Source organism: Pongo pygmaeus, chromosome 9 (genome assembly GCF_028885625.2).
Source record: "Pongo pygmaeus isolate AG05252 chromosome 9, NHGRI_mPonPyg2-v2.0_pri, whole genome shotgun sequence".
Classification (NCBI taxonomy): Eukaryota; Metazoa; Chordata; class Mammalia; order Primates; family Hominidae; genus Pongo; species Pongo pygmaeus.
Genome location: NC_072382.2, coordinates 100,682,886 through 100,971,243, shown reverse-complemented (window position 1 = coordinate 100,971,243; position 288,358 = coordinate 100,682,886).

The following is a 288,358-nucleotide window of genomic DNA, read 5'->3' as shown; positions in this document are numbered from 1 at the left end:
GAAAATATTTCCATGTTTTCATTTGTCTGAGCATTTTGATAAGCAGATCCAGACAGTCTTTTATTCAACAAGCCACTAGTGACTTCAATCCTTGTTTTTCTTTCTTCTATCCAGTATCTTTGTCTGTTTTTTTTTTTCATTTTCAAAGCACTTTCACACTCAAATATTAATTCTTCTGTGAATTATTTTATCACTGTATTCAACTATTTTTGAATACTTACTAAATAAATAACACAGTGCTAGACATCATAAAGTAAGAAAAATTTGGAAAGTCTTAATATCAATATAGGCAAGGAGACATGTATAAGTCTGGCCAATCACAGTGCCATCCACATGGATCCGCATCCTACCAGGAATGTTACCCTTCCCACAACATCAACTTCCAACTATTCTCAGTTGTCATGTTTTGTATCACTTCATTCACAGACTTGGAACAGGCCACAGATTTCTCATGACTGGTTATAATATCATCTCTGCTTCCTTTTTCCTTTACCATAGAGGTTTAAAGTGCAGGATTTGGGAAAGAAACTAAAGCATGGATTTTACAAATTCAAGAAACTGGTTTTATATGTCTTTGTTCTAGCCTTTATTGCAGGAGTCACAGACATATACATGCATATTCACAAGCATACATAGACGAACAGAGTCATACCAAATAATCAAGATTAAAATAAAACAAGCTGACAGAAAAACACTAGAGCTCTGTCCCCATAATTTCCACAAAAACTCTGTCTCTTTGATTAACACAGGTATACTTAAACAATAGCCGTCAAAGCCAGGTGCAGTGTCTCACACCTGTAATCCCAGCACTTTGGGAGGCCAAGGTGGGTGGATCACCTCAGGTCAGGAGTTCAAGACCAGGCTGGCCAATGTGGTGAAACCCGGTCTCTACTAAAAATACAAAAATTAGCTGGGCATGGTGGCACATGCCTGTAATCCCAGCTACTTGGGAGTCTGAGGTGGGAGAATCGCTAGAACACGGGAGGTGGAGGTTGCAGTGAACCAAGATCATATAGCACTCCAGCCTGGGCAAGACAGCAAGACTCCATCTTAAAAAAAAAAAAAAATATATATATATATAGCCCTCATAGCTATAGGTAGCTAAATGAGTCCAGTACTTTCCATGGAACAAAGTTAGCAAGGCATGCACTCAAATAACTACAACAAAAGTGAAAATGCCATAAAAAGGTAGCAGAGCAATTCTGCTTAGGATGATCAGGGAAACATCCTGGAGGAGGTTATAACTCAGGATTTAGTGGAGAGATAACACAGGGTATTTTCCTGGAATTCACTTCTCATTCTTATCAATAGTATGGAGGCAGAGAACCCCAGATCTCAACCCAATAGTCCAGATGGGCTGGACACTGATGGAAACATGTGGAGTCACATCTCAAAATATATTAAAAATGACTTTGAAGATTTTAGCCTTTTCATAACAATGCATTAAAAAAAAAGAGTTCTGAGTCAAGCCGTAAGATTACCAAACTGTTTTAGAGTTACTAATATGGCCAAGACTCTTAATATCCACATGCTTAATTCACTCCTAATTTTACCATTTTAATTTTTGAGAAAACAATCTGAATGCATCAATTCCTATTTTGAGTCAACCTCTCCTAAGTTACTTTGGTGCAACCGAATCCAATCATCAATGAAAAAGGGAAGAAGGAGATGCTAGTTTGAGGCTGCCCCTTAAACAAGAGCTGAGAATTTTGCAGTTTCACATTGGAGGAAATATAGGCTATGCCAGAACATTATTCATGGGTTCAGTGCAAGGGGCTGAGACAGTTTTAGATGCTAGTATATTAACGTGGGGGTGTTTCTAACATATGTTAGAAAGTTCTAGGAAAGATCTAGATGAAAATTAGGGCAGAGGAGAATTTGAATGTTCAAGATTATTTTATTGTTTGTATAAAGTTAAGATTAAAAGCAATACAAAAGGGAATCCCATATGTAATTGTTTAAAAGAGGTTAAGATGAGGTAACTAGACTAAATATTATGCTAATCAGAAATTATTCTCAATATTTTGACACCCTTCAGAGAGAGTTAAGGCACAATTTGTTAATTGATTGCTAAAGAGAAAATGCAAGGCTCACACAACTTCAACCTTAAAATATCAAATACAAAGTATTTCCAGGTGGGGTGGCTCACACCTGTAATCCCAGCTACTTGGGAGGCAGGAGTGGCAGGACTCCTTGAGGCTAGGGGTTTCAGACCAACCTGGACAATATAGCAAGACCCTCATCTCTAAATAATGTTAATAATAAAAATTTTAAAAAGCAAAGTATTGTCTTACCAGCTCTGTTATGATATCATCTAGAGTGTAGGAGATTGCAATTGGTTCGCCGTAATTAGTGTGCTCTTCTTACTGAACACACAGCTAATTACATTTCCCAGCTTCCCTTGCAATTTAGTGTGATGATCATGGGATTACATTTTCACCAATGGAATATGACTTCCAAGCCTGGACATATCTATGCACTTCAAAACTTGCTCCTTCATAATCCTTCCCCTTTTGCTGACATGTTAAGATCATCAATTCACATTGCCAAATATTAAGCATCCAGAAAAAAAAAAAAGTTATGTAAGCATGGAAGAGAATGAAGAAGAAATGTTACACAAGGCTATGGACAAAGTCATCAGAGAACCAAAGCCCAACAATCTTGTGTAGGTTTTAACAATCTTGCCCAACTAGTGATTATCTATCTAAATAGGTAACCTACAAATAATTCTGAAAGTCTTTGCAGAAAGCACAGTGAATTAGACAACCTAAGTTGACTATTTGTGTTAGGTATAATGGTATACAAATATTCCCTTAATAATATTTTTAAATATAAAATTTTTTAAATTATAGGAGGTCAAATCAAATAAACAAGAAATTGTATTTTATGTTCAAACCAAACAGTTAAGATTTTAAATGTTAGTAATAATTCCAGTTGTCATTTTAGTTGTACAAGAAGTCATTAGCTTAATAAGAAAATTTCAACAGCAAAATATATCCCTTTTAACTCAGCAGTATCCCAATAAACTTAATTCACTAAAAATTAGCTGGTGTAATTTGTAAGAGTCCTGACTAAGATGAATCACTTCTAAATGTAATTATCCTCATTTATTGAAAGTTATAGAAAAAAATGTGAAGGAAAGTTTTTTGTTTTAACAGAAGAAACGTTCTAGAGTGAATTAAATCCTCAGTATATCCACAGAAATACTAACGCATTCATTATGGTATTCAATCATCTTAATGCTTTAACATTTACCATTTTTTCTGATTTATTTGAATGATCCATATTGTTTTCTACATTTTGTCTTTTATTACACCCACATCTGCATTGATCTAAATGTTTTATGTATATTTTAAATACTATTTCCTCTCCATTACCAAATACTGATGTATTTCATTGCATAAATTGATTTGTGAATCTTAATTGTTGGACAGGGGCAAGATGCGTGTATCTTATCTAAAAATACTTATAAATACATATCTAGATTTAGATACAAATGTGTGATATTTCTTTCTTTCTTTTTTTTTGAGACAGAGTCTTGCTGTGTCGCCCAGGTTGGGGTGCAGCGGCGCAATCTTGGCTCACTGCAACCTCTGCCTTCCGGGTTCAAGCGATTCTCCTGCCTCAGCCTCCCGAATAGCTGGGATTCCAGGCACACACCACCACGCCAGGCTAATTTTTGTATCTTTAGTAGAGATGGGGTTTCACCATGTTGGCCAGGCTGGTGTTGAACTCCTGACCTCAGGTGATCCACCCACCTCGGCCTCCCAAAGTGTTGGGTTTACAGGCATGAGCCACCACGCCTGGCCATGTATTTCTAAATGCTAAGTATTTAGCCCATTTGTGTACAAGTTTATTTTTAACGGTTTTTTTTTTAGATTCACAGTGCATATTTCCTCTCTAAAATCTTAAATATATATACACACACACACACACACACAGAGATCTACACATCTACATGAACTAGCTCATTAACATGCCTCCTGATTCCTTCTCAGCCCTCCTCCAACTGTCTGTGCTATAGCCGTACTGAACATTAAGTTCTTGATTACATAGAATTTGTTTTTGCCTTTGGCCTTTCAATATGAGCTTATTTCTCTCCCATGGGCATTTTTTATACAAATGTTTATATGTGTAATCCTCATTATTTAGGTCACTCTATCGAAAAGACAAATGGCACGTATTACTTTATATCCCATTTTCTTCTATTTTTATTTCATAGTGTTCATTTAAATCAGAAATTATTTAACTTACGTGTGATTTTATTGTTTATTTTGTTCACTACATATCACCAGTTCTATAGCGTCACAACATCATCGAAGACTTGCATACTGTATTTTGACTTTGTGTGTAAGTGCTGAGAGTTAACTTAGTCCTGAAGCAGGCCATTTAATGTGTAATGTTGATTTGCTGGAAAACAGTGCCAGAGGTATATATGTATTTTTATGAACTTACATATGTATAAAAAAACCTGGATTGATGCACAAACATTACTGAATAGTTAACTGTGACATGAGTGGGGAACCTCAATGAATGAAAAATTAGGGCTTTGGAGGAAAACACATCACTGTATACAGTGTCCTCTTTAGATAATTTTTATGTTTTTAAAACATGCTAACATATAATATATTTACAAATTAAATAAATGACATGAATTAGAAAAAGTTATATTGTGTGTGTGTATGAGAGAGAGAGAGAGATATGAAGAGAAAAGAGATAGGAGAAAACAAGAATATGAAGGAAAATAAAGAAGGCAGAAAGATATTCTTAGGTGACCTAAAATTGTGTAAGAGACCAGTTTCTGAAGTCTGACTGCCAGGTTTCAACTCTTGTCCAACAATTACTGGCTGTAAGACATGAAATATGTGACATATAGTCATCACTTGAGCATCTTTGCTGGCAAAATAGAGATAAGATGAATACTTCCTTATAGTAGACTTAGACCTATAGTGATCATCAATAAATGTTCTAATTTACTATTCAAAAATCTTTATTTTAAAAAAAAGATTCCCGAAATATGCATGTAAATAAATTATGATTTGGCACTTTCATCATGCTTTATTAAGTATTTATTGACTCAATCAGAATTTGTAAAGTTGAGGTACATCTTAAGGGAATCTGGAATAATTCATTATTTTATTATTAAGCTTCTAGCATGAATAAACCTTTACTCATGTGTTAAATGTTGCACTAAAATGATAGTTTACAAGCATTTAATGATATATTAACATTCTTACACTAACTGACAGAAACAGAATACCATATTGTACATGGAAAAGAGTCTCATCTAGAAAACATTTTTAATATATGGAAAATACATTAGCATTGTAATGGTGATTGCCCTATGGTGGTGAAAATTTGGGAAGTTTTATTTTCTGTAGAGTTTTTACCCTTTCAAATTAATTACTTTTTTGTTTGTTTGTTTGTTTGTTTGTTTTGAGATGTTGTTTCGCTTTTGTTGCCCAGGCTGGATTGCAAGGGCGCAATCTCAGCTCACTGCAACCTCTGCCGCTCAGGTTCAAGCGATTCTCCTGTCTCAGCCTCCTGAGTGGCTGGGATTACAGGCGCATGCCACCCGGCTAATTTTTGTATTTTTAGTAGACATGGGGTTTCATCATATTGGTCAGGCTGGTCTCAAACTCCTGACCTCAGATGATCCACCCGCCTCAGCCTCCCAAAGTGCTGGGATTACAGGCATGAGCCACAACACCCGGCCCAAATTAATCACTTTTAATATATTTTATGACTAGTTTAAAAACAAAAAAAAGATATACTGTTTTCTTTTGGGGATACCGTTTAAGGGTTTTCTGCTATTGACCTTAAAATTGATTATACTTTAATCAGACTTTCTTAGTCTCTACAATTAACTTTATCATAAAATATATATTTATTAAGAATAATAATGTATGAAGTCAAATTATAGATGATTACATAAAGAAAGGAGCATCTTAGAAACATAAAGCAGCAAACTCACTTTTAATGCTCATACCAGTAGCCATTCCTAGTTGTGTGACTTTAACATAACATCACATATTTTTATAATTGAAGATCATCTGAATACATCTGGCATGGTGTAAGCGACCACTCTTTGCCATGTAAAGTACTAGGTCTCTGGGCCTACATAACATTTTACAAATTTCATTTTCAATTCTTTACTTTGAGATTTGGTGAAACGTTTGGAGGTGGGAATCAGGGTTCATTTCTGAACATTTATACGTGAGATGCCTATTAGGCTGAGTAAGAAGCTGGACATAGACAGTTGGAGTTCACTGAAAAGACCAGTGCTAAAGATGCAAATTTGGAAGTGTTCAGCTTATCAACAGAATTAACATCATGAAGGTAGAGAAAACCTTTTAGGGAGAGGTTATTATAAATAAAGATGAAAGGGAACAAGGATGAAGCTTTCAGGTACTCAAATATCTCGATGTTGAGTGTATGAAGGAGATCTTACGATCAAGAAAGAATGACTAGTTAAATGGCAAAGAAAAGAGTGTGTACATCAAAGGAACTGCTATGAGAATTATTGTGAGGAGATAATAAAATGTTGAATTTTAGAGTATTTTGTAAACGTAACATATTATTATTGTCCTCATTAGATATGAGAGGGGCATATTGTCAGAAGTAATCTGGAGGTGATAGTAAGTTTTTTGGGTTTACATATCAGATGAGCTAAATCTAACAAGATGATGTCTGTCAGTCATAAACACGATCTTGAGATGAACACCAATTACTTTGAAAGAATAGATACAAGATGGGGAAACTGTACCTTAAACAGAACATCCTAAACAAATATAAAGTGAATAAGATTCAAACGTATGCTGTGAAAGATGTAAGGAAGCTATGTAGTGGTTAGAACAATAAAGCAGAGTTAAGAGATGATAACATGATGCACAATAGTCTCATTGTGGATCTGAGCATAAATGATTTAATCTCACTGATCCTCCATTTTTTCATATGTGAAATGGAGATAACTATGGTGGCATCCTACGAAATTCTATCTCATAGGATTCTCTATAGGAGTAATTAAAATAATATTTGTATCATGCTAATCACAGTGCCCAGGACAGCACTCAATATGTAGTAACTGACATCACTGCCACCACTACAGTCAATTGGAATTCAAATCAGGTGTCTCTCACTCCAAATGATCATGATCTGCTTTTACTCCTTTAGAACATTAAAATCTTTGGTAGCGTTGTAATATGAGATCATGCATTAGTAGTACTGCATGAACTTAGAGAACATTTCAACCTTGAAATGTCTACGAAAATTTGATAAAATTATGAGTCATTTCAAAGTTGAATACAACCTTTTTAAAACAATTATTATAAAACCTTGCACTGTAATTCTGAATATATCTGTTACAGACCCAGAACTACAATTTGTTACCATCTTCCCCATATACTTCCTCATATATAATTTCATGGTCTGTATGACCATGCCACAAATATGAGAAGAAATGACAATCTAATTGAAGCTTATCTACCTATACTATTCTCCAATAAATGATGGTAGGTCAATATGCAAGAAACAGTGTAGGTTTGGTTATAGACAGAACTAGTCCCAATAATAAGTACTGCATATTTTTAGTGGTACACTGTAAACAAGTTATTTGGCCTATCTGAGACTTAGTGTATCCGTCTTTGGCAGAGTAAGTAATGCTCACCAAATATTTCCTATTTTCCCCTACATTTCAAGCCCCATTTGCTGTTAAGCAGATGCATGTGACCAGATGTGGTTAGAGTATTATGAACTAAAGAGGTATGTCATTTCTGTCTACAGCAGAGAGGGAGTAGGTGTGAGTTTCAGTGTGAGCTCTCCCTGTCACTGCTAGTGTGTAGAACCCTTGTTGAGATAGCAAGGCCAAAAAATTCCAGAAGAGTTAATCCCTGAATCACCTCATGGGCAACAGCTGATATGTCACCTGGACAGCTGCAGAATATTCTTGCGCAAGAAATAAACTGTTTTTAAAAAGTATTGACTAAGATATGGACATTGTTTCTTAAGATGGCATAAGTATGATGTCTTGAAAAATGTACTTCTCATCTACAAAAAGTTGACAATTTGATAGGAGAAATGTCAAATTGCCTTTTATATAATGAAAAGAAGAATATCTTTGTCCTCCCAATATCATGTTGTGATATTACATTTCAGGAGCATTATTTCACACTTCAAAAGATGGCATTGATACTAAAAGACTGATACTAGAATTATAAGTCACACCATCCTCAAGTGTTTTGACTAAATGGTTGATGATTATACTCTTTGCCGAGAAATATATTAACAAAATTTGATCCTAAAATTTGATGTAAGATTAAATCTTAAATCATACATACCAAATACTCTTGATTACTACCTTTTCTGAGAAATTGAGAAGTATGATGTTCATTTTAATTCAGAAATTTCTCTTGAATTGTCAAAACAACATGCCTAACATAAATAGGAGTCTTCTAAATATATTCATATTTCCACAGCAATTTTTGGGCACCTGTTATACGGAAATATGCTTCTGAAAATGAATAATTTAAAAGAAACACATCTGTTAAAGACAAATCATTTTATCTCTTCAGCTACTATCAGTAGATTTCAAAGTTCCTATTGGTAATAATTATTAAAATGGCTCTGATTTGAGAAGCTGTGTGCTATGTTGGAATAAACTTGCCGTATGTTATTGCTTAACACAGACTTCAAAAGTTGTGAGAAAATTGGATTATGGTAAAGACTTCTGGGCATAGCAAAGAAAATTAAAAGCTATGCATCTTACTTGCTGTTGCATGGAACTAGAGGAAATTATTTAAATGATTTAGCTTTACCTACAATATATAATATAATGTTGTACATTGTTTCATAAAACAAAAACCTCCGAATCTCAAGTCAGTAGATTTTCTCTGCTAACTCAAGCATGGAATATTGCTAATTTTCATATATCGTTTTAGAAATGGCAAAATATTTCCAAAAGAATGTATATTATCTACTGTTTTTTCAGAAACATGCTGCATGACATTGAATTGCATCAAAATATATTTTTTCCACAATATTGAAGAGGAAATCAAGGCTGTGGTGCCAAATAATACATCACATACTCTTAATCTTGCTTCTTTCTTTAATGAGATAATTAAACAGTAAAACAAATTAGACTACCTGTTTTTTTGGCCTAAGATTATACATATTGGGGCCTGGAACTGTGATCTTCATTGTAGGTATGGCACTGAGCACAGTATCCCTGAATATATAAGAAACAGTAGTAATAATCACTATATCGTCTGACAAGTCTTTTTCTGATCTGCTTTTCCACTTTCTCAAAGAAAAATTTTCATTTCTTTTAGCCCTGTAAAACACAGTAAAGCACCACCTGCCTTAGGGTGACTAGGAAAGCAGCTGTATCCCTGTGTCATCAAACGTAGAGGGATTTATAATCACTGTTTAAATTTCGATTCCCTCTTTAAAAAACTTTCAAGAGATTTACATTTAATAAATAACATCTTTTAGCATCACCAACTCTCCTGTATTGATTGAATTGACTTCACACTATTTTCTGATCTTAAGAATTGTACACGTTAGAAAAGTGTCTTCTCAATGTCTTGAATATTATTGAATCACTCTGTTTAATAATGGTATTCATTGAAGGTCAAAGCTTGATGAATTCGGCAATACTTTAACTGAATACCTATCAGAGAAGATTAGAAATAAACACAAGGCTACCCTTCATGAATTAAAAGAAAATAATAAATATCTTTAATACTAGGCACCTTACTAGAAATGTGAACAAATTTTGATTTACAGTAACTGATATGTTTATCATAAAAATAAAACCTAAAATTTTAACTATAATACAGACACACACACACACATTTTCTGTTTTACCAGATAAACTACAAGGAAAATTATGATTACAGTTTTTTCTCTGTTCTCTCTGAAATCAGTCAGTCAGTAGCAAAATTATTCATATTTTCAACATCTTTTCTAAACCTTCCTTTCTTCTAAACAAGATTGGGTTCTCCCCAGAGGACCTTGCTTTCTCTGCTGTACTCTCAAGCCGTTATGTTTTCTCTACAGCACAATTCAGAGCACTGTGCTGCGAAGTGAGGTAAATGCCCTCTTTGTTCCTCATGCTGCTTTCAAAATTTCAGATTTCCATTCTCTGAAAAGTTCCAGCTTTGAAGGTTAGGTCATCAATCTACACAGTCCACTAAACCTTATTTTTTTTTTTTCCTGGTAATCATTTATACTCATGGAGTCACAACGCTCATTCTTTCAATTCTTTCAACATTTACCGTCTAGCTACTGCCTCCTTCCTCTCAGTGTGTACATTCTTGATGGTGTCAGTGTCAATGTGGTGAACATTCTAGTACCCTTGCATCTCAGTTCCATAACTGCCTTTACTCTAATAATTCAGCCACCCATCATACTTCCGCCAGCCACTCCATATATGTAGCATCATGGTATTACCCACAACCTCATCCCTTTCATTCCTGCAATTTTACAGACACATCTCTCCAATTTCATCTTCTATTTTCTGGCTCACTCATTCTAATACCTTCATTCCAGCAAAGACTTTTACTATATAGACCCTAGCAGCTTTTCGCTCTCCCTTGCCCTGAACTGCTCTCACTCTTTCCTCACCCAACAGAGATATTATGACTGTTTGTAGAAACACTTCCTGACATATTCTCAATATATTACCTCATTCGCCCCTAAAAAAAAAAAGAAAGAAAGAGAGACAGAGAAAGAAAAGAAAGAAAGAAAACAAAAGAAAAGAAAGAAAAAGAGCCCCAACTCTGGTTAAATCTTCTACGTAGTTACTTTTTTCTGTATCTGTGCAGTTGATGGTATCTGGAAACAAAATAGAAATTCCAAATCCTATATCCTCAATTTATATCTCTTAATTTTCTACTCTAAATTTGCCCCTGCCCTCTGTTTTTCTCATGTAAGTGAATGACACATGTAGTTTTCAGTTTGTGAGACCCAAAACATGGTGGTTATGAAAAGAAAATAAAATCTTAGGACCGCAATTGACTATCACAAAAGGAATATATATATATATATATCACATGAAAGCTGAGTCATGCAAAAAACTGCCTTCCCTTTTATTCCTAAGCAAATAGTTGCAGATTAAGAGACAGAATATCTCCAAAGGCAGCTACTCTCACCTAAAGTGCGGACTTACTGGAGAGGAAAACATATTTGACTATCCCCCTACCTGCTCCTTTCATCGTGAAACATGTGGATTGAGTAATGTGACCATACCCTCCCTCTTGACCCTCCAGCCCCTGTTTCTGCTTTAATACTCAAGTCCTCAAAATTATCTTTGGAAAAAGGCATGGATCACAGATCGTTCCTGTGGATTGGTGTTCCTTTTTTTTAGGCATGTCGTTAACGCTGGCAAAATAAACTTCAAAATGATTAAGACCTCCTGTCTCAGATACTTTTTGTTTTTACCAATTGGTGACCAATGGAAGGGACTCTGAGTGGAGATGACACTGACCCATGACAAAACTCCCATTGGTGCTTAGTACTAGCCTGGGCTATCTACAATGCCCAAACCAACATGACAATTTGCTGAGATCTGGGAGTATCCCCGCTCCAAAGAATTCCTGATCTCCCCAAATTTGATTGAGATCTAAGGTTTATTTTGATGCACAATTCCTTTTCTAGGATTTTACTCATTTCCATCAAAAAAGGTGAGTTTTCCTGCTTCCAGGATGATGGATGGCAAGCAGCTCCTTTCTGGAGTTTCAGCTGGCTTTCAACAGGGAAGGTGAGTGTGAGTTTTTCCCTCCTTCTATGATGGTAGAAAGCAGTCTTCAGTCTGGGCCCCGTTTCTATATTAAGTACATGAATTTGGGGTTTTGTCTTGGAAAGTTTTCCTTAATGACCAAAAGCAAAGACTGACAACCAGCTGGTCTTAATTTCTCCTTACCATCAGAGCTCTGAATAACCGTATTTCTATTGTTGTTGTTGCTGTTTCAGTCTTTCTCCCATCAGATTTGATCAACTCTACCTGACTTGGTCAAATCCGAATGAGAGTTCCGAATTATGCCTAACAAGGCCTTTTAAAATGGCTGAAATACTCTGCAGCTGCAAAAAGAAAGGAGAGGAAAAAAAAAAACAGCCAGGTAAAAGGATCCAAAAAATTTTTTTTGGCTACTTGATGGGTTTCATCTACATAACAAGGCCACCTTTTACTAACCAAGCTACCTCCAGTTTTTCTTCCAGAAACAGCAGTTACAGCCACCTCACACTGTAGTTCAGTAGGTAAGATTCTGCCCTTTTCACTAAGGCAGCCTGGGTTTGGTTTGATATTTATGTAGTAGGAGATTTGAAGGGATTTCTTTTATTTTTCTTTCTTCCTTTTCTTTTTCTCCCCGCCCCTCAACCTTTTGTTTTGGAGGCCTATGGTTATAATCAGCTTAAGTAAAAGCTGATATCCAAGCTCTTTCTCTCTATATAGATAGCTGCCCTCTCTCTTGCTCTCTCTCCATGTGTATATATATATATGTGTATGTGTGTGTGTATACATATATATATAAAAAAATATAAATAGTATACATTAGGAGGCCCATGGTTAAACAGCTTAATTAAAAGGTGATATTCAAGCTACATATATATAGAGAGAGAGAAAGAAAGCTATAAATATATAAATATATATAAATCTCATATATATAAAGGCCTTATATATATAAAGATCTTATGTATATAATGCCTTTATAAGTATGTATATGTATATACACACACACACATATATGTGATTTTTACACTTCTCTCTTCAGATCTTCCTTTTCGGAATTTTTTTTCAGTTTACTGAAACCTTTCGTTTTTTTAAACAAAAAAGAAAACACATGCTTAATTTCTCTGTTCCATTTCTTTCTTAAAAATCATTATTTAATTTACTTTTCTTCTACCCTATTCCTCCTTTCCCCTTTACCATCTTTGGTATCAAGTGAAAAAACATCTTGAGAAGGAGTCTAATAACTCGGACCCCTTAAAAATCACAGCATAAAGGTGCCACTCACCCCTCTTTTGAGGTCTTCCGCTTTGTCTGTGGAGTTTCAAGAGTCATTGGTGAATTCTTCTCAAGTCTAAAGCTCGGCTTCCTTGCATTTAGTTACTTGATATTTTTAGCTTTTGAGAGTATCAAATATTATTTTGCATTATGATAACTTTTTTTATCATGGTATGTGTAATAGCTAGATAATATGCTTTTAGAGATGGCTAAATGGCAGCTGCTTACAGTAAATAGTTGTTACTACGGGGGCGGGGGCACTCTCAGTGTGTTTAAAATAAGAAAGGGTACAGTTTAAACACTTAGAGAAATACCTTAGTAACAAAGTGTACTGTAAAAGTATTATATGGCCTATTCCCATGATCTCTCCTTTTTGGAGAACCAGGATTAAGTGTAGACTCTGCCCAGTGCTCAGAGGTCCAGTTAAAAGATAGAGCCTAAATTTAAAACTGTCCTTTATAAGTAAAATTGTACTCCTTAAAAAAATGCTATGGTACGGTAGATTTCTACAATTTAATGTTTGGCATGGCATCCATTTTTAACCTTCCTCTAACACACTCAGACTCCACTCTCTCTCTCTCCCTTTTGCTCTCCTTTGAGATGTAAATTTTGCTATCTGATTTTCACCTAAGAATTGTTCCTTTAGTATGCAAATTTAGGGCTCTCTAACTGACAATTGCCTAGGGTAATGAAGTAGATTATCAAGAAATGTGAAGTTTAAAGTAGGGGCAGAATAAAAGTCTTATGAGTCTATCAGATCTACTTCTGTCTATGTGTCTATACCTGTATGTATTTATGTGTCATCTATATAATGTCTCACTAGCAAAAATATATAAAAGAGCTCTAATTAATTGGCTTAAATAAAAAAGCACTTAAATACTATAACAGAAAAACAGAAACTTTAAGCCCAAATGCTTTTTCAAGTTCACATGACTTAAGTAAATCTTTAATAAATAAGGTGACTTTAGAATTATTGGTAAAATAAAATTAGAAATGTCCTAAGAATTATAAACATATATTATTATACATTAGATTTATTTTTCCAGAGGTTTTATAATTATATCTGCTAGATATTATAAGCTGTCAAAATTTGGCATGAAGATTTTAATGCTATAAATGCAGCTCAAAACAGAATTATCTTTGTATAATTTTTTTATAAATAAGGCATTTTGTATTACTGATTTAATGAAAATTGCTAAATCCTGGGTTATTGGCAAAAAATTGATTTATTTAACCTTAAGGTTCTTGCTTAGATAAACAACTAGACATTCACAAGCTAAAAAAAATTGTTAACAGGAAAATAACTTTAAATGATGACTAGCTGCCGTTTTTCTAAGTAATCTAAATAAACCATTAAAAATAGTAAATTAATTAGGGAAATGTAATGGAATAAATGTTTATACATAAACATATAATTTAGAATCTTGAAGTTATATTAAATTAGATAATAGATATTCATTAAATATCTGGGTTATTTTCAATTAAAGATATATATATATTAAAGAATCATCTTTTTTTTCCTTTTTTTGTGAGACAGGGTCTTACTCTATTGTCCAGGCTGGAGGGCAGTGGCACAATCTTGGCTTACCACACACAGCCTCCTCCTCCCAAGTTCAAGAGATCTCTCACCTTAACCTCTCAAATAGGTGGGACTATAGAGGGACATGCCACTAAGCCCAGCTAATTTTTGTATGTTTTTGTAGAGATGAGGTTTCACCATATTGCCCACGCTGGTCTTGAACTCCTGAGCTCAAGTGATCCACCCACCTTGGCCCCCCAAAGTGCTGGGATTAAAAACGTGAGCCACTGTGTTCAGCTGTAAAGCCTTTTTTTCTTAAAAAAGTTATTAAAAGAAAAATAATTTTTGTTTAATTCAAAGGTTATTTATAAAACAAGGTAAAAGGAAGTAGTAAATAAGGTAGATGTAAAGAAAGTTATAAAGAGGTAATTTTGGTAAGTTAAAAGGAAAATAATTTTGTATGAGAACAAATTTTGTACAGTAAATTATTGGCCTGAAATAAAATGACTGTTTATTTAAGAAAGAGGAATAATTAGGCTAAAAGAGGAAGTCTAAGCATGTCATAAATTTCTATGTCTTAATAAGGTTTGTAAAAAGAAAATTTATGGAAAAGTTTTATGTGATTAAGTTGGCTAAAATTAAAAGGAAATTATTAATAATAGTCTTTCTAGAGATTGGGTTTGATATTAAAAATACACTGATACAGAAAATAATTGTTTAGAAAACCAAAATTTCCTTAAAGTATTGATTTGTTCTTAATAGAATTATAAGAAATTTTAACTTTTTTTATTTTTATTTTTTTGAGACTGAGTCTTGCTCTGTCCCCCAGGCTGGAGTGCAATGACAGGATCTCAGCTCACTGCAACTTCTGCCTCCCGGGTTCACGTGATTCTCCTTCCTCAGCCTCCCAAGTACCTAGGACTACAGGTGTACGCCACCACGCCCAGCTAATTTTTTGTATTTTTAGTAGAGACAGGGTTTCACTGTGTTAGCCAACATGGTCTCAATCTCCTGACCTCGTGATCTGCCCGCCTTGGCCTCCCAAAGTGCTGGGATTACAGGCATGAGTCACTGCGCCAGGCCCAAGAAATTTTAACGTTTAATCCAAAAGTTTAACTTTTATTATGTCTTGCTGTTTTCAGCTTTCTCTCCCCTTTGAGAAGGCCTGAGATAATAACTCTTTCCTTCAAGTTTTTCATCAGTTTTTGTAATTTTTCCCCCCTCAGGTTCTAACTGTTGTTGTGGCCTAATGCTAAAAATATTTTATCTTAAAGATCTAAAGAACATGTTTTCTTCTCATAAAACATTCCGTACTCAGCTTTTCTTAATAAATCTAAATTGTTCTGTGAAACTGAAAACCTTCATTTACGATTCAGGACACACTCTTCCTATGTCTAATTAAATAATTCATGTACTCTTTTCAATAGTTTTGACTTGCAGGTTATGTAAATGGAGCCCTAACAGAGGAAAGCAAGCTCACTGCAGAAGGTTTTTGTTTTTGTTTTTCAGCCTTTCGGTAACTGGCCTAAGAAACAGATTTTATGTTTTATCGAAATAATTTCTATGCCATTGTTATTAAGTTTCTGATTTGCTTAGTAAAACTGAGATTTAAAAATATAAGATTATTATATCCATGTAATTTTCTGTATTGCTTTTAAAGTCCCTCTACTGTTAAGTTACAGGGCTTTGATACCTGAGTGTAAAAAGGACACCAACTCCTTCTAAATCATAAACACTTACAGTAGCCCGATCTTCAGACCTGGGAGTATACGACAATCAAAATAATCTGCATTCATGAGATACAAGGCCACAAATTAGAACTATTCAAATACTCCAGGCCCAGGGACTAACATGGAAGATGTGGACGCAGGAGATTCTAAGGGCTAATTTTCAGAGAAAATTAGTGCAGTATTTTTCTATAAATTAAACATTCATATCAAAGGCACTGACAGAAGACCAGCATTTGTGCCAGTGTGTCAGATTAATGAAGTTTTCTAAGAGTTTTAACCACTCTTTAATTAAAAAAATTGTAAAAGATTATAAAAAGGTTTATGAAAATTCTGTCTTATAGTCAAGATGATTAAAATTTAATAGATTTGTTTATAAGAATTGAGAAAAATATTTAGCTGGCCTCATGGTGCCTTTATTAGGTCTCATTGATTATGAAAGTGAGTCTCCTTTCTAAAAGAGTCAGAGTTTTTGCCCTTTTTTTGGAAATATTTGTATTATCACTTTGGATAAATGAATGACTTATTTTATAGTTATCTGTGATCCTACTTTGTGATATCAAGTGTTTTAAACCTCTGATATTTGGCAAACTGGCAAAAATCAAACTGTAAATTCAGTCTTTTTGACTTCATCAATTTTTTTGATATGAGGCCCCCTGAAGTCCAAAAGAGAAATAGTCAGCTTTTTTGGTATAATAAAATCATACAGGAAGCATTGTCAAATATGAAATGGTGTTTAATTCTTTTTAGATTATATTTTTATAAACGTGCTATTAATATGTGTTGCAAAATTGTATGAGGTTCCTGCGATTCTGTTATTTCTTAGTATATGTTATCAGTAGTAATTATAATTATGTGAGATTGTCGTATGACACAGAAATAACCAAATTTTCTTGTCAATTCCATCTCTAACCACGGTTGTGATGGCAGCAGTGACCTTTCTGGAGCAGCGCTGTGAAGACGCTGGCTGCAGCGGGGGAGGAGCAGCCAGGGCTATGTGCCCCATGGATCTGGCAGAGGTGGGGGGAACAGGTGGAAACCCTGCCCCCTACTGAGTTGGCAGGAGCCCTGCACTCCGGGGTGCAGTTGCAGCCACCCAGCCATGGCTCCAGACCTGGGCATCCCTGCATTCTCAGAGGCCCAGGAAGCAACCCCTGCCCTTGGAAGCTCCTAAGTGTCTGCTCCCACTCTCTGGCCTCTCTCTGCTCCTGGCACCTGCTCCAGTGCACAGCAAAGTTGTGGCAGGGCCTGTGCACAGTCGCAAACTGGGGAGTGTGCACACATTCGGGGTGGTGCTGATATGCCAGCCCCCTACCCCCGCCCCACCACCTTGTCCCTCTACAAACTTTGGGCACCACAAAGCACAGCAGAGAAGCAAGGGGTGGTGTGGGTGTCTTGGCCTGGGCCTGCAGGCACCTCTCAGCACGGACAAACTTGGCACCATGGATGGCATGTTGATGGCAGGAGGCAGACAGGTTCCTGGAGGGAAAGGGGAGGGTCCTCAGTGAAACCCTACCTTCAAAACAAAAACAGCCTGAAGCCTGAGGGCCAGGCTACCAGTTCTGGGTGAAGTCCCTGGCCTGGAGTGAGGACTTCATTGATGACTGTTTGGCCAAACAGATGGTTGTTTTTCCAGGTCTGCCTATGGCCACCCATGGACCAATCAGCACACAATTTTTCCCTTAGGTGCTCATAAAAACTCCAGACTCAGCCAGACTCACAGAGACATTGGGATTACCAGCTGTGGGAAGGAGCTACCTGCTACAGGTCTCCTCTGTGTGGAGAGCTGGACATTCATCAGGACAACCTGCCTGTAGAAAGGAGCTACCCACTATGGGTCTCCTCTCTGCTAAGAGTTGTACACTCATCAGGACAACCTGCCTGGGGAAAGGAGCTACCCACTTTGAGTTTCCTCTGAGCTGTTCTGTCTCGGTGATGCTTCTCTCTGCCTTGCTCACCCTCCAGTTGTCCACGTACCTCATTCTTCCTGGACGTAGAACAAGAACTCGGGACGTATTGAATGGCCCGACTGAAAGAGCTGTAACACAAACAAGGCTGAAACATGTCCCTGCTCACCACATTGTGGGTGATGAAAAGGAGAGAAGAGCTGCAGTCCTTCTGGCAGACCAGACATAGGAGCTCCCTGAGCCAGGGCTGTGACACCCTCTTTGGGGCTCTGCCATTCCTGGCATCTCCAAGCTTGTGGGCACCACCATGTTCCCCAGTGCTCACAGTGCATGCCACTTACATTACGTCTGGTGCAGCTGCAGCCTCACATGGAGCTTGTGACTGTGCCAGTGCCAGGAGCTGCCTGCCCTGCCTTAGCTGGCATGCCTGGCTGTGTTCAGTGGCCAGACCTGTGATCATTGACACACCCCTTGCCTCTCCACACCTGGCTTACCCTTCGCAGGCATGAGATTGAGGCCAGCAGCGTGAGCTGAGTGCAGCATGCTGGGTGCCACCAGCCACAGAGGTTTCCAGCTGGAAAAGCGACAACCCCCAGATCCCATGACACTTTGTCCCACATTTCCACTTATGCTACCCACCCATTAGTCACCTGTAGAGGTCTTGGTTATCAGACCCACTGTTTAGTGTGTAGTGCTTGTCTTCAGGTAATCCTTATTATACTTCATAATGGCACCAAAGTACAAGAGTATTGATGTTGCCATATTGTTATAATTGTTCTATTTTATTATTAGGTTATTGTTATACATCTTTTACTGTGCCTAATTTATAAATTAAGCTATATCATAGGTATGTATGTATAGGAAAAAACACGGTACTTACTGTGTCCACAGCGTTAGATATTTGCCAAAGTTTCAGGCACCTAATGGGGTTCTTGGAACTTATGACCCACAAATAAAAGGGAACTATTATACTCTAAGGTTTTAATATCATTCAAACCTAAAAGTCCTTTAAATGGTCTACAAGGCCTTATAATACTTGATCATACACCACCGCTTCCCCACCCCATACCCACCCTAGTCGAAATCACTCGTCTTATGCTGCCTCTCTCTCAGCTCCTTATCTAACCTTGTCACTCAAAGCCTGTGCCGTGGACAAATGGCATTGGCATCACCAGGGAGCCTGTTGTGAATTCAGACATTCAGATCTCACTTCATAGTCATCAAAACAGAATCTGCATTTTAAATGGATCACCAAGCAATTCCTATGCACATTAAAGTTTGAGAAGCACTAATGTAGGTATTACTAGAATGAGAAAAAATACAGATTAAAAATAAGAGGCTTAATTCTCACTGTTGAAAATAGGAAATAGATTTTCCTCCATTCCCATTTTGTTAGTAAGTTTACCTTAGAAACCTGAAAATGTAAGTACTTTTTCTGTCTCTTTGAAATGTATATGAATATTTTTAGAAACTAAGTAAACCTTCTGTCAGCTTTATGACCAAGGAATGTCTTTCTCAACGACCTAGGAGCCATCTCTTTGAAATGTAAACGTCATGGAAGATAAGGTTCCTATCTCCCAGTTTCTGCTCCAGGGTGGACGCCTCACTTCAGTGGGCACCTTGCTGCAAACTGCAAGACTAACTCCTGTCATAAAGACAGAAGTTGCTTTTTCCTCTGAGTAAAGACAATAGCTAACACAGATAGTCACTCCAATCACCAGGTAAAGTTAAAATGAAGTATATGTGACAAATAGTCCTGTCAAGTCCTCTTTAGGACTACATATTGTTCATCTTGAAAAGACATATGTAATGATATGTATCTGCTTGGCTCTATGTAAAGGTGGGATTTCTCTCTCTGCTGTATTTTGCTGTACCTGCAGTCTCTTAGTGTATTTCCTGTGATTACATCACATTCTATTTCCATGCTTATTCAATAACAAAAATGTTTTCTTCCTCTATTATCTTTGTAGAGAGGATTTCTGGGTTAGGAGAAGATTTTGTTTTTAATTACATTTCCCCAACATCTGCAAGTCTTAAATTGGAAGTTTAGAAGATGCACTTATTAGTCTGCAAAAATCTCAAACTTACCCCTTGTTCAAACTACTCTTAGCCACACTGGCTTTTTCTAAGTTCTTTGAACATTCCAAACATTTTACACTACTGTTTTGTCTTTCTGCAAACTCATCCCCAGGATGTCTCACTTCAGAAGACTGTCAACTTGTCAAATATTTATTCTTCCCTGTTTCATTAATAAAAAACCCTCTCTATTCCCTTTGCTTCTACATTCTCTTTGTTTGGCATATGTAACAAACCTGCACGTTGTGCACATGTACCCTAGAACTTAAAGTATAATTTATATATATATATATATAAATCTAAAGTAACGTGAATCACTTTTGTTTTTCAATAATCAGGATGTAAACCCTGTTAGGACATACATTTTCTTTATTTTGTTCCCACCTCTACCTGTACCAGTACCTAAACGATTCCCCTGATATAATGTGTATGCAAAGACTATTTGGAGACTAAATTAGAGAGTGAGTTGTCATTCATAGGAATGTGTAATGATACTAATCAAATGCTTAAAAATATTTAGCTTTTCACTTCAAAAAACAAAAATATCAAGCTAATTAACCCAGGTTGCATATTATGATGATTTTATGACTGCCACCATTTAAATTATTACTGAACAGTTAAATGTTAAAAACAAATTAAACCTCTTCTTTCTTGTTGTCTTTTCAAAGTTCTGTTCATGATTCTTCCCTTTGTCTCCTTTCCTACTCTAGATTTCCACCTCTCACTGACTTGATTGCTCTGATGACCTCAATCAAAAGGCAATTACCTAGTGAGGGTAGAAAGTAATTATTCCTATCAAGTAGAGATTGAACACACCTGAATAGACAGCTGCAGTTCTTTTCAGGATGACATTACCACAAAATTTGACTCTGAAAATTTGTGATGCATGTAAAATCTATGATAAGTTGTTTTTGATTTATTTGCAAGATTTGTAGGACAGCTATTTTTTTTCCTAGTAAAAGCCATATTTCCAAAGGCAAAGTTAATAGGCAGTGAATTAGATTCAGAGAAACCAAAACATTTACTCAAATTTCTAAATTAAACTTACAAAGCAAACAACACTTGGATCTAATTTAACTGGACTAAGAAAATCTTACAGAAATTACCCCTAAATGTATATTTATAAAGCTCACAATATTTTGAAACATGCAATGCGGTGTCATCCAGAAATGCAAAAAAGTCATAAAATGGCAAATTGTTTTCAAACATCAAGATTGCCATAAGCCAATGTCATGCTGCATAAAGCCCATTAAAAATCCAAAGGTGCTAGAATTTCTTGATATGAAATTAGTTTCAATTGGGGAGTTTTTAACAAAGCTACTTGCAACAAGGACGAAGAGCAAATGATTTTAATCCTGAATTCTGTTCTTATTCCTATAGCTTCCTTCTACAACAAGGATGTACAGAGCCCATTCTTCTTCCCAGTTCCCAGGGTAGCCTCTTTAGAGTGAAATTAGAGCACTGGTCATTGAATTATTGTCAAAACTCTTCACTAGTAGAAGTTATCTTCTATGTATTTGTTTGTTTCATCTCTCCTCCACAATACCACATAAACTCTGTAAAGGAATCTGAGGTATGTTGTCCATCCATGTATTCCCCTGAGCTTATAGCAGTGTCTAGCACACAGTAGGTACTCCATGAATATTTATCAGGAGAAAAAAAAAAAAACTCAATAAATAATACAGAGCTTGGATCGTCCCCTAAGTGTAAACAAAAGTTCTTCTTATTCAGCTTTGCATGCTCTTTCTGATGAAAGACACAATTATAATTTCCAGGCAATAAGGAAGAGAGGTAGGAAAGAATGAGAAGAAGATGCGTGAAAGAATGGCCCTGCTATCCATGCTTCCGAGAAGCTGCGATTCTGTAACCATGCAATTGGGAGCAGTGCTGCCTTCACATGGACAGCAAAGGGCAGGAATACTGAGAATTCCCAGGTTCTCTGTCCTCATGAAAGTAAAATTCAAGTAGGAAATAGGAAATATATCAAAATTTTATTTCAACCCAAGAGAGAAAATGTCTATCTTGCCCATATTTTCTTATGTAACCATAACACCTGACAGTTACCAGTGAAGCAGCCATTTCTTTTCACCTGCCGTTGATTGACTGCTTTCAATATATCAGGCATTCAACAAGGTACTTTTTCATCATAATCTTATTTAATTCTTTCCACAACTCAATTATGTAAGCATTATCACGGCCCTTTTCAGACTAGGATTCTGACGATTAGGAAGGCTCTACATGTTGTTCAAGTTCTGAAATGGCCAGAATTTGAGCTGTAGAAGCTTGCTCTTTTTATGACAACACTAGAGGTTTTTAAAAATTTTTTTGAGTGTGACATTATGTATGAAAATTCTTATTATGTGCTACCATTAACACTGAAATACCTTGTTTTTCACTTTAAGCTAAAATTTCTAAAATCCCAGGGCTTGCATGCACACTGCATGAAAATTAATATTTATCTAAATTATGACATGCAGCTGATACATCATTTTGGGGATAACCTTTTTCCCAGATTTTTTTTGACTTACGTTTTCTCAAAATACTTTTCTTTGAAGTAATTTCCTTTCTGTCAAAGGATACCAGATGACTAATTGTTCAAGTTTCACCAAAAAGAGCATTTGAACCAAACCACCAGACCAGTCGATGGAGTCATGGTTCTGCAGCTTCATATCCAGGGAATTTATAAGTAAATAGAGGGCTGCACTATCACCTCTAACAATTTTTTAACACTAGACATGTCTGTTTCCCTAGCACCTTGAATTTACCCTGACTATAGCACTTCTCCTGCTTTATGTAATTTTCTGTCTCCTTCCTTAAAGTGAATGCCTTGCAGACAGAGACTCCTTTTTTTCACTATCATACATTTGGTGAAGACCACCATGCTAGATGCATGGTGTTTGCTGAACATTTTTTGAATTAACGAAATTAATTAAAAGACCTCTGTTGAGTTGCAGGGAGAAGTCATTAATTGGGATATAACAATAACAATAATTTGTAAGAAAATACCACAATAGAAAGACTGTGAAACAAATATTGCCAATCCACTGCCAATTTGTATTTCATCAGAAACTTATATAACTTTCTCCAGCCGCACACCTCCCCCGACTCCAGCCCTACTGAACAACCCAATCTACTGTAAGTAAAAGATACTATTTAAAAACTGGGAATGATACATACCCTTCATTAGCTACAGTCCATATAACTCTGGCTTAGTATTGTCACTAATTTCATTGCTGTCAGGCTCTGTATTTAACACTTCCAGCCCTAATAGGCTAAAACAACCAATTAGCCCTTCTTGGCACAGCATGGTTTCAACATTCATTCAGAGTTTGTTAGAGGATTAAAGCAGAAGCAAGCACTTAACCCAGAAATAAATAATTACAATAATTTGTAAGACAAATTTTTTAAATATAAAACAAACCTCTCAACTTCTCAGAAATTCACTTAGTTTCATTATCCATTCAACAAACCGACAAGCATATCCCAAGCTCTAGAAAATGAGTAAAGTCATCACATACAGTGACTGGTCTATTTACATCTCCAGAGGGTGCAATTCACATTGACTGCAGTTTGAATAGCATTCCTGAGGCTGTGCAGTGCTGTTGCGCTCACGTAGGTGATGGTGGTGGCAAGATCTCTGCCCTCTGCATAGTTGATGACATTTTCTAAGAATTAGGATATGGGGAAGTGGTCATAAACTTTGTTGTTTGTTTACTTTGGCACTTGCTTAGTGGCAGGCACTGTATTATGTAGAAACTTGATATTCCTTATCATGCATAATCTTCTCATTTTATAGTTGAAGACACTGAGTATTAGAAGGCATAGCAAACTGCCATAGCTAGCTAAGTGGCAAAGCATATGTTATCCCATACAATTCATCTGTCTCCAAAGCTTGAACTTTTCCACAATTCACATAGGTAACTTTAGAATGATTAAAAGGCTTGTATGACATAAAGTAGGACATGGACTTTATTTGGAGGCATCATGAGGAGTTTAATTCAGGATCATGACATGATTCGATAGATACTGAAGAAAAATAACTAGCAAGAGTAAGTAGAACAGGTAATGAGTGTAATTTACTGAAAAGGCACCTGTCAATTATATTAGCGCGATGGGAAGAAAGAAACCCCAAACAAGTCTTTTTAATGACAGTTGAAATGGTTTCCAAAATGAAGTGCATCAGGTTAGTCTCAATAATCAGGAATCATCGTCTGTACCAAAAACTTCCAAAAAGAAATTTCAGCTAAAGATCATATAATCCAATTAAATGTTCTTTACATGAAACAGAATCAGAAGTGAGAAACAGACAGAAAAGCAGAGGTATCTGAATGTCTAAGCATTAGGAGGCTGTCCTAATCCCCAGAGCTATTTAACTACCAGAAAAAGGACTGCTGCATCCTTTCTGAGGACTTCTAGCCTGTGTCCTTTCCCATAATTTAAAATATGCAAGTGATATTTGCATATCCTTCTTGGCATGCATTGTTAAATGTGTATTTTAAGAGATAATAAAGGATAAGGAAATATTTAGAAAATCTTCCACAGTGCTTTTTCTGTTACTGTGTGAGAAACTAGAGGCATGCAAACGATTGTTTTCATTCATAGCTGATAAAAATTTGCAGTATCAATTATCCCTTTGGACATGTTATCTGAACTTGAGAGCTTTTAACACCCTCTTCTTTCCAGGTCTTTAATGGCTTGATGTCAACTTGAGTTTTACTGTCTTTTCTTGACTATGGATCTAGTTAAAGAAAACAAGAAATGTGCCAAAACAAGCAAAAATTATTCACATAATTTATTTTCCACATAGAGTAAGAATAACTCATACCTTTTTTTTAAAGTTGTTGTTTTCACGTTGGTTCTTTAAATTTTTTGTTTTTCCATTTAAAAACTAGAAGTAATTTATTTTTAGCAATGTAGTCATAAAATTATCTCAATATTCTTCTCTACTATTTTGATTGAAGTTACACAGAAATTGCAAGTGTAATCTTGGATTAACCTTATCAAGGCTGACTTTTCTAGCAGTATTGTAACCAGCAGAAATAAAAGAGAAGTGCATAAGATACTTTAAAAACCTTGAGCAGATTAAATTACTTCTGTGACCAAGGCTATATATTCATAAATCTAAAAAGAGTTGTCCAAGTCGGCATAACTTAAATTTACAAGAGTAACTTTTCAGAGATCACCGTTTAAACATGAAACTTTTCTAATGTTACCACAATTGAATACATCTCATTGCACTCAATTGAATGCTTCAACTCACCAAAATGGGGACAATAAAGTCTATTAAGTCTAACAATAGCTAGTAATGGTTTTAGTATCCAAAGAATGTGATTTATAATTTGTGTTTATTGAAGATTAAAAGTAATAAATAAAAATCCTACTTGTGACACCATGAATTTACAAAAGAATGGAAATAAAGAGTCTCTGCTTTCATTGGACAGTACTTATAATTGAATAAGCATTAGATTCTTCAACTCAGCCTTTTATTTTCCTAGATAATAGTACAATTTAACATAAAACGGTAGGAATAATTGAGCACTTCAACTCAACACAATGGCTATAATAAAGTCTATTAAGACACACTTACAAATAAAGTGAAATCAAACTCTTAATGAAATATCTTCTGTGCATTTCTAGCAATAACAACATTAACGCTAAGTTGATGGTACATTGTAAATAGTGTTTTGTTGTATACTAAGTGTAGATTAACATATTCACTTATGTCATTATTTTATACTTAGCAATTTCTTCCCTGAGATAACCACTGTCTAATTAAAAATGTGTTTTAATAATCAGTGTATTTTTGACAAATCAAGCTTTGCCTGTCAAACCAATGGGTGTGTTTAATCTATGTATTATCACACTAATATTGGACCAAGACTACCTAATATAAAAATAACTTACTGAAAAATAATAGAAACATATAAAATGTATTCACGCTGCTATTTGACAAGTTAGACCAAGTTGTTTTTTTTTTAACTTGATTGAATTGTAATTTAAAAAATAATTTTAAGAAAGAATTCATTGACACTTTCTCTGTCAAGGTAATTGATTTTAAAGTCAATTCGCATTTGTTGTTCAATTCTAGTTTGGATACACAGATAAATAGGTCAGTCTCTGCCTCTTGGAGTTTAAAGCCTCATAAGCAGATACTTTCAATAAAATGTACAAGTGCAAAGTAGAAGTAGTTGGGGAGTCCTGATATGAGTAAGCAACAACGAGGAAGAGCTCCCAAGTGGGAGAGAACAATTGTTCTAAGACACAGCTATTTACAAACAATTCACTGGCATAATCTCCCCTTCCCAAATACCTTGTTTTACACATAGCCCCTTCCAGCACAACCCTATAAAACTTCCCTCCAGCCTCTGCCTCCTTGCAGATAGCCCCTTCTCTGTTGTGATGCCCGTTGCTACCTTGCAATGTACTTTCTCTGTAATCTATCTTTCTTTACCTACAACTGTCTTGGTAAATTCCTTTACCACCGATGACACCGGTCCCAGATAGTTGCACCTGTGACAGTAGTATTACAGGCCGGGCATGATGGCTTATGCTTGTAATCTCAGTAGTTTGGGAGATTGAGGCAGGAGGATTGCTTGAAGCCAGGAGTTTGAGACCAGCTGGGTAATATACTGAGAACCCATCTCACCAACATGAAAATAAAAATAAGTTAGCCAGGCACGGTGATGCTTGCCTGTAGTCCTAGCTACTGGGGAGGCTATGGCAGGAGGATTACTTGAGCCCCGGAGTTTGAGGCTCCACTGAACTATCATTGAGCCACTGTACTCAGTCAGCCTGGGTGACAGAACAAAACCTTGTCTCAAAAAAAAAAGGCATTACAATGCTCCTTTTTAATGCAAAAGTTTAGATAATATATGTTTTAAAAAAATACCCTGCATACTTGTAATTTCCAGTATGCTGGTAATTAGGCTGTCCAAGAAACACCAATAAATAAGTAAATAAAACCCTGAATTATATAGCATTTGCTAATATTCATAGTCTAAATACTCCCACCAAGGCTAACTCCAAGCCGCCAGTGAGCTGCCACTGAACTTGAAGTTGGGAAGAAACGCACATAAAAATGGAAAATCAGGTACAAGCTGACTCCAGTGCACCATTGTGAGGCTACTTATATTGTTCGGTTTTGTGTAAATTAACTTAGGTTTTTGAAATAAATAAACACTGGAAAAATCAAGGGCAGAATTAATTGACTCTTTGAGTTTGGGTAAATCATTCAACTTCTGTGGACCTCAATTTCCTTCTTCATAATATTGATGCCCCCTCTACCATTCTAAAGTGTTGAAGAGCTATGCAAGTTACGATAATGGAAAGGAATGATTGCACAACTATCTGTTAACTAGTTCACATTTTGGTAGTGCTAGGTCTTATTGGGGCCCAGAAAATGATACCACAAAGCGAAGGCCTCAGAAGGAAAGTTTATCTTTGACACTATCCTGCTCTCCTCTCAGTTTCTCCAGAGGCTAGCCATAGAAACAACTAGAATCCCCCACCCACAAGGTGAGTCATAGAAACCAGAACTCCTTTTCCTCGAAGACAGCCATAAAACCTAAAAGTATGACTTTAACTTTCCCCCTCCTTTCTGCATAACAGCTGGCCATAAAGAAATTTTCTGATTTACCTGGTATAGGTCATAAGATCCACATTCCAGAGAGGCCCTGCCCCATATCCAGAAGGAAGGAGAGAATGCCGCACAGAGAGGCCAAGAAGAAGCTGAACAGACAAACCTTGCTGGGTTTTCTTCCTCACACTATTAGACTACTATTAGATCACACTTTTTTTTTATTTTGTCCAGTTACATTTCTACGCACTGTCCCTGCTTCATTGAACCTCAGCAGAAAATCAGATGGCTTCCCATGTACCCTTAGGTTATTCAATCTGAAGGCTCACGTGTTATGTAAAACTTTGATTAAATAAATCTGTTGTGCTTTTCTCCTGTTAACCTCCCTTTTGTTTACAGGAGTGCTCACCGTGACCCTTACGATGGATGATGGGTAAGAAAAGATATCACACATTTTCACCCCTATAATTCCAAAGAGTTTGTGTTTTAGCATGCCTTGTTGAGATAACCCATGAGAACAAATACTTCAAGAATTACAATATTGAGTTGCCTGTTTTACTGGAGTTTTCTTAAAAAATAAAATAGTTCAGATATTTATAACAGGAAGCCAAAAGCAATTAAAAAGGACAGAAAATTCTATCCTCAAACTGCTTTCCTTCCTTGTTAAAATACATTCAGTATCCTTACTCTGACCACCCGTTTGATTGTCTGCCATTCTCTCCTCTGTCACTCACGACAGACACAAAGACTTTCTTGCCATTCTTCCAGAATAGCAAGATTATTTCAGTCTCAGGATTTTGGGCACTCTTCTCTGTGCTTGAAATAATTTCCCCCAGATAGCCACACATCTTAGTCTCTCCCATAATTCAGGTCCTGCTCAGATGTCATTTTAACAGAGAGAACTTCTCAAAACATCCCTCCCCTACCCCTACCACTATCTGCCCAGATTATATAGGTCTATTTTTCTGCCTAGCCCTTATCAACCTCATGACATACTGTATATGTATTTGTTCATTGCTGAACTTCTTTGTAAAGTTAAGAATATACATATATATATATACACACACACACACACACACACACACACGTATATAATTCTCTGCTGTATCTCCAGGTCATAGTGCTAAAAAGAGTTTCTGGCCCTCAACAGGCACTTATTAAATATCCATGTGTGCACAATTATACACATACATCCCCTTTTCATGGGGCAGAGAAAGAGCATCACCAACACACTCAGCTCAAAACTTTCTAGAAATTAATTAAACATGTTAACACAGTGATATCAATATTGCAATATGGAAATGTATATTTTTGTTATTTTCTCAGCGTTTGTTCAGCTGGAACTAATGTGTTATAAGACATAGTTGGACAGAAATATAATATATAACAGGTTTCCTGATCCACAGTGGTTTAGGAGGAAGAGGCAGGAATTTTCTTCAAATATCAGCTAATTAACACCGACAACTTGGGATCACTGAAGCTCCTTTCTTTTGTATCTATTTGTTGAATAAATAGAATATCTAGTTATCTGTATTAAATTTGTTTTCTAGCTCAACAGCTTGGTTTTTGGCTGGCCATAAGTAGATTTGTGAAAGATGTGTTGACATTTAATTTATGCATAAGCAAAAATCAATTTATTCTAGACAGAAAGCAATGGTTTTGGCAGAATAGTTGAGATTATAAATAAAAATTTTTTTTTCCCTTGCAGATGGTGAAGTCTCTTACTGTGTTACTTTTCCCAACTTTATAAACACCTATAAGAGAGTCATGAATTGTATGTAGTTTCAAGTGTCATTACAACAAAGACTTCTGAGAAAACAAATTTTGAAACAAGATTACTGATTTGTTATTTCTGGTGAAATCTTTTTTGTTTTTGTTTTTGTTTTTTTGAGATGGAGTTTCTCTCTGTTGCCCACGCTGGACTGCAGTGGCGTGATCTTGGGTCACTGCAACCTCTGCCTCCTGGATTCAAGCAATTCTCATGCCTCAGCCTCCCAAGTAGCTGGAATTACAGGTGCCCACCACCACACCCGGCTAATTTTTGTATTTTTAGTAGAGACAGTGTTTCACCATGTAGGCCAGGCTGGTCTCAAACCCCTGACCTCAAGTAATCTGCCCATCTCGGCCTCCCAAAGTGCTGGGATTACAGGCATGAGCCCCTGTGTCCAGCCCTGCTGAATTCTTTAATAATAACTTGTCACACTGTTAGTTACCCATTGACATATCAAGATATTTCAGACTAAGTCTCTTGCTCTTGGGTTTATTGCCTGTTCTATGTTAATCTTCCTCTTCCTCGCTCTCTTTAACATTATACCTTCCCCATTAATACTTGACTCTAAGTACTTTTTTTCAGGGTGCTTTGATGTAGATTAATTTGCCTGCAAAGATATGGCAGAGGCAGATGCTGCTCTGACTTCTGAGTTCTCACTTTAAAGAACAGTGAAATAAAAGGTTAACAAGGTGCAAACAGATAAGCTGTGTCACTGGTCATAGAATCCATCTGCTGCTGCAGTTTATGATAAAGTCATAAAGTCAAATGTGCAATTTGTTGTTGACGTCTGCTTGGTGATTTACTCTGGTAATAAAACAATTAAATTAGCTATATTCACCCTGCTCTGATTGCTTGTTGATGATCTTCTAATTCAAATTTAAACTTACTAATTCATCTACAGAAAAGGGCAACAAAAATACAGCCTCATTTATGGGTTAAAACAATAATACAATATAAACTCTTCCATAAAGAGAGCAAGTGATAAAGAATGCACTATAATGTTGTGGTGAAAAGCTAGAATTGAGTTCACAATGAGTGTGGTATGGCGACCTCTGGAATTTTATATGATTTCTTCAAGGCTGTTTCCTTCTCTGTGAAACAGGATTAAAGCGGCATCTATTTCATAGAATGATTGAGAAGATTATGTGTAATAAATATCAACAATTATTAACAGAGTAGCTGGTGCATAGTACTAAATATAACATGTCCAATGATAATGATGATGATGATGATGGAGGTGGGGATAGCGATGAGATGGTGAAATTGATACAGTGATAAATATTATTCATTGTTTGAACAGCCTTCCCAGTTAGCTATTAGTGTGAAGGCTTGGAAACTACAGATTTTGATTAACTTGAAGTTGGGATCTTTATATATATTCCCTAGAATTGGCACATTTGTGGCTGGTATAAAGAACATATTCAAAAAATATTGAATGGATTTTGAGGTCAGAAACTATCTATTCACCTTTGTTTTCCCTGTCCCTCACCAATGTACAGTACAGTATCTTACTTAGAATTATACTACAATATTCTATAAACTCTGAAAACTTTGTCATTTGTCTTCTTAAGAAAGTCCAAATAATATATTTCTTCTATATAAAAATCATACAAGGAAATGTTGTATATCTACAATACATCTTAATACAATATAATTTGAGATAATTTTGAATAATATTATTTAAAAGCTTCATTTCCCCATTTATTTGTTTTTATTCTGGTATGCTTCTTAGTCTGTCAAAGTAATTCAAAGTAATATATCTTGTCTGGCCCATAGTTAAGGGTCTATATGTGGGAGATAAATGTCTTACGAAACATTCAAAATAGGATTCCATGTGTTATTTATTCCCTTAGTCTATGTGGAGTCTACAGGTTGTTTTACCAATCAACCATGTGTAAGATATGAAACTGGAGTTCCATGGGTTTATACAGTGACTTTAGTGCTAAGTTTTGAAATTTTTAAACAAATACTGCACGGCGTAAAATCCTTGTCTGATAATCCAGATCTTTGCTGGCAAGGGCAAATGCTATTCTATTTCCTTGGGCTCTAGGCTACAAATAGGAGTAATTTGAAGTAGAAACAGTCAAATAAAGAGTCTCCTGGGTGGAAGTTCTCCTTGGGCTTATCTCCAAGCCACATAAAACCCTAAGAACTGTGATAAAAAGAGCTTCTTTCTAATTTTTTAAAAAAAATTTTTATGGATGTATTTATTTATTTTTGAGACAAGGTCCCACTCTGTCATCCAGGCTGGAATACAATAGCATGATCTTGGCTTGCTGCAACCTCCATTTCCCAGGCTCAAGCCATCCTCCTTCCTCGACCTCCCAAGTAGCTGGGACTACAGGTGGGCACCACCGCGCCCATATAATTTTCATATTTTTTGTGGAGATGGGGTTTCACCATGTTGCCTGTGGCCTCCTAAAGTGCTGGGAATTACAGGTGTGAGCTACTGCTCTTGGCCCTCTTTTCTTTTTTATCTGATTTCTGGCTTCTTCAACTGAAAAACTGTAATTATATATTGTGGAAATCTCAACAGACAAGGGGAAAACTTAAGCTATGTAAAAATTAGAAAAAATGTGAAAATAAACATGTTACCAATATAGATTTATTGATTAACTTTATTTCATAAAATGTTTTCTGTGAATGTAATAGAACAGTTCATAAAGAATAATGAAAGTTTTATTTATTAAAGTTTAGATAATCTCTGTAAAATGTGCAGCTCAATATACGCAAATAAATTTGGGAAATCTACTTGCTTTCTATCACTGTATACTGTGGTTCGGAAACTTCTAAGATTAGGTTGTTAAAGGAGAGTGCACAAAACTGCTGATTCATTAATTTTCTAATAATAAACTGTGACGAGTAACTATAAATGATTATCAGGGAATAGAGTGAGCAACAGCTATAATGAACACAGAGGGGGTACATTTCTAAAATAGCATGTGCCATATGTATGCACAAAACCAGTTATGCAAGTAATGTACACATTATTCATGCCATGTTTTGCAAATCAGCAAATCTTTTAAAGTTCCTTCTAATGAAAAGTTTGCTGATTGTTGCCCAGGGAAAATCAAGGAGAATTTGAGTAGTACTTTCTGGATAAATTTACAGCTGTTTAGCTATTTCTCTCTCTCTTTCTTCTTCTCTGGTTTTGGGTCCCTTTAATCATCAAGAATAAATACTTGCAAAAAAAAATACATTTAGAAACATTTTGTTCCACAGTTTGGACTCACATCAGTCATCTAGTATGTTAGTTAGAACAGTCTTTCATGGCTCTGGCAATATGGATCTAGCTTGCCAGTCTTTTATGGAAACAAGGAAAGGTATACGCATTTTTCTCCTGTAAGTTAATTCTTGTCCCTGTTTTCACCTATTTCCTTAACTGTGTCAGTTCTTCTACAAATTGCAAAGGACCTTCTTATGATTTTATAAATTGAGATAAAGAAAACAAGGCTGCATAGCTTGTGTACTGAACTTAAATTTTAGCTCTTTTACTTTCTAGCCAGGAAACTAAAATACAAGCTAAACAGAGTGTACTTCTTTTTCCTATAATTCACCACTATTTGTACTCTTCTATCAAGACATTTATCATTCTTTTTGTTGATAATCAATCTATAAATATATTTTGCAAACTAAGCCTCCAACAAGGTTATAATATTAATTATCATGTCCCTGGCAAAACACCTTATAACTCCCAGAAACTTATTGCATGTTGGATAAATGAATAACCCGAGAGCAACTTGGGATGGTAAGTGTAAGTACCTAGCATAGAACTTGGAATATAGTAACAATAAATGATAGTTGACTTTGTGTCTTAATGACAACTTATTATTAAGCTTTCCTTTCCCAATATCACATCCTTTTCCTTCTACTAAGTAGTCACATAATTCTTACAAATTAACTCCAATTTTTCGTTCAATTATTAGGTCATTTTGCCATACTAGTAAAATGTAACCCACACTTGATGGCTGCAATGACTTCTAAGCAATTCAACGAGTTCACTCACTTCCATCATTCTAATAACTATTACTATACTATTTTTGTCTCCTTGTTTTACCCAGTCTTGCATATTTCACAAAGCCTTTGTTTCTTCATCACCACCACTTCTCAACAAAAATCACCAACGTATTAATTCATGATTTATTTTGATGTTTACAGATGATCTTCAACCTCTCAAAAAGTTTTGTATCAGAATAATAACATTTTTGTCAGTGCCTTTATTTATTTATTTTTTATTTTTGAGACGGAATCTCACTCTGTCGCCCAGGCTGGAGTGCAGTAGCACGGTCTTGGCTCACTGCAAGCTCTACCTCCCAGGTTCACGCTATTCTCCTTTCTCATCCTCCTGAGTAGCTGGGACTACAGGTGCCTGCCACCATGCCCGGTTAATTTTTCTTTTGTATTTTTAGTAGAGATGGGGTTTCACCGTGTCAGCCTGAATGGTCTCGATCTCCTGACCTCGTGATCCGCCCACCTTGGCCTCCCAAAGTGCTTGGATTACAGGCCTGAGCCATCGTGCCTGGCCGGCAGTGCCTTTTAAAGATAGTGACTAATAACTCTGTTTTGAATTAAAGTAATTAAAATTATTAGAAATATCAACTACATTATTTCAACAAGAATGACCACATAATTAGACTACTGACAACAAACTAATTCGCTATTATTAGAATCAGAAATTACAATAAACAGAATCACAAAACAGGCTGACTGTTGAAAATCAGAAATGATGTTTCACCAAGAGAGAAAGTTGACTTGGGATTTATTTCGCAGATTATTACAAGAATATATGGTTTAAAATGATCTTAACAACACATGGTCATGTCCAAAATAGTTAAAGATTACCTATTATTATTCAGTCAACCATTTTTACATAAAACTACACAGTATATTTTTCTTTGTTGCTTAAAGTAGGCAGGCTCTGACTCAAATTTAATTGGGTGGCCAAGTTCATTTAAGATACAGATTTTTATTTTTTTGGAGGTTAAATCTGAAAAAGTGTATAAACTTATTAATTTATGGGGCAAGATAATGTTTTCTAAATATTTACACTTATAATTCAAAAGGGATGTTTACACATATAAAGAAGCCTGCATTAATCTCAGCACCTAGGGAGGCCGAGGCAAGAGGATGCCTTGAGGCCAGGATTTTGAGATCAGCCCGGGCAACATACTGAGACTCCAATTTCTATGAACTAACTAATTTTCTTTCTTTCTTTCTTCTCTTTCTTTCTTTCTTACTTCCTTCCTTCTCTCTCTCTGTCTTTCTTCCTTTTTTTTTTTTTTGGTAGTCTGGTGTAGTGGCATGTGCTGGTAGTCCTAGCTACACAGAAGGCTGAGCTGTAAGTTCCAGGCTGCAGTGAGCTATGATCGCACCACTGCACTCCAGCCTGGGCAACAGAGTAATACACAGTCTCTTGTATCTAACAACAATAATAATGATAATTTTTAAAAAAGAAGCCTACCAAAATGCCAGTGAAATTAAAAGGAGGGCTGGAGCAAGATGGTGGTGGAATAGAAGGGTCCAACAAATATTGCTCCCCACCTGCCCTGCCAAGGACACTAATTTAATGACTGTCTACAGAAAAAAGCACCTTTGTAAGAACCAAAAATAAGGTAAGCACTCACAATACCTGGTTTTAACTTCATATCACTGAAAGAGGCACTGAACAGGTAGAAAAAACAGTCCTGAATCACTGATGTCACACTTCTCCAATCCCTGGGCAGTGGAAGCATGATGCAGAGTATTTTTGTGCCCTGTGGAGACGGAGAGTCAGCAATTATGAGGCACTGAACTCAGTGCTGCCCTTATTATAGAAGAAAGCAAAACTAGACCAAACTCCCCTGATGCCTGCCCATAAAGAGAGCACTCAAACGAGTCCTAGTGAGGGGGGAGTTATAAATTCTAACAGTCAGAACTTGAATTCCCACAAGCCTTGCCACTACAAGCTAAAGGCCCCTGGGGCCCCAGATAACCTTGAAAGGCAGTTTAGGCCACAAGAACTGTAACACCTAGGTGAGTCCTAGTGCCGAACTGGACCAAGAGCCAGTTGAGTTGGGGTATAGAGGGACATGACCTACTGAGACACCAGCTGGGATGGCTAAGGGAGTGCTTGCATCACCCCTCTCCTAACCCCAGGCTGCACAGCTCATGGCTCCGAAAGAGACCCCTTCCTTCCACTTCAGGAGAGGAGACAGAAGAGTGGGAAGGACTTTGCCTTGCATCTTGGATAACAGCTCAGCCACAGCAGGACAGGGCACTAGTCAGAGTTGTGACATCCCTTTTCCAGGCCCTAGATCCCAGATGACATTTGTAGACACACCCTGGGCCAGAAGGGAACCCGCTGATTTGAATGGAAGCACTAGGCCTGTCAGGATTCATCAGTTTCTAACTGAAGAGCCCTTGGGCCCTGAATAACCGGCAGCAATACCCAAATAACTATGTTCAGGGCTTTTCATGAGACTCTCAGATTTGCTGGTTTCAGGTAGGGATCAGCACATTCCCAGATGTGGCGGCTATGGGGCAAAACTCCTTCTGCTTGAGAAAATCAGAGGGAAAAGTAAAGCGGACTTTGTCTTTCATGTTAGATACTAGCTTGGCCACAGGGGGACAGAACACCAAACAAGCTCTTGGGGTCCCCGATTCCAGGACATGGCTATTGGATGGCATTTTTGGACCTACCCTGGGCCAGAGGTGAGCCCACTTCCCTGAAGGGTGAGTCCCAGGCTAGGCAGCATTAACCCCAAGCTGAATAAAAGGCCCTTGGGCCTTAAGGGAACATCTGCAGTATTCTGGCAGTACTCCCGATGGGCCTGACGTGGCAGTGGTCACAGTATGAAGCTCCTCTGCCTTTGAAAATGGGAGAGAAGAGTGGAAAAAAGCTGTGTCTTACCATTTGAATGCTAGATCAGCTGCAGTACAACAGAACACCAGGTAAACTTCTAAGGTTTTTGACTATAGTCCCTAGCTCACAGATAGCACCTCCGGACCTGCCCAAGGCCTGGGGGAACTCACCTTTTAAAGGGAAGGACATAAGACTGGCTGGCTTGGCCACCCGCTGATTGTAGAGCCCCAGGGCTTTGAATGAGCATAGGTAGTAGTTAGGGAGTAGTTGCAGCAGGCCTTGGGTGAGACCCAATACTGTGCTGGCTTAAGATCTGACCCAGTGCTGTCCTAGGAGCAGTGGCCACAGGGGTGCTTGTGTCACTCAACCGCCAGCTCCAGATGGCTCAGAACAGAGAGAAAGAGAGAGACTCTGTTTGGGACAAAGTATGGGAAAAGAACAAGAATATCTGTCTGGTAATCCAGAGAATTCTTCTGGCTCTTATCCAAGACCATCAAGGTGGTACCTCTATGAGTCTATAAGAACCACAGCATGATTGGGCTTGGGGTGCCCCTTCAAGCAGATACAGATTAGATCACAATTCCCAAGGCTTTTTGAATATCTGGTAAGCCTTCCCAGGAAGGATGGGTGCAAATAAGCCCAGATTGTGAATACTATAATATATATCTAACTCTCCAATGCCTAGAAACAGGCAAACCTCTAGAGGTATCAAGACAAGCCAGGAAAACATAACCTCACCAAATGAACTAAATAAAGGACTAGGGACCAATCCTAGAGAAACAGAGATATGTGAGCTTCCACACTGAGAATTCAAAATAGCTGTGTTGAGGAAACTCAAAGCCATTTGAGATAACACACCAAAGGAATTCAGAATTCTATCAGGTAAATTTAACAAAGAGATTGAAATAATTTTGAAAAATCAAGCAGAAATCCTGTAGTTGAAAAATGCAGTTGGCATACTGAAGAATGTATCAGAGTCCTTTAATAGCAGAAACGATCAAGCGGAAGAAAGAATTAGTGAGCTTGAAGACAGGTTGCTTGAAAATACACAAACAAGAGAGATAAGAATAAATAACTAAAACAATGAAGCACACCTATAGCATCTAGAAAATAACCTCAAAAAGGCAAACCTAAGAGTTATTATCTTCAAAGAGAAGGTAGAAAAAGAGGGATAGAATGTTATTCAAAGGGATAATAACTTCCTAAATCTAGAGATACCAATAGTCAAGTGCAAGGTTATAGAACATCAAGCAGATTTAACTCAAAGAAGGCTACCTCAAGAAATTTAATAATTAAAATCCCAAAGATCAAGAATAAAGAAATGATCCTAAAAGCAGCAAGAGAAAAGAAATAAATGACAGACCATGGAGTTCCAATACATCTGGTAGCAGGCTTTTCAGTGGAAACCTTACAGGCTAGGAGAGAGTGGCATCACATATTTAAAGTTCTAAAGGAAAAAAAAAAAGTTTTACCTTAGAATAGCATATTTGGTGAAATTATCCTTCAAATATGAGGGAGATGTAAAGACTTTCCTAGACAAACAAGAGCTGAGGGTCATCAACACCAGACCTGTCCTATAAGAAATGCTAAAGGGAGTACTTCAATAAGAAAGAAAAGAACATTAATGAGCAATAAGAAATCATCTGAAGGTACAAAACTCACTGGTAACAGTAAGTATCTCAAAAAACCACAGAACACTATGAGACTGTAACTGTGATGACCAATAAAAAATAAAAACTATGACAACTTTTCAAGACATAGACAGTACAATAAGATGCAAATAGTAACAAAAAGTTAAAAAGCACGAGGATGAAGTTAAGGCATACAATCTTTACTAGCCTTGTTTTAGCTTGTTCATTTATGCAAATAGTGTTAAGTTCTTATGAACTTAAATAATGAGTTATAAGATGGTATTTGAAAGCTTCATGGTAACCTGAAACCAAAAAATATATAATGGATACAGAAAAAAAATAAAAAGCAAGAAACTAAGTCATATCACCAAAGAAAATCACCTTCACTAAAAGAAATACAGAAAACAAAGAATGAAAAAAGAGAAGACCACAAAACAACCAGAAAACAAATAACCAAACTGTAGGAGTAGGTCCTTACTTACCTATCAAAAATAACATTGAATGTAAATAGACTAAATTTTTCTATGAAAAGATGAATAAAGAAAAAAAAACCCCATTGATCTGTTGCCTGTAAGAAATAAACTTCACTTACAAATACACACATAGTCTGAAAATAAAGGGATGAAAAAATATATTCCATGACAATAGAAATCAAAAAAGAGCAGAAACAGCTATACTAATGCAACACAAAATAGATTTCAAGACAAATAATATAAGAAGAGACTAAGGTCACTATATATTGATTAAGGGATCAATTCAGCAAGAGGATATAAAAATTTTAAATATATATGCAGCCAATACTGGAGCACCCAGGTATATAAAGCCAATATTTTTAGAGCTAAATACAGAGATGGACTTCAATACAATGATAGTTGGAGACTTAAACACCCCACTTTTAGTATTGGACAAATCTTCTAGACAGAAAATCAACAAAGAAACACCAGACTTAATCTAGACTATAGACAAAATGGACGTAATGGATATTTACAAAACTTTTCATCCAAGAGCTGCAGAATACACATTATTCTCCTCAGCACGTGGATCATCATCAAGGACAGCCTATATGTTAAGTCACAAAACAAGTCTTAAAATATTCCAAAAATCGAAATAATATTAAGGATTTTTCCAACCACTATGGAATAAAACTAGAAATCAATAACAAGAGGAATTTTGAAAACTATAGGAATATATGGAAATTAAACAATATGCTCCTGAATGACCCGTCGGTCCATAAAGAAATTAAGGAGAAAATTGAAAAATTTTTTGAAACAAATGATAATGGAAACCAAATATAACAAAACCTATGGGACACAGCAAAAGCAGCACTAAGAGGTAATTTAAAAGCTATAAGTGCTTACATCAAAAAGGAGAAAAACTTCAAATAACAATCTCCCAATGCATCTTAAAGTATTAGATAAGGAAGAGTAAACCAACCCGAAATTTGTAGAAGAAAAAAATGATAAAATGAGAACAGAAATAAATGAAAATAATACAAAAGACCAATGAAACAAAAAGTTGGCTTATCAAAAGTTAAACAAGCCAGGCGTGGTGGCTCACGCCTATAATCCCAGCACTTTGGGAGGCTGAGGTAGGCGGATCACGAGGTCAGGAGATCGAGACCATCCTGGCTAACACGGTGAAACCCCATCTCTACTACAAAAAATTAGCCGGGCTGGGTGATAGGTGCCTGTAGTCCCAGCTACTCGGGAGGCTGAGGCAGGAGAATGGCGTGAACCCGGGAGGTGGAGCTTGCAGTGAACTGGAATCGCGCCACTGCACTCCAGCCTGGGTGACAGAGCAAGACTCCGTCTCAAAAAAAAAAAAAAAGTTAAACAAAATAGACAAACTTTTAGCCAGACTAAAACAGAAAAAAAAGGAAAGATTAGAATAAATAAAATCGGTGATGAAACCGGAGACATGACAGTTGACACCACAGGAACTCAAAGGCTCATTAGTGACTACTATGAGCAACCACATGGCAATAAATTGAAAAATCTAGAAGAAATGGACAAATTCCTTGACACATACAACCTACCAAAATTGAGCTAGAGAGAAATCCAAAACCTGAACAGACCCACAAGAATTAACAAGATCAGAGCTGTAATAAATTCTCCTAGTAAAGAAAAGCTCAGAATCCAATGGCTTCACTGCTGAATTCTACCAAACATTTAAAGAACTAATACCAATCCTACTCAAACTATTCCAGAAACTAGAGGAGGATGGAATGCTTCAAAAGTATTCTACCATGTCAGTATTATCCTGATATCATAATCGGACAAAAACAAATTTAAAAACAATCACAAAACTATAGGTCAATATCCCTGATTAATATTGATGCAAAAACCCTTAACAAAATATTAGCAAACCAAATTCAACAATACATTAAAGATACTATTCGTATGATCAAGCGGAATTTACCCCTAGGATGCAAAGATAGTTCAACATATGCAAATTAATCAATGCAACACATCAAATCAACAGAATGTAGGACAAAAACCATATGATCATTTAATTGGTATTGTAAAAAGCATTTGATAAAATTCAATATCCCTTCATGTTAAAAAACTCTCAAAAAACTGGGGATAGAAGGAACACACCTCAACATAATAAAAGACACATAGGACACATTTACAGCAAGTATACTGAATGGGGAAATATTAAAAGCCTTTCTTCTAAGATCTGGAACATGACAACGATCCTCACTATCATTACTGTTATTCCCTACAGTACTGGACATCCTAGTTAGAGCAACCAGACAAAAGAAACATATAAAGTGCATCCAAATTTGAAAGAAAGAAATCAGATTATCCTTGTTTGCAGATAATACAATCTTACACTTGAAAAAACCTACAGACTCCACCAAAAATCTATTAGAACTCAGGAACAAATTCAGTAAAGTTGCGGGATAGAAAATCAATATACAAAAATCAATGGAATTTCTATATGCTAACATTAAACTGAAAAAAAGTAGTCCCATTTACAGTAGCCACAAATAAAGTTAAATACCTAGGCATTAAGTTAACCAAAGAAGGAAGAAACCTCCATAATGAAAACTATAAAACACTGGTGAAAGAAATTGAAGAGGACACCCCACAATGGAAATATAGCTCATGTTCACGGATTGGAAGAATCAGTATTGTTAAAATGTCCATACTACCCACAGCAATCTACAAATTCAATGCAGTACCTACCAAAACACCCATGACATTATTCACAGAAATATTTTGAAATTCTAAAATTTATATGGAACCACAAAAGTACAGAACAACCAAAGCTATCCTAAGCAAAAAGAACAAAACTGGATGAAGCACATTACCTGACTTCAAATTATACTACAGAGGTATAGTAACCAAAATAGTATGATATTGTACTGGCATAAAACAGATACATACACCAATGGAACAGAATAGAGAACCCATGAACAAATCCACATACCTACAGTGAATTCATTTCTGACAAAGGTACCAAGAACATACCTTAGGGAAAAGACAGTGTTTTCAATAAATGGTGCTAGGTGAACTGGATATCAATATGCAGAACAATGAAACTAGATCCCTATCTCTGACTGTATACAAAATTCAAATCAAAATGGATCAAAGACTTAAATTTAAGACCTCAAACTATTAAACTACTACAAGAAAACATTAGGGAAGCTCTCTAGTTCATCTGTCTGGGAAAAGATTTTTTGAGTAATACCCCCAAAACACAGACAACCAAAGCAAAAATAGACAAATGGGATCATATCAAGTTAAAAAAGCTCCTGCACGGGAAAGGAAACAATCAACAAAGTAAACAGACAACCCACAGGATGGAAGTAAATATTTTCAAACTACCCATCTGACAAAGGATTAATAACTAGAGTATATAAGGAGCTCAAACAACTCTGTAGGAAAAAAATCTAATAATCTAATTTTAAAATGGGCAAAACATTTGAATATACATTTCTCAAACAAATACATAAAAATGGCAAAGCGACACATGAAAAGGTGCTCTACATCATTGATCATTAGAGAAATGCAAATCAAACTACAATCAGATATCATCTCACCCCAGTTAAAATGGCTTATATCCAAAAGACAGGCAATACCAAATGCTGGTGAGGATGTGGAGAAAAGGCAACCCTTGTATACTATTGGTGAGAAAGTAAATAGTACAGCCACTGTGGAGAAGGGTTTGGAGGGTCCTCAAAAGACTAAAAATAGAGCTACCATATGACCCAGCAATTCCGCTATGGGGACTATACCCCCCATAACAGAAATCAGTTCATGGAAGAGATATCTGTACTCCCATGTTTGTTGCAGCTCTGTTCACAATAGCCATCAACAGATGATTGGATTAAGCCTAAGTGTCCATCAACAGATGATTGGATAAAGAAAATGTGGTACTCCTACACAATGAAGTACTATTTGGCCATAAAAAAAGAATGAAATTCTCACCATTTGACAAGCAACAACATAAACTCACCCTTCAGTCCATTCTATTGTTCATTCCGTTCATAATGAAGTGGAGTTCATTATGTTAAGCGAAATAGCAGGCACAGAAAGACAAACATTACATGTTCTCACTTATTTATGGGATTTAAAAATCAAAACAATTGAACCCTTGCAGATAGAGAGTAGAAGATTGGTAAGCAGAGGCTAAGAAGGGTAGTGGGAGGTAGAGGGGTAAAAGGAAAGTAGGGATGGTTAATGGGTACAAAAGTATAGTTAAAATGAATGTATAAGGCCTAGTATTTGATAGCACAAGGGTGTGACTATAGTAAATTGTACATTTTAAAGTACTAAAAGTACCATTGTACAATTACTAAAAGTAAAATTGTATTGTTTGTAACATGAAAGATAAATACTTGAGGGGATAGATACTCCATTTTCCATGATGTGATTATTAAACATTGCATGCCTGTATCAAATATCTCATGTACTACATAAATGTATCCACCTTCTATGTACCCACAAAAATTAAAAATAAAAAATTATAGAAAAAAGCCAAAGAAATTAACAATAAAAATAAACAAAACAAAGTTACAATAACAAATATCTGAGAGAATCAAAGTTTTTTATAATTGCACAACTAAAAAAACCAAAGTGTAATCTTCAAAAAATATTTAGATAAGCAATAATCTTTTGTGTATTTTGTGGTTATTGGACATCTAAAGTTATTTTAAGAGAAAAATAATTCCACCACTGTTCCACCAACACTTAATAAAAAAATAAGCCCTTTGCTTTATATACCATTACATATATAACTACAAAGAATTAGAATGTGTTATTACATAATTGGCTCTTATCTTTAGATAATGTGTGAGGTCGTCATAAAGAATATTTCTACATGTTTTGTAAAGCTTTAAAAATTAATTTTAATGATGTTTATTATATAGCTCAATGTTCCTTTTATATGAATTAAATATAAATTTCTTTATTACTCAATAATTTAGTAACTTTCTTCATCAACCAAAAATCCCTTTTATCAAATAACAAGGATCTCATAATTTAGAATTTTTCAAATTTGTTCTGAAATCTAATAAGTTTAGAACTACATGGACTACTGTTACATATCCTTAATGCTCTTGATAGTTTATTCAATTATATGTATACAGAATATCTATATGAATAAGTATACATACTATATCATTTTCTTTCATTAATATTTTAATTTTTTTTTATTCCACAAATGCTTATGTAGCCCTATAATTTGTCAGGAAAATGTATACAATTAAATATTAAATGCTGTCTCAGATGAATCATTCTATCAGAGTGATATGGTTTTTCTATAACCATAACAGAAGTAAGAGACCTCTACTATCTGGAGAAGTTGGGGAAGAATTTGGAGAGGACATGAAGAGTATATGAGACAGAAAGGATGTACAGGAGTTTGTTAAGTGGGGTGAAGGTGGCAGGTTGTAGCAGATACAGTGTGATTTTCAAAAGGAGAGCAAAAAAGACAAAGGAAATTCTTGCAGGAGGGAGAGAGGTAATATGAGTTGTCAGCACATAGCTGCCCACAGCTGTTTAGAGTAGCTTTATTCATAATCGCCAAAAACTGAAGGCAACCAAAGATGGTCTTTAAAGAAAAAAATTGATAAACAGACTGTGACATCCATACAATGGAATATTGATTGAATGGAAAAGAAATGAATTATCAAGTGTTGAACAGACATGGATGAATCTCTCAGATATATTACATGAAATAAAGCCATTCTGAAAAGCAACATACTATATAATTCCAATTATATGATATTCTTGAAAAAGTAAACAAAAAATAGGATGGTAAGCAAATCAGTGATTCACAGGGGTTTTGAGAACAGGCTGGAACATTGAAAGCACAGAGGATTTTTGGTGGTTGGTGAAACTATCCTGTATGATACGGTAATGATGAATACAAAATATTAAGCATTTGCTAAAATGCATAGAATTTAAAGCATGAAGAGTAAATCTTAATGTATGCAAATGAACTAATTCATTCAGGAGGTTGGAATGCAGAATAGGACAGACGAACAGAAATATATTACAAATGTATAGAACAAATCCAATAAAAGAGGTGAGAAAAAAGGTTTGACCCTAAGTCACTTTTGAAAGAAAGGAGTCTGTAAGGCTAAAGGCAAAACACAAAACAAAATAAAAAACCACTCTGTAATATAATTGATAAAGTTTGTCCAAAGTGGGTGTGGGTTAACAATTCTGAAATCACAATCCATGTGTAACTGGCGTTAAGGAATAAAGTCAATGGATGGCTGACAGTTGGAGCCAGGTATCTCATTGTTGGAATGGGAGGTTGTAGAATATCAATGTGATAATAGATTAGACTGGGAGACATCAGTATGAACTCATGTTTAGCTTAATATAGATATAGATGTTAAATATAGCAATATTTGTAGGTGTGTATATACACACAGTAGTATACACTCATATATTCCCTTGCTCTCTCAACTAAGAGACCGTAAAAGCAACAATATTTCTTAGAAATGAGCAAACTTCATGCCCAGATCTAGGTTTCTAATACCATTTTCTGATAAAAGTAGCCAGGGATCCTTGGAGAAATGGTTGATTTTAGGACTGAGGAAGGAAATATGTAAAATGAGCCTGAAACATCTCATAATACCAGAAAAAAAGGAAGTGGTCTACAAACAAACAAACAAGCAAAACAAACATGAGAGTATTTCAAAAGGGCATAGAATTTATCTGAAAGAGCTCTTAATGATGAAAGTGGATATATTTAAGCAACAAAATAAAGTAATAATGAATTATAATCAAAAGCTTAAAATGAGTATCCAACTAATACAAATAAATCATTAGATAGATAGGTAGATAGATAGATAATAAATGGAGAAAAAAATCTGTACAGAAGAATTCCAAATAATTTATGTGTCGATATGCTGTTGTTAAGGAGGTGGATAATTACTGCCCACTCCTTAAGTGCATAATGACTTTCTTCCTAGAAGTATACTATGGAATGGGAGAATAAAAGAGTAGTTACATAGAAAAATCCCCGCCAGTTGATGAAAATCAGCAAAAACTGTAATAAGTCTTGTTGATAATAAGTATCTTTGATATGATGAGAATTGTACTTTACCTCTATGTTCTTCCTCCCAAAAACCTATAACCTTACTCTTACCATGAAAAAATGTCAGACAAATATCAGCTCAGAGATATTCTGCAAAACACCTTACTGATTTTTCTCAAACTATCAAAGCATCTAGAAAAGATGGAGGAACCATCACAACCTAGAGGACTGGCCATTGGCATCAGAGTTCTGAGGTTAAATGTTGACTTTGTATCTTCCTATCTATTAGACTTTAGGCAATTTGTCAAACTTTTTGAGTTGCTCCGTTTTCTCATCTATAAAGTTGGAATGACAATACTTCTTAAGCCAAAGTGTTCATACTAAATGGGATAATGCATATTAAAGGCATATCAAATATGTTGAATGTTGTATGCACTAGATGCTTGTTTTTTTACTTCTCACTTAATATTCAACCAGGAAGTTAATCCATTTGAAAGTGTTAAAGGCTGACACCACATTCCTGATCATTAGCTCTTACTTTATCTTTTCTTTTTCCATATTAAAATAAAACATGAAAGATGTCTTATCTCCTAAGTGTTTGGCTGTTTTCTATAGTACCGCTAAATATATATTTAATTTATGACACAAGCAGCTTTCTTATAATAAAAATATTTTCAGAATTTTAGTTCTTTTGCTATTTACTCTTTGGTTTCATATATATCAGTCTCTTATGATAGTAGTGATAACTTTTTTTCTCATAACTTCAAGAGTTTTACACTTAAATTTAAAAGGCAAGTACTATATTTATTAACATACTGTATCAATTTTAAGGATATTGACTGGGGTTTATAAAAACAGGTCCTGTTTTACACAACCACCAAGTATAAATAACATAATCTTTTATTATACTTGTAAAAATGACAAATATTGAGATAACCTAGACCATAGATAATTAGAGTTTCTCTATATTTTATTTAGAAACAAAAGTTACTTTAAGAATTGTAAGCACTGTAGGTATTTTTATTTCCTCCTTAAGTTTTATTTTAGAAAAGTTTGACCTATCCTATTATGCTTGAACTTAATAATGAGCACAAAATAATTACTACTTTGAAAATTATCTCATTGACACAAACAATTGAAAAAAACATTCCATGATCATGGATAGGAAGAGTCAATATCATTAAAAAATGGCCATACTGCCCAAAGTAATTTATAGATTGAATGCCATTCCTATTAAACTAGCATTGACATTTCACAGAACTAAAGAAAGCCATTTTAAAATTCATATAGAACCAAAAAAGAGCCCAGATATACCAGGCAATCCTAAGCAAAAAGAACAAAGCTGGAGGCACCACATTACCCAACTTCAAACTATACTGCAGGTCTACTTTAACCAAAACAGCGTAGTACTGGTACAAAAACAGACACATAGACCAATGGAACAGAATAGATCGCCCAGAAATAAGGCCAAACATCTAAGACCATCTGTTCTTTGACAATGCTGACAAAAACAAGCAATGGGGAAAAGATTACCTATTCAATAAATAGTGCTGGGATAACTGACTAGTCATTTGCAGAAGGTTGAAGCTGGACCCCTTCCTTACATCATATACAAAAATCAACTCGAGATGGATTAAAGACTTAAATGTATATTTAAGTTATAAAAACCCTGGAAGACAACCTACATAGTACCACACTGGACATAGGAATGGGCAAAGATTTCATTATAAAGACACCAAAAGCAATGGCAACAAAAGTAAAAATTGACAAATAGGATCTAATGAAACTAAAGAGCTTCTGCACAGCAAAATAAACTATCAACAGAATAAACAGACAATCTACAGAATGGGAGAAAATTTTTGCAAACTATACATCTAACAAAAGTCTAGTGTCCAGCATCTATAAGAAACTTAAAGAAATTTACAAGAAAACCAACAAACAATGCCATTCAAAAGTGGGTAAAGGACATGAACAGGCACTTCTCAAAAGAAGACATACATATGGCCGACAATCATATAAAAAAAGCTTGACACCACTGATCATTAAAGAAATGCAAATCAAAACCACAATGAGATACCATCTCACACCAGTCGGAATGGCTATTGTTAAAATGTCAAAAATAACAGATGCTTGTGAGGTTGTGGAGCAAAAGGAATGCTTATACACTGTTGGTGGGAGTATAAATTAGTTTGACCATTATGGAAGACAGTGAGGTGATTCCTCAAAGACCTAAAGACAGAGATACCGTTCTACCCAGCAATCCCTTTATGGGGTATATACCCAAAGGAACATAAATCATTCTATTATAAAGTCACGCACATGTGCATATTCACTGCAGCACCATTCACAATAGCAAAGACAGTGAATCAACCTGAATGCCCATCAATGTTAGACTTGATAAAGACAATGTGGTACATATACACCATGGAATACTATGCAATAAAAAAGAACAAGATCGTGTCCTTTGTAGGGACATGGATGGAGCTAGAGGCCATTATTCTTGGAAAACTAACACTGGAACAGAAAACCGAATACCACATGTTATCACTTGTAACTGGGATCTAAATAATGAGAATACATGAACACATGGAGGGGAACCATACAAAATGAAACCCTACAGAGGATGAAGGGTGAGAAAAAGGAAAGGATCAGAAAGAATAACCAATGGGTGCTAGGCTTAATACCTGGGTGATGAAATAATCTGTACGAAAAACCCCATAACAAAAGTTTACCTATGTAACAAACCTGCACTTATATCCTCGAACTTAAAATAAAAGTTTTAAAAAGGGCAATAAAACATAATGAAAAAAAGAAAATTATATAATAGTTTCTCATAAACCATGAAAAAGCTAGCATATAAGTTGATTCTGAAATGAAAGAGAGATGAATTTATTCTATAATTTTAAGCTAGTGTTTATTTTACAGTTTGGAGGATGAAAATTTTAATGTGAGTTTGAGATAATTCTTTTGTTTGTTGTAATGTTACAAAGATACATTAAATCTTTATAATAAAATCATTTTATATTTCTCCCTCCAAAGTATTTTGTAGAGAAATTGTGGAAAACAAACATAACATAAAATATTTCTAACCAAATTTTCCCCTGCTGGCTGTTGACTTTAATTTTGTTCAGCCAAAAATATACACAAGTTGATATTCAATAATACTAAAATGACTACAATTTCCCTTTCTCCTGAGGAATACGTTTCATTATCCACTTACACCCATCATTTGTGAATAAAGAGGGTACTTCATATATTGGCAAAAATATAGAAGGCATGAAACTTCCCTAATGTAATTTCAGCTAATTAAAGACTCATTAAGAAAGAAATAGAAATGAGAATTTGCCTGAGAACTTGCTTAAGTAATTTTAATTTTTAATCGTTTTATTCTCTCACTAATTAAACAGTTTGATGTGTACCTATAGGCTATTTACCTACTTTTCTGCATTTTATCTTACAATTTAGTGTGTGCCCACTAATCAAGTCATGATGTTCTGAAGGTATTCAAATTTTTTTCCCACATTGTTTTGTTTCTAAGTACAAAGCTTGTATAATTTCAAATAAATTTACTATAGAACTCATATGCTTCTTTTCAGTTTTACAAAAATGGAATTCTGGACAACCATAATATTTAAGGAACAAATAAGATGGGGAATGAGAAGCCAGTAAAAGGGCTAACAAATGAATGGTAAGTGACAGAAAAAGACAATCAGTAGAGAAAAGCAACAGGACACGGTTAAAAAGCATGGCCTAAAGTCTTAGAAAACTGAGGTTTGAATCCCAACTCCACTATCTACAAGCTGTGTGACTTTGACTAATTTACTTAGCTCCCTTTGCCTTGATTTCTCCATCTGAAAAAGAGGTGACAACACTACCTACCTTATACAGTTGTGAGAATAAACAATATTAAACATAACACATTTATCCTAGGGCCTGGAACATGGTTGCCTTTGCAAACTACCTCTGGATCAAATGAGCACTCTTTAATTTACCACCAACCTACTGGTTCTGTCTCCAATCCACGCTTGTTTTATCTTTGAACATACTCCTTTTTCTCCAGCTTTTCCAGTATATTGCTGCAACACCCAATTTCTTACATCTTCCTGTAACCTGAGTTTGTGCCTTTTCTATTTCTTTAACTACTGAGTACACTTTCCTTCCAGTTGGAGATTTTATTTCTGGACAATTTCTGCCCTTCTTTTGACATTTAGCCTAATGTTACTTATTAGTGGGGCTTTTGTTGAATTAGCCAGAAGAATTTAATATTTCATCCCTGGGTTTCTATAGCAAAATGTTTTGACAACACTTCAATTAGATGTCATATTCTATTTGTACATGTGTGTTCTCCAATAGACAGTCTTATTCATCCTTATACCGTTATTTCCATATGCTATTCAAAGCCAATGTTCAATGAATGTTTGTCATTTTATAGTGAATTGAATATAACTATGCTATTTCTACTTTGAAATATTTAGGCATGTCCTGTTGTTTGGTCCATAACATTAGATATGGAATGATTAACTGGATTAAAAATATGCCTTTATTCTTTCTTTACTATTTACCCTTTAAAATAAAAAATGAGAACAATTTGTGGCAACCTTTGAATATAATTGTTCTTGTTTATTTATTTGCCTTTTACCATGAACCCAAAGACAAAGATAATTTTTAAGTGGTCTCTGGATTGATATATTATGAGAAAACACACTGTCATCATTTGAAATGTCACTAGTGGAGGTTTTATTCGATGTCTCGGGGACCTGATAATTATATCTAAAGTAATTCATTTAGGTGAGCATAATCACTGGCAATGCAGATGATCGTGAAAGTCAATATCATCAGATGGGCTGGATGAAAAGTTAGCCTTATCTGTCAATACTGGAGATACTCCAGCAGGAAAACCAGAATTGTTATCTTGTAATATTTTGTATTTTCAATTTCATCTAAATCATATGAAGGAGGGGTGGCATTTTTATCAATCTAAATAGGAAGACAGGAGAGGGTATCTTTCTCCCTCCTATTTTTGCTATTGTCCTCTTCCATTCAGCACAGTAACACCAACAAAAACTCTAGTACTTATATGTAAGTATAATAACTATTATAGTTGAGTTTTATTATTTATTTATTTTTATTTTTTTAATTATTTTATTATTTATTGAGTACAAATACTGCCATGGGATCTAAGAGCATTACATATTATTTCATATTTTTTAAATAGTCATGCAAATACCTTTTTAAATTTTATAAAACTGAGCCTTAGGGTAGTCCAAGTTCTGTACACCTCACAGACAATTAACTAAGAATATGAACCACATTATTTTGTTACAAAACAAATAATAAAAATTTCAGCATTGTGCATATTTTACTTTACATGATATTTTCTATGTGCTGTTTCATTTTACCCTCAGAATTCTGTTATACTTCTTGAGATTTTCTTTGAGGGACAGTATACAGGTGGGAAAGTCATGAAGGAATCAGCATATGATTAACATAAATATTCTGACTCTTGTGCCCTTATACCTAATATGACAAGGGTATCCCAGGGAAACAAAAATTTATTCAAAAATGTTTTTATGTGATCAGAAGAAAGCAATTTTGGACCAAATACCCTTATCCTGAATTCTTACTGACTCCTTTCCACAGTTCAGCTATGAATAATATCATCTCAATTCAACATAAAACTGAGGCTTAATGACCTACCTTCACCTTTCTGTATTATAAACTGTGGATAATAATTTTCCTTCCGGCCATTTCCACGTAGCTCCTCTGAGCATCAACTTCAATACTATAGGTAAAAGAATATTGTAAACCAAACAATGCTGTATATATCTTAGCAAAAGCTTGTGTGTACACATATGTGATGAGATCAGAATCTTAGCTACTATATGACAGCAGCAAGACATAAATTTAGTGCTTTTCATGCCCATCTATTAGTTTGCTGATTCTTTTGTTTACTGACGACCTAAAACTCTCTTCACACTATGCTAAGTGCTAGAAACTGGAATTAGAAAGATGACAAAGAAGAAGAAAGCTAATAAATGGATTTACAATATAGTTCAGAGTTATAATTAAAAGAATAATCTAGTATTTTCACATACTCATGCTATTTTTACGATTAACAGTTCAAGAACCAGATTTGAAAGTATGGCTTTTAAAAAACCAATATTAAACTTGTTTTTTATAGGTTTTAGATAAGAGACTTTACCTTTCACATTGTAGAAAAAATTAAATAAACTTGGAGTTTTAGAAATTGTTTTAAAGACTTAAACAACATCTAGAAGTAATAATACAAAAGGTGTTATTTACTTTGGTTGAATTAAGTTGTTAGAAGATTTCTTTTAAAAGTGAAGTTATTTAGTTAAAATCATTTTTGAGTTATTAGAATATTTCAATAATTACTGGTATAAAGAAACTATAATAAAAATATTAAAAAATATAAAAATTGTTTTATTTACTATTTTGAAACTAACAATTTCATAGTAATTTTAACATCAGCTTTATGATTACTTGATAATTAAATGCCTATGTCAGTATCATTAAAATAACAATTTACGATATGATGGGTACTTTATTACAATATAATTATATCAGGAAAGCTGACTTCAGAAATATCTTAGAAATCTGAAAATGTAGCCAGGAATGTTCGAAGTTTATTGGCTTATTTCAGTTTATTTAAGAACGAATAACACAGGAAAATTTTAGAGACATTGAATTTAGTACAATGTACAAACTATTCTTTAATTATTCATATTTCATTAGTTTGTAGGCAGATGGATAAAAATTCTGAGCTCAACATAATGTGGTGTGAATCTGAAGTCCAACTATTTTAAGTTTTGTGTCAAACTATAACATTTTAGTAAGATATTTTATATATGTCATCAACTCATTATAAGGTAAAGATATATTTGTTTTAAAGTCTTTCTTTTTTCTTATGAATAACAAGTATGTCTTCCTTTTAAAAAGAAAGGTTTTTCCCAGTGCTTTGGGAGGCTGAGACTGGAGGATAGTTTGAGCCATGAGTTCAAGACCAGTGTGGGCAGTATGGCAACCCCCATCTCTATGAAAAATAAAAACATATGAACTGGGCTTAGTGGTACATGCCTGTAGTCCTGGCTACTCAGGAGTTTGAGGCAGTAGGATTGCTTGGGCTCAGAAATTCAAGGTTACAGTGAGCTATGATTGTGCCACTGTACTCGAGCCTGGGCAACAAAGACCCTGACAAAAAAAAAAAAAGGCTTGTTTTATTTTTCATTTGAGAACAAGAATTTTATTTTGTTTAAGTATTAAATCATTCACCAATGTCATATACCTACTATATGTCAGGCATTGTGCTATGCATTAGGACTAATTAGATATTTAAAGCATGCTTTAGATTCTCATATTGAGGACTGGACAAAGAGTTGAGAATGATAAACTAGCTTAAATATTAAATTTTAACTTGATTCCAAAAGTAATCACACTTTCACATTCGATTAAAGGAAAGGCCAATTCTGGTTAATGTGATTTTTATTAATTAAGAAATCATTAAGAAATAACTAAATGAAACCCTTCACCATAACTTTCCAAATTAATTTAAATCTCTAATCAGATTTTATTCCTACCACTTGGGGGAAATTCCAGCTTCTTATTTGCTCTGCCTATATCTCAACATTTTATAATTCCATTAGTCATTTCTGCTAGTTTTTTTCCAAATGTTATTCCACCTGATTTAAAATACAGTTTTATATGCACATTTGGGAGTGCCTGTGTGCATGTTTGTGTGGGTAGGACAGAGTTATATGAAAGTAATGTCTGTACTATGCTGATTCTTATCTATAAAGGGAAAAAGTATTCATTTACGTTAATCAGCACTCCGCATTATCTGCAAAGTTAAAGTTATAAGACTCAAAAATCTAGAACAGGCTCCTTTTCAGCTATTATGTGAACCTGATTATATACAATACAGGTACAAGTAGAATTTTTCTTAAAGATTTAGTTATTTCCATTGCATATCCCATTAAAAAGGTGTTTAACCTGGGATAGAAAATAAGGACTGGAGGCCAGGCACAGTGGTTCATGTCTGCAATCCCAGCACTTTGAGGGGCTGAGACAGGCGGATCACATGAGGTCAGGAGTTTGTGACCAGCCTGGCCAACATGGTGAAACTTGTCTATACTAAAAGTACACAATTAGCTAGGCATGGTGGCACATGCCTATAATCCCAGCTACTTGGGAGGCTGGGGGAGGAGAATTGCTTGAACCTGGGAGACAGAGGTTGCAGTGAGCCAAGATTGCGCCATTGCACTCCAGCCTGGGCAACAAGAGCAAAACTCCGTCTCAAAAAATAAAATAAAATAAAATAAGGACTGGAAAATTAGGTGTCTTAAATTGAGTTAAAGATATTTCTTCTTTGTTTTAGTCTTAGGCAATCTGGTCTGTGTTCCACAGTACCCAGAACATTTCCATGGGTATTATGCACTGTTTGTGTGTGTCTATGTGTGTGTGTAAGTAGACTGGGAGATAAATCTGTTCCTATCATAGAAAGTGGTTGAAAACTGGCCAAGTTAGTATGGTTATAAATTATTCTAACTGCAGGTTTAGCCCTAAGGGCTATGAACAAGCTGTATCATATAGTAGCGGGTGTAAAAAGTTTTGTGTTCTTTCTTTCACTGACGTAGAAATTTAAGTACATGTTTACAATGTGGCAGTAGATTCCACACTGGTTTCATTATGATAGCAGTCTGATTTCAATGGGCTTGTCCTGATAAGCAAGGCAAATCTGTTCATATTTGTTGATTTATTGATTGCATATCATTCTAGAAACCAAAGATACGCGTATGAAAAACACTGGCACTATATCTGCTTTCAAGTAGTTTACAAGTGTGCAAAGTGCCATGAAAAGAAATACAAGAGCTGTGAAAACATCTTTTTTTTTTTTTTTTTTTGAGACCGGGTTTTGCTCTGTCACCCAGGCTGAAGTGCAATGGTGTGATCTCAGCTCACTTCAACCTCTGCTTCCTTGGTTCAAACAATTTTCCTGCCTCAGCCTCCCAAGTAGCTGGGATTACAGGTGTGTGCCACCATGCTCGGCTAATTTTGTATTTTTAGTAGAGATGAGGTTTCACCATGTTGGCCAGGCTGGTCTCAAACTCCTGACCTCAGGTGATCTGCCTGCCTCGGCCTCCCAAAGTGCTAGGATTACAGATTTGAGACCCCGCGTCCAGCCATGAAAGCATCTTTCAAAAAACCAAACCCAGACTGCAGAGGGAATAAAAGTTTCTCTACATAGTGCTATAATATTTAGACAAATATATGTAGGAGAATAAGGAGTTGGAAGAACAGAGAGAGAGTTCTCAATTCTGGCTGCACACTGGAATCAACTGGAGGCTTAAAAAAATTTTGATACATGGACCTCACCCCCAGATATTTCCATTTCATTTGTCTTGAATGCCAGTTGGCCACTGAGATGTAAAATCCTCTATAACTGATTCCAGTGTGCAGCCAAGGTTAAAAACAACTCACTATTATAAAAAGTGGCCACAGCATGGTAAAAGCCAAGGATTGAAAGGGCTTGACATGTCTATATACCTACAAATATCCCAGCATAAGGTCAAAGAGAGGAGAGGAGGAAGGGTGGAAGATGGAGTCAGAGGCTCCTTGTGGCAGGGGAAGCTCAGCAACTGGGTAGCAGGAGTCCAGAAAAAAGAGGAGACAGAACCTTCATTTGGTTAGGGAAAGGGTGTTTTCTACTGAGTAGATGGACATTTCATGATTACCAGGTGTCAGGTTGATAGCTGAACCAGTTCTAGCTGGATAGTATAAACTTTCTATAGGTGATTATATATTGTTACTTATAATAAATGGTTTGAAATCATTTAAAAGTTAAAATATAGCTAGTAGAAATGGTGTTTAATAATGAAAAAAGATTTGTGGAATTATCATCTATTTAACTCCAGTGATTTGGAACTAAATTTCCTATCATTTCAGTATGGTATCAAAATTTCCCTTTGCAAAACTAAAATGAAATATCTGTGGGTGTGTGACTACATATGTACTGAAAACAGAAAATGTGGCAACATGTTGGTCTTAACTGGGGAAAAATGAAATTTTGGGGGGATAGAATTTTTATGGGACAACTACAACATTGATTAGTTGTTACCATTTCTTATGAGTTTGGTGTTTCCTATGGCAAATAGATATATATAAAATCAATCTCTATTAATTAACCTCCCTGCTATTCAGAGTTTAGATGAGAAGAGAATATGTGGTTAGAAAGAAAATACATGGACTGGGAGATAATATATATCTAATAGGAAAAATTTTACTAGTAATTAACATTTTATAAAATGACCAACAACTATTAAATAAATGAAATTTTCACCAGAAACTAGAAAAACATGAATGCAAAGAAATAATTGGCCAAATCAAATCCAATAAATTTTAAATAAAAGTTTTTTTGTTTAAATGGCAAAAAGTATATAAACTTGAGGAGAAATGCCTTAGAATGGAGGTTATTTGTTGATTGCTTAGTCATCCTCTGTATCCCTATATCTGGCTCCTAAGTGCTGAGATTTTTGTTCAATTATTTTTCCTTTTTCCACACTACTGAAGTGTCAGAGGCATGTGAACCAGAGCAACTGCATCTTGAATAGGAGCTGGGTAAAATGAGGCTGAGACCTACTGCACTGTATTCCCAGATGGTTAAGGCATTCTAAGTCACAGGATGAGATAGGAGGTTGGCACAAGATACAGGTCATAAAGACTTTGCTGATAAAACAGATTGCAGTAAAGAAGCCGGCTAAAACCCACCAAAACCAAGATGGCCACGAGAGTGACTTCTGGCCATTCTCACCGCTACACTCCCACCGGTGCCATGACAGTTTACAAATGCTATGGCAATGTCAGGAAGTTACCCTAGATGGTCTAAAAAGAGGAGCCATGAATAATCCACCCCTTGTTTAGCATATGTTCAAGAAATAACCATAAAAATGGGCAACCCGCAGCCCTCGGGCTGCTCTGTCCATGGAGTAGCCATTCTTTATTCCTTCACTTTCTTGATAAATTTGTTTTTGCTTTGCACTGTGGACTCGCCCTGAATTCTTTCTTGTGTGAGATCCAAGAACCCTATCTTGGGTCTGGATCAGGACCCCTTTCCTGTAACAGATGTGCTTCAGGGGAACCTGACATTACCCAGGTTGGAGGTGGGCCCTGCTCTAGTGAAGTCCAATAGGAGCAATCCTAACCCCTTCTCCATGGAATTTGGAATTTGGTTCAGAAAAAGAGGCTTGAGTAGATCAGTGTATGCCACTGATCTTTGTCTTCAGAGATTTCTTTAGGGACAGCCACGTGACTTTCACCCAAGGAAAATATACTGAGGACTCCAGGTCATAATTTCTCTAAGTCTTTCCAAATAGCTATACAGGAAATGCATAGCTATGAATGGGGTTTCAAATTTATGTAGTCATTTTGACAACATGAGGAAGACTGTCTAAAGATCTTGGAGGATGTACAATTCCATATATACAATCCATATATGGAATTCCATATATACAGGATGCACTGTGGAAAGATGGGAAAATGGGATCTCTGATGACATCCTTGAGCTAAAACTCCTTCTTACTCTGGATCTTCCAATTATATGAGCCAATAAGTCCTCTTTATTGTCTAAGCTATTGTATACTGGTTTGTCTGCCATTTTCAACAAAAAGAGCCTCAAATGATACTTAACTAAAGACAAGAGTTCTGCATTATGACTTTTTCCTTACAATTTTTCTCTCTCTACTATGTCATACTTTATTGATTACATTCCTATGCAATCTAGCCATAACTCAATTTTTCACTGGACCATTTATTTTTCTCTCTTGTTAACATACTACTATAAAATTATTGGTTTATGAATAAAATGTAACACCTATAATTTCCCCTCAGTTCAAGTCCAAATCACTAGTTACAGAGTGCTCTGATCCAAGCTGGATTACACTACTTTTGAGACTGGCAGTGAGGGGTGCAGCGGGGGTGTTTCAGGGGTTGAGAAGACGTTGATGCTGATCAAAAGATGCACGGTTTCAGTTAGATAGAGAAATAAGTTTGGGAGATCTCTTGCACAACACAGTGACTAAAGTTAACAATATTTGTATTCTAGAAAAAAATGCTAAGAGAGTGAATGTAAAAGGTTTTCACTACAAAATGATAACTACTAGAAGAAAGACATTTTTCAAGACTGTTACTTTCCTTTTACATAGCTTACCATAAAATAATTTTCTGGTGCTTTACAAAAACAAACAAACAAACATTTATTATCTGCCCAATAGTAAACACTTTGAGAATTGAATGATTTTTATTTTTTAATCAATAAATTGCCATTTAACAGTATTTTTTTAAAAGGCAAACATATTAATAATAATTTATATAAAAGTGTTAGCGGGGTAGACTTTGAATTTTCTCACCACAAAAATTAAGTATGTGAGGTGATAGATATGGTAATTAGCTTGATTTAATCATTCCACAGAGTAGACGTATCAAAACATCACATTGTATTCCATATATACAATTATTATTTGTCAATTAATTTTTTTAAAAGCAAACATATAGTAAAGCGGAAGGACTATTCAAGAATAGAATAAAGTTTAATTGGGTTTCTTTGTTTAAGATAATTAGAATAGTTCAATAAAACCTGGTTGAACTGACAGATCCAACATACGGAACTGAGATAAAGAAGTTTCTCATGACACTTTCAGTTTATAGAACTTGGATGCACTCTTTCTCTTGTCAACAAACACCACGGACCAGTTTTATCATTGCTCAAAATTTGCTGGAATATGTCTTCACTTTTCTGGTGTCCTGCGTCCCTTGGTTGGGGGTGAAATTCACTTAAGTACATTTTTTTCCCATTTTGGCAATCAAATATCAATCAGATTTAGAAAAGTAAATTGGCAAATTCCAGAGTGTTTGCAAAACTATTATTATGTTACAGAAAGTACCTTTGTATTTTTACAACTTGAACCAGTTTGCCCAAATTGTTTAAAAGTGAAGGATGCCACCAAGGGATGCATTATTTACACGAGTTGTGAAGGCATTAGGAAAACAGGCTTGAAGTGCTGCATTTGCATTAAAGCACAGCTTTACGGCCGTACAAACAGTGTCTCTCTTGAAATGGAAATTGTTAATAAATCTAGCACTTTATAGCTTTGCCTTGTAAAAAGCTTTTTGAAAGGAAGAGGGATCATTTTCCCTTGATGGAACAGTGCTATCATCGTTCAGCTACAGCAAATGGAAGAATGACTAGGGAATCATCAACGCACTAGTAATGTTTCAGATTGATGTCTTTTATCACCCGTGGAACTTGGATAAAACCCTCCTGGTCTTTTTAATACTCTTTTTTGGAGGCTGAACTTCAAATTTCTTCTTTTATGTGAAAGAAATTTAAAGAGACTTTAAACTCTGAGTGCATCAACCATGGCAGTGCTGTACCCAGCAGTCCTGACATCTGTGCAGGCCTTCTGTGTCTCTGGTAGCTTCCCTGCCACTGTTGGAAATGTGTCATTATCATCAGATAATCCTCCATGTGGAAAAACCCAGGGTAAAGCAGCTTCTGCCCTGTTAAGACAAGCATTTCTTAATAGTATACTTTAAAAATTATAATAGCCATGGGAAATAACAAAAATATTTTAAATAAATTATAGGTACTCCTCAGAATACAAACGTAATTTCTATAGTTATGTGAGTTTAATGCCAAAAGAAAAAAAAAGCAGTTTCTCAACCTAAATATATGAAAACTAAATGAATATCAACCACGAGCAGGTATTGAGTCCCTTTAATAACTTGCTTGCCACTACGGCATCACTGTTCTTATACAGAATCACCCAGAATCTGGAAACAACCAACAGCTTAACTAGAGATTAGTGACAGTCTGTGTCTCAATATTTTCTGTGTAGTACATGTTATCATTAGCAAACCAATTTCTAAAATATTTTGTATTTCTTTCTTTTTTCTTCTGTTCAGCACATAACCATAGACATATGGGACCAGTCTGTCAGAGAAATAAAGCTAGTAACTCATCATTTCTTCCGGTCTTCTCTTCCTATTTCTTTGAGAGCTTTAAATATTCATGTACAAAAGAGACTACTGATAAAAATGATAGCCACTTCATTTTCATAACCATATATTTAGTGAAATAAAAGTTATTTAGAGGCCAGGCGCGGTGGCTCATGCCTGTAATCCCAGCACTTTGGGAGGCCGAGGCGGGCGGATCACAAGGTCAGGAGTTCGAGACCAGGCTGGCCAATATGGTGAAATCTTGTCTCTACTAAAAATACAAAAATTAGCTGGCCATGGTGGCGGATGCCTGTAGTTCCAGCTACTCGGGAGGCTGAGGCAGGAGAATTGTTTGAACCTGGGAGGCGGAGGTTGCAGTGAGCCGAGATCAGGCCACTACATTCCAGCCTGGGAGACAGAGTGAGACTCTGTCTCAAAAAAAAAAAATAAATAAATAAATAAAAATAAAGTTATTTAGCGACACTAGTGAGATGTGCTTTGCCTGGCTCCTCTGACTTGTGTGGGAATGAAACGTGTGTTACTGAGTTCTGTCAAAAACGGAAGAACCTCTCCTCCCATAAGAAAACATTAAAGGACAGTGAAGAAACCAAATAGGATATTTCCAGATCACCTGTCTCTGACTGTGTTATAAGTCTCAGGAGTTCAAGTCATGTCACTTGATTATTCATAATATCATACGAGAGAGCAAGTGGAAATGGAGAAAAAGAACAAATAAGTCACGTAAACGCACACACAGGTATTTGTTTTCTTTGTGACAAAATGCAAGAAAGAAAATAGGAACTATTGTGACTGTAAATCACATTTTAAATTGGAGGCTGTCAAATTGTGCAGTAGAGTGGCAGTTCTTAAACTTTATTTAACAACAAAGGGCTCTTTAATGATATTTTCACTTTTCTCTCTGCATCTGCATCTATCCGTGCTTCCCCGTGAGTTTGGGTCTAGTCAATTTCTGTCCAGCAGATTTCACTTCTAGGTCATAATTATTTTCTGTAGAAGCCAAAATTTGGGGGTGCTGCATGCCATTCAGTCCTCTCAATGGTTGTATCTATGCTTCCCCTGGGGTACAACTTCTTTCTCAGCCTTAGCAACACGTTCTTGAAGGATGCTATTATCTTTCCTGGCTTTAAGGTCATTAGGTCAAGCATAGGACACTTGAACCAAGTTTAGCTGATTATTGTACTCTCATAACAAGGATGTAAATACGATTTTTCCCTGAGGCATTTGTAAATTTGAAGGCAATTTTTAAACCCCTAATTCTAATTTCAAGAGCTTGCAGTTTTTTGTGTTGATTTGTTAGTTTGTTTGTTTTTAAAGGGAGACTACGATTTACAGTCCTGAGCAGTCAGGGCTTTTCTCAGCCCTCGAGGAGCATCAGACGAAGGTGGGTGGATCACTTTCAAGCTACAACAGCCACCATTACCCAGGTGAGCTGTTTAGTCCCTTCTTCTGCCCCTTTTCTTGAAAATAATTGCTATAATTAGTCATTACTTCTAATATGTTGGACCTGAAAAAAGCTTGAGAACCACTGCCCTAAAGCTAAAAATATGAGCTCTAAGAAAACCATTAAAATTGTAAGGTTCATTAATAATAGGAGTCTTAGAAAGTTTCTATTCAAGAAACTTGACCGTGCATTTCTGCTGGTAAAAGGGACACTATGCCACATACATTGAAATTAAATAGAAAAGACCATTCTAAATATACAAAAAATACTGTGAAAAAGGCAAAAGACAACTTCTGACTAATCTTGAAAATTATGAAATTCTTCTTCTCCATTGCTCTTAAGATGGAGTTCATTTTTCTTAACAAGGCTTATAAGGCCTTCTGCATATAGCCATTTCTTTGCCCTCTTCAAGTTCAATGCCAGTTGCATTAAAATACTATTACATCCTAAAATAAGCCATGCTATCTTTTAACTCCTGGACTTTACATATACTTAAAAAAATCTGAATAAATCATCTCCATTGACTTTCACCAACTTCTTTTATTCTTCAGATCCTAGTTTAATTGATATTTCCTGTGAGAAGACTTTTGAAACTATCTCTCTTCTCCCCATTCCCTCACCTAATGATCTTCTTGTCCCTGTTTGCTCCAGGGAATCTTATATTGTAGCACTTACTGCAGTAATTAGAAATTTTGTTTTTTTTTTTTCCCTAGGCTTAGCTCAGCTGAAGAAATTTTTTTATTTGCCAGTATACGTCACATTTTGGACAAGCAGTTGTAAACTTGGGCACCATATTTATATCATCTAGAGATCCTTTAAAACTACTCAAATGTCGGAGTTCTATCCCCAGAGATTTCTATTTTTTTGGCCTGGAATGGGACTCAGATTTTGGTACTTCTTAAACCCATTGGAGGTTTCCAATATTTAAACAGGTTTGAAATCCACTGCATCAGATAATGAACTAAAAACAATTAGGGTTCTCACTGATGTAACCCCAGTATCCATACATGGGCCTAGTCCTCCTCAGGCAGTATTCAAAAACAGTATTTGTGGGTTTCTTTTTTTTTTCTTTTTTCTTTTTTTTTTTTTTTTGAGATGGAGTTTCACTCTTGTTGCCCAGGCTGGAGTGCAATGGCGTGATCTTGGCTCACTGCAACCTCCACCTCACGGGTTCGAGTGATTCTCCAGCCTTGCCTCATGAGTAGCTGGGATTATAGGAGCACGCCACAATGCCCAGCTATTTTTTTATTTGTAATAGAGACAGGGTCTCACCACGTGGGCCAGCATGCTCTCCAACTTCTGACCTCAGGAGATCCACCTACCTCAGCCTCCCAAAGTGGTGGGATTACAGGCGTGAGTCACCATCCCCAGCTACAAACAGTATTTGAATGAACAAATCTGACAAATGTTCTTGTTTAAGTTAATAGTGGAAATAGTGTAATGATCATTGCTCATTTATAAAAAGGTTTTATAGACCACAAACACTATTGTTTCTATTTGCTCATTTCTTTGAGAATATTTTGGACAAATCAGGCAGTTAAATAAAACTGTAAATAAATAGAAAGATTTTTTGATACTAATTTCATGCTGAGATGTGTAAAGTGTGTAGTATTCCCTGAAAAAAAGTATAAACATGATTTGGTCCTTTGCACCAAACAAAGGACAAATATTTCTTCAAATGGTTACTTGGCCACAGGAATACTGACTTTATTATGTTTTTCAAGAGTAGCATTTATTTAACACACACACACCATACATACACACACACACACAGACACACCATTATGAGACCACCATTGTATATGGGGTTTGTTGTTGACCAAAACATTGTTATGGGACACATAACTATATTCACACACATGCAGATATACACATTATATGTGTATATATAAACCTCATATATGGCACATAAGTGTATACACACATATATGTGTATTTAAACCTCTACATGGCACATATGTATTCACATACACGCATATGCCTCAGCCTCCCAAAGTGCTGGAATTACAGGAATGAGTAACTGTTCCTGACCAAAATGTTCACTTTTAAGCAGCTTTGCAAGAGATTCTGTCACCCACCAAAGCTTTAGGATCTCTGCCCCATTGGAGAGGCCATAAGCTGAATTATAGAATGCATATATACACATATATGCATGTGTGTATATATATAACAATACACATATTTTTTTCTACCTTTCCACATGTTTTTGAGGCAAGATGATTTTCTTCAGTTTATTAAAACTTTAAAAATAGCTCATGCTGGAAGTTAGTAATACAGGTATAGCAGGTAGTGTTTTCTCTGGGTCAGAATATAACTTTCAATAATTAATATCTCCTTTCATGTCATAGCGATTATATTTTATTCATTTTCAAATGGCACTTGAGGTACAACTCTAATTTGATTTGTCATTTCAATTGAGAAAGGTATTGAACCAGAAATCAATCACCCACTGATCATTACTTAAATGTCTTCCCACTACCATGAATAACTTACACCCATTACAGATTCTTACTTTTAAATTTTAAATTAGAGATAATATAAAAAAACAACTTCATCATAGTTAGTTGTATAATTAATTAATTAATATAATTAATATTTTCATATTTAGTAGATGTCAGGTATTGTTTTTGGTACTGGTGATACAACAGTCAAAAAAATAAAATGAAAGAAAATTATCTATTCTTAGGAAAGTAACTTGCAAGTCAGAAAAGGTTAGCAGAGGCAAATAATAAAGAATAAATTAATTAACTTTTTATTAGAAACCATAAATACAGACTAGAAAATTAAATAGGCATAGAGATGAGTGCTGTTTTATGTATTTATTTTATTGAATATCATGTGCAGAAGACTAAAAAAAAACTTATGAATTCATGTCAAACTATCTCATTGATATGTCTTGCTCTTATCTTGTTTCATTAAGGTATTTATTCCATTTATTCACTCTCTCATTGCCATATTCTTATCTAAAAGCAACTATTATAATATGTTCAGTGTATATCATACTGTTTGTATATGTTCTTGTAAACTATTTTAATAGGAGGAATTAATTGCAGTGAACCTATAGATATTATTTCCTTTCAAACTTTTTTTTATCCTAGCCCAGTGATTTTCTACATACGCATATAGTCATCCATACTACAGAGTACATTCACCAATTTTACTTATCCTTTCTAGGGGTGCTGATTAGTATAAGAATATCAAGAAAGGGCTCTTGGATAGGGTGGTAAAGTATATATATAAAGTCTGTGCAAAATTATGATTTTTCTATCACTGTCTTTTGAATCATAGAGTCTCAATATTGAAATTAGATTCAAATGTCATCTAGTAAAACCCAATCTTCAATGCTTGCCTTTCCTATATAAGAGATTGGCCAAGACAGTGCATGTGAATACAGTACTTGAACATATACAGTGATACTGACTGGAAAATAGCCTAATGCAGAGTTAGACAGTGATGACTACTAGTTTTTTCTTATTATTAGAGAAATATAGCTGATGAAAAACAAAAGTGGGTACGATGACTAGCAAATGAATGTCTAAGTAAGAAGAAATGCTAACATGAAACAGCTTTACGAAAATAGAAATGAGTTAACAAGGAAGTTCTGCTGGAAACAGAGCCTAGAGTGGGACAAAAGATTTCAGAAGACCAGGAGTCCTGAGAATTGTTAAGAGTAGTTTTCCCACAAATTTTAAGGGTAAAGTAAGAAACAAAATTATGTAATTTCCAAAATCAAAGACATGTTATAGGTAATGTTTGTTCTTAGATTTGTAATATAATTAGGTTGATTATACACCCTAAAATTATCTTTAAACCATCTAGGAACTCACTGTCTTGCAATATGAACTGTGATGTGAACAAAACAAGGTTTCCTTTCTCATAGATATTTTCAAGAGACCAACTGAGGAGATGGGACTTGTTAAAATTAAAGTGTTAAAAGGTGTGCTGCATAAAGGGTGTAAAGGACTTGGGTGAAGAACTTAGTTTTCATTAGCTAGCCAGAGAAACGGCAAAATGCAAGGTCTTCTCTAAGACTAAGTGAGGAACTAATCTGCACGTCTCTGCTCTCATAGTGCCTTTCAGAAGAACCAAAGATGTACCTCCAGACACTTTTTTAAAGAGGAAAAAATATGCAGCACTACAGTTATTACTGACAAGTAGTCTCGTATTTGTAAATGGAGGCTGTGAGAGTAGCGATGAAGTTACGATATGTCAATATCAGCGATTGTTTTTAAAGGAAGTCTAAATGATGAAACTAATTAATAAGTCTATCATAGAAAGTGAGGCCTTCTGATTCATAGAATAAGTTACAATTAAGAAAGCCAATTAGGACTTATTAAGAATAAGGACTATAGGACAATACAAACAAAATTTAAAGAAACTAAAACTTTTGAGAAAGATAAATACAAAAAAAAAAAATAACAAAACAGCAGCATTCTCTACCAGACATAAACAATGTCATAGACTTTTAACAATAATAAGGCAAAACTTTCTGTGACATGATGACACTAAGCAAAAACAAGACCACTCTATAAAGACATAAGAAGATTAGAAAAATATAAAGATACTATATTACTATTAGAAAATCCCCACTCCCCCAAAATATGAGAGACCACTGCTTTTTTTTTCTTTTTTACCAAGGACAATTCTAGTTCTGTTTCATTCTTCATACCTCCTAGACCAAAAACATGTTAAAGTTTCCAATTACGAAGTATCAATATTCAAAAGGATAATTGACCCTCTTCCTGACAGAATGTAATCCAAAACAGACTCTCCCAACCTTCCTTAAGCCCTTCCTTATATCATTCAGCAAAAGCCTAAACTCCATGTTAAGTACATTTTAACTCTTTCTTAGTAAGACAGCGCACAGATCACGATGGTGTATTGTCTCTCTTCCTGCAAAAAATTAATAAATCAAATTCTGTTCACTAGTAGCTAAATCATGTAAAACAAGCTGTCATTGTGCATCATAAGAATAGAAAGGATTTTTAACTGTTGGAAGCTTCTGTTCTGTTGTAAATGTAGGAATTAATTACCATATTCCAGTTGCTATTTTTATAACATTCATCGAAGAAAGGCATCAATCTCAGCTCAGTACCTACATTACTTCCTCCTTTGTACTCACATTAGGGGTAAGCGACTGGGGTAAAGTCTATTTACTGTGCTGGAAATCACTTCCTGCCATTTGGCATAAGTAAAGGATTCTGACCACAACATGGGCAGATAATCCCTGATAAAGTGGGTCAAGGATGCCTTGACTAGACTTTGTCATTGTTAGACATCTGAGATAACATGCTTTCAAAAGTAAACTACAAGGACAATTTTATAATTGTTCTTTATAATTTTATAAAACTGAACTTTAATGTTCAGTTTTAAACAATGTTACCTCCCACTACCAAGAGAATACCACGTCACTGACAGGAGTGTCCCTTCAACATGGTCTTAGAAGAAGAAGATGCATGGAACAGATCTCACCTTCATCATGTTTTGGAGCAGAACCTCAGTGAATTGTGGTCCTCAGTTAACATAAGCAAGAAATACATGTCTATTGTTTTAAGCCCCTTATATTTTGAGATTGATGATTCTGTCAGCAGAAGGTCATTGATACATTTGGTCCCTGGAACAAAAGGTACACTGAGACGGGAACATGAGGTCAATATTCTTCATATGCAATATCCAAATTATAACTTTTATAATCATACAATAATATTTGTTCCTTTGCGAGTCATCCTACCTCCCTGAAACTCTTTTTCCTTGCATCATCCGTGAGTTTTTTGGTGCTTTTGATATATTCATTATATCTTTGGTAAATGGGTCACTGTTATTTTTTTCCAACTCAAATCCAGTCGCAATCCAGGTAATTTTATGATCCAAGTTGATAATCCATTTGTGGTAGATTAACTATGGTTATAATTTTTAAAATATTTTTTATTAAGTAATTCAGTTTTTGAATTTAAGCTGGCCTTTTGACTGTGATCAACAGAATATGGTGGAAGTGATTATGTGTGCTTTCTAGGATTGAGACCTCAAGAAGTCTTGCAGCTTCTGACTTCACCAACATGGAACATTGCCCTAAAACTGCAGTGTAAGGAAGCTAGTATAGACTACTGAAGGGAGAAAACAGGGTTTCTCAGACAAAAGTCAACCCCAAATTCCAGAATTCCAGATACATGGGAAATCACTCTTATATTTTTGTAATTTTGTAAATCACTGTTGTATTTTTAAGTCACTATATTTAGGGATATTTGTTGCAAAACAATAGATTAACAAAAATATCATCCAAGAACTTTGATTTATTGTTCTTTAATAAACTCCATCTCATTAAGCTTCATTCCTCAATACTACCTCCTGACTATACTCTCTAGCTTGTTATTATCTAGACTCTTCTATCCCTGATAATTTTACATCAAATATTTCACTCCTCCTACTGTAACTGTTAATTCTTCCATTTTCTATTATACTTTCATCACTTTATCTCTCCCTTTTTATTTTTTTTTTGAGACGAACTCCCACTCTGTCACCCAGGCTGGAGTGCTGTGGCGTGATCTACATTCATTGCAACCTCTGCCTCCTGGATTCAAGCAATTCTCGTGCCTCAGCCTCCCAAGTAGCTGGGATCACAGGCACGTACTACCGCACCCAGCTACTTTTTGTGTTTTTAGTAGAGACAGAGTTTCACCATGTTGGCCAGGCTGGTCTAGAATTCCTGACCTCAAGTGATCCACCTGCCTTGGCATCCCAAAGTGCTGGGATTACAGGTGTGAACCATCATGCCTGGCCTAGCTCTCCATTTTCTTCAGATATAGTTTCCTTTTGATTCCTCTTCTTTACTTTTCCAGCCTGAAAACCATAGTTGAGCACCAGAACCATTTTCCTGCTAGTGTCGTGGATGTTCCATGGCCATTTGCCCATCAAAACCTTCACCGTGTATCAACACATTCATTTGGCCTTCTTCATTCTTTCAGAGTTTTCTATTGCATTTGGTGGCACCAATATTTACCTGATGATCTAAGTCTGGAGGTCACAAATGATTTCTCTTTTACACTCATTTCCTTTTTACCTCACCAACTAGACATTAAGTTCTATATTATCTTACTTTTTTTTTTTTTTTGAGACCGAGTCTTACTCTGTCGCCCAGGCTGGAGTGCAGTGGTGTGAACTGGGCTCACTGCAAGCTCCGCCTCCTGGGTTCACGCCATTCTCCTGCCTCAGCCTCCCGAGTAGCTGGGACTACAGGCACCTGCCACCACACCTGGCTAATTTTTTTGTATTTTTATAGAGACAGGGTTTCACCATGTTAGCCAGGATGGTCTTGATCTCCTGACCTTGTGATCCGCCGGCCTTGGCCTCCCAAATCTTACATTTTTATATACATTGAAAAACTGAGACTAAGGGAAGTTAATTAAGTAGTGAATAGCTTAATAGAAAATAAATGTTTGAACCAAGGTTCAGATGTATCTGATGCCAAAGGCTTTGTGCTGTTCATTTAGTCAAAATGATTTACTTTATGTTTAAATTTAATATTATCTTGCAGGGAAAAGAAATGTGAAGTTAGAAATAGATGTGCTGAAAATAGCAGACATTTTTCAACTCTGAAATTGGACCTCTGACTATTGGTCATTAGAGAAAAAGAATTAGAGTCTATTAAATTCAATTGTGTCATTAACTAGTTAGCGAATTGCAAATGACCTTCTGATCTGATTTCTAAAGGGTTCTGAAAAACAGTGAAATGTTTTGATAACTTCCTCAATTATTACTTTTTCATGCTTCTGGATTATATGAATGATAGTTAAAATTGAATTTAGAAAGTAATACTAATGTTATTTGATTTGATATGTAATATTTTTCATGTTTCAGAGGAAGCATATGGTTAAATTCCTGAGGCTTGTAAAGATAAAACTATATTCGTGAATTTTAAAAAGTGTAATCATAATGATGTAAAAATTTATATTTTATTATGTTAACGAAATATGGACATATTAATGAAATGAGAAAATTATATATATTATTTTTGTTTTTATGCTTAGTTTCTGCAATTAAGAATGATGAAAAATATCAGTTAATTTTTTTTTTTTTTTGAGACGGAGTTTTTCTCTTGTTTCCCAGGCTGGAATGCAATGGCGCTATCTCGGCTCACTACAACCTGCACCTCCCAGGTTCAAGCAATTCTCCTGCCTCAGCCTCCCAAGTAGCTGGGCTCACAGGCATGCATCACCACGCCCAGCTAATTTTGTATTTTTAGTAGAGACAGGGTTTCCCCATATTGGTCAAGCTGGTCTTTAACTCCTGACCTCAGATGATTCATCCACCTCGGCCTCCCAAAGTGCTGGAATTACAGGTGTGAGCCACCACGCCCGGCCAGTTAATTTCAAATGAATAAAAATGGGGAAACATGAAAGATGCAGCATAGAATATGTGGTAATCAGCCTCCAAGATGTCCATTTGGGCCACCTACTCTTATTCTCTATTGACCCTTCATTCTTTTCTTCTTTTATCTTCTGTTTTCAATAGTCCATCCAGTTTTGTACTCTATTTGTTAGGCTTTTCAGGACAAGAACCTCAAATTATAACCTAAACTATATGAGACGGAGTTTCGTTCTTGTCACCCTGGCTGGAGTGCAATGGTGCGATCTCGGCTCACTGCAACCTCCGCCTCCAGGGTTCAAGCAGTTCTGCTGCCTCACCCTCCTGAGTAGCTGGGATTACAGCCATGTGCCACCATGCCCCACTAATTTTTCTATTTTTAGTAGAGACAGGGTTTCACCAAGTTGGCCAGTCTGGGCTCAAACTCCTGACTTCAGGTGATCCACCCGCCTGGGCCTCCCAAAGTGCTGGGATTCCAGGTGTGAGCCACCGGGCCCGGCCCTCATTGTCAATTTTTATTTCTACTGGTTTATCTCTCAGATGCCATAACACTGGCATGTTTAAGTAATTGGTAACAAAAAAAGGTAATTTTCCTTTAAGTAATTGGTAACAAAACAAAACAAAATAAAAACTTTATGCCGTAAGTAATTTTTTGCTTTATAACATTAGATAAACTGTTCAATTGAGGATTTTGTAGGTAAATCTAGGCATAGCGTGTGTACAATATGAATCAGACATTTTAAATCAGAGCATCACAAGATACATAATGAAGAAAAAAGTGCATCCTATTCTATAGCTTCATTAGGCACTGATTTCCAGCCAAGCTTTTTTTTTCACATTTTCAAATGAGTCTTAAATGGCAAGCCTGCTGGCCATCACTGGTGAGTTTTCATCCAGATGGGGAATTATCCCAGATTTTCCCCTCTCCAAGAGGTTCTCCATTGTGCCAGGTGTATGGCATATTCACTACCTTCCTTTAGATTGTTTTAACACTCTGTGTCTTGATGTTTAGCATCACTTTAGTTACACTTTGTTATTCAGTGACATGTGTGTTACACTCTAAAACAGTAGTTTCATTTTCTTTGCACTACAGCTTAAATGGTACCACTTTTTTTTTGTTTCTTTATGTGTATGCTCTTTGATCACAGTAATAATGATGTAAGGGTGATCAAAGTAGAAAAAACAGAACTGTTTTAAATGGGTAAAATACAGTAAAATGGAAACTCACATACATAAAGATCAAAACTGAATAATCTTTTTGATTAAATGTTCTCCAATAGGATGTATCATAAGTTTGTGAAACAGTGATGTGAACTGCTATGCTGTTAAATTAGGTTTTCATAATCATGGAAGGCTGTGCTTGTTTCAGCCATTTTCCATAACAATAATAGAAATGTATTTTTCTCTAGTCTACTTTATATGGATTCTCTTTCACTCCATGTATATTGTCAGTAATTCTGTAGGGTCTCATCCTCACTTACAGGGTTTTGTATTTCACAATCAACCATGTGTACATAAATTTGTATACTCAAAGACACAAACACACACCATGGAAAATGGGTAGAAGGCTTTTTAAACTTAGCTGTTTAAAGGGAAAATTACAGTATCGAAGGTTGTAGAAATTATGCTTCATGTCTTATGCATTTTTCTTTTGGTATGGGGTGTGTGTTTTATGTTAAATATATGTAAACTAAAACCATTTGGAAAGAAAGCTGAAAATAGCTTGTGATCTAAAATAAAAATTACTCAAGGTGAAACTAAAATTTGGAAAAAGTCTGACACTTACGGACTGATCTCTGTAAGCAGAGTAATCTTGGTTTTTTTCTCCTTGATATTGGATGTCAAAGTTAATCTGTAACTCCATCAAATGGGTTTAATTCTATTTTAGTTCTCCACTAAGAAATTAGCCCATCTAGTCCTTACTCCAAATTACTGAAGTCATGTAAGATCACTGAACAGTAACAACACTTTATTTATATAATAAACCCTCAGATCTAACTTACTATGAGTCATTATTCAAAATACATTTGTTGCAGTGAATCTTAGGAATGAATATATGCTATGTTTCATACACACAAGTACACATACACATATGTATAATTATTTCATATATGTAGTATATGTATATATTTTTAAGTTGTGTGTATACAATTATGCTATAATCTTTAAAATTTTTACATTAAAAATGGATATAATTTGAATATAGAATGATACCTACTTTAAAATATCTTTAATCTTTATTAGTTAACTTTTCTTACCTCTTTCAACAAAGATTTCTTCACTAGATAAGGATCTATATGTGGTATAAAAAACATGCATTTCCTTTCTCATAAAAACAAACAAATGAGCAAAAATAGAAACTTGATGAGTCAGACTGCCTCTCTTCAACAGAGGCTGCGGAGCCAATTACCCTGAGCAGAGCAAGCTATTCCCGATCTGGAGCAGCGCCCTGCCTCTCTGACAGCTGCTGGAAATCAAGTGCCACGAATGCCCTGGAGGCTTCTTCTCCCAAACACTGTAGGAGAATGAGTAGGGAAACAAAGACCCACAGGCACTACTCTTTTATTATCTTTTGCCATTATCTAAATTTCATAATATTCTAGTCTTCTCCAAAGTTCAGAAACTCATTTCAGCTTTACCACAAGAGTCTTTTACAAACTAGACCTGACCAAATATAACCACAAATTATTATGTGTAAATTGTGACACAGTGTAGCAACAATATCCTTCACCTTTACCCATGCCTGGCTCTAGAGTGTACCTATTCCATTTCTGTACTTTTATGCCAACTCTCTGATCCAAATAATAATTAGATGTGACAATTAGTAAATGTGATTACATTTAAACAAAGACAAAGAACTTCAAAGATACTGTAACGTTTTACGACATTTCTATTCTAGAATACAGCACGAACACTTGAATTGCTCAACAGCAGCAAATCTTTATCTTTTGAAGGTACGTGTTCAATACTTTGGAATTTGGAAAGTGTTCAATACTTCTTAAGAGTCAAGCATAGCAATTACAGTATGTGAATAATTTTGGTAATTTAGTCAATTGAAATGTGACTACAAAATTTTTCTTTGCAACCTAAAACCTGATCCTTGAATGTTTCTCCATCAATCCAAAAGATGATTTTCAAAAACGTTTAGTGCAATGGTGACATTTCAGAATATTAATCCAAAGATAACCTATTGTGTACAGGAAACTTGATACAAAGCCTTCTCAATTCCACAGAAATAGTTTATGACAGAGCTAAGCTTTCCTGACTCTCAGGCTTTCTTCATTTTGCTACATCTTTTGATTCCTCCAAATAATCTAAAATATAGTTGTTTATCTTGTTTCACATCTGAAATTCCTCTGTTTGGTTAATCAAACTCTTCAACACCTTTTCAACTGCTTTGTCAAGATTTTTTCTCCACCTGGTAGATTTAGGTCCCAGATGAATCCTCAGGAAAATCTACACTATGTAATGACATAACTTTGGCCTGTTATCTGTCCTCACAGAAGTTTTAACATTTTTCTTCATTGCATAGCTCACTAGTGTAATTATTTTTTAAAAAAATTAGCTAGTAAATATCTGCTTCTTTCTAGATTGTAAATTCCAAAAGAAATATTGATTATCTTGTTTACTAATATATTTCTACCACCTAGCATACTGCCTGGCAGATACCAGTATTCAATAAATATTTGCTGAATAAAATAATGAACTTCCACCTATTTTGGATAATGGAAAAATAATAGGGACTATGGGATTCTGGGATAATTTTTACCTCCTATCTACCATTACTTTGGTGTGCTTTAATACGCAAATTTCAAATGTTTCAACTGTATTTTGAGATAATTTATCCACATTTTTAAATACATTTTTATATTTATAATATATTAGGCAAATACATATTCATTGAGAGTACCTTACAATTATATCAAGTTTGGAAGAACATATTATCAGCAAATAAATTGTCATTCTATGGACAAACAATTAATATTCCCAATTACTGTTGGAAAACCAGTATAATTAGGATTCAGTGTAATGTCAGGGTTAAGAGTGACTACTCAGGTGTCTGACAGACATAGACTGTGACAAAGATGGCCTTAACATTACTTTCAGCTTAACTAAATGTTACACAGATTCCTTCTTGACTGTATATCTACTTTAGAGCATATATTTTAGAAAATTTGCAATTGCACTTTATCTGCTCCTTTGAAATACATATATATATATATATATATATATATATATATATACAATTCTCCTCCCAGCCTCTTGTCAGTTTTATGACCCAGTGAATGTCTTTGTAGAGGACTTGGTATCATCTCTTTGAAATATAATCAGCAAGCAGGATAGCATTCCTTTTTCTCAGACTCTGTAGCAGGGAAGGGTCTAACTTCCACGGGTGCCAAAATACAGATGGCCTAATCTTAGACAAAAACTTTTGCGAATTCTGGATTAATTTAACATGCTGAACACATTCCCTTCCCCACCCTCTTCCCTAACATTCTCCAGTATTTTTGCACTGACTCACCCTACTGCTTAGAAACTCTTACGTTTTGTTACAGCGATGTGAGTTCACTCTCTCTCCCCTATTGCAATAGCCTTGAATAATTCTTCCTTGCCTGTTTAATTATGTCTGGCACACTATTTGCTTTGGCAACACAAATCCCATGCAAGAAATTTAGTAACCATGGGAACTAGAACAAGTTGTTTTGCTCCTAAGCACTTATTTTCTGACTGATACAACAGGAAGTATGTATGCTGTAGTCTTATGATAATTATATGTGTAAAGTCCTCAACCTACAGTGTTCAATATGTTATAAACACTGATTATTAACTTATTTAATAAAGCTTATCAAATAATTGTCAGTATATGATCTTCTATTGAGTAATTGATTGTTTTAGGACTGAAGATAAAGCTTGTATTTTTGATTTTTTTTTTTTTTTTTAATTTAAGACAGAGTTGCACTATGTTGTCCAGGCTGGTCTCAAACTCCTGGGCTCAAGTGATCCTCCTGCCTCAGCCTTTCAAAGTGCTGGTATTACAGGTGAGCGCCACCACACCGGGACTCAAAATAATTTCAAAGTTAAAATAACTGTGTACATCTAAAACTAATGTGGATTTATCTTCTGTCTGAGAGTTCTGAGTAGCATACTCAAGAGTACTCTAGAATAACCTAATAAAAATTAAATTTTTACAATTATTCTAAATTAATTGATAAAGGGGAATATGGGAATAGTAAAATGGGGGGAAGAAAACAAATTTAATTAGTTTTGTGGGCATCTGATTTGGGCAACAATATTATTATGATTCCAGTTTTTTCAAGGATTGTAGTCTCATCAAAATCTCTTAGAGAATAGGATCTTGAAAGATAAGGTCCAAATGTCTATTGCAAGCTGCTGTCAGAGAATATCATTAGCTTTAATTTAACAGAGGTATTCAGAAAACTAAATTTCAGGAATTGGGATAGTCGTAATAAAGTGCTTAACAAAAAGCCAAGTCCATTATTTGTTATCTAAGTATTATGGCAATGAACTGTTTGAAACCTTCATATTTCTTCTAATTACCTCAAATGAGTCACAGCCTATGATATTCATAGCTAGGTACTGGTGTTCTTAATTCATTCAATTTCTTCTTTTAATTCCAATATTCATTAAATCTTCTCTCTCTCCCCACCCATCCTACCTCCCTCTTTCTCTTGTGACCAGGTACACTCTGAAATTTTCTCCTATAGCTAGCTGGATAATGTTACTTATTGCTTCTTTAGAAATTACTGATCTTACTACATTTTCCATGCCAATGTTACTCAGATAACAATGAGTATCAGATTCATACTTTCAAATAAGCACTGTCATTCTTTCCACCTGCTATCATATCTGACCTGTATGCTAAATTGCATCCCATAAAATGCTCTCCCTACACACAAAAATAAATAATGAAAGAAAGCACTGTGTTCTCTTAACATTATCAATTCCAACTTCAAGGCAGAATTTTCCTTTCACATTCACAGAATCTAATGCCAGGCAAAGCCATAATTACAGAGGTTTCTTTTAACGTTTCTTTAAAAAAAAAACTGTTTCAAACCATTTAATCTTCATGAATAGTTGTTTTTAAATTTTCCAATTTAGTACAGTCAATGGATTTCATTTTCCAGCATAATTATGAATTGTTTGAAAGTGGTCTGAACTGACAGCAGCCCCTATGTTGAGTGACAAGGCAGGTTCTGTAAAACAGCAACTACATTATATTGGTTATTTGTCTCCTCATTGTGCTAAAAATTTCAGGTGATTAAATCCTTAAAATGTATTTTAGAATTGGATGATTAAATCTTGTCAGATAATTTTAAACCTTTAGAGGCATAATACCATAAAAACATTTTAATATCTTTGATTCTATTCTATCAAAAACAAATTATTTTTCCAATATAAATATCCCCAGCTTATGATGAGCCCTATCTGTCGATATCACAATATGACAGCATTCAGACACTTGTTATCTGCAAAGGCACCAAATCTGCTATTTGTCACTAAGCAACATTCAGAAACAATTTCCCCTTTTCTATTATCATGCAAAATGCGTTCAGGACAAAAAATGCACACAGAGAAAATTACTCCTCTGGCGAGATATTTTGACACAAAAAATCTTTCCTCATCAAAGATGAAAAGCACCTTGTCACTCACTTCTAATTACTGCCTCATTTCTGTCAATGTAGAGAGATGCCAACTCCCTGTGGCGACGTCACAGAAGCGTTTACCAAGATGCAGAGTTGAATTTGGCTTGTGAGCAGTATTCACTGAACTCAGTTGTGTCTTTGGCGATACACACTGATTGGTGATTTTTAATTATAACTATTAATCTTCTTTAAAGTCAAAGAAAGGACATTTTGTCTTTTTGCATAAATATTTGCTATTTCATCTTTGATATCAGTGGAGACCTTCCTTCCCCAGTCTTTTCTGAAATGCCTATGGCATGAAAATGTAATGATTACCAACATTCATACTACAAGAATCAATTTCGAGAGTTGTAAACTTATTAAACATTAAAATAAAGCATTTCTTGTTCTGTAATTGTGATTAATATCCATAACCAAATGAGTTGGGCAGGAATGAAGGGGTGTGAAGGTTGAGAAGAGCAGATGCAAAATCATTAACCACATGTGGAAATCACTTCCTTACAAGAATTATAATTCCGGCCACTCACTTGCAAAAGATTTTCCAGGCAGGGCATTATGAAACAGAGAAACAAAATAATCATTAATGAACAAAACAGCAACAATATTAAGGCTTTCGGTAATTCCACTTTGTATTGAAGCCAGGTTCCAAAGGGTTTTACAAGGAAGATCTGTTAGTGATGAGGATGGATGGGATGCTGGAGCCTCAGGGCTTTCCTCTGACAACTTTAAGTTCATGACACTGTTGCTAAAACTTTCTATAATACTCTTTCCCCTAGGCTGATCCTGATAGAAAATAATTTCTAAGGAAAACCATCTATAACATACCACCAGAAAAGTAAAGGAGAAAACTTGCTTGCACTCCCTGATCATAATCTCATTGCTATTTTCATTGATCTGCCATTTTTATTTCAAATCAATTATACTATGTTTGATGAGCTGTGTCTCAAAAATAGCACAATATATCCATTCACTAAATGTTTACTAAGAGACTGTTATATTTCAGTTCCTAAACTAGGCATTGGAAATACAAAAATGAATGAGAAACAATCTGTGTTCTTAAGAAGTTAAAGTTACTGCATATTGTATCTAGTTTATATAGAAACATACTATCAGAATTCGAGTTCAGATAATAACCAATTTCTTATACCAAGAGAGCATTTATTACACTGTTTGAAATGAAATGAAATGAAATGAAATGAAATGAAATGAGTTGGCCAGATCATTCAGCATATTCCCAGCTTTAATATTGGAGTGGCTTTAAGCCTCTCTAAAATTGTTTTCTCTTCTCTCCACATGTTCTATGAAACAGCATGGTAGTGTAAAAAGTCCACAAAATTTGAGTAAGAAGGTCTAGGTGTAGGCTTGTGCTATACCACTTTCTAAAAGTATGAAGTTGGAAAGACTCTATTTTGTCTATTTGAACAATGTTAACTCATTTGTGGCATATTTATCACATGTTATGCATGATGCCAAATGCATATGTCTTTTTCAACAAAACCATATAGCCACTCTATGAGAAATGTATTGTTATCATACTCATTTTAAAGATGAGAAAGGAAATTGAGATTTAGAGTGATTAAGAATATTGTACAGTATCAAAACACTAAGTAGCAGAGCTAGGGAGCAAAGTGAAGCCAGATCAATTTGACAGCCAAACTCAGGCATGCTCTTAACTTTCATGTCACTTGGCCTTTTCCTGTTGGTCTAATTTAGATCCTTAATTAGGTTTTTATTCCATTGCACCTAAGCAAATGCAACAGCCTCTATAGTACTGTCTCTGTCTCCGATCTTTCCCCTTCAAAGCCATCCTTATTCAGGTACCAGCGTGATCTATTTAAGACGTGAATCTGACCACATTCCACTGCTGTCCCAAACCCCTCAACAGCACCTGTGGATCTTTTAGGAGGAGAAATTCCTCAAAGTATGAATACCCACCTTCTACATGGCTCACTTAACTCCTGCCAAGGTCATGAAGCTCAACCAATCTTCCTTCTCCTTTTCTCCTCCAGCAACTTCACTACCATAATCAATGATGTAATCATACAGACAAATGAAGGTATCTTATTCTCATGAAATAACTGGACAGTTTGTTAAAATTTTCAATCAATTTTTTCACAAACCCTTTATACTTTGATATTATGAATAGTATTAATGGTTAAAATGTGACAGAGTTTTGAATCTTTGCTTGTCCTGTGAACTAAATGGATGATAGAGAAAGGCAAGTTCTTGCTCATATCTCTTTACTCAATTATCTTATCTATTTCCCCTGACCAAATTTTAGATAAGAGCCTGGAGTTACCTTTAGCAAGGAGGTAAGCTTAAATGAAAACATTTAAACAACACTGTGTGTACTTCAGTGAGCAAAATATGCTAAATATATGTTAGATAAGCTAGAAAAATTAGCATATTATGCTAATCCTACAACCACTTGAGTATTTGAGTGAAAATATGAATGTATTATTGCAGTGAACTGTGATACTTAAGGAAGTTAATATAGCATATTGATATTTCTGAGCTGTTCAAATGAGTGATTTAATTTAGCTAACACCATCTAATTAAAAAATAAACACAATTATCACATTAATTAAAATCTTAATTTATAAAAAACCTTTTTATTGTATCAGTCATAAATTTTATCAAAGTTTATTTTGTTTCCTTTCTGTCTAATTTCTGTGGCATTTTTAGATGGATATTTGTTATTTTGAAACACAAAAAATCTTGATTCTTTTTAGTGAGTATAATGAGCTGAAAATTGATAGAATTTTATTCTCCTTTGCTCCAATTATTTTATAATTACACTCTAATTATTTGAACATGTGAGGGAAAGAGAATTTTTGTTCTCTGTTTCACAAGGAAAGGAAACAGGACTAGTGATAGCATCAAGATAACACAGCAAGTGATAAATCTTGGAAAAACTAATTTTCATAACTATGAAAGATTATTGCTTACTTATAACTGCAATGAAATTTATTATTTGTTCACAATTATTGGTTTGCTTTTTTCTCACTGTCCTGTTTTCTTACCCTACTGATCTTTAGCATGGCCATGGGATTTATTTTGTTTGACCCGTGAAATATGGACAACATTGGTACAATTAGTAGGCTAATCCCTAGGACAAGGATTAGAAAAATTGTGTGTGTTTCTGTTTGCCTTCTTGGTGCTGTCCTCTGATAGTAGAGAACATCATGTTCCCAACGATTTTGTCCTTCATCATGACTGCTAGAGAAAGAAGACATAGGGAACAGCTTGAAAATCTCACAGACCCCAGCACTCCTGCAGCAACACACATCTGATGTAAATGTGAGTATCAAATAAACTTGGTATTACAACATTTAGTTTCTTATTTTGCAGCATAACCTAGTAAAAGTTGACTAATAGTGTATTCTGTCAACTTAGAAATTTACGTCAGATTCTACATTTTATTTAACAAACTTTTGAGAAATTACTTGAGCAGTATAAGACTTGTAAAAGAGCTAGTCAATCAAAAAGAATAAAATACGTAGGGATAGTTTCGCCAAGGAGATGAAAGCCTTATTTTCTAAAATTATAAAATATTGCTAAAAGAAATTAAAGGTGACATAAGTAAATGGAAGACATCTGGGTTCATGGATTGGAAGAAAATATTGTTAAGAAGATAATGCTTTTCACAGAAATCTATAGATTGAGTACAATACTTACCAAAATCCTATGGATTTTTTTTCCCACAAATTGGAAAATACATCAAAAAATTCACATGGAATCTCAAGGGGCTTTGAATAGCCAAAACAATCTTGAAAAAGAAAAATAAAGTTTGAAGACTCATGCTTTCTGATTTTAAAACAATGCACGGCTATAGTAATAAAAACAGTGTGGCACTGTCCTAAGTACAGACCTACAGAATAGAATATACAATAGACAGCATAGAAATAAACTTTACACATATGCACAATTTGTTTCTGATAGGTTAGCTAAGACCATTCAGAGAAAGGACAGTCTTTTCAATAAATGGTTTTGAAAAAATTGAATATCCACGTCGAAGATAATGAAGTTGGACCTGTACTTTATATCGTATGCAAAAATTAACTAAAAATGTATCAAATACCTAAGCGTAAGAGCTAAAACATTTTTTCACCAAAAGGATGCTTAAGAAAAAAAAAGCTAAAACTGTAAAACTCTTAGAAGAAAACATATGAAGCTATCTTCATAACCTTGGGTTTGTCAATTATTTTTCAGATATGATATTCAAAGCATAGACAACTAAAAAAATAGATAAATTGTTCTTTATCAAAATTAAAAACTTCTGTGCATCAAAGGATACCATTAAGGAAATGAAAAACAACCCACAGAATTGGAGAAAATATTTGTCAATTATGTATCTCATAAGGAATTATTATCTAGGATATATAAAGAACCTGTAACTCAACAATAACAAAAAAATACAACCCAATTAAAGAATGGGCCAAAGGACTTGAATAAGCATTTCTTCAGAGAGTATAAGAAAATAATCAGTAGCATATGAAAAGCTGCTCAGCATCTTCAGTCACTAAAGGACTACAAATCAAAACCACAGTGAGATCCCACTTTACACCCATAAGCTTGGCTATTACTAAAAAATAATATAAAATAAAATAGAATATAACATGTGTTATTAGGAAGAGAAATTAGAACACTTGTGAGTTGATAGTGGGACTATAATATGTTACAGAGACACAGCCACTATGGGAAACAGTTTGGCAGTTCCCCCCAAAATTAAATATAAAATAACCATATTATCCAGCAATTCATTAAAAGCAGAAGCACAAACAGATGCTTGTATGACAATGGACACAGAAGTGTTATTCATAATGGTCAAAAAGGTTGACACAAGACAAATGTCCTTCATTGGATGAATGAAAAAACAAAATGTGGTATATACATACAATGGAATATTATTCAGCCTTTAATAGGAATAGAATTCTGATGCATGCCATAACAGGGATGATCCTTAAAGACATTACACTAAGTGAAATAAGCAGTCACAAAAGAAAAGCTAGTGTGTGTATGATTCCACTTACATGAGGAACCTAGAAGGTAAATTCAGAGATAAAAAGTAAAATAGAGGTTACAAAATGTTGGGGGGAAAAGGAATTGGGAAGTCATTGTTTAATGGACACAGCTTCTGTTTGGAATGATGAAAAAGTCTGAAAAGATGTAGAGATAGATACACAACATTGTGAGTAAACTAATGCAATTCAATTGTATAGTTAAAATGGCTAAAATGATACATTTTATGTTAAATATATTTTACCACACACATACAAAATGAGATTTGCAAATCCCTGATATGATCAAATCATAGGTTCAATTAATTATTAAATACAATATTATGTCCCAGATACTACGTTAGGTGTCTAACTCTTGTCTGATGGACACAAAAGCTCTATAAGGGGCATCTTAGTCCATTTTGGTTGCTATAACAAAATGTGTTAAACTGGGTTTTGGGTGGAGGCTGGACGAATTTTAAAGTGAATGGAGCATTAAAGGTGCTTCTGGTGAGGGTACAGAAGAAAAGAAGAGCTATAGAGAAAACCTCAGTCTTCTTAAAGCTTTCCTAAGAGGTTGTGAATAGGACGTTGATAGAAATATGGATGGTAAAGGCCATTTTGATGAGGTCTCGGATAAAAATAAGGAACGTATTATTGGAAACTGGAGGAAAGGTGATCCTTTTTATGAAGTGGCAAAGAACTTGGTGGAATTGTGTTTGTATCCTACTGCTTTATGGAAAGTAGAAATTCTGAGTGATAAATTAGGATATTTGGTCGAAAAAATATCTAAGCAAAATGTTGAAGGTGGGGCATGGCTTCTCTTGACTGCTTATCGTAAAATGAGAGAGAAGAGAAATGAATTGATGAAATTTGTAATCAGAAAATGAGAACTTAGAGATCTGGAATATTCTGAACCTGGCTATATTGTGAAGAATAAAAGCATGTTCAGGAGAGAACACCAAGGGTGTGGCCAAGCAACCTTTTGATAAAAAGATTAGTATGCATGAGTGGAAGCCTGATGCTACTAATCAGGACAATAGAAGAGTGACCACAATAGCATTTTGGAGATCATCGGAGCTGCCACTCCCTTCCCAGGACCAGAATGCCAAGGCCTGGGGAACAAAACTATGACGAAACGGGAAACTCAAGTATGACTCCATTGGGCCAAGGTGCACTCCAGGCCAGTGTCTACCTTACCAGGGCTGCCAGAGGTAAACCTTGGTAATGTATGTGCGGTGCCATCTCTACTGGTGCAGAGAGTATATGAATTATAAGAAATGGCTGTCCCCACCTATATTTCAAAGGACTCACTGGAGAGCCACGGAGCTGAACAGAGAATTCCTACAGGTTTGGGGGCCACTACAGACAGACCCACTAGAGCAATACCCTAAGGAGCTTCAAGGGGGAGAACTGCTCCTGAGACCCCAGAACATTAGAGAAGCTAATATGCAGTATGAAATTTTAGCCCAGGAGCACTACAGACATGTGACTTTAATGCGTCAGAGCTGCTATATGGACTGCCTCCAGCAAAGCCAAAGTGGCAAGGCTGGCTGGAACCTTCAGGGGTCCAACTCTTGCCCCACGGTGTCTGGAAGGTGGGCCATGGAACCAAAGAAGATTATTCTCAAGTCTTATGGTTTAATGTTGTTTGCCCTGTAGGTTTTCTTTTTAATTGTCTATTTTTTTAATTTTTAATTTTTGTGAGTATGTAGTGGGTATATATATTTATGGAGTATATGAGATATTTCGACACAGGCATACAAGGCATTATAATCACATCAGGGCAAATGAGGAATCTATCCCCTCATGTACTTTGACTTTTAATCCAAGTTGTTAATTCTGCCTTTAAGTTTTTCTCATATATACTTGGTATCAGTTACCCCTTTCTTCCTTCTGATTTCCTTCTTTTGGAACAGAATGTCTGTTCTATGCTTGTCGTACTACTGCATTTCAGAAGCACATAACTTGCTCGATTTCAGAGGCTCACAGCTGTAAGGCAATTTGCCTCAAAATAAATCATATCTTGAGACTCATGCATATCTGATTTCGTTGATATTTAGATGAGAATTTGGACTGCAGACTTTGGGTGGAATAAATATATTTATTAATATATAATATGTTTATTCATATATAATAAGGTAATTTATATATATAAATAAGGAACAAAGTAAGACTTCGGGAGCTAACGGGGTGGAATAAATATATTTTGCATACAAGAAGAACATACATTTTGTACAGCCAAGGATGGAATTCTATGGTCTGAATGTTTGTGTCCCCCTAAAATTAATACATTGAAACGTAACCCTCAAGTGATAGTATTAGGAGGTGGGGTCTCTGAGAGGTGATTCGGTCATGAGGACTCTTCCCTCATGAATGGGAGTAGTGCCTTTAGAAAAAGGGTTTGAGGGAAGCTTATGCTTTTTTCACCAGTTCCACCATAGAAGGTTATGAGGACATATAGAGTTGGTTGTACTGCCGTTTACAGTTTTAAAAAGTTTATGAATGGGACATATTGTGTAATCAATATTTGTTTATTTCAATGAAAATGATTGCAATTGAATTGGCTCTAAAATCTAAATTTTAACATTTTGAAAAATTTTAAATGTAGAGAATACAATATAACTTTTCACTTTACAACTGCGTTTTAGAGGTAATTGAAGAATTGTGTTTAAAGAATAATCTGATAAAACTACAAATAAAAAGAAAATGTTCAACAAGAAATGTAACACTGAAATATAAAACAAAATTTTCCACTTAGAACTTATTTCTACTTTTTAAATGAATAAACAGACCAATTTGTTTTTGTTTAATTTTGCTTTACTTTTTTTTCCTGTAGAGTGGGAGAAATATTTTCAATCATTGCACACATAATTCTGAGGGGTTTGAGTTTCCTAGGTGTAATCTAATTTTCTAATAATACAAATAATCAATGTTAACAGGTAATATTAGTAGACTGAATGTCTGAAGATCTATGTAGCCATATATAATCTAGCACTTGGTAAAAAATAAATGTATGTCCTGTCACCTGAATTTTTTAAATTTACTTTTGAAATAATATTTGCCTTCTGATTTTCAGTGCCCTTTAAGTTTATTGGTGTCTCATGTTAATGTTGGCCTGAAACTCATAGTAAATTAAGAATGACAATTTTTTTTTTTTTTTTTTTTTTTTTTTTTTGAGATGAAGTCTTGCTCTGTCGCCAGACTGGAGGGCAGTGGCGCGATCTCGGCTGGCTGCAACCTCCGCCTCCCAGGTTCAAGAGATTCCCCTGCCTCAGGCTCCCTGGTAGCTGGGACTACAGGTGAGTACCACCACGCCCGGCTAATTTTTTGTAGTAGAGACGGGGTTTCAGCCACCGCGCCCGGCCGCTAATCCCAGAACTTTGGGAGGCCGAGGCTGGCGGATCACGAGGTCAGAAGATCGAGACCATCCTGGCTAACACAGTGAAACCCCGTCTCTACTAAAAATACAAAAAATCAGCAGGGCGTGGTGGCGGGCGCCTGTAGTCCCAGCTACTCGGGAGGCTGAGGCAGGAGAATGGCGTAAACCTGGGAGGCGGAGCTAGCAGTGAGCCGAGATTGCGCCACCGCACTCCAGCCTGGGCAACAGAGCAAGACTCTGTCTAGTGAAAAGGTAGAGCAGTTGATGTGAAGGTTATTTTATTATTCAATTTCATTCTTATGATCAATTTTATTTTATGTATTTATTTATTTTATTATTATTATTTTTTTTGAGACGGAGTCTCCCTTTCTCGCCAAGGCTGGAATGCAGTGGCGTGACCTCGGCTTACTGCAACCTCCGCCTCTGGGGTTCAAGCAGTTCTCCTGCTTCAGCCTCCGGAGTAGCTGGGACTACAGGTTGAAAGTTTTTCAAAGGAGAAACTAGTAGAGTCTTAATATTGGACACATATAGATATAAATAACAAATGAGAGGTGGGGGCAGGAGCGGAAGTGAAATAACCTAATTTTCTATACCTAATTTGTAAATGTTCTCTACTCTCAGGTAAGAATAGAAGTGTTAACTTAAATTTATTATAACACTTTTCCATTTTCACATGATCTCATCTGATTTCTACAAGTGAGCCAAAACTCACTGTGATGAAATTTTATTATCTTCTTTTGCAAATGCTATAGAGCCATTTCTGAGTTTTAATATTCCGTAGAGGATTCTTCTTCTCTCTGTTATCATTATCAATGCTGTGTTAGTTATTTTGTCGGAAATAAACCTCAGAGTGTGTGTGTGGCTGGGGTGGGGAGGTGCGTGTGTGTGTTTTCAAGCTTGCAAAGGAGTTTTGTAATTTTAAGTATATAATATTGCTATTTAATTTCAGTTATGAAGAAAATCTCTAAGCGAATAACTCACCCTTTTGCTATTTCAGTTGCTAATAACTATTGGATCTCAGGTATATGCTGGTGGCTATATTGAATACTAGGGGAATATTGAAGCCTGAGAATTTTAAAAAGAGGCAAATAAGGTTTAAGAAGCAACAAGGTGTTAGTAATATGAGAGCAGAATTTAAAAGCGCATATCTGTGAGTTCAAATGCCACTCCCATCCTCGACCAGCGAAGCATCCCTGATCAAATTCCTTAGGCTCTTTGAGTTTATTTGCCACCTATCAATAAAAGTATTAAAATGTACCTTACTGGGTTATTAAATTGCATAACATTATACTAAAGAAAAATAAATTAAGAGCTTAGCACAAAATGGTTGCTTAATTATTGTTAGTCTCCTTTTTCTATACTTGACAATCATGAAACTTGGTGTTATATACACGTTTTTCACTGATTTAAGTAAAGATCTTTCATTCTTCCAATTGTTAAGGTAATATAATCTTTAAAAATAGAAGCCCAGTTTAATTCCAAATATAGAACCTAATTATTTCCTGAATCAAACCCTGCCAAATTAGAAATCCCATTGACTTTAATAATAATTCTATTAATATGCCTGACTAAATATAATTCTATTTTCTTCTTTGTATTCCTAGGAACATTCATCAAATGTGATTTTGTTTTTTTTACAGATTAAAAAGCAGAATTATATTTATTGACTCTTAATCATTCTGGAATTGTTATTAAAGGTAAATATACTCTAAGAGGGTTGACAGAATAATGGACAGACTTCTTCCAGTTAAGTGTTTGAAAAACAAAGTCATTGCACTGCACAATGTAGGTGTTCAAAAATGTTTGTTGATGATGTTGAGGAAGGTTATACATGAAAGATGCTGCTGAAAAGTATGTAAATATATGAGTGTGGACTAATAAGATTGACTGAGCAATCCTGTACATACTGTATAAATAAGCCTTTCCATGCCAACTTTCTTACCTGTGAAGCAGAAATTACGCTTTGCCTCCTGCCTGGTTAAATGCTGAGTGTCAATCACATAGTAAATGCTCAATAAAGAGTGACTCTTATGATTAGTTTCATACATGGTCACATATGATTTGTAGAGATCTAGAAGTGTACTTGTTTAAAATTGTTTCTAACTTGAGAAACCCCACAAGCCACACTAAAACTTGGTTGGGGGTGGGTGGTTAAGGCATTATATATAGTGTAAAAAATGTCCCTATTGGAATTATATAAAACATGACAGAGGCCGGGCGCGGTGGCTCACGCCTGTAATCCCAGCACTTTGGGAGGCCAAGGTGGGTGGATCATGAGGTCAGGAGATTGAGACCATCCTGGCTAACGTGGTGAAACCCCGTCTCTACTAAAAATACAAAAATTTAGCAGGGTGTGGTGGTGGGCACCTGTAGTCCCAGCTACTCGGGAGGCTGAGGCAGGAGAATGGCATGAACCCGGGTGGTGGAGCTTGCAGTGAGCCAAGATAGCGCCACTGCCCTCCGGCCTGGGTGAAAGAGCGAGACTCCGTCTCAAAACAAACAAACAAACAAACAAAACAAAACATGACAGATGCATTTGTGACCACGAGGACAATAAACTAGTTAAGGCCGATATTATAGGCTGTCCAGAAAGGACTTGGGTCACCCATAACATAGGAGACTTAGCTACCTGGGAGCTAAAACCTGATTAAGACACCAAGTCACTGAAGAATACCACTTTTCAAAATTTTGGTAATGTTTATCACAAGCATGGGCATAAAAACACTCTACTTTTTCTAGATGACAGCACCACCCCTCCACCCCCATCACCCACAGAATGCCCTGTAGTGTGTGTGAAAGGGAAAGGCTCTACAGTTCTAACCTTTCCAAATTCAGGGCACTATGGCTCAAAATCCAATTCTACTTGCACTGAGGGGTCTTATGGATTAAAATTATCCTTGTTTTGGGGTCTCATGTGAAACCGGTCCCAGAGAGATTTCTTAGAGCACAGGGTCCATTTTATTATGCTTTAATTAATGATTTATTTCAATATATATTTACTCATTGTTTAGTATTCGAGGACATGTGTTCTATAGGCTAACAATATGCTATTGAAACAAAAAAGAATTACTTTATGAAGCATTTGTAGTATCAGGCAAGGCATCTAGTAAACAGACAAATAATACATGCATTGATATGTGCCAGGAAGAAAAACAAACCATGTTACAATTGATGGAAAGTAGAAAGTGTGCTAGTTAGGAGAACACAGTAGGAAAGTCTGATCTGAGGAGCTGAAATTTCAGAACGGATTTAAATAAAATGAGGGAGCAAGCCACAAAATTACCACTGATTAAGGTCTTTCCAGACAGAGATAACAGCAGTTTTGTGGGCCCTGAGATAGGTGTATTTAAGGAACTGCAAGGGGGCCTGTCTGTCCATAGTATGTTAAACAAAGGAGAGAGTGGTAGGGCTAAAGGATGGAAAGAGCGCCAGAAACTGTAGATTGTGAGGTTTCTGTGGGCCGTGATAAGAATTGCTTGTTACTTTGTGTGATGTACAGCTATGGCAGGGTTTCAAATATGGAACTGTTATACTCAGATTTGTGTTTACAAAGAATCACTTTTGCTGCTTCAAGATGACTAGACCAGGGAGGCAATGGTGGAAGTAGGGAGGCCAGTTAGGAGGTGATTGTTCAGGAGAGAGATAGTGGGGTTTGGAACACAGTGCAGACGGTAAACAGCCACCATAATGTGGAATATGTTAGAGGTTATGCTGGGAAAATTCACTTAGCGCTGAATATGGGGTGTGAGAAAAAGAGGGGTCGCTGATGTCCCCCCTTTGCTTTTTATTATTTCCAGTTATAACATCATAGAAAAATTATCTGCATTTCAACTGACTAGTGTTGTCTTTCATAAATCTACAAAATGTGTTAAAATCCTTATAGCAATCTCCATTTTCAGCTGGACTTAAAGAACTTCTTCAAAAAACTTTAGGCTTATCTGGATCTAAACAAGGTCCCGGGAACTCTAATTGATGACCAACTACACTGAAAACATGCCCAACCCCTATTCTAAAGTAAAATGATGATTGGCAGCATATCACTATACTTCACAGGCGTATTAATATACTTTAAATAGCATGTGATTTATCTGGTCATGCTTGTGCGGGTTCATGTAGCATAATGCACCATTCATGTTATATTAAATGAGCACTTACTATATTGAAAATACATAATTGTGGAGTGAGAGAAAGCCAATTATGATTAATTATTCTTAAGAAACCTGTAGTTAAGGGAGGTAACGCAATGTTAATTCCTTTTGATTGATGTCTTAGGATGCACTATGATTGCTAAAAATGCTATCAATTATATAGCATATGAATTTAGACCATCTTCTGGATTGACAAAATATCATCATGCCAATCTGGCCAAACTACACATATGCCTAAATTAACCAAGCAACCGAGGAACAACCTTCACATGGGGTAAATGTTTTTTCTTTGGAGCAGTTACTTATAAACAAGAACACTACTTTATGGACAAATGTCAATAATATATTCAAAATGATGGTGAGTGCAAACACAGCTATGATGTGGGTAATCAAACAAGGTTTATCTAAAGGCAAAAGAAAAAAGTCAGGTCAATCAGGATGCACAGCAGAGAAATTAACCTCATTCTTCAGCAACAGATCTGCAAATGTCTTGGTAGTCCCAACTGTCCTCACTAGTGGAACTGAATTACAGATGGTAAGCCTGTGTGAAGGAGGCCCTCCTCGTTTGACTTAGCCATGCATATGCAAAGTTAAATCTGACCATGATTCAATCTTTTCTAGATATATGCTGGAGACAGTAGCAACTGAATTGTTTGCACTCCAACAGTCTCAAAATTATCAAATATAATATAAGTGCAGGGTACAGTGAAACATGGATAGGCCAGGACAAAATTACCATTCACCGCTCTTACTTTCCCAAATAATAGTTTGGACAAGCATACACTCAACTGGATCAAGAGTCAGGTACCCAGAATTCCCTGTGTCATTCTATTTTGCAAAAATTTTGTAGTCTACTAATAATTTTTGGAACATAAATGTAAATGAAGTACATTTACATCAGTTTGAAAGAGAAACCAATAATTTATTTAAAAAGTGGGATTTATAGGTGGTCAAGGCAGGTAAGATGCCTTTGTGCCTTTTCCTCATATTATTGAGTAACTTGAAAATAGCAATAGTACTGGTGAAGAGAAATAGCTAGATTGGGCCTTGTATAGTGTCCTTCTATTTCCCTGTCTGAAAGGGCTTATAGGAAATCCTTAAGTTTACTGGAGCTATGGGGGCAAGTGGCAGGTGGCTAATGATGGCACAGAAGAAAGGAACGACAAGAGATTCACCACCCGGCTCTCAAAGGATCTATGGTATAAGGGAGAGCCTGAGCTGGCTCACCTGGTCAGTGAGGCAGACAGCCATCTCTATGCATTGACAGTCAGGAAAACACACTCAGGGTTGTGCCAGGTGTTGACACTTGGCAACTAAGACTAGAAGTGATGTTGACAAGTGCGACAAGGCCCTTGACCCCAAGGACAGCACATAGGCCAGAGCCTTCCTCTTCCCTTTTCAACACAAGGTTATATAAGCTCCCACCTTGTCCCAGACAATCTCGGAAAGGAATAATGAAAGATGATACCTCTTGCCTGGGAAGATAATGCCTGTTAGGGAGTTCTGTGAGCTAACTGAATATCTATCTACACAGAAATTGTGGAAAGTAAGGAAGACTGGGTTTTACTTGGCAAGTTTAATTTTCTTCTTGTTTTTATTATTCCAACTTTAGGAATAGGGGCTCCAAACAACATGAGATCAGTTATAGAAAAAAAAGAAAAGAAAATTTTGGTATGTTTCACTTATCATGATTAAATTTCTGTCTTCCTACACAAGTTATTTTTGCTATTATGTAAATTATAAGAGCTAAGTCAGAAAAATAAATATATGATGGGGAAGGAAAGGAACCGTAAAAACCATTTCAACTGCATTAATACTCTCAAAATACCTGTCTATGAATGAGACAGCCAATTTACAGAATAAAATACCTTGGCTCTAATAGGCATCCTAAATAGATAACATTTATTTGCAGACTGCCTTTTTAATGCTGTGAGGTCACTTCACAACTTTTTAGAAAGCAGTCTTTGTGGGAACAACAGCCTCCTCCAAAAATTACTCAGGTCTATTCATATTCCTGGATATTCACACAGCCATCATGTACAAATCTGACACTTTGAAGAATTCGAAACTTTCTAGTTTCATTCAATGCTGGGCATTTACTGTCTTAATCTGTGTTGTACATGCATGGTACATACCTCTCTCTATTAATGGCATTTGTCTTGTCAATGTTATCTGCTTTATATTTCAATTTCCTGGGCAGGAGCAAAGTTGATTTGGCAGAAGAATAAAAAATCTTATAACCCTTTGGTACGTTCTAATCAGGTTCCAGCCACAGTGGGTATTTAACTCTGTATTTTCAAACTCAACTATGCTTCATTGGAGATCTGAGGTTCCTTGGCAGATGCCTAGTCTACTTGGCAGGAGAACAAAAAAGATGGTTGTAATCTTTTGGCATTTTCTACTCAGATGACAGCCTCAGTAACATTGAACTCCATATTTTCAAATTTGATTTACATAGTAGTTCACTGGAGAACCTGAAATATTCCAATCAATTTGGGAAATCTATCATGAAGAGAAATACTGTATAGGCAGATTGAGACCAAATTAGGAATGATTATGCTTGTGTTTTTAATTGTTTATACCATCATTTATTTCTGAAATACTAATGCTTAGGTATTTTATGTGTTATAATAAAACACTATAAATTAGATTAAACAGGAAGGATTTTAAAATGAAAGGAACATAAAATGTAAGCACAGAAGGAGGAATTTGTATACCACAACAACTATTGCTTCTGAGTTAGGCAAGCCTGAATTTAAACATCAGTTCCATCCCACACAGCCTGCACAAGCTTGGCAGGGAAAGTTGTTCAGACTCTCTAAGCATTAGTGTCTGTATCTACAAAACAGGGCCAATAATTCTCACCTCACGGTATTGGGAGTGGTAAGTGTAGCAATGTAGGCAAAATACTTAGGATAGTACTTGGCTTCCTCCATATCAGTACACAATAGAGTTCAATAATTACTAGTATAACAGGGAGTTAAAGGGACCTTTTTTTATTATTATACTTTAAGTTCTGGGTTACATGTGCAGAACATGCAGTTTTGTTACATAGGTATACACGTGCCATGGTGGTTTGCTGCACCCACCAACCCGTCACCTACATTAGGTATTTCTCTTGTTATCCCTCCCCTAGCCCCCCACCCCCCACACGCCTCAGTGTGTGATGATCCCCTCCCTGTGTCCATTTGTTCTCATAAAATGGAACTCTTTCTGCGTGGTTTTAGGAGCTAACTTAACAAATATTGCATATTCCAAAGTAAAATGCTAGTAAAATCCATTTCTGATGGATTTTCAAGCCACTTTAGTTCCCACTACAGAAAATTATCATACACATCTTCTGAATCATCCCCTACTGAAATCCTCAGAGATTGCCACTATTCTGATTGTTTTCTTTTTATCATACATGACATTTGTCTGTTCAAGAACTAAATGGACATAGAATCACACCGTATGTACTCTTTTAACTGAGGTTTCCTTCATGCAGCACAGTGTTTCTGAGATCACTCATACTGTTACATGATCAGTAGTTTGTTCCTTCTTACCGCTGGGTAGTATTCTTTTGTGTATATCACAATTTGTTTATCCATTCACCTTTAACAGACAGCAGGACTCTTCCTAGTTTTGGGTAATTATGAATAAACTTGCCGTGGTTATTCTTGTACACATATTTTTGTGAACATATGTTTTATAATTCTTGGGTAAACACCCAGGAGTGAAATTGCTGGTTCACAGTGCATATCTATATTTACATTTATAAGTAAATGCACAAACTTTTTCTAAAGTGGTTAGACCATTTTATAGTCTCGACAACAATGAATGTGAGTTCCAGCATCTAAAATCTTTGCCAGGATTTGGTGTTTTCATTCTTCAAAAAAATTTTAGGCATTAAGGTGGTGTATTTTAGGCATTCCGTTGTTAATTTGTTTACATTTCATATACATAGCAATTATTAAAAGGTGAAAAAAATACTAGGGAAGGGAAAGTACATCAGTCACCTAGGCTAAAATACATTGTAGTTAAAGGTGTTTTATAGTGGTAAAAATAAAACTCCGGGGAGGAGCCAAGATGGCCGAATAGGAACAGCTCCGGTCTACAGCTCCCAGCGCGAGCGACGCAGAAGACGGGTGATTTCTGCATTTCCATCTGAGGTACCATGTTCTTCTCACTAGGGAGTGCCAGACAGTGGGCGCAGGTCAGTGGGTGAGTGCACCGTGCACCAGCCGAAGCAGGGGCGAGGCATTGCCTCACTCGGGAAGCGCAAGGGGTCAGGGAGTTCCCTTTCCAGGGGTGACAGACGGCACCTGGAAAATCGGGCCACTCCCACCCGAATACTGTGCTTTTCCGACAGGCTTAGGAAACGGTGCCCCAGGAGAGTATAGCCCGCACCTGGCTCAGAGGGTCCTACGCCCACGGAGTCTCGCTGATTGCTAGCACAGCAGTCTGAGATCAAACAGCAAGTCCGCAGCGAGGCTGGGGGAGGGGCGCCCGCCATTGCCCAGGCTCGCTTAGGTAAACAAAGCAGCCTGGAAGCTCGAACTGGGTGGAGCCCACCACAGCTCAAGGAGGCCTGCCTGCCTCTGTAGGCTCCACCTCTGGGGGCAGGGCACAGACAAACAAAAAGACAGCGGTAACCTCTGCAGACTTTAATGTCCCTGTCTGACAGCTTTGAGGAGAGCAGTGGTTCTCCCAGCATGCAGCTGGAGATCTGAGAATGGGCTGACTGCCTCCTCAAGTGGGTCCCTGACCCCTGACCCCCGAGCAGCCTAACTGGGAGGCACCCCCCAGCAGGGGCAGACTGACACCTCACACGGCCGGCCAGGTACTCCAACAGACCTGCAGCTGAGGGTCCTATTAGAAGGAAAACTAACAGGACATCCACACCAAAAACCCATCTGTACATCACCATCATCAAAGACCAAAAGTAGATAAAACCACAAAGATGGGGAAAAAACAGAGCAGAAAAACTGGAAACTCTAAAAAGCAGAGTACCTCTCCTCCTCCAAAGGAACGCAGTTCCTCACCAGCAACGGAACAAAGCTGGATGGAGAATGACTTTGACGAGCTGAGAGAAGAAGGCTTCAGACGATCAAATTACTCCGAGCTACGGGAGGATATTCAAACCAAAGGCAAAGAAGTTGAAAACTTTGAAAAAAATTTAGAAGAATGTATAACTAGAATAACCAATACAGAGAAGTGCTTAAAGGAGCTGATGGAGCTGAAAACCAAGGCTCGAGAACTACGTGAAGAATGCAGAAGCCTCAGGAGCCGATGCGATCAAATGGAAGAAAGGGTATCAGCCCTGGAAGATGAAATGAATGAAATGAAGCGAGAAGGGAAGTTTAGAGAAAAAAGAATAAAAGAAATGAGCAAAGCCTCCAAGAAATGTGGGACTATGTGAAAAGACCAAATCTACATCTGATTGGTGTACCTGAAAGTGACGGGGAGAATGGAAACAAGTTGGAAAACACTCTGCAGGATATTATCCAGGAGAACTTCCCCAATCTAGCAAGGCAGGCCAACATTCAGATTCAGGAAATACAGAGAACGCCACAGAGATACTCCTCGAGAAGAGCAACTCCAAGACACATAATTGTCAGATTCACCAAAGTTGAAATGAAGGAAAAAATGTTAAGGGCAGCCAGAGAGAAAGGTCGGGTTACCATCAAACGGAAGCCCATCAGACTAACAGCAGATCTCTCGGCAGAAACTCTACAAGCCAGAAGAGAGTGGGGGCCAATATTCAACATTCTTAAAGAAAAGAATTTTCAACCCAGAATTTCATATCCTGCCAAACTAAGCTTCATAAGTGAAGGAGAAATAAAATACTTTACAGACAAGCAAACGCTGAGAGATTTTGTCACCACCAGGCCTGCCCTAAAAGAGCTCCTGAAGGAAGCGCTAAACATGGAAAGGCACAACCAGTACCAGCCACTGCAAAATCATACCAAAATGTAAAGACCATCGAGACTAGGAAGAGACTGCATCAACTAACGAGCAAAATAACCAGCTAACATCATAATGACAGGATCAGATTCACACATAACAATATTAACTTTAAATGTAAATGGACTAAATGCTCCAATTAAAAGACACAGACTGGCAAATTGGATAAAGAGTCAAGACCCATCAGTGTGCTGTATTCAGGAAACCCATCTCACATGCAGAGACACGTATAGGCTCAAAATAAAAGGGTGGAGGAAGATCTACCAAGCAAATGGAAAACAAAAAAAGGCAGGGGTTGCAATCCTAGTCTCTGATAAAACAGACTTTAAACCAACAAAGATCAAAAGAAACAAAGAAGGCCATTACATAATGGTAAAGGGATTAATTCAACAAGAAGAGCTAACTGTCCTAAATATATATGCACCCAATACAGGAGCACCCAGATTCATAAAGCAAGTCCTGAGTGACCTACAAAGAGACTTAGACTCCCACACATTAATAATGGGAGACTTTAACACCCCACTGTCAACATTAGACAGATCAACGAAACAGAAAGTCAACAAGGATACCCAGGAATTGAACTCAGTTCTGCACCAAGTGGACCTAATAGACATCTACAGAACTCTCCACCCCAAATCAACAGAATATACATTTTTTTCAGCACCACACCACACCTATTCCAAAATTGACCGTATACTTGGAAGTAAAGCTCTCCTCAATAAATGTAAAAGAACAGAAATTATAAAAAACTATCTCTCAGATCACAGTGCAATCAAGCTAGAACTCAGGATTAAGAATCTCACTCAAAACCGCTCAACTACGTGGAAACTGAACAACCTGCTCCTGAATGACTACTGGGTACATAACGAAATGAAGGCAGAAATAAAGATGTTCTTTGAAACCAACGAGAACCAAGACACAACATACCAGAATCTCTGGGATGCATTCAAAGCAGTGTGTAGAGGGAAATTTATAGCACTAAATGCCCACAAGAGAAAGCAGGAAAGATCCAAAATTGACACCCTAACATCACAATTAAAAGAACTAGAAAAGCAAGAGCAAACACATTCAAAAGCTAGCAGAAGGCAAGAAATAACTAAAATCAGAGCAGAACTGAAGGAAATAGAGACACAAAAAACCCTTCAAAAAATCAATGAATCCAGGAGCTGGTTTTTTGAAAGGATCAACAAAATTGATAGACCGCTAGCAAGATTAATAAAGAAAAAAAGAGAGAAGAATCAAATAGATGCAATAAAAAATGATAAAGGGGATATCACCACCGATCCCACAGAAATACAAACTACCATCAGAGAATACTACAAACACCTCTACGCAAATAAACTAGAAAATCTAGAAGAAATGGATAAATTCCTGAACACATACACCCTCCCAAGACTAAACCAGGAAGAAGTTGAATCTCTGAATAGACCAATAACAGGAGCTGAAATTGTGGCAATAATCAATAGCTTACCAACCAAAAAAAGTCCGGGACCAGATGGGTTCACAGCCGAATTCTACCAGAGGTACAAGGAGGAGCTGGTACCATTCCTTCTGAAACTATTCCAATCAATAGAAAAAGAGGGAATCCTCCCTAACTCATTTTATGAGGCCAGCATCATCCTGATACCAAAGCCTGGCAGAGACACAACAAAAAAAGAGAATTTTAGACCAATATCCTTGATGAACATTGATGCAAAAATCCTCAATAAAATACTGGCAAACAGAATCCAGCAGCACATCAAAAAGCTTATCCACCATGATCAAGTGGGCTTCATCCCTGGGATGCAAGGCTGGTTCAATATATGCAAATCAATAAATGTAATCCAGCATATAAACAGAACCAAAGTCAAAAACCACATGATTATCTCAATAGATGCAGAAAAGGCCTTTGACAAAATTCAACAACCGTTCATGCTAAAAACTCTCAATAAATTAGGTATTGATGGGATGTATCTCAAAATAATAAGAGCTATTTATGACAAACCCACAGCCAATATCATACTGAATGGGCAAAAACTGGAAGCATTCCCTTTGAAAACTGGCACAAGACAGGGATGCCCTCTCTCACCACTTCTATTCAACATAGTGTTGGAAGTTCTGGCCAGAGCAATTAGGCAGGAGAAGGAAATCAAGGGTATTCAATTAGGAAAAGAGGAAGTCAAATTGTCCCTGTTTGCAGATGACATGATAGTATATCTAGAAAACCCCATTGTCTCAGCCCAAAATCTCCTTAAGCTGATAAGCAACTTCAGCAAAGTCTCAGGATACAAAATCAATGTACGAAAATCACAAGCATTCTTATACATCAATAACAGACAAACAGAGAGCCAAATCATGAGTGAACTCCCATTCACAATTGCTTCAAAGGAATAAAATACCTAGGAATCCAACTTACAAGGGATGTGAAGGACCTCTTCAAGGAGAACTACAAACCACCGCTCAAGGAAATAAAAGAGGATACAAACAAATGGAAGAACATTCCATGCTCATGGGTAGGAAGAATCAATATCATGAAAATGGCCATCCTTCCCAAGGTAATTTACAGATTCAATGCCCTCCCCATCAAGTTACCAATGACTTTCTTCACAGAATTGGAAAAAACTACTTGAAAGTTCATATGGAACCAAAAAAGAGCCCGCATCGCCAAGTCAATCCTAAGCCAAAAGAACAAAGCTGGAGGCATCACGCTACCTGACTTCAAACTATACTACAAGGCTACAGTAACCAAAACAGCATGGTACTGGTACCAAAACAGAGATATAGATCAATGGAACAGAACAGAGCTCTCAGAGATAATGCCACATATCTACAACTATCTGATCTTTCACAAACCTGACAAAAACAAGAAATGGGGAAAGGATTCCCTATATAATAAATGGTGCTGGGAAAACTGGCTAGCCATATGCAGAAAGCTGAAACTGGATCCCTTCCTTACACCTTATACAAAAATCAATTCAAGATGGATTAAAGACTTAAATGTTAGACCTAAAACCATAAAAACCCTAGAAGAAAACCTAGGCAATACCATTCAGGACATAGGCATGGGCAAGGACTTCATGTCTAAAACACCAAAAGCAATGGCAACAAAAGCCAAAATTGACAAATGGGATCTCATTAAACTAAAGAGCTTCTGCACAGCAAAGGAAACTACCATCAGAGTGAACAGGCAACCTACAAAATGGGAGAAAATTTTTGCAACCTACTCATCTGACAAAGGGCTAATATCCAGAATCTACAATGAACTCCAACAAATTTACAAGAAAAAAACAAACAACCCCATCAAAAAGTGGGCGAAGGACATGAACGGACACTTCTCAAAAGAAGACATTTATGCAGCCAAAAAACACATGAAAAAATGCTCACCATCACTGGCCATCAGAGAAATGCAAATCAAAACCACAATGAGATACCATCTCACACCAGTTAGAATGGCAATCATTAAAAAGTCAGGAAACAACAGGTGCTGGAGAGGATGTGGAGAAATAGGAACACTTTTACACTGTTGGTGGGACTGTAAACGAGTTCAACCCTTGTGGAAGTCAGTGTGGCGATTCCTCAGGGATCTAGAACTAGAAATTCCATTCGATCCAGCCATCCCATTACTGGGTATATACCCAAAGGACTATAAATCATGCTGCTATAAAGACACATGCACACGTAGGTTTATTGCAGCATTATTCACAATAGCAAAGACTTGGAACCAACCCAAATGTCCAACAATGATAGACTGGATTAAGAAAATGTGGCACATATACACCATGGAATACTATGCAGCCATAAAAAATGATGAGTTCACTTCCTTTGTAGGGACATGGATGAAATTGGAAATCATCATTCTCAGTAAACTATCGCAAGAACAAAAAACCAAACACCGCATATTCTCACTCATAGGTGGGAAGTGAACAATGAGAACACATGGACACAGGAAGGGGAACATCACACTTCGGGGACTGTTGTGGGGTGGGGGGAGGGGGGAGGGATAGCATTGGGAGATATACCTAATGCTAGATGACGAGTTGGTGGGTGCAGCGCACCAGCATGGCACATGTATACATATGTAACTTACCTGCACGTTGCGCACATGTACCATAGAGCCTAAAGTATAATAATAATAATAATAATAATAATAATAAAAAGAAGAAAAACAAAACAAAACAAAAAAAAACTCCTAATTATAACTAGGAGACAGCTCACCATCAAAACACACAAAGTAAACATTAAAAGGGACTTCAGTTGGCAATATAACTTGAAAAAAATATTCTTCCACATTTATTTTTTTCAACCTTCTATCACCTTCATTCTAATTACGTATACAGGTTGGCTGTGAGAGCACTATGTCCATGTCTAAAATGAAAAGAAAATGACAACATTTTTGCACACATTAGAATATCTTCTTTCTAAAATCAGAGAGATCGGTGGTAGGAAACTGATGGCTTATTCTAGAATATTAGTTTCCAGAATAGAGATGTATCCTTGCTTTATCACATACTTATCCATCCTTCAACCCACTCATCTATGTTACATGCCACCATATCCTGTTCTTAAATGAGTTTATCACAAGTTTTCCAGGTAATTTTATTTAACTCCCTTTAAAAGTTTATTTCACAAGGAAGAAACTTCTCCTTTTTAACATCTCCAGATGGCCTCAACCAGACCTGCTGTTATTCCAAGTGTTCAATTCCCCCAAATGATCCATTACACCATGGTGTATTTATAATAAATAAAGGTTAAAAGATCATAAAAACAAGACCATATGCCCAAACATGTTGTGTGTACCTTGGCAATGGGAACGTAAGGACTAAGTCAGATTAAATTCAGCTTGCCAAGAAACTGGACTAAAACCAGGGGAAAAAAATCTGTCATAAATGCCAGGGAGCTGAACAGCAGTTCACTTAAGGGTAGTGGGGAGAAGAGTGGCCAATCTACCTACATCTCTGCCAGATATTTTCTGGCAGATGGCCAGGAAAAAAATTTATAGCATGACTATGTAGGAGTATTGAAAAATTTTGGTTTCTCATAAGCATATGTTAAATTCCACCAGGAAAGCTTCCCCTTGTTCAGTTTGTGGCTGTAATATTGCCCTTTCAGACATGATCGGGCACATTCAGGGTGGTCTGGCCATAGACTAATATTGGCTTTTCAGATGGTCTTTCTGATTGTCATCTCATACCCAGACCACTGTATTCTTGTTCACGTTTCTCTGTAGCACTTACCACCATCTAATAATCATGTAATTTATTTACTCATTTTGTGTGTTGGTTGAAATCACCCACTAGAATAAAACTTTGTGACCATAGGGATTTTTGTTGCTTGTTTCGTTATTTGGCTGTATTGAACCTGCTGAGCCTTTGGCACAGAGTGCTCAGTGTGTATTTGTGGAATGCATGTATCAATGATTGAACACATGGAGCACTTAGGCACCACTGGGTGACATTGCAGGGGATTGTTTTATATTAGTGCTGTGCACACCAAGGAGTCTTCCAAAGCTAAAAGTAATGATTTAAAACCACAGATCTTACATGTATTATAATATATATGATATATAATACACACACATACACACTGTCAACTGGAAAATTAAGAAGCTTAAGATTATCTGAACCAAAGTAGACCATGTCTAACTGGTGGTAGATGGATCTGAAGGATCTTGGGACCATGCCACCTATCCAGAAGAAGTGATTAAATTAAGGAGTTAAAAAAATGTCTGAAGGCAGTCTGTAGGTTGATGTTTCTCTATTTGAAGTTGGCAGGCTTAGATATAAAACATTCCTTAAATCCAGATTACAGAGCTTAACCTCAGCAGAGTTATTTCAACATAATCAGAAATATCATAACTACATGGTAGTGGAAGAGTTATCAATATGTTCTAGACCTTATACATTATATATTTTATAATGTATACATTATAAAATACTTCATACTTCAGTCATACTTCAAGAATTACCTCAGAAGACTGTTCTAGCTGTTCTAGTGTATTTTTTTTTTTTTTTTTGGACAGAGTCTCGCTCTGTCACCCAGGCTGGAGTGCAGCAGCACAATTTCGGCTCACTGCAAGCTCCGCCTCCTGGGTTCATGCCATTCTCCTGCCTCAGCCTCCCAAGTAGCTGGAACTACAGGCGCTTGCCACCATACCCGGCTAATTTTTTGTATTTTTAGTAGAGACGGGGTTTCGCCGTGTTATCCAGGATGGTCTCCATCTCCTGACCTCGTGATCCACTAAGAAGATAGGCTAGTAGCAGTGATCTTTTGTGCAATTATTTAAATTTAATATGTTAGTAATCAAATGAATTATTTTCATTAAATAAATAACATTATTTATTAATGATAATTCAACTATATAAAGAAACACATTTCTCAACAAATTCAGCTGTTCAAATGCATTTGTTCAAAAACTGAAGCAGAATATTTTTGCCTACAACAAACTTTACACCTTGATCGTATTTTTAAAGTAATATATAAAACTTATTTTCAATAGCAGAGTAGTGCCTTTTTAGTAAAGAAAATTATTAATAGCACATTATATTGGGGATAAATGATAGTGAAGTCATTTAGCAGGAGTTCTGCTGACAGAAACAACTCCTACCCACCTCAGAACAAAAAATAATTGGGGCTAATATCATGGTAGAATTGTCATTTAGTTACCAAAAAAATGCAAATAACACATACTAAACACACTGTGCACCCTTGTTACACATATTCTTAACCTCCATTCTTATTTTTCCATTAATTAAAGTGCAAAGTAAATTGAAATCAGGTCAGACTCATGAAAAGTGGGACTGAACTGCATAACAGCCTAAGAAAAGTGATATGATATATGCTTTCTCTTATTAGATATAAGAAAACAAAGAAATTTTAATATAGCTATTATGTTATTTGAGCCTATGTTTTTCTCTATATAGTTTATGTGTTATTATATTAATTACTTTTGTTTCCAGTGAGTGGAGAAGCTAAGCACTGAGATTCATAAAATCCTTTATTTTCTTTGTTTGGAAGTTTTATAACACTTCCCAAGCCCTGTGTCATTGTTTTACCCGTTGATAATAATAATCTTTTTGTGCTAGTATAGAAACACAAAAGGCAGAGATATTCCTAGAATCCACAACTATCCACGTGACCGGACTATTTCAATAGTATGAAGACATGGCCCAGAGAACAACCAGGATTGTGATTGAACTTGAAACTCTGGGACCCAAAGGCTACTTGAAGGAATCAGAGATATTAAGGCAGAGATGTAAAAATTCTGGAAGAACATGAAAACTCTCTGCCTCTCAGATCTGATATAATGAATAAATGAGATTCCGCATACAAAACAACATAGTGTCTCGTATCAGTCAATGACCTTTAGCTAGTGTCTTTGTCAGTCTGGGCTGCTATAACAAAATATCATAGGGTGGGTAGCTTCTACAACTAATATTTATTTCTTACAGTTCCAGAGTCTGGGAAGTCCAAGATAAAGGTGTAGCAGCTTCAGTATCTGGCAAGGGTTTCCTTTCTAATTTGTGGATGGCTGCCTTTTTGCTGTGTCCTCACACAGGAGGGAGAGAGCTTGTGTCTCTTCCTCTTTTTATAAAGGCATTAATCTCATCATGAGGGCCTCATCCTTATGACCTATTCTAACCTACCTTACCTCCCAGAGGTCACATCTCTAAATATAATAACATTGGGAATAAGGGCATTAACATAAGAATTTTGGAGAAATGCAAACATTCAGTCCATATCAGCTATTTCTTAGTCACAAGTGCACCCTGCTCTGGTGAGGTTCAACTCCTTACTGGAGCTGTGACTATCACCAGTAGGGTACACCTTGTGGGAGAGCTAACACCTCCTCCACCACAGTAATGGAGACCTCAGTAGGCTTCTCTCCAGGGATGTTGAAGTAATCATAATCCCTGTCACAAGGGCCACCAGGCCTGAGGAGATCAAGGCCTTCTGGACACAAAAGAGGCTGAGTATTGGTGGAGATGAGAGAAGAAAGGCAGGTGTTTGCAATACCATATAGACACTTTTGAAAATAAATTAGTTCACAATTTTTGCATTGCATTTTCAAAATTAATTCAATTCTTTGTTGATAATCAATCAATTGTTGATCATCATCAATTAAGCAGAATTATTGCTCTGTCTCTCAGCACCTCTATTGACTTTCTATATACTTAATATTGGAAGTCAATATTTAGAGGCAGTCTTCACACAATATGACATAATGTTAATTGAAAAAGTCAAAGATAGAATTAGATCTGTGCTATAATAATGACAGAAATTTACACCTATGGACAAAAACTGAAAGAAAACACAAGCTTTAAAAAGTATTATGTTAGCATGGTGTGAATGTGGGTTAACTACTTTTCATCTTTATTTTGTTCCTTCAATATTATGCAATATGCATTAATGTATGTAATTAATCTCTCATGTATCTTTTGATTTGTTTTGAAACTTTTGATTGAAATACTTGAGGTTTTCTACTTACTCTCACCTTTGGGAAAAATACAATCAATTTTTAATAATTCTATTTCAAAGGGGTCAGGAGAAAGCATACAAAATGAAAGGCATATTTTACAGCTATTCTGAGGAAAATTAAGTAATAATTTACATATGCATAGCAACAAATATATATAATCTACATTTTAATAGAACTAAGATTGAAAGTCTTTTCCAAGCATATCATTCTTATCATACCTTTTGAGATAGAAAACACAGGTATTAACACTCTTTAGACATCAGATCAAATCTTGATCTTGCGCCATTATTGTTATATAACATGGTATGTGTTTCTTCTTTTAACCTCATATTCCTTTTTTGTAAAATTTGAGTGATAACACCTTCCTCATTGGGTGCTTCAAGGTTTAAGAATTGAGAAAAATGTTTCAATCCACCACAGGGATGAGGGTGTAAGTTTTGGTTTGGATATATTTATTTTAAGTTGCCTTTAAGATGCCCATGTACAAAGGTGAAGATAGGAATGGGATAGTTCAAAAGAAAGGACTGAGCAAACCACATCATCCTAATAAGTCATTAGATTCAGTTTATGTCACTAAAAAGATTATATCCCCCTCAACAACAGTGTATAATTCATTAGAAAAACAATATTGAGTGCTAATATATGAGCAATATTATTCCCATATTATCTGTTTTCATATTATTCCTGAGCGTATGTTTTATTTTAAATATCAAATACTTCTATATATATGTATTCATATGGCTTATATGCTTGCTTTACAGGAGTACTAAATTTCCCTTTTGAGTAATTCAACACTTGGAATCAGTACATGTTGGAGTAATTCAAATATTGGCCTAAGAAAAAAGGCTCCACGTCCAGGGGTCTTGACTATGTCCGTTATGTTTTCTGTTCCATCACAGGCCCTTCAGATGCAGAAAGCTATGCATTTCCAACTTTTCTCTTGTCTACCCAATAAGAGGTCCAGAAATGTCTAATCTTGTAAGGATAGTGACTTAAAATATACTATGGTCTTGGAGAACAAGCAATTAACTAGATTTTAAGGGGCCTTACAGCTCATTGTAACATTTCTTCTTTAAACATACTTTTCTTATTTTTGAATGCTCCCTTAGCTGGGTCTCCAAAGTCAGTCGTTTCACCCCTTGTCTGTGCAGATCACCAAGCAGCGTGTTGCTCATGTTGATGCTTTTCGGAGCAGAGATCACGAGCTTCACTGATGACATTTGATTTAAATTTTTCTATTACCCTATAGTCATTCTATTTACTTATTTTGCTCTTATTTATATGATCTGCTTTGCTACACTACATGTATTTATCTTCCCTTTCTTTTTCAGAAAAGTGGTGAACTAAAAAATTTTATATCTATTTTTCAAAAGATGGATATCTTAATGTAATAAAAATTGTTATTTTTAACATAATAGATAAACATTAGTATGAAGACCCTGTCAGATCAGGATTTTTAAAAAATGAAACAATGCGTGATTAGTAACAAGAGTTTTCTGAGTGAATCTCTTTTGACAGCTTTAAACAAAACCTGAAAGAACTTGAGGACCAATTTTTTTCCTATTCTTTTCAGTTAACTAAGGATTGAGGTAGACAATGAGAAAGGTAGTTTCTCCAAAATATGTCTGGTAAAAGGTTTTTAAAAATACAGATCCTTAATTTTATATATCAGCAAGTTATTGATCTATCGGTGGACAAAATCCTACCTTATAAAGCTCTTAGCGCTAACTGGGAAACTTCCTCGTGCCATAGACTTTCTACTGAAAACTTATGCACTTTGAAGGTGAGGAGATGTGGGGCTGGGTGTGCTTAATCACAAAACAGTTGTCTTCCGTAAGTTTGGTGATTAAATTTATCAGGTATTATCTCTATATGGGAAGGATATTTTATAAATAGTCACATTCTATTTTTTAAGTTTATCATTTTCAAATGTTGGATTTTCTTGAAATGGCATTTTATAAATATAAATGTGGCTTTCTCAAGTGTCTGTAAATTTTTTTTTGTTTCACTTAGCATACTCTATGTAATTACACATTTACTTGTCTTGTTTCATTGTCACCTCTAACACATTATTTGACCCATAGTATCTGATTGATTTATGTTAAACTGCTGTTTTTGTAGGTCAAAATGTGGTCAAATGTTTTAAGTGAATGACTGGTCATTATGAGTTTTTCATTTTAAGAATATAAGTTTTTCAAATATGCTCTGTGAAAAATTTTAAAGCATCTTGCTTTAAGCAGAATTTAAAAGCTAGATAGATATTAGAAGGTATAGATACAGAGATCGAAGTATAACACAATAATATAAATTTTTCAGATTATCTTAAAACTATGCACAGGGCTTTTTACTAAAACTGAGAATGGACATTTAAAATATATTTTAATTCACAAAAATCAAAGATTTCTTAATGTCAGAAGTGACCTTGGATATCATACCTAGTCTACTTTTTCAGAACAGGATACATCTTACAATGAAGCACTCACTAACACCATGTAATTCAGAGTCAGAAATCTTTTTATCATGCGAGCTGAAATACCTTTCTGACAGCTAGTCTTGGTCCACAGGCTATTCTTTGGAGCAACACATACCTATTCTAATTCATCTTCCACGTGACAGTACTTTTAAACATCTGAGAACATACATATTGTGTCTGTCTAAATCTACTTCTTTCCAGAGTACACATCCTCAATTTCTTTCATCATTTCCCAGGTGATAAAGATTCGTCATCCCTCCTCTCTTTCCAGCCACCTGCAGCTTGCTAATGCCTCTCTTCCAGATGAGGCCTGACAAGAAAAGAGCACAATGACACTGCAGCATCCTCCATTCTGGATCCAAGCTTCACAACTATTGAATGATAGCAATCTAATGCTCCTTTTCCACTTTACAAAATGTTGTCTTTTGTTTTGTTTTGTTTTGTATATCTCAGTATTTTTTAATCTGATGACAAGTGACCATCATTGAAGTTATTTTCTATACAGACTCAGTAATATTACTAATATCTCAGCTAGAATGACACCTTAAGTTTGTCTGGTTCTAATTAATTGTATCCAAGCATTTTTTTATAGTCCTAAAAATAAACAGTATAATAACACTTGAATTTGGGCACTAATATCCATCTGCTTTTTTTCTTTCTTTCTTTCTTTCTTTTTTTTCAGATAAGCTCTCCCTCTGTTGCCCAAGCTGGAGTGCAGTGGTACTATCACCACAATCTCCATCTCCTGGGATCCTGCCCACCTTAGCTGCTTAGCTGGGATCACAGGCACGTGTCACCACATCCTGCTTTTTTTTTTTTTTTTTTTTTGAGATATGGGGTTTCACCATGTTGCCCTGGCTGATTTCAAACTCCTGGACTCAAGTGATCCGCCGACCTCAGCCTCCGAAAGTGTTGGGATTATGGGTGTGAGTCACTATGCCTGTTTGCCTGCTTCTTAAATAATAAAATGACACCATTTCAAATTTCATAAAAATAATTTTTAAATTGATTGTCCTACTTTGTTTTATGTTATAGGTAAAAGCCTTGGCGTTTATCATTTTAGCATTGATTCAGGTTTCCCATATATATCCCTCTCTTCACACAGTTGTCTCTGAATCAAGTTATGAGAAAGTTTGTGGCAATGAGTCAAATTACACACACGAAATTGTAAATTTTAAAATATTTTAAATTCTGTAAAATCTTATTTACAAATAGCAAGTAAAATGTTTGCTTCTGATATTTAGGACTTTTTTCCATATCTTTCTGAGACTAACACTTTTTTTTAAATATGGAAAAGATCAGCATGACAAATAAACACTGATTTATTACTAGATTTGTTAGATAGCTTACTATTTTATTAAGCAGGCCAAGATGCTCTTGAATCAAGTTTAAATCATAACTTTTATTATTAGAATTCATATCTGGATTCTTGTAGTGATAAACCTCCTTGGATGCTAATTACATCAGTGATTTCTTTACTATTTTTGTTCTCTCACAGTACTTTTCTTCAGCCATGGTTTGTCATTTAATTTTTCTTGAATTGCCAATGTGGGAAACTGGACTCAAGGCATATTCATGAAGGTTTCTATCACTGGAATTTTGTCTCCTCAATAACTTAACAGAGACTGATTAACGACCTTCAAGTAAAAAACGTTTCTTGTAAGGTTAAATATAAGCTTTAAGTTTTTCCTTTTTCTTTTCTTTTCCACTGTTTGTTGTTTGTAGATAACATAATTCCCCTTTCACAAAGAGTACAAGACATGTGACTTACTGACCACAGCACATTCCACTGACTTCCACAGTGATCCAGTTTGGTAAATATTCTGATTATTCCAATTTTACCAGTGAAGAACCTGAGAAAATGAAGGTTTGCTCCAAATCATGCAGTTTGAATTGCTAGAATTGGGATTCAAACTCATGCTTCCTGATGACAAATTCCATATAATTTCATACTTGCAGACTACCTCTAAGTTTTAATGCTTCAAAAAGGCATACTGTGAAACTATTGAAATAATATAAAATGAGATTATAAATTTAAACTACTTGTATTCACATGTGGTTAGTCTGAAAACAAATTCCAAATATTTCATTTATTGAAACTTGTATTTTGTTTGTAATACTTATTTATATCTATTTTAAATAAATATTCAATGCTTTATTTATTGTAACACTAGAAGTCAAATTATTTGTTTGCTATGATTATTCATTAGAATAAACATACTTTCATAGAGAAGCCTCTCTTCCAGTTACAAGATGGTATTGAATTCTTGTTTCATCTCTTGTTAGGCTTTTATCTAATTTACAAAAGGTATAAGATGCAAATATAATAATAAAATTTGCCAGCAAATGCTTTATAAGACATGAAGTATTTCAGTCACCCAAAAGTATGCCTTTAATGAATTATTGTTTAACCAGGCAGTTCAAAATGAGGGAGACTTAGAGAAGCAGCACAATCAAGCAGAAAAGTTTATCCAAAATATTGACAGTTAGCAGCCTGAAAATACAATTTCTAAGAAAATCAATGGAATTATATTTTGTGGTCATGAATATGTTTAATGTAAATTTATGTAATTGTAATACCATAGCTTTTGCAATTAATTACTTTCATTAAATTATTTTATATAATTATTTTTATGATTGTTTCTATTAGTAATTGTTGCTTTAGAGAAAAATCTATCTGTACTTGCTTTCTTTGCTTTTTCTCCTACCATTTGATCTCAAAGGCACTCAGACCAGGCTTTCAGTTCTACCATAACTTCTACGCCATTGCAAAAGCTCTTAGCAAGTAACAGTAACACCAAAACAAATAAAGTCACTCCTAAGTTCTTATCTAACCAATAGCAGATTTTATCATGGCTTTTCACTTCCTCCTTAAATCTTTACAATCTACATCACCATTCTTCGCTTGTTCTTTCAATTTCTGTAGCTGCTCCTTCTTAGGCTTTTTTATCCCCCCTAATTATCCTCATCTCTGTAATCTATGTTTTGGTCCATATAATCCTTACTTTTCCTGTCTTCTTTTAGAGTATTGTCAGACACACCAGTGCAGACTTTCAATTTTATATCTCCAGCCAACTCAGCTTTCTTATACTCCAAATTTATATCTCCTGCTGACTATTTTACATCTTCGCTAGTATATCAAATATGCACCCCACACCTGTCTGGAAATTATCTCCTTAATCTTCTCATCCCAAACTGCTTTCTCTGACACTTGCCCAATCTCAATTAGAAGAATCTTGTTTCTAGTTGTCTAGGGAACTCCCATCCTCTAGTTCCTAAGGAACAAAATACTGGGATCATCCTTTATGCTTTCCCTTTTCTTACATGTCATATCTAATCCATCAATAATTGCTTAAAATGTAAATTAAATCACGACATTGGTCAATTCAAAACTCTCCACCAGCTTGCTATATACCCTTACAGAGGGTGAAAACCAAAGTCCACACAATATCTCACACTGATGTATCTTTTTTTCTAAAAAATGATTTTGGTTTTATCCTACAGCTCTCTTATCTCACTTTTTTCACTCTCCATCTCACTCACTCTTCTCTACTTCAGTCAAATACTTGCTTCAGGGCATTTTTTTTTTTTTTGAGTGGGAGTCTCTCTCTGTAGCCCAGGCTGGAGTGCAGTGGCACAATTGCGGCTCAGTGCAAGCTCCACCTCCTGGATTCATGCCATTCTCCTGCCTCAGCCTCCCTAGTAGCTGGGACTACAGGTGCCTGCCACCATGCCTGGCTACTTTTTTTGTATTTTTTTAGTAGAGATGGGGTTTCACTGTGTTAGCCAGGATGGTCTCGATCTCCTGACCTCGTGATCCACCCGCCTTGGCCTCCCAAAGTGCTGGGATTACAGGCGTGAGCCACTGCGCCTGGCCGCTTCAGGACATTTTCACCTGATGTCCCTTCTGTCACCAAAAAATCCACATGACTGGCACCCTTACATTTTTTATGCCTCAGAGCAAACACTGGCTTAGCAAAAAAGTCTTCCAGAATCTCCCAGAAAAACGAAAGCAAAAAACCACCCAACCATAACATTCTCTATCCCTTTAACTTAGATTTATTTCTGCCAAGACATTAATCACTTCAAATATTATACATTTTAATTTATTCATTAATTTAATACCTTTATTTTCATACTAGAAAGCGAATTTCAAAAGGATAAAGTTTTTTATTTTAATGTTTTCATTTTTAATTTTTGTAGGTACATAGTAGGTGTATACATTTATGGAGTACATAAGATGTTTTAATATAGGCATGCAATGTGAAATAGGCACATCATAGAGATGGGGTATCCATCCCCTCAGCATTTATCTATAGGGATAAGGATTAATAAAATGATTCATGGCTATATTTCTAGTTCACTCATAATGGACACTATACATATATATATATATATACACACACACACACATATATATCACAGATATATATATATCTGTGAATGAACAAAATACATAAAATTGATTAAGCACCAACAAAACTCTTAGAAAATTGGAAAAAAGATGTTATAATGATTTTCATAGATTATTTATTTAACACATTTTATAACAAAAGTTGACACAATGTACATAAATATAAACAAAATAAGCAAATAAAATAAATGAGCATATATAAATAGAGAAAATACCAATAAAAAAAGAAAATGGAAGATATTGCAAAACCTAGTACAGTTACTTGGCTCCCATTTTGGCTTTAATTTGATTTTAAGCCTCACATCACCCAAAGCAGAATGAAATACTATAAATGACATTATTTTACAGAATCAGGGAGATTAAAATAAATACCCACCCCGGTTCTCACTGAATGTTAAAAATAGCAACAAAATAAAATTAAACAGCAACAAAAAAAGTTATCCCAAAAATGAACAACTATTCTCTGTCACAAGAAAAAAGAGACATTCTCCACCCCTCATTCCATCCCAACCCCCTAATGTAACCCTGTCAGACATGGCGGACACCATGCCCTACTCATTCTTGTGATTTGAGTATTACCGAATCTTATTATGCTCCTCAATACAAATAAATAGCAAAGACCAAAATGCAATTCAATAAAAGCAGTTTTATGAAAGAAAAATAATGAGATTCAAGTATAGAGCTGTTTGATCAGGCTGGGTGGAAAGATAAGTAAGTCAAACATTTTTAAATGAATAGATATTATATAGCAGATATTTCATTGTGTTGCGTATTTAAAGATGCTTTGTGTTCATAACCGTATAAAATTAACACCTATTTATAATGCTCATGTAAATGGAAGGAACCACTTCCAAAAAAAAAATATAGAAAAATCAATTTTCTATTTTACAGCAATTTAATTTTTACAAATAAGTTTATGAATTTAAACTAAAGCATGTAATATGGCATATAATACTCTGAAATATCCTATAGTTGAATAATTTTTCCAATTTTAATGTGATAGTAGTCATTTCAATAGTAAAGAAAACAACATTTAGTACAGATTTATTCTGTTTTGATTTTTTAAACTTTTATAGAACATAGAAATAACTACTGACATTATACTTTCGATATTCCAAAGAAAGACTTCTTATACATTTTTTTCTTTGAATAGCCTCAAGTGAAAAATAATAGATAGTCCCAGAAAAATATGTAACTTACTATTTTGTTGGGAGCAAGCCCCCCAAAATCCAGCCATAAACTGGCCCCAAGACTGGCCATAAATAAAATCTCTGGAGCAATGTAATGTGTCCCTAATGGCCCTAACGCCCAAGCTGGAAGGTTGTGGGTTTACGGGAATGAGAGCAAGGAACATCTGGCCCGCCTAGGGCGGAAAACCACTTAAAGGCATTCTTAAGCCACAAACAAAAGCATGAGCGATCTGTGTCTTAAGGGCGTGTTCCTGCTGCAATTAATTCGGCCTATCCCTTCGTTTCCCTTAAGATATTAAGTTAATTTAATATCTATAGAAACAATGCTAATGACTAGTTTGCTGTTAATAAATACATGGGTAAATGTCTGTTCAGGGCTCTCAGCTCTGAAGGCTGTGAGACCCTGATTTCCCAATTCTCACCTCTATATTTCTGTGTGTGTGTCTTTAATTCCTCTAGCACTGCTGGGTTAGGGTCTCCCCAACCGAGCTGGTCTCTGCACTATTTAACTGTAAGATTTATAAATTAACTTAAATTCCACAGCTACAACATGTTTTTCAAAAGTCTCTTCTAAGATTATGCTTATCTTCATTTCACATACACCTTAATATTAGGAAAAAACTGAATGGACTGTCCCTTCTCTGACAAGATATAGAGAAAAAATATTAAGAAATACACTGATTCCCCTTCTAGCTTCAAAAGGCATGAAGAAATGCTCTGTATGTGTCCTTATGTGACTTCAAAATTCTTGTTACAGTTCTTTAGAACATGGTAATTTGTAAAAAATAATGTGTACCCCAAGCATGTTTCCCTTTTACTATTGTGAATTGTCATGCTGTCATAGTGATCTTCTTTCTATATCTACTGTTTAGTAAATATTTTAGCTCTTATTCTTTTTTTTTTTTTTTTTTTTTTTTGAGATGGAGTCTCACTCTGTCACCTAGGCTGGAGTGCAATGGCACGGTCTAGGCTCACAGCAACCTCTGCCTCCTGGGTTCAAGTGATTCTCCTGCCTCAGCCTCCCTAGTAGCTGGGATTACAGGCATCCACCACCACGCCCGGCTAATTGTTGTATTTTTAGCAGAGGCGGAGTCTCACCATGATGGCCAGGCTGGCCTGAAACTCCTGACCTCAGGTAATCTGCCCACCTCAGCCTCCCAAAATGCTAGGATTACAGCCATGAGCCACTGCACCTGGCCTATTTCTTATTCTTGTCTAGTTTATAAGACATTAAGAAAACTGTGGAATAAATAGAAAAAAAAGTCACTTTTATTTCACAATAATATTTCTATTTCACAGTAATACAATTACTGTGAAATACACAAAATTACTATTTCACAGTAATAGTATTAGAAATATAAGACAAATAGTAAAATAAATGTTATTTAAGGAATTCCACAATAGATTATTTCCTGCGTGGCATACCCATTTGAGGCCATGTCATTCAAGCAACTCAGAGTGCGCAAATTATACCCTTAGGTTGTTTATCTAAGCTACAAGCTCATCACACAAAAAAGTGAAACATTCTCTTAACCAATTTATTTTGACAATTTTATAACTAATAGCTAATTTGATTGATATTTTTGACTGAACTTTCCTAGTGTTAGAGGGACTAGTTAAAACAATGTAGTTGACATTTATTGAATTTACTACTGTGTACAAACATACCCCTCCAACAAATTAAAGGTTAAATCAGCAATCTAAAAACAAAAAGTTATTTTTTTTGGTCCAAGAATAAGGTTAGGCTGAAGAAGGCTCAAACATTTCCTGAAGAAATCTCTTGTAGGATTCTCTGTATTTCCATGGAATCTGACTATATTTTAATTACACTTCAGTAGCACTTGCCATTAATGCCCCAGTCCACAATAGTGAATCAGTCCACCTGCAGGCATAGAGGACTGTTCCTGTACTCATTGTCCCATCTCGAGGGTCTGAGTCTCATCACTGCTTCTCTGCCTCAAGATTTTCTCTAGCACCATGGGGGCTTGTTCAACCAAGTACAGGGCAGCTTGAAAGGGATCTGAGTTTTAACAGCCCTAAAGTCAACCCTCACCCATGAGCCTAATTAGGGACATATTTACCCCAGCTTTCCATCTATCCTTGTGAGAATTCTGAGGTATGTTTTGTATGAAACCTCAGAGGGAAGATATACAAGAAGCTGGAGCAAGATGAAGCTCCAAATACTTGCATGTGTGGACCTGCTCATTATTATGTCCTTTCTCGACTTTTCTCCATTCTCGGTCTTGTTTTCCCCCCTCTCTCACTTCTGCTTGCTTTCTCAGATCACCTCCTGTTAAACTATTTTCAGTGTATGCCTAAAGGAAACCCAGACTAAAGCAACTTCCAAAAACAATCTGGAAATTTTATTATAAAAAATGTCTAGAATTTTTAGCATGGGCACCATATAGGTAACACGACTCCAGAGAACTTACGTTTTCATAAGTAGGATTAAAAGATTGAAGATTTCTGTGTGGCAGAAGAGAGATGTGGCTAAAAAACAGAGACTTTACAACAAGATTGCAGAGGTTTGAAACTCCCTCAACTAGTTACTTCTTGATCTCACTGCTTTAAATTCCTAGAGATACTAATAAGCTTGAACTAGTAAGTTGCTGTAAGAATCAATCATAGAACAGCTTCTGACACTTCACAAACAAATGCTGAATATTTGCTATTGCTGTTATTATAGGTTTTCCAATTTGGCCTACAAGCAGTGGTTGAAACAGCTCTGGTGCCAGTGAATATGACTTCCAGAGGAAGTATTGCTGAGGAATACACTGAATGTCCATTATTGCTTCAAGTATATCTATTTGGCTTTGCTGATAGTTAGGTTGAGGGCCAGAAAGTCAAATAACACCTACTCAAATCAGGCAATACAGAAACAATGTGTATTAGGACTATATTTCATGTTTTATCAAAAAGAAAATAATAGTAACAATTAAAAAGTTATTTTAAAAAATATATTTTGTTAACCCAATGTATCTAAAATATTATAATTTCTACATGAAATAATTATTAATAAAATATTTTACTTTTTTTCATACTGTGTCTTGGAAACTTGTGTTGTACTTTATTTTCACAGCACACCTCAATTCAAACCAGCCCCATTACAAGGATTCAATAGCCATATGTGGCTAGTAGCTATCTTTATTGGATAGTACAAACTTATTTAACAGTATACTAATATTGCTTAGGAAGTGGCTCAGTCCAATACTGGATGTGTGTGTGTGTGTCTGTGTGTGTACGTAAAGTTTTATTTTGTTTTAAAATGACACATAATAATTATACATATTTATGGGTAACTGTTATTTCAATACACCTATGTATTGTATAATGATCAAATTAAGATAAGTATCATATCCATCACCATACCCTCCCACCTGTTGGCTACTTCATGAACTATTCCAAAGTTTCTTTGCAAGTAGAATTATTTAATATGCTTACAGTTTCCTTAGCTGCTACTATGGGGCTGTCAATTCTCAATTCATTGAATAGTCCTGTGTGTATTTCTAGAGGCCCATCTATCTTCTCACATTCTATTTTTACCCTCTCATGAATTGTGAAGCCAGACAATAAAATTTGTTTGAATTGCTTTCAAAGATGCCTGTGTAGTTGTGAGTGAGAGTCCGAGATGTTTTAAGAGCAAAGGACAGGATTTTCATCACTCAAGCCTTGTATGTGCTGGCCCTTTTAGTTTTGGTTTTTGTTTAATTTTCAGCTCTTGATTTCATTCTTGATACTTTATATTTTTAATAAAAGGATACAATGCACTGCGTGTGTGTGTGAGAGAGAGAGAGAGTTGATGAGTTGATAATCACTATATTTTTACCCATAGCTTTGAGAGCATTTTTTATCTTCTACCCAAGCAGGTCCCCATGAGGACAATAATATGACAATCCGTTATCATTAACTCTGTTGGAGAGTTTTGAAGACACTAGAGAGAGTTAAATGACCTGGAAAACTCAGTCTATGGGAAAGTCTATTGTATTCATCTCTGTTATTTCCACTGCCATGCATCATTGAAATCTTACAATATGATTTCCTATAGTGACATATAGACACAACAGAAAATTTTCACCTTCCTTTTAACCCCAAATAAAATCTCAGAGATTTGAAAAATATTTTCTATTCCACATGCTAGCTTAGTATCAAATACATTATTAATACATCATTAGAAGTTATTTTCAGAAAGTAATTATAAAATGTTTAATTATTTTAAGTAATCAAGCTACTTGGGAAGCATAGCGATAGTAGGAAATACTCAGTAAAATATGGATATTGTTTGTAGATTAAGTGTGGCGTAGATTAAGTTTGTAGCGTGAAGTGGTGGTCATGCTAAGTCTTGCAGATTTTCCCCATTCTATAAAGCGAAAAGAACGCATGAGAATTTATAAGTATAAGCAACTACAATTTTTAAGCTAATTTCCCTGAAACCTATCTGTTTTATCGTATGTGTAAGTGTAGCCCCAAAAGTCAACTAAGTCACAGGTGATCCAAAAATGTGTTTCTTTTTTTCCCATTTTCAACACATCAGAAGAAAATTAGGTAAGAAAAAATTGTTTGAATAGTAAACATACCAGCTTGCCAAATGTAGCATTAAAATGAAAGCATAAAACTTTACAAATGACATTTGCAATCATGGTAATAGAACAGATTTGACTAAACACTGATCTTGTTCCACAATGTGCAACTTAAAAACTACCAGGGAAGTTTTTTGGACAATTTACTGTGCTTTTGCACACAGGAAATCATCACTAAAAAGCATATATAGGTAGCAACTTCTAAATTACGATGCATGAATGTATGGATATTTTAACTTTATTTACAAAGGAAAAAGAAATACGGTTGTGCTAAGTGAATTATATCATTCATGAAATAACATTCCAATATTTGAACCTCTGGCTGTCTCCTCTTAAAATTTAGTAAGGTAAATACCGACACTTGGAAACCATTTACAGTGTAATCTTGGATACTAATAGACTAATTAGTTAATTTACCATACATTAGCTGCAGGGGTTTTCTGCTTCCTAATTTGGACATCTTGTCACTGATGATAATAGATCATCACTTGAAGATGACCTAACATTTGTAGAGGCTTGGTTGCCAATTCTCTTTGTTTACATTTTAACTCCCTCTTTCCCTTAATTGTTGTACACCATAATAGAGTAAGAGAAAAACTTTAATCTGGAGGAATAATTTGTAAATAAAACAGGCATATGTATATGATAAAAAAACTGTCTTTGTAACTGTGAATATCAGCCATTTCAACTGTTACTTATGTAATTTATTCTTCAAATAGTAGTTTAAAATGCACTATGTGGAAGACATTATCGGGGCACAGATTGGTATAAGATACAGTACCAAGCTTTAAAAATATTGTATAGAAAATAAAAGCAGAACAAATATTGATACTATCAGTTATTATGCAGCATGTTTCTTTTATTTCATATAAGATGAGACTGAGACATTGTGGAAATAGTAGGATTTGATCTTAACTTTAAGTTGAAAAGTAGACTAATTGGGAGCATAGGGCATGCCAGATAGGGTTAAAATATAAACAGAGAAATTAGTGAAGGAAAGTAAAATGCATATTTAGGGATAATGAGTTGTCAAAAATTAGTGGAATATAAATTATTTTGTGAATAATAGTTCTATCAGTTAGCTATTGCTACATAACAAACCACCCCGAAACTTTATGTTTTAAAACAACAGTAATTTATTATCGTTAACTCATCTTGAGTGGCTGAAGGTCAGCTCATTACAGCTGGGTTTGGCTGGGATGTTTCATCTGGGATGACTCTATTCCACACATCTCTCTTTTTATTCATTATTCTCTTGATGATGAAAAAAGAGCAACATGACTCATGGAAATATGCACTGTATCTTAAGGCCTGACCTCACAGCTAGTATACTATTCCTTTTGTTAATTCAATTGTTCAAAGCAGGTCACACGACTAAACCCAAAGTCAAGAATCAAGTAAGTATATTTTATTCCTTTACTGAGAAGAGCTAGAAAGTCAGACACTGAATGTGCAGAGATAGGAAGAGTTAAAAAATTAAATACAATATTGCAATTTACAACATTGCAATTTACTACAATGATAAACTGCAAACTTGGAAAGTTGATCTACTGCAGATACGTAAAAGTAATGATTGCTAAATCTTTTCTTTATTATTATTTTACAGGTAAAAGAAAGTTATTAAAAGTTTAGGCACCAAGGTGTTTTGTCACAATTGTGTTTTCTTTTTCATTTATTTTCCACTATAGTCACCTCTGTCATTTTGTTAACTGCTTTTTGTGGGTCTAAAATATCTTTCTGTATGTTGAGGTAATTAAATTATTACCAATTTCTTCTTTCTAAAATTTAAAGTTTTGCCTTTTAAGTCCTACATCTAGCTATAGTTATTTTAATTTATTTATTGTATGGCATTCTGAGAGATCTTATTTTAATTTTTGATGAGTAATATATTTTACTAGGACAATTTATAGCATAGTCCATTCTTTCTCCACTGGTCTTTAGAATCACAACACTTGTATATCAAGTTTTCATAGAGGCATAAAATGTTCTCTGGGTTTCTAGTATCTTCCAAAGGTTACTGCAAGGCTCTACCCTGCCCCCAAAACACACTGTCTTAATTTTGCTAAATTAACTTTTTGAAGTTAGACCAAAATAAAACCAATTCAGGGAAGATTAACACTCTTGAAAATCGAGTCTTCCTGTCTATAAACACAATATATCTCTCCATTTTTATGCATCTCAGTAGGCTAGGCTTTTGTATATATATATTTGTGTTTGTATGTGTATGTGTGTGTGTGTCTGAATGTGTATGTGTGCACATGTGTGTGTGTATGTTTATTTTTAGGCATCTCATTTAACAAGTTTAGGTCAGAAAAATAAAAATAAAATTTTAGGTATTTTAATTAAAAATAAATTTAGATATCAACTTGTTTTAAACTGCTAGAAAAACTGAAGAAACAAATGACAGGAAAGACCACTGCTAAATCTTAAAATGACTGCGAGTTTTCAAAGAGTGGGCCATTGCAGAACTCTAGATAACTACCAGCAATTAGCATAGCTTCCAGGACTGAGGCATATGATACTAAAAAATGCATCTGAGGCCACTGTGGCTGGAAGGAAAATGATAGGACTTCTGCTTCTCTTACATTGTCCCTATCTCTTGTACATTTCCCATTGAGTGGCACCTCATCATGAATCCTGCTGACAGGTATTTTGAGAAATACAGTTATCAGAGTCCCTGGCCTTCTAACATTCTGGAAAGCACAAGAATTAGGAAAGAGTGCTATGTACTAACCCAAAATCCAGCACAATACTATGCAATCATTTCCATTATGTATGAGATCTCTTTTTAGTCCATTTTCTAATCATTTATGACAGATAGATAGGAATGTACCATTTTTCTGTATTAGTCTTATATCCCACAACAGCCCGAGAATGCAAATATTAATGCCCAAAGGCCAAATCCATATTTTCTTCCCTTCCTTTCCCTCTCTCCTTCCCGCTCTTCCCCCTTACTCTCTCTCTCCTTCCCTCCCTCCTTTCTTCCTCCTTCCTTCCCTTCCTTCTCCCTTTCCTTCCTCCCTTCCTCCTTGCCTCCCTCCCCTCCGTCCCTTCCTTCCTTTCTTTTCTTGTTTCCTTCTTTCCTCCTTTCTTCCCTTCTTTCCTGATGTACTTCTTTTCCTTTTTTTTTTCAAGTCTTACAAGACTTTCAGTAAGTTTCAGTCCACTCAGTGGTTAAAAATGTATGTTACTTATTCTATCACAATAATAACCATCTGCTAAACACTTCTCAGATGCCAAGCTTTAAATATAAGGGATTGTGTGTGTGTGTGTGTATGTGTGTCACTGCTTGTATATGTACAGATATAGATAAGATCGATTTTGTGTGAACTTTTTGCACCCTTACAAAAATGAGATAGTATTCACTTTTTATAGTCAAATGAAAGTTGAGGTTTATAAAAATTGAGATACAGCCAAGTATCTTCAGTCAGCAAATATTACAGCACAGAGTCAATCCTAGTTTTAACTTATTTCAAAGCCTGTAATCTTTCCATTTGTTAGAATTGCCTCAATACACTCAGCAAATGTGACAGTTTCTAAGCAGAAGTCTGTATCTAGTTAAGAATTTGTCTGTCTGGGATTCACTCTGTATACTAAGCTTAGCACAGAGAGATGAACTGAATTTCAGAACCATCTAATGAAGAGATAGAGCCCTTCTTATGTTGTAGGACAGCCTTGAGGTGTTCGAGTGACTGAGCCTTCAGACTAAGAGTTCCATTGCTTGTATGTAAGCAGAGGTGGATGGAAATTTTCTTATACTCAAAACCTACTCCAGAAAATAAATAGTTCCTCTGTTTCCATGAGTTATTTCCACAATAGAAATATTAAATAAATGTTAACATTTGCTGAGCAAGTATCATAAAGGAGATATTTTGCATACATTCATATTAATGAAAGTGTTTGCATGTTTTCAACCTGTGGATGCCTCACGTCACACTAGCAAAAATTTATGTACTAGAAAGCCTATATGATCTGTTACATTATCACACTAAAATGTATTCCTTATTTTTCTTCCTCTTGCTTTGGGCAAATTCAGTTTTCTTACATCTCCTTAGGAACTTCAACTTGGAAAATATTAATGCACCAACATATTTCCTATGGATAGGCTGATAATGAAAATAATCCATCGATATCCAACTTGAACCACCCGGTCCCACCACCGTAACTGGCAGATAGAGATAAATGCTGTCCAAGAAATTCATGCAACCTCAGCCTTAGATTACAATGTTTTACACCAACTTATACATGTATTTACTTAAGCCATTCTATTTTTTTTCACCTTACTAGGCTTTTTTTTCTTTCTCCTGTTTTTTTTTTTTTTTTTTTTTTTTTTTTTGAGATGGAGTTTTGCTCTTGTTGCCCAGGCTGGAGTGCAATCATGTGATCTTGGCTCACTGCAATCTCCACCTCCTGGGTTCAACCAATTCTCCTGCCTCAGCCTCCTGAGTAGCTGGGATTACAGGCATGTACCACCATGCCTGGCTAATTTTGTATTTTTAGTAGAGACAGGGTTTCTCCATGTTGGTCAAGCTGGTCTCAAACTCCCGACCTCAGGTGATCCACCCATCTCGGCCTTCCAAAGGGCTGGGATTACAGGTGTGAGCTACCATGTCCAACCTTACTAGGCATTTTTATACTTCATATAACAAATTTTCCTATAAAATACTTCAAAACAATATTTGCTAAAACACAAAAAACTATATGTGTAGTTAAATAACCAATTTTTGCAAGTAGTAAAACACAGATGTCTATAAGAACCACCTCAAAATTAATTAAGATTTTATTGTTGAATAACAATTCTGTGTGGAACTGTTCCATCTCCCTTCCTGATGATAATAAATTACACTTTTCATTCATCTGGACACATGACCCTTGAAAGATTACTGTGGACACTCTAATTGCTAAGAAATTCTTTCGAGTATTCATTCAAAACTGTCTCCATCCACCTTCCTTCATTATTTTGTCAATTCTGGCCACACTGTAAACATTTTAGCAAGTAGTAGCACTGTTAATTTACACAATACTTATGTAGCAACTGATATGGAAAGTTTTTCTCTCCAAATTTCTGTGTAATTGTCAAGAGCTTTAGAGATGAAAATTAGATTTCCAATTTTTAATTCAGAGCACATTCTACTCTATTCTTATCAACTGTAATACTCTCTAAGAGATGCACACATTGATACTTAGAGGTTTCCTTTCATGAAGTGATGAGAATCCTGGCAATGCTAAAAATCTATAAACCTAGAGCCATTCAGACTCTTCTCTAATGAAATAAAGCTCTTCCTCTTGGAGCTGAGCCAGTGTCTCCTGGATGAGTTGTATAAGTTATTGAGTGAAACATTTCATTCTCAAAGGCTGAACTCAGGACCCCTTTTAATATATATTGCCTCTTATTATGGCAGGAATTGAGTTGGTTGTGTCAAGATGAAACTGTCAGATTTGCCGCTGAATGTTTTCAGTTGTTACAGTGACAGATTAGGTGCAAGTATATGAATGAAATGGCGTTTTATTTAAAATGACACTGCGAATCCACTCTCGTCAGATTCATCAATTCTAATTCACTTATGTCTTTTTGGAGTGCTCAGTTTGTCTCATTTGTTTCAATTGCTTCCTATTCTACCAATATGCTTTTCAATTAGTTGGAAGGAGCAACAACAAAAATGGCATAATAAGAGTGCACTTTGCTCTGCCAAACCTGATTCCACAGGTTCTCTGTGCGGTTAAATACACTCTACATCCTCAACTTGAAACCTGAATTTATTAATAGATTGACAAAGAGCCTCTTCTAAAAAATTAATTAGACTTCTGTTGAATTACATGAATTCAATACAATTTGGTTGGTAATTGATAGAATGCACCAGTTCACAGGTGTCCAAGACATTTACTCTATTCTATTTCCATCTGCTGATGTGTCTAGCATAAATTCAAATTGCATATCCATCATCCATCTGGAAGTGAGCATTAGATCTGAAACCCTCTTACATACAGCTGCTGTGCTGTGTTCAGTGGTTCGGTTGTCTTTCTTTGAATGTCACAAGCATCATAAACAACTTGTTTCTAACATTACTAAATTCAATTAAGGTGCTTAGATTTAATTTATCTCTAGTAGTCACAGATATCTCAGAAGTAAAAAAAATATATATAAAGTTTGATTTGTTAAGGCACGTCCATGATTATGAGTTAAGAACAAAATGCTTTATACGTAGGAAATAACAGCTTCCAAGATGTTTATGTTTACAGACAGAATACAGATTATTGTTATTATTTTGTGTATGTAACCTATTCTTAAATCATTCTTATTGTAACAGATAGAACTTTGATGGCAAAATTTGGCTTACAATCTATCTAATGTTAGAATATAGCAATGGATTAATTTATATGGAACTCAATTTTTTCCCATGATTTGCGGTTTCACTGTTAGATACTTCCCCTTCCCTTCTTTATCTTTCTCTTTAAATTGTTTTTTTTTTTAAATGCGGTTGCTTTTCTTCACAAGATTAATTTAGAGATACCTGGTACAGTTATGGCCTGCAATCAAAATGACAGACTGGCATGATTTAATGAAATGAATAAAAGACACATGGAAAGTAACATTTTCTGCAATGAGCTGCCAGAATTTGAGTGTGGCAAGTAGAAAGTAAAATCAAATATCGTGGTAAAACTTTAGACTCCTACACCTTCCAAAAGAACTGCTCTCACATCCGCATTTAGTAACTTCTCTTCTTTAATGCTAATTTTCAAGCTTGAAGGTACTGAAAGCATAGAGTAGGATGAGGAAGCTCCTCTCCTATTTTGAATCAATTAACCTGGATTAACCTAACAAGTTAAAGGATAAACATGTGACAGCCTTGAAATTGGGTACACTATTGTCAACATTTTATAAATAAGCAGAAAATAAAGATAATCATTCTATATTCATAGTGTATTGACCTTCTTGGTTGATTATTTAAAAAGTACATCAGAGGTATTGTAGTTAAATAGTACACAATGGATTTAATTCAAGATAGTCTACTGGTGCCACTTAGTCGTAAATAATAAATGTCTAATGATGTATTTCAAAGTATTTTAGAGTATTCATTTTAAAGGCATATTACTACACAATGCCCAGTTTTACTCAAAATAAGTGTAATCACTCTTTAGTAATTTCTGTTGGTTACGTAAATATGTAAGAATGCGGAGCTGTTGTGCAAACTGCATAAAAGCCATCTGCCTTCAGAAGATCCCCGTTCCCTGGTGGGGATGACACTGCCTCTCTCCACCCATGACTTCCTGCTTATTTAACTTTAAGCATTGTCTTAAAATTCAAGCACATACAAAAAGCACAAAAGCCATCCACTAGCACATTATATGTCGGTTGAGAAAGATATCATGGAACAGGAGGCTATATCTGAGTATTGTTTTTCTTACTGTTTTCAGCAATTTTATACCACATTCAGTTACTTGCCATCCTCATATCAAACTAAAAAATCAGTAAGAACAAATATTTTACTGTGTTTCGCTTTTAATAGTATTTGCAGAATATTTATAGGGCATTTATGTTACTGACACAATCAAGGTGTTTTCAATTCAAAGACAAATCACTTAATTTGGGAAAATAACATATTAAGCTTTAGCATATTCAGCAGTTGTATTAGGAGCTCCATTAAGGATATGCATGAATCTTATGTTTTCTTTTCAACATTTCTTTCAATTTTACAGGCAGTTTAATAAAGATGAACTGTACCTGCTTTCTGAAAACAGGGTCCAAAGTATGCTCTTGACACAGGAACTGGTATCTGTAAAGTAATCCTTTTGCAGTAGTCATGCAAAAATGATGCTTAGTGGATCTTGAATGGCATTAAATGGTAATCCTTTAAAGACACCTGTTAAGAAATGATATATACTATTGTGATAAAAATGATTCTTTTTTCAACTTTGCTTGACCAAAACCCATGCATCTTATTAAATATTTTATATCAATGTTCTCTTTAGTTATACTTACAATCACTATGCTTTTTATCCATATAAAATATACAGCTTCTAATTAGGCATATTTATGTAGTTGCTTTTTCAGATGTGTTTTTTCCTTTATAATTCATATTTAATAATATAACATAATGTCACTCTAAGCTTACATGGGCTACAGTAGCTTAAAATATTTAACACACTAACTTATACCAGCATTCCCAGCTTTTCTTAATTTTTATAAGATAATAATATGAAAATTCTATGCTATTCCTAGCATATGCAATGTTAAATTTATTATTTATTTTATTTAAGAATTTACAGCTGGGTGCGGTGGCTCACACCTGTAATCCCAGCACTTTGGGAGGCCGAGGTGGGCGGATCACGAGGTCAGGAGATCGAGATCATCCTGGCTAACATGGTGAAACCACGTCTCTACTGAAAATACAAAAAAGTAGCCGGGCGTGGTGGAGAGTGCCTGTAGTCCCAGCTACTCGGGAGGCTAAGGCAGGAGAATGGCGTGAACCCGGGAGGTGGAGCTTGCAGTGAACCGTGAGTTGTGTTAGGAGCTCCATTAAGGATATGCATGAATAGGGCCACCTCTATTCTCTTTATTTCTAATGAAGTTCATTGTTTAATGAAATTCTCTATATACTGAAATTTATATTTCTATTAAATTTAATCTTTGATAGATTTATTGATGTATTAGCATTGAAAACATAGCATAGCTGCCCATACATATATTTCAAATAAGAATCTAATAACATATTTCTTATTGTTTTCAGCAATTTTACACTATCTTCATGTACTTGCCATCCTCATATCAAACTAAAAATTTAGTGAGGACAAATATTTTACTGTTTTTCTCTTTAATAATATTTCCAGCATATTTATAGAGCACTTACGTTTACTGACATAATCAAGGTAAGGAATATAAGTTCTAGAACTTCAGATTGATAACTTCAGAGTTATTGAAGCCCATCAAGTAAGATTCCATGTTAAAATACTACCAAGAGTCCAGGGAAACCTAAGGTACATATTTCATGATCAGATTGATAAAAAGTATTTCAATTGCTTGTAGTTGTCACTACCAAAGGGTATTGACCTTTACGACTTCTATTTATGTTATTTGGAACTTCAGGAAATTGACATTTTTGTTAAACAAAAGTAGTGAAATATCAGCAATTTTAAGTATGTCGACCTAAGATTTCCTTTAATCTCAGCTTGCATTTATGATATCAAGTCTAAATTATAGATATTACTGTAGTATACAAATTGTGAACAGAAGGAACTATAGATTCCTTTTTGTCTTCCTTGCTTCCTCCGTCTCTTCCTCTGTTTCTTCCTCCCTCCCTCTTTTCCTTGCTTTTGTCCCTCTTCCTTTTTTCTTCTCCCTTCATTCTTTTCTTAATATTGTAACAATTTTACATTTCTGCTTTATGCCTTCTTGCACAAAATTAAAAACTAAAAAAGGCAGGCATTTTGTTGAGGTTTACAAACTTAGGCGGAATGATAGTTACTTAAGCAAACAGCACATCTTTATTTTAGGATTTGACAAGTTATGTTTTTTTCATCTTGGATTGTCATTAAGATGAATGTTTTTGGAAGTCAGAATTTTGTGTTCTTTTTACTGTCATTACTTCTTAGCAATTATACAGTGCATCATTTTTCCCTACTATATGGAAATACTGAGAACATTAAATGAGATAATACACATAAAAAGCTTACCAACATGTCTAGCACATATTGAGCAAATAAGAAGTATCACTAATTATTTTCACATTTCATTATGAACTAACATAGCAAAAGAAAAAAATTATAATGAACTGTATTGTTATGGTGATGGTTGTCATTTTCCAATTCCTTCCTCAAGTTTGCTTCTTAGAAGCAAAGCTTTTCCATTTTGTCTCTGGAATATACTCATGCTTGTCTTTAAGACAGTATGTTGTGATGATGAGACTACTTCATTTGCAGTCAGAGTAAGACTTTTTTAGGTTTCTACCATATACTTATGCTTAGATCTTAAACACTTATTTAGCATTTCTGGGGGTAATGATGTCAGATCCTATGTCTGCTCAAGGAATTATAATAAAAGTCTTAAGAAATAATAGATGAGAAAATTATTCCTAAACTGAAAGTTTTACATATGCTAGTTGTTATTCCTCAAGTTACACTTTATGAAAAAGAATGACCTTTGCCAACCTATATTTTTCTCTCCATTTCTTTGACAACTAGACCAAATCTAAATAAGCAATCGTAGGCAACTTACTGAAAAAGAAGGTAAGTTGTCTTATTATTTCACAACCTTGCTTCACACACCATAGGTCAACATACATTTATCTTGTATAGTTTTGCTGTGATTTTTTAATCTAACATGAATTTTACTTTACAGATGGAAAAATAGCCTAAAATTGTAAAAGCCATGTAATCACCTGATATTCTTATTTTCTTTTTTACAATCATAACTCATCCTATTTCAAATCATCATCAATGTTTGTATCTTCTTTTTAGAGTTTATCTCATTTCTCTCTTTTATTAGGCTGGGATACAAAAATTTGTCCCTTATCCTAGAGTGGCTGTCTTGAATAGACTCTCCCTGTAATTTTCTATTCTTAATGTGTTATTGACCAGAAAAACAAATATTTAAACTTAACATGAAATAAAACCTTGTAATTAAACCTTAAATTGATGATTAATTTTTATCAACAACATAGTAACTTCAAGACAGTATTCAGCACTGTTCCCTAGGCTTCAAATGACCACTTCCCACCCTTGTCCACCTGAAGAGCTTCTATTCATGTTAAAATCCTGGTTTAGATATGAGATTTTTAAAAAAGTTTTCCTGATAATTTTTTGTGTTCTTTCTACTTCTGAAACTTGCTACAAATTACCTTATTAAATGTATTGCCCAACACTAAGTGATATATCATTGGTGTTCTTATAAGAAGAGGAAATTTGGGTACACAAGGGGACACCAGAAACATGTGCAAGCAGTGTGGTGATGAAGTGAAGACAGGAGTAAGGCCGCCGTCTGCAAGCTGGGGGAGAGGCCTCACAAGAGACCAAGCCTGGTGCAACCTTCATATTGAACTTCTAGCCTCCAGAATTATGAGACAATTTTCTGTCATTTAAGCCAACCAGTCTGTGGTATTCTGTTTTATGGAAGCCCTAGAAAACTAATACAACTGGGGACAAGGAGATCTGGGGAATAGACATACAAGTTTATGGACACTCTACAATTTAGTAAAGAAGAGGCACTAAACAAACCAGTGTAGCGAATGGCTTGGCAAACTATAACCAGTCTCTTTCATCAGCCATTGCAGTATGAGCACTTTGTAGTATAAACACACTGACACATTAACAATGTGGCCATGTTGGCAGAGATGGAGGTTATGCATGGTGCCAAAAACATGAATCCTCGTTCAACAAAAGCTGATCTACCTACTACCTCTGTAGAAATCTCAACCTTCCAGCAATTGAGCGCTACACTGAGATCACCCACTACCCTTCACCAATATGATATTATTGATTCTACTCAATCAACCAATCAAGGTGGAAGGAATACCTTTTGAGTATTCTCAAAAGCACACGAAGCATATCTTAGGTGTGGGTTTCCCTTTCTTGCCCACATCTCTTCAGCTAGCAGCACTCTCCAAGAAGTAACCAAGTCTTTGATCCACTGACACAGAACTTGGATAACATTACATAGAACTGATGGCCATACTTAACATCAAAGGGGGTACATCAGTGGACATATGATCACAGGATACACTGGTTTAATTACATACCACATTACCCAGAAGCCTAATGAATGGGATTATTTTTAACAGTATTTAAATACATTAAAATGTTAAAAACAGTATTGAATACATTTAAGTCCTCTCTATCTGAATATATATATATATATTATATATAATATATAAAATCTCCTTTCTGTATTAGTCAGTGTTCTCCAGAGAAACAGAACCAGTAGGATGTATGTGTGTGTACGTCTGTCTGTGAGTTGTGTGTGCACGTGTGTGTGTGTGTGTGTATGTAATTGGAATTAGTTTATGTGATTATGGGAGCTGACAAGTCCCAAGATGTGCAGTTGGCAAGCTGAAGGTTTAGGAGAGCCAAAAACGTAGTTCCAGTCCAAAGGCTGGCAGCATCAAAACACAGCAAAAGCTGAGGTTTCAAAGTCTGAAGGAAGAAAAAAAAAAAAAAACAAGCAATGTCCCAGATCAAAAGCTGGCAGGCAGAAGACATTCCCTCTTACTCACAGGTGGGTCACCTTTCTGTTCTATTCAGGACTTGAACTGATTGGATGGGGCCCACTCTCACTCTCACTAGGGAGAGCCATCTACTTTACACGGTTAACTGACTGAAATTTTCACCTCATCAAGAAACACTCTCACAGACACACCCAAAATAATGTTTGACCCAATGTCTGGGGAGCCCATGGCCCAGGCAAGTTGACACATAAAATTAGCCATCACACTGTCTTAACCTTACATCACCCTTCAACATTTGCCCTATTTTATTCTTAAACGGTACAACTATATTGAATAAAAAAAGATATCTGTACTTACTCCCCTTCTTTTTTATACATCATACTTTTTCCTTTCCCATTGTTATATACCTTTCATTCTCAATATTTCACTTTTCTTTTTCTGTGCCTTAGAAGGTTCTTAAGTGTTAAATTCCTCAATGTTTGATTCTGGCTTTCTTTAATTCCTAAACACTTCCTAGGCAATCCATGGCTTCAATATACCACCTATACACAAAAAACTTCCAAATTTATGTCTCTTTCTTCCCTTGGATTCCTCAAAGTCACAACAAAATTACATGTATAAAACTGAAACTAGGAACTATGCCTGCTTCCTTTCATTGTCCCTTCCAACAGCAATGGTAACAATAATCACCTCGTCTTCCAGTGTTCTCAATCCCAGCCAATACTTTCATCATCTTCCTAGCTGTATAAACCATAAATCCTAAAGCCATTTATTTATTTATTTATTTATTTGCGAAGGAGTCTTGCTCTGTTGCCCAGGCTAGAGTGCAGTGGTGTAATCTCAGCTCACTGCAAACTCTGCCTCTGGGTTCAAGCGATTCTCCCACCTAAGCCCCACCATAGGTAGCTGGGACTACTGGTGCCTGCCACCATGGCTGGCTAATTTTTGTATTTTTAGTAGAGATGGTGTTTCACTATGTTGGCCAGGCTGGTCTCGATCTCCTGATGTTAAGTGATCCGCCAGCCTCTGCCTCCCATACTGCTGGGATTACAGGCATGCTAAAGCTGTTTCTGACATCTCATTCTTCCTCACCCATGAATTTATTTATCAAATCATGTTTATTTGACCTCTGTATATATCTCAGGTCTGTTTCTTCTCCATTTCCACTCCCACTCTTGTTTGAATGAGCATCCTTTCTGCATTCACCATTGAACTGGTCTCTCTGCATTTCACTGTCGGCCTACTTCAAAGTTTTCTTCATGATGAAGCCAGAATGATGGTTCAAACTGTAAATCAAATAAATGTCTAGATATGTTTTTTAAATTTATATAAATTTAAAAAATTTATATACTATACTTTGTATACATGAAACTAATTGAACTTCAATAATGTATGTAATTTTTATTGAGTCTCCATTATGTGATATACACAACTGGAAATTCAAAAGTGAACAAGATAAGGTCTCTGAGCATAAACATTATGGTCCAGTGGGAGAATGAGACTGGTGAATAGCCAATTCCATTGCTCTGTGGTAAGTGCTATAATAGGGATCAGCTCGGGTGCTATAGAAGCACAGGAAGGGCATCCAGACCATTACTGAGCATTCAGAGAAGGCTTTTGTGGGGAGGTGACTTCCACCTGAAGAAAAATACGAACTGAATCAAACACCAATGGGTGGCTATCATTGTGGCCAGGGAGATCAGTTGAGTCATGTGGTTGGCGTTATCATTTGACACATTAAGGACATTTTCTAGGTTATTGTGAGAGTTAAAAATAATCCATGAAGTAAATACCAACGATAACAGTAGACTCCATACTTACACACATATTAAGTATCAGTTTATAAAATCCTTCCAAACATATTAACCCATTTAAGCTTCAACCCGGTGCTACTGATGTCAAGATAGTTTTTTTGTTTTGTTTTGCTTTTCCCCCCACAGAGCCTGTAGCATAAAAAGCTTACAGAGTGAGTGAATGTTAGAATCTGGAATAGCACAGTCCAATTCACCTTTTCTATAAACAGGATATAAAATTCTGTCATCTCTAAATGGACTTAATTGATCTAATGTGTACAAGACTGCAGATTTTCAATTAATATCAAATCTTTGTATTTGTCTTTTCAAGGATATTTAAAACCTTTTAAGTGTTGACTGTCTTGTAGTGAACCATTCATGATATGGAGTCAATGTTTAATGATACCAGGTGGATCATCGTAATTCCAGATTAACTACATCCCACTGACACAATTTCTTCCCCACCCTGCTGCCACCTGTCTGGTACCAAACCTGCTCAGCTGTGGAAACTGACAGCTGGTTCTTCAGGGGGGAGTAGTAAGAGCAGGAGTCAGGTGAAAATGGCTCATTAGCAATGAAATGAAAAAAATATGCAGACTTCCCTGTAGACGTTTTGGATGATGCTCCTCTCTGCCATTGCCGATTGGAGAGTTAATTGCAAAAAAAAAAACTAATTCTCAAGAGTTTTTGAAATTATTATGATGTGATGCCATCACATTAAATCAATTTACCTTTACTTCTTCAGCTGAAGTTTTTATTTTGACATGAATCATAGCATTAGTGCTGAAAGGAAAATATTCTGACATTTTTGCTTTCTGAGCATGTCCAGGGATGTTGTTCTAGAAAGAACCCCAGGATTGGGAGTTGGCATACTGAATTCTAATCATTAATTAGCTGCATAAAATCACATGCTTTCCTTAACTTCTCTGGACTTCAGATTATACATGAAAACAACAGAATTAAATGGCCACAATGATTGAATTGTGCTTAATTATAGACTTTCTTCTGTCCTTTTGGCTTTATTTACTTAAAGTTATCAATAGAACACTTACTTCTCTCAATAAGAATACTTATAATGTACATGTAAGAGGACATTTCTCTTACATTTATGGGTTTTTATGCTGTTGAAAAATCTTTTCATTTTGTATATGAAACGTTTGAAATGTCATTAAAGACAAAGTTTTATACCTGGATTTTGAAATAGAGTTTTCAGTCTACGACCACACCACCCAGAATCTGCCCAAATTTGTCTGAAATATGGAGGTGACAGAAAAGTGCATGTGGAGACAACCCAGTTGTTATAAAATTAAAAATACAAACTCTTTTGTAAAAAACTCATCTGCTATAAAGTATTAGCAATAGAACTATTTATAGAAGTTTTCTTTTTTTTTTACGGTAAGTTAATTATTGTAGAAGGGCTCTTAAATATCCTTTAAATTTTAGAAAATTAATTATGTTTTGCTAAAAAATTTTCCTACTTTTAAGATCAAAGCAGTAGCAATGCTAAAATCATAAAGAAGATTAAATGTATGAAACAAGTTATCAGTGCATAGTGGCTCCTTGATATTTAAGCAGTGTTATATTCTTTTCAGGACCTTGATTCTGTAGAGTATGTCAAAATGTTAGTGATACGCTTATGTGCCAAGAATCACCTTCAAACCACCAAGACAGACTGGAAAAGTTCCCAAAATGAGCTTTTCCAAAAACCACATCTCACCCTTTATCATCTGAACTCGTTTCTCACATATGTGCACTTGTCTTCTGACCTTTCTCATTTCCTGATAGCTTGAAGCTCTGCCATTAGCAGCAAGCACTAGAAGTCACATTGCTACATCTGTCACTATTAGTTAAGAATACCATCCGACTTCAAGATAACTAGAAATTTTCTCCTATAGTCCTTTTTGGCTTCCTCAGTTTAGGGTCAAAAGGGCTGCCTGCAGTAAATAACAGAGCACAGAACTGGTTGTTGAAATATTTCATTTCATAAAACCATGAACTCCCAGCCCAACTCTGTTACTGCCATTTGTCACACATTTACCACATGTGTCTTCTGTCTTGAAAAACTCATCTCCCCTAAGCCCAATGTCATGGAATAAAACTGCTTTTCAGACACCAACACAAAAATCTTCGCAAAGGAGGTAGCCGACTGAAGTCAGTTTTAACAGACTTTATTCTCTTAGGGTGCTGAGAATCTGAAAGCAACTAAAGCTGAAAAACGTCTTCCTTGCTTTTCTACCACTGGCACCACAACTGTTAGCACTTCTGGTGTCGAGGTACAAATGTCAGGAAGGTACTGTCAGTAGAGTAACACCCATGAAAAACAGCCTGGCAGCCTGGCTGGCAGCCAGAGCCCGCGATCATTTCGTTATATACGGCTCGGAGCTGGACTTCTGTTATCACTATTTCCTGCAATTGCTCTTAATTAAAGCAGAGAGATTTGCTTCACTTCAATGAAATGAAAGGGTCTTTTTCTTTCTTTTTTTTTTTTTTTTTTGACTCAGTTCAAAAGAGTAATTTCAAAAGTGAAGACTAACTGAAGTGCTTAGAATATTATGGTTCAGCTTTCTGTAATACATTAGCATGTGTGCCCTGGGAGAAAATGGCTTGAATTAAAATTTGTTCCCCAATCCTCCACCGAAGGGTCTTCTACTGAAAATAAAATACACCTGAAAACTTATTAAAACATATGAGTGATATACAACACCTAAATGTTTATTTTCATCACTCTATGAGTCTTAGCGACAATTACCTAGATATACTGTAGAAAAAATTGTCATTGAAATGATTTCTCAGATTTTAAGAAATTCTAGAATTTATTATAAAAATGTATAGGCAATTTTATCATACCCATTTCCCTCTAAAAATCTGTAATTTGATATTGGTACAATGCTATCACAACTAAGGAGTAGGAAGAAGATGCCTTTTTCGAGGGATGGGACTCAAGGGATTTGAATGTTGACAAACTTCCTGGCATCATCAATTGCCTTATGATTTGTAGTTATCAGCTTTCATCTTGGATATGATAATTTACTAACCATTTTATCAGAATCTACAGGATGATGCCCTTGGCCTTGGAACAAATCTAGTGGACATTCTTTCCAGGGACATCTGCTACCCGCACTCATAATCAGAAAACAGGAAAGGTTCCTCTAGAAATAAAAAAGTATGCCACCTTTATCATCCAAATTAAAGAACAACTATCAGGGGCTTTACTTCCCATGGCCACTTTCCATATTTACATACACATATTCCCATGAGGCACACAAATCCATTTACTTCTCTATAATTTGCATCATTCTATTGTCTCTTCTTTCTATCATTCAACTCTTGCTAAGGTTACCAGTGGCTTTCTAATTAAAAGAAATACTCTATGAAAAAAATCACTGGCTTGCAATATATATTCAATCCCTGTGCAATCCCTGTCACCTTCTAATTTTCAATATCCATGGCCCATTCCAGGATTTACATTCTAAAACTTTGTCTATTCAATATACCCATATAGACTTTCTATATGCTTTCATACCATCCCATAATTTTTACCTTTTTAATATTATCTATTTTTTCCTATGCATTCTTGGCTACAGCGAAATAAAACAACACAAAATATAAAGTCATGTTCCTTGTCAATTACTTATTTTCTTATCCCAACTATTTCCATCTAATAATTGACTACGTTCTGTTGATGACTCAGAAGTAGGTGCCAAATCTGGAATTTTCTTTTCCATCTCTAAAGTTCAACCTGGTGCTTTCCTCACTCTGGCAATGGCTGAAGTCTGATAACAGTTGTCCCTCTTCCTCTTTCTCTAATTCCATCTTGCCCTTTAAACTATAACATGTTTATGGTTTCCTTACCAACAAGCCTACAGTGGCACACTTAGGAACAGAAGCATTTGTAGGCTTCCCTTTGCCCACAAAACAATGTTCAGAATGTTTAGCCTGAGGTCATTTGTAATAATTTTTTTTTCTAAATCATTATCTGATAGTTCAGTGAACTACTTATGCTCAGTGAACTATTTATGCTCAGTGAACTACTAGCCAGACCAAATGCTTTTATTCTTCCATGACTACTACAGTGTATTCATCACTCTGCCTAGAATAAATATCAACGTCTTCTCTACCCTTAATTACGTTGCTACTTAAACTTTGGTCTGCAGAACAGCAACATCAGCATTACCTAGGAGCTTGTTAGTTAAAAACACAGAATCTCAACACCCCGTCCCCCCGCCCACAGACCTACTGAATAAGAATATGCAATTTTTACAATATCCCACTGTTTTATTATATACAACAAATATTCTCTTCTCTGAAGCTACTTTCTTCTTTATCTTCGCACTATATCTTTTCACATCCTACTATAGCATCCATCTTAAAGTGTTATGGATATTTTAATTACACATGTGTACCTCCTCCTCATCCTCCTCTTCTCCTCTTCTTTCTCCTCCCCTCTCTTCCTTTCCTTATTCCCCTCTCCCATTCTCCTTTCCCTACCGTATTCTCTCACTCACTGTTACTTAATAGCAGTAGTAGGGATAGGAGTTATTGTATTAACCCATTCCTCTGGCTGTGTGACAATCAACTGCTTGCATTTGTCCTTTCAATCCGGTGGTTTCATCTACTCCAGAGAAAGATGCATTTTCTCTTTCCTTTGTCTAGACAGTAAAATCTCTCACTATTTAATGATGAAAATAAAACTAGCCTTTACATAGTCACTACTGAACAAGTGAAAGTAGTTATTTGGAATGAGATGCTCTATGTCCAAGTGTACATGGTACAGCATATGCACATCCATAAAATGAATGAAACAGCACTTCAGAATGCTTCATGTAGTAGACTAATAGAACATACTTTTTCTATCAAACTGCATCTGTATAGTTGTGAGATATGGATAGCTAAAATATTTCAGTTCCTTAAAATATTTTATAACACACCGGTATACACATCCTACTTGGGCTAGCAATGAATTAATTACTGTTCAGCAAATTTACATGGCATAATTTTTTATATATTATGTTATGCCACCCAGAAGCTATATATACCCTCAAAACTGTCATTATTATATTAATTAATATTTGTTGACTATTGGGACATTGAAATTTGTTTATACACGTCTAAACAGCTTCACATGTCACCTTTTACCAACCCCCTTTGGGCTAATTTGAGTTTAAATCTCAGGTTTGAACTTTCTGACTTATGTCCCAGATACCTTATAGGCAGCTAGTCTTCATCATTCTCCTTCATTTGTAGCCTAGGATCTGCTCGTTCTAGAATGTCGTTCATCAGTAAATTCCTTATTGGGTCAAGAAAGTCTATGATACGACTAAGGATAAAGCAATATAAACTGATGGCAAAGTTTTTGCAAGCACAATATATACTATTGCAGCTGCAAATTATTAGAATAAATATTTGCTGTTCAGTTGTCTTGATTATTATAGACACAGTTTAAGTGGAGTTTGTTAAATAGAATTTTAATCATGAAATAAAACATTACTAAATATTAATTTTATGTGAATTAATCCTTCTTGTAAAGGAGACAAAATATTCCTTGAAACGTACATTTTGAGATAAAGAAGGATATTTTATTTTGTATACAGAGCATCTTTCCTGTGGTAAATTCAATTCACTGGAGCAGATAGGATACCCATAAACCATAAATAAATAATTTTGTCCTCTCTTTCCCTATGTGAGAATTTCCCTGCTGTTTCAATGGTAGTGTGTTCTTAGCAAATTTTCAACTGTCTGTAAAAAAAGTCTTAAGTCTAGAATAAGTTAGTGGATGGGCATTTGTTCTTAAAATTAAAAATTCAAATAAAAATGTATCAATAACACTACCTTTATAAGCAAAAGAAGTGAAAATCTGTGTGAATGCACAAATAATTCAAGCTGAAAATGGGTCACAATGATTTACATATTTCAAGATAATTTGTTTTTACTCCTGAATCATGACGTACATCTGTGAAGTTATTTTACTGGTGTAATCTTACATCATAACTGTTAAAGCCTATTTGATTTCTATTTGATTTCTATTCATTGAACATATTATCCTAGAGAAAATAGCAGTGATAGAAAAAAAAAACTTCAAATCTTGGATTGCGTGAAATGTCACCTGAGAGGAAGGCTAATCTGTCTATATACGATTGAGTGTAGTGTAGTTCCAGGTAGCTCTGGGTTTTCTACTTTTATCTCTTACTTATTAGCTCGTTCTACTAAAACCACTATTTTTGTCCAGCCTATGAATAGAATGAGTACTTTCATTAAAATCTTGTCTCCTTCACTTTTTAATAGAACACCAGCAATTACATCCCTAGGCTTCCAATTGTTTAGGCCATTTATTTGCTGAGGCACCTGGGGAAAAAAAAAATCACTTAATTTCTCTTAAATCCTTCTTTCTTCTCATTTATCATGTAGGATTTTTTGGAATATAATAACAATGGCTAATATTTATTGAATACTTACTAAAATGTTGCAGAATGTTCTAAGCATTTCACATACACTATCTGAATTGTCTTATAGCAATCCTATGCAGAACAGAGATATAGAAAGGCTACATAATTTGTCAATACCATACAATTTGGCATAGAGAGACTGAATAGAACCAATTTTCTTAACTGTCTGACTATATTATAAGGCATTCTGCTGACTGAAAAGGAAGGATATTATAGCAGAAACTATTAACTACCATTCGGAGAAAAAATTGTATTTCTTGCAGGTCATCCATTGTGTAAAACACTATTATTGAATATTTACAACAATCCCATAAAGAAGTCAGCATTTTTTTTAACACATAAAGAATCACAGGCTCATACAGGATATATAAGTTGCCTCTATTCAAAAGGCAAGTAAGTGACAAGATAATTTTTTAGAGGAACATATGTTGTCTTTAACCCGGGTGTTTTATATTATATGTTTTTCCCTCTCAAACACTGCCACTCCATTGCAATATTTGAGGAGGCAAATGATATAGATAAAATTGTTTAAGTATTATTTAATTTATTTTTTGTTTTGCTTTGTTGTTGGATTGATGCAAAATATATATTCATGTTTTATCAGAACACATTTTCTGTACTACTTTTCTGATATTTCATATCACATGATGCAACCCAGTCACAATCAAAGAATGAATTTGTGGCCACTTGAAATTTATCTCCTGGCTAAACAGCAGTAGCAGTCAACAAAACAGCCAACCAAGGTGATTTCTTCAGAGGTAGTAGCTTAGGAGGTATAAAAGTCTGCAAAGAGTTTGGCAAGTTATACCTGTAGATAGTAAACAGGCCTAAAAGTAATTTTTAGAGAAAGAGAAACAACTAAAAGAAAATATTTCTTAATCATCCCCTGGGGCTTTGAGGACAAAGAGCTATAGGTGCTAGAATATTATATACACAATTAATAATGTGGTCAGTTTTAATACTACAAAAAACTAGCATAAAATAAAAGATATAATTTTCTTAAAATACTAACACTATTGATTTAAAGAGTTTGACTTTTTAAAAAGGCTTATTTCAAGAACCACTTGAAAATAAATTTGACATTAAGTATATTTATACCTTTGGCAAAGATCAAAGTAAGAGCATTTGGTTTAATAACACTGGAGCACTCTTTGATTCTAGGGGACAAATTTTAGAAAAGCATTGTGATGAGGTTTCAGAACCCCTTCCCTAGTGAAAGAACTACAACTGGTGAAAAATATTAAACAAAAATGAAATCTCTGGAAATTGTCCTAAATTGTCACTCCTCAACTCATTTTATGAGGTCAGCACAACTCTGAAGCCCAAATATGACAATGGTATTCTAAGAAAAATAGCAAATTATAGAACAATAACCCCCTATACATGGACATTAAAGTATTTGACAGAAATTTAGCAAATCACATCAGATAATGTATGCAAAAATACATCATGACCCAGTGGGAAAGAATACCAGATGGTGTTCCTAATTAAAAACTAATCAGGCTGGGTGCGGTGGCTCATGCCTGTAATCTTAGCACTTTGAGAGGCCGAGGCAGGTGGATCACAAGGTCAGGAGATTGAGACCAGCCTGGCCAATATGGTGAAACCCAGTCTCTGCTAAAAATACAAAAATTATCCGGGTGTGGTATCGCGCGCCTGTAGTCCCAGCTACTCGGGAGGCTGAGGCAGGAGAATTGCTTGAACTTGGGAAGCAGAGGTTGCAGTGAGCCAAGACAGCACCACTGCAGTCCAGCATGGGTGACAAAGCGAGACTCTGTCTCAAAAAAACAATAATAAATAATCAACCTAATTCATTACAGTAAGATAATAAAGGAGGAAAAATGTATATGCTCATCTTAATAGACACAGAAAAATATTTGCCATAATTCAACCAACAGAGAGTCACCAAATATGAATTGTGACATTTTCATATAAATAGGCAATTCATAATAGTAGATAGTCTATTATTTCATTTACATTAATTTAAGAAACATGCCAAACCCATCATTGTTGCTGTAAATCCGGAAATGGCTACATGTTTATAGTGTGTATTGAATAAAAGTATCACAAAAGTACTTCTCAACTGACAGAAATATTCTATATTTTGATTGGGATATTGGCTAATAGGTGTATATATTTTTCAAAACTCAGTGGAATGTGCATATAGATGTGTTTCAATGTAATAATGTGCCTAAAAACAAATAAAAGGGTAAAGAAGGGCAAAAAGGTAAATTGTATTATAAACATTTTACCAATGTAATAATTAAACCATAATTAACTATGTGACTATGCCAATATTTAAGTGTTTTATTGATAATTTATTATGCATCAAGTTTTTCAAGATTTTAAATAATACTATTATAAATGTCTTTCTGAAAACATATTTGTTTATAGTTCATAACATTTCCTTGGAGTTGGATTTCACAGAAGTTGAAAAATTTTCACTATTTGATGCAAATTTCCAAATTTCTTTAAAATTACTATATTAAGTATTTTGTTATAAAATATTAATCAGCATTGCATGTGTCTTTCTGTAGAGATAAATACGTGCGGATACTTATGCGTGCGTATTCACAACTTTTGAGGCAAAATTGGCATACACTAAATTGCACATATTTGAATTGTATAATTTTGCATTTAATTATACCTGTACACCATGAAACAACCATCTCAGTCAACACGGTAAAAAGTGTCCTCATATCTCTTTGGAATCTTTCCCTCCAAAGTTGTCACCATATAAAGTCATATAATATAAATGAAAATTTTAGCTGCTGATCTGTTTTCTGCACTATGGATTCCTTTTTATTTTCCATCATTTTATACAATCAAGCTATATTCTATAATCTCTTTTGTTTGCCTTTCACACAGTACAATAACTTTGAGATTAATATATAAATAGTTAAATTTTTTAAAAATCTTAATAAAACAAATGTTTGATTAATATTATCATATAAAACAACTGATGGCTGTCATTGGGCAACCATTGCAGGGAATTTTAGAGTTGAGATGCATAAAATGAGTCTTGGGATATTATTCTGGGCTTCACTGTAGGTATTTAGATAGCAAATATGGAATAGCAGTATTGATAAGTGGAAGTTGGAGCTGCTGTCAAAGAGGGAATGTGGATAAGCATCCCATCTATTTGTTGAAAATATTTCTTAGATCCTTGGACAATTTCCGGACTACAAAAGCACAGAGGAAGACTATGGAAGTTCTCAAGGCAGCAGCTGCTGGGAGGCAGAAAGCAAGTGAAGAATCAAGAGTCTTTTGTTGTTGGGAGGGAAATCGTTTTTCTTGTTCATCCAGAATGGAAAGATTTTAGTGGATACGCTGTGCTTTCCAAACTAATACAGGCCTATCTTAACAAAGCTAATAGTAGGACTCTTCAGCATCAAGGTGCCTAGCAGAACAAAGTGCAACATTTTTTTTAAGGAAGGATCCATGATTCAGAATTTCAAAGTTTGTAAGTATCACTTGTAATCTCCAGAATACAAAAAAAAAAAAAAGAAAGAGCAAAAACAAAACCACCCAACACTCTAGATATTTAAAAAGAAAAAGTGACTGATATTAATAAAAAGTGATAAGATTATTAATATGCAGGCCTATAAAACCTCCTGATGTTGTAGTTAGCAGAAAATAATTTCAAAATAACTATGACTAGCATATTAAAGAAACAGAAAAACCATAGAAAATATGTAGATGATGAAGTATTTTAACAGAGAATACAATATATACAAAATCAAATGTTTATTTTGTATAAGGAATAAAATACAGTATTAGGAATTAGTAAGTCATTGAATGGGCTTAAAAGCAGATACAACATAGTCAAAGATAATATTAATAAATTTGAAGACAAGTCCATAAAAATATGCAAACTGAAGCTGGGAGGAAAAAATAAGAATGAGAGGAACAGGGCATAAGTTAGATCATGTCACATGGGCAGAAGTACTAACATAAGTGTAACAGAAATTACAGAATAATAAAAGAGATATTGACTGGGACATTATTGAAACAATGTTGGGACGATATTTATTGGACAAAATCAATATTTGGAGAAATAATGGTTGAATATTTTCCTGAAAGCTTATAGTAATTCATATTTCCTTTTGGGAGACTTAATAATTTATGTTCTTGGTATGTTTTCTCTTGGTATTTTAATATTTTCTTTTCCAGTTCTGAAAGTTCTGTATTTTATGTTCAATTTTATAGCCTCAGAAGTCAATTCTAAAACTTACTTGAGTCCTTATCACATTCTAACATAAAAATTTCAGGCTCTCAATTTCTTATACAGTAGTCCCAAGCTCTGCTCAATATGGTACTATATCCACAGTAAAGTTAGTCCTTCACTTCTTAGCTTTTGAAGGCACTTGTACTATACCTATATTACAACAAATATAATGTTGTTTTGCTTACCGGTCTGTTTCTTCTACTCTAATGTGATCTTTCAACAGCTCTTTATTTGTTGCTTTTCTGTAAATATTTCTTGAACTGATGGAAGAATAAAGGAAATGTATCATAAAAAGCGGAGTAAGAAGTTATGATTTCCAGTAGCACTAGAAAGAAACAGGAAGCAAAAGCTGCAGAGACTGGATTGGATGTTCTCCATTATCCTGACAGTAAATTAGCTTTTCATTTGAATGTTACTTTCTTTCAGAAGAGTTTGATGCATTTTAAGTTGATGCAGCAGTGCATGTTATTAAAGCCAGGAATCATAAATTATTCCTTAAATCATTGAGTCTTGGGAAAATAGAAAGCCAATGAATCACAAACTATTTGAACATTGATTTAGTTTCTGTGTAAGCCTATGCTGGTTTGGGTGTGTGTGTTTGGCTCCAGCAGGTCTGCATACTTTCTAATTTGCTTGAAAACTGCATGAAAATATTCCCATGGCCCTCTTGTAAAATATGACAGCCTGACATTTTCTTTAATTACAAGACCCGATCTGTTTAATAGCAAAAAATTGGCCTCCAACTTGACAGGCCTCCCTTTTAAAATCAATGGTTAGACTCAAGGGCACCAGCTTGGTCATCAAGATCAATATTAGAAAAAATATAGCTTGTCAAGACCTCTCAGCCTTTTATTGATTCAAATGGGGAGCAGCTCACAGATTGAATCATGATATTAGAGCTCTGATTCAACAAACAGAAGACTGTTACATTACATTAATTTCAGTATAGGCAGATGAATCTGTGACAAATGACAAAAGTATAATATAATTATCCAAGATATTATAGTTAGATAAAGCTGAATGTTTTCAGGAGAAAATATGCATTTTTTGAATAGATTTCTTTAGACTGTTCACCAGGTGAACTAAATAACAAGTGTCATCTTGTCTTACTAAAAACAAAACAAAACACAACAAGAACAGAAACACTAGAAAGTCATCTCATTGTTACCAGTGAATAGAAGGAAAAGCACCATGAAAAGCAAAAAAATACTGTGAGACAACTTGAAGTTTTAGAAAGAATATTTAACTTGAATGAATTAATCCTTAGTTCTAGTGCTGGATAATTATTTGTTACAGTGATCACTGAACACTAGCCTTGATTTTCTTGTATGCCATATGAGGGACTAGGAAAATATTTAAATACTATTCTAAGACTCAGGGAAAGACCACACAACAATCCATGTTAGTTCTTTTCATATTTCATTAGGGATCAAAATGAATCTATATACTTATTATCTCATTTTCACTTCTAATTTGAATGCTAATAGAATGTTGAAATGATAGGTCACACCAGTGGAGAATGGGAAACTGAAGTTGTTCTCAGGAAGATGTTTTGCCTTAATACAAATAAATTTACAACAATCAGAAATGAGAGTTTATGACTTCTTAATACTTTTAGAAGTTTAATATGTTGTATTTAGCACTATTAAACAGAATACTTAAAAATGGTTACATGGTTAATGTTATGTGTATATTTTCACAATAAATTTTTTTTTTTTTTTTTTTTTTTTTGAGATGGGAGTCTCGCTCTGTCACCCAGGCTGGAGTGCAGTGGCACAATCTTGGCTCACTGCAAGCTCCGCCTTCTGGGTTCACGCCATTCTCCTGCCTCAGCCTCCCGAATTTTTTTAGTTAAAAAAGAGATTGAGGGTTTTTGTTTAATTTATATCTAAAAGTTAGAGAAATTCATATTAACAATTCAAACTCTGAAACAATATATAATCTATATTGGAAATATCTATAGTGTGAGCTAATTGAAGTTATTGGGCACTATGGTAGGTATTTTATTTTCTTTACCTCATTTACATATCTCATATTTACCTTTTATTTACCTTAACTTTATATGCCTTATATAATTATATCATTTTTTTGTCCACCATCTCATTTTTTTGTGTGAATGTACAATAACCTTAAAAGATAAGTATTATTCTACAAATGAGAAAAATGAAGCTCCTATTTGATAAGTAAATTCCCCAATGTCCAGAGATAATAAATGTCACACCTTGGATTTTAAACCAATTGTCTGACACTTGGATCCAGTTCTTCTACTGTGTTACAAAGCTTAATATCATTTTGCTTATCTTAAAGACTAAAGTACCGCTCTCCACTATATTACTTAAGTTACATAGTTTCCTGAAAAGTTTGGTAGCTTTGGATAAAATTTCAACCTTTTAAGAAATGGTATGAAATTTTAGTTTTTCAATGTATCTTTGTAATAGTTCTTCTAGACATCTCTCAAGATAAAACTATTGTTTTTTTTTTTTTTTTTTTTTTTTTTGAGACAGAGTTTCACTCTGTCGCCCAGGCTAGAGTGCAGAGAAGAGATCTCAGCTCACTGCAACCTCCACCTCCTGGGTTCAAGCAATTCTCCTGTCTCAGCCTCCCGAGTAGCTGGGACTACAGGTGCCTCCCAACATGCCCAGCTAATTTTTGTATTTTTAGTAGAGATGGGGTTTCACCTTGTTGGTCAGGCTGGTCCCGAACTCCTGACCTCAGGTGATCCACCTGCCTCAGCCTCCCAAAGTGTTGGGATTACAGGTGTGAGCCACCACACCCAGCAAAGATAAAACTCTCAAACAAAAAACAAAACTGCACTTTTCTTATTATTTAAAATGCTAAAATGGCAATTCTGACTAGCACTAACATTGCTGTAGATTGTTAAATTGCCCATTTATTTTACAGAAAAAAATTTTTTTTCCAGTTATCTGAAAGACTGTATATAAAAAGCCTACAGGTAGGACATTTTTAATATATCACATCAATGAAAAAAATTGACCTAGAAATTTCATTCCTTATTTTGATACATTTTAAGCATCAATTTCCCAGAAACTTTACCAAGTGACAAATTCTTTTTGCTTTATTTAATTAAAACTTTACAGCTTGCCAGCTTTTGCTGTTTGTGAAACTCAAACAGATGTTAACAAGCATCTCTTCTGTTAGAATATACTAGGAATAGAGTACCTATTTTTCCCATGACACTTTACACTTTACTGAGTGATTTATTTATGTATTCTTTTTTATCTCATAATTCATTCAGAGAGACAAAGCCCTTATTAAGGCAGTGTTCTAATTGTTGTGTTTTATTTTGCTTTTGTCTGAGGGTAACACAGTTTGCTTGCTCCTAGAGTGATGTACTTCCCTCATTCCAGAATGCTTATGGTTGGAAATTTCTTCTAAATCAACCACTTTGACACTGTTCTGTAAAGAGGGTATTCTTAAGGGTTACTGGATAGGCATGGGAAAGTCAAGTAATATCTAAAATATCACTACCCCAGATCTGTGGGCTAACAGATAGATCTACTAGTAACCTTTGTTGAGCATGACATCCTCTTTCTTTTCCACTTGATCTACTTATTTATTTAGTCAAGTAGAGACATAGTCACAACTCTAGGGAGTCAAAATTGATTTCTCAATTCTTTCTGTGGGCAAAGGCCTTGTGAACCTCACAATGGAGGTGACCATACTTCAGGAGTGAAGTTATTGATTGTTTCACAGTAAGAATTGTGGCAAACAATTTGTTTAATCTCACTGGACATCAAGGAATTTACCATCTAAAAGCACAAAACTGAAACGTATTTCAAAGCATTTCTGTGATGATGGTGATTGAGCCATTTTCAAACCCAAGGTAGTGAGTGTGAGTTTAAAAATTTTATTGTGAGTTAACTGCATCCAGATTTGTAAACAATACCTTGAAAATTTGAATTATTACCAGAATAACTCTTAGATTCTCTCCAGAAAAGAGAGGAGGGAGAACATTTTTGCAAGGAGCTTGGTATTAGACCTGATTCATTCACTTAAAGAAATGTCAACTTCTTTGTCCCGTCAAATGGAGTTCTAAGACAAATTGATTTATATGTGAATGATTTTAATCAGATTATTTTCCTTACACAAAGTGTACTAAGGAAGTATATATATTTTTTGATGGAAGGATCTATAGGAGATGAGAAGTAACTCTGTAATATAAGACTGTTTAAGGTAAAGTAGGTTTGGAAAGATCAGTCCATTTATGGTGTTTGGTGGGGGCATTAGATTACCAGGCAGGAACAATGAGAGAGGTCCTGTCTGAAGAACGTTAGGGCACTTCAAAGACAAATATAATTTATTTCACAAATTTCTCAGGCTTAGCTTTGCTCTCTTTATTTACTCTCCCAGATCAAGAAAAACTGTCATTTAGCCTGAAATCATTTTAGGTGTCGTGACTTCCCAACAAGGTACATGAAGACAAAGGACTTTGTGTTGAGACAGACACTAACACGGAAGAAACTTCTGAAGAACCACACCCAGATGAAGGCCATGCTGAGGGGATTATTCAAACCATTTATTAGGCCTGCACAAACATGTTGCTTATTAGACACTATGGTGTTACTAAAGGATTAATATAATCTTCAAAGAAGAAATTATGAAGGTGGGAATGAGGTGATGTCCTCAACATAAGTACTGACACCCTGTTAACTTTTTAGAACTTTAAATATCAACCATAGGCATTCTCATACAATCATCAAAGAAAATGTGAAAATGTGGCTGACCCCCAGAGTGAGAATCACTAGTACTGATGAGAAATTCTCAAGTACTTGAATATAGATCATTACAGGGAACACAGCACTGGTGTTTTCAAACTAAAGAAAGCAGAGGGTACAGCCAGTGTTTAGTAGCATGTAATTGAACTAAAGAGATATTAGTTTGGGTCAAGATTTTCTATTTCTTTCCGCCAGTTTTAATCTCATGTGCCATTTTCTATCTTTGGTAGGTCACAAGCTAGATATAATTATGCTGCCATGTAATCATTTGCTCTAATTTGCATTAAATTGGTTTGAAGATAAATGTGTCTCAAATTTGTAATACTAATTAATAATTGTACAGTCATCTACTATTTAAAATCATGTGTTCTATGTTTAGTATTTTATATTGCAACACTATCTGTTCAGAACATTTTTTAAATAGTGAGTTAAGTGCTTAGAAAAATTATGAGCATACCAGATATTTCAACATATGCATAAAAACATTTTCCTAACATTTAAAAATTAACTCTCTTCTAAAATCGATAAGCATCTTAATGCATATGGGCTGTAATACAAGGTCAATTGGATTCTAGTGAATAAATATATATAAATACACATGCACTGGATGCATAAAACTTTATGGTTCATGTCACTGCAAAAACATGAATAGTGACTAGTTATTTATATAATTTTGTGTTTTATCTCCTAAGAGCTATGAAATCTCCTGAAAAATATTTATAGATTGCAGGTATATGCACATGCAATGTTGTATACCTGTTTCTTCAAGTATAACTAATATATGTATAAGCTATATTAAATATTAATATTTACTTAATATTAAATAATATTAGTGAATTCTAGTGTTCCATTCAATTTTGAGAAACTTCTAAACACCAAAGATAACCTTTTCAATATTTCTCATTTTTGATACAATTCTCAAGTATAGGATTAATAGTTGTTGTTTTCTAAATCTTCATTGAGATATATTTCATATACCACCATAATATTCACCCATTTAAAGCACGCAGTTCCCTCATTTTCAATGTATTAAGGCTTGCAAAGTTACCACAAACTAAATTTAGAAAATTTTTAATGTTTCTAGCATACAGAAAAGACAATTATTTAAGTGGTGGATGTACCATTTATACTGATTTGACCCTCACAAATGATATGAAGGTATTAAATTATCACATGTATCCTGAAAATATGTACATGTATTATGTATCAATAAAAATATAAACAGCATACTATTTAGCAGTCACTTTCCATTTCTTCCTCTAAGTTATCTAATTTTTAGTATACAATTTTAAATAGTATTTTCTTGTTATCTTTTTATTTCTATAAGGTCAGAAATGATGACTTTCTTTCATTAATGATTTCATTAAATTGTGTTTTCTTTATTTTTATCTTGGTCATTTTAGCTAAATATGTGCCCATTTTGTTGATCTTTTCATCAAACCAACTTTTGGTTTCATTGATTTTTCACTATTGTTTTTATATTTCCTGTTTCTTACTTTTCAGCTTTAATATTTATTCTTTCTTTCCTTCTGCTTGCTTTTAACTTCGCTTGCTCTTCTCTTTAAATTGGAAGATTATTTATTTGAGATCTTTCATCTTTTTTAATATAGAAATTTATAACTATGAATTTCTCTCTACAAACTGCTACAGATGTATCCAACAAGTTTTGACATATTGTGTTTTTCTTTTCCCTCATTTCAAAGTATTTTATAACTCCTACTGAAGCTTTTAGTCTTTGGCCCACAGGTTTTTTTAGTAGTGTGTTTTTTATTTTCAAATATTCAATTTTTAAAATTCTCTTCTCTTTTTCATATTTAATTTAATTACATTGTGTTTTGAGTCCATACTTTACATGCTACCAATCATTTTAAACTTATTTACGATTGTCACGTGGCCTAACTTACGGTCTATCTAGAAGAAAGTTTCATGTACATTAAGAAGAGTGCACATTTTTTTCTGTTATTGGGTAGAATGTTCTATAAATGTGTAGACTAATTGGTTTATAGAATTGTACACGTCTTCTACTTTCTTGTTTATCTTCTGCCTAGAGGTTCTATACATTATTAAAAATGGGGTTATATTCTCCAGCTATTTTTTCATTATCTATGTTTTCTTTCAATTCTTCCAGTTTTTGCTTCAGGTATTTTGAGACTCTGTTGTTAGATGCATAAATACTTATAATGATCATATCTTCCCGATGAATTGATACTATTTTTATAATACAATGCCCCTCATGTCTCCAGTAACAATATTTGTCTTATAATTAATTCAGTCTGATGTTAGTATAGCCATTCCAGTTCTCTTGATCACGTCTTAAATGGCTTATCTATTATCATTTTACATTTGATTTGTGTCTTTGAATCTAAAGTGTATCTCTCTTGTAAAACTTGGACCTTTTCTTTAATCTTTTTTTTTTTTTCAGTTCAGCCAATCTCTGCTCTTTGATTGGGGTATTTAACTCATTTTTACATTTACTGTTATAATTCATAACATAGGATTTGAATCTGCCATTTTGCTACTTGTTTTCTATATATATTATTATTTCTGTTCTTAGATTCTTGCCTACTTTTGTGTCAAATATATACTTCCAGTGTTTCTCTTTTAATTTTTCACTATATTTTTTGAGTTAATTTAATAGTGTCTGTGCTAGGAGTTATAATTAACATCTTAATGCAATCCAATTTGGATTAATACCAATTTAGTATCAATAGTATACAAAATAATCACTCCAATATACTTTAGGTACTGCTCCCCACTTTTACTATTAGGGCCATACAAATTACATTTTTATATATTATAACCCCTTCTACACAATAATGTTACAATTATTGCTTTATGAAGTTGTCTTTTTGAATAGACAGGAAGATGAAAGCATCATGTTTTACAAGTTTACACTGTCTTTTATGATCTTTTTATAGTTATTTTTACCTGCTCTTTTTGTTTCTTCATATGCATTTCAGTTACCATCTACTGCTCTTTCAGGTCAGCCTGAAAGATTCTCTTTACTATTTTTTGTAGGGCAGATCTGCTGGTGATTAATTCTTTCAGTAGTTTGTTTGTTTTAAACCCAGAGATATCATAATTCCTCCCTTATTTTTAAAAGAGAGCATAGCTGAATACAAAATTTTTGATTGATAGTCTTTCTTTTAACACACTGAAAAGAAACTACAGGCAAATATCCTGATGAACATAGATACAAATATCCTCAACAAAATACAAGGAAACTAAATTCCACAGGATATCAAACAAATAATACACCATGATCAAATGGGTTTATTCCAGGTATGCAAGGATGGTTCAACATACACAAAACAATAAATGTAATTCACCACATGAACAGAATAAAAATGAAAATCATATAGTCAACTCGATAGATTAAAAAAAGCATTAGATAAAATACAGCATCTCTCATGATAAAAATTATCAACAAACAAGGCATGAGAAGAAACGTATTTCAAAATAATAAAAATCATGCATGACAAACCCACTGACAACATCACAGTCAATGGGGGAAAAGCTGAAAACATTCCCCCCTAAGAAGTGGAACAAGACAAGGATGCCATTTTCACCACTCCTATTCAACATAGAACTGGAAGTCCTGGCCACAACAATCAGGCAAGAAAAAGAAATAAAAGGCATCAACCTGTCAGAGTAACTATCATTAAAAAGTCAAAAAATAACAAATGTTGGCAAGGATGCGGACAAAAGGCAATGCTTATACACTGTTGGTAGAAATGTAAATTAGTACAACCTCTATGGAGATAGTATGGAGATTTCTGAAAGAACTACAAATAGAACTATCACTAGATCAAGTAATCCCATTACTAGATATCTATCTGAAGGGAAAAAAACCATTATATAAAAAAGACACTTACACTTGTATGTTTCTCACAGCACTATTCCAAGTAGCAGTCACATGATATGTCCCTAAACAGGTGATTTGATTAAACAAATATGAAACACACACACGCACACACTATGGAATACTATGCAGCCATAAAAATTATGAAATCATGTCTTTTGGGGCAACATGGATCGAGCTGGAGACCATCATTCCTAGTGAAATAACTCAGAAACAGAAAATCAAATACCACATTTTCTCACTTATATGTGGAAGCTAAACAATGGACATACATGGGTATACAATGGGTAATAATTGACATTGGAGACCATTCCACATGTCTTTGAGACTCTGTTTATTTTTCTTTATTTCCTTTTTTTTGGTTTGTTTCTTAGACTGGATAACCACTATTGATTTACCTCCAAGTTCACAATTCTTCAATTCTTCCTTTTGCCAGTTCAAATCTGTTTTGAGCCCTTCCAGTAATTTTTTTTGTTGATATACTTGCCAACTTTATAATTTTTATTTGGTTCCTTTTTATAACTTCTGTTTCTTTACTGTTATTCTCTATTTGTTGAGACACTGTTATCATGTATTATTTTTATTCATAATACATAATTTCCTTTAGTTCTTTGAACATAATTACTACAGCTAATTTAAAGTCTTTTGTCTAGTAAGACCAATATCTGCACCCTCTAAGGTATGTTTTCTGTTGGCTGTACTTTTTTTTCTGTATATGTGGTATATTTTCCTTTATTTTTTGGTATGTCTTGCATTTTGTTTATGTTGTTGTTGAAAATGTAAAGTTGAAGATAGAAAAAAGAAACATGAAAAGCAGCTCAACAATTCAAAGACAGGTTTATTTTGGAGAATAAGGGGTTTCTGGCTGATTTTGGTCAGGAGCATTCTCTCTTACAGATTAAGGATATTTAAGGGTTTAGGAAGAGAGCTTTTCACAGGCTCGAAATGTTTTTGTGTGGAGGAGAGTTTTATTGCAGGGGTGGAATGTCTCTGGTTGGAGGGGAAGTTATCTCGGGGCTGGCATGTCTCTGGTTGGAGGGGCGTTTATCTCAGGGTTGGAATGTTTCTGGTCGGAGGTGTCTTTTGTGGTTTATGATTATGCTGACATTAGCCATTAGGCTGATGTTTTTTGGGCTGGATTTAGGCAGTTTTTAATCAAGGGGAACTTAAAATGGCAGTGCCTGTCTGAGATGGTGATGTTCCTGCTCTGCCAGAAAACTGGACATTTTACATAATATATTATAAAAACTTTGGCATCAGGTTCTTCCATCTGTTAAAACAAACTAAATATGGCCTAAAAAGATTCCGTATTTCTTTATTTGAGTCCTTGTGGTTAAACTATAACCTAGCTTAATAGTCAGACAAATGTGAAAACCTATCTTAATAGTATACACCTGTAACAGTGGCTGAATGTTGACCAATCCCAGAGGCCATACTTCAACCACTCACAGACTGCAGAATGTTTAAACTGCATTCAAATAAGGCAAAAGCCAAGCTGTAACCAATCTCGCTATTTCTGTTCCTCACTTCCGATTCCTGTATGTCATTTTACCTTTTTTGTCTATCAATTTGTTCTGACCACAAGGCACCCCTGGAGTCTCTGTGAATCTGCTGTGATTCTGGGGGCTGCCTAATTCGCGAATCATTCATTGCTCAATTAAACTCCTTTAAATTAATTCGGAAGTTTTTCTTTTATCAGATGGTGTCAGAAGTGGAATCTGAAGTGGAGCTTCTAGCGACCCCTAGGAGCACTGAGTGAACACGCAAGGTACCTGCAGGGCCCACTAGGGTCCATTAATCTCTCAGAGCAGCTGGAGATCATGGATAAGCTCCCTCTAGGATTTCTGAGCTCCACGGATTTGTGTTTTGAGTTCTCCGAGTTTCTTTGAGCAAATTTCTGATCCAAACTGGGTTTGGAGTCGCAACAGAAATTGGACTGGGTCCAGGAATGGATGTGATACAGGAATGAACTGGCTTGGCTCCAGTTAGAGACCTCTTATATCTGACTGCGTGAGAAAGAAACTGGTAGTAAGCAGTAATATTGCAGGCGTTATAAAATTTGTCTTTTGAAAATTCCCAGGGATTTTTGTGTTTTACCCCTTTGTTTCATTTTTCTTGCATGTTGAGGTATGAAAAATCATTGGCCAGGATAATCAAGAGAACCTAAGATTGAAGCCAGTATTTTAGGTAAAAATGGGATCCTTAGTTTCTAGAAAACTGAGTTCCTTCTGGTTTATACATTAGGCCTGGAAGGCAGTGAAGTCTTACAGAAATGGCAAAATCTTACTAATGATAACTTACAGTGGAATGTTCCAAGTGAACAACAATCCAATGAAGTACATTTTAAAAATGAGAGCTCTTGGTTAAGTTCCTTTTGGCCAAGAATGGGTTTGGCACTACAGCATGTCACCTGCTATTCTCTTTGGAATAATCTGCCTTGCACTCTTTGCTGATGGCTGTGGGTGATGAGATTAGGGATGTACAGGATCGCTGACCATGGGGAGCCTTTTCCTCCCTAAAAGGGGAAACATGAGAGATGATGGGACTGCTGGAAAAGACCCTTTTGCTACTAAGTAGCAGCTACCTGAACTTTTCAGTGTCGCTGCAATGGGTGGGTCTTTCTCTGGCTTCCCTGATCATTTCACCTTCCTCCCTCTTGTTTTATGTCCTTGGGAGCTTGACCTTGCAACCACGTGGCAGTATTTTCTATTAGTCTTCACCTTCCAGGGAACAGAAATGTTAGGGTTTATGTCATAGTTTGCTCTAAAAATTATCTTGAGTAGTTAAAAGCCTTTGCAAGTTCAAATTTAACTACTCTAGACTCCTTCTGGGAAGGACAATAGAGACTGCCCTGTGCTATAGCTCAGTAGCTAAGACTTGGCCTTTCACACTGATGGTTCATTTCCCCACCTAGGAAGTAAACCCTTCTTGGTTTAATATCTGCATAACCTTGTCTAGTCTCTCCTCCATGCACTATCTTAATTTTTCCTTTCTCTGGGCACCTGGGAGGTTACTTTGGTAAAATTCAAAAGCCAGAAATATTGGCTTTTTGGCCTGGCTAAAATCGGGTAATAAGAAATTTTAAAAGGACTTCATTAAAGAGTACTATGGTTAAAAACCAGCTTAATTAAAAGTGGATATTCAAGCTCTAATAGCCTGGACTCCCTGGGAAAAACAGGAAGCACGAGAAACCCCTTTCCTGGCCCTGTTTTTCCAAGGGCTGTACCCTAAAACCAATGTTTGGTTCCATATTCCTGGGAAGACAATCAAAGCTTCAGGTACATTTGGCTACCTGATGAGCCATTTAAATATTTATAAAGAGATTTTATTCAATTGTAATTTGCAGTGCATGTTTTTTGGTTGTATAAAAGCTTTTCCATGCAAGAGGGCTGATATTATAAAAGTAGATTATTATGCTACAGTGTATTTTCACCAGGTAAAGAAAGCTTTTTTATGGCTTACTGAGGACAATCCCTTCACAATTTAGAACCCAAAGACTGGATCTTCTGAGAACATCAGAGAAAGACTATCTCTGCCATCCACACTACAGCAAAATTTGTTAGCTTTGAACCTTGGGTTCATAATCTCACAACTGAGAAGGGTCCCTCCACACTCCTGGAACTGTACACCCATTGGAACCCTGAAGGTAAACTAACCAGGAAAGTTTCTCCCCAGAAAAAGATGACATCCTTGATGTGAACAGCTTTTCTCAGGTTCACAGATCAAGGCTTCTACTCTCACGAGACTCTTATCTTTGAATATTTTTTCCTTGTTTATGCCACTATGAACAATAGAAATTAAAAGGGGGCCTATTAAGTGCACTTATAAGGTATAATTTCGTTTGTGAAGGATTTTGCAGCCAGTCTTATACATGAATAACCTTATACTTTAAAAGATAAAAGATAAAGGCCCAATGTAGGTGAGAAACTTTAGTAGTACATACCTTGCCTCATAATCAGTCAAAACTCTTAACCCACATCCTAGATTAAAGAGAACATTGCCAGGAGGCCTTCAGTCTTCTAGAAGGACATCATTTGTTAGGCCCTTTTTCCATGGTTTAGAATAAAAAAAGGCAATATTTAGAAATGTCTCACTCATAATAGGTTCTACAGCAAATTCTACTTTAAAGGCTATCATTACACAACAGACTTTAAATTCTCTTGTAAAAGTTATGCAAAATAATAGAATTGGCTAAACAGAAAAGTACCTGTGCAGCTATTGATACTTGTGGCTTATAGAGAAATACATCAAATGTAGATTATAATATTTCAGTTGTAGGGGATTAATGAAAATACCACTTAGTCAAGTGAGTAGACACTTCAGCTAGCTCATTCTTTAATCTATTTGATTTTGGGTGGTTCGGTTTATGGGAATCCTGGATAAGGAGCATACTCTAAACTCTTGGTCTTCCCTGGTGCGCTGTATTTTCTCAAAGGTTTTAAATGTTTGCATGCAGCCATCTCTAGAAAGTCAAATGGTCTCTCTTCAACTGGAATGACAGCAGCTGAAAGAAATGTGTGACCATGAGGACACTGTAAACTATGAATGACATTCTGAGACTGGAAACCCAAAATGATGATAACTGAGAGTGGTGCTAAGGCCCTAAGTTATGGTCACAATCTCATGTAAGTGAAAACCTGGCCAACTCAAGTGTACTTATTATTTCTATAAAAGAGTGGACATGTGAGGGGAAAAAAGCAACTTCAGAATTCTGCCAATTAGTTAAAGCCACATAAATAGCTGAAAACTGCCCAAGAGAAACTACTGAACGTCGTCAAGACAGTGGTGTCTGTGATGCTCTAAATAAGGAGTATCCTCATTCCACCTCCATCTGTTCTCATTGGCAGAGTAACCAAAATCACAGCATTGCAGACAATGGAGAAATAGAGCCATGTTTACAGTTTTGTAAACAGTAACATCCACAGGGATTGCACTGGATCTGTAGATTTTTTTAAGATAATATGAAATTTATAACAATATTACTTCATCCAATCCATGAACATGGGATATCTTTCCATTATTTTGTGTGTTCTTTTTAAAATTCTTTGATCAGTATATTACTGGTTTTATTATAGACATCTTCCATTACTTTGGTTTAATTTATTCCTAGGTAATGTATTTTTCATACTCATTATAAATGGGATTGCTTTCCTAATTTCTTTTTCAAATTGTTTGCTGCTGGCACATAGAAATGCTAATGAGCTATTTACACTGAGTTAGTATACTGCACCTTCACTAATTTTATTTATTGGTTCTAACAATTATTTGGTGGTGTCTTTAGGTTTTGTAAGTAGAAGGTCACGTTTGCAAACAAGGGCACAAACAAGAGAAACTTTGGAGCCATTAAATATATAAAAATTAAACAACATGCTCCTGCACAACTAATGAGTTAATAAAAAAATTAGGAATAAAATTTTAAAGAGTCTTGGAAAAAATGAAAACACAACATTCCCAAATCTATGGGATACAACAAAAGCAGTACTATGAGGAAAGTTTATAGAAGTAAATGCTTACAGTATAAAAAAAGACTTCAAATAAACAATCTAACAGGGCACATCAAAAAACTAAAAAAAAAAGCAATAACATGCCAAATTCAAAATTAGTAGAAAGAAAGAAATGAGAAAGATAAGAACAGAAATAAATAAAACAGAAAACTTAAAAATTACAAAAGATTAATGAATAAAAATTTGTTTTTTTAAAGATAAAGAAAATTTACAAACCTTTAGCTAGACTAAGACAAAAAGGAAGAAGACCCAAATAAATAAAATCAGAGTTAAAAATAAGACATTACACCTGGTACCAGAAAAATACAAAAAGTCATTAGAGACTATTATGAACAAGTGTACACCAAAAAAATGGAAAGCGTAGAATAAATGGTTAAATTTGTGAACATATACAACCTTCAAATACTAAACCATGACAAAATAGAAAACTTGAACAGACTATAATGAACAATGAGATACAAGTAGTAATAAAAGTTCTCCCATCAAAGAAAAGCCTAGGACCCAGTGGCTGTATTGATAAATTCTACCAAACATTTAAAGAAGAACTAATACCAAGTATACTCAAACTGTTCCAATACAATTGAAGAGGAATACTTCCAAACTCATTCTACAAGGTACCCTGTTACCAGAACCAGCCAAAGGCACAACAAAAAAAGAAAACTGCAGGCCAATATCCCTGATGAAGATAGATGCAAAAATTCTCAACAAAATACTACAAAACTGAATTCAACAACATATTAAAAAGACCATTCACCATGACCAGCTGGGATTCATCCCAGGGATGCAAGATAGGTTTTACATACACACATTGTGAGATAATGTGAAACATCACATTAACAGAATCAAGGATAAAAATCGTATGATCATTTCCATAGATGCCCCAAAAGCATTCAATAACATTCAATATCTCTTCATAATAAAAAAACAGTCTTAACCAACTGGGTATATGAGGAACATATCTCAATACAGGTCATATATGACAAACCCACAGTTAACTTCTTATTGAATGGTGAAAACCCTTGTTTATGCCACTATGAACAATAGAAATTAAAGGGGGGCCTATTAAGTGCACTTATAGGGTATACTTTCATTTGTGAAGGATTTTGCAGCCAGCCTTATACATGAATAACCTTATGCTTTAATAGATAAAAGATAAAGGCCCAATGTAGAGAAGTGGCTGGTCCATTTAATGTGTGTAGGTGGCATCAAAGGAGTCCTATACTTTCTTCTACTCTACCCCCCAAGGCTTGGCCTCATCTCCCTTTGTGATTAAGTCCAGAGAGCTGGGGAATGTCAAGGCTGGTAAGCCTAGATTGTTTCATAAAGTGCTTTTTATGGAAACTTGGAGAAAATGTTTCAAATGTCTGTCTTCTCTTTAAAAAATAAAAAAATAAAATTTAAAAGCCCAGTGTAGAGAGTTTTGCTTGACTCTCCAGACACACACTCAGTGGGGATTAAGTGAGCAGGAAAGTAGGTGGGAAGGAAGGACTGGACCCTTTCCTCTAAGATTTGGAACAAGACAAGGATGCCCACTTTCACCACATTTATTCAGCATAGTACTGGAAGTCCTAGCCAGAGCAATTCGACAAGAGAAAGAAATTTTCAAATTGGAACTGAAAACAGCAAATTGTCCTTTCCTCTATTTTCTTACACATAAGTGGTCTTTCGTTTGATTTCACTGGAAAGTCTTTCTTTTTACATCCCCAGATTTAGCATTACTTTGATCTACCATATTTTTACCTTTCAGTGATTCCCTACCTTTCAAGGAACTATTAATATGGAAGTTATGTTTTTTTTAACTTTGTAAGCTTTTATGTATATATATATATATTTTTTTTTCTATTTATACCTAGTCAAAGGCCTTTTCAATTCTATTGAGAGGACCATCAATATATACATTATTCTTTTATTTTTGCCAGAATGAAACTGCTATCCCTATACAAAATGTAAATTACATTAGTACTGTTTCTACCAATCATTTAAATTTATGAATCTGACATTTCTGGGAGCACTTTCCTGCTCACGTAAGCAAATGTACCAAAAGTGGAAGTTAACCATCAACTTTGTTACATCAAATATTGTAATGTTTTTAAAAGCAACAGTAGCATCAATCCACTTTGCAAAATCACAGCATGATTCAAATTTTAAGTATTGCCACTTATTTGCATTCTTTCTTCTCACCTGCTTTTTTTTCTTTGTATGAATATATCTTCAGAGCAGATGGTGGAAGATTATCAATAAAAGGCGTTGTTAGACTCAGTGTGAATCCACTAAGCTCAGTCAACATGCATTTCTTAGCTACAGGCTCATTTATTACATTCAAAACAGATCTTTTCTGTTGTAGGAACTTTCCGGTAGAACAGCTAAATTCTTTTTCTTATGAACTAAAGAACAAAGTATTCACTTTTCTGAGATAACCACACACTATATGATATATAGCTATAAGTTATATAATTGTATACTTTTATTTTAATGTCACATTTATTTTAACGAATCATATTTTTCATGGTTTTTTTTTTTTGTAGATTCCTGTCTGTAGAAAGCACATTTTTTAGAAATAAAATCAGAAATTTATTTCTAACTAAAACGTAAAATAACTGGGCCAAAGGTAGTAAGAAAAGACAACTCCTATAAGAAACAGCATAGCAAATGCTGTTTTAAACAATTTACTGGCCATTTAATATTATGTTTATTTACCAGTGTTGTTATTTCAGTGTAATAAAGATATGAGTGAACCTATTTTTGCAAAAATACCATCCTTGATAAACTATTAAGTAAGAAGATGCCTTTGAAAACTTCTTTCTTAAATCCTTTATTAAGACAAATGAAGAAAGTGAGAAACAGAAATATTAATCTGTGCAGTATATTTATCCAAATATGGCCTCACTAGAAAATGTTTTCATTTTAACAAAATAGTCTCTCACATTTTTATAGTATGATTATTACACTTGTCAAATAAATTAGAGAATCATATTTTTCATGCCTGTTATTTTTACAATGTTCCTTAGTCATGAATTAGTTATACATTTGGACAGAGCACTGTGTTTAGCAGCACATACCTGTTGTTAGGCAGGGGACTATTAATGTATTCTAACACATCATAGAGCATATTAGATAGAATATCAAGTATAGTACAGTTATGCTATAACAATAATGTCATATAAACACGATATATAATTATCAAAGTAAGTTAATGCATAACTTTAATGAAACCAGCAAAAGTTAAAAACTTTCACCAAACCAACATTTCATCGGTGATTACTGGAAGAAGCAGTTAAACATGGAAATTGAATATGAAATATAACAAGAATCTTTGTAGTATACAAAAGATGGACTCTGAAAGCTTATTGACGATGTACCTTTCAATTCCATTGATTGGGAATATACTTGGTAATCATTTTGGAAATGTAGTCTCATTATATCCTACATAAAATAAATTGCCAGTTGCTAGAAAAGTAATGCACTCCTTCCCTACCTGATCTTCAGCTCTAACAAAGGAATAATGTAAATACCTCTTTCTGTAGTAAACGTAGAACGAAAAATGAAACACCACCTCTGTCTATGTTACCTGCAGAGAACTCTGATGAGGCTGCCCACAGAAAATTTCTAGTAGCCTTAAATCACTTTGGTGAGTGCTTGTGTTTACTCAATTTTTTGGGACCTTTAAGAATTCCTGGAGATGTGTGGCTCTTTTCCGGTCATATATGAATATAAATAGTAATCAAACAGAATAATCATAATCAGCTAATTTAGAGTTACAAGCACAAGTATTTGCATTCAATTTCTGCTATTTACAAAATGCCTCTATGCAAGCTTCCATATCTTCTACTTTAAAACAAGGACAACACCAATTTCTTCTGCAATTTTTGTGAGGGTTACATGAATTAAATAAAGCGGAAAGCACTCAATAAGCATTCAGTATATAAGGGTTCTAAGTTTATTTTATTTTGGGGGGGTTATAATTTTAAATAAGAAGGACAGTGTTCTGGAGGTATTCAAAATATCCACAGTTTATTTTCAATGACTTTAGATGTAGCAGAATATCTTTATACAATTTGAGAAAAAAGGAATACTATCAATATGATTATTAGAGAAGCATTTGTATTTTAAAAGTACTTAGTAATGTAAGTTCACAAGGAGACTATAATCATGCATATGCAAAAACATTAGATGTTAAGCCAAGATGACTGTAGAAAAAGAGCTATCCCATTCATAGTCTTGCTAAGTGTTACCAAATTTAATGATGAGAAAACACATTCATTTCAAAGTCTAGTTCCATGAAATCATTCATAGCCATGTAAAATATAAAAATAAATATTTTACAATGATCAACGCTTGTCGAGAAATGTCCTTGAACATTTGAGAAGCATATGTCAGGAGATAAAAAATGGGTCTGAAAGATTAAAAGCTGCTCTGGAAAAGGAGGTAGAAGCTCTACAGGGATGATGATCAAAGTAGAACGGTCATAATTTGGAGTAGACTGAATACATAAAAGGTGCCTAGAATATTTCAAACATCAGAGACAATAAGAAAGGAAAAAACACATATTTTAGTTGAGCATATTTGTGCCCATCCAAGTGAATAAAATTTGCCAGTGAAGAGAGAGAAAGGATATTAAGTAGGTAACTATTAATAGCAATGTACACACTCTGATCTCCCAGTAATGTGATCTTCCATTTGAGATGACCTGAGAATATTAAAATATACAACATGTGTATGTATCTCATGCATATCAACAGAGTAAAAAAAATAAAGAGACTACTTATTTTCTAGCCAAACAGTCTATGCCTAGTCCCTCCTAATTAATATAAGTTTTGTGAATATTTAAATGGCTTCAATAAAAAATAAAGACACAAAAATTAATGAACCATAAGTAATGACAAAGAAATATCTGGTACAGTTGTAGAGGAAGGAAGATAATAGCATAATGAATCTTTATTAGTCCAGACAATATGTTAGGTGCTTTCTTGTGTATTATCACATCATAGTAACTCTGAAAAACTAACTCTAAGTGTTTATTATCTATATTATACAGACAAGGAATTGAGAATCGGAAAATAAATCTTTAAGAAAAAACTGTAGTAAACAGTGGAACTGGGAAGGAAATCTAGATCTGACTGTTCACATGCTATTCTTTTATGATAGCTCCATGAGGATCTAGGAACCAAATACACAGCTAAGTCTCAAGTCCCAGTAAAGATGCTTCTATACTGTAGAGATTATAGATAAGGATGAGTATACTCACAAACTAGTGAAACACTGACCCAGATGTATTAGCTCTTTAAATTACCCACTTAAGGATATTTATTATAAGTAATTTTTCAAAATAATAGTTCATTTTATTTAAGCAAGGGTGCTGTAATGAAATTTGTTTTAATAGAGCCTTTGAAGTGAATTTAGTTTTCATGTTAAGTGTGAGACTTGACAGGCATAGAGACGCAATTCTTCTATTCCTTTGTAGATAATGAAACTCGGAAATGACATTACACTAATCAAAAACAGAACTACATTAAAGCTGTAGTCATCATCCATGGTGATTAAAAAGTGTGATAAATGACACTCAAGAAGATTATGTATCTTGAAGTTGACACAAAATAACACTAAGATCAATTACATCATTGGGCAGCTCAAGATGATATCAAATACTGTGATGACAGCATAATCTAAAGATTATCATTTACAAGAGATTAAATTACTACATTCTTTTAATATCAATAGATTAACATCCTGATAAAATTACATCATTTTCAAAACCAGAAAACCATTGGAACATTCTAGAAAACTTCTTGCAGAAATGCTCACAGAGTTGACTTCTAATTGGCTAAATTTCAGTGATTGTCCTAATTGGCTAGCTCCAGATATGCTTTAATGATAATATAATCTTGTAAAAAAACCAAAAAAACCCTGCTTATATATAGCTAACAATTTGCTTTCATATATTCCACAAGCTAATTACCCATAATCATTTGGCTCATTTGCTTATACACATTTTTGCTTATGCATGGATGTCAGCAAGGAAAAATACAAAGAAAACAGATTTTTTCTTGTTCATTTTTCCATGTAAGCATAGACATCTGCAGCACAGTGCTGACAAAAACACTGAACATACCAAAGTGAAGAGGAGGATAAGGGTCCTTGAGAATGTGGAATTAAACTAGAAGAGCATTTGATTGTCGCAATTGGAACAACAATCCTCCTACTCCTATTTCTCTTTTTCCTTCATTTTTCATTTACCTTCTTTCCTCTTCTCCTTCTTTATTCCTCCGCATCCTCCCCCTTCTTCTCCTCCTTCTTCTAACTTATAATTATTTTACTTTAGATGTTAGAGAGACATGAGCTGGTCATATTAGAATACTTTTTTTTGAAAAAGTATTAATGTCCTTATATACTATTATAGAGTTACAATTTCATTGGGTCCTAATCATATGCATAATCAAAGTACACACAGAGAAACACATGACAATGTTATCTATTCACTATGATGAGTGTCAACTACTAAATTCCTCATAGTAATTCATAGAAACTGAATCATATTATAATGTTTTGATCCTCTATATTCTCCTATAATCCACTTGTAGTAGGAAAAGATTATTGGGGCAGTATAATTTGGATAAGCAATAGCTTTAAGGATGGCAATTTCTTAACTTCCCTGCCTGTAAGATGTTGGTCTTTGTGAATAATGAGAGAGAAGAATGTTTGAATAATAGGAGACAGTCTTACAAGTAGAAATTAATCTGAAAGACACTATTTTTTTCCAGATAAAGCTACATTAATTTTTCTAACTTCCTAAAACATGCTTTTAAAATCTCAAGGAGGCATCTTCACCTCTTCTGGTGAATGTCCAGGAAAACACATAATAATACTATTTTAGCTTCATTAAATAAAACATGTTTGCTAATTGAAAGGATAAAATGAAATGAAATATGAATGTCAACAAGTTCAACCACCTAAGTGCTCTACTTACAGTATTCTGAGTTTTTACATAGTTTCTGCTTTAAATGTTTCCAATGAAAGAGCACTTGTCACCTTGCTGTCTTTTCCACATGACAGCCTTTTAAATATTGAAAGACAGTTATCATGTTTCCCCAAAACTTCACTTTCCAGGCAATGCATACACAATTTCTTCAAAATTTTAAAGGTATTGTTGAAAGAGTTATGTTTGACATATTCCAAATTCAGAGGATAACAACCTTAGTACAGGTTTTAGAAAACTGTTAAAATAATATAGCTTAGTTAGGATTTGCAAGTTTTTAAAATGTGGTATATTTTAAAATTGTTCAAGAGTAGTAACATATTTTTACTTCAGAGAATTTAGTTTAAACCTTTTCTTACATTATAAAGTTTCTTTTTGTATTTTATACTAAAAAGGCTTATTTTGTTTGCTTGAATATATAAATCCAGATTTACTGTGAAATAATTTTTATTTTTATGGATTATTCCATTTAGCTCCAGGAAACAAGAAAGTATTCTTGTAGCAAAGGTTTGTAAATATTAAGCTTCTTTTGTTAGTATATTTGATATCTACTGACCTAAAATTTTAAGGATTTAGACAGCATTGATAGCCTATGTGTTAATGAGTTTAAATGATTTCTTAAATAACTAGACTTATTTAAATATCATTTTTAACATTAAGTCTCTTACTAAATCCATAAATAATATGTTATTCACGTTCTCCTTATCCATCTTGGAATATAAGACAACTCTGATGTGAACAGCTGTTTGTCAAGTTCAAAATCGTGCTGAACCAGGTTTTACCTCACTCCCAGAATTTCTATTTCTGTAGGTTTTACTTCCTTAGCAGCTAAGGAGGTTAGATGAGTTGGAAACGGGACAACAGCAATCTGAATAATAGGGCCAAGTAGCAGGTTGAGTGCAGGACAAAGTTGTGTGTGTAACACATATTTAGGGGATGATAACTGAAACAGAGTGGGTACCTCTCCCATCTTTTTGTATAACAACAGAAGATTTTTGCCAAATCTGCTTCTTTCAGATAGTAACAATAGAAAGAAGAAAGAAATAGAAATAATATTGAAAGTAAATGGAAAAATATGAAGACTCTGTTACCCAATTTTCTCTGCTTTTTTTTTTTTTTTTTTTTTCCAGATGGAGTCTTGCTCTGTTGCTCAGGCTGGAGTGCAGTGGCACAATCTCGTCTCACTACAACCTCTGCCTCCTGGGTTCAAGGGATTCTCCTGTCTCAGCCTCTCAAATAGGTCGGATTACAGGTGCCCACCACCACACCTGGCTAATTTTTGTATTTTTAGTAGAGACGGGATTTCACCATGTTGGCCAGGCTGGTCTTGAAGTCCTGACCTCAGGTGATACGCCTGCCTTGGCCTCCCAAAGTGCTGGGATTACAGGCATGAGCCACCGTGCCTGGCCTTTCTCTGCTTTTCATATGCATTTTTCATTACTATGAACTCCTTTGTGTATTGACAGCTTCCTTCTGTGGCATATCATCCTTGCTGATCACTGCTATTGTTTATATGCTAGTGCTCTACTGGAGCACAATACAAAGGAATCCTCACTTCTATTTTTTTTTTCTTTAACTTCAATGTACTTCTCCTCCTTGTATCCTCTGCTTTTTAAATCTTGTTTAATGACCAAGGCCTTATTTACTGAATCTTCCATTTTAAAAAATGGCACCCTACCTTAGTAGACTTCAAAACGAGGGCACACATTCAAATATGAATCAATGTTCCCTCCTCATGAAATCTCACAGGATTCCTGCTGTATCCAGATACCCATGGCTCATGCAAGGAGTGGAGTTAGAAAAAGAAAAACCCTAGGAGTATCATTATTTACTTAATAAAATTGCTTCTAAATGGAGATTTTTAACACTAAAGGAAGTAAAATAAATTGGCAGATTTTAATTCCAATAGATCTTTCCCTTAGTACAGTAGACGTGCAATAACAAATTATATTAGTTAAAGAAAATAAACTCATTTATCTGCCACATCTGAGTCCAGAGTAGAAATCTGAAAACTCACTAGGTGCCTACCTGGAAGGCTGGGGGGTGACAGGGGAAACCACACATTCACATTTACATTTTCCTTATTATCACTATCTAGATTTTCCAAAGTAGCTACAAAAATTTTACATTTTATAAAAAGTTTTAACAATAAAATAAACAGGGATTCATATATAGAGATCCAAGCAATAAGTATCCGATATATTTTTAACTTGATGGATTTGTGAAAAAAAAAATTAACCAAAAGCAAAGCAAGACAAGTAGCAGGTCATCTTCAATTCCAAGAAATGCTCATTCTTTCCTATGTGATATCTATATCTTTATCCATCTATTTATCTACTATTCAGCAGCATGGGTTCAAAGTAAAATAAAAGTAGCTGGAAATGTGGCCATTAGCCATGTTTTATGAAGACCTGACATCAGCTCAGTCTTTTAGGGAAGACTAGCATTTAAACAACTAACTATAACTCACTAGGCCAATATCCTTAGTCATAATACCATACACACACACCACACACACACACACACACACACACACCCCACTCATCTCTGGGGTAAACAATTCTTCTGAGAAATAATTATCAAAGGAAAGCTGAGTTCCTAAGGTCCTAAATGGACCACTGGTAAACAAGGTAAATAAGAAAATATGTCACAGGTAAGGTAAATAAGAAAATTTACAAGGTAAATAAGAAAACAAGTCCCAGTTGAAGCCACAGACCTGGTACCATAGATTTAATTATTATAACAGAAAAAGTGTTGAATAATTTCTTGATACAGAATTTAAAATAAACATTTCTCAAGACAGAACTCTAAAACTGCTAAAATATATCCCATAACATGTCATGTGTGCATTTGTGTGCATGTGTGTATGTGTGTGTGTTTAAATTCCATTATGTTTGTTTGTAGAGACTATTGTTCTAGAATTTTAAAGGAACTCGATTTCCAATAAATTCCAAAAACAATTACACCTCTAGTATGAGACCAGCCTGGTGTCAAGCGCTCGACTGACAAAGCCTAGGAGATGATTTGATAAGAGAACCATAATTCACTTTAAATCTTGGAATGCATATAGAGTTAATTGCTAGTATATAGATACACTGATTTACACTAGTTATGTGATTTCAGCAACTTTGTTAGCATGCTAAAGTTTACTTTGAAGATCAGATGCCTATGTTTTTAATACATATGTCCAAAGCAGTCTTGCAAGGTTAATGTACTCCTCCTATGAGGCATCCTTCTTTAAACCATTCTAGACAATGGCATCAGTTAATCCTTTTATAAGATTTCTTAGTAATCACTTTCAAAGTTTAATATCCTTTCCTATTCCCTTCACTCCAATACAGTTGAATCTAAATTCACTCATTTTTCTCCTATGGCAATTGGACATTCCTAAAAAGCAAAGCTACTCTTTTTTTGTATGATCACATTTTCTTTCCTATAACAATTCCGTGTGTGTAATAGTTTCCCTGCTTAGCACAGTGCTAGTTACAAACCAGCAAACTACTGGTCTTTGTAATACAATGCTATTCACCAAATAGAATTTTTATCATCAAATATCACTATGTCATATATTCCTTGAGGCATTTAATTTAGGCTTGACAAAATAAAAGTGGACTGAATGTTTCTCTTTCTTTCCGTTTTCTTTCTAAAACTATTCAGATCTTTTTCCTACAACTCTTAACAAAAAATGGATACGTAGATGGGGAAAACAAAAGCACATGTGTGTGCATGTGTGTGTGCACATGTGCATGTGTGTGAGACAGAGAGAAACAACAATGACAAAGAGTACCATAGATTTTTAGCACTTTTTCAGGAAAATTTTAGCTAAAATTTTTCAGAAATGTAAACCTTTCTTTTCTTTTCAAAGGTAATATATTGATACAATAATTGATTAAACCATATGTAAATACTTTAAAGAAAGGACTGAGAGAGTAAGAGTCATTCTTCCCAGAGGTAGTGGTCACAGCATGAGAACTCAGAGAAGGTGGTTCTGGCAGACATTGTACATTGACTAATCAAATGACCAATGGACTATTTCCAACATGCTCTTCTTGCCCTCTTTCCCCAAGATATCTTGAATTTGAATTAGCCACATGACATCTTTCTGGCAAATGAGATATGATACGTCTGCTGAAGAATTGTAGGAGGCTTTATTTTAGCTCCTACATTTTAGGAAAAAAATGAGCCTTTCTTCCATTTGATTGGGGATTTGATGCCCAAGACTATAGCCATCTAATGGCCATTGGGGAAAGGTCCCTGATAATTCCACAGATGCTGACTGCCAGGTCTGACATTACTGTGAGCTGAAGGAATACCAGCAGGAATCTAAGTAGGGGTTTCCTTTGTTGAGGGAAAAGTAACACTTTCCTGTTTAAGTTACTGTTACTTAGAGTTTACTTTACTAGCAGCTGAAATCATTAGCCACACAACAGTCAGTGGTAACTTTTCTGTGTTTGCTTTCCAAAAGACCACCCCAGATTTATTCAGGGATCTAATGTTGGCCTTCAAGAGATAAGAATGTCACTTTAAAAATTGTTAGACATAATACAAATGTGCATTTCCCGTTATCCTTGAATTTTACCATAATCTTCATTTCTTTACTTCTCTCTAACCAGTGCACACTCTCTCACCTCTACTCTTTTGCTCAAGATTTCCTTTACTTGGAATATCAATCCATACCTAGCAGCTCACATTTCCCTCATCATACATGGAAAAATGTTATTCCCTTTTTGGTTATTCTTGTTAATTTTTAAGTCTCAACTCAGATATCATCTTGTCTTCTAAGTGAACCTTACCGTAGTACTCAGCATGGACCGAAAATGCTATTATCTATTTCTTCTTCTCTGTTATAATAGCTTATTGTCCATATTTGTATTATAGACATATTAACTTGCTTAGTGGATGTTTATGTTCTTGTTTGTTTTCAACACTTAAGGCGAGACAATCTTATTGTAGGAAAAATTTTACTGAGTTTATGCACATTTTTTTCAGATCGTGAAGAAAATTTTCTGGTTATAAACACCAGAGCAGACAATACCAACAGGGACCTGTTTTTTTTCAGAATCATTCTTGTATAGTTTCATACACAGTAAAACAAAACAAAAAAACAAACAAAACATTTGTTGGAGCACAAATAGACTACTTATAGCTTGATAAAAGTAGAAGCTTCTACTTGAGAAGATTCTGATTATAAATTGGAAATCCAAGCCCAGAGGCTCCAATGTCGTACTTTAAATGACCAGTGCAAGAAAATCCTTCAATCTTTAATCATTTCCTGGAAACACTCTAAACATTTTATGAATAAGTGAAGTAACAACATTTTAATAATAAAACACTTCAAAATAGTTCTAATAAAAATATTAGTCAACAAAACATATAAACTGTACTCAGAAGAAAATTCAATATCTTAATAAAATATGATTATATATTGAAATAAAGTAAACAACCCAGCAAAAGAAGAGGGAAACAACTGGTAAACATGCAATAAAGCTATTGATGACATAGAAGTTATAAAGACAGTGAGTTTCATAAATGAAAGCAGGTGAGTCAGTCAGGACCCAGGGAGAAATATTTAAGGATGCACTTATTCCCAGGTGTTGCATAAGCAGGGTCAGGCAGAAACCTGTGAGTGAGAACCACCTAAGTTATGGATAAGATGCTCTGGACATAGGTGAGGAAGCACTCACTCTTAGCTGATTTTGCACTTACATCATTGTTACAGAAATTGCCTTCTTACATTTTGAGCCCTTGAATATCTCATTTGCCTCACCCTAGATCTGGCAATTTTGTTTCATGGTATTTATATGAGGATTTTTTTTTTGTTATTCTGTCTTGGGGTTTGTGCTTTCTGAATCTGAAAATTCCTTTTATCTTTGTGGATAATTTCTAGCCACAATAATATTAAATAAAAACTCTGATCATTCCATTCCCCTCTCTTTGCTTTCTCTTTGTCCTGTCTGAATCCTTAATCAGATCTTTTAATTCTACTCAGTAACCTGTCTTTGACATTTTCTTGTTATCTATCCTTATTCTGATTAATATCTTCAAATTTATCTTCAGGTTTAGTAATTGTAATCCTTGGTTGTTAATCTATTGATCAATCCATGCACTGATTTTTAAATTTTTGTGATTTACTAGAAATTCTATGTGATTTTTTAAATCTGCATGTCTCTTTTTATTTCCTTGATTCCTTGATGTTGTTATATATAAGTGTAAATATATTCAATATAATTAACTATTAACTAATAATTATTAATAACTTGGTGACATCATTCATTCATATGCTATTTCTGCTGACTTCATGAATAGTCCATTATGTCCTGGTGCTTTCAAAAGATTATTATTAACTTTAGATTGTGTACTTGTAACTGGTTTATTACTGGTTCATATATATGAAAAGTCTTTGGGGCTTGGATTGAGAATACATTCCTCCAGAGAGCATAAATAATCTCAAATTACTTTAAAATTATTTAACAGCTTAAAATTTCCTAGACTATAAAAATACTGTATAAACCAGAGATCCTCAAAGCCATCAGAGATTGGGTCTATAGTTACAAAATTTCAGGGTGGAGATTTTGGTTTGTTCATTTTTTTTTTTTTTAACCTAGAACCCAGGTAAACAGATATGTTTCCATATTGTTTTTCTTGCTGGCAATTGAATTTTTTTCTAGTCAAACCTTTCATTGAGTGTGTACCTTTTTCAGTTTCATAACTTTATTTGGGGTTTGGTTTTGGCATTCCACCTTAGGTAGGCCCGAAATCATGTCACCTGTGATCCTTTGTCTAAATGATTTTGATAATATTAAAACACCATTCTAATTTAGATAGAAAAAACCCTCATGTATTTCTCATAGCTTTTATCAATTGCTTTTATTTCATATGTGTTAAATTTTGCAAAATTCCATTTATTCCTTTGTTTTGGGGGGTACATCTTCTTCATCCCAATTTAAGCCCTATGAGAAAAAATATATACTATTTTTTCTTTCATATTTATATTGTCAGTGTTCAGCTCAGAACCTAAAATACAGTTGGTATATAAATACGTTTCATAAATAGATGAATCAATTCCTTTGTAAATATACCCTATTTTCAAATTATTTCTCTTATAATTAAAGAAAACTATATTACCTTTAAAAATATCCTGATTTTTTTCTTTTTCTAAGTAGATTGTAAAGAACAGATATATTATGCTTTGTTGCCTAGAAACCTCAGATTGTGTCTCCCCCTTTTTCCCCATGAGGCAGACATTTAAAACATCAAACACACCCTCTGTGCTTTCAGGTGAAAGCACTGAGCCACCTGTAATTACTGACAATACACACTTTTGTGCAAAAGCTGTGTTGCTTTTGATTGGCATCATCACAAAATTGCACAATGTTATTGTGGAGATTGAAGAAAAAGCATTTTTAAAATCCTGAACTTCAGCATCATAATCAAGAAATGCAAAAAAATACTAGATAACATGAACTTATTCAATTATTAAGGTATCTTTTAAAGTTTACTGAAGTATAAAAATCCTACATGATGGAATGGTTTAATGACAACCATATCAGTCCAATGCAGTTCAAAGCTGCCCCAACAAGCCAGTTAAACAAATTTGCGAATGTCAAGCATGTCCTTTTAAATTGGTTCATTAACTCACTTTTGGAAAGCAGTGTCAGGAACTAGGAGTTACTGGCATTCCTCATTAGCAGATCTCCTGGACAGGGCAAATAGGTTTAGACGGAATTAGATTGATTCATCTGCCTTAGAATTCAGTGCAGCATAGCAAGTTTCAACTGTTTTTTCTCAGGTGGATAAGAGTAAAATATTTCTAGCAACCTAAGTTTCTAATGAAAAGGAAGTGTCTTAGCCAATCAGCAAAGTGAGGTTCACTAGTTGAGACACATATGTATTTTGATGTAGCTTCCATTTCAGAGTTCAGTAACAACAGAAACACCTTGTTGAAGAATACGAAGGAGGCAGTGAGTCCAATAGGTTTGACAGAAAGATTAAATATAACAGAAATGTATTCAGTGGAAATATTGAAATAGCAAAACACCAAATGGTTGACTGTTGGAGTGGCAAGGATAGAGTACTTTGCAAAGTATGTGTTTTTATAGTGGTGTTTAATCCCCCGGATTCTTCATTATAATATGTCAATATTTTCACTTGACATTATACCTAACGCCCTGATTTTTCTTTGAAAGGGCTGAGGCAAGTTTAGGAATGGAATCCAGGTCACAATGGAACGGTCCACTATATTGACAGGACTCATTGATCTACTACCAAGAATGTTGTAGAACTAGTGAAAGTGCTTTGTCATGTGGGATGTGCTTTTCAGATACATTTGAGTAATGTATATTTAATACAGATTACTATATAAAATTATACTACTTAATGGTCATGAGTGAAGATGTCCTACTTCTTAATTTCACCTGAGATATTTACTAGTTAGATGACCTTGGATGAGGTATATAAGCTCTTGTCGCCTCAGCTTGGTAAAGTGCGGATAGCAATGCTTTTGTGATAAGACTCTTCCAGAATAAACATACATAAGCATATATTAAAGTACCTATGAAAGATCAGGCATTCAATATTGTAGCTCCTTATCATCATCCTCATAATCATTATCATCATCATAATCAGCATCTCTATTATTTTATACCAAACTTAATCTCAAGTACAAAAAATTTTGAAATGATTTTTTACAAAAATCTATTAAATTTTTCTAAATTATCTTATTTTCTAGGCAATGTGCTTCAGTGAGAAAAAACTTGAATTTTGAAAAAGGACAAACTTGAATTTTATATTCAATGATTTTAGAGTGATATTTACTCATCTACATCCTCATGACTACATCTGTTAAACTTACCAGTTATTCACAGGGTTCTTGTAAATAAAATACAGCAAGTGAAAGCCTAGCCCACTGTTAGCACATAGTAAGCACATGATAAATATTATATTCAAGTACACCCCAGACCTTCCAAGCATTTCCATGTTACAACAGATTCTCATTTTGCTAAAGGAAACACTGACACTGTGTGAGGAAGAAAGGGTCCTGAATGTCAATTTGTTAACAATAAAGTCAACCAGATTCCTGAGTCTGAAAACAGAGCTTTGCTTTCTTTGTGTAGAAACAACTTACATGAATTATTATGCTCCAGTCTACACCTGTCTATGAAAAACTGACCTCAGTAGTCATAACTTCCTCTCTTTGTAAATCATTTTTAGATTTACCCCATTCTGTATTGTTGTGTCGTGATCCAGGGAATTTTGTAAACCCTGTCTTGGTTTTACAAATACTTCTGTAGAAGACACTAGTCAACTTTTCACTTTTTATCTATCGTAGTTCTTAAAATTGCTCTATTTTTTAAAACACACTAAGTCACTACAATACATGTTGTTTTTCAGGAACCTATATTTAAAATACAAATCAAAGAAGCCAAACTTTCTTTGAGTTATACAACAGGGCTTCCTTTTTGACTAGAGGAGTTATAAATGTAGTTCAGTACTGCAAATAGCAAAAATGGTACATATTTGAAATGAGAGGATAAAAAAAGAAACACGTCTCTTCTTGCCATGAACTACAAACACAATGTCCCAGAAAAAAACAATGTTGTCAGCACAATTCAAGAAATAAAAAAACAGGCTGTCACTGGTCTTTACATAGCAGTCTGGTAATGACAAAGAGAGCAAGGCTTCTAAAAGGGCCATTTCAGGTTCAGTGAGTCTCAATGGTGTGAGTGCATGAGTTGCCAAGGGTAGAGTCACATTGAAGTCTAGGAAATGACTATATAAAGACACCAAACTGAGAAATGATATGAAGCTAGTTATTAGTATTCAACTGCTGGGGAGCAGTACATAAAGAGGCTAATGATGTAAACAGTGATGACAGACTAGAGAAAAAACCAACTGGTTAATAAATACATGGAAGAATGTCTGGCTTAAAATTTTAAAAAATGAAACTTCTCCTGGGTACCTGTATTGCTTCTAATTCAAATCAGCTCCCTCAGAACCTAGCACAACACAAAGCATATTCTTCTACGTATATGATTAGCAAAGACTTTCAAAATGATATGTATGTTGCTTTAGAAAATGAGGCCCTTCATACTTTAGTCATAAAGGTTTAAACAGACAAATGGAAGTAATAGAAATATATGAGCAGGGTTGTTTTTTAAAGTTTATATCATATATCCTAATAATTGCAGTCTTTTGACTCTTCTTTTGGAATAATCCTAATTATAAAACTATTATGTGCAAATATCTTGATTTTAGAACTACTTCTTTATAGGAAAAAATTAGAAATACTTAAAATATTTCACAGTGATAGAATGACTAAATTATGACATAAAACTTGATAGAAATATTAGCCCTTAAATAATATTTGTGAAAAGTGTGTATATATTTGTATACATATATAGTTTGTATAAAAAAACACTCAAATAAAAATTTTCAGAAAGTACTTTTTTTTTAACCACTACTACAATTCCTGTTTCTATTGGTACATTAATAGATATTATTTATGAAGCAGTTAAAATTTCTTAGACATTCTTCTTAACAATTTATATTTAATATATTTCTCATAACTTTATAAGGTAAATTGTTTTATTGTTTCCATTTTATAGATGAGAAAAGTAGTTTGCCCAGTGATCACAAAGCAAGAGTGAAGCTGAGATCTGAATTCAATAAATTAAATTTTAAAAAATTACAGGAAAGATACAGATGCTATTCAAAATTCAAATTAGTGAGGTGTAGTTTTAAGTATTCATTGATTATTTAATTATTAAATGTTTTATTATTTCAGAACATATATATGTTCTGTTACATGTTTTTCTGCATTCAAGACTTGGGGAATCAAAATAAATATTTAAAAATCTGGGCATATTTTGCTTTTTGACAAAATGTTAATTTCTAAAGTAAAGACATTTCAACTGAATGCAACAAATGTTTTAACTTTGAAGCAAGATCCATCTTATACCTGTATCAGTCAGAGTTTCAAAATCAAAGAGACAGCACACCCAATGAGATAATTGAGAAAAGTTAAATCAAGGGAATATTGAAGAACTTGTGAGAGCAATTTTTTTTGTAACTCCCCAGGGGATCAAAGGATTCCCTCAATGGAATTTATAACTTGGGCTTTCTAGGAAAAGAGTGGGGCAGAGAAGAGTATAGAGAAGATCTGCCTGTGGTAGATTTTTTTTTGTTCAAATATGGCTTCAATTATTTCTCTTTCTGTATCCATGTTCTTTCAATGTGGTTTTGCAGCATCTTCCATAAAAAGGATAGGCCTTGTAACTTTTTTGGTCAAATGTAATGCAGCATGATATTGTGCCAGTCTGAGACTAAACCTCAAGGGGCTTTGCACACTTGCACTTTATATCTTAGTTCCTTGCTCATTTGCCATAAATCCAAGCACATGCTAACCTGCTGAGTGATGAGAGATTATATGGTCAAAGTTGAATACACTTAGTTTCCCCAGTCAAAGCCCAAGTCATGTGAGAGAGCTCTGCCAAGACAAGCAAATATATACAACCAACTCACAAAACTGCTCACAGATTCATGAGGAATTGAGCTGACCTGTGAAGTCATAAGCAATAATAAATGATTATTATTATTATTTTTTTTTTTTTTTCTTTTATTGTAATTATTATTATTATTATTATTATTATTATACTTTAGGTTTTATGGTACATGTGCCCAATGTGCAGTAAGTTACATATGTATACATGTGCCATGCTGGTGCACTGCACCCACCAACTCGTCATCTAGCATTAGGTATATCTCCCAATGTTATCCCTCCCCCCTCCCCCCAACCCACAACAGTCCCTGAAGTGTGATGTTCCCCTTCCTGTGTCCATGTGTTCTCATTGTTCAATTCCCACCTATGAGTGAGAATATGCGGTGTTTGGTTTTTTGTTCTTGCGATAGTTTACTGAGAATGATGATTTCCAATTTCATCCACGTCCCTACAAAGGACATGAACTCATCATTTCTTATGGCTGCATAGTATTCCATGGTGTAGATGTGCCACATTTTCTTAAAAATGATTATTATTTTAAGTTTATGAGTTTTGAGATGTTTTGATGGAGAAAGACCTAACAAGTATCATCACTCCATTGGTATGTGTATCCATTCAAAAAGCATTTATTAGGCATGTTTTATCAGCAAAGCATTATCCTAAGCACTGCATAGGTAGAAAGATAAAATATGAACATATATAATTTAATTATAGTATAAAAGGTAAGCAAAATCATAATTTTACTTACATTTTTCTGTGTTTTAACCACACAGAAAAGACTACTTTAGGGAGTGGAAATATATTTAAAGAAGGGAGACAAGGACAAAAAGGATAGCAAGCACTAAGATGAAAAAAGATGTGTTTGTTGATTGAGTTTTTTTTTTATATCAATGAACTTGGCTTGTCAATGAAGTCAATAGAGGACGCAGCATTTCATGAGGCTAGGGGTCTTAAAAACTTTTTTATTCATTATATATAAGTAAATATTTTATAATTAACTATGGCATATACACACATTTATAGATATATATTCATGTCCAAGTTATGTCTTAAATAAAAAAAATATAAAATCCTGGATACTTGCATTATTTTGTACTTTCAAATTATAAACTATCAACACTATTTTGATGTATTGTAATTTATTTTTAAGTTATTGTGATAATACAACTACTGGTAATTAATAATATTAATTACCATATACAGCATTTACTGAGCATTGGCAGCATTGTAATCAGTTTTTTAAAGACATTTTCTTACATCGTTTGGGAGACAGTATTTTCTCCATTTACTAATGTGGAAAATGAGGTTTAGAAAGATTAATTTTTTTAGGTATCAAAGCTACGAAGTGTCAGAGCTGGAATTAGAACACACACAAACACACAGAAACTATAAGAAGTATTCATATATATATAGTAGAGGTATTCATATATATATAGTAGTTTTTATTGATATACTAATCTCAAGATGAGGATTGCTACCTCGCTATTATGAAAGCATAAAAAGTAAATCACAGTTAATTATATTTCCATAACATTTGAATTAATACAAAAGATAGTAATTATATATCAAACACTATATTTTACACATTTACAATGTACTGAATGATATCAGCCCGAGGTTTGTTGTACTTAAAAAGCAGCTTCTCAAAACATTTTAAAGCAAGTCAGATTTTTAGTCTCTCTGAACACTGGTACAATGCTCTGTTAAAAACAAAAAGAGTAATTAAATATTTTAGAATGTTAACACATATTTCAGACAAGTCAAAAAAATTTAGCCTATTTGAGATTAGCTTTTGTCACCACGATATCATAGATCCAAATTAGGGATCTTAAACAAGAGACAATAATAGCACACAGCAAATATAATAAGCTTACTGCTCCTAAATTATTAAGCCCCAGGTATAAATTGATGAAACAGCACTGCATAATAGAACATTCCGTGATGACGGAAATGTTTGATATATCTGCACAGTCTAATATGTTAGCCACTAGCTACATGTGGCTACTGAGCACCTGAAGTATGGTTAGTGTTACTAAGAAACTACATCTCCAATTTTATTTAATTTTAATTAGTTTAAATGTAAATGTGAAAGGCTACTTGTAGCTAGTGGTCAACACAGGTGTAGAGGATCAGTTCTGAAAGGTAATATCTTTTACTTCCCTAAAAGTTCCTAAGAAGCAATGTACTTTTTTAGTAGTCAATGACAAAACTGATAAAAAACAGAAAATATTTTTATATCTTGTAGGCTTTGAAGATGATTTGACTATTCAAAAAAAATAAATCATAAGTATAATTAGATTTTTATGGAATCTAATTTTTATTAAGATCTTTATGTTAGTTATTAAATTCAGTCATGTCCATGAATTACAACGAATGATGTAACATACAAAACAAATTAGAAATTTCTCAATTATCCCAAATTTCTTCAAGAAAAAAGGTATCAAAACGTATTTTCAAACCAGCTGAGATACGGAGATTTGGGAACAATATATTTTTACAGCATGAACGTATGACATCTTAGCTAGGAAAGGGCAAAATTTCTTTTCTCGTTCTGATTGGCTTTCACTAAAGTAGAAGCAAGAGAGAGACAAACACCAGGAAGAAGGATAAATCAATACTTTTCATTTCCTAAGAAAAATGGTTCTGTACAAATAAAGCTGACTCCTCCCTTCGGGATACACTAGAGAAGCGGACCTAATATTCAAAGACATTTAACATTTTGTTTAAGTGAACTGACGTTTTGTGTTGAGAATAGTCTGCAAGGTGTTAAATAAAATTAAGTTTGTTTCCTGTTTTCTGTTGACGTTAATGTACATGAATGAGATTAGAGAGTAAAATCACATGGGCAATATAGCCTTCCCGAGCTCCAAACAAGAATTGGTGCGTATGTCCCTTCTGTTTTTGGCTTTTTCCCATTTAGACCGCTCGCCTCATAACTCTAGGATTTATGTATCTAATTAGTGGTTTTCCTTAGTCATTTTTCTTCCATGACACGCTAAGCTGTAAAGCCAAGGACATCCACATGACACAATCATTGTTATTTGTATTGTATAAATTAAAAATTGTTTAGACAGGCTTTCAATGTCTCTGTTAGAAATGTAACTTATACTTCACTCTCTCAATGTAAATTTCTTAATTCGATTTGAATACAAAATTTTATAAGGAGTATTTTCTTTAAATGTTATAATTTTTTTAAAGTCAATATAGGGACTGGTATAGATAAACTAGTTTATATTTATACTTCTGCTAATATTAATTTGAATTTTAATACACTGAAGACTAAATGTGTGTGTGGAAACCAAAAGAACAGTTTCTTCCTGTGGTCACACTGGAATGGTATATGTTTGTGTTTTATTTGAATACAATTAACACTTTGTTTAATGTAAGTAACATGGTACAGATTAATTTTTAAATTGTGTGCATTTCACCATAGTTGCCATGTTATGTAACAGGATATATCTAAATGTGAGAAAAGAAAATAATTAAAATTATACTTAATTTAGGTAAAATATAACTAAGTAAAAATAATTATTTTTGCTGGGCATGGTGGTGTACACTTGTAGCCTCAGTCACTCAGGGGACTATGATGGGAGGATTGTTTGAGGAGTTTGAGGCTGGCATGAGTAACACAGCAAGACCCTGTGGCTAAAATAATTTTGTAAAAATACTATTTTTTCTTAGATTAAAAAGTTTGCATTTGTTATCTTTCTATAAGCCCTTAATAGCAAAACTCTACGTTGACCAATCAGTGAGTTATGATTTGCAGTTAAAAAAAAAAAAGACTGCTTACTTAAATAGATATCCATTGAACATAAAAACACAAATACAGGTACAGCACAAGACAGTGTTTAAAAGCATACATTCTTGGAGCAACCTACTCGAGCACAAAATGTGACACACCCAGTTAGTTTTGTGACATTGGGAAAGATACTTAGGTGCTCTGTGCTCAGTTTTCTTGTGAACAAATCGACTAATTAAAACCCTTATATCATAAAGTTGCAGTAAGAATTGAATACGTTTTCATGTATAAACCTTGGAGAGTTGACTGAAAGATAGTAATACATTTTGTGATAGTTTTAAAATATAACACCTACCAGTGGAGACTAATTCCCCTACATTTGATTGTGGTGCATTTCTTAGTAACTTCTAACAAGCTGAACATCGTGAAAATGCTTGAGTGTGACTTCTGAAGGTAGGTCATAAAACACATTGAGGCTTCTATTTTTTTTCTTAGATCAGTCAGTCTGGGCAAGGCAGCTACTAAGCACTGACGACACTCAAGCTGGGCTAAAGAAACGTCCATGTGGCAAGGGACTAAGGGCTTTTATCAATAGTCATTCAGGACCTGAGCCCACCTGCCGACAGTTTTGTGAGTTCTCTTGGAAGTGAATTCTGCAGCTCTAGTTAAGTCTTTGGATCACTACAGCCCCAACAAACACCTTGATCACATCTGCATGGAAAACCTCTTGCTAGAAATACCCTACTTAGTCCTTCACAGACTCTTAATCCTCAGAAAATGTGAGATGATAAATATATGATGCTTTAGGCTATGAATTTTGGAGTAATTTGTTATGTAGCAATAAATAATACAAGTGTTATTATGATTTGAGTCTAAATTGCACTGATAATATTATTCTAAAAATGAACAAATTTTGTTAAAGTGTATTTCCCCATCCCATAAATAAAATGGTTTCAGATGTTTTACAACAACTGAAAAGTAGAACTAACAGTTTCCGGGATGAGCATTAATAAAATATGGATTAAAATACACTATTTTAATTACCGTATGTGTTTTTCATCAAAATAAGTAGTTAAAACAAATCAAAAAATGCATTTTCCATTAATGTTACACATCACACTTAATTGCTCCCACTTCAGAATTCATAAGTCTGATTAAATTAACTTTTTTATGTCCTGAGGTGCAAATTAATTTTATATCAACGTAAGATTATTTTTGTTACACAACAAATGGAGACTATAAAACTAGGTAAACTATGCCAGCACAGCTCTACACTCTGAAGGTGTAATGTATGAAGACAGACATGATTCTTTTGCTTCATGGAGCTTTTAGTCTAGGAGAGTATGTTGGTGACAACCCTGATTATCATCTAAATAACACACAGGAAACTTTTACCAAATCATGGCCATTATGTTGAATACAAAAATGCATTCTACGTAGAGTCCCTGTTTCACAGATGTAATTATTATACAGGACAGAACAGAGCCACCATGGCTGTATTGGCACCATGTTTCAAAGTGGATTTGGAGTTAGTGTTACTTCTTCTTAAATACGTGAATGACAGCATGTCGGTGTAATATTAGGAAGGCTGGGAGAGAGTCTCTGTTCTAAATGCCTATTATTAATTTCACTTTAACTCACAAAATTTTATTAATAGAAAAACATTTTGTGCTCCAAAAATGAAGATGAACCTTAGTAGAGCTGGCAGAGGTCATATGTAGACTATTTTAGGAAACTTTCAAGAAAAAAGACTCAGTCATAATATATTCAAAGTTATATTCCCAATTCTGATGGAAAAAAGGAGTAGTGTCATAGATCAAAAATACTGTTCCTGAAGGTTTTGGGGTTAGGTCTCCACTGATGAGAGGTAAGAAGGTTAAGAAGGTGCTGGAAAAACTATTATTCATGAATTTTTAGAATTATAGCATAATGACAGGGATGCTTTGCTTATTTAGAAGGACTGAAGATGGTGTAGATTAATTTGGAAAAATAAAAAATGCATACCTTAATGAAAAACTATTTTAAATATCCACTCTATTGTGGTTTTGAAAACTACTGAATACAGGTATTACTCAATAAACATATTTCAAAGCATAACATTATATCTCATAACTATGTACAATTACTATGTGTTAGTTAAAAATAAAATAAAACACAAAAATATGGGATAGTGTTTTTAAGGGCTTGGTGGAGTAGGCATAAAATGAGCACAGAATGCAAATGTACACAATTGGTAAGTAAATAAAGAGATTAAGAAGGGCACACACACCAATCCTAACAAGTTTTATGTAAGGCTAGTCCATAGCATTTAAATGTTTACCAAGTCTACGTTTTTCTTCTGCATTTTTTCCCAAGTAGAGTGTTTGCTATTTCAGAAGAAAAGCATAACAACTACCCAATTGAATAACATAGTATCATTTATATTATAAAATAGTCATTTATGAAAATCAAATTGTGCAATTTATATCTAATTCTTGTGGGATTGCTTGCCTCTAAGAGACATAATGCTTATGAAAATAATCATATTATAGATTACTTATCTGAAATATCTTCAATTATCTTATAGTACATTTATATTTCAAGTTGTGTAGACTCCTAGATTTAAAAAAGTGTGTCCAGTGGAAGTTTGGTCAATACTTTTGTTAACATAAGATATCTCTGGACACGAAGGAAGACCTTACAATGACTCTGAGTAAGGACAAAACAGGTTTAAAAAATACTTGCCTTGCCACACACATAGTACAAGATCATTTCTTGTTTACAATCATGTACATGTTTAGAATAAAAACTGGCATGTTCTATATGCAGTTCAGTGTTAAATGCCAAGCAACAAACAAATAGGTCAGCTCTTTTGAGGACATTATTTTTTTGAACAATCTTTATATTATTAGTTTGTTTATCTCCCCCACGATTTAAAAAAAATCAGGGAACAAATAAAAATATGTCATGTATATATCATTAAACTATTACCTAAAGTAACAAAATGTAACATAAATATAACACAGGAGATAATAATTAATCCTTCTATTTTAAAAACAAAGAAAATGAGAGATGGAAAAGGATTTAACAAAGGGCACTTAACGAGTCTCTAGCAGAGATGGAAATAAGACTAAAGCACCAGGCAGCTCTACCACACCCAACATCATGGTGCTTTGGCACTTCGACAGGATGATTAACTTTGACAGGTTAAATTAACACAAACATAAAACAGAAAAAAATCTATCCTTGCTTGTCTCTCTGCCAGGAAATACAAGCCTGTAATTGCTGTGATCCAGCTCTTCAGCATAAAACAGGTCAAATGCTTACATCAAGAGATTGATTTTGCAGAAGAAGACTCTACTCTGATTTTAGGGTCATTGGAGATTAGTATCCTTTCACAACAGGGCTTTCTCTTTAAATTCTACCTGGGTTAAATGTAGGTACATCTAAATACCATGGCCTTTCTAAACACATCCTTTAAAAGGAATTAGACAATCATTAGACGAATGCTCTAAAAGCAATTATGTAACTACACTCTAAGCCTTTATTTCATATCCATATTTTTTGTAAGGACAAATAAACACATTTGAGCACATATTTGTTCAAAAATATATTTGATGTGATGTGTGTTGATCCAATTATTCCTCACTGATTATGTATACTACCATACCAGACATTTTGGTTTGCACATTAAAGATATTATAACTTCTCACTTCTTTACCTAAAACATAATGAATAAACATCTTTCAGGGTCCTTGTTTTGATGACAAACAATGTAGGGACTAATAATGATCTTTTTGCAGTATTTTTTCAATAATGCTTTTATAATTTTCCATTAAATTTTATTTTATATATGATCTAATATTATAATTATTACTTTACTAATTTACTCATAATTTTCAATTTTATTAAAAATAATCTCATCACACTGAATTTAACCTTTGGAAATGGTTAAATCATTTTGGCCAGTGTTGATATGCTTGTTTCTGGCTTTGTTTTTATAAATTCTCCAATTCATCGGTTCTACTTTCCAGTCCAAGCCATTGGCTTCTAGGCACCTTTGTTTAACTCTAATAGCTACTTTTTATTCTGGGTTTGTTGAACTGTCTTAAACACATTATATGCATTATATTTTTTAATCTCAAAATAGCTCTTAGTTGAGATAATTGGAGCTCAGAGAGATTAAGTAACTTGCCTAAAACCAAATGGCTAGCAAACAGCAGAGTGATGATTTAAAATGATTGCCACATACCTTAACTAAATAAGAAATACCTCTGTCATGTGGACACCATGTCTTGGTTCAACTTGCACCCAAACAAGACTTGATCCTTTGTATGGTGTGTGTGTGTGTGTGTGTGTGTGTGTGTGTGTGTACCTGAGAGAGAGAGAGACAGAGAGCGAGGGGGAAATAAGAGAGATCTCTAAATTTGGCATAAGTGATAGAAGAGAAATACAAGGATACCATGAATATCTGTAACTCACAGATGAATCCATACACTGCAATGTGTTAGTGCATTAGAATATGAAGCAAATGGAATTCAATGAAATGGATGCTTATTCACTTATTAATGTTTTTCATTGATTTTATGGGAAGCTTATAATGGTTGTATGCCCTTTCATCAAAAAGAAGATGGAGCCAATTTTAATGTTTTAATTGTTGGGGTTAGAAATAGATTTGCTTTTATCAAATCAGTATTGCCTTGACCAAGTATCAGTTAAACTAACAAGGCTCCTACTATCACATGAAGGAAGGGGTTTAATTAAATTTCTTTCTCTCACTTTCATAATGAGAGAAAAAGATAAGTGTTACATTTTTGAATTGCACATAGACTGTAACATAGATACCAAAAATATAAGCGTTAGAAAGATTGAAATTTACATTAAAGGCACAAACTGATAAAAAGATATTTTCTTCATCATTCCATTTTCCGTATTTCTAAGAATATTTCCACCATTTACCTTTGTCATCTTAAAAAACTAATAAACTCACGTGGTTATTTCATTGTTAGAACTACTTGGAAGTTTGCATTTTCTATGAACAACCCTAGCATTGGGAATTCTATTGTCAATAGACAATGACTTATTAAGGTCTCAGTCAAGTCTTCAGAATATTATTTCTATCCTTGTCTAGTTGGCTTTGTGGTATCAGTGTCATTCGTCTTCATTCTTCTCCATGTTATTACCAATTAAGAAGTTTTGGAATTCACGTCTTATCCATACTCCCCACATTTTTTTAAAGCCTTCTCTTATTCTCCACCACTTAACAGAATGCAGTTCAATTTTCCTTAGGATTACATTCAAAACTTTTAAATATTTCTTCTGTCCATAGTCCAAGACGCCAGAGCACTTGGACTAACTGCAATTCCATGAAAACACTGCAGCTCTTATTCTTGTTATTTGAGGTTGTGCATACTTATCTGTCTCTGCTGAAAATGGCTTCTCCCATCACCCTTTCTGGCAAAGTACACTTGTTCCTCATTATTTGTTCAGGGCACCTCCCCCCATACTAAAATTTGCAGATGCTCAAGTCCCTTATAAAAAATGGCATAGGCTTTGCTTTTAACCATTATGCAATATATGTCACAATAATACATTATGCTATGTTGGCACAATCTGTTTATTGTTTAATGTGCTTCCTCCCATATGCTTTATTCATTTATTATTATTTTTTAAGACAAGGTCTTGCTGTGTTGCCCAGGCTGAAGTGCAGTGGTGCAATGATTACTCACTACAGCCTCGAACTTTTAGGGTCAAGCAATCCTCCAGCCTCAGCCTCCAAAGTAGCTAGAAATACAGGCGCATGCCACCAGGCCTGGATAACTTTTAAAAAATCTTTTGTAGAGATGGGGTCCCACCAAGTTTTCCATGCTGGTCTTGAATTCTTGGCCTCAAGCAATCCTCCCACCTATGCCTTCCAAAGCACTGGGATTACTGGTGTGAGCCACTGTAACTGGCCTCTCCCTTATACTTGAAATCATCTCTAGATTAGTGATAATATCTAATACAATGTATATGCTATGTAAATAGATGTTATAATGCATTTTGAAAATGTTGTATTGATATTATTTATTTATTTATTTATTCATTTTGTTCAAATATCGTCAATTCTTGGTCAATTGAATTCATGAATACAGTGGGCTATATTATTGATTTATCCAGAAACAGATCAAACACCATTTCCTTTCTGAACTTATTTTTATACTTCCCCTGCTTCCATCTTCCTCTGACAAACTTAATCACTTATCCTCTGTTCTTCCTATATCTTGTACATTTGTATCATAGAATAAATTATGCTATATTGTCACAATCTGTTTATGTATTTGTTTTCATCACTGAAATTCAAATTCAGTAATTCAACGTTAACCTTCTATTTATCATTCTATACCTTATGCCAAACTTAGAGCTTAATATAGTATATGGTAGACACTTATAGCTACTTACCGAGTGAATGAGATTTTATTATTTCAAAGCCTATTTCATTCAATAAATAGTAAAATGGATTATGGTGATGGGTGGGGAGCAGTAAGCAATAAGTAATACTGTTGTAATGGATGATTTGTTTTCTAAGATAAAAATATATAAATATAAATATGAGTTGGGTGGGAAGGGGCTGGATATGAATTTCACATAAATTGCTGAAAGTTACAACTTAAAAATCAAGCAGCAATTTATTTTCAACATTAGAAAGGGAGAACCCTCAGCAAGACATCAAATATTTCTACCTTTGTTCTGCAAGCTACAACACCTCTAATCATTTTGCCTAGAGCTTCAATCATGCCAGTTTTCAAATATGTTGTCTTTCCCTGTTTTATTGTCTTTCAGCTACATTATGCACTAAACCAATTAATTAGAGCACCAAATAATAGGGCCACAGTTCCAAATTAACTTTCAATATTATCACCATTTTGCCAGTGGCAAAAGCAATGATAACAATGATAAATCTATACTCTTTCTTCGTAAATACCTATTAAAATAAATGATTCAGTAAAAGTATTTGCACACAATTCTATAATATGTGTGACTATTTCCTGTTTTTATAGTGCTACATGAAGAAAAATCATTTTTTCTGCAATACTATTCTCATTCCAAATTTTTCTCTATATGCCTTACTCTCCTAGGTCCTTTTCAAGTTACTATTTTTTTTTTTAAAATTCTTTTGGAAAGGGCAAGTTAGTGTATCATTCTAATAATACGTGGAGCACACCTAAGTTTTAATTGTTTACCTTAATTCACTTAAACTCTTAATTACATTTAACAGGGAGATTTTGCTTCTTTTTTGTAGCTAACATTAACGATCTTTGCAACAAAAGTATCTAAGGATCTTCAGTACATTCAAAGAATTATAAAAACATATAATTAGCTGATAACAAATTTTTCAAGTAGCAATATTACCTATCCTGTTATGTTGAAGTTTAACATAAACAATGAAGATAAATTAATATGCATTTTCTTGGAAAAATGGTAAATTTGATTTTACTGCAGAAATTGTTCTTGGACAATATCTTATACTAGTACACACAAAAATAACTTCTTAGTTTATGATCAAGTTTATGAACTTTGTAAAATTAATGATGAGAGAGGATTTTTAACAGATCTAACTTTAGGCATACATTGCTTGAAAATTCCAAACGATTGAACAAATTCTAAAGGAAGGTTTTCTCAAACTATGTTCCATGATTGAATAAAATCTACCATCTTCATGTTGTATCACTGTGGAGTAGGCCAAGTGTGTCTTCCTTTACCTCTGCCTTTATATGTAGCATTTCCCCTGCTCCAGGTACCCAGTGAATTCATATTATAAATCCCCAAATATAGCATCTCATGATCTAAGGATGGTAAGACTTTAACTCAATGCCTCCCATAAAATCTATGTGTATAGGTTTATATATGATAGATGTTTTTATCTTAAAATTACATTTAATTAATTCCAAAAAAAATTATAACTAAGTGCAAAAAAGGGGTAACAATATCCAAACAAATTTTGTGTAAGTAATTTAGCCTATAAATTCTAAGAAAGGTACAATCAGGAATAATTAAATAATATTATTAAATAATATTAAATAATATCTTCTTGTATAAAATTTAAAATATTGGTCTTCATTGTTCATAGTTGTAGAAATAGGTATCCTGTGAGCATGAGTTATGCTATTTTGTAACTGAAAATTATAGAATATCTGTATTTTTATTGAAGTATGTAACTGATTTTTTTCCTTATAATGCCTGCATTCTCAATCGCAAGGGTCAATATATAAACAGCATATAAGTAAATGATAAATACTTATTGATTAACTGAGTTAACAGACTATTAACCTCAAATATGCACAGGATTTTGCTTTGGGTAACAACTAGAGTAGTATTTGGCTAATTTGACTTTTCATAAGATAAGTAAAATGAAAGAATTTTTAATCAGGATAATATGATAAGAACCTGTCTCTACAAAAAAAAAAATTAATAGCTGGGCATGGTGGCACACACCTGTTGTGTTGTCCCAGCTGCTTGTGGGGCTGAAGTGGGAGAACCACTTGAACCCCAGAGGTCAAGGCTGCAGTGAACCATGATCACACCACTGCCCTCCAGTCTGGGTGGCAGGACAATAACCTGCCTCAAGAAATAAAAATAAAATAAAATAATTTTTCCTTTCTCCCTTTTCCCCCAAAGCAAGAATTTTGAACGAACTTTATACAAATTTTCTTAGATGTTCATACTATAATGTATATGTGTCATAATCAGAATAAATTTCCTTGAAAAATCATTAAATAAAACCAATTTTTCATAAGATATTGAGGTTTTTCACATGTAATAGACTTTTGTACAATTTTAGCCATATTAGTGTCAGATTCTTAAACTTTGTTTTTGATATTCATAAGATTTGAAGATGATAAAGCTCAATTGACATGCACAATCATTGATGACTGAACATAATGGAACTTTTCAAAAGGATAGTTTGTTCTCCAGGATAAAAGTAAGGAACTAAGATCAGGGTGTCAGCAATTGTCTGGTTACTGTTGGCATCACACAGGAAACACCTTACATGAAAACTAGAGTAGAAGATACATAAAAACCACCTGATATATCTGCCTGTGCTCAAAATTACCTCCCAATTTCAGAAAACCAAATTATTGGTTTTCAGAGGACTTCTTAAGACAATAGGACTTTTTGCCGACTTAATTCTTTACACTTAGGGATCATATGGCTGATGTATTCTATGTAATGGAAAGCATGGCATCCAATAAAATTCATTTTGACATAGGGAAAGAAAGAGAGTTATAATATTCAAACCCATCCAGCCTTCATCCTTTCTTATTGTCTTTCACCTTAAGAAGTGTTCTTAAGAATCAACAGTAAAGTAGCTCTGTGCTAGGTGTTGCAGGAGAAAGAACAAATTGTAAGCCATTACCATTACCTTTATCTAACTCATAAATATGAAGAAATGCATAAATAAATATTTCAAATAATAGAATTCAATTTAACATTTTTAATTAAGAGGGGCCCCTAAAAACAAAGTAGAATAAAACATGTTTTTACATAACATAATTTTAAACATTAATATAAATAAACTTCACTTGGTATTCATCCATATGTGTATGTAAAATATAACAAAGTAAAAAAAAAAAGGAGAGAGAGGAAAAAAAAGAAACAAAGAAGTCTATGATAAGCAATACATGTTTTTTGGCCCAGAAGACAAGGAGGTTAATTATGCCAACATTTTGAAAGAGGTATTATAGAGTAGACAAAATAAAAGCTGCCCTCCTGATTAATAAGTGAAACTTAGAGAATAAATAATGGGAAGAAGTTCCCCTAGAAGATGTTCAATCAATAATAGTAGCTATCATTATGATTACTATCATAATAATTATCATCATGAAATTCCATTATCAAAATAATAAAAACAAAGTATTTCTAAAGTTAATTTCAGGTACTGTTTTAAGGGTTTCAAATAGATTGTTTTATTCATTCATCATGAATTTTTTCCGAGTAAGGTCTGTTTTTAAAAAGGGGAAATAGGCTTGCAGCTTAAGCCTCTTTCCTAGGGCCATAGAGTTAAAAACTGTTAGAGGTGAAAGTCATATTCAGTACTCTATCTCCAAAGGCCATGGCTTTCAAATGTCACAGATTAATCCCTGCTTAAAGAAAATATTGAGGGGAGGAAATGTCATGAATCTCAGGGACTATATGATCACCAGTATGGTTTAAGCATATGGTTCGCATTAGAAATAAACCTTAATTTCAGAAGCTCAGTTAGGAGATTTTAGGCTAAGGAATATCCTTAGAGAATCCTTGGGTAGATGGAATGCCCGAGGGGTGCTGAACATCAGCTTTGCTTTCTCGTGATTTGGCTTAGGAAGGCTCTATAGTATGAGAATTTACAGAGATTTAGACCCGTATGGCAATCAGATTGTACTGAAAGTTATGCCACAAATGTGTCGTAATAAAAGTACAAGCTTTGGGGAAGTCACTCTAGATGTATAACAGAATGATATCAAATTCAAATATACCTATCACCTTACCTATCTTCAAAGAGGGTAATTATGATGATGTTAGTTATGAAAATTACACCACAAAACTGACAAATGTGTATGCATCTGAGCCTAACTGCTCAACCCCAAGGGAATATTACTTCAAGTGTCAATGTCCCTGTTTATATGAAATGGATTCAGCATTTTGGCATTAGCATTTATTTTAGCCCAAAGATATTAGTGTTAAATTATTTTATTTTCTATTGTGTTATTTTGGAGGTTACTGACAGTTTTCCGTTAAACATAGATAAATGAAACACATTCAAAATAAACCTGCTCTTATGTATATAGGAGATACAATAGCTTCAAAAGCAAACATTTTAAACAATCAATGTTTTACTACATTAAACCCAATAAACAGGGGCTATTGAGTAGGTATTTCTATTTTGTTGCCCTTATGAAGATACTGTCTAAGAAGAATTACACATTTTAATTTTAAAATCTCAATTACATGTCACAATTAACTCTACAATTCAATTTTCTTATTACTTATTATTTTAACCAATATTCATGGGACTTACGGTATGTAACATTGTATACGTTCATTAGTTTTACATTACTGGTTAGCTATTAAATATTACAGATCTTTTATAATATGCACGTATTCTAGGACTGCATTTTTTTTTACTGGTTGAATATAATGGCATGGTAGATTTTTAGATAAATAGAAGTTTGACAATTGAAAAAGGGGATCATTCTATAATCTCTTTAAGTTTAACTATAAATACTGATTCATCACAGGTAGCTCCAAGTAGCTATGCGATACCATTCAACTAAGAGTAAAATAAATGCCCACATCTTGCTTCTGAAGAGTTTGAAATTTCCCATCAGTGATGTTATACATACATAGCATTTGTAGGATTCCTAAGTGCCCTCACAAGTCCCATTGATACTAACATAATACCATGAGATCAGCTTTATCTTCATTTTACAGACAATCAAATTGGCTTAAATTGGTCAAGGACACATAGCTAGTAATTGGGAATATGTGAATAAAACCTCGATAACCATCCAATAATACCATATTTTTTCTACACACTGCCTCTCTAAAAACAAGAGGATTGTGCATATGAAGTAAGAATTTTGATGCTAATTTTTAGTTGTGTGTAGTTTTCTCGTTTTCAGAAATAATCATTTGGACCAAAGTTTGAAACAAAGTATAGTTATATTTAGTGACATTTAAAGGAAGAGATAAAAGAATCTCCTTTTGATGATTGTGTGATTGTAAACTTCCAAGAGATATTTTATGTTTAAAAATTATCACAATATTGACTTTATCCTTTCTATATTTTAGCAGTAGGCACCTGTGAACAAAAATATTTTTTAAATTCCATTTTTTCTTAAAGAAAGTTCTAAATCTTTAATGAGGGTGGCATTGTATATGTGTAAGGAGCACTATCCACATTTGATTGAGCATCAAAAAACACTTAAACAGAAAAATTAAAATACAAAATCTTGAAATATATATATTTAAGGCAGTTTACATACATCCCCAAATGAATGAAATGCTTACGTGTAAACAATAAATTGAGTTAAGAAATTTGAATCTATGTTTGCAATAATAGGAATCCCAGATGTTACAAAAAGCCACATTAGACTACATACAGATTTAAAACTTTTGCATGATAAAAATTATGAACAATGAATTCAATAAGAAAACAATATATGGAGAAAATATTTTCACTTCAGGTGACAGACAAAGATTAATATTTATATAATACAGAAAGGACTTACAAATTGACAAGGAAAATAAAAAAAGTGAAAAAATGATAAAGGGTTATGAATAGACAGTTTACAGAGTGACCAAAATATATGAAATGATGCTAAATTTTTCTATTAGCCTAGAAAATAAAATTTAAAATAATGAGATATTGTTTTTATACCACATGAGTCTGGAAGAAATAAACAAAATTATAACATGGACTGTTTTCAGAAGTGCAGAGCGAAAGGTACTCTTATTCAATACTCCTAGAAATGTGAAATGTTAGAGTATTTTCAAAAGCAATTTTGTAAACCTCCTTTCAATTTCCACAGGCACATAAAACACACACAAACTCACATACATTCCTTTAAACCAAGACTCAATAGTTCTTGTCCTCAGAATATATCCCATCCAAATAAAATTACTCTAGTTCAGGAAGAAAACATGTCAAAACAAAGACCATGCATATCAGTTGAAAAACCTGTGAGTCTTCTATGCCATATATTAGCATATAACAATTTAAAGAAGTGAATTAGAGCTATACTTGCTCACCACTGCGGATAAATGTCATTGAGTAATGAAGACACAAGTAAATTGCGTTTACTATGATCTCACTTTTTAAGCAAAAAAATGGTGACATTACAAAACCTGGCATGTGAATATATTAATATTAATACTTATGTGTAAACATACTAACATATATGGGTATAGGATTTTAGAAGTAAGGTCACAGAGGAAAAATAGTAGATTATTTACATGGAAAAGAGGGGGAGTGTACAAAAAAAGCAAGAATATGTGATTATATTTGTTTAAATTCAGAAAATAAATGGATACATAATTTGTGCATACCAAATGCACTAGCAAACATATGATACCTTATGCATACATATATACAATACTATTTGCATGTATTATGTGTGTATGCTATTCATTCATATTATGTATTATATTATCTTTAAAAACAAAGTGTTATATCATAATTTGAAAATAATACTATACTTTGCCTTAAATTTTTCTTATTGGCCTATTACTTTCTAGCTATAAATTTTTAATTCCTAAAGATAGAAACTTTAATTAAAAAACACAAATCAGTATCCTTTTGGATATGAGTAATTTTAAAATCTGAAATACACTTGACAGCATGCTTTTTGTAATTATAAAATAATTTTATATCTTAGTGTCTGTCCTATTTTCCTAATCACAACTTTTTACCTACTGACTAAATAGACAGTGAAATTTACATTCAACCCCTAATAATTTTCCTTTTTATTTTTGTAACCCAAACTAGCAAAAATGCATAAATAAGAAAAAACCTAGATACAACATATAATTTGACATATTTGAAATATTATTACCATTATAATAAATGAGTTTCTTACATCTGGTTAAAATCTTTGAAGCTAAATTTTAATTATTATCTCTTTGCATACTTGGAAAGGGAATGATTTTTTATTTTATAATTTTTTAACTTGTGTAAATAGAGTATGCATAAAAGACACATGCGTAAATCAAAAAATAAATAAGTGATTTATGATATGTTATCGTAGGTACAATAAGTAAGACTAGGTCCAATAATAAACTGTTAAGAATATACTATTTTGTTTGTGCAGGAACAGAAAACCAAATATCGCATGTTCTCACTTCTAAGTGGGAGCTAAATGATGAGAACACATGGTCACAGAGAAGGGAGCAGCAAACACTGGGGCCCACTTGAAGGTGGGAGGAGGGTGAGCATCAGGAAAAATAACTAATGGGTACTAGGCTTAATATTTGGGTGATGAAATAATCTGTACACCAAACCCCCATGATATGAGTTTACCTACATAACAAACATGCACATGTTCCCCCAAACCAAAAATAAAAGTTAAAAAAAGAATACACTCTTTTCTTTGAGAAGTCTCACAAACACAGGACGTTTAAGATTGCATTCGCATGAATGTGATTTCAAAACGCCGTGAGAATTTCAGTTTTGGTGTTCAGGGGGAGAAAGGCATTTTGATATAGCATGAAGAACAAGGAATTTCATCTTACTAAGTTTCCCTTCTACCCCTGTGGGACCTTTGGTGAGTCAATCTCTTGTCTCTTAAGCGTAAAATAGGAATGATACTTCTTTCAGAGGCTTAATGATAAAAAATTAGGTGACATACTTGATAATTACTTTGTAAACTTTAGAACAATACAGAAAAGTCTGATTATGATCCTCTCATACTTTTGTTTATATTTTTCCCAAACAAATTATCCACTTCCTTACACTTCTCTTAAAGCTATGCTTTACAGGATGCTTGTGTATGTATACTATAATATGAAGACATACATACTTAAGGCCATTATTAGAAGACAGTCTTCACGAAACTTTCCTTGGCTTCAGAAATGAGTACGTTTATTCGACTACTTTCCTGAAATCTCAACTTGCTAGGTTAGAATCCAAAGCATAACCATTTCAATATTAAAAATAAATGAATAAAAAATTACACTTTTGGTTCATTTAAAAAATCAATGAATATCCATAATGTTCTTTAAATTGGCTGCAACAATCGCTATGATGTGTTCTCATCATGAAATTATGGCTCCTTTTAACATAGGTACGTAAAGATGGATAGTTTGACAAACTAGTAAAAAGAGCAATAAAAACAGTTTGTAGACATGTCTTCATCTCCACCGGTCTACAGTGAGGTTGTGCAATGTTGAGCAATGCACTTAGCTTGTGACAGTTCACTTCCTCACATGTGAAATGGAATTTGACCTATCCTTTCTTCCTGGTTTTATTCACATGGCACCTTTTCCAGAATAAATATTTGTGAACATGCTCTGCAAACAATAGAGTTTTTATTTCTAAACCTAATACAGAATGGAAATAAATTTGTTGAATTCTCCCAGATTTTGTTCTGTTCTTACCTTTCTCCTGAACCATGTGCACCTGCTCTAACACATGTAACAGTCCCTGAGAAAAATGCAGACCCGAATCTGAATCTGGCTCTGTCATTTGGCATCTGAGTGATTCGGGCAAAGAGCTTAATTAGTACTATTTTTATTAGTATCCTCCTTAGCACCATCATAATGTCATTACCTTATTTTTAAGGTGTGCATCTATCTCGGAATATGTGCAAACATTTACTTGTCCTTTTTTTAATATGTTCTAAACATTTTGAAGGAGAGTTCATGTGTGATTGTAGGGTAGATGTTACAAAACCACAGAAACACATAGAAGGTATTGCATAATAATTTTTTGTATAGTTTGTGCATTTAGTTTCATTAATTTGTTCTGTTTATATTATTTATGTAGTTCTTGTAATTTTATTTTATATGCTGTACCCTAAGTTTAATAGAAGCCATTAATAGAAGCCACTGAAAAGAGTTCCTTGCTTACAGGAAAAGTTTGGCATAAATATATTTTTGATATATTATATTTGATATATTTTGATAAATTATGTAATCATTTTCCATTGGTAATAAATATATCTATATATATTTATAGTATTTTATCTAGAATTCTATTTTGATAATATCCTTTATTAATATCACCACCAAGCCTTATGAAATAAATGCATTATAAATAACTAAGCTTTACAATCCAGTTGCTATTTGTGGTCAAATAAAACATATATATATATTTATATATATATTTATATATATTTATATATTTATATATAATATATATTAATATATATATTATATATATTTATATATTATTTATATATATTATATATATTTATATATATTATATATATAATATATATAATATATATTATTTATATATTATATATATTTATATATATTATATATATAATATATATAATATATATTATTTATATATTATATATATTTATATATATTATAAATATAATATATATAAATATATATATTTATATATATATATAAAATGCTGAACTCAACTGTAATAGTTCTTCACTCTTAATAGTTTTATAGATGGCTTTTGGCAGTTCTATCAAACACAGCTGCAGGGCTCTTTCAATTCAAAGGAACACTCATTTCTCTAAGAAATTGTACAGTAAGACCAGAGAAAGTCTCTATTTATAAAAATCTAAATGCTTGACATTTGTATACACTATAAAGGGTCTAGATGTCCAGATATATAATAAACAAATCAAAGCTATAGAAAATGTGTCCTCAATGTCTAAAATGGGTAAAACACCAGATAAAATAGTTTTTCACTTTATTTTCTATTTTTGATTTGTAACAAAAACTCAGAATATATTGAATATGTTTTCTAATTGTAAATGTTCTTCATAGAAATCGTAAAACAAGAAAATACTGTCTGTCATTTAAGGATAGAAATATTTCTAGCCTAATGATCATTTTTTATTTTGCTCCCAAATTCTTTATAGATTTAAACAATCACAATTTCAGGGTGTCACTATTAAATTCCTTATCTTTAAAAAGAACTGTTGCTGAACTATATCAAGTATAAAGCTTTCCCACAGTAGAGAAACGAAAGAGCACCCAATGTGGGGGGGGTGTGTGTGTGTGCATGTGCATGTGTGTGTGCATGTGTGTGTGTGTTTATGCATGTATGTGTGTATATATAAAATATATATAAATAAATATTACAAAATTATAATGACCATATTTTTATTTTGTAAAAAATGCACAATTCTTTTAATTCATACTTACTATGAAGCTTTCAAATTAGCAACTAGCTCTTTATTTTTCATTAACTAACAAATAGATGTAAATTTTTTTGTGGTCTGTTAATTTCCTGAATATCCGTTTGCAGTTTTTAAATTCATATGGTAAAATGATAGCGATCTTAGATTTGCATCTCATACATGTACCTCTAAAGTATTTATTTAATTAGTTTATTAATCATATTAGTGTAATATTATTAGGCATTCTAAAATCTTCAAACAGAATTTATGTTGGTAAAAGCTTTCTTCACTTTGTATGTCATAAAATATATTTATTCCAAATGCCCACAATAATTTATCTCCTTCAACTTTTGTTGTTGTTCACCCAAAATAGTAACGATACGTTAAACACTATTAGTTACATATAGTTAAATAACTATATGCTTAATTACTATTCATCAACTGTTTCATTTTCTGGATATATTTTAAAAATAATTATCCCCAAATCATTAACTCTTTTCTGGCATTAATATTAACTGCAGTTTTCACCTAACAAATGTTTGATGTTCTATTCAAGTAATGCATGGGTGACTCACCCTATACATGTTGCTAAGTATAATATATATATATAAAATAGAAATAGTTTCTTGACAAATATGGCCCTTACTCCTTTCTATTTTGTTCCTGTTGGATAAGTATCTTAGTTTTTCCACATAATTTAACATTGCTAAACCTCATTAAGAAAACATCGGCTTGTTCAAAATAGTATACTAGTCAAAGGAAATAGAATCTTTGGCCAAAATGAATGCTTCATTTTCCCTCTACGGAAATATTGGAACTCAACCTCCTTCTTTTTAATTATTTTCAGGGTTCACCTTTTATTAAGCACATTTTACTCTTTGTTAATATTGGGGTAACATGAGAAAAATTTATGATGTCAATAATATTCAATGACCACAATAAGTTAATTAAATGATAGCATATATTATTATTAAAATCTGTTGATTTAAACACTACCATGCATATATTGAAATAAATTGTACTCTGAGATATTTTTGTTATCATGAAACCAAAATTACTAAAATAGGAACATTCAAAGTATCAACAATTCAACTTCAGTAATAAGGAATCTGGGACAAATATAGTTCATATTATTACTTTTATCCCTGCCTTTGTAAGCAGCAGAAAATAAAATTAGCCAAAGCAATAGCTTCAATTAATGTAAAGATACACTTTACTGATGCAAAACCTATTTCCTCATGATTTAATTTTCCAAATTGGAGAAAAACAAAATGACTACTTTTCTCATAACAAATAATTCTCAATTGAGTTTCCATGATGTATTTCGGCAGTATTTAATTGTTAAGCTCACAGAATTCACCCTATTTCGTGAAAGCAAATACATCGCTGAATATTCGTTATTCAGTGCAAGAATAACTTTTTTTTAAAAACTAAGTCTTTGTGTTTTTTCTTCCCTAGAATATTTTATCCCTCCATACCTGTTCATCTCTCCTCTACAACATAAGTTCCTCCATTAAGTAATGTTCAACCACCCCAGTCCACCGTAAGTCTTTCTTCGTATGATCTAATATGGCATTATTTGAATGTTACCATTGGTAACCATTATTTGAAACTTAGAATGCCACTGTGTGTTACTGCAATTTTTTAAATGAAAAAAGCCAAATTATAAATATGATTTTGGATTTATAACAGGTTGCTATTTAAATATTGTTTCACAATATATGATGAGCCTGTGTATGTATATATTAATGCATATAGCCTACGCATATGTTCTACCAAATATATATATATATATAAAAAAACATATATTTGTGTTAATACATTTTCATATAGACAACAGGGAAGGATCTATAGATAAATTATTATAGTTATGAGTTTTATAAAAGTTGCTGGGTGCAAAGTAAACACATACAATCAATTGCATATATGCACAACAGGAACGAGTGTGAAAACAATATAAAAATACCCATTATATGTATAATAAAAATTATACAGCAACCAGGGATAATGCTATCAGAGTGTATACAATCTAAATAAAGAAATAGAATGATCATATTCAGGGGTAGGAAGAGTCAATTATCTAAAAATAACTATCTCAAATTGACCAATGTAGTTAGTAAAATTAAATAAAAAAATCTTAGGTGAAATGTATCAAGTTAATGTTAAAATGCACATAGAAGTACAAGCAACAAAATAAACTCTTAAGAGTCAAACACTCTTAAAAAAGAACAAGGTATACAAATTTATTATAAAGATATGGAAATTATGGCCATATGTTGTTGATGTAAAGATGGCCAAATGAATGCTATTAGTCTGTTCCCATGCTGCTAATAAAGACATATCTGAGACTGGGTAATTTATAAAGAAAGAGATTTAATGGACTCACAGTTTCATATGGCTGAGGAGGCCTCACATCATGGTGGGAAGTGAATAAGGGGCAAAGTCATTCTTACACGGCAGCAGGCAAAGAGCTGGTGCAGGGGAACTCCAATTTATAAAACCATCAAATCTCGTGAGACTTATTCACTACCATGAGAACAGTATGGGGGAAACTAACGCCATGATTCAATTATCTACAGCTAGCCTTGTGCTTGAATCATGGGGATTATTACCATTCAAGGTGAGATTTGAGATGTGAGTGGGGACACAGCCAAACCATATCATGAATTAATGAAATATATATAAGGGAACCCATAAACAGAACTCTACTTAAATGTGAAAGCCAAAAAAAAAAAGAGATTTAAGAGAACGTTGCTATAGCATCATATTAAGAATATTAACGAAGAAGACACAAAATGTACAAACCATAAAGAAAAGATTAATATTAAAATATATTCAACTTCACTGTAATCAGGAGAAATTATTTGCAGCACAATGTCTCCAACAAATAAGAGCATAGACTATATAAATAAATATCAATTCAGTAAAAACTTTAACTGGTATTTCACAGAACAAAAAATATAAAGAATCAAAATCCTGAGAAAGGACAATTTAATTGATTAGTAACTAAAGAATTAAACTTTAAGCCACAATGGGTTAATATCTTATGCTCACCAAATGAAAAAAGTAATTTAAAAGTTTTAATATCAAGCGTTTGTGAGATGATTGGTCTAGGGGGATGTTTATACACTCCTAATTGAAGTGTAAATTTCTGCCACTAATTTATATCAGACATTAGATGTTTTTGTCTTTAATTTTTTCCTAAGCCATTTGGGTTTGGAATTTAGTTACATATAAGATAAATGTTACTGGTTGATGAAATATGATTATTAAAAATAATTTCTGGAAAAATGCTTTTAAAATTAATTTGGAGACATGATTTTGGGTTTTTTGGTGTGTTATTTCTGTGTTTTTTTTGTTTAAACAACTTATTAAGTAACTGACAGTTGAGGAGCAGAACTCAAGAAGGATACGTGGCCTAGACAAATAAGCTATAGTTAAATTCTGGGAAAATTATCTAATCCGCAAAAAAAGGGTGTATATGAAAAGATGAGAGATTCAGGAATGGCCCCTAAACAAAAGGCAACATGAAGTTATCAGTGGAAGAATAAGTGCAAGGTAACAAAAGTAAGAAGTGGAGAGAGATAAAGAAAATCAGGAGGGAGAATCAAGAGAGTGATGGGTCTCAGAAATCAAGGAAGACTATTTGAATAAAATGAGAATTGAGGGTCCTGATAAAGATGCAATTTGAAAGAGAAAGAAATGTAAATTAAAGTTACATATAGAAGTTTTCAGTCACTTGGATCTAAAAAGTTATGATTTGCTTTTCTAAAATAATCCCATATTAAACCTTTATCTATCATATTTATCTCTCTCGCTGTTTTCCTCATCCCAGGACACAAAAGCTTCTCCATATAGCCATGGATAAAGGAAGCTTTCCAACCACCACTTAGGCATTGTATGGAAAACACATGTCACTACCATACATGAAAAAAATTTTAAAATGTTACCATTTTTACTTTGTTTTCATATTGGATTATTAGGCTACATATTTGTATATCCACATAATATAAAGAAGGCATTGATTCTCTCTGCTTGACAATTGTTATAGTTATAGCCCTAGAAATCAGCAATTTCCAAAGAGATACTTACGTAGGTGAGAAAGCCAAATTCATTTTTTAAATCTAGAAATATTTTACTCAAAATGTTGCCATCTACATTTATTGTATAAATTACTAGGTAAATTGAGTATTGGGTTACGCATTTAAAAAAAGATATGGAAGATACTATTTCTATAACTGACTGGCTAGTTTGTTGACATTTCCATTTTTTACAGACATTTAAAACAACTTTACTTAAATTTATTTATCTTGTCTCCCTCACATGTATACCTGGAGGCATTATCTTACGTTAGCTCATTTTCTTAATTAACCAGAGTAAAGACCACATCTCTTCTCTTATAGTAAATTATTTATAAACATTTATATCATTCAGATGGGGAGAAAGATGAGACAGCAAAATAAAACATAGAAATAACCTGTTTTCTTTGAATTGCTTAGATGACTTTTGTTTCCAATATGCAGAACTTTGAAGAACAACACAAAGGTGAATGGTAATCTATAACTCTTTCCCTAGAGAGATGTATCTGATTCATGGATATTGTGGCATCAGCAAAGTTATCATTATTTCTGATATTAGTAAAATGTTAATTTTAGAAAGTAGCTATCAATAGTTTCTTTTTCCAAGTCTAATTGTTTTACCCTGGGGAAATCTACAATACTCAAAATAACCATACGAAAAAATTTTAGTGCCTCAAATTCTGTTTCTTCAGACCACATTGTTCACATTAGAAAATTAGACATTTAAGAGATGTAAGGGAAATTAATTGTTCTACAGAATACAAAACTTGGACCCCAGAGAGAATAAGTGACTTGTAAATGATATCATTCACTATTTAGTATCTGAGATATGATAATAACCAAAGATAACTGACCATATGATAGTACTTGCTACTATAACAAGTATAATCAGTCATCTATGGAAACATCACCTTCCATAGATGAGTGTTTCAACTACAAGACAAATGTGAATCCTTGTGGCACAAAATCTATCTTAAACAAGTACATCAGAATTTAAAATGGAAAAAAAATTCAGCATGAATTTAAAATACAAAAGCAATTATCTTGCATTTCCTTAGATTTTTAATATTGCTACAGCTGATTTCATTAGAGTGGACACTACTGTCAAACATACCAAGAGGCTTTCCCAATGATATTTTAAATTTATCAATGAATTAACAATTTATTACACCAAAGCATTTTTAAGATTTAATATCCTTTATGTATTTCCTGGTATTACATTGGGCATTAGACATTAATCAACACTCAATGAATTTATAATGTCAAGTAATGACTAAATGATTCCAACATTAAAGGAAGAACCTTGTTCTAAAGTGATCTCTGTTAAGTGCAATAGGTTTGTCATGCAGGCACTGCTGAAGTAAGTTAATTGATTTTTTGGAACACAGGACATATCACTAGTTCTAGCTTTACCACCTAATTACTATATTATACCAAACAATGCCAACATGTCTATTCAATTACGTTATCACAAAAATGCAAAATAGTGATTTGATGCCTACTGAGAACCTATTGAAGTGTCTATGCCTTCACTTAGAAGCAACTAATGATCCCAATGTGCTCTCACCCCAAAATTCCCTAAAGCAGAATAGAAATTAATGTTTTCCTTATCATATAAGAAAAAAGCTCAAACAACTCTTCTCAGGATGTCTTGTCTACTATAAACTATCTAAATGTAGTTATAGTGAATAAAGAATGGCCTCTATTTGTGGATTATTATTTATGGAGATATAGTTAATACTCAATATACTTGCAATGTTATTTTACCAACACTAAAGAAATTGTATCTATTTAAAAAGTTGAATAGGGAGAAAGTTTACTATACTAGATGACTGTATAAATTCTTCCACTGAGGTTTAAATCTCAGGTATCAATATATTACATATATTAGATAAGTTTTTGTCTTAATTTCTTATTTGCAAAAAGAGAATCATAAAAATCTCTATATTGGAATATTTTGAATTTTAAATAACATACCCTTTTAAAAAACCTAGAATATGTCTGGTATATAGTTTGTGCTTAATAATCTACTGTATTTATCACATGAGTTAAATCTGTGAGCACTTCTGGTTGATATATTTTGCCTTTGTTACCAAAATGTATTAATTTGTTCAATGGTCACAGCTATTAAATGTCTAATCTGGGTCTATATGGTACTAAGCACTTACGCCTGTCATCAAGGCCTTGCCACAACAGTTTTTAGGTCATTGAAATGTAGCAGGGATTCAAAATCTCCTTAAGCTGATAGGCAACTTCAGCAAAGTCTCAGGATACAAAATCAATGTGCAAAAATCACAAGCATTCTTATACACCAATAACAGACAAACAGAGAGCCAAATCATGAGTGAACTCCCATTCACAATTGCTTCAAAGAGAATAAAATACCTAGGAATCCAACTTACAAGGGACGTGAAGGACCTCTTCAAGGAGAACTACAAACCACTGCTCAATGAAATAAAAGAGGATACAAACAAAGGGAAGAACATTCCATGCTCATGGGTAGGAAGAATCAATATCGTGAAAATGGCCATACTGCCAAAGGTAATCTACAGATTCAATGCCCTCCCCATCAAGCTACCAATCACTTTCTTCACAGAATTGGAAAAAACTACTTTAAAGTTCATATGGAACCAAAAAAGAGCCCGCATTGCCAAGTCAATCCTAAGTCAAAAGAACTAAGCTGGAGGCATCACACTACCTGACTTCAAACTATACTACAAGGCTACAGTATAGCTTGGTACTGGTACCAAAACAGAGATATAGACCAATGGAACAGAACAGAGCCCTCAGAAATAATGCCGCATATCTACAATCAACTGATCTTTGACAAACCTGAGAAAAACAAGCAATGGGGTAAGGATTCCCTATTTAATAAATGGTGCTGGGAAAACTGGCTAGCCGTATGTAGAAAGCTGAAACTGGATCCCTTCCTTACGCCTTATACAAAAATTAATTCAAGATGGATTAAAAACTTAAATGTTAGACCTAAAACCATAAAAACCCTAGAAGAAAACCTAGGCAATACCATTCAGGACATAGGCATGGGCAAGGACTTCATGTCTAAAACACCAAAAGCAATGGCAACAAAAGCCAAAATTGACAAATGGGATCTAATCAAACTAAAGAGCTTCTGCACAGCAAAAGAAACTACCATCAGAGTGAACAGGCAACCTACAGAATGGGAGAAAAGTTTTGCAATCTACTTATCTGACACAGGGCTAATATCCAGAATCTACAATGAACTCAAACAAATTTACAAGAAAAAAACAAACAACCCCATCAAAAAGTGGTCTAAGGATATGAACAGACACTTCTCAAAAGAAGACATTTATGCAGCCAAAAGACACATGAAAAAATGCTCATCATCACTGGCCATCAGAGAAACGCAAATCAAAACCACAATGAGATACCATCTCACACCAGTTAGAATGGCGATAAGTAAAAAGTCAGGAAACAACAGGTGCTGGAGAGGATGTGGAGAAATAGGAATGCTTTTACACTGTTGGTGGGACTGTAAACTAGTTCAACCATTGTGGAAGTCAGTGTGGCGATTCCTCAGGGATCTAGATCTAGAAATACCATTTGACCCAGCCATCCCATTACTGGGTATATACCCAAAGGATTATAAATCATGCTGCTGTAAAGACACATGCACATATATGTTTATTGCAGCACTATTCACAATAGCAAAGACTTGGAACCAACCCAAATGTCCAACAATGATAGACTGGATTAAGAAAATGTGGCACATATACACCATGGAATACTATGTAGCTATAAAAAATGATGAGTTCATGTCCTTTGTAGGGACATGGATGAAGCTGGAAACCATCATTCTCAGCAAACTATCTCAAGGACAAAAAACCAAACACCACATGTTCTCACTCATAGGTGGGAATTGAACAATGAGAACACATGGACACAGGAAGGGGAACATCACACACCAGGGCCTGTTGTGGGGTGGGGGCCTAGGGGAGGGATACCATTAGGAGATATACCTAATGTTAAATGACAAGTTAATGGGTGCAACACACCAACATGGCACATGTATACATATGTAACTAACCTGCACGTTGTGCACATGTACCCTAAAACTTAAAGTATAATAATAATTAAAAAAAGAAATGTAGCAGGGCTTACAAAGGCTGTGTATTTTATTTGAAATGAAGGAAGTGAAGGAATTAGATAAAGTCTGTGTATATGGTACATCAGACTTTGGAGTAGAATCTTTACATGAATCATGTTCTCTACTTACTTCTTCCAAAAATCAGTTTTACATATGAAGAAATTTAGTTCAGAAAATTAAAACAAATTATATCTTTAAATGGAGAGAGAATAAAAATGTGTATCTTAATTTCTAAATCTAAATTTCTTTTGTTGTTGTTATACTTAAATCTTCCTCCTACTCTTGACATTCATTGTGACAGTAAATGCTAATAACTCCAGAAAATTATCCCAAGAAGTTTTGAACAAATGTTCTGTATTCTAAAACAGGGCCAGACACACAGAAAATTCTGCAGAGATGTTTGATTATACTATTAAGTTATGTCATTTTGACTTTCTGATATTCACTTTTCAGTAAAGCTATAAACTTCTGTCAATATTAATCCTTAATGAAAGTAGCATTTTAAAGGTTTCAGTCAAAGTTAGGTTGCAAATCGAAAATTATATGGATTAATATTGTGTGATTAATCCTTTGGCTCTAATTTTAAGCTGTAGCTTTATAGATCTTTTTTGTATCATATGCATAAAGAGACTAGCCTATGATTAGTAATGATTCTTGCTTTTGTCAATATTGTTTTTTGTTCCTGTGATACTTAATTTCACAGTCTGAATTTTGTTTATGGTCAGAGAAGAATCAGTCAGTTTGCAAAATAAAAAGATTTGGATGGTTAGTGTTTCTTAGCATTTCTATGCGAAGCGTCATTTCATAGAGGTATTTTGAAATACAGTGATTTCACACTTGAGTTTACTATTTGGCAGCTGCTGGAATATACTGCCATAATCATCCTGCACACAGCCTTTGGAGGTATTTATATGGACAATCATAGCTTCGATTTTGGTATCATATCTGCAACCCAGGAACTTGTGACCGGTATAACTTGCACTGAAATTCTATTTGACCATGGCTCCTGCCTCATGACAATATAAATCCGTACCTACCATTAACCTGTAAACCTCTGGTACTGAGGCCAACTTGATCACACAGTTACTATGCCAATTCCCCAGGGTCCGCTGGCTCACAGCCATTGCGCGCACTGCCTTTGCCAGTTATTACATAACCAGATGAAATAATGTGTGGGTAGTGTAATTCAGATCACTTTAATGTTTATAATGATGATGAATAACTCTAGCTCTTACAGCGTTACCTGATTTGGCTAACAATACAAAATGTGTTCATTAGATAACAACTACCTCTCCAGTTAAATTTGTGACATGAAGATATGTTTCAGATCTCATTTTTCATAATAAGCAAATAATATTTAACCCAATTGTTGAAACATCACACACAAATAATTTGGGCTCAATTAACCAAGTGCATGAGTATAAGATGACATAAGTTCATGTCACTGCTTGTAACATAACTCAAGGAAACAACATAGTTCCATTCAGATCCCTTAGATCAGTGGGTTCTCAATGGTGATGATTTTGTCTTCCAGGAAATATTTGGCAACGTCTGAAGACATTTTTGATTGTCACAACTTGAGGGACACTACTGTCATCTAGTGAATAGAGGTCTGGAATATTGCTAAACATATTGTGATACACAAGACAGTCCCATACATCCCCTGCAACAAAGATTTATCTGGCCCCAAATGTCAATAGTGCTGAAAGTGACAATCCCAGCGTTAGATGACAGAAACAGGTACTTCAAGTAATGTCCTTCCATGGGATATAGTCAGAGTAGTGTAAAGCTGTTTTCTGGTCTCTACCATCCATAGCATATATAAATGTTTATGCAATGAGCCAGGCACAGTGGCTCACGCCTGTAATTTCAGCGCTTTGGGAGGCCAAGGCAGGTGGATCGCTTGAGGTCAGGAGTTCAAGATCAGCCTGGCCAACATGGTGAAACCCCGTCTCTACTAAAAATACAAAAAATATTAGCCGGGCATGGAGGCAGTGCTTGTAATCCCTGTTACTTAGGAGGCGGAGTCAGGAGAATTGCTTGAACCTGGGAGGCAGAGGTTGCAGTGAGCCAAGATGGTGCCATTGCACTCCAACCTGGGCAACAAGAAGCAAAACTTTGTCTCAAGAAAAAATAATAGTAATAAGTTTATGCAATGAAAATCAAAACTATAGAAATATAGAAAGGGACATAAATGCAGTTATATCTCCATTTTACAGGTATTAATTACCTTTGTACCAGAATTAATTGTTGCTAGACACATTCAAAGAAAGACCATCCGTAAAAATATACCTAAGCACTTTGAATTTAAGCATACTTGTGAAGCAATAAAGAGTGTATGCAGTTTGACAGTGATATGAATAATTTTTTGCATATGCCTCACTGTACTGAAATTATCACAAAAACATTACTTTGATAACTAATCTTGCAAGTATAGTTTTGTTAAAAGCAGAACTTCAATGAACATTACACAGGAGTTTAATTTCAGATTCACAATTAATAATTCAATCAATATTTGCTGAATGTAACATAATAACTCAATACGATCCTTTCATTCTTCTAAAAGCCTGTGTTAAGTATAAATAAACCCAGTTCACAGGAAGGAATAGGAGAGAGGTACTTGAGTGGAATTCCTCTAAGACCTATTGAGTCATCGTGGGGTGAAGATTCTCAAATTGGTATTTGCCTAAGAATCATTTAAGAGTACTTTTTGAAGATTCATATGCCTATGCACCAAAAAGTCTGATTTTGCATGTATGTAGTAGGACTCAGTAGCAGGCATTTTTAAGCCTTTCTGGTGATCTCATGCAGGGGATTTCAGAAGGTATATTCTGAAGGACTGCCTTAAGTTTCTAGTTCACTGAGTGTAACTCGAAGTCAACAACAGATTAAACTTGTGAAAGAAAGAATAGAAAGAGTTATTACAGAGAGGTCATAAGTTTTAGAGACTGTAAAAAAAAGGTCATTGTTAATTCATTAATAATAATAATTATTAATATAATATTTATATTATATTAATATACATATTATATTAATATATTAATTCATTGGTTCAATGAATTATTATAATAATAATTCATTGGTTCAAGAAGTATTTATTCTAAACCAATTTTCTACAAGGAATGAGGTAGGCTCTGGGGTTACACCAATGAATAAAATAAAGAAAAATAGTTTACCCACATGAAGACTCCAACAAAAGCCTCCTGGAACTGATAAACAACTTCAGTAATGTTTCAGGATACAAAATCAGTGTACAAAAATCAGCAGCATTTCTCTACATCAATGACACTCAAGCTTAGAGGCAAATCAAGAAAGCAATCCAATTAATAATAGCTACAAAAAATATCTAGGGAATATATCTATCCAAGGTGAAAGATCTCTACGAGAAGTACTATAAAACACTGCTAAAAGAAATAATAGGTGACACAAACAAATGGAAAAAAAACATTCTATGTTCATGGATTGGAATAATCAATATCATTAAAATGGCCATACTGCCGGAAGCAATCTACAGATTCAATGCTATTCCTATCAAACTACCAATTTCATTTTTTAAAGAACTGGAAAATTTATTCTTAAATTCATGTGAAAGCAAAAAAGAACCTGAATATCCAAAGTGATCCTTAGCAAAAAGAATAAAGCTGGAGGCATCACATTGCCTAATTTCAAAGAATACTGTAAAGCTTCAGTACCTACAGCAGCCTGGTACTGGGAAAAGAAAAATAGGCATACAGACCAATAGAACAGCATAGACAACCCAGAAATAAAGCCTGACACCCACAGCAAACTGATCTCCAAAAAAAAAATAACAAAAATAAGCAATGGGGAAAGGACTTCCTACTGAATAAAAGATGCTGGGATAGCTGGATAACTATATGCAGAAGAATAAAACTGGAACCCCGCCTTTCACCATATACAAAAATTAAGTCAAGATAGATTAAATATTTAAGTGTAAGACCTAAAACTATACATATCCTAGAAGAAAATCTAGGAAATGCCATTCTGAACATCAGCCTCGGAAAATAATTTTTGGCTCCGTCCTAAGAGCAACTGCAATAAAAACTACAATTGACAAGTAAGTCCTAATTAAAACAAAGAGCTTCTTCTGCACAGCAAAAGAAACAATCAATAGAGTAAATAGATGACCTACAGAATGGAAGAAAATATTCACAAACTCCACATCCAATATAGGTCTAATATCCAGAACCTATAAGTAACTTAATTAAACTGACAAAACCCAAATAATCCCATTAAAAAATGGGCAGAAGACAAAAGAAGTCATATAAGTGATCAACAAATATAAGAAAAAAATGTTCCATATCACTAATTATCAGAGAAATGCAAATCAAAACCACAATGAAATGCCTCTCACACCAGTCAGAATGACTATTATTAAAAAGTCAAAAAACAACAAATGCTTGTGAGCCTGCAAATAAGGAATGCTTATACACTGTTGTGAGAACATAAATTAGTTCAGCCACTATGGAAAGCAGTTTGGAGATTTCTCAAAGAACTAAAAAGAGAACTACCATTTAAGCCAGCAATCCCATTACTGGGTGTATATCCAAAAGAATACAAATCATTCTACCATAAAGACATGTACTCTCAGGTTCATCACAGCACTATTCACCATAGGAAAGACCTGGAATCAACCTAGATGCCCACTTATAGTAGGTTGGATAAAGAAAACATGGTACATATATACCATGGAATACTATAAAGCCATGAAAAAGAACAAGATCATGTCCTTTTCAGCAACATGAATGGAGCTGGAGGCCATTATCCTAGGCAAATTAATGCAGGGACAGAAAACAAAATACTTCATATTCTCACTTATAAGTTGGAGATAAACATTCAGTATTTATGGACATAAAGATGACAGTAAGAGAAACCAGGTACTACTAGAGTTGGGAGGAAAAGAGGAGGGCAAGAACTGAAAAACTATTGTGTACTATGCTTGGTACCTGTGTGACAGGATCTTTTGTATCTCAAACCTCAGCAACATGCAATGTATCTAGGTAACAAACCTGAATATGTATCCACCGAACATAAAATAAAAGTTGAAAGAAAAAAAAAAAGTTTGCCCTAATGGAGCTTACATTCTTGTGGCAGGAGACAGACAATAAATTACTAACAAGGAAGAATATTTAATAGTTGTCTTAACGTAAATACTTTAACATGACTTGTAAGTAGACTCTTGAATGAAAAAACAGATTTAAGAATTTCTTTTTCTTCAATATGTTTCTTCCTCACACACCTCCCACAGACCTATTATTCTACCAATCAAATATCGAAATACTAATTGATACCAAATTAATGAGCCCAATGTTTTTCTTTGAAGCAATAGCATAACTCACACTCCAGGTGATTTATTTTTTTGCTACCAATATCTAGAAGTAACTTCTTGGCAAATCCTTCTGCCATGTTTTGTTTTCCATTTGTGAAAATATATTATATACATTTTATTTTGAATGGATTTAAATCTCCATAATAAAATGGCATTTACCATCATAATTAAATTTTTTGTGGTTTACTATAGTGTTACCACTTTGTTATCTAACAATATAATTTTTAAAAGTTCACTAATTGAAATGATAAAGATAAATTGTGTGTGTGTGTATGTATGTGTGTGCACTGTATTCCTCAATCATCAAAGACACATATATTGGAGGACTATATAAGGATTATAAACAACAAAGCAAATTTAACTGCAGTATCTTGAAAACACCAGAATGCAAAGTTTAAATCTATTTATTTACTATAGACTGTCTTGGAGCTTTTCATACATAACTGTGAATTGTGATCTTCAACGAGATGATCCAATAAGCTGTGTTACCTGTCATCTTATTCAGCAACAAATTATTTTTATAGATGTAATAAAAGGAACACATGATTAAGGACACAGGGAAAAATGAAAACTGATTTTAAAACCTGACAGCCAATTGTTTTAAAAAAAATCTATCAATCTGCCTACCGACCTACACACGCGTATGTATATGTAACCTTATAACTAATGGTCTACACTTCATTGAGTGTAAAGTGTTAATTAGAAATACTTGCTCTCTGCCTTGAGTTGAAATTTAGTGATATTGATGCTCACATTTCCACCTAAGAAAGAATATATTTTCGGATCAGTCCCTAATCACTGAGTAACTCACAGCTCCCAAGAGAACACAACAAATTTCTCGCCATCAAAGCACTAGAAAGAACGGTATGTGTGTGTGTGTGTGTGTGTGTGTGTGTGTGTGTGTGTATCCTATAATCAAAGGAAGGAGTGGTCACAATACAAAATGCCAAGTCATTTGTTGGCAACTCTGCAAATATTGCCTGGCATTTTATGGACTATATTGGAAGGAGCACACATCCAAGGAAATAAATTGCTAAGGATGCATGCACAGAGATTCTCTAAGTACACATATTGTAAAAATGGAGAGTAATATTAAAAGACTGGGCTGAAACAAAGAAAGATTAATTCTATTACAGACAGGTTATAATTACAAAATAAAAATACCTTCTATAAGATTATTCATTGAATCTCTAATTGTGTGTATTTATACACTGACATGTCCCAGAAAAGATTTAGAGTAATTACTAACTTAAGAACATTTCTGACTTGTATATCTTACATTTATTATTCTATATTGCACAGATTGTTTTTCAGTAGTGACGGATGTTAAAACCCTTACATTAACACAGTCTGTGTGTTTGGTTTTACAGGGCAGACGGCTATCATGAAAGAAATCTAAATCCAAATAGAATCTTTGCCCTTTGTCACACTGATCAAGGATTTTGTTTTCTTTTATCAGTTTGTTTGTTTGTATTTGTTTTAGACAGAACTGAGGATCAATATCATAATTTTCATTCTTAATTTTATGTTTTATCCAGGGTTTAGCATTGGAATTCATAAGAAAAATGATAAAAACTTCTTAAAAGGTTTAGGGATCCAAAAGTTACAAGACCCCAGAAATTTTTTTCATAATAAGCTGGTAAAGGCGGAGGAAGATGAAGGGGAGAGAGAGGAGGAAGAGGCGGAAAAGACTTGCTTCAGTTCCCTCTGTGTAGGCAGTCAGGCCAGAGATAGCCCTGAAAGCTTTCCATATGTTGTGGAAAAAATACAAATGTTTTCTTATGTGGCCAAGAACAGCTTGTACGTGGCAAAACAAGCTGATGGACCTGACTTTGTAGACAGAGTGAGGAGAATACAGATATAGCCAGTATCCTGGATGAACAGATAATGCCCGTTCTCTACTTTTCCCTACTGTTCACTCTCCCTTGCACACACTGAATAGATTTTTTCTCATTATTTCCTCTTAATTTTGTCCCCAACACTTTCAGGATCAAAATCCTATGAAATTTAAAGGCAACCCCAGGCAAAAGCCAAAAGAAGAAAACCTCCCTCAATTATTCAATACCAAGTTTTCACCATGTAAAAGACTAGGAATCTGAGATAGTAATAGACAATGATAAAGACAATTACATTAAATGTCAACTTTAATTTGTGGCCTAAAATTAAAACTTACGACACTTATATTGGTGAGCATCTGGAACAAGGGCTACTTAAACATTATTCCGACTAGGAATTACATACAAATATTAAAAGAGGACTACTCGCTTTTTAAATATTTTTTCCTAGACTTTTATGTGACTTTTTGAGACTTCTAGTTCCATCCTGGTTTTCATAAGTGATGAATCTGTACAGGAGGTCTACAGAAAGATATGAGTGTTTTCCTACTCATAGTTGGAAATCTACAGTTAGTTTACAGAATCACCCTCCCCTAGTAATTTTCCGTCCTTCAACAATTTTAAAAGCAATTCATATGGAAAAACAGAGGTCATCTAATATGTGGGAGACATTATGACTCTATCAAAAAATGTTCCATTAACTTAGATTCGAGACTAAACTTTTAAAACCATTGATCTGTAATGAAAACATACTTGCATAAACATATTATCACTCAAAACTCAGATATGGAAACTAGAAAATAATTTAAAACTATTTCAGTTGATAATTAAACTTGACTAAATCTCAATTTAATTTCCACTCTTAGAATATAATCAGAAGCTAATCTTTATACTATTTCAGCTCCATTAGTTTGAGTACTTATAGTCTTACATCTCGATTGGAAAATGTATTTTATTTAAAAAATTACATATTCTTATTCATCAGTTATGTGATCAAACATTTTGTACAATTAATTTTTACAGTACTGTTTACAATTAATGAAAAATTGGAAATAAGCCAAATGAGGAGGAAAATAAAGAAACAAATTACTACATAAACCTGTAACAAAATGTCATAGAGTCAAAAAGTTATATCTAGGAGTTAGTTACAGGTAGTTTTTATTTACTTCTTATAACTTTTCTACATTTGCCAAATTTTCTTCAGTTACAATGATTATGACAAATTATTTTCCTATCAATATATTTTTGCATCTATGAATTTTTACTTATCTTAATATTGTTTCAACTGGTTTAATCATTGTAAACCATCCATTTGATAATTCCATTAAGTTCATCTGAGATGCAGATCATGCACTTGTATGTAGATAGAATACATTTATGATCAATTTTACCATTTCCAAGAAACACGCTATTCTTGGAGGAGAACTTAGTGAAAATTTTGACAAAAAATATTTTAGCATAGTAACAAGATAGCTAGATTTCTTATTCACAAACTGTTTTCTTGCCAAGTTAGGCAATGTTCCAAAATCATAATGCTTCCAAACTGTATGATGTTATTATGAAATTTTTACTTAACGAAGCCATAATGAATTTCTCAAACTAAGTTGTTTCAAAAAATTTCTTAAATTACAACTATATGAGAGTTCCTGAAGTGATGTGTGAGACCCAGCAATGATAGACGATTCTGGGATATAATTTAAGAATGAATCTGGTCATTGAAATTGTGTAGGTTCAGATTCCATTTTATGCCAATCGATTCTCTCTAATTTAAAAATCAAGGTCAAATGCCCCACGTTTTTTATATAAACCAATCACTTTCTAAAGCATCTTATTAACTCCATTATAGGCATTAAGCCAAATTGACTTTTGCTTCTAGATGCAATTCTGGAAAAATTTTAACAAATTGTTCCTTTTAATTAACCCCATATGCATTATTCTACTTTGATGGATATGTAATATGATTTATCCCATTTTTAAAAAGACGCAGTGCTTTCTTTCCCTAATATATATTACTATATGATTTCTGTATACAAATTACTTTAGAGGACATTATATTCAACTTACAGGAAAGATATGTTACAAAGAATTTGCAGCTTTGTTAGATTATTTTACAATAGTGCTCTGTTGCATAGCATAGCAGTTTAGGAAAAATGCACCAGGAACAATATAAAAAGTAAATAAAATAGTGAATAAAATAGTTTTCATTGACCTTGTCCTGGCCTTTGGTTTGTGGGTAGTAACCAATAATGAGATAAAATGCAAGAGTAAAGTAAGAGCAATTATTTTTGCTTATAAAAATTGGACCCATAATTATTAAATCAAAGAATTAAAACATAAAATTAGCTCTATAGTTTTGCCTTTATTTTTAAATTTTTGATTAAAGTATCTGGCACATACTAGGCATTTTATAAATGCTTTTTTTTTTTTTTTCTTTTTGAGACAGAGTCTTGTTCTGTCATCAGGCTGGGGTGCGGAGGCATGATCTCAGCTCACTGCAACCTCTGCCTCCCGGGTTCAAGCGATTCCCCTACCTCAGCCTCCTGAGTACCTGGGACTACAGGTGTGTGCCACCATGCCAGGCTAATTTTTCATATTTTAGTAGAGACAGGGTTCCACTATGTTGGCCAGGATGGTCTAGATCTCCTGACTTCGTGATCCGCCCACCTCGGCCTCCCACAGTGTCGGGATTACAGGCCTCAGCCACCATGCCTGGCCTATAAATACTTATTAAATGACTAAGTAAATAGGTGAATGGATAAAAAAACTAATAAATTAGAAATAGAGCTTTTATTTTCTGCAAGATAAAGGATTTCTATCTTGCAATAACATCAATCTTACACAGTGTTAACATACTGAAGATTGGTACACAAAATGAGGCCATTTGAATCATGCCAACAGAACAAAGAATGAACAAAAGAAAACATAAAGAAAAGGAGTAGATATATATTTTTCAATGTTTTGCGTGTAGTAATACTGCCTGTTGAAAATAATAAATTAAAAAACTACTGAAAATTACACTGAATTAAACATGAAATCATTTAGAATAAGGAACATACAAATAAACTAAACTTTCCTGTATCACTAATAACCAAGTAGAAATATTGTGATAATACATAAGAAAAAAAAGAAAAATATAAATTACAGGAACAAACTCAATAAACACATAAATTATGCAGAAAATTAAAATACATTGTAGGAATATAAGATATTATTGGAATAAGTATACAAAGCAAATGCATTGGGCAGACTCCGGGAGCAAACTGAATGAAGACCAACGAAAACTTGACAATGACTCTAAATTTCATCTGATGAAATATGCAAATAAAACTGTTAAGAAAATACTTATAAAAATAGTGAGCAGTTACTTAGATCGTATGTAATTTGTTTGCAAAGGTGGTTGCAATAATTCTCTCCATGCTTATCAGAACAATATTTTGCCTTAAGACTTAGCCACTCTTCTATCAACATGTGAAATTTACTTTTACACTCTTTGAATCTAAACTTTGACATATGATTTGTGTGAGGGATAGAACATCAGCAAATGTGAAACAAGCAGTGACTTAAAAAGCACTTGTCCATTGAGATTTGCTTTCTTAGGCTGCTCTTAGAACCAGAGACTATAATAGCAATGAGCCTAAACTAGCCTGTTGGAGATGCCACATGGAAGAAAATAAAAGTAAAAAGTACTCAGCTGACTGCCTGACAACTACCACCCTCTGAGTGAGATGATCATTAATCATCCAATCCCAGTGCAGTTACCACAGTCCCATGAGTGACACAAGGCAGGGTCAGCAGAACCATTCAGCTTATCCCAGCCCAAATCTCTAGTCTTCAGTATTACTAAGAAATAAAATAATTGTTTCTATAAATCACTATATGTAGGCATAGTTTGTTATGCAACAGTGGATAATGAATACATATTAAAAATAAAAAAGTATTGTTATAATAAATGTAATAGAGGAACTGACTTAATGTACAGTGAAATCAATAGAAGTCTACAAACAGACCAAGGTACATAAAGATTTTTCAACTATGATAAAGACCTGCATCAAGATAGAATAAATGGATTTTATTTAAAAATATAGCTGTGATATTTGGTCAATTAATGTCAAACATATATCTCAAAATATACAGCCCCAATTATGTCTCTCTATTTCAGAAAACTATAATGTCTGAAACTAGGAGGAAATATAGGTAAATACTCAACATTGTTTCACACAGGATTTATAATCATAACACAAACATCGGAAAGATTTAGGAAAAAGATTATTCCTAGAATAACCCCATACAAAATCAAAGTTTAATTTTATCAAAAACAATAAATAACAAATTCAAACTCAAATGAAATTCAAAAATTGGTAATAAATGTCAACATACACACAGAAGTCATTTTCGTAAACTTCTAAACAACGACAATATTACCAACATGAAATCGTGAAGAGATATAGTCTTGCCATTCATAAAGGAAAACTTGCAAACTGTCAACACACCTATGAAACATTTAATCACAACTGTTATCAAACAGATATCAAAACAACCATGAAATATCATTTTTTAATCTATCACATTAGTGTAAATATAATGAAGCTCCTTTGTAGTACTCCTTAGGAAAATTTTTTAAATGGACATTCCAATACCATGTCAATAAGGGTAAGTATTTAAAATCTTTCTGGAAGGCAGGGATTTAATATACTCAGAGTTTTAAAAAACGCACCTAACTTTATTGAGCAATCCCAATTCTAACAAGGGATTTTAAGAAGCGTAACAGCGATGTTTAAAAACATGTATCTATAAGTACGTTTATGGTAGCATTATGTTTAGGAAAGATTATTTAGAGACACGAATGTCATCAAAGATCAGTACAATGAAAAACTATCATGTCTTTAAATATCACATTAACATTTCGTATTAATAATCTGTGTTGATAGTCACAATAATTGCCAAGTAAAAATGTACACTGCAAAAGAGGATACTCAGCAGGTATTTTTTACTTAACACGTTTCTGGGTATTGAGAGACAAGAAGATATACTAAATTATAACAATGTAAAATTATCTATAGCTTTAATGTTAATACTGGTATTAATAGTAACATTATTAATACTAATAACTGACATTTCTAAAGGACATGCTATATACTAAGCGTATGAAAGCTAAGTATTTTATATAGATCATGCCACTTAATAATCCTCACAAAAATTATATGAGAAAAATATTATAACTATCTCTATTTTACCAATGAGAAGTGTAAGCCTTGGGGAAGATACTTTTTCTTAGATTGTAAATTTAGTCAACAGTTGAAGCAGATTTTGAGCCCCATTTAATTCAGACTCTCTCTGTGTGTGTGTGTGTGTGTGTGTGTGTGTAGAATGTTTACTAAGACTTGTGCATATTATTAAAATTAAGCTTAAAAATGTTATTTAAAATAAAACAAGGCTAGTAGCCCTCCATATCTTCATTGTTTTTGGCATTTCATCTGATAAAACTTATGTATACATTGGTACATATCCTTTTGAGAGAGAGGGAACATTCAAGGAGATAAGGAAAGAAGAAAAGCTGGAGTGGAAAGAAAAGTTCCAGTATCCCCCATATTTAAATTACTAAACCAAGTTAACTCAATCATTTTGGAGATTTTCATCTCAATTATGAGTGGTATACCCAGAAATATTATTGCACAATGCTCGGTACTCCATGATTACTGAGAATATATTTGGCCAAAGTCAAAGTCTTTTTCTGTTTAGATTATTATTGTTTTTAGATTAGAAGTATATTGACAATGAAGCATACCTGTGAAGTTTCTACTGCCCATTTTAACTCTCAGTAGTTTCAATTTTTTATTATTATTTTAAAGAATACCACGTCCATGACGTGAAGTCCTATTTTGGTTCACCCCAGAAGCCAGCTTCCAGGTTCCTTGCCTTCCTCATGAAAGGATAAAACCCAATCCTAATTTGATTTTCTGCTAAAACACAGGAGTCCAAACTTTATTCAAGAAAATTCTGCTGGCATTCCAGACAACTGCCTTTGTCAGTTAACTATTCTTCATAAGACATTTTGCAAATTCAGTAGAAACAAAATCTATTAAGTGAATATAATTCCAAGGAAAAGAAATCCAACTAACTTTTCAAATATTTTAAAATATTCTCAGATCTAACCAAATCTGGATAAAATAATGTACTCAGACTATATTATATTGATGACTGCTATAAGAAATAGCCCTATTTAACTTATAGTTATGCCTACTGTAAGGATATTATGTAAGACGCTTTTCACTATGATTACAGAGCCATCTGTAAAATAATTCAAAAATACTTGAACAGCTCTAATTTTCCTGGGAACATGGTGATTCTTTATGTTTTTAATCTTAGGGATGCTAAACTATGTATCTCATATTTTTTCTTTCATCTCAGCAATTAGATGAATTGCATTTAAATTTGAGGCTCATGAATAGGTCCCAAAGCATACACGTAAGGATAAAGTATAATGTTTAGCTTTAAGTGTGATTGCTATATAAAAGCGAATAAAGATACAATATCTTTATTTTTTCTTTTATTTTTTATTCTTCATCTCCATTTTAGTATATAGTAAAATATAATTTGTTATGTGCTATATCTTCAGCTTCCTAATCTCACCCACTCCCCAAAGAACACAGAAGATTGATTGAATAAACAAATTATCTTCCAAACGTGAATGTTAATGTCTGCTTATGAGTACAAATTAAGTGTAATTACCAATATAATTTTCAGCCACTTGATTTCCAAAAAAAAAAAAAAATGGGTAGGTTTCATTTCCTCCTTTGTATTATAAAAACGCCTGCCTCAAAAAGTTATTAGCCATTTCATCCTGGTTTCTCAATTGACTTTGTAAATACCTCTAGATCAGAGACTATGCCATGCTTCTCTTTGTTTCCTCAGTAGTAGACACAGCAAGCTGAAAAGTTTTTCACAACTGTTTTTATTGGTGATGATGATGCTTATTGACATAATGATATCTGTGTCAGTTGAGTCTATTTACCAAGTGATTGTTTCTTAGGCACAAGGTTATTATTTATTTACTTTTATTATTTATTAATTATCATTATTATTTATGATTTACATTATTTATCTTTAAATAAATATGTACATTAGAAATACACAATAAATAATGACTCAAACTGATTATTTATTAGGCACATAGGTAATGGAGATGAAATAACTGACTTGGATCATGCCTTCTAAGGTAATTCAAGAGTGAGGGAGGAGATATACTCACAAAACAAATTATTTCAATGGTATGATATGTACAGTGATAGAGGTATACACATCGGGTTATGGGTGAACTTACATAATAGAACTTAATAAAAGTAACAAATTCTGCAATGCTTGTAAATAGTTAACGGTTGTTTACTGAACATCTCCTATGTGTGCACATAATGCTAAGATCTACGAATAGAGTATTGAGGAAGACAGAATCCTCTATTATGGCCCTCCTTCTGTCTTCATGTATTTTAAATATATTCCCTCTCTTTTCTTAATCTCTTTGCTTTCCTTCTTCCCATTGTCTTCATCCCCTGTCCCCCTCCAACACACTCTTCCCAGCTTCTGATAAACTATCATTCTAACTCTCTACTTCCATGATATTGGCAATTTTTATTTGTAAATCTACATGAAAAAGAATACCTCAAAGTTCACAAATTCATACAGGTTAATCCATTTCTTGCAAACCAAGAAAACAATCAGAAATGTAGATTAAATTTATGTGTCAGGATTTGCAATGCAATTCTCTTTATAGTTTCCATTTCTATGTGTTGGGAACATTTCACATCCTCTCTTTGAGCTGTATTTCTATACCAAATGTTAAAACAAATTATTATTTATTTATTTATTTGAGATGGAGTCTAGCTCTGTTGCTGAATCTGGAGTGGAGTGCAGTGGTGCGATCTCCGCTCACTGCAAGCTCCGCCTTCTGGGTTCACACAATTCTCCTGCCTCGGCCTCCCAAGTAGCTGGGACCACAGGTGCCTGCCACCATGCCCAGCTAATTTTTTGTATTTTTAGTAGAGACGGGTTTCACCATGACAGCCAGGATGGTCTCGATCTCCTGACCTCGTGATCCACCCACCTCGGCCTCCCAAAGTGCTGGGATTACAGGCGTAAGCCACCGCGCCCGGCCTAAAACAAATTATTTAATACACATATGATTAAAATTTAAATGTATATTTTATTTACAACACCATTTTACTAATTGATTATGACCCAACTCAATATTTTGTCTATTAACTCCGGGCACGTTATACAGAATACAAGAATCAAGAAACGTCACCATATTTAAACAAAGAATATTATTATTTGACGATATCTGAAACATCATTCTACAATTTATACCAGTATGTTATTTGTACCTGTGTGCCTCATAAGTCACTCAATAACACCCCAATATTTCCACACATAATATGCTTTTGAAAATGTTTTCATTTATTAGTTGTTGTTGTTTCAAATTGAAAGTCCCTTGTTATGGGATTTTCACTGGCTACAAGAAAGTTAAGAGAAAAAGCAACCTTATATGAAATCACTGAATAATTATTCCTTAGCACCAAGTGAATGGCATATTTATCTGGGTTTGAGAAGTCTTATCTAGGATAATTCAATTCAGCTGTGACAAAGAACTATAAAGGACTTTTGTTTATGCTGTTTGAAATTAAATGCAGCCATGTAGCCTGAAGGAAAGAAGCCTTGAATGCCTGCTACAGGTAAACAAAACAAAACATTGACTTGAAGATGATTCTTCAGGAACTATTTTTCTACTAACCTCTCCTCGGCTGAACAAGCATTCTGCATTTGTGCACCCATAAAATATGCTAGTTCCTATTTCTTTAAAGGATCACATTGTCTACATTTTATATGTTTAACATATTTTTTATTCCCTTATCATAGAAACAACAATTGACACACAGTAGAAGCTTGGTTTTTGATGAATTCAATTGGGAAATCATGTAGGGAATAACAGAAATATAAGAGACAAGCCAAAGTTATTAGATCATAGAGATAAGTATACATTAATTTCAGTTCATCCCAGATTAGCACTCTGACATTTTGGCAGTTACCAATTACTAACTGGAATTATAAAATATTTATATCCCTCATTAACTTAAAATAGTTTAAGATCCAGGGCAATCAGGCAAGAGAAAGAAATAAAGGGCATTCAAATAGGAAGACAGGAAGTCAAATTGTCTTTGTTTGCAGAAGACATGATACAATATCTAGAAAACTCCATTCAACTAAACCCAAAAGCTTCTTAAGATGACAAGCAACCCAGTAATGGGATGGCTGGGTCATCATTCTCAGTAAACTATCGCAAGAACAAAAAACCAAACACCACATATTCTCACTCATAGGTGGGAATTGAACAATGAGAACACATGGACACAGGAAGGGGAACATCACACTCTGGGGACTGTTGTGGGGTGGGGGGAGGGGGGAGGGATAGCATTGGGAGATATACCTAATGCTAGATGACGAGTTGGTGGGTGCAGCGCACCAGCATGGCACATGTATACATATGTAACTTACCTGCACATTGCACACATGTACCATAAAACCTAAAGTATAATAATAATAATAATAATAATAATAAAATAAAATAAAAAATAAAAAAAAAAAAGATGACAAGCAACTTCAGCAAAGTCTCAGGATACAAAATCAATGTGGAAAAATGACAGGCATTCCTATACACCAACAACAGGTAAACAGAGAGGAAAATCATGAATGAACTCCAATTCACAATTACTGCAAAGAGAATAAAATACCTATGAATACAGCTAATAAGGGAAGTGAAGGACCTCTTCAAGGCAAACTACAAACCACTGCTCAAGGAAATAAGAGAGGAAAGAAACAAATGAAAAAACATTCCACACTCATGGGTAGAAAAAATCAATATCGTGAAAATGGCTGTACAGCCCAAAATAATTTATAGATTCAGTGCTATTCCCATTAAACTACCATTGACATACTTCCCCAAATTAGAGAAAAACTATTTTAAAATTCATATGGAACCAACAAAGAGCCCATATAGCCAAGACAATCCTAAGCAAAAAGAGCAAAGCTGGAGACATCATGCTTTCTGACCTCAAACTATACTACAAGGCTACAGTAACCAAAGCAGTATGGTAGTGGTACAAAATCAGACACATAGACCAATTTAACAAAATAAAGAACTCGGAAATAAGACCACACAACTACAACCAACTGATCTTTGACAAACCTGACAAAAACAAGCAATGGGGAAATGATTCCCTATTTAATAAATAGTGCTGGGAGAACTTACTAGCCATATGCAGAAAATTCCAATTGGACCCCTATCTTATATCTAATACAAAAATTAGCTAAAGATGGATTAAAGACTTAAATGTAAAACCCAAAATTATATAAACCCTAGAAGAAAATCTGGGCAATACTAATCAGGACACAGGCACAGGCAAAGATTTCATGACAAAAATGTTAAAAGCAATTGCAACAAAAGCAAAAGTTGACAAATGGGATCTAGTTTAACTAAAGAGCTTCTGCACAGGAAAATAAACTATCATCAGAGCGAACAGACAACCTACAGAATGGGAGAAAATTTTTGCTATCTATCCATTGGACAAAGGTTTAATATCCTGAATCTACAAGGGACTTCAACAAATTTACAAGAAAAAAAACAAATAATCCCGTTAAAAAGTGGGCAAAGGACATGGACAGGCTTTTCTCAAAAATAGACATTTATACAGGCAACAAACATATTAAAAAATGCTCAACATCACTGATCATTAGAGAAATGCAAATCAAAACCAGAATGAGATACCATATCAGGCCAGTTAGAATGGTGAGTATTAAAAAGTCAAGAAACAACAGATGTTGGCTGAGGAGAAACAGAAACACTTTTACACAGTTGATGGGAATACAAATTAGTTCAACCATTGTAGAAGACAGTGTGACAATTCGTCAAAGACCTAGAACCAGAAATATCATTTGACTAAGCTATTCCATTACTGGGTATATACCCAAAGGAATATAAATTGTTCTATTATAAAGATACATGCATGCATATATTTATTGCAGTACTATTCAAAACAGAAAAGACATGGAATCAACCCAAATGCCCATCAATGATAGACTGGACACAAAAATATGGCACATATATACCATGATATATTATGCAGCCATAAAAAGAAACAAAATCCTCTGTTGCAGTGACATGGATGGAGCTGGAAGCCACTATCCTCAGCAAACTAACTCAGGAACAGAAAACCAAACACCACATGTTTTCACTTATATGTGGGAACTGAACAATGAGAACACGTGGACATAGGGAGGAGAACAAACACTGGGGCTTGTCGGGGGGTGGGAGAGAGAGGATCAGAAATAATAGCTAATGCATGCTGGGGCTTAATACCTACGTGATGGGTTGATAGGTGCAGTAAACCACCATGGCACACATTTACCTGTGTAACAAACCTGCACATCCTGCACTTGTACCCTGGAACTTAAAATAAAATGGTATAAGATTAAAAAGAAAGAGAATAAGTTTACACACTGATAGGCTATTGCAGTCTCAAAAAGTTTATAATCATTGATCTGCTTTAAATTGATAGGACAAAACCTTTTATGTATGGTCACTGAGGTGTTGCTCTGCTTCTTCCTAAAGCTCTTCATTAAATGTTAAACAAATAAAAACACAGCAAATAAGCAAACTTGGTTAGTCAGAAATCCCAAAAAACATAATTTATTTCCATTTAAAACATGGAAAATATGTAAATTTGTCACTTTTCCCAAAATCAATTGAATTCCCCTCAAAAATCAAAAGGTCAGATTTCATGATTGCTATCTAAATCTGTATCTATATATACACACTTTTATTTATTTCCCAAAAAATGCTTTCATCATTTTTGTTGTTATATCTTGTCATCATTGGAGCAAGCGTGACTGGGGACCTGCCAGAGAAAGAATATGTAGTCTTTCTAATTTTATAAAAAATATATTTTATTGTAAAATGACCATTCCCATTGGGAGAAAATGGCTTCTAATCTCTTTTAAGTATAGAATTTTAACAATAGAAGAATCATTGTACATAAGTTTTATTCCAGACAGAAATCAACCACACAAGAAAAAGAATCTTGGAAAATTCCAATGGAAGCATATCATTTATTTGCATTAAAAAATGTACCTCTTTTTCTAAAAATTGAGGAGCTTAATATTATGAGGAAATTTTCTTATTTTTCCATTAATGTGCAATATATATATTACACATTACATTTATATGCATACTAGACAGATAGATAGACAGATACTCTTTTTTAAAGAAAAGCAAACCATGTTGACAGAAGTAGCACAGTGACCATTAAGACTATTAAGGCCAGAAAGTTCATTTGCTCTAGTTATGCTGACACTAGCCTGAAACTGTTCTTGTACAAAGTCTTGGTAAATGTTTCCTATTTCAGAAACATGAATTCTTTCAAGGTGCCCCTGGGGGAAGGCACTTCAGGCTTTTGTGATTTCCTCTAAATGTTTAAAATCACGCTCTCCTTATGTGTCCTGAGTAACAATTACGGCTTCTTTCCCGGAAATAAACTGTGCTTTACTCTTTCTTTCCCTTTGATTGACCTCCTGCTGTGTCCTGTTTTTTTTTGTTGATGTTGTTTTTTGGTCTAAAACTGTGATTTAGTTTTATCATTCAAGTGGTAAAACTAATGATTTTTAGTTCCTATTTCAAACTTCGTGACTGAGGTAAAGAGACTACCAATTAAGTAATGCAATAAAAAAAGCTAGTCAGTATTTTACGGCAATCATTTATATACAAAACACCGGTATAGCTTAGAAAAGCGACTTAAAGACCATATTTCATTAATTTAACATGTGTTCCAGTAAGAGAGATTTAAGTCACATTGAATGCACATTAGTAATACTATGTATTTTTTATTTAGAATTTAGCACTGAGTACAGTATTTGGATAAAAAAATTCAATATTAAATTATGAAAAATTTTAATGAGTTCATTTACTCAATATAACACATTAAAATGTCATGTGAAATTGGATAAGTAATGGTAGAACAAGTTGCTCACTTCGTAAGTGGAGGAACAACAAATTAACATGTATAGTATAATACTAATAATGCAAAAAATACATATAAGCCATAGAAATATGTGTAGGAAAAATTGGAAAATGATTTCCAAATGATAACATTAGAAACTTTATAAATATATGTAAAATATATAAGCAAGGATAAAATATAAAGGCAAAACAATCATAAAGAAATAAAACCAGTACTGTGAAATATATACAATTTGAACGGATGCACAGCGCAAAATGCCATCATTAAAAAGTCTGAAATATTTTTCCATAAATGTGAGAAAGAGTTAATGTATATAATTAAATGGTAATATATGACTAGCTCTCATAAGATAATCAAAATACCAGTATTAAAAACAAAACAATTTAAATGGCATATGAACTTATGAAAAAATCTCTAACTTCAAAGAAACATAAAAAAAGAATAATATTTAAAATTAGTAAAGACTGTATTGTCATAAAGGCTATTTTTTAACTTTTTAATTGACACATGATATTTATACATTTAGGGGTACATGTGACATTTTGTTACACACACAGACTGTGTAATGATCGATTCAAGGTATTTAGGGTATCTATCATCTGGAGTATTTATCCTTTCTATATGCTGGGAACATTTCAAGTCCTTGCTTCCAGCTATTTTTAAATATACAATACATTGTTATTAACCATCACCCTGCTCTGCTATTAAACATTAGAACTTATTTCTTCTGTTATTTTTGTACCTGTTAACCAATCTTTCTTTGTGTGATAAACTCCTCTCACACAGACCCTTGCCAGCCTCTAGTATCTATCATTCTACTATCATTCTACTCTCTACCTGCATAAATCAACTTTTGGATAAGGAGGTTCACATTAGGAACTTATATTAATACATCTATATAAAATAATATCTCAAAAGTTCACATATTCATACAGGTAAATCCATTTCTTGGAAACCAGTAAAACAATCAGAAATGTAGATTATGGTTATGTGTCAGAATATATAATGTAATTCTCTTTATAGTTTCAAAAAAAAAGTGAAAATATCCAACAACTGGGCAACAGATCAAGCGACGGTACAATACATAGTAAAATGTTACATAAGAATTAATGTTAGATTACCAAAATGTTTAATGATGTGGGAAAATATCCACTTTGTATATTGAGATAAAATTTGAATAGTGCGTATAAATCAATATAGATATATACTCACGTATATTTAAGTGTAACTACATCATAAATATATAGGCTAAATAAAAAAGACAATAAAACATTGGTATCACATATCCCTGAATTGGAAAATTATATGTTGTTCCTCTTCCTGTATATTTTTCTGTGTTTTCTAAGTTTTCTGCAATTTATGTAGCCGGGAGAAAAGTATCTTTTTAAAATTCAAATAATTTTGAATTCAAATGATACATTTTATATTAAGCCCCTTCTTTATTATTGATAACGTATCGAAGCACAAGAACAAAAGAGTTTTCCTCATGCTAAAGAATTTTTAAAACAAAGAGTATATAAAATTGTTCAGAAATAGTTCTGTTTGTTTTCATTTATCAGCATGTTGAAATGATTAACTTACCTAGATGTAAATGAATTTCTATTACTAAATCAGTAGTAATTCTTTTGAGTTGAAGAGTTTTTAGCTTTGTTTCTAACATAATTTCATCTACACGATAAATTGAGGCTATATAGTGCAAACAATTTTATTAGGCTTATCATAATTTTTCTTTTTTTTTTTTTTTTGAGACAGAGTCTCGCTCTGTCCCTCAGGCTGGAGTGCAGTGGCACCATCTCAGCTCACTGCAATCTCTGCCTCCTGGGTTCAAGCGATTCTCCTGCTTCAGCCTCCTAAGTAGCTGGGATTACACGCAAGTGCCACCACACCTGGCTAATTTTTTGTATTTTTAGTACAGACAGGGTTTCACCATGCTACCCAGGATGGCCTTGATCTCCTGACCTCGTGATCCACCCACCTCGGCCTCCCAAAGTGCTGGGATTACAGGCATGAGGCACTGCGTGTGGCTACCTTATCATAATTTTAAGAGCTGTTTTGCAGTAAGAGAACCAACATCTCTTGAATTATTCTCCACTACTATGTGAATGATACTGTGATAATTATTTTAAATTTGTCATATTGTGAAATCCTTACGGGATTTATACATAGGCATTTTAACATTATCTGTATACGAGGTACCTAATGATCAAGAAAGTTACTAGCTCACCTAATAATATCACACAGCTAGAAAAGGTGTGTTAGCATGGAGCTCTGTTTTGTACCAATTTTAATTGAATTCAACAAAAAAATCTATTGAGCACCCTTAGCATGTATCAAATAATATAAGAAACAGAAAGTGAGTAGATTGGAACATGCCTTATACAGGTGATCTTTGCCTATTAGGAACTTATTATTTAGAGGGCGAAGAAATATTCCTACGAGTCACAAGGTGGGTTTTTCTATAGTGAAGATACTACATATGTTTTATGGAAACATAGTGGAGTTTAATTGTGATTTCAAAACAAGATTTCATGATGAATATGGCCTGTTATCGAGGTACAGTTGGTAGGGAGGCTTTCTGTCTAGATATGTAAGGGAAAGACAGTACAAATGCGGTCAGGTACAGAGCCAGAAGATATGAAGCGCAAGATAATTGCACAGTTGATTGGTAAGAATGTGCACTGAGTTGAATATCATTCAAGTCACCTGTTTGTACAGGAAAGTGGAATCGATGTGTATTTTTAAAACTATGTTGAATTAATAAACATTTGGTGCCACATCTATAATCCACATATTTATACCAAAATATGTGAAAAGGGGATCCTAAAGACTCTCACGTCAGTGTCTGTTAGTTTGCTAGCACCCTCGTACATTTCACATTTAAGACTAAAATTCTTTCATAGATTAACTGTAATTCATTTCTAGTTACTTTGCTTGAGCCTAAAGACATTTTAAGAGATGTAGCCGTATTTTAAAACCACTTAAGACATTCTACCCATGATTTTTCCAAATATCATGATCTCTTAAATTTGCTTAATAGTTTGTAAGAGATTCTAAAATATACTTATTTCTATGACGACTTCAAATGATTTTATGTACCTTAGTAAAATGATTACCAACTCTAGCACTAAGTGGTTTTTTTGATACTTCCTCATTTATTATGAGTCAAAATAAATCTCTTTCATGAATTTATGACATTATATGCTTAACTGTAGAACAAAGACTTTGCATCCTTATCCATTTGGACATTTGAAATATATGTTAAGAAATAAAATAAATAGAACAAAATGTTTTCATCAAAAGAATGTACCAAAATGTCTATATCAATACTATATTTCACCTATATTTTCAACCACGTATGTAAAAGAAAAATATCATTAAATTGCATTTAGAAAGCATTAATTAATGACAAAAATAACTATAGCTTCATCAGAACACCACATCAACACTGTATGATCATTGTTATGCAGATTTGGTAGTGAGAATTTAAGGAGTGCCCCCAAAGATTTTAAGTCCTGGTCAGTCAAAAGCACAGTTAGTTGGAATGTTCGGTGCCTATCCAACAGATAGGCGAATTTCTCATGATAGAAAGTAATGATTATCTAAGGGATTATTAAACAAAGTCCATCTACTGAATCGGTAGGGAATTGGTTCTGCTGCATGAAAAATTATGTCATAAAATAAAGAAACAAACACAAAAAGGCCAATAAAGAAACAAACACAAAAAGGCTATTACCTTTCCAGCAGTAACCATGCTTTCTTTCACTCTTCTCTCACAGTGGTGCCACATCTATAATCTAGCGCCCTGTTGCTATAGGCTTCACATTGCTACACGGAGGGCCACGATCTCATCCTGCCTCATTTTCTGCCTACCTTTCTATTCCAACTCAGGTTCTTCTGCCAATTACTCTTCATCTCCTTAACCCATACATTTGTAACACTTCTTTCATTTTTTATTTGTGCTCATTCTCTTTAAAATGTCATCTAGTCTCATTTTTGTAAATGCCATTTCTAATAAAACTTTTAAAATATATATTGCCCCACTTTAGTTCTTCTCTCAATTCCAAATTTAATTTCCTTCTAACTTCAAGACATCTCTCTTTGGAAAAGCTACTGCTAGTCCCTTCAAAATTAATCCTCTAAAACGTCAAAACTGAATCTTAAAATGTCATTCCTATTGCTGAAAGTTGTGAGTCCACCTTCCAGTTTTTCAAAATAAATACATGGGAATCATCCCAGACCCAAGGGGTGGGTTGTTATGTTTCTGCATTTATCAGTCATCGGATGTGGGTTACTTTGAAAGAAAATGCAGGAGGCTGAGACAGGAGAATCGCTTGAATCTGGGAGGTGGAGGTTGCACCTAGCCGAGATCGCGGCACTGCACTCCAGCTTGGGTGACAGAGCAAGACTGTCTCAAAAAAAAAAAAAAAAAATGCAACCTTGGGGGATGAGACTCTCTAATCTGAAAGATAGCCTGCTGTTAGTCATGATCATTCTCACCAGCTGGCACAATGACTGATTTCATCTTTAAAGTAATGACACCTGTGCTACACCTCAATGCATTCATTACAGATACCGTCTTGAAGCAATTGAAAATTTTGTGTGAAGTGTCACTTAAGTTACTTCAGTTATTTCCACCGAAATAACTGGTTATTATGTTGAAGTTCTGATCTTATTTTTGTTATTCATGGGTAGATACTTGGAAGTTTACTTGTGCTACCATATAATAAATACAGGATGCAAACAGTAGTGGAAGTGCTGAAACCTCACTAACATAATAATTGCTTACATTGCATGCACTTGTCATTTGCATAATGTTGGTATAACATTGAAATACGTAAAAAGAAAAATAGAAATACAGTTCTGTTTTTTGACTTCTAGAAAGAATGTTTCAGAAGCTCTCTCAGCTAAATTGGGGAATAAAATGTAAAACATTTCACATTTCTATTACATTATCTGCAGTCCTTCTATCAGGCATTTATTGAATTATCTTAAAGTATTGTTCCAATTGTGACAGGTGCATTGAATTCTGTTCTCTGTAGTTAGCTTTTGTTAGGAATGCTGAAGTTTCCTTCTTCTTCTCTATTTGGAATTAATAGTGTATGGGGAGAAGAAACAGTTATATAGACCACAAGGAATGAGTATACTTGGACAACAATGTCCTATAATGAATGGTTAAGGGAATTGGAAATATTTACCTGGAGAACTGAATATTCAGAGAGGACGTAAAGAGGTCCTCCAAATATTTGAGGAGCTTGCACACGGCAGCAGAATTTAGAATGAATGTAATTGTTCTTATGTGATGAAGCTATAAATGAAAGAAAGCTTTAGAGGGTAGATTTTCACTTGTGAGAAAGAACTTTGTGATTATTGTTTTCAGACAATGGAGTGAGTTCCTGGAATAATGGGGACTTCTATGTAATTGGAGCCTCTCAAGTATAAGACAGATTATTTTGTTGGAATGATGCAAACAGGGCTCAAGCATTGTTTAAGACAACTTTAACTTTTCACACCTATGATTCTGTGATTCTACATAAAACTCCTTGTACTTTTCTTTTTACAAAAGATAAGTGAATTTGAAGCACATTTTATTACTACTAACTTTAGGAAAAAGAGAGAGAAAGAAATAGAGAGAAAACACAATTGATTAGAACCCTACTATTTTTCAAATTTTAAGAAATAAGTATATTTTGGTTCAAAATGAATCCAAAGATAATTTTATACTGATATTGGTACAAGGTATGAAATATGTCATGATTTATTGAACTGTTTTACCTAAATAACTTAATGTGGATGAGTTAGGATTATTTAGACCCACTATCCTCTGCTACTGACATAATAGCTGTGAAGAAGAATCCATGCTTTTTCTCTGATGTACACAGATAGGTAGGACAGGATAGAACAGAATAGGATAGGATAAAATAGGGTAGGATGAAGTGTGTGGGTAGACAGGGTTTCGCTGTTAACAAGATCTGATCCCTAATTACATGCAAAGGCTACCATGGTAGGCACTGCATCTGATTTGCTAGTAGATTCAAGTCCACTCCTCTCTCATTGGAAAAGAAAAGATGAAGACGGAGATCTAGAGGGGCATGATCACTATTGATACTCCTGAGGGAAAGTGTACATTGACCAAGAGTGAATAGAATCATTTTTGTTTGTTCATGATTATACATCTAATAAATAGATCTTATTGGTGCCTAGTATTAAAGAACACTTAAATCAATCAAAACAGTTATTAAGAATAACAACTAGACAAGGAAGAATACAAATAAACTTGAAATACACTTTAAATAATTGACTTGAAACACAAAAGTAATTTTTCCACAGAAACTTTATATTATGCATTATGATTAAAATTAGTTATAATTTAAATAACAAATCCAGAAATGCGGGCCATAAATTTAATACAAGTTGTCTGAGTACTGACATGTTTCACTTTGAATCGGTATCAAAAATGCAATGGTTTATAAATGAAAAATGCTATGCTGCTTTGGCTTATAAATATAATAAACAACATCTCATTTTATTTGCCTTTTGAAAATGTTCATAAGGTTGATTTGAAAATTCTATTTTAATCATATGTAAAATTGGGACCATACATATATAAACCATATGAGCAATTTCCATATCAAAGAAAGTTTAGTGAGTTTTTTGACACTATTACATTTTTTTCTCTTGGGTGAATATTCATGAGTTAATACATTTTTCCTGTCCCCCCAACCCCCATTCTTCCTTCCTTTATCCTTCCTTCCCTATTCCTTCCTTTTATATTGTATTTATCTACATGTATATACATTTTCTTATGTTTTATTGCATCATTTTCATGTTTGTATAGATGGATATAATCTATATGTCTATAAATTTCAGACTTAATTTATATTAATTACATACATTCATTACACATTTATAAAATGCAAATATTTTAGCGAGCAACATAGAAAACCAAGCAATAGGTAATTTTTGTTGTTTTAGTCTACATTTTTGTAAATCTAAATACATGTGACATCAGTAAGCAAACACATGAGGATGAATTAGTCTAAAAGACAAGTTACTGAAGAGAAAATAATATGTGTATTTTTTATCACTTACATAAATATGCTTATATAGCAGTGTTTTAAAATTGCTGTCCAATTGTTTCCTGATCATATATTCCATTAGATGAAAGTAAGAGAAATATTGATAATAAAAATGTGAATTTTGTTCTGTATATATGTGTACTTTATAGCCACAAATAGAATGAGAGCTTTTACTAAATTTATTTCCCAGAATCCCTTGTTTACGAAGTGTTTATATATGTTAGTTCAAAATTACTCCTCCAAGTAAATTAATATAAAAGGCATGAGTATTTGGAGATCATTATAGGTCATTATTATTATTTTGTTTTTCAACTTATAGAAGGTACTCCAATGTAAACCATACTCCTGGGACACAGAAAGTTAAAAAGGCTATGATTATTAATTTTAATACAACAGTTAAAAAGTGGCATATCTATTAACATTTTTTCCATCAGGGGAATAAACTGAAAATATGTTCTTGTATGAATTCATGTGACATTTTGGTCACCCTGGAGACCCAAAACCAGATTCAGATAACTGTAACATTATGTGTAAATCTATTTTACTTTTCCAATTTTTAAACAGGAAACAAATCATAATATCAGAGGTATTCCATAGTAAGCTAAAGAATAGGACTTTAAAAGAAAATAATTTTTCATCTGTTACCTGTGTCTCTGAGATAGCCTGAGAAAATCCAATTATTTCCTCAGATTAATTCTCCATTGTCGATTACATGAATTAGAAATATATTAAATCCTTTCAAGGTCAGATTAAAATTATTCAAAAATATAGAGTGATTTATAAATGAATAAAAATTATCAAAGTTATACTTGTTTGAATTCTAGACTTATACTGACAGGGAGTTTAATAATGAAAATCTCCTAATTGTTAATTGGTTTGTGTTTAACCCTCTGGATCTTAATTATGAATCCTGCAATAGCTCTCTATCTCACTCAGAGAACATTTCAAACAAATTGAATCGTTCCTCTACTTGCTGAACCTTTTACATCATCTGTAAATTGCATAAATTTCAGGACAAGTGGGGCAATTCCAGAAATCGTTTTCTTCTGCTTCTGCATTGGACAACCCACTTAGTAGACTAAAAAGCTGATTTTTTTTTAAATCATTGTTTTCATCAGGTGAAAATTTAGAATTATTTGAGTGGCTTACATTTATACTTTTGTATTGCGTCAGATTGATTTGTATGGATTAAGAGAACACAACACAATATTTTCTGTGTGTAGTGTCTCCAAAGCATTAATCTAGCCCTCTTAGTCAGACCTTTTGATTTGTGCCACTTCAAAACCCAAAAGTAAAATTATATAAGTTCCTTTCGAACTTAAGTGATCTCTTTTGGCGTCAGCTGGAAAAATGCAAGTAAAAGTAATGAATTTTTAAAAATACAACTTTTGTAATGACTTTCCTCTATTTCATGGAAAATCGTGATTTTTGAACTTGCATTTATTTAATTGTGGTTTTTAATTTAGTAGTATAGTATATTTCAGGCAAAGAGTATCATGCATTTAAGAGACCATGGCGATTTGTAAATATAAAATTGTTTTCCTACATCGTCATTCATAGTTCCTTGTGGAAGTAATATTTATGTAAGCAAATAATCAAAAGTAGTATAAACTTAATTTTTATTTCTAAAGAGAGAAAAGAAAAGTCAGTGTTTTTATTTTTAACATCTGCATTACAATGGCAAAGCGCAGGAACTTAGGAAATGGCCAGTTTTATTTCGAGTTAGCAAGTGTTAGTGACCTGTAATTATATGTAATTGTGAAGACTTTGGTAACAAAATGTGTTCTAATGATAGAAATCCAGTGTAAACTAGCTTAGAAATGGAGAAGAACTTATTGGGAGAATGTTGCATTATCATGCATAATTGCAACGTGGCTGATCCAACAAAACTGGAAAGGACGGGAATGAGTGTCAGGAACAAGTTGCACGAAGATCTATGTATTGCCATTTTCTCTGTGTTCCTATCTCTGAATGATTCCAAATGAGCCCAAAGTTTTAGACCTAATCTCTTTGAAGAGCAAAGTTTCTATTCACAGAAATACAGAAGCCTGCAGAAGAAGGTATTTCAATAGGGCAGAGGTGAGAAATTAAGCATAATATTTAAGACTTTTTGATTTTATAATCATCTCTCATCTCGATTCCTGCCGTAATCTACAAACTGGTCTCCTTGCTTCTATCCTTTCCCCATACCCTCTACCCTCATAGTACATTCTCACATTATGGCTAGTGAAATTCTTTAAAATCTAAGACAGACCATGTCAGTTTTCTGCTTAAAATCCTGCAATAGTTTTTTTTTTTTTTTTTTTTTTTTTTAATCTTACTCAAAGTAAGACAAAAATGTCTTTGCCATGGTCTACAAGTGCTGAAAGGTGTATGTGGCTCTCTATCACCTCTAGACCTCATCTCTGATATCATTCTATAAACACTAGATACCAGCTGTACTAGCTTCCTTATGTTTTGTAGCATAAGAATACTACTAACCTAAGGCCTCTCTGTATGGTTCTCAGCTCTGCCTAGAATGGCTTTCCTCCAGATAGATTCATAGGCAAAACTACTCACCTTATCCAACTCCTTGCTCACAATTATCTGCTTGAGAAGTCTATCCCAATTAAGAAATCACCGCTATGGCCAGAATTTCTAAGCCTCTTTAGCAGTCTTTACTTTTTCTCTTACTTTTGGTTTCATTACCTTTATATAGTATACTATTTATTATTTAGTATGTAAATCTTTCATTAGAATATATTTCCAGAACGTTAATATTTGCAAACTGTAAGCTCTGAAGGGCCCACTTATCTGTTCATTATTGTATCCCAAATGCCTAGAATAGTATCAGTCACTTAGTAAACATTTGTTGAATATATAAATAAATGTTAAGCACCTCTATTAGTGAGGATTTGGTTTCATTGCCATGAATGGTAAATTAACAAAGGCCATAATAAGACGGGTGTTATTTTTATTTCACATTAAAGCAGTCCGGGGGCTTATTGGTATCAAAATCTAAATGCCTTCTATCTTTTTGTACTGATTTCCTCAATGTGTGGCTTCCATTAAGAGATTCTAAATGGCTCCTACCTTCATAATCTAAGCATAAGAACAGGGAAAGTGGTCAAAGAAATGCACATCTCCTACATTTAAGGCAAATCCTAGAAGTTCCATACACCAACTAACCTTACATTGTATTGTCCAGAATTAGTTACATTGCCACATAAAATACAAAAGAGGTTTGGAAATTCAGTTCTTATTCTATCAGGTCTTGTAACCAGCTGAAAATTCAGGGTTCTAGTACTAGAGAAGGGTAAAATAGGTATTTGCGAACAACTAGCTATCTTTATCACAAAACTCAAATACATAATGGTGAGTAGGCAATTGGATATACCACTGATTGCGTAAAACTGCTTAGCCAAGTGGCTGTCCTGGTTTACATATGTTTTCTCAGAATAATTAATAATAATTTCCCATCTTCATATTCCAAAGTGTCCTCATTTGGACAAGAAATTACCCAGTCAACATACAGGACTTCTGGTCAGTGGAAAAACCTCTGTTGAAGGTGTATTTTTAGAAATCAAGAACACATGTAGTATTTAAAGGCATAAAATAGTATGAGTTGACCTAGAGGGTTGGTATATAGATGTAGAAAATAAGAGGTCCTGGAACTTGGCTCAAAAGTAATTTAAAATTTAGAGGTCAAAAGAGAATGAGGAGCCAGCAAAAAGGCAGAAAAGACAAACACATTAAGTCAAAGGAAAATCAAAGGGAAGTTGATGTCACAGAGTACAAGGGAAGATAGTATTATAAATAGAACTACGAAAATAATCTGCATACATGAGGTGAAATGAGAACTGATAATCCACCGCTGGATTTGGCAAAGGAATGATCATTGATCTTAACAATAGCTACTACTAGAACTACCACCATAAAACATAAAAAAAGCAACTGGAGAAAATAAATATAATCTTTTTGTGAAAAGTTTTACATTAAAAGGAAGCAAAGAAATAGGGAGTATCAAAACTTCTTTGTTTTTATTTTAAGCTAACGTTTATCTTAGCATGTTAATTATGCTAAAGAGAATGATTCAGTAAGATGTAAAAATGTATGATGCTTGGAAAGGAGGTAGCAATTATGGGATTGATGCCTTTGAGAAAGTGAGAGGGGATGCAATCTAGCAAATAAGCAGAAGGATTGGCCTTATGTAAAAGCCCATTTTTAAAAGAGAGAAAACCTACTAGATGAGTGGGTTGGTAGATTTAATGGTACAAGCATGTGAAAATTCTCTTCTTCTCTTCTATTTTCTCCTGAAATAAGTCACAGTAAGACACACTCAGCTGAGAGTGAGGAAGGAACGTCAGGGCATGCAAATTTAAGTGGGAAAGAGTTGTCTAACTCAGACCTTGCTACTCAAAGTGCATCTGAGGATCCATAGCATTGATGTCACCTGCGAGCATAAAGAAAAATGCATTATCCATATTGTTCTGTATAGTGGCTATACCAATTTACATCCTCACCAACAGTGTACAAGGATTCCTCTTTCTCCACACCCTTGCTCGTATTCATTCTTGCCTATCATATGAATACAAGTCATCTTAACTGAGGTGAGATGATATCTCATTATTGTTTTGATCAGCATTCTCTGATAATTAGTAATGTTGACAATTTTTACATATAACTGTTGGCCATCTGTGTCTCTTCTTTTGATAAATGTCTAAGACAGATCTTTTGCCCATATTTTACTCATATTATTTGTTTTTTCCTATTGAGCTATTGAGTTCCTTATATACTTTGATTATTTATGTATTTATTTCAGATGGAGTCTCACTTTGTTGCCCAGGCTGGAGTGCAGTGGTGCAATCTCGGCTCACTGGAACCTCCACCTCCCGGGTTCAAGTGATTCTCCTGCCTCAGCCTCACGAGTAGCTGGGACTACAGGCACATGCCACCACATGTGGCTAATTTTTGTATGTTTAGTAGAGATGGGGTTTCACCATGTTGGCCAGGATGGTCTCGATCTCTTGACCTCACGATTTGCCTGCCTCGGCCTCCCAAAGTGCTGGGATTACAGGCATGAGCCACCGCGCCTGGTCGTATACTTTAATTGTTAATCACCTATTAGATGGGTAGTTTGTAAATATTTTCTCCCTCTCTGTGGGTTGCCTCTTCACTTTGTTGACTATTTCCTTTGCTGAACTGAAGCTTTCTCTGATCCCATTTGTCCTTTTTTGCTTTGGTTACTTGTGTTTTTTGAAGTCTCATTCAAGAAATATTTGCCCAGACCAATGTCCTGGAGTGTTTCCCCAATGTTTTCTTCTAGTAGTTTCATAGTTTCGGTCTTAGATTTAAGTATTTAATCCATATTAATTTTTATACATAGACAAAAATAAATAGGAGCTAGTTAAATTTATTATCCAGCATATGATGGATCACATGCTCCAGCATTCCCACAGCTGGGCATATAACCAAAAGAAAAGAAACGAATGTATCGAAGAGATATCGGCACTCCCAGTCTTACTGTAGCACTATTCACAATAGCCAAGATATGGAATCAACCTAAGTGTCCATCAATGGATGAATGGGTAAAGAAAATACAGCCTGTACAACACAATGAAATATTATTCTGCCCTAAAAAAGAATGAAATCCGGTCATTTGCAACAACACAGATGGAATTGGAGGCCTTTATGTTAAATAAAATAAGCCAGGCAAAGAAACACAAATATCACATGTTCTCACTTATATGTGGGAACTAAAAAATACTGAACTTATGAAGATAGAGAGTAGGATGATGGTTACTAAGGGCTGGGAAGGATAGTGGGGAAGAAGGGGTACAAAAATAACAGTTAGGTAGAATGAAGAATATCTACAACTCAACAGTAACATAGAGTGACTACAGTTAACAATAATTTATTGTACATTTTGAAATAACTAAAAGAATGATATTGCAATGTTTCTGTAACAGATACATGATAAATGCTTAAGGTGATGGATACTGATTTGATCATTACACAGTGTATTCCTGTATCAGAACATCACATGCACCGCATGAATATATACAACTATTATGCACTGATGACTAATAATAACAAAATTAAAAGTGAAAAAAATGCAGATGCTTAAGCATCTCACCACATTTTCAGAACCTGCATTTGAACAAGATCTCCCAGTGATTTCCATTCACATTAATTTTGAAAAGCACCAGTCTGAGAGAATAGTAGAGCAAACTGATAAAGAAAATGTGGTACAATTCTCCAAATGACTAGCAGCCTTTCTGAGGTACTGAACATGATTTTAAAAGGAAATAGGTTTTCTGTTAGCCAACTTCAGTGAATATCCTAATTAAGATTTCCTGTTTGATATCTTTGAGACATTTCAAACTTAATTCCCAAACAAAATTTGTTCCCCAGAATCTTTCCCATCTCAATAAATGGCACCACAATCCCCTCAGCTGCTCAAACCAAATATCATGGAGTCCTTCTTGAGTCTTTTTAGCCTCTTCCAAATATACTCCAAGCCATCAGGAGGTCTTATGAACTTTACTACCCAAATTCTCCGAAATCTATTTGTTTCTTTGATCATTTCAGCTATTATCCAAGTCAATCCTCTAATATCTCTTCCTGGATTATGTCAGCAGCCTCCTCATTGCTCTCTGTGTTTCCATGTTTGAAGCTCCATGGTGACCTTTTTCACATTCTAAGAGTGATAAAAAACTAACCGGAACAAACTAAAATTTTAGTAAACCTAAAAACCATCTCAGCTGAGACATAATCACAGGAATGTGAGATGTTTTACACTGAGAAGATAAGCCTAAAATCGGAAGTATAGTTTAATTTCCATTCTCAAGTAATTGACGGGACAATGATCACTGTAATATTCTGGGTGCCAAGGAGCCACATACTTGGTTAGGCACTGGAAACCCATTATCTTCATTTTTTTTTTCTTTTTTAAAAGCACTTCATATGAAAATTAGACCTATGAGCAAAGGAATGATACAAGAAAAACTTTCAGTCAGAGGAGTCTAATCACAGACTTACTTGAGAGTACCTACTTGAGTATCACTTGAAATACTCAAGCATAGTAAAGATGATGACTGGCAGAAATATTGTGGAGAGAATTTAAGCATCAGGAGGGTAGCTGAGCTAGATGATGATGAAAGTTTATGGTATCACCGGAATTCCTTGCTCAAAGACTTATTGAAACCTAGAATTTTTTGTCAGTCTGAAGATTGAGTGAATTTACATTGAGAGTAATGTGTAAAACATTCTACAGTGTGGATAGGGAAAAAGTTTTCACCAGATTGGTTAAGAGCCATCAAATTACTAGGGAAGTACAAAAGTGTCTGAAATTTCAAAAAGATCTGCCAACTGGGGCTTATTATTGTGGTTAACATCTTAACAATGAAATTGAAGCTGGGAGGAAAATAAAAGCTTCTAAACAATAAATTTATTACACATATTAAAGGATTTGCCAAAGTTCACAGAGATAATAGGGCTACATTTTCTGGTAAATAGTCTAGGTAAAAACTCCATTATACTATACTGCTTTACATTAGAACATTATATATAAAATATATATTTATTATATATATTATATATATATATATATATTTTGGTATCTTAATTTTCTGAAATTGCTTTGCACAGACTAGTTTGGTTTTTAAATCTAACTCCCAAACTCTAGTCACACTTAAATGCGTTTGCCCCCAATTCCATGTTTTATCAGGACTCCATGCATTTGAATAAGCTGGTTCCTTTGTCCAAACTACCATTTCCCCTTCTTCATCTGACTTCCAGTTAAGTTTTAGAGTTTGGATAAATCTGTACTTCCCCTGGGAAGCCTTTCTTTCATTGTCACTTTCAGGTGTGCTCCTGTCCGTTGTCATACTTACTCTGTTAAGCAAGTGTAGCTTGTTTCATTGCCCGTGCCTTTGCTCTAATAGCAGTAACTGCATTTTTTTATTCTCGCAATTGCTAATATCAAGTAGAGAAAATGACACACAGTATGATTCAAAAATTTTAGTTAAATACATTATCCATCTTTTTATCAACTTGAGTTCCCAAATTTGTTCTCAAAATAAAACACTGTACTTGTTTATTCTCAGCATGGTAGAAATATTCAAAAGACTATTTAGGATTATGTAAAAGATAGATCTCTGCCTCATATTTCAGCAAATAATCTATGATTGAATAGATTCCAGCAGTTAGGCAGACAATAGCATAATCCAAAGGCTATCTTAGAAGTATGTAACAAACCAGACACACATGTCACCAAGGCAAGGGAAGTCAACTGAGACATTCTGTAATACTTTAATTTGGTCTTTCCTAAACTCCTATGGCTTTCCTGACTAAATCATGAAATTTAGCATTTTATTACATTCTGTTTTTACTGTTTTTAAGTGCTCCATGACTACAAGTCTACTCTCAACAAAATCAAAATTCTACAGAGGAAAGAGCCAACCCTCAGGAAATATATATATATATATATATATATATATACACACACACACACGTAAATACGTATATATATGTATATACATACATGTATGCATATACGTATATGCATACATATACGTATATGTATACATGTGTATGTGTAAGTGTATGTATACGTATACATATACATATATGTATATACGTATATACATATATACATATATAATTTTATAAATATATTTTATATATGTGTATACATATATAAAATATATAATATATATACACACATATATATAATTTTTTTTTTTTTGATACGGAGTCTCACTCTGTCGCCCTGGCTGGAGTGCAGTGGTGCGATCTCAGCTCACTGCAAGCTCTACCTCCCGGGTTCAAGCAATTCTCCTGCCTCAACCTCCCAAGTAGCTCAGACTACAGGTGCGTGCCACCACGCCTAGCTAATTTTTTGTATTCTTTCCATGTTAGCCAGGATGGTCTCGATCTCCTGACTTCATGATCCACCCACCTTGGCCTCCCAAAGTGCTGGGATTACAGGCCTGAGCCATTGCACCCAGACAGGAAATATTTTTTTATGTAGCGAGATGTAATTACTGATAAATCAGTTAACACTTGGGGCTTCATTTATAAGGTTTTTGAATATTGTTAATATTTAATATTTTAGTTACCTAATCACATTTGCAGCATGATCATTCTGCTCATGGATATTTAAAATTTTTAAATGTGTTAAGACTTTTAGTAAATTATGATAGATTGATCACAGATCTTTCAGAATTTCCCTAAATAACAAAAAATTTTTTAAAAAAATTATATAGAAAAGAATAAATACAGTAAAGGGTGGGTAGTGATAAGATATCAGCACAGTTTAGAAGATGGGAGGTCCGTGTATGTACAAGTTGTAAAGACGGAACAAATTCTAAAGGTTGGCCAGGAAACTAAAAGAAGTAGAATATAAGAAGAAGTGAAATCATTTAAGCAGAAGAACCACATGATGCTCAGAAGCACCTTGGAAGTGCAAGGAAAGTGTAGGTATTATCGATAGTGGAAATAGTCAAAGGTTGTATAAGAAATATTTAGAAGTCATCCTAAGCACCTTCCCCCACAACCATGCTGGAGATTAGATTTATACTGTAAGGAAAAACTAAGCTGTAAAGATTCTGGACTCAGGGGAGATTGGTATAGCTGAGGATGGAGAAGAAGCATCCCAGTGAAATCATAGGCACTCTGTGTAAGTTTTTATGTAAAATGGTGACGTGACCTGCTATCTTCCTAGCTTGATTCCCAGAACATGTGCAACCCAACTTATATCCCAGCCCTGGCAAGCAAGTGGAGGATTCTTTCTGGACACTAAACTACCCTGTGAGAAAACAAATGCCTTATTAAATTTGGATTTCCTGTCAAATAAAAAGGTTCATTGTCTTATCATACAGTAATAAATTGCACTGGCTGGAAAGTTGTTCCAAAACACAGTACTTCCAATAAGCATTTTTTGTAACACATTTAAAAAGTATGTATCATTTTAAAAATATGAAACAAATTATCACTGAAAGCTTTTAACTCAAAAGTAAAGAAACCCAAACAAATGAAAGAAGTAAAAGAATACACTTAGACCAGAAGATAACTTTTTTAAAAAGGATAAGTATCTTTACTGGAATATGATCATATAAAGTATTCATGATGAAGTGAACAGGATGCTATGAAAACATTAAAAGGAGATACTTAAAGAATCCAAGCTTCAAAACTGAAAACACGATAGCATAAAAAAATGAAACAAATCTGCTGGAAAAAAAGGATAAGGAAGTTTTTGATGAAGTATGAAAAAATAAGAACCTAAAATAAGAGATTAAAAAAGAGAAGAAAATTGCATAATTAAATGAAGTGATACTATTTCCAAATAAGAAAAGCTATTTCAGAAAAAAAAGGAGGGGAAAACATTTTTAGAATTGTACAATAGAGATTTTCAAATAACAAGGTCTCTAGATCAGAAGGTCATATCACAAATTATGTCACATATGAATCACATGGCATCAGAGTTTTAAAAAGTACTACTGGAAGTGAGAACTGTCAAAAATAAAAAAATTGTCTAAACTAGAATTTAATATCTAGCCACTTTTTAATACACAGTTTTAGACACATAGTATAGCAAAACAAACCCCCCAAAAAATCTATCTTTGCATCCTTTCACAGCAGGTTACAAAGAATATGTTTCGCCAAAACAAAACAAGTGAATAAACAAAGAAAGAGAATACCATGAAAATCAGGAAAGTAGAGATTTTATAGAAAACTGAGACAAAAATTACCAAGATAATAAAAAGGGACATTTTAGGATCATTTCTTGGTAATGGGTTAAGAAAAAAAACCTGCCCAATTAGGAGGAGGGCTTTAGAGGGCTTTAGTTGACAGTGATGTTGTCTCAAAGAATTAAAATGAAACTAAAGAATTAGCTGGCATGACTGATTATATAGACAGGAATTTTATAGTTCTATTAGAGCTTTGAAAATTAATATTTTAATTTGACAAATATTTATTGGCTTTTTAATATGTTTCTACCAGAAACATATGTTGTACTAGACACTTTAGGATACATCAGTGAACCAAACAAAGACTGCTATCTGCCCTTCTAGAGCATATGATCAAGGAGAAAATGTTAGGCAATTATTAACTCCAGGAAAAAGCAAAACAAAAGCTGTCCAAGAAATAACATGTAATCATATTATACTACGTGGGTGTGGGACAGCTAAACATAACATTTACATAGCCATAATAATTTATACACTGAATTTGATTTAAACAAAAATTATGTTAAAATATTTTTATATTTTTAATCTTTTTGAGAAGGATATTTGGACCAGGGAATGGGAAATCAATAGATAATATGTGAAATCGGAGAAATAGTGAACTAAAAGATACCTAAACATACAACAATTCTTACTTCCCAATCTCTAACATAGATAAGCCATCATGTGAGGACCTTTTTCTGCTGAGTCTGAGCCAGCTCTCCCTCTGAATTCTTCTCTACCGAGACCAAGAGGCAGCTGCTACTGGAACACACGAAGTGATATACATTTTCTTTCCCCAACTAAATGACTTCTAAAATCAGTTTCCATATCTCACATTACATAAATGTTCTAAATGTTATGATATGATGTATATGGGGGAAAGCATTGCAAAAATTGAGAAGCAAGGTTAGGGTAGTGCAAATGAGAATAATGGAAGACAGGAATGGGGATTCTCATGCTATAAATTGATATGAAAATTTTATTGTTAAAGAAAAATTATTTCCAGAATGATATGTGTTTGCAACATTAGAAGTAGGTGGTTAGTAGGCTCAATAATATAGATAATTGAAAATGGCAAATCTAAAACCTTTCTAAAAGACATTATTGTCTTTTCTGAAGGATTGAAGAGGTTGTCAGCTTTGGAGTTCTGACTATGGAGCTATAGGCTTATTTTAGACAAATCACAGATGAAACTTTGATAGGTTTTACATTACTAAAGAAGTAGTTGTTTTTGTTGTTTTCATAAAATCACACTATGATTTAGTCTATTTCTCTGTCTACATGTAAAATATTTAAATCCTGGGTTTTTAGATGCATGGTACTATGGCAAAGATGTACTTTGGAAGCACTAAGTCCAAAGTTAGGTTCTGATCTAGAATTTAGTGTCTGTTCATTGACAGTAAATTAGTAAGTTAGGTTCTGATCTAGAATTTACTGTCTATTCATTTACTGTCTATTCATTACTATTCATTCATGACTGTCTATTCATGATATTAATCATAGAATATAGATAATACCAACAAAAGTGAATAAATATGTTGATATGGTTTTGATATTTGTTCTCTGCAAATCTCCTGTTGCAATGCAATCCCCAATGTTGGAAGTGAGGCCTAGTGGAAGGTATTGGATCATGGGGGCGGATCCCTCATGAATGACTTAGTGCCATCCCCTTGACGATGAGTGAGTTCTTTCTCTGTTAGTTCATGCAAGATCTACTTGCTTAAAATAGTGTGGCACCTTTCCCGCCTCTCTCTTGCTCCTGCTCTTGCCATGTGACTCCCCAAGCTACTCCCCCTTTGCCTTCCACCATGATCATAAGCTTCCTGAGGCCTCTCCAGTAGCAGATGCTGGCAACAAGCTTCCTGTACAGCCTGAAGAACCGTGAGACAATTAAACCTCTTTTCTTTATAAAGTACCCAGTCTCAGATATTACTTCAGAGCAAGGCAAGAATGGCCTAACACATGTCTCCTGCCTTTGAGTTTCTTCAATGTACACAGTTTCTTCCACAGATTTTTTTCTCTCTTATTAAATCCTAGATGGAAAGTTTTGAAATTTGTGTGCACTGAATGTACACTGTAGCATCAATTCACAGCAAAATAAGGTTAAATATCATTATTTTAAAATAGATTTTGTATTTGCAACATTATTAAAATATGTTTTAGTAACATATTAAATAGGCCTCTATTCTACATTGTGACTTGCAAATTGAGATGCATATGCTCAATAAATAGTAATTTAGTTTCTATAATATAAACAGTTGTTGCTCTTAATCTTTAATAAACAAGGCATTTTATGCCAAATTTCTTCCAATAACCTCCTTGCATTTAATAAGGAATTGCATTTTCTTATTATTTTGAAAGTCAAAAATTTTAAAAGCTGCTTATTAATAAATCGTTTTTGATTGGCATCATTATAATGTCCTTGTGTTTGAATCCCACTTCCCTCACCATCTCCTAATTAATAATTTGAAAACTGAGAGTTTCCTAGAACAAACAAAATAATTCTGACTTACTATCTCTTCCTAAAATAAAGATAAATTGGGAATCAAGTATGTGTTTATAAACAGTGCAATACAAACAGCTTACTTTCCAACGTTTTGGGAAGTGAACTTTAATTGAAATCTTGCTTGTAAATCAATTGTAGATTTGTTCAAGAAAGTGTATATTATTATAATGGCTTGGTAATAAGTATGACCCTTTGCAAAGGACATATCCTTAGGGTATTAATTTAACTTTCTCATAAGCAGGAGTAAAGTCCATATTTACCTCAGGGCACTTTTTATATTGCCAGAAATTAAGGTTTGCCTAGACAAAAGTATATTTCAAATAACCACAGAAAAGGCACTGTAAATGTAATTTCTGCCTTTATCGAAAAGCTTCTCTATAATACATACACCATTAAACTCATTGGATTACTCCTTTCCAATATAGAATGAAAATCATTTGAATTGCACACACTTAGCTCTTAAGCTACAAAGCCTGTTTATAAATGCTATGATTTTGATGCTTTTTGCTTTTTCGCACACCCAATGACCATTCAGGGACCAAATCTGGCAGCTAACAATTTGCCATTCAACATTCTGTCAATAGATCTTTCTTTTAATAGCCTGTTACATTTTAAAAAGTGATTGAGCTAATTAAACACAACTGTGAAACTAAGCAGAGATTTAATTAACATTATTCGATGGCTTTGGGAAGGACATAAGTATTAACAAAGATATATTTGAAATAACTCAAAGCCGAGCTAAATTCATTAATCCAGGCCTTTAGTATTACTTACTGCAGGCAACTTTTATATGCATTTCATTTTATATATACTTTCTACAAAATGCTAACATGTACACAGCCATATGGTAGACTACTTGAAATGCAGACTACTTTTTAAAGTTAGAGAAATAGTGTAAATCTAATAAGTAAGTTCTCTTATCAAAAATATTTAATGTTTGCATTTCGTTATAAGCAAAATTATTTTTTGATGTTTTTAATTCTTTAAACACTTCAAAGTATTCGTTATCAAAGTATAGAAATGTATTATTGGCAAAATCCATCTACTATAAAACATAAAGTCAAAACCAAAGGAAGAAAACAATAGAAAGAAAAACCTTGTTATAGTGATGTTACCTATGTATTTGGAACTCTTGGATTTCCACTGATCACTGGCCTGAATTTCTGCCACTGCTTAACAAATTTCAATCATTGCAGGCAATCCAGCAGGTAGGGAAAATCATAGCTCTTGGAGTGTGCTTCAGCAATATGATACAATTATTACTGATTACTTGAGACTGTGGTACCCGACTCCTCTGAGGATTAATTTACCTGATTTCAGATTGGCGCAGTACAGTTTCTAGTGCTCTAGTCCTTTGAGAGCTGCTACTATAATTATTGTATGTGGTACATGCTGTAGATGCGTCCTGTACAATATTGCAAACAGTTTTATTGGTGTTAAAATTATTCAATTCGCATTAATTTTATTCATCAAAAGACTTCATGTATCCCTATTTCAGATTTTGACAAGTCATTGTATTTTAATACCACTTATAAATTTTCGAAGAGCAAATAAAAATAATTAGAATACAGTAAGAGCTTTATAATACTGCTTGTGAATAAGACTAGCAGCCATAAAAATTATTTTTATCCACTTTAATAAAATGTTATTTTAGGTATGGAGAATTACAATTACTACATTCATTTCATAGGTGGCAGTAATTGGTATCATTGATGAAATAATAAACCAGGATAGAATGTTGGTCTTTGTTTGCTTTTTTTGGGTTTACTGTATTTGTCACATATAGAAGTAAACTTTTGGCCAAAAAAAAGTTAAATAAAATTCTACTATTTTGCTAAAATTATACAGAAAAATTACGACAAAACCACTTGAAATTGTTATCCAAAATCCTCGCTTAACTTGCTTAAAGACATTTTAGTGAAAGAGACTCAACAAGTCATAGAAAACATTCAAACCAGGTAGAATACAAGTCCAAAGCTCTGGAAATTGCAACAGAAGGTACACTTAGCTCCAGCTAAGGTAGTAAATGGGTAAGAACTTTTGTCAAAACCCTTAAAAAGTTACATGCACATACATGAACACACTAATAGTAGGAGAAAAATCATGGTGGAAAAAAGGTAAATTTATTGATGAATTGGATCTCCCACTTCAGCTTGTAGAGCACAGGCTGCCCGGTTTTTAACACCAGAGTGAAAAACAAAAGACACACAAAACAAATCAGCTGATTTTTATTTGTTTACATTGAGATCACCTGGGGAAAGTGAAAAGTTGTTTTATGGGAAGAATCATCCTAATTCTCAAGTTGTGGGGGTTGCCTCACAGCCTATACGTAGGGTCCTTTCTTATACATCCTAAAGCAAAGCCTGACAGTACATATTCTACCCACTTGTACAAAGTTCCTACCCAGGCACATTTTCCACTAACAAAGAAATCTTTTGGAAATAAATCTACCTGCACAATCACAAAGGAAACCCAAATTAGGTATATTCATATTAGTTAAAAGTAGAGAGGAACACAGGACATTTCTAGGAAAACTCGAGAAAACCAAAGGTGGCTGTAAAATCTCCTAACGACATGTAAAGAATATGACAGTTTTGAGACCTCACAGAGGAGGATATAGCAAAGAAATAAGCCACTTTGCCCTCACAGAGCACTAAGCCGGTCAGAAGTGAGGATCAAAACTAATTTCAAGTCATATAGTCTATCACCAGGGAAACTATCAATCAATAAAATGGTAGACTAAAGATGTTTTCAGAAGGGCCAAGATTCAGAAATCCTGTAATCCTCCAATGAGCCTTTCCTTTTTAATTTTTTTCAGCTTTATTGATGTATAATTGAGAAATAAAAACTGTATATATTTATGGCATGCAATATAATTTTTTGATATAGATATACATTGTCAAATGTTTACTACAGTCAAGCTAATTAACATATCAATCACTTCACATAGTTACCCTTTTGCATGGGAGAGTGTGTGAGAACATTTTATGTATAATTTCTTTGCAAATTTCAAGTATACAATACAGTACCAATAGCTATAGTCATAATGATGTGCATTAGAGCTCCAGAATTTATTCATCCTGCATAGTTGAAACTTTGTACCCTTTGTCCAACAAACGTTTTCTTCGGAAGTGATTTGAGACGGTGATCCAGTAAAACAGAAGAGAAAACCGAGGAAGAAATGAATTACTTCCTGGTATTGTTACAGCAGACACAATCTTGGGGAGCTAAGGGAAGTCTCGGTAAGCTCTGGGTCTTGAGAGCAAACCTCTTCTCCTAGAGCAGGTAGAGATGGATCTAGATGAGAAATATGATTTGCTAAAAGAAATTCTCCTTTTCCAGAGAATTTTAATACTATTCAGTAACTAAGAAAGCGTTTTTTCTTTACAGTGGTTTCCTGGAGTTTTTTTTGTTTGTTTGTTTGCCTATTAATTTGAGTTTGTCAGATTTTTATTCTAAATCAATTCTAAAGAAGCAAAGTGTTCATACTACACTTCAAATTCTGATTCTAAATTATTGGTAAGTTTGATTTTAAAATAAATATAAGATTTTTGTTAAAAAGTAAAATTCTCTGACATTTTGGACTGAGTGAGCCTAATGCCATGTGATGAGCACTTTTTAATAGAAAGTAAGCTCAACCAACACTCAGATCAATATTTTCTGGAATGTCAATCAAGCTTAGAAAGTACAACTATTCAGCACAATAAGCTTAAAATGCCTCAGAAATAAAAGTGCAAGAACTGTAGGCTTAATATTTAGAAGCAAAGTGAGTTCATATCTGAATACCTCCGCACCAGCTCTCATGCCGCTATATTCATGCTGTTGCAGAGCTTTCTTCAGACCTTGCTGCAGGCCATTTACTTTACTTTAGGGGATTGAGCAGCACATTTAACATTGTATAGAAACTTTTCAGTTATATACTCAGTTCTGGCTCTTAAGCTCTTCCATTTCACACTGATCACAGGTGTTGCATAATGATGCTGACATAACTTTTGTCATGGCCAGAAGCTAGTCGTGATTTTCTGAGAAAATGGCAAAAGAAAAAAGAAAATTATCATTTTCCCTATAATGTTAAATTTCCTTTGAGAGCTAGTTTAATCATTCTGCAATAGGGAGGAGGTATGTCAATATTAGGTTCAATAACATGAGGACTTATAACTGTTAGAGGGGAAAAAAAGGAATGTGATCTCAAACCCTAACATTTTCTTTAGTCACATTTATGCAAAAAACAGTATCAGGTGGAGAGCAATACACTATATTAATTTGGGGTATTTCTCAGATCTAGATATGTATGATTTTTCTGTCTCCATTCTGTCAAGAATTTAAAAACACTGCTTTAGAAATTGAGTACAAATAGCACTTTATGAAATCTTTGAGTTGTGATGTTTTATCTTTCAAGAATCTGAGAGAATTAACAATTACCTTTGCATAAACAATTGCACAGACATTTTTCCCTGATGTTAAGTCAATAAATTGTTATGAAGTATATTTGTATTGAGATAGAGCATTGTGATAAAACTTTTAAAATTAAAAATGTCTATATAGAAGAGTACTACAGAAGCAAATTTATTTTGGATTAATTTATAATCTTTTCAAGTCATGGCTCAAATGAGAAATTTTATAAGTTTATAAAAGCAACAGTAGAGATATGACATAGATGGAATGGCACTTGCCTTAAGAAATGTTATATGAGGCCGGGTGTGGTGGCTTACGCCTGTAATCCCAGCATTTTGGGAGGCTGAGTCAGGTGGATCACCTGAGGTCAGGAGTTCAAGACTAGTCTGGCCAACATGGCAAAACCCCACCTCTACTAAAAATACAAAAAATTAGCCGGACATGCTGGCACAAGCCTGTAATCCCAGCTACTTGGGAGGCCGAGGCAGGAGAATCACTTGAACCAGGAGGCGGAGGTTGCAGTGAGCCGAGATCACGCCATTGCACTCCAACCTTGGAGACAGAGTAATACTCTATCCCACCGCCATCCCCCACCCAAAAAAAAAAAAAGAAATGTTACATGAAAATCTGCAATTACAGCTAATATTGCCTTTATAATGAGATCTTTAAACATACAAAGGATTTACTATAAGTGTTTTTCAGATGGTAAATTTGCCTATACTTATTATATGATACAAATGTAAAATACAAGTGAAAAATCCTTATATTTTCAGAACTGTATCACCTTCATAAAGTAGACTACACCTATATTTTCTTCCCCAAAGTGAAACTAGTTATTTGATATTTGCTGTTAAATAGTACATGAAGCAATATAAACTTCCATGAAGCCCAAACGATTCTGTGTAGAATGGCTTTGAAGGGCTCCAAATAAATACCAACATGATTGCATAAGCAGGCAAGGTCTCACCAATGTGTCTCTGTGAGCCTCAGTGTCCTAACCAGAAAGACTGCAAAAATAGCATTTAAGGTAAGAGTTATTCTTATTATGAATATTAAAAAGAGGTAAACTACCTAGCAAGATTTTCTGGCACAAGATTAAACAGACATTAGGATCCTTTCTTCCTTTTCTCCCTTCCTCCCTCTCTCTTCCTCCCTCCCTCTCTGCCTTCCTTCTTTCCTTCTTTCCTTTCTTCTCTCTCTTTCTTTCATTCATTCTTCTCTTTGTTCTTTCTTTTCTCTCTCACTTATTCTCTCTCTTTTCTGGATGTGTCCTGCATCTGAGCTAACAATTTAAAACCATTGAAAATATTTTCAAACATATGGGTAGTTAGAAAAGGCAAATATTTCAATACCTAGAAGTATTCAATGGCATTTACTATATTATGACTCAAAATATGTATTTATATTTATTTATATACATGTATTTAAAAACATACCACAATGTTTACAGTCACTGAGATCCAGTGTTTTTGTTTTTGGACTGTGTTTCTATATTGTTTCTTACGTACTGCATAGTAAAAAACAAAAACAACCCAAAAACTAAAATAGTGAAATATTTCATTCCAAAGTTTAAACAATTAAAAAAATTAATGACACTAATTTGTTATTTCTTAGGTCTGTTTGTTACATTACTAAGAATGTTAATTAAAGCCATCTTGAGATGTCCTTGATTTTACTTTTAGTATTTTTCCTGCACTTCTGGTAGCAAAGATCCAAAATGAAAGTTAAATCTGCTGTATATTTGAAAGTATTTTATCTGTTTGCCATTATCTGTGAACTCTTAGCTACTACTGCCCAGTAATCCATGACCTACATGTTAAAGGACTTTGATATTTTTATAGTTAAAATAAATTGTTTCAAAGTCATTTCCATTTCCATTTTCTATAATGCCATGAGCCTGCTAGGCACTAAGTAAACGTTAATTGAGTTAAATTGTTAATTGAATGACTTGAATAAACCATGAGCTTCAGAAAAACTTTTAGATGAGTAATTGGCTCAGCAACTTTTTTAAGCCCCAAACTATTTGTCAAAGGAAATACAAAAGACATCTATGGATTCAAAATAGTTAAAAAATGAACTGATCTTAAAATCATGTAAAATTTTTCTACTAGGATCATTTAGAATGCAATATGAAACTGATTTCACCTTAATGTGACATTTCCAAATATGAATGACATATTTGTGCAAAACATGCATGCATTGATATATTAGTTCCCTTTTGCTGCTGTAAAAATTTACCACCAATTTGGAAGCTTAAACAAGACAAGTCTACTATCTTTCTGTTTTGTAGGTTGAAAGTCTCACTAGAATAAAATCAAGGTGTTGGCAGAGCTATGTTTCTTTTAAAGGCTCTAGCGCAGAATCCATTTCCTTGCCCTTTGCTCCTTCTAGAGGTGACCAACATTCCTTATTTCATAGCCCCCATCCATCTTCAAAGTCAGCAGTGTTGAATCATCTGTGCCTTTCCTCCATAGTTACATCTTTATTTGACTGACTAAAATTTGACACTCTCTTTCCACTTTTAGACACCCACCTAATTCCAGTATGCCCATCCAAATGATTCAGCATAATTGTTTTCATCTTAATGTCACCTGATTAGCAATCACCAAATCCATCCACAACCTTCAATTTTTTTTTCTACATAACCTAATATATTCTCTTGTTTTGAGGATTAGGATGTGGGTTCTGCCTATCACAATAGAAGAAAGAACAGAAAAGAAAAGAGAAAGGAAGAAAGGAAGGAAGGAAGGAAGGAAGGAAGGAAGGAAGAGGCCAGGCGCGGTGGCTCACGCCTGTAATCCCAGCGCTTTGGGAGGCTGAGGCGGGTGGATCACGGGGTCAGGAGCTTGAGACCAGCCTGGCCAATATGGTGAAACCCCATCTCTACTAAAAATATAATAAGTTAGCCTGGCGTGGTGGCACAGGCCTGTAGTCCCAGCTACTCAGGAGGCTGACGCAGGAGAATCGCTTGAACCCAGGAGGCAGAGGTTGCATTGAGCCGAGATCATACCACTGCACTCCAGCCTGGGCGACAGATCAAGACTCTGAAAAAAAAAAAGAAAGGAAGGAAGGAAGGCAGGCAGGCAAGAAAGCTATAAATAGACTTTTTTGTTGCTGTTGTTAAACACAAGGGTTTGCATTTGAATAGTCATTTTGGGAACTGTTCCCAAAGAACGTGATTTAGGGATTGAGAAACATGAGGCAGGTAAGGAAGGCAAGCCAATCCAAGGGTATATTACCTAGCTAATCACCTCTGTGGGCATCTGGGGTTCAATTCTGTTTGGGATCCTTGATTGGACTGTGTAGAATGCATAATAGAAATGTTTGTCCAAAGGATGAAACAGTGCAGTCCTTATGCACTGGCTCCTGTCCTTGAGGGTGCTAACCACTTGTGCTTCCCCTTTTGCACTTGTATCATAATGGCTAAGCAGGTTCCTTTAAGTACTTTATTCCATATTGAAAGAGAAACATTGCAGCAGAAAGCTATATAATGGGCAAGTTGCCAACAGGCTGCATATGCATGCAGCCACAGTAATAATTAAAATGGGCCTACATCTCCTTGTCATTATTTGCCAAAGTTATGTACAAAAATGAAATGGTCTATGAAGCAAAATGTGTTGGGGAAGATGCAATTAAAGCTGAAAATTCTGAATCGTACTTTGGGTACTGATGGTTGTCTTGGTCTGATTTATACGAAAAGATCATGTGAATGACAAAGTGCAGAGATATTACATATTAGAAAATAGTAGAAAATATCTAAGACAGCTATATGAATTAATGGAAAACTAATTCATAACAGTATTGTTACTCATAGAAAATCCAATCCATTTTAGAGAGTATGGCTTGGCTGCCATAATACTCAAAATCAGATAGCTAATGGTAATATGGTGGTGGTGAGAGATCTTTTATAGAAAAAATGTTTGCCCACAGCTAGCTGGAATTATAGAAAAAAATGATCAACCCTCAAGGAAAATCTGAAAGTATAACCACAGCAGACTAAACAAATTTAGGTGATCTGTATAGTATTGGGAAGCAATACAGTAGGAAACAGAACAAAGACCTATATTATCTATCACTGATGATGATGATGATGATGATGATGATGATGATGTTGATGGATATATATTGGTGTTTTCAAAGTATTTCTTGCATTAATAACCCTGCTGGTTTAGGCTTCACTTTTAACTCAATTTCAGTCATTTACTTAAAGTAGAATGGGGAAGACTGTAATTCTTCATCTCTCCCTGAATCCACATCCTTTGCTGTGTGACTTTGCAGTTTCTCTAATTAGAGTGTATTTCTCCACCCCATTGTGTTGAATTCAGCTAACCAATTGTTTGGCTAATGCAAAATTGGAGGAAAGGATACTGTGTGAGTTACGAGCCTTAACAAACATTGTATGTTTTCTTTTGCCATTTTTGGATTTTGTCATATCCATGAGAAATTCTGCCCCAGGTGGTCTGCTGGTCCTAGAGGAATAGGAGACTGTGTGAAGCAGAGCTGACCACAATCCATGACTTGGAGCCAAGCCCAGATGAGATCAGCCTGTATCAGCTCTGTTCCAGCCAACCCACAGGACAGTAAGCATGAGAATGTCTGGCTGTTGTTTTAAAGCACTTTGATTTCTAGAATGTCATATTATGTTATTGCAACAGTAACTGATAGAAAAATTATGAGAAATAGCTTATATATCATTATTTCATCTTTGAATGAAACAATTTCAAAACTAAATGGCCACTTGGTCTGCAAGGTTCACTTCATGTTTTATCTTACTTGCTTTAATCAGTGACACCAACTTAATCCTAGCTCCCACACAGGAATCCTGAGTCGCATTTGTCTTTTGTTTCTTCATTTATTTACCAATGGGACTTGAAAAATTTTTGAAGACTTTGATGTAATCTTTTCTGCCCAATCTCCAAAGCTGACTTTCTAGATCTAGGTTCTCCTAATCAAATTTTTATATTAGAGAACTTGGCCCTTAGATGCTATTTTCTGTAGCCTTTCTTTCTATACAATCATTACCAACATCAATGGCATCATCATCAGTAATATTCATTCCTTCTTTATTCCTTCTTCCCCCTTTCTTTAGTGCATTAATTTATACTTTCATGGGCATCTATTAAATATTTATTACGCACAAATACTATCGATGGCATTGAAGATACAAGCTACAATATGACTGAGGCTGTCTTCAAGGTAACAATCAGATTACTCTTAAAGTTTCTATCAAGTTGGGATCAAATCTGTTAGTGACAGTCTCAAAAAACAAAATTAATAACACAAAAAACAAACAAACAAACAAAACAAAAAGTCTCTCTTCTCAGCCAGAAAGTGTTGTTATTTTCCAGGGTAAAATTAGTTACAAAAGTGCCAGTACCCAACCCATTTTTTACCTTGTTGGGACAACTGCAATATTTTATATATAATACACAAAATATTCCACTTAAACATTTAAATCATTATAAGCTTTGTGATTAGAAGTTTACATTTATAGATTTTCATTTTTTGTTGTTAAACAGTTATGTCTTTTTGAATGTCTTGATTTGTTTTCCTTTTAAATATCAATGAACGTGGTTAGAGCACCCATAACCATGATAACTAAGAGCAGAGCATACATAATTCTAATCTTCTTATTTGGAACTTTGGCCCCATCTAACTTGCCTGCAACAATGCTCTTAGTTTATCGTACTCTTAGGGTCACAGTACTGCAAACATTATATAATCTGTTTTTAAAAATTATGCTGAGATCAACTTCATCGTGGTTCTCAAAATTCTTTAGTACTTAACCCAACAATGTTGCTTCCCCTCTTTGTAAAACCTTCTCATATGACAGTCGTTTCTTACAATCCTATATCAAACACTGCCCAGAGTGTAGAGCTTATACTTTCAGATTTCACCATTGTAGGGGAAGACAGAAAAGACATTTAAGCAAAAAATAGGGTGAGCATTTGTCTTTTGTAGAGCAAATGAATACACAAAGACAGTGGGATAGACATGGGAAGAAACCCTTATTTCTACATTGAGCTGGGAATAGAAAGAGCTATAGAAGATACCAGCGAATTCTCACCAAAAGCGGTAACATGGATTTTGTACTTTAAAAATAAATAATTTGCCAATCAGAGAAGTCTGTCTGGACACAACTGGAATTTCTTAAGTACCTAATGTTTACCACCAAATTATGTCATTTATTTCTGAAAACATTCACAGTTTTATAATTATCTCTACTGTTAGAAATTCTCTCTACTATTAGAAAATAATAAATCAAACAAGTTAATCCTTGTACCTAATATTACCCAATAGTTAAATGGTAGAATTGGGATAAACTTCAATCCTTTTGCCATCAATCCAATGCTCTTTCCATTCTTTTTTTTTTTTTTTTGAAAAAAATCACTTTATTTTATTTTATTTTATTATTATTGTACTTTAAGTTTTAGGGTACATATGCACAATGTGCAGGTTAGTTACATATGTATACATGTGCCATGCTGGTGTGTGCACCCATTAACTCGTCATTTAGCATTAGGTATATCTCCTAATGCTATCCCTCCCCCCTCCCCCCACCCCACAACAGTCCCCAGAGTGTGATGTTCCCCTTCCTGTGTCCATGTGTTCTCATTGTTCAATTCCCACCTATGAGTGAGAATATGCGGTGTTTGGTTTTTTGTTCTTGTGATAGTTTACTGAGAATGATGATTTCCAATTTCATCCATGTCCCTACAAAGGACATGAACTCATCATTTTTTATGGCTGCATAGTATTCCATGGTGTATATTTGCCACATTTTCTTAATCCAGACTATCATTGTTGGACATTTGGGTTGGTTCCAAGTCTTTGCTATTGTGAATAATGCCGCAATAAACATACGTGTGCATGTGTCTTTATAGCAGCATGATTTATAGTCCTTTGGGTATATACCCAGTAATGGAATGGCTGGGTCAAATGGTATTTCTAGATCTAGATCCCTGAGGAATCGCCACACTAACTTCCACAATGGTTGAACTAGTTTACAGTCCCACCAACAGTGTAAAAGCGTTCCTATTTCTCCACATCCTCTCCAGCACCTGTTGTTTCCTGACTTTTTAATGATTGCCATTCTAACTGGTGTGAGATGGTATCTCATCGTGGTTTTGATTTGCATTTCTCTGATGGCCAGTGATGGTGAGCATTTTTTCATGTGTTTTTTGGCTGCATAAATGTCTTCTTTTGAGAAGGGTCTGTTCATGTCCTGCACCCACTTTTTGATGGGGTTGTTTTTTTCTTGTAAATTTGTTGGAGTTCATTGTAGATTCTGGATATTAGCCCTTTGTCAGATGAGTAGGTTGCAAAAATTTTCTCCCGTTTTGTAGGTTGCCTGTTCACTCTGATGGTAGTTTCTTTTGCTGTGCAGAAGCTCTTTAGTTTAATTAGATTCCATTTGTCAATTTTGGCTTTTGTTGCCATTGCTTTTGGTGTTTTAGACGTGAAGTCCTTGCCCATGCCTATGTCCTGAATGGTAATGCCTAGGTTTTCTTCTAGGGTTTTTATGGTTTTAGGTCTAACATTTAACTCTTTAATCCATCTTGAATTAATTTTTGTATAAGGTGTAAGGAAAGGATCCAGTTTCAGCTTTCTACACATGGCTAGCCAGTTTTCCCAGCACCATTTATTAAATAGGGAATCCTTTCCCCATTGCTTGTTTTTCTCAGGTTTGTCAAAGATCAGATAGTTGTAGATATGTGGCGTTATTTCTGAGGGCTCTGTTCTGTTCCATTGATCTATATCTCTGTTTTGGTACCAGTACCATGCTGTTTTGGTTACTGTAGCCTTGTAGTATAGTTTGAAGTCAGGTAGTGTGATGCCTCCAGCTTTGTTCTTTTGGCTTAGGATTGACTTGGCGATGCGGGCTCTTTTTTGGTTTTGAGCAGTGGTTTGTGGTTCTCCTTGAAGAGGTCCTTCACGTCCCTTGTAAGTTAGATTCCTAGGTATTTTATTCTCTTTGAAGCAATTGTGAATGGGAGTTCACTCATGATTTGGCTCTCTGTCTGTTATTTGTGTGTAAGAATGCTTGTGATTTTTGTACATTGATTTTGTATCCTGAGACTTTGCTGAAGTTGCTTATCAGTTTAAGGAGATTTGGAATAGCAGGCTGAAGAGCAAGCAAAGGTATAAGAAACACAGCAAGCAAAGGTATAAGAAACGCAAGCATGTATAAGAAAAGGCAAGGAAGTCAAGGTGACATTCTTGCTGTGAAGTTGTAAAAATGTGATGTTATTGAGGGATCTGCATCTTTTTTAATGTTCTCTTTATGCTGGAAATGTAAAATTGCCTGAAGAAAAGGAGTGGGAAAATAGATCAGATTTTGATTTGCCTTATTTCATGTATTATTGAATAGATACATAAAAATATATGTAAGTTGAATTTCTATAATGTGAACTTTCTTTCTCAGTTAACTTACTTTGGAGAATTACAAGTTTAGAGGAATCAATGTTACTTCAACAGAAAACAGATCCTAAGAGTTGGGTGTGTAATTAATAATTCATAAAAATACATACATTTTTAGGTAGGTATCTATGGCTTCAAGATCTATTTAAGTATCTTATTATTATGTACTCAAGTTTTGAGAAGGAATTATAAAATTTATAATTTTAATTGTATAGTTTTTTGGTCAAAGAATATGTTGTATCTAACATATTAACATTCATTCTTTGGGATGTGTTAAGAACTGCTTTGTGGTGTTGCATGTGTCCAGTTTGGAAAATATTCCAAATGTGCTTAGAAATTTGACTATTATGTATTCTTGACTTTCTGAAAACAGGGTCATTTTTCTCTGCTAAATTTATTACTTGCATAATCAATTTGTCAGATTTATTCTCTAAGTCAATGTCCCTCATGATTCCCCTGACGTTTTAGCACCTGGTTTGTGTATTTACTGTGTTCTTTGATTTTCCTATGCTTCTTATTTTCTCTTTTCCTGACTTCCATTGTATTAATATTTTATTCACTCCCTCCATCCATACTATATTCCAAGGACATACTCCTCCTAATCTTTTATAGGCTACGTTTATAATTTAATCTTCATATTAAGTTAAACAAGTTTTAAAATTTTGTTTTTTTTTAAAGGATGTTGGGAGAGAACTTGCATCATGATATATTAAAATAAACAATATAATCACTTTTTAAGAATACGATATTGATGCAGACACCAAAACATAGATATATGAGGCACAAAGGAAAGTTCAGGAAAAAAACACTGCATATATGGAAATGTAATATACCAAAAAATTATACTTCAACTACTTCAATGTAGTGGAAAAATAGAAGTTAGCGAATTTTGCTTGTACAACTGAAAGAAAATAAAGTACCACATAACTCACAGCATACCTACAGAAAAATGAGTTTGACAAAATTTCAAATATATTAAATATCTAAATATAAAACAAAAATGTGGGGAGAAAAATGCATACATGCACAGACACATGTAAACACACCAATGTTGGATATAAAACCCAAAATCTCTAAAGAAAAGGATTTAGTTATACAAATATTTACATTTGTTTTTGTAATGCAAACTACATATTAAACAAAATCAAATGACAAAAAATAAATTGTAAAAATATGTGCCATGCGTGTGGCAAATATAAGGTTCATATATATTTCTTTATTTGAAATTTATAGTTAAAAGATTGTTTAATTATTGTTTTAGCTAAAACACACTATTTTTTTTTACTGTAAGTCACTCACTGTTTATAAATAAGCAAAAGCATTGTATAGACACTTTTAACATTTCTTTACATTAAAAATCTGTCTCTTCTGGATCATTTTTTGAATTGAATTCCCTGGTATTCATGGTTTTCTTTACAATATCATCCTCTGTGACACCACAAGCATTAGTAATGCAGAATTTCTTTAAATAACTAATTTAAAAAGTGAAAGCCATTAATGTTGGCATTTAAGTGGGCTTTGGAATTCTGTAGACAGAATAAAGTATTTCTTTGAAGCTTTTTAAGTTAAAGTAAAATATAAATAAATTGTAAAACTTATTTAGTTTTAAAAATAAACACACTTACATATCATCTAGATATAAATATAGAATACTGCAAACACCCACAAATTTTGGTCCACTTATAAACTGGTGGGTAAGTATGCCATATTTTAGTCCATTTGTAAATTAATTATGAATTTGTAGATGTTTTAAACCCAAAAATATATGACCAAAGTCCAAAAACAAATTAAAACAAATAATATTAATAGGTAATTCCCAGAAGAGGAAATTCCAATGGCATATGTGTAAAAACAGAATTTCAACCCTTACTAGATATCAGGAAATCACAATTGATTATTAAATACACTCTCCCCAAAATAATGAAGAGTGCTTACTCTTGTCAGGAATTCAATATAAAGGAGTGCTTTAATGTATTGCTGATTAGGATTGCTGATATTAATAAATTTTGAAAAATAAAGATGACATCATATCCTCTAATTTAAACCATGTATAGCATTTCACCCAGAAATCACAGTTCTGGGAATCTGTACTATTAAGAAAAAATAGGTAAATGTTAGTACAAAGTTAGTTGTTTGTTTAGTTACTCCAAAATGAAAATGAAGTGAATGTCTAGTAATAGGGGCATGGGTAAATGTATTAGTCACCATTCAGGAGGAATGAGATATATTTTTACCTGCTAAAGTATAAGGAATAAGTTAAAAATAATCAAAATGCAAAGAAATAAATAAAATAGAATCCCTCAGATTACTTTTGTTTTAATACATTGAGGACTTTTTTTACCATTTCCTTTTAATCCAGTTGTTTTTAAGGTTTTGTTTTCTTTCTCAGCAAATTGCACCTTTTAGTAAATTCTATCTTTGAATCATTGGGGGCTGTAAATTCTGTCACTTGACTTCGTATTTGTGAAACTGTTGTATTTCACAATGTTGAAGCACATTTAGCTAATCTAAAAAAATTCAACAGGGGCCAGCCTTGGTGGCTCACACCTGTAATCCTAGCATTTTAGGAGGATGAGGCGGGTGGATTGCCTGAGCTCAGGAGTTCAAGACCAGCCTGGGCAACACGATGAAACCCAGTCTCTACTAAAATACAAATATTAGCCGGGCATGGCAGTGTGCGCCTGTAGTCCCAGCTACTGGGGAGGCTGAGGCAGGAGAACTGCTTGAAGCCAGGAGCTGGATGTTGCAGTGAGCCGAGATCAGGCCACTGCACTCCAGCCTGGGCAACAGAGAGAGACTGCATCTCCAAAAGAAAAAAAAAATAATTCAATAGGACTTGAAAAATTTTTGAAGACTTTTATGTAATCTTTTCTGCTCAATTTCCAAAGCTTACTTTCTAGATCTAGGTTCCCATAATCAAATTATTACATTAGAGAACTTCAGCTTTTGGGAATAATATTTACATTCAGCTTTTTGGGATAATATTTCATTGTTTTCTTTTTTGTTACATGAAAATATGTGCTGTGTATCTTATTGAAACCTATTACAGGTAATCTGCATTTTCATTCTCACAGTTTTAAGGGTTTTATCTCATCTTTGTGGTCTAATGTCTCTCTTTATTCCTAAAAATGTGCTACCTTTATCTCTTTGAATTCACCTCTTCAGGACTCCTATTAAACATTAATTATAAATCTATATTTAATTGTTCTTGTTTCCTAATTTTAATTTTATATTCTGAAAAAATTTATCTATGCTTTGGGTGATTTCCTCAAATCTATTTTTAATTTATGAATTCTCTCTAAATTCAGCTCTAAATAGACTAGTATTTAACATTTCCATCCAATTCTAAAGAAATATCTTATTTTAAAATTACATTTGCTAAAAACTTGCTTTTTCCTTTGGCAGATTTTCTTTTTATTACATTATTGATTCTATTCTTACCATGTTCCCTATTCATTTTAAAACATATTCATTTAAAACATTTTTCTTGAGAATGATCTGTTTTCTTTACCTCTTATGAATATGAATGCTTTTGTTTGTGTCTTCTGACTTTTCCTCAAGGTGTCTGATTATAAAAATTTTTGAATGATGAGCTTACCTTCTACAGAAGTAGTTTCCAGAGGATAGTTTGATGCCATAGATTCTAATGTAATTCCCCTGAAATGGCTTTGCATTTAAATTTGTATTTATATCTGCCTGTGAAACGGTCTCCTGGGTTGCATATGGAAGTATCATATTTTACGTTGTTTTTTCATCTCAGGATTTCAGCATTGTAAACGAGTGTGAAGAGTCCCAATACCTGTGTACAGTATAAGGGTTTCCACTTTTAAATTATGGCTCTTTTATCATTGAATTGAAATTATGGCTCAAGTGAAGGACATGTTACCATACTGGAAGAATGTTTCTAATCCTATATGATTAGAAAGAATGTTTCTAATCCTATATAGAGATGGGTCATCCTTTCTCAATTCTTGGATTTATCAAGACAACTGTACCTATCTGCTGCACACAAGGCCAGGATCCTTGATTACTATCCCCACATAGTTTCAGATCATGAGTCCTAGACAGCACACAGTGCACAATTCCCATGCTCATGTAGGTCATTCAGTTTCAACTTCGACTCTCCATTCTTGTTTTACATTCTCACTTTATTTTTGGTCACTGTGGCTTTTTCTTCTTATTTTTCAAATTTGCTATGTATTAATAATTGTATATTATCCCAAATTTCATGTTTATAGTGAAGATAGAGCTTTGTATATTATCCCCTGTCATAGTAATAAGAAATGTGAATTTGATAAAAATCTCCATTTACAGTAAACGTGTAGCATACCTTTTGAAAAATGATCATTTCATGATTTAACTAAGCTTATGCTTATGTATAATAAATACATTTAAAAGAAACAAGAAGCTCCACTTAGCTTTGAATAGGTCTTGAACCTTCATAATGAGATTATCACTTTGTTTTTCTCAAGTGTTACTCATAGCCTGTGATTACGTACAATATACAAATGCCAAAAAAAATGCCAGCAACATATGGAGATGGTCATTTATGTTGGAGTTAGCATTTTGGTGCTGTTATATGGGCATCTGTTAACAGCAGATGCAACTTAATATTACTTTTAACTAAAGTCCCAAGAAAAACAAATATAACAGTAAGTAAAAATCTGTCATTCTGTTTTCAGTGTTCATACCAACTAGGGAATGTTCTTTTTAAATATAATATTTCCATATGGTAGATTTAAATAAGCATGTTTTAGCTAAGCTTCATAAAGTTGGTTTTGTTTGTAGCATGTTCAGTATATTAAATTCATGGTGTAGATACTAATTCTTTAAGTCTGAATGACAGATATTTATTTTTTTGAAATTTTCAAAAGGAAATTGTAAGATAATTACAGATTATAATTCTAGTATCTAATGTTATTCAAATATATTTTTATACATTTAAGTATGGTGACATATCTACTATCTATTACTTATATATTGTTTTTCTAATTTTGCAATTGACTTTTCCATTAACCAACTTGAAGAAAAACATAGGAAAAAAGAAAAAAATAAAGAAAAGTAACCTACATGATTGGCTAATTACCTTATAGTTAAACAATCTGAATATTAAATATTTCAATGTGATTAAGTTTTGGTAGGTTGCATGTGTCTAGGCATTTTATCCAGTTTTTCTAGGTTATCCAATTTGTTGGTGTATAGCTATTCATAGTAGTCTCTTACGATTCTTTGTATTTCTGTGGTTTCAATTGTAATTTTTTTCATTTCAGATTTTATTTATTTGTCTTCTTTCTTTTGTTAGTCATAACTAGTCCATCCATTAACATTAAAGGATGCTGACTTTTACAAGTGACTTTTCTTCATCTATTGAGATGATCATGTGGTTTTTATTCTTCATTCTGGTATTTCAATTTTATTTTTTTTTTTAAAAAAACAACTCTTAAGTTAGTTGATCTTTTGTATTATCTTTATAGTTTCTGTTTCATTTATTTCTGCTCTGATCTTTATTATTTTTTCCTTCATCTAACTTTGGGCTTAATTTATTCTTGCTTCTTCTAGTGACTTGAGGAAAATGTTAAGTTGTTTGAGATTTTCTTTTTTAATGTGGACATTTATTGCTATAAACTTCTCTCTTAAAACTGCTTTTGCTCTATTCCATAAGTTGTGGTATACTGTATGTCCATTTTTTATTGTCTCAGGATATTTTTAAATTTATCTCTTAATTCTTTATTGACTCATTGGTTGTTCAGAAACATGTTGTTTAATTGTGATGTATTTGTGAATTTTCTCAGATTCCTTCTATTATTGATTTCTAGTTTCATATTGTCATCGGGAAAGATACTTGATGTAATTTCAATCTTCATAAAATTGTAACATTTTATTGCATGGCCTAAAATACTATTTATCTTGGAGAATGTTCTGTGCGCACTTAAGAAGATTCTCCAGGGGTTGTATGCAATGTCCTGTATATGTCTGCTAATTCTACTTGGTCTAAAGTGTAGTTTAAGTCAGATGTTTCCTTTCACTTAATCTTTCCTACTCCTAATACCACTGTCTCTCAAATTCTTCCAAGAAATTGAAGGAAAGATAATATTTTCAAACTCATTTTACCAGGTTATCATTACCCTGATTCTAAAGCCAGACAAAACTACAAAAAAATTATAGGCCAATATTCCTGATGAACACAGGTGAAAAAAACCTCAACAAAATACTATCTCACTGAATTTAACAGTACATTTAAAAGATTATTCACCATGATCAAGTGAAATTTATTTCTGGTAAACAAGGATAGTTAAACACAGGCAAATCTATAAATATGATACACACATCAACAGAATGAAGAAACAAAAAGATGTATTTATCTCAATAGATGAAGGAAAGCCATTTGACAAAATCAGCATCCTTTTATGATAAACACCCTTAAACATTAGATTTAGAAGGAATGTACCTCAACACAATAAAGGCAATATATATGGCAAACACAGCTAACATCATGTTGAACAGTGAAAAGGTGAAAGCTATCCCTCTAAGACCAGAAACAAGACAAGGATGCCCATTCTCACTACTTCTATTCAACGTAATCCTAGATGTTCTAGCTAGAGGAGTTAGGCAAGAGAAAAAAAAATACAGATTACATGATATTACATATAGAAATCCCTAAAGACTCCACCAAAAACCAAAAAAATACAAGTAACAAATTCAGTAAAGTTGCAGGATATAAAACGAAAATATAAAAATCAATATCATTTCTATCCACTAACATTGAACTCTCTGAAAAAGAAATCAAGAAAGCAATCCCATTTACAATACTAACCAAAAAATTCAAATACTCTGGCATGAATTTAAGATCTCTACACCAAAAAAAAACTACAAAATATTGGTGAACAAAAAGAGAAGAAGAAACAAATAAATGGAAATACATTCTGTGTTCATGAATTACAATAATTAATAACATAAAAATGTTCATACTACCCAAAGATATCTACAAATTCAATGTAATCTCTATCAAAATTCTAATAACATTATTTGCAGAAATAGAAAAAACATCTTAAAGTTTCTATAGAACTACAAAAGACCCTAAATAGACAAAGGAATCTTGAAAAATAAATAAATAAGCTACAGGCATCACACTTCCTGATGTCAAAATATACTACAATGCTATAGTAACCAAACAGCCTGGTACTGCCATATAAACACAAGCATAGAACAATAGAAGAGAACAGAAACCCCAGAAATAAATCCATGTATTTATGGGCAATTGATTTTTGACAAAGTTGCCAACAGTGCAAAATGGAACAGGACAGACTCTTCAATAAATGATGTTGGGACAACTGGATATCATAAAAATAAAATCAGATCATTATCTCATACTACATATAAAAATCAACTCAAATAAATTAAAATATAAATGTAAGACATGAAACTATAAAACTACTAGAAAAATACAGGGAAAAGTTTCATGACATTGGTCTAGACAATTTTTTTTGGATAGGAATAAAAAAGCAGAGGCAACAAAAGTAAAAATAGAAAAATGGGATTACATCAAACTAAAAATCTTTTGCACAGCCAAAGGAACAATCAATAGAGTAAAGGGACAACCTATAAAATGAGAGAAAATGTACAAACCATACATATGACAAGGGGTTATCTAAAATATCTTAAAAACTCAAACAATTCAATAGCAAAAAATAAATAGCCTAATTAAAATGTGGACTATAATCCATACTTTTCAAAAGAAGACATTCAACCTGTATATGAAAAAATGTTCAATCATCAGAGAAATGTAAACTAATAACTAATCATCACAGAAATGTAACTAATCATCAGAGAAATGTAAATCAACACCACCATGTCACTTAACACTCAATAGAATAGCTATTATTAAAAAGAAGAAAGATAATAAGTGTTGGCACAGATATGGAGAAATGGAAACCTTTGCATACTGTTGGTAGGAATTTAAATTAGAACAGTCAATATAAAATACTACACAGAGGTTCTTCAAAAACATTAAAAATAGAAGTGCCATATGACCAAGCAATCCCGCTCACAGGTATTTACTTAAAAGAGATAAATCATTATGTTGAAGACATATCTGCATGGCCATGCTCATTGCAACATTAGTCACAATAGTCAAGATATGGAAAGAACCTAAGAATCTATCAAAGGATAAATAAATACAGAAATGTAGTATAAATATGTATGTATGTGAATATATATGTATAATGTATACTTATGTATACACACACACACAATGGAATATTATTCACTCCACTCCAAAGCCTAAGAAAGAAATCCTGTTATTTGTGCAACATGGTTGAACTGGGAGGACATTGCTTTAAGTTAAATAAGCTAAGCACAGGAAGATGAATACCACTTGACTTCACTTATATGTGGAACCTACAAAAGTAAAAAATCACAGAAGTAGAGAGTAGAATCAAGGGTTGAGGGAGGGAAGTGGTTGGGGAAATGTTGGTCAAAGTTTCGAAAGTTTCAATTGAAAGGGGGAATAAGTTCAAGAGATCTATTGTACAACATGATGACGATAGTTAATAAAAATGTATTATATTCTTGAAAATTCCTAAGAGAGTAGAAAACTGCTAAGAATGTAGAAATAGAAGTATGTCTGGTAATGCATATGCTAATTAGCTCAATTAAGCCATATCACAATGTATACATATTTCAAGACAATATGTTTTATCCAATAAATATTTTTGTCAATTAAAAATAAAGAAATTAGTAAAAATACTAATGAGCATAAGCATGAGAACGTATTTAATATCAGACCAAATAATACCTGCTCCTTTAAAATCCTTCATGGTTATAAATAAAAAGAAATAAAAATATTAAATGAATTGTGTTCCTTTCATATAGTGGGATATAAGAAACATTAAAATCATGTTTCGAATAATTGCAAATTGTAAACATGAAAGTTGCTCAATCTCACTCTTGGAGAATTTCTGTTTCTATACACTGAGAGCTCTTTTTTCACCTATCAGATTGGCAAAACATAAAAGTTCTGACAACATGTTCTGTTGGCAAGACTGTGATGAAAGGGACATTCTCATACACAGATGGTGAGATTGAAATTGGAAGGGAACTTGGACACCACTAGCAAAATTACATATTCAGTCACCTTTAAATCAACAGTCTTACTTCTAGGAATCCATATGAAAGTTAGACTGCCAAAATAGGAAGTGACATATATACATGTTTATTTATTCCACCATTATTTGCAATAATAGAAATAAAGAATTAACCCAACTTTATACCATCAAAGGAGTAGTTGAATATACTGTCATATGTCTGTATGATATATAACTACTCACCTATAAAAAGAATAATTTTTTAATACAAAAATAAAATCATCTTCAGAATGTATATGTGTTAAATGAAAATAAAAAGTGCAGAATGGTGTTACTATATGCCAAGTTTTGTACAAGAGAAGAAAATATGAATATGTATATTTTCATTTGCTCATGCATTTGTTTATATTTATAATAGTAAACGCTGGAAGGAAAAGTCAAAAAGTGATCAAAAAAGAAGTGTTCAAGGATGGATTAAGACCTTAAATGTATAATGCTATGTGGTTTCTGACTCTCAGATGTTTTGTATTTAATAATGTTTTACGTAACTATAAATAAAATTAAGGTAAAAAATCCCAAAAAACTATAAACAACTCACCAATTTAAATATTAGCATAGTGATATCACACAAAAATTGCTTTAAGTGATTGAAAGCACAGTATTTTCATAATGACAAAAGTTGTGTATTTAATCAGATCTTCGTACATATAGTTTGTATTAATACTGGATATGTTCATTTGAAGCCATTTTTGGTAGAATATAAAATTAAAAAGTAAAACTCAAGATATTCATCATAAGAATACATAGAATTGAAGTAGTTAAAACACTGATATTAAATTTGTATTAAAATAACATATCTCAATTTGTTATTTTAATACACATTAAGATACATGGGAGGAGACATGTTATTTTAATACAAATTGTAATTTGTATTAATATAACAAATTGTAATTTGTATTAATTTGTAAATTGTAATTTGTGTTAAAATAACATGTCTCCGACTCCAAAACCCCAGTAGATGGGCAGGGTTATGCATCTAGGGTGCCACTGCTTTCCCTTATTTGGCGGACTTCTCTTTATGTTAAGTGCTGCCTGGGGTTATAAGAGAAGAAGGTACATTTTTCATTACTTCACCATCTTTGTAATTTTCTCTCTTCTGGTTATCTGCTGCTTCTTTGTTTCTTACTGACCAGCGCCTCTCTATAGAATGAATCAAAATGCTGGATTTCTCACTGGATACACGTATAATTTTGGAGAGAAAGCCTGGTGAGATGCTCCTTAACATCTCAGTACCTCCAGGTACTTCCTGTTCAGTTGCCTCTGGGAATTCCTCCATTAACACTCAACCCTCTTAGATCAGGCAAGAGAGCTCTTATTGTCCATTTGACTCACAGGAAATGTTTGAGAACTGGCTGCTCAACCCTCATTTCTCTATCTACTTTGCCCTCTCTCTACTATTATCTTTTTCCATTCTCAGCCTCAAGGAAGATCAACAAGGGCAATCGGCTACTCTTGCAGGAATTAAGATTCCAGGCTTCTCCTTTCAGCCATCCTCTCTTTTAATAAGTAATTCTTTTAGGCATCCCTGTCACTTGATCTCTTGCCCTTCCCTCTGGTCTTATTTTATAGGTTGAGGAAGTGGTCACTTTTCTAAGAAAAGAATCTGTCCCGTTGTCAATGTTATCTCCTTAGAGAATGTGGGTACTGAAAAGCATTTTTTTTCTTTAACTTTGTGTTCTTGAAGATAATGCCATGATAGTAGAAAAAGTCTCATTAAACATTCTCTTACAGTGGTATATGAGATTGGCAAAAACTCAATTTGAATTTTAAAAAAAAACTTTCTTAGAGAAATCTAGATACTGGAGGCAAAGTATACAAAAACCCAGTTCAATTTTACATTAAGAAATCATGAAAGCTTATCAACAAAATAGTATTTTTAAAATGCAACCACAAATTACCAGTAAACAGAAAATACGGTGCCCAATAAAAGCAGAGCTGATATAAAAACTTCAGAATGTCAGTGAACATTACTGCACTCTAACTCTGCAAGGTATGAGTGCTATAATGTGAATGAGGGTTTAAAGTAGGAAAGTATTTCTCTCTATTGTGTTTTTGGAAACCTTGAGTAATGGAACACTTCCTCCTTCTGCGGTTCGTAATGGAATAAAATCAGAGAAAAATCTACAATAAATTTTGCTTCATAGGACACACAGGTAGAAATTTATGTTGCAAACTAGATTTTATTTTTATACAATTATCTCTAAGAAAAATTTCTCTTTTCTCCTATCTGTTGCTTTAAAAGAATATGTAACATGGTTCTCCATCTGCAGAAGCTATTTTTGATATATTCATAAACCTTTATTTTGATGGGTTATTTTAAAATTGTGATAACATTTCTCTTTATTTTATTTCCTCTCCTTTGTTTTGATGGGTTATTTTGATGGGTTATTTTAAAATTGTGATAACATTTCTCTTTATTTTATTTCCCCTCCTTTTTTCACCAAAGAGAAAAATATATACTTTCAGCTCCAACTAAGTACAAAATTTAAATCATTAGCTCACATTGTCTAGTTATTGAAACTTTTTAGTTCAGATTTAGTGCATTTATTTCCTTAAAAATATAGCAGACAAAGGGTAAAAAAAAAAAAGTTCAATGCAGATCTTAATTAAGGTCATAGGGGAAAAAAACTTCTGAAGATTTCACTGCATATTGTTTCGTACCTAAAGGCAATTATCTTCTAAAAAAGAATAGGCCATTAACTCTGAGTTCAAAGAAATCAAGATATTTTATTTTTTAAGAAATTAGTCTATTTTAGTAATCATTTTCTTAACTATCATTGATTCACCCGAACGAGATTACTTCTTAACCTATCATTTACAAGTTTAATTTTAGGTGTTTTTGTGATTCATTCTCACTATAGATACTCAATAAATATATGTTAAGTGAATGAATAAAAAAATCTTTAGTTACCGATTCACCCTAATCAGCCTATTCATATAAGTCTCATGGCACCTCATCTCTTCCTATGCTCACCCTCTCTACACAATACCCTTCCAAATAGTACCTGAAAAAGAAAGTCTTTTTCTTTTTTTCTGTTCTTGTTGATATTTTCTTTCTTGAATTTTTGGCTTTTTTTCTGTATTCTCCAAAATAAAAGATGGGGCAACTTGGTTTCTCCATTCATATTATTTTTTTTCTTTTTCTTCTTTTGTATTTTCTTAGCTGTGTGTATTTAAGCATCTAATTTATGTCTAACTTCAAGTTTCTTTATCATCTGGAATTGATTTATTTAAACTGAATAGGTTTGATTATTTAAACATTATACACTGTCAAGAAGAATTTCAAAACCAATGACTAGTCTTTTATCAATGAGTTTTCTAAAAATATCACTTTTAAAATTTACAGTATTGAATTTCATTTCTTCTAGCCACTGCTATTTTTTGGTATAGGGCTGGGGTATTATTTTCCAACCAGCTACTTTATTTTCCATCATTATACACACAAAAAATCAGATGTTAATTGTTTCTAAGCAAAGTAATACACTTCAAGCTGTATGGCAGTGTGCCGTTTTAAATCATTTTCTTTGTACTTCTTGATAATCATGGAATTATATGATATGACACTTATTAAGTAAGATTCCATAATGGCTATTGACTATTTCAAGCGCTAGATAATAAGCTAGAGGGCAAATATGTTAAAACACTCACTATATAAAATGTTGCAATAAGAGAAAATATTTTATACGGGTATGAAGGATGGCTGCCTGGAGGAAGAAAGCTGGCAGGATTGGAGAAGATTTCCCATAGCAGTTACATCTGACTTAAATTTTCAAGAGGATTGAGAAATTTGCCAGGTTAAGTGGTGAGAGCAGGAGGCTTTCTGAGCAGAGGGAGTAGAAGCTGTGAGTTCATAAAATTGTAAGAGAACATGCCACACTCAAGTACTGTCAGTAGTCAAGTAGAGACGTAGTATAATGAGCAAAAGCTATGTGGGGGAGATGCCAAGAGCACAGATAAGCAAGGAAGAGTATTCAGATCCGTAATGAAGAAGTTAAATTTTATCTTGAATTTTTCTAAGGGGGTGACAAATACTTTTAAAAACTTCACTATGGTGGAAGTAGAATGAATTAGAAGTTAAAAAATTGAGATTAGGAAAACAGTGTATATTTTAACAGACCAAGCAAACCATAATGACAACCAGAGTGGAGGCAATGAGAATGAATACAATGCTGCATGGATAGGTTCACGAAATACCAGATAAGTAAAATTTGTAAGTCTTCATTCATCTATTAGATATGTGAATAAGGAACAGGATAACATTGTTTATCTGACTTGGGCAACAGAGTGGGTAATTAAACTATTAAAATACAGAAACAAATTTTAAGGTTAAGATATTGAGTTAAACTTTAGACATGGAATTTTACATAAAACCAGCAAATAAATATCTAGTAAGAAGTTAGCTACATGGGTGTGGAGTTTATGCAGTTAGGTTGGACTATCCAGTTTCAGGGCTATCTATATATTTGTGGGCCATAAAACCAAAAGAGTAAATGAGATTACCTGAGCAAATGGTATATCAAGGAAGAGAAGAAAACCGAGGATGGAGCTTTGGAGAATACCAGCACTTTAGGGGTCATTAAGAGAAGGCAATTTTGCCAGGAAGGTAAAAAGAAATACCCAGATATAAGAGAAACACCAGAGAAACAAATACCATGAAATGAAGAAAGGAGATAATTTTAAGAGGAGAGGAATGGATGATTAATGGCGACCAATGTACTATGGGTTTGAGTTACCTACAGACTGAAAAGAGTCATCTGACTCAGCAACAACAATAGTTATAATGATCTCTGCAAAAATCACTTCAGTGGAATGTCACTTAGAGGAATAACTTCTATCTGGTTTCTGAAATAATTTCTACAGAATGGTTTGGAGTCCTTGTAATTCTGAATTAAGTTTCATGTATTCTTTTAAAATTTCTCTTCAAAGACAGTATCAGAGGAAATTTCATCACTGCCTGATAACCAGGAAGATGAGAAAAGGTTATGGTGTTGCTTCTAGAAGCCTAAGGACATCTTTAGTGAACGGTTAGTTTCCAGTAGATAATATGGTGAGATTAAAACCTTTTGAATATAGTAACCAAAACTGAAAGTAATAACCATGACTAAATAAGAAAAATGGTCAGCTAGGAGTCTAAGCAGTCATTGATTCAACAAAAAATTTGAGTGGCTTCTATGTGACAGGTCCTATGACAGACATTTATTTATATATATCACATAATGTACCCCATTATCTACTAATAAACTATTAATGAATAGTTTATTTTAATGCTATCTACTATCCTTTTAGCATCTTCTTGATTGCATATTATATTTTAAATTATGTTAATATTTCATTACACAGTGAAACTCAATGTCAGGAATTACATGTTAGAACACGTTACCACTGTTTGCTGTAATAGATTTTTATTACCGAAGCAAACTGTTACAATTTTATTGGTATATACTGGCTTGATGTCTAAATAAAGGAGCCCGAGTATATTAAAAACTGGAACTTATTAGAGAGTAAACATTTTATCTTTGATTTCTAATTTTTCCTTTTCTTTGGCCCAGACTTCTTGGATGATGCCCAGAGGATGGAGGGACTCTAGACATCTGGCAATAGAAAAAAACAAGAGAATATTCTTGATTCACTCACCGTGTCACAGCATTGCAGTGCTCCTCTAAGATGTTACCCAGTTTGGGTAGCTGTATTTTTATCCATAATTTATTAGTGAATTGCTATGAAAAAAAAATGCCTGTGTATAAAGCCACTCTGCCAGCTAATCCCCAGAGGAATCTTTACTGGAACTATTACTTTAATGAACAAAGCATTCCTACAGAGCACGACTGTGAGGTACAAAATTCAATAGTGCTTCATTCCTCTTTATTACTGAGTAGCTTTGCGATAAAATAATGAAAGCAGCATTTACCTCAATTTGACACTCTACGTATACTTTGCCATATCAAATGCTCATTTTCAAACTAATAGTATTAAAATATGAAAAATTAATGGGAAAAAGCAATATGCTCACACTACCATTGTCACTGTTTTCCCTGTTGATGCTCATGCATCTTTGGCTTTCTCTTGACAGACTATTTAATCAGCAGGCAGATCAACAGGGCAAAATTTCCACCATAACTGCAAACTTGAATGCGGATGAATGGATTACAATAAGTTTAAGTCTTGCAATGAGAGGCATCATAATGTATGGTGATAAAATTGATAGTGATTACCAGGGAGAGTTAAAGGTCATTTTATATAATACCACTCCAGATTCTTTTGCTATATAACCTCAGATGCGGGTTGCTCAATTGGTAGTGGTACCTTGTCAATGATTAACCCCCAAGGAAATTTCTGCCCCAATAGAAATAACATATAGAACCGGGTCCACCAGAGGGGGCAACTTAAATCTTGGAGCCAAAATATGGGTACAGTGTCCATCAGATCCTGCCCCTAAGGCTTGTGACCTTGTAGCTATGGGGGCAGAAAATGAAGGCATAGTACAATTTCCTAAAAATGAAAAACAATGCATGCTCCCCTCCATTTTTGTTATTACAGAGAATAACCTGTCTGCTAGTAATCAGTACCTGGGTCATCATGTCTGACGCTGAGAATGAGTTCATCAACTGGGTAGCCACCGTTGCAACACAAGCCAACTGCAGTCAGTACTGGCTAGGTGTGGAGTTGCAGCGGGAGGCCCCCAGGAATGGGCTATCTTAGAGAATCGTCCCTGCTAACATTTCTGGATGGACATGCCAATACCAATGGAGGTGGGATAATAACACTTGTAATCCAACCCGGACTTCTTTTAACCAAACAGTCTATTTTGCCCAAACCCAAATGAGACACAGCACCTTTGTTACTTAAATTACACATTACAGCAATACAATTAGGGTAGAACTCTTCCTGTTCCCTGGGGGGCCCTTTGAGCATGCGGATCCTACCGGTGGCAATACCTGCCCCCATTTGGATGGGGGGATGCACTTGGGGGTGGCCATTAATTACATTCAGCATCCAGGATAATAGTCCCCTCCCCAGTAATCTAGATGCTTACAAACATCACTGACTACGAATGCACCGGACCCCCGGGTGGTGGTACCCCATCACAGTATTCTCCCCTGCCGCCAGTACAATCCTGCTTCAGCAACAAATTAAAATATTAAGCTTACACGTACAAAAAGCTCTTAATGATAGTAGCACTGGACTTATGTTGTTATAAGATGAATTTGCTCAGCTGAGTACTATTGTGTTGCAAAATCAAATGACATTAGATATGTGTACCGCAGCCCAAGGAGGGGTTTGTGATTTACTGCATATTGAATCTTATGTGTATATCAGTGGCAATTCTCACAGTATGACTCTCCTTGCAAAGCCATGGTGGGTGTGGTATTTTCTTAATTGTGCTTTTAATTCTCCTGTGCTTACCCCATATCTGTAATCTATATCGACTATGCCTTCCCTATGTATATGTAAGGGTATTTTCCTACAATTGAGTATCAGATGGAGGCCGAATGTGAAGGGAAAGTTAAATATTAAATTTGAACTCAATTGAACATGGACACAAACAACAGTCACCAAGTCCTGAAACAGGTTGTGTGAGCTCCTTGAGGCATTCATCCAGCACTGTTTCAGAGAAATCTCTATTTCAATCTATTCCTATATGTTAGTTATCGAAAAACAATAGACAATCACAAAAACAAGTTGACCTTTTTGTGTTCCTTAAGCCCAGTCACAAAGAGCCCTCTTGACTGAACCTCATGCCAAACAACCCGTTACAAAAAGAGTTAGGGTCCCAGACTGCACCGAAACTTCATGAGACCTATCCTTGTCTGTGCACAGACGTGAGTGGCCAACTCTGGAGCCCAGGCTGTTGCTTCCCAGTCTGGTGGCGAATCTTCCATAGTCTGGTGAGTGTAAATATCTTTTCCCTTCTCCCTTTCCCATTGCAATTTGCTTATCATATCAATCTGCTTACTATATCATTTACTTATTATTATATCATTTGCTTATTATATCAATCTGCTTATTATATCATTTGCTCATTACATCTGCATTGCCATTTACATGGGATAAAGGTTGTTTACCCTTTAAGGTATTGTGTGCGTGTCTTTTCTTCTCCCTTCCGTGTTTCCCACACAGAACAGGAAGTTACTAGGTCGAAAACATTTATTACTACTTAAATGTAAGGATACCTATAATAAAATATGCAGTTCAGGGAGATACAGAGAGAATATAATATTTTGAATACGGTAACTAAAACATAATACAAAAACTCAAACTGAATAAAAATAGTGGTTGACTTTTCAATGTTTGAAGGATTTGAGTGCTATCTAAAGTTACTTACACCCAACACACAGATACACAGGAACACACACAAACTACCATCACCACAAAATCTTATTTGGCTACATTACTACAGAAGATATCTAGAACACTCATGTCTCAAAGAGAATGTAGCAACATGAGATTAAACACAATATGAACAGCACCCAAACTGAGGCAAGTGTGGAAATTATTGTGATGTGACTGTCTAAATTAAATTAGAAATAATCCTATTTTATCCTTTGATACAGCCTTTGGGCATATGGATCATATGGCATCATCCTGAGATGTAGGAGTGGGGTAAATGTAACCATGAAATTAGATTAACTCTTTAGAAATATCTATATAAACTAGGTAAAACTAAATTTCTTTTTTTGTTGTTTTTTATGTTTGTTTTTGTTTATTTTTTATTTATTTATTTTTTACTTTTGAGAGGGATTCTCGCTTTATCGCTCAGGCTGGAGTGCAGTGGCACAATCTTGGCTCACTGTGACCTCTGCCTCCCAGGTTCGAGTGATTCTCCTACCTCAAACTCTCAAGTAGCTGAGATTACAGGCGTGCACCCCTTTGCCCAGCTAATTTTTGTATTTTTTGTAGAGACAGGGTTTCACCATGTTGGCCGGGCTGGTCTGAAAGTCCTGACCTCAAATGATCTGCCTCCCTTGGCCTCCCGAAGTGTTGAGATTACAGGCATGAGCCACTGCACCTGGCCAACGAGCAGCCCAGCCATTAAATTTCAATTTATATTTCAGTAAGTGTAATGAATACAATTATTGTTTATTATATGAAGGTATATAATGTTTATTATATAAAGGCACAGATATATGCATTTCCATGTTTTATAGGAATGTAAATACATTTGTATATATTATGTGTGTATATGTCTGTGTGTATTTATGTTTATATCCCTGTCCCCATAGTTATTTCTATTTAAATAACATCATATTTTACTTCAACTTATACTTTCAGTTTCTGGCACAATTTGGGCATTCAAATGCATATTAATGGATTATTTTCTACTCCAAAGTGCATATTTCAGACAGCTAATAATCTTTATTTACATTAAAGAATCATTTAATATTAGAATTGAAAAGATTATTAAAGCCCATAATACCCATTTTATAGATGAATGAAATTAGTCACAAAAAGGTAAATTTGCTAAATGTCACACAGTACTTATTTTTAATATGATTAAAATTATTTGGTTGTGAAGACATTATTCTGAGTAAAATGTACTGTAAAGTAAATCTGTATACATTTTTCCAATTAATTATAGATATAAATACCATTTGCATTAATCACACTTATTTCTCCTGTCTCTAAAGATGCTAGGTTTCTTTCTTTTTTTTTTTTTAAGACAAGGTCTCACTCTGTCACCCAGGCTGGAGTACAGTGGTGTGATGACAGCTTACTGCAGCTATAATTTCCTGGGTTCAAGCAATCCTCCCACATTAGCCTCCTGAGTAGCTAGGACTACAGTTGCACACCCCCACACCTGGCTAATTTTGTGTGTATGTGTGTGTGTGGAGATGAGGTCTCACTCTGTTACTGAGACTGGTCTTGAAATCCTGGGCTGAAGTGATCCTCCTGCCTTGGCCTCCAAATGTGCTAGGATCACAGGTATGAGCTATGGTGCCCAGCCTAGAGTTGGTAGTTTTTTGTTTGTTTGTTTGTTTTAGTTGCTGGCTGAGTCTATACCATTTGTTAGTTGTAGGTCTTGTTTCTGTCATTTTACTTTCCTTTCCTGTTCACTTCATGTATGGTTACATAATCAATAGTGTTTTAATATATTACAACATAGCAGGGACTTCAAGATTCTCTGATTTTTCCCCCCAAGATCAGCCATTCCAATTTAAGATCTTGTCCTGTTTCCATATAGTTCTCTACAAAGTTGACTGCTGCTGCTGCTGCTTTTGATGTTAATCTGAGTCTCTGAACTCTACAGAATTTGTCTTTGTGCTTTTGTTTCACGTACATGTGTTATACGACTTTGCTGAATTCATTTTCTTTATTTGTGTAGCATCCTGTACTTTGTTTTGGTCTTTTCATGAAAAACAGCCCTCAGGCCTCTGGACTGTGATAACTTGGCCACTGCAGACAGTTCCTTCACTTTTCATATGTACATTTTTTCATTCTCTCTGTATAGGCTACACATTCCAGACATGTAACTATGTACTTACCAGAGCTCCTCTTCAGTCTGATTGACTGACTAATCCCACACAGCCTGTTCCAAATCTTTTGATCAACCATAGACAAGCATAACACAGAGACTTTGTGTGAGAACAAAGCCCTTACTTGAAGAGAAACACATAAAAGTGATTTTCATGAAAACAAACAGATCCTGCTTTCTGGCTTTTCCACCTTATCTGCTTCAGATGTGATAGCAACAGCCCTATTTCGTTAAATGTCTCATTGGTTAACTCATTCGTTTATTCATTCATTCAACAAATATTTACTGGGTGTCAACCACGTGCGAGACACTATTCCATCTTCTGATACTATATAGACATTATATAGTGGAGAGTGACAAAAATAAACAAATAAATAAATAGCATGTTTAGAGAGTCAGGTGGTGATGTGTTAAGGAAAATTAAGCAAGGAAGGGACCGGAAGTATTAAGTAGTGAAGATACCACTTTTAAACAGGATCTTAAGCTCTCACTGATAAGGTGGTACCAGAAAAAAGCTTGGAATAAGGTTTACTTCCATGAAGCATCCACGGTAAGATGTTCCAGACAGTGGGGCCGGGAGTTGCAAATGCCCTAAGGTGGGAAACAAACTTGGTCCTTGACCTGTTCAAGACCTGGATTGATTTACAGTGGGAAGGTCAGAGTTGATCAAACAAGCTAGATAGTAGAATAAAAGTATAAGAGTGGTCAAGGTGAAAACAAGGGCCAAGATCAGGTCAAATTCTGTAAATTGTGAGAGTTTAGACTCTGAAAAAAAAATGGAAGTTACTGAAGAATTTAAGCAGAAGAGTGACAGAATCTGATTTGGGATTACTGTGACGGAAACATACTGAGTGGTGGCAGGTAGGTCAAAGGTGGAAGCTCAGGGACCAATTAGAATTTTATTGCAAAGATACAGAGAAATGATGGCATCTAACCAAGGGTTGTAGTGGTGGAGGTTGTGGGAAATAATTAGATTCTAAAATATTTTGAATGTAGAATCATAACAATTTGCTGACACACTGGAAATGATATGTAAGAAAAAGAGAAGTTAATCATGACTCCAAGGCTTTTGGCTTGCACAACTCTCAGCTGGACATGTGGAGTTGCCATTTACAGAAATGGGGAAGACTAACAGGAGGAGATAAAAATCTGGAAGGAAAATTATTTGATTTTGATTTTGAGTTTGATTTTGGAAGTATCCATATTGAGATGTCTATTATACATTCAAGTAGTGAGGTTATGCAGACAATTGAATACACAAATCTGGAGTTTAAGGAAAGGTCTGGAGCAATAAATGTAGAAGTCATCCATGATGGTATTCTATGTCAAGGAAGTGAGGTAGCACAGAGAACAGGAATAATCTAATGACTAAGCACTGAAAGTCTTCAATGTCTCTTAACCTCTTGGTCTGGGACAGAGCCATCTAAAGGAAGAAAAAAAAGGAATGGCTCATGTTGTAGGAAAAAAGAAACATGACAAATTGATTTCCTAAAACAACAAAAAAAGAATGAAAAACAGTATCACAAATCATTCTTCTAAGAACATGAGGATTAAGTATTTGCCATTGGGTTTAGCAGATGTAATTAAGTGGGAACCGTGCAAGAGCAAATAAACCATCCAGAAACAAGGTAAGCGTTGTTTCGTGGAGAAGAAAGAAAATAATTGCTAGAATCATGGACTTGAGATAATAGTGTCTTGAGTTGTGGTGTAGTATCACTGAAACCAAACCAGCTTTAACTTTTAAATCTTCAAATAATTCACACCAATTTTGTATGTAATATACCCATCATGTTTATTCATCCAAATTCATAATTTCCAACCACCTAGTAGCTGCAGTTCTCCTAGGTTATCTCTTTAACTTAGATTTAAAATTGTTGAGAAAGAGCCCTTAAATAATCATGCCAAAATTACATCTGACCCCTCTATAATTTTTGTAGTTTATCTGATGGTAGATGCGAGGTCCATCTATACGGAAAGTTTTTCTGGGGTTTCCAAGATCTCTGGCAGAAAGAAGGAAGATATTTTTCATTTAGTGCTCCTAATGAATTGGGATATGAACTCCTGCTTCATTATCTGGGGTCTGGTCCCACATCATATCCTGTCTCTTCTCATGTGAGTTTTCCTGAATAGGATTCCATTCTTAATCAAACAAAACTATCTCTTCATCACTTCTAAAACAAACTCCTGTCTCCTTTCCTTCTAGTAAGCTCTAAAGGTTGCTAGAACAGTCTGGATTTTTCCTGCTCCCACTATGGCTTGAATTGTGACTATCTGACCTTTTCTCTATCTTCCTCTTCTTTTCTTCTCTCTTCATTTTCACAGAGCTATATTGTCCTTTCTTCCACATGACAGTTTGGCACAAGACCATGAACATTCATGAGTAATAAACCCTATTTATTTTTCATTTTTTAATTTTCTGTTTTGGGGGGACAGAGTCTCATTCTGTTGCCCAGGCTGGAGTGCAGTGGCACGATCTCAGCTCACTACAACCTCGAGCTCCTGGGCTCAAGCAATCCTCCTGCCTCAGCTTCCCAAGTAACTAGGACTACAGGTGCATGCCACCATACCTGGCTTCTTTTTTCATATTTTGTAGAGACTAGAGTCTTACTTTGTTGCCCAGGCTGGTTTCAAACTCTTGCACTCAAGCAATCCTCAACTTCAGCTTCCCAAAGCACTGGAATTACAGGCATGAGCCACCATGCCTGGCCTTAAACCCTAAGATTTTGAATACATTAGAGCTAATAAGTATATATGAATTTAAAGATAGAAATTATAATTTTTACATAGCCACAGATATAATTTTATCACATAACAAATATAATAGTTGGAAAATTCTGTGATTACTGCATTAATAAGTTAATGAAAATATATTTTATGTACAATATATAATTTAAATTACTAATTTAATAACTGGAATGGACAGTATTTAAATAATAAATTATGTGCATAATAGTGCCTTACATTTGTATAGTGACATAGCAATTATGAAGTGGTTTCACTATATCAAATGGACTTTCAATTAGTAGAGCCTGATTCCAGACTTCTACACTGCTGCCAATATGAGAAAAAATGGACTTTGTACTGTCCTCCATGTAGTCTAGCGGGTATGATAAAGAGTCTTTAACACTAGACAGAATTTGAAATTCGGATAGCTTGACCAGTTAATGAATTAATCTGAAAGGCTAGGAAGAAATGAATTATCCTCATTTGGAAATCAAGGGTACCATGTTGAGCTCACTAAGTTAAAAATGCATTATCTTATAATAGTCTTTATCTTGCTAATGATATAACCAAGTCTAATTGGAGAGAAAGAGAGAGAGACAGAGACAGAGCAAACAGTGTCTTAGAAGTCATTCTTGCTGGGCGCAGTCCTCATGCCTGTAATCCCAGCACTTTGGGAGGCCAAGGCAGGCAGATCACTTGAGGTCAGAAGTTTGGGACCAGCCTGGCCAACATGGTGAAACCCCGTCTCTACAAAAAATACAAGAATTAGTCAGGCATGGTGGCATGCACCTGTAATCCAAGCTACTCGGAAGGCTGAGGCAGGAAGATCATTTGAACCTGGGAGGCGGTGGTTGTAGTGAGCCAAGAACATGGCCACTGCCCTCCAGCCTGGGTGACAGAATGAGGCTCCATCACAAAAAAAAAAAAGGCATTTTTGACGCTTCTTCTTTCCTTATACTTAATATAGTTAAAATACTGAGTTCTATAGATTTAACCTCCTAAATAGCTCTTAAGTGTATCAAAAAATTATATAGTCACCATCCTTGCTTAGGTTACCATCTCTCTTGTCCGGGCTGCCATAATAGCCTAATAACTGGTATTCATACTTTGATGGCTCCATTAAATATTTTATTCAAATAGGAAAATAGTCTTTTTAAAGTAGGAATCTGACTATGTTCCCTCTGATTCCGATTGTTGAGTTTAAAACAGTCACTTATGATATACCCTAATGTCTTCTCTAGCCTGCTCTTCAATCCTTCTTCTCATCTTTTCTATGTAATAATCCATGTAATTGTTCAGAAAATTGTTCTGTGATCATCTTGACAAATATGGCAGATAATGCTAGAGACCACTATGTATTTAGTCCCAGTCTGCCCCAATGAACAGAAACCTGCCTTATAACTATCACATTTCTCAGTATGAATTTGATATTTATCAGCTATCCTTCCAACAATAAAATCTGACCAATAATATCTAATAAGAAATATTGTGGAACATATAGAGAAGTCTCCTTAAAGTAAGAAATTATGTCTTCTTTGTCTTTTTCCATTACTGGCTGAATGTAATTGTGATGGCTTGGTTCTAGCTAGCATTTTGGACCAGGTGAGTGACAGCCTCAACCTGAGGCTTTTAGAAGTCCCAGAATACCTTAGCATTACTACCAAATGAGCCATAGACTACCCACTTAAAGAGTCCTCTTATTTGAGGGAAAATTGATGTGGTTTGGCTGTGTGTCCACACCCAAATCTCATCTTGTAACTGCCATAATTCCCACATATTGTGGGAGCAACCCAGGTGTGAGACAATTGAATTATAGGAATGGGTCTTTCCCATGCTGTTCTCCTGATAGTGAGTGAGTCTCACAAGATCTGATGGTTTTAAAAAGAGGAGTTGCCCTGCACAAGCTCTCTCTTTGCCTGCTGCCATCCACGTAAGATGTGACTTGTTCCTCCTTGCCTTCTGCCATGATTGTGAGGCCTCCTCAGCCATGTGGAATTTGTAAGTCCAATAAATCTCTTTCTTTTGTAAATTGCCCAATCTCGGGTATATCTTTATCAGCAGCGTGAAAACAGACTAATACAAGAATTATACTTAAATCTCAAATAAGTTACTATTTTGGAAATCTCCTTGGCTCATGATGGAAACAAATTCTCACTGGTGTACAGTTTTTCAGATCTTGGCTCAAGCGTCACTTCTAATTCCCCAAGTAGGTCAAATTTCTCTGTTAAGTGTCCTTCTGGAAGTCAACTTCTTTTATTCAGAATATTTGCCTGTTCATAACTACAGATTCATTGTTGTGCTTATTTAATTAACATTTTATTCTCTACTTGGTTACTTCACAAAACTTACCTATTTCAAATCTTGCAATTAACTTAGGTGATAAAATATTGCAACATTTTTAAGATACAAAAACTGAGCTTCAGAGATGTTAATGTATCAATGAAAATTTTCTGACTCAAGTTTGATGCTCATTTCATTATTCCACAGATGTCTCAATAAAAAATATTAGGCACAATTTTCTTATCAAAAGGTGCAATACATTTTTTGATGAAGAGGAAAAGATTAATTTAATTAAATGAACTTATTAAACAAAATGGAAAATCTTGGCTATGCAATTCTTTACATTTAAATGTATACCAATGATATTCTTATAAATAAATTGCATTAGGTTTACCGAACATTTTCACAGAGTAGCCATCAGTCATTTTTGCAGTTACTCAGAGATTGGTGTAATTATCTTATTTTTGTATAAAAGGAAACTGGGCCTTAGTGATTTTAAATGATTCAAGCAATATCACTATGCCACAGAGGCAGAACTACAACTGTTATCCAAAGTTTCTAACACACTGCTTCTCACCATATCTGCCTTCTGCATATGAAGCATGTAAAGATCTGTTTCTAAATGTCCTTTTGTATTTGCTGACATGAATTTATATAATGGTTATGTTTCTGACTTTAAAATGAAATTGCTCACTTTGAGGAATTTCATTAGTACTTGGCCACATGAACATCAATTTGAGTCCCTGTGCTCAGAAGTAACTTTCCGTTGGTCCTGAATGAAATTCGCTTATTATTCATTCTCTGGGATTAAAATCCTCAAAGTATTCTGAAAATGCTACTGTAACTGAAAAATGCCAATATATTGTAATTATTGATTATTAATACTTTAATGATAATAACAGAAAGAGTAATAATAAAAGTGTCATGGAAACACTGAGCAAAATGGTTCTTAACAAGAGAAAACATTGGCATAAAACGAAGAGTTTTTAAAATGCATATTCTGAAAATCATCTCTGAAAGTTCTGATTCAGTAGGCTTTAGTAATTCTTTTTAAGCACTTCAGGTGACTTGAATGTCTTGTTTCTACTTCAGCTGACTCAAATTCATCATCTAACAAACTACAAGGAAACAGGACATAGAGCAGGTAAATTTTTATGGGTAACAGTGGTTAAAAAACAAAAAACTGGAGTATGAGTTACATGACAATGAGGAATTGGCTGGGTAACCAAGGAATAAGGAGGATGAACTGAATGATCAGATGAGACAGTACGAAAGACAGAAAAGATTTAGAAGAATATAAGCAATCTGTGAAGCAAAATTAGGCAGTTAAAACTTTTGTATTGGAGAAAAATATCCTTGTGTACATACAAATTTTGACATCACTCTCCATGCAAATTTTGTGTGTGGTCTAGTAGTATATGATGTTGCTTGTTTTTTATTAGTACATCAATAATTGATGGCATATGTATCTATGAAATACATTTTTAAATAAAGTTAAGAATGCACATATAAAGTACAAAACTCATGAAATGCAGGCAAGAATTCTCCTAAATAATATTAAGTTAGATACATGCAATACTTTGGATTACAAGTTAGGTAAGAAAAAAAAACTAATATATTCAGTGTATGTGATGCAGTCATGTTAATGATGATAATGAAAACCATAACTTCTGTAGGTCTTGACTTTCTATTTTTAAAGTTGCAGCCTTAATATTGCATTAGCATATTCTTTCCATTTAATTTAGAAATGTGTTTCTAAAGGTTGTAAATTGACATGACATTACTTTCTTAGCTTTGTGGTAACACCATGACTTCATGATCACTGACTATTTAGCACTGAGAAAACAGGATTACAAGGAGTTGAACTTATATGCATGCCTGCAAAATGCTAATGTGGCAGCTGCCTGGAGCCTGCAGCCTGCTTTGGATTAAGAAGTAAAATAAAATTGAATATGCATTTCCTCAGCCTTACTTAATCACTTACAAATCACTTGTAATAGAAAACAAAAATGCTTCTGTTCTACTTTGCAACCTAGAAATATATGCTGTTTTAAATGTTATTTTTCCCTCTCTGGCTCACCCTATCTCAATTAAGATATTCATTACATCCTTTTTACTATTGGGAATCTGTTGATTCCAAGACATAGGCGTAACAGAACTAGAAGCAATCTTACAGATCATCTAATGCAATTTACTTATTTAGGCCTTAGAAAAATAAGCCCCTTAGAGATAAAGTGATTTGTCCAAGGTTAGGCATCTTGCAAATTACAAAGCCAAGATTAGACCCACCTGTCATAAGAGCCTGCTGCTGGTTTTCAACCTTCCTTAGTACACATCTATGACCTTTGTTTATATTACCTGTGCGTCCTTGGGAAAGATACTTAAGCTCTCTGAGCGTCATTTTCTTGATCAGAATCTACCTCTTAGGATTGTTAACAGAATGAAGTGAGTCACTGAAACACTTAGAGCAGTGTTTGGTTCCATAAATTTTATGTGCTATATAAATATAAGCCATATATACACAAAATATTAGTAATCTATAATATGTTGATAAATTAAATAACATGAAAAATAAATAAATAAAATGTAAAATATTCATAATATGTAGCACAAAAAAAGTGATACACAATATTAGTGATTACTATCTGGAAAACAAGAAGTAATCTTTGTCTTTCCCCAAATTCCCATTGACTATGAATTTTCATTATACACTATACAGCTTTTCTTCATTGAAAAATTATGTAATTATTTAACTGAAATATTTACATGATGTTTACTCAGTTATCTGTATGATTTCTATACCTAGATAAACTTTTGGTCTTTGCATGTTATTTTATTCCTAGTTTTATACATTATGTTGTCTCTGAGGTGAGGATTATGTATAACATTAGTGAGATAATGTTTTTCACTGACTAAAGTGATTTATATAAAACTATGAGTTTAATCATTTGCATGTAAACCCTTTATCTTCCTCTTTTTGAAGTTTTCTTTCTCTTTAACCCTTACTACTGTCTCGTTTTGGGCCATCACTGCTATTAAGGAGCCGATGCAAAAGACAGTGGTAATCCAACAGCTTTTTCTCTTTCCTCAGTGGATCAAATACTTGTAAGGATCATTATTATTCTTATTAATGGCTCATAGGTTTCATCAACCTACTTTCTTTGTTTTCCCCTTTCATTTCTTCTTTATATTTCTTAAAGTGTTATCTCACAAAATCATATATACACACATATATACATATTATGGGTATATGTGGAAAATTATCTATACTAAATACACACACACACACACTCTTATATAGCTTATTGCATATCTACATGCTTATTTATATCATCTCTCCATATCTCCAAGCCATGACTATAATATAGCACAAGAATTCCAGGACCTCTAGTTCATTTACAACTACTAGTATATGAACATTCAGGGATCACTCTGGAAGACTGCCGTAACTATTAAGTCATGAGTAATTTTTCTCAAACAGAAAAAGTTTTCTAAAATAAGGGCAAAGTACATGTAGTGTGTGTTCTAGTATCAACAGCCATGTTTTGTTTGTGAGGCCTGAGATGCTACTCCCAGTCTATATTTCACTCCTTAATTAACCCAAAAAGAACAAAAGACTAAGTCCTACATGTACAGTTCACAAAGCTCTTTAATATTTGTTCTTTATGTCAGTTGTGCGAAGAAAGAATAGAAACTAACACCATGTTCCAGGTGAGCATTACGCTCAGAGAGCCTCTGCTACTTTCACAAAGGTTAAAAGCTGATAAACACAAATGCTCAAATCAAAGCCAGATCTGCTCATTTAGAATTCAGTGCTATGTTCCCAAGAAAAATCTTTCAAAGATATCCTCTATTTCTTCTTCTTTCATATGTGCTTGCTTTTCTGTAAGCATTAATAGTTGCCATATTTTAATATATTTTATTCAATTTTGCCTTAATGTTGGTTTGATTACCAGTATTGTTCTGTGTTGTCTGTGATAATTCAGTGAAACAATACACCATGTCTGTTTGTCTTATCAAAGGTAGTTATGATATAGTCAGAATTTCTAGCCATAACTTGTACATTTCCTATCTTTTTGTTTTGTTTTGTTTTGAGATGGAGTCTCACTCTGTCACCCAGGCTGGAGTGCAATGGCGCGGTCTCAGCTTACTGCAACCTCTGCCTCCTGGGTTCAAGCGATTATCCTGCCTCAACCTCCCAAGTAGCTGGGACTACAGGTGCATGCCACCACACCTGGCTAATTTTTTTGTATTTTTAGTAGAGACGGGGTTTCACTATGTTGGCCAGGCTGGTCTCGAACTCCTGACCTTTTGACCTGCCCCCACCCCCCCGCCTCGGTCTCCCAAAGTGCTGGGATTACAGGCGTGAGCCATCGCACCCAGCTTCAACTTGTACATTTCCTGTAAAAAAATACATTCATATGGTCAGGTGTGGTGACTCATGACTGTAACCCCAGCACTTTGGGAGGCAAAGGCAGGCAGATCACTTGAGCCCAGGAGTTTGAAACCAGCCTGGGCAACATGGTGGAAGTCCATCGCTACAAAAAATATTAAAAAATAGCCAGGCATGGTGGTGTGTGCTTGTAGTCTTAGCTACTTGGGAGGTTTGGCAGGCAGTGAGGGGAATCCTTTGAGTACAGGAGGTGGAAGAGGCAGTGAACCCAGATCACATCACTGCACTCCAGCCTGGACAACAGATCAACATGCTATCTCTCAAAAAAAAAAAAATCATGATAAGTATAAATTTTTAAAAATAGGCTTTGGGGTCAGATCTAATTGTTTAAATTTTATGTTGTGAATATTACATATAGCTATTGATATTCAAGCCTCATCTCATTATAGTTATATCAAAATAGATTATGATACATTATGATGAAACTTAGTTAAAAATTATACTGAAGCCATATTAGATCTTGATATATTAAAGATGTGTTCATTTACCTTATATTAATTATAGAATGAATAAATTCACAAGTTCTTTCACACCCCATTGTCACTCACAAAACCCCATCCTTGATAGTGTTAATTAGATAACGGATCACTATGAACAGAGTAACAGAAATTCTAATTTTGGTTTTGCCTCATATGAGGTTTTGCATTCCCAATAGAGCATATCACAAATGTAATTAACTCTCAAGTATCACAGCAACTAAAATTTAATTTTAATAAAATGATATATTCTGTAGCTGCATTTACAGTACAAATGAAAATAATCATAGGCTAGTTCAGTATAAACGTTGGTCAAATTAGCCACTGATAATAATAGCAAATATTTGTATAATTCCTACTTCTTTACATACCAGCCTAGGAAAAATCAATTTAACTATATAATTTACATAATGCAAAATATATCTGCTTATCTATGTCTATCTACCTCTTCCCTTTTAACACTAAATTACGAGTCAGTTTGTAGGAATTTTATCAAGTCTAACAAAATGTTTTTAGAAACAGCAGAACCACAGAAAACACAAATCAGAATGTTAAGATTGAGATAAAAATAACATAAAATGTTTTACAAGCTTTAATTTTATTTATAAAAATTATGGTTCATTCTTAAATGTGGCTGTAAAACTTCAGACAACCAAAACAAAAAGAACCATATTCCTGTCACATACTTCTTAATTAATACAAAGAAAGTACACAGCAGCCTCAGAAGTAGCAAAGCTTTTCAAGCAATTAACTCTAAAGGTAAATATTCACTTGCGCTTTACAAAAATGTAGTGGATAATGTTTTCAATAACATTATGCAACGTTTTAAAATCATTAAGGCTGTTTCTTATGGATTTTTTCAATGAAAACATGAAATTAAATCCAAATGTAATTCAATGAAATATGTTCTTCAAACAGATCCGGGGCTTACAGGTTACCATGACCACAGTGAAATGAAAAAACAAAAACCAAAAAAAAAGAAAAAGGAAAAATTGAAATTGTGACCACTGTAAATATGACAAGCATATCAAAACATTACTGTGTCAGCTGTATAATTGTTGTTCAAGTTTTAATATGTTATGACAGTGTAAGTTGATGATTTTCAAAATTAATGGAGGATATAAAATCAAAGAAAGTCTTAAATGCCTTGCATGCATTAATCTATGTCATTCAGGTTGTCTTCTGCTCCCTCTAGTATACATTTAGTACACAATTTTATTGTTTTGGCTTAGTACTGGAACTCCTTTTGTAAGAGGCTTAAGGAAAATTACCCATTTTTACACTATGCTCAAACCCTTTGGAGTCTTAACATAACTACTCTTTTTTTTTTTTTTTTTTTTTTTTTGACAGAGTCTTGCTCTGTGGCCCAGGCTGGGTGCAATGGCGCAATCTCCGCTCACTGCAACCTCCGCCTCCTGGGTTCAAGAGATTCTTCTGCCTCAGCCTCCTGAGTAGCTGGGACTACAGGTGCGTGCCACCATGCCCGGCTAATTTTTTGTATATTTAGTAGAGATGGAATTTCACTGTGTTAGCCAGGATAGTCTCGATCTCCTGACTTGTGATCCTCCCGCCTTGGCCTCCCAAAGTGCTGGGATTACAGGCATGAGCCATCGCACCCAGTCATAATTACTCATTTTTACACTACGCTTATAGTAAGGAACCAGACAAATATAGTTCAGGCGGTCATTTTTCAGGTTGATTCAGAAATAAAATTGTAAATATCCAGATGAAAGAACTGGCTGCCCAAAGATTAAACATTCATCATATAGTACTAATATAATAAAAAATTTAAAGATGGATTATGCTGAATATTAATGTTGACTTCTCAATCATCATTCCACCTCAGATGATGTGTCTAAGTCAATCTTAGAAATTATTTATTTCTTTCTGATGATAGCTGGTCAGTGTGATGTGAAGGTTGGTATACTAGGAAGCTTCTAAGAAAATCTGCCTCAACTGGAGGAGGATTATCATTTCTAGATGCGATCTCTTATTTTTACCTGAGAAGGAAACCAACATTAACCATGAAAAGCACTGAAACGAAGTGGGAAAATGCAAAAACCCTGCATTCTATAAAATAATTGAGCAAAGGAGTCAAGCATCTCTCGAATCTGTCCTCTCTCTGCATTATTATGTGAGGTAATTAATGTACCCTTTGAGTTGGGTCTTGTCATTTGTACCCCTGAATACCCTCATTAGTACAAAAATAAATGTTCATTTAAAAATAAAGTTAGTGTCCTTCCTCTCCTCTCCCCTCTGGGAAACACTGTATTTATAGACGGCTAGTGTAAAACCAATTAATTAGTAACCAAGTGTAACCATGCCAATTAGTATGCTACCAAAAGGCATGACATGCCAAATTTGATCTTCCTAAATAACATTACTTGGTTGTACCTAATAATTAGACTCCCCTAATTTTTGTCTGAAATATTGCTTACTTAGTAAATTTAGCGAATGAATCCTTTATTGTTTTCAGAATGACAGCCTCTATAAACAAAACTTAACTTTTAACTGTGTTTTATGAATCCTTATTAATGGTTTAACAACATGTGAAACAATCACAACAACTATCAGATTTACAACCTCATTAACTACTGATTGGTAGATAAATGCTCATTTGCAATAAATTTCATTCTAGTACCAAAAATGCATTCATTAAACCACTGGTATAAATCGGATTATTTAAAGAATGTTTGCTAGTGTTACCCAACAACTAAAAGAAAATTGAAGAAATTGACTGGACAAGGTTGTATTGCCCATATTAGTTTTTCAAAGGTAAAAAAGATGGCATATTTCTGTTTAGATATATGCACACACATATGCACACACACATCTCGCTATGTAGAGAGAGAGCGGGAGCTCTTTCTCATCTTATGTTAACTTATAAACATATGAATACACAACATGTGTACCAAACATACAATATATGCATGTTTCATACACACATGCACACACATAGCCATATTCAACTTGTGCTGCATAATGAAATAATCAGTGTTTGAAAAAATGATAATTATCCAATTTTCATTTATAAAATTTTCATTATAAAATTATCAGGGAAAACAGCATGTACTTACAGCTTATAGATATTTGTATATGTTAATATTTATACTAGAATTTTCATTTCTCAAAATAATTTTACTATGAATTTAAGCATATTAATAGTAAGTATGTTACTCTGCAGAGCAGAATTGTACTACGTAACTATATGATACACGGAGTTCTAAAAACGAAGCACCAATTAATTGAATGTTCATAAATATTAACAGTTTATTCTAAATTTTTAATTTTTGGTTCATTCTAACCTAGCTATTATAGAGTTTTTTAAAGTATTGTATTGCTCTTTAGGTAAGTGTGTAGATACTTCTCACCTGACTATTTTTCAATTGCAACTCTTTTTTTTTTTTTTTTTGAGATGGAGTCTTGCTCTGTTGCCCAGGCTGGAGTACAGTGGCACGATCTCGGCTCACTACAACCTCTGCCTCCTGGGTTCAGACAATTCTGCCTCAGCTTCCTGATTAGCTAGGATTACAGACAGGTGCCACCATGCCCTGTTAATTTTTGTATTTTTAGTAAAGACAGGGTTTCACCATGTTGGCCAGGCTGGTCTTGAACTCCTAACCTCGTGATCTGCCCACCTCGGCCACCCAAAGTGCTGAGATTACAGGCATGAGCCACTGTGCCCTGCCCAATTGCAACACTTTTTTTTAACATAATTTTATATCAATCATATTAGATAAGTCAGCTGAGTTTTTTAAGTCATGTTAATGTATGACCTAAAAATACAATAAATTTGCAACAAGACAAACCACTTACAACTGGTTCCACATTGCATTGTTTTCACCTCCAATTAAGAGATGTCATAACAATAAATTACT